The sequence below is a fragment of the Vanellus vanellus genome, assembly GCF_965231255.1.
Source record: "Vanellus vanellus genome assembly, chromosome: 28".
Lineage (NCBI taxonomy): Eukaryota > Metazoa > Chordata > Aves > Charadriiformes > Charadriidae > Vanellus > Vanellus vanellus.
In genome coordinates this window covers 1224513-1476746 of record NC_138933.1, presented here as the reverse complement: position 1 = coordinate 1476746, position 252234 = coordinate 1224513, and the positions used below count along the sequence as shown (strand labels likewise).

At 46.6% G+C, this 252234-nt stretch overlaps 11 protein-coding genes and 1 long non-coding RNA gene across 17 annotated transcripts; 4 read left to right on the top strand and 8 right to left on the bottom strand.

Moving 5' to 3' along the window:
• Positions 1 to 9591: 9591 nt before the first annotated feature.
• LOC309682380 lies at positions 9592 to 16400 on the bottom strand. Its single transcript, XR_014270114.1, has 3 exons — positions 16223 to 16400; positions 14073 to 14146; positions 9592 to 9771 (listed from the first exon to the last, which is right to left on the bottom strand). It is a non-coding gene; the product is annotated as an uncharacterized lncRNA (long non-coding RNA).
• A 4664-nt stretch (positions 16401 to 21064) lies between these two features.
• TMT1A (thiol methyltransferase 1A) lies at positions 21065 to 23853 on the top strand. Its single transcript, XM_082496405.1, has 2 exons — positions 21065 to 21816; positions 22746 to 23853. The coding sequence occupies exons 1-2, from the start codon at positions 21313 to 21315 to the stop codon at positions 22980 to 22982; spliced, it is 741 nt and encodes a 246-aa protein (XP_082352531.1). The 5' UTR covers positions 21065 to 21312; the 3' UTR covers positions 22983 to 23853.
• Positions 23854 to 24288: 435 nt separating this feature from the next.
• On the top strand, positions 24289 to 29562 carry TMPRSS12 (transmembrane serine protease 12; the record flags this gene model as incomplete). Its single annotated transcript, XM_082496479.1, has 5 exons — positions 24289 to 24470; positions 24781 to 25026; positions 27026 to 27300; positions 28069 to 28211; positions 29277 to 29562. The coding sequence occupies 5 exons, from the start codon at positions 24289 to 24291 to the stop codon at positions 29511 to 29513; spliced, it is 1083 nt and encodes a 360-aa protein (XP_082352605.1). The 3' UTR covers positions 29514 to 29562.
• A 624-nt stretch (positions 29563 to 30186) lies between these two features.
• Positions 30187 to 45978, bottom strand: ATF1 (activating transcription factor 1). 3 transcript variants are annotated; one of them, XM_082496372.1, is made up of 8 exons: positions 45853 to 45978; positions 40713 to 40829; positions 38632 to 38760; positions 36845 to 36945; positions 35167 to 35297; positions 33880 to 34059; positions 33620 to 33779; positions 30187 to 33225 (listed from the first exon to the last, which is right to left on the bottom strand). In XM_082496372.1, the coding sequence occupies exons 2-8, from the start codon at positions 40821 to 40823 to the stop codon at positions 33081 to 33083; spliced, it is 957 nt and encodes a 318-aa protein (XP_082352498.1). In that variant the 5' UTR covers positions 40824 to 40829; positions 45853 to 45978; the 3' UTR covers positions 30187 to 33080. The 3 variants fall into 3 exon arrangements, with proteins under 3 accessions (XP_082352498.1, XP_082352497.1, XP_082352496.1); XM_082496371.1 differs by lacking the exons at positions 40713 to 40829; positions 45853 to 45978 and adding an exon at positions 44939 to 44969; XM_082496370.1 differs by lacking the exon at positions 45853 to 45978 and having other exon boundaries at positions 40757 to 40886.
• A 4812-nt stretch (positions 45979 to 50790) lies between these two features.
• On the bottom strand, positions 50791 to 117399 carry DIP2B (disco interacting protein 2 homolog B; the record flags this gene model as incomplete). Its single annotated transcript, XM_082496381.1, has 38 exons — positions 50791 to 51446; positions 51956 to 52079; positions 52214 to 52391; positions 52968 to 53042; positions 53663 to 53720; positions 53864 to 53925; positions 54460 to 54630; positions 55671 to 55839; positions 56426 to 56556; positions 57210 to 57319; positions 57811 to 57922; positions 58548 to 58669; positions 59711 to 59834; positions 60393 to 60473; positions 60614 to 60723; positions 61173 to 61374; positions 62354 to 62468; positions 63212 to 63339; positions 63823 to 63903; positions 64223 to 64359; positions 64578 to 64717; positions 65337 to 65451; positions 66257 to 66376; positions 66928 to 67021; positions 67295 to 67359; positions 68355 to 68457; positions 69212 to 69321; positions 69849 to 69972; positions 71433 to 71543; positions 72040 to 72131; positions 72364 to 72561; positions 73164 to 73283; positions 74100 to 74243; positions 76592 to 76804; positions 78537 to 78662; positions 80055 to 80204; positions 87242 to 87313; positions 117312 to 117399. The coding sequence occupies 38 exons, from the start codon at positions 117397 to 117399 to the stop codon at positions 51194 to 51196; spliced, it is 4728 nt and encodes a 1575-aa protein (XP_082352507.1). The 3' UTR covers positions 50791 to 51193.
• Positions 117400 to 117965: 566 nt separating this feature from the next.
• Positions 117966 to 142181, bottom strand: LARP4 (La ribonucleoprotein 4). Of its 3 annotated transcripts, XM_082496392.1 has the most exons (17): positions 137109 to 137279; positions 136815 to 136989; positions 136467 to 136614; positions 134635 to 134793; positions 134230 to 134305; positions 133560 to 133696; positions 132680 to 132783; positions 131606 to 131716; positions 131184 to 131237; positions 130321 to 130530; positions 129703 to 129806; positions 125805 to 126038; positions 124995 to 125043; positions 124641 to 124799; positions 123931 to 124052; positions 123500 to 123668; positions 117966 to 123287 (listed from the first exon to the last, which is right to left on the bottom strand). In XM_082496392.1, exons 2-17 carry the CDS (start codon positions 136863 to 136865, stop codon positions 122952 to 122954), a joined length of 2223 nt encoding a protein of 740 aa, XP_082352518.1. In that variant the 5' UTR covers positions 136866 to 136989; positions 137109 to 137279; the 3' UTR covers positions 117966 to 122951. The 3 variants fall into 3 exon arrangements, with proteins under 3 accessions (XP_082352518.1, XP_082352519.1, XP_082352520.1); XM_082496393.1 differs by lacking the exons at positions 136815 to 136989; positions 137109 to 137279 and adding an exon at positions 142109 to 142181; XM_082496394.1 differs by lacking the exons at positions 136815 to 136989; positions 137109 to 137279 and adding an exon at positions 142109 to 142160 and having other exon boundaries at positions 136467 to 136611.
• An 11383-nt stretch (positions 142182 to 153564) lies between these two features.
• Positions 153565 to 180799, top strand: LIMA1 (LIM domain and actin binding 1). The gene is made up of 11 exons (XM_082496322.1): positions 153565 to 153671; positions 157154 to 157289; positions 159774 to 159819; positions 161859 to 162317; positions 167765 to 167873; positions 169300 to 169460; positions 171820 to 171927; positions 174188 to 174245; positions 174966 to 175081; positions 178037 to 178170; positions 178590 to 180799. The coding sequence occupies exons 2-11, from the start codon at positions 157171 to 157173 to the stop codon at positions 179587 to 179589; spliced, it is 2310 nt and encodes a 769-aa protein (XP_082352448.1). The 5' UTR covers positions 153565 to 153671; positions 157154 to 157170; the 3' UTR covers positions 179590 to 180799.
• A 2013-nt stretch (positions 180800 to 182812) lies between these two features.
• Positions 182813 to 202713, top strand: CERS5 (ceramide synthase 5). Its single transcript, XM_082496333.1, has 10 exons — positions 182813 to 183027; positions 189563 to 189668; positions 191802 to 191932; positions 192947 to 193004; positions 193619 to 193669; positions 194379 to 194471; positions 195833 to 195961; positions 196247 to 196353; positions 198237 to 198393; positions 201416 to 202713. The coding sequence occupies exons 1-10, from the start codon at positions 182828 to 182830 to the stop codon at positions 201566 to 201568; spliced, it is 1185 nt and encodes a 394-aa protein (XP_082352459.1). The 5' UTR covers positions 182813 to 182827; the 3' UTR covers positions 201569 to 202713.
• Positions 202714 to 202853: 140 nt separating this feature from the next.
• Positions 202854 to 203439, bottom strand: COX14 (cytochrome c oxidase assembly factor COX14). Its single transcript, XM_082496446.1, has 2 exons — positions 203318 to 203439; positions 202854 to 203224 (listed from the first exon to the last, which is right to left on the bottom strand). The coding sequence occupies exon 2, from the start codon at positions 203214 to 203216 to the stop codon at positions 203058 to 203060; it is 159 nt and encodes a 52-aa protein (XP_082352572.1). The 5' UTR covers positions 203217 to 203224; positions 203318 to 203439; the 3' UTR covers positions 202854 to 203057.
• An 899-nt stretch (positions 203440 to 204338) lies between these two features.
• On the bottom strand, positions 204339 to 210747 carry GPD1 (glycerol-3-phosphate dehydrogenase 1). The gene is made up of 8 exons (XM_082496445.1): positions 210433 to 210747; positions 210061 to 210238; positions 209334 to 209474; positions 208809 to 208947; positions 207772 to 207884; positions 207210 to 207443; positions 206913 to 207019; positions 204339 to 206634 (listed from the first exon to the last, which is right to left on the bottom strand). Exons 1-8 carry the CDS (start codon positions 210471 to 210473, stop codon positions 206538 to 206540), a joined length of 1050 nt encoding a protein of 349 aa, XP_082352571.1. The 5' UTR covers positions 210474 to 210747; the 3' UTR covers positions 204339 to 206537.
• Positions 210748 to 211401: 654 nt separating this feature from the next.
• SMARCD1 (SWI/SNF related BAF chromatin remodeling complex subunit D1) lies at positions 211402 to 219278 on the bottom strand. The gene is made up of 13 exons (XM_082496332.1): positions 219101 to 219278; positions 218775 to 218962; positions 216917 to 216959; positions 216701 to 216823; positions 216278 to 216400; positions 215672 to 215788; positions 215253 to 215354; positions 215007 to 215168; positions 214799 to 214896; positions 214252 to 214387; positions 213779 to 213901; positions 213436 to 213537; positions 211402 to 213201 (listed from the first exon to the last, which is right to left on the bottom strand). Exons 1-13 carry the CDS (start codon positions 219266 to 219268, stop codon positions 213148 to 213150), a joined length of 1539 nt encoding a protein of 512 aa, XP_082352458.1. The 5' UTR covers positions 219269 to 219278; the 3' UTR covers positions 211402 to 213147.
• Positions 219279 to 225613: 6335 nt separating this feature from the next.
• ASIC1 (acid sensing ion channel subunit 1) lies at positions 225614 to 244354 on the bottom strand (the record flags this gene model as incomplete). Of its 2 annotated transcripts, XM_082496350.1 has the most annotated exons (11): positions 225614 to 225718; positions 225937 to 226041; positions 226147 to 226226; positions 227121 to 227212; positions 227298 to 227451; positions 227532 to 227588; positions 227680 to 227830; positions 228035 to 228162; positions 228621 to 228771; positions 242690 to 242885; positions 243990 to 244354. In XM_082496350.1, the coding sequence occupies 11 exons, from the start codon at positions 244352 to 244354 to the stop codon at positions 225614 to 225616; spliced, it is 1584 nt and encodes a 527-aa protein (XP_082352476.1). The 2 variants fall into 2 exon arrangements, with proteins under 2 accessions (XP_082352476.1, XP_082352475.1); XM_082496349.1 differs by lacking the exons at positions 242690 to 242885; positions 243990 to 244354 and adding an exon at positions 229549 to 230172.
• Between the last annotated feature and the right edge of the window lie 7880 nt (positions 244355 to 252234).

Below are 252234 nucleotides of genomic sequence, written 5' to 3'. Positions count from 1 at the left end.
GTGCTATTAAAATGAGCAGTTTCTTCAAGAATGTATTTCAAATACTTTTTTGAATTAATAATTAAACTGATTATAAAACATGTATTTTTTCTTTTAGCATTCTATAATTCCCAGAGGATCTTCATCTCTAAAGGTCTGGGCTGAGCTACCCATTATTGTTGTTCTTGTGTATCGGGTTAGTACTCTCCATCCCGTATTTTGCATGTAAATACTTTTTATTACTGAATGGCTTGTGTAACTTCTGCTGGCTAACAGTAGTAAAAAGGAATGTAATGCATTTTTGAGATTAAAATATGGTATAAAAATAAGCCATTGAGATTTCTTCATTTTTCTGATTAGTTCTCAAAGAAGTTGACTGCGAGTGGGACTTGTAAATTTCTCTAATAATACTTTAACTTTTTTTTCAGCTCTACAAACCAAACATTTATAAGGCAGTAGCTGAATTTGTGGCCTTGATTATGAACACTATTATAACACAGGTTTCTGCTCAAGCAAGGTAAGAGCTTTATAGCAGTATTTTGATGATATTTGGGATAAACTATTTAACCCTGCCACTCAATATCGCCCAAAATATTTTTGTCTTATATCTTGTGATTTTTGCTTCTAGTCTTACTGCTTTTAATGTCAAAAGTAGCAATGATAATTTGACTTAAAATTGTCAAAGTTGTGTAGGTGAAGTAACTGGCAAATCTGAATATTTCCATTAAAAGTAACATTTTGCAAATGTAAAGCAAAGCTTTAAAATAGAATGCCATAAGAATTGTGTTCATGTTGGGTTTTTTTTTGTTATAGGCATTATTGGCTAAATACCCTCAGCAAATGGCAACAGGAATGTCACAGTCGCTCTCCAGTTGTCCCGTCGGAATGGCACATCTCCGAAGGAGCTTCCGATCACTGCCAAAACCCATCTTGACAACAGACCTGAGGAGCCGTATGTAGTACTTTCTAAAAATGAATCCAGAAACTGGAAAGATTTCAACTATTTCTGTGTATTTAAGAGGCATATTGCTTACTATTTGTTTCGGATTATTACATACTTCTGATTATTTTGGGAGTGGTTGTGATTTTTTATTGGCCTTTTTTCTTTTTCCTTAAAAAGAATCATCTGAATAAGACGGCACACTGAACACGTGGCTTTTCTAGCTTTCCAAATAGCTGTTGTTACAAGTAATTACCATTTGACAATAAGAATTCGTGTTGGTTTGTAATGGTGCCTACAGTTGTATGCATACTTTAAAACATTAATCTGTTAACCTGAGTGGAAGTCGTGCTGTCAGACCCCGATACCATGTTTGATTCAGCTCATCGCATTTGCCTCTAGCCGAGGAAAGCTATTTTTGGTCTGCCGGAATTAACTAGGTTGGGTGGATATGTTCTGTTTTGGCAGAATCGCGAAATTGGAGATGAGTGTGCTTTGTAAAATACTAACTTCTATCTTTTCATCTCTGCTGTGTGGTCCCTTTTCTTTCCCTTCTGCTAACAACCATTATGGTGCAGTGTGATGTCTTACAGGTATTGTCAGCTCGCCCAAAAAAATAGCATTTTTCAATAGCAGAACTAGTTTCCTAGTTCTGGAATTTAGTATTGTGGTCACATGGAAAGCCGTTTCTTTGACTATTTTTCTAAAGAAATCAGCTTAATTGTTCTACGTTTCTCAGCCTCTCCTTAATAACTTCTGAACTCGACCGGTTTCAAGAAAATTCAGCAGAGGAGTGAGGTCTTAAAGATACGATGTTCCGCATCCTTCAAGAACTTTAGCGTTTGGGCAGCGGACAATTAATTTTATTATTAGCATATATGTGGATAATGCGTCCCTCCAGCCCTGCTCCTGGCTGCTGCAGCCCCAAGGGGATGTGGAGGAGGAAACGTTTAGGAGCATTAAGGAGAAGAGGGAACGTGGTATCGCAGGAGGGACAAGGAGTGTGAGGAAGAGGAGGAGGGGGGATATAAAGTCTGTGGAGATCTGTAGAAGGTAACAGATACCAGATGGGCAGAATATACGTTGATTCTCTTTTCTTTGTTCATGTGTGTGCCTACAAAAGCATTCACGGCATAGAATCCTTAGATGTAAGTTATAATTATGAATGGTATTCTATTTTGTAAATGTGCTATTTACAGAGCTATAAGCTTTACAGAATTTAAAACTGTCAGGTTATTCGGAATTTAGGCAACAGCAATTTTTAACAGTACACTGTGGACTGTCTTTTGCCTTTGAGTGGAAAACTTATCAAAGATTTTCAGGGCTTAATATGTTGCAAAGCAGCCTTCGTGAGCAACACGGGAAACATTTGTTTGTAGCGCTCTGCCTCACCGCGCTGGTTCGTTTGGGCTCGTTACTGCCTGACGTGCCAGCATCGATGGATCTCTCCGTGTTGGCTCTCAGTGGATCAGCCAAGGCTTGAGAACGCCGGAGCCGTGCGTGGGCAACTCGCGCCAGACATTCCCTGTGATGCGTTCGGCCAGCGCCGGCGGGGCTGATGCAGGTCAACGTGTTCTTTCCTGTTAGACCACAAGAGGTCATTGATTCGCTAAATATTATTAGAAATTTGTGTGAACCTTTGGTTAGAAAAAAACTGAAAAATCGGTCATGAGGACCACACCAGTCTGATTTGTACGTAAAAGGCCGGTTGGTGTCACGCTGTTAAACTGAAAACTCTGAAAAATTTAAAAGTGAATTAATCAATTCTTCTCTACTCCCCGTTAAGGGGTTAAAGTTAAGGTTTGGGACTCAATAGCAAGAATATTATGATGTGTAAGATGAGTTGGTACAGAAAATTATTTAAATCTGTTATTTTTTTAAAAAACAAACAAGAAAAGCTAATTACCTTCGGCATATCATGATGGACAGCTATATGAAGTCACATATGCAGTGAAGATGATGTGGCTGAAATTCGGAACAATGTTTTAAATTTGGCTATTTCCCCTCCTACAGTGCTTGTATATCCTTTATCCTTTAAATATAATATTTACTTTATTAGCTTTTTCTATTTCAAAACTAGCTCTTTGAGCTTAATTCACTTCAGCCTCGACTACCCTGCTTTAAAAAAAAAACAAAACAAAACCAAAACATAATGTTTGTCTAATATTAGTCACAAACATGAAATTAGATTTCAGTGTGGCAAAGATTTTGTAGCTGGTCACAGTAATCAAATCTAAAACTGCATTTAGGACAACCGTGTTACAAAGCACTTGAACGGTTGTGAACTGAGACTGCTTTTATTCACTCTAGAGCAGTATTTTCTGAAAGTTACGCAGGATCAGTTACCCCGTACAAGAATACGTGCTTTCCTTGTCGTTTATCTACATTACAACTTGAAAAATTTTGAAGTGAGACCATATAACATTTCAAATACTCACAGGCTTTGCGACATCCGCTGCGCAGCCCTGCAGACAGCTCTTCTCGTGCGGCTTATCGTCTGCTTGGTAGATCTGGTGGAATTAAGGGGAAGATGTTAAAGGAATCACAAAAACTACAGTATGTAGCTATGGAAATCCCAGAGCCCAGCGTTACAATTGAATTTTCAGACTGTAAAGCATCCATTCAGCTCCCACTGGAAAAGGTAAGGGCTTAAGTTCTTCTCTGTGCTGAGAAACCATCTTACTCAATTTTCCTTTATTACAGATTTTTTGGAATTTTGCTTGCTTGTAAAACCTCAATATGTGATATGTCTGCAGTTCCAGATATGAGTTAATGAATACATAACATTATGGAATTTACATAATTAAATGTCAGTTTTAGGATCTCTCGCATACATGATTTTTTCATCTCCCTCTGGTTGGACAAAGAGATTTCTAATTAATTTACGTTGTAATGAAGAAAGAGAATCTAAACCCACTTATATTTGGGTTGTTGTTTTTGTTTCAAGTAATTTCTGAGTTGCCAGACTTGGCAGGTAAAGGACAAAACGTTTCAGAAATAACTGCAAAGAGCTTTTTTGCTGTTTTACCATGCAGTGATCAGCTGAGAGTCTCAGGATGAGGCAGGCAGACCTACGCCAACTTCTTGCTGCATTTTGTCATGCAGAAGTAGCAGAAGTTTGCCAATCTGTTCTTTCTTTATTTTCCCTTTAAACTCTTTTATATGTTACCCCCAAAATACTAGATTTAACCATGCTGCTCTGCTTTTACAAAGCGACGGGACAGGGAGTTGAACTGGCACCAGTAAATGTTTCCTGTGCATTTTTTTCCCTTCCTAACTTTTGCTGTGCTGCTTAGATCAGGAGCGGGAATCTGCTCTAAAACCTCCAGATTTTCTTTTTGAAGTGTACCAAAAACTTATTGTAGGAATTCTTCACGGATGATTCTTCTAACAGCTTTAAAAGAAAAAAAAAAAAAATACAGATTTTACAGGAAAAAAAAAAAAAAAGAAGCCTTAAAAAAAAATACAGCAGGAGTTTAACCTTTTAATGACTAAGCCACATAATTAAAACCAAACAAGAACCCCTCTTGTCCATTCAGGGTGCTTGAAGATGGGATGCTCTTTTTAAGCCTCAGCTGCAAGACTTAATCAAAAGCTTGGCTTTTGATGCTGTTAGAGCTGGTGTGAAATAGGACGGTCTTTCGGGCAAGAGACGCCAGCCAGGGGCCGGGGGACTGAAACTCTCTGACGCTTCCGTTTAAATCAACGCAGGACTTTCCAGGAAGAGGAATTTTGTCAGCATATTATTTAACGCCAATGACACGTTAATGTTTCATACTTTAATTTTCTTCTCCTAAACACAGTCCAATGTATAACCTATTACATATGAACACACTTTTTTTTAATTAATCTTCGTTTAATATATTTAAATAGTTGGAATATTTTGGTGCTTAATTGCATTTTAAAACTTAACTTGGATTGTGATGTTTTGTATGTACATCTCTACTAAAGTAAGATACAAAACTCAGTTTAATTTAGTGAACAAACTATAGCTTAGTCACATACATAACCAACGTTTGTCTTAGTGTGAATTTTATTGACTTTTTTTACATCTTTTACAATTTTAGTCATTGATACTTAATGAGTTTATTGCTTTTAGACAACTTTGACATCTTTGCCCACAAAGTGTGTGGTGACTTTGACTCTTGTGGTGTAGTAACTGTAGCTAAAGAGTATAGCAGCTTTTATAATTGGGACTTGTTAGACTTGTCATAAATATAGTGTCACAATAGATGGGTTTTGTTGGGCGGCGATTTGATAAATGATGTTTCAATCTTTTAAGATTAAAATCAAATGTCGTTTTAAAAAAAGGGGAAAATGACAAAATATTGAAAATGACATTCTGTAATTGAGTTGCAGCATGATGCCTGTACACCTATTATTTGTGATCTACATGGCTTCTGCTGAACCACTGCCTTTAAATGTTCCTGATGAAAGTGAGGTATCCATCATGTCTGAGACCAGTAGTTGACAAAATTAATGTGGACTGGGTGAACTGGTCTAGCTCTATCAACATGAGGGGAAAAGGGGAGGTGGTGAAGGAGTTAGATTTCAAGAGCAAACTTTAAATCAATTATTGACTGAGCTGCCAGTACTGCAGTTTAGGACTATAACGAACATAATTTTGTCTTTCAGCTTTGCTGAGAAGGCCATACTACTCTGGCTCGTTTGAGCAAGCGTTGGCAGCGGCGTTGGTGGCCACCACAGCTGGAGGCCAAGTGCCCGGCCAACCAGCCACTGTCACACCGCAGTGGCATTGCTCAGCGACACCGCGAGTAAACGCCATAGAGATTATTGTCTGGGCTCTCAGGAGAGGGGCAGGAAAGGTTATATGTTTTCTAATAGCCATTTGTTTTAAGAAAGTCATAATATTGTAGTTGCCTCTGGATAGATATGTTGGGTTTTATTTGATGGCTGAATTATGTTTTAATTCTTTGAAGCAGGCAAAAATTATTAAGCAAGTTTTAAAAAACAATCAATCCCCTGACAATACTTTTCAAATGCTACAGCCAATGAAGTAATGACAGCTTGGAACAGTTCATATTTCCACAGCACTTGCGTGACTCAATACACACAGGTCTTTAATGGGGCTGTTAAAGACCATGTGAATGGTCTTTAATGGGGCTGTTTCTACTTCATAGAATCACAGAATGATTAGAGTTGGAAGGGGCCTTGAAGACCATCCAGTGCCACCCCCTGCCCTGGGCAGGGACACCTCCCCCCAGCCCAGGGTGCTCCAAGCCCCGTCCAACCCGGCCTTGAACCCCTCCAGGGATGGGGCAGCCACAGCTTCTCGGGGCAACCTGCGCCAGGGGCTCAGCACCCGCACAGCCAACAATTTCTTCCTGATATCTCACCTCTTTCAGTGTCAAACTGTTGCCCCTCATCCCATCACTCACCTCCCTGACCCAGAGTCCCTCCCCAGCTCTCCTGGAGCCCCTTTAGGCACTGGAAGGGGGTCGGAGGTCTCCCCGCAGCCTTCTCTTCTCCAGGCTGACCCCCCCACCTCTCCCAGCCTCTCCTCCCAGCAGAGGGGCTCCAGCCCTCCCAGCATCTCCGGGGTCTCCTCTGGCCCCGCTCTGACAGCTCCGGGGCCTTCTGCTATTGGTGGCCCCAGAGTTGGACTCAATACTCCAGGTGGGGTCTCCCCAGAGCAGAGCGCAGCAGAGGGGCACAATCCCCCCCTTGCCCTGCTGGCCACGCTGCCGGGGATGCAGCCCGGGATGCCGGGGGCTTTCTCAGCTGCCAGCTCACATTGCCCGCTCACGGTGAGCTTCTCATCCAACAACACCCACAAGTCCTTTTCCTCAGGGCTGTTCTCAATCCATTCTCCTCCCAGCCTGGATTTGTGCTTGGGATTGCTGTGACCCACGCGCAGAACGCTGCATTTGGCCTGGTTGAACTTCAGGAGCTTCGCACAGGCCCACCTCTCCAGCCTGTCCACCTCCCTCTGGATGGCATGCTGTGGTGTTGAGGGACCACCAGAGGAACACATTAACCATTGGAGCACTGCAGCCTCTTGTGTCTGTGAAGAAAACTTTTTGTTTGGATTTGGGTTACGTGACAAAGAATTTGGGAAAAGACACGCTAAAACACTATCACTCTTCACTGTCACATCAATATGTTACACTTTTATGATTCTTCATTTTAATTAAATCTTCTAGCAGTGCAGAGTCTAGTGCATAGAAGAAAATATTCTAACAGATGACATCTTTTTGTCTTCTAAGAGTGAGGACCGACCGCCCGGCCCGACCCCGCTCCCCTCTAGGCGGCCCCGCCCCGCCCCGCCGTGCCGCAAAATGGCGGCCTCGCACGTGTCGCGCGCCGCCCTGCTTGTTGGCCGTGCTTGAAAGGCTCCGCCCACAGCCTGAGTTGCGAATGGTCGGCTGCTCTGCGGTCGCTAAAGCAACCGCCCCTCCCTCAGCTCCTATTGGCTGAGAGGGGTGCGGAGCCTCTGCGCCGCCGGGGGCGGCAGCGCTGATTGGCGGCGGCCGGGCGGGGGCGGAGCGCGGCGGGGGCCCGGCCGCTGACAGAAATGGCGTCTTCTCGTGGCGGCTCATGGCGGCGGCGGAGCCTCGGCGCGGGGAGAGGGCGCTGCCGCCCGGCTCTCCCTTCGCGGGGAGCTCTGCGGCGGCCCCGCGGCTGGGGGGGGGTGGTGGGGGAGGGAGTGGTGGTTTGCGAGGGGAGCAGCCCCCGCCGGGTAGGGCCGCCCCGCGCCTCCTCCAAGGTGCCGACGGGAACCGCGAGCTGCTGGGAGCGCCTTCGGCCGCGGGGCGGGGGGGCGCCGGCCCCGGCGTTGCTGCCGGCAGAGGGCCGGACCTGCCGCTTCTCCGGCTGGCAGCTGCCACGCCGCCCGAAATTCCTGGCTTAGGGAGTATAGGCGCAGCCGAGGGGAGGGGAACACCCCGGAGCCCGGTGGGGAACTCCCTGCCTGTCAGGTTAGCCCGTAAAAAAAAAAAAAAATTCTGTTTAAAAGTTTACTGTGAAAATAAGACGTCTGAGCAACGATGGTCCTTTGGCGTCTCTTTTGCCCTAAACTGCTTTTTATGACATGGCCTCCCTGGAGTGCCATCACCACGGAGCCCCCTCGGTGCCGGAGCTGCCCCGGGTCTAACAGCCCTTTGGGGAAGGCTCACAGCTGCAGCGGTGGACGGGCCGAACATGGCAGATGAGACAGCAGTGAAACACTGGCTAAGCAGGAACAGACCCCAGCGACAAGCTCCTGTGACACAGAGCTGCTGGGTGGTGTCAGCCGAGAAACAAGCAGAGACACCACCACCCCCCGGGTGAAGAGGTCTCCAGCACCATTCTCTCCTGGAGCGGCTTCCCCAGTCCCTGCGGGGCTCTGCAGGGAAAGGGCTTCTGCATGGGAAGAAACAGGGATGTGACAGACTGAGCTTTCAGCTGCCACGAGGGCTCTGGAGTTTGTGAAGAACATCTGCCCATTTCTCTTCAAATGTCACTGAACTCTCATTGTCACTGGACATGGTAACGAGACGTGGGAAAGGGCCATGGCCTTTACTTTCTGCTCCATCAGAGAGCGACTACCAGACACGTCAAACAACGGGGTCTGTGACCCGATAATGGCTGGAGGTTACAGGGACAAAGGGACAAGGGCTGGTGTTTCACCCAGAGGACAGACACCCCTGGGAGTGATTCTTCCCAATTCCCTGCTGGGCTTTTCAACTTGGAGCTGTTTGTGTTGGAGGAGCTCTAACCCAGGTGGCTGCTCCAGCACTGCAACTGGAATTCTGCTCAGCACCAGTAACAAGACCAGTGAAGCTTTCCCCGGCTGCAGCCTCGCAAGAGGGAACCCAGGCCGAACGCCTTTGGAAATCAAGAACAGCTGGTAGTCTTGGATGGCCTCAATTTATTGTAACTTAACATAATGAAATGGCAGAATATTAGCAGAGATACCACATTGACAGCCTCAGACTGTTCTGGAAAGGCCCACCCATTTCCTTCATTAGAACCCCCACCCCATGCTGAGGGGCTGGTGCTGGATCTCTTGCACACCCCGGGCCCTCCAGCAACGGCCCCATTGCTGTTCTGCCAGCCCCCCTCCCGCCCCCCCCGCGAAGCTCCGCCCCCCCCGCGAAGCTCCGCCCCCCCCGCGAAGCTCCGCCCCCCCCCCGCGAAGCTCCGCCCCAGCACGGCCTCGTGGCCGGGGCCAAGAAGGGGAACCTCGCGCCCGGGTGCCCCCCTCAGCCCCCCCAAATCACCCCACAGTGTGTCCCCCCAATTTGGGGGAACACAATGCCACACACACCGCTCCGGCCCGGTCGTTCCCCCCCCCCCACGCTCCCCTTCAGCTCTGCCCTCCCCAGGTGCCGGTTGCTGCACCCGCAGTTAAAGAGCAAATGGGGGGGGGGGAGAGGCCCTGAGGGAAATGGGGGACCCCCGGGGGTGGTTCATCCTGTCTGGGGGCTCCAAGGGAAAATTGAGGTGCCCCATGGATTTTGAGGTGCCCCATTTTGGGGAGCGGTTTTGGGACGTCTCAGTGAATTTTAGGGTGCTCCTGGGGGGCTTGGAGTCTCCCCATGGATTTCGGGGACTCCCCCCGGGGGTTTCGGGGTGCCGCATACCCCAGAGCACCCCCGAATCTTTTTCACGTCCCTGGAGGGACGCCCCGGTCCCCCCATGGCCCCGCAGAGTGTTGTGCCCCCCCCCGATATTGGGGTACCCGCGATGTGGTGCCCCCCCCCGATATTGGGCGGGAAACCGCCCCTGTCCCTATGTGAGGCGGCGTTACCTCTTCTCTTTTAAGACTTGTAGGGCCCTCGAATTCCAACAAAAGACACGGGAATAATCCTCAATTTCTCCGAGTAATGCCGCAAGGAAGGGCGGGAAGGCTGTACGGGGGCATAAAAGCAGAAATTAAACATTTGTAAGGCTATACAAGCAGAAATTAAAATCATTTATAAGCGCAACCCGGCTTCATCGCGGCGTGTCCCCACTTCTTCCCGAGAGGAAAGTGACTAAAAAAAACAACACAAAAACTACTAAAAAAGAAATAATTTACAAAATATATTAAATAAAGGTTAAAAAAATATACGTCTAAAACGTTTTTAGAAGGGGCAGGAGAAGGGCCACGTGGTGGTGAGGAGGAAGGGGTAAAACCGAGGTAAAAAAATCCCCAAATTAACATAAAAGACAAAAGTTAATTTAAAATAAAGCAAAGTGATTTTTAAAAAGTTAAAATAAACTAAACAAATAAGGAGAAAAAAAAAAGAGGTTTATGGAGCCGGGACCGCCCCCCACCCCCCCCCCCCGCCCTTTCCCGCCGCCATCTCCACCCGAGGACCGTCAGATCCGGTCCCTCCCGGAGCGCCTGTACGACCCCCCAAAATCCGGTGGAGCCACGAACCATCCCTCCCCGGGCGAAGAAGGAGCCGCTAAGCTGTTCTGCGACACCGCTAAAACCCCGCTCGCCCGCGGCTGACGGCGACGGGGGGAACGCGGGTCGGTAACCAGGGCCGCGACCGGAACCCACCCCACCCCATTCCCGCCGCCGCCACCTCCGGCCCCCCTTCCCGTTACCGCTGCGACCCGCTCCCTCCACCGCCCGACCAGAGACTGAGACTCCCCACCGCCGCCCCACCGCCCCCGCCTCCGCGCCACGCCCCCAGCTCTCCCATTGGCCGTCGCGCTGATGGAGGCGCGGCCTCATCTTCCCACTGCGAGCGCAAGGAAGAGGCGGGAGGAATGCGGAAGGGGCGTGGTTATGCAAATGAATAAAAACGCGGGCGGGGCGGGGCGAAGTGCAACGTTGAGTTCAACGTTGAGTGGCAGCGGATGGGCGGGGCTACGCGCCCGGACGCCTGGGTCCGCTCACCCGGAGCTCCCGCCACGTGTCTATGGGTCCCTCCACGTGGATGTGGGTCCCGCCCCGCATCTGTGGGTCCCGCCCCCTATATCTGGGTCCCCATTCCCCACCCGTGGGGTCCAGCGCGCCCTATCTGTGAGTCCTGCCCCATAGATGGTCCCACCTGCAGGGGCCCATCCGGGCGGGTGCTGAGGAACCCCCTTGGGTTGGGGGCTGACGGGACCCTCGTGGGCAGAGACGGCCCAGAGCCGGGGGCGGGGGGGGTACCAATCGACATACCCCCATTGCCCCACACACACACCCTCAAGCTCCCTATAGCCCCTATGGCCCCCCATCCCTCCATACCCCCTATAACCTATACACTATAGTTGGCCTATAGCCCTCCTACAGCCCCCATAGCCCCCCACCCCCTATATCTCCTATAGCTCCTCTAGCCCCCACACCCCTCCCCTAGCTCCTCTATCCCCCATAGTCCCAATACCCCACACACTCCCCTCTAGCCCCCCATTCCCTCTATGCCCTCTAGCCCCTATACCCCCCCATATACCCTATAGCTCCCCATACTTCCCCCATATCCCCTATAGTCCCCATACTCCCCATACGCCCTGCCATGGTTTAACCCAAGCCAGTCACAAGCCCAGGCAGCTGCTCGCTCCCCCCTTCCCCTCAGAAGGGTGGGGAGAAGAGGGAGAAAAGGGGGATAAAGGGAAGGGAAAAACTCCTGGGTTGAGATAAAGGCATTTTAATACAACAGTATCTGAACAGGGAAATAGCAATAATGGTAATAATGGTAAAAGAATATATAAGACACAAGTCACACTGGGCCCAGCTCAACCCGAGCAGAGACTGCGCACACACCCCCAGCCAACCCCGTTTCTGAACCAAACACTGCGTCTGTGCCGCAGAGCATTCCATCGCTCCGTCCCTGCTCCCTCCCCCACCTTCCACACTTGACTGGTATAAACATCGACTAGCAACAACTAAACCAGTACACATTATCGACATTCCTTTCATACCAAATCTGAAACACTGTGAAGAAAATTAACCCTGTCGCAGCTGGGACGTGCTGCTGCTTCCATGGGACAAACCCTCCTGTTCCGCCCCGGAAAGCGGCTGCAGCACTGCCGGGTTTCCCTCTGCTATTCCAACTGCTACTGGTTGGAACATTCTGGCAGTTGCTCGTCCATGTCAGGTTTTTCCATACCTGAAACCAGCTGAGTATCAACCCGGTTCTTACTAGGAATGAGAAGGGTGAATATCTCGAGAATTTATGGTGAAATTTCTTTATATAACATAACTGGGAATATCATACTATCCTATAACTGGGTAGTGTTGAGCTTTCACTGTGATTAGTCTCCAGCTTCTCACTAAGCCAGAGAGCAACTTACATGTCCCTTTGAGAAACCCGTCAGATTATCATATAATATTCTATAATTATGCAATATATATAGTATTAATAAAATATAATATATATACTAATAATTAGAGGGGTGGTGGTGCCTCAGTCCCTTGGGTCACAGAGGTGGCGCACATGCTGAGCGCTGCTCCCCCACGAGGGACAGCAGGCCCTGGACGGGGTGCCGTGGGCACCCACGTGGTGGGGGCTGTTGTCTCTTCATCCACGTCCCACAGGGGCAAAAATAAAGCCAAGAGGCGGCCGAGGTGTGAGCTGACGGCATCTCTCATCCAGAGCCTTTGTAACACCACACAGTGAAGCAGACCAGAACTGTAGGGGAGTTCGAGAAGTTTGAAGAGAGAGATTTCTTCCTGGAGCTGGGATCTGAAATGACTTGTTCTCTTCCACCGCCCTCGGCATTTCCTTCTTTGAAAACTCCTCCTGCCCTGAGCGTCCCCTAAAGACAGCGGCGTTCGCAGTGTTACCCTCACAACAGCTACTGCACTGGCGTCAGACACGTGCCCTGGTACGGACAGATGACCCCCAGGCCTTCGCTCTGCCTCTTCAGCAGGGGAGAGCTCAGCCCCAGCCGCCCTCACAGGGACACCAGGTTGGGCCAGAAGAAGCCATCGGCTTCTCCCCAGCTGCCCCACGGCCACCACCGGCCGGTTCCCAGGTGCTCGCCCAGAGCCTTGCTTCTGCGGCAGGGCAGCCACAGTCCCACAGCCCAGTTTACCACAGCAGGGGCCTCACACGCTGCGACAGAAGCAGGGAACCCCAAAATAGCTGGTTTTGTTCAGTACACGCAGTAGCTGGAGGAGCTGGGATAACCAGCCAAACGAGCATGGCAAACTCTTTCAGGACAGGTTTTTGTTAGCCCACCCGAGCTGTGTTTCCCAGAGGCTTAAAGGAGAACAGAAAATCTGACATAATATCCGGTCTCCTTCGAGAACTAAATTTAAGCAAGGCGCAGATTTGGCTATTCAGCTTTGAACTAGGAAGGCACCTATACAGCCAGAGTTCCCGTCAACCTCTCCCTAGCTCTGAAGCCACAAATCTGACTGAAGCCAAGGCCAGACCTGTCCTCTTGCCTCTCATCACTTAGACGAGGTCAGAGACTGAACAGTGAAACCCAGGGTGCAGACAATTGGATCTGCCACTTTTAACAACCCCACAGCTCACACTTCACTGAGGAATAAGAAAAGGTTACACGTGTTCATGCTGGATTCGGGAAGTCATCATTGCCTACCAAGTGATGTCATGTGTCTATGAACATGCATCAAAGTGTGACTTTACCTTGTCTGGAACCTCACCCTCACCCCGCCGGCACTTGGAATCATAGAATTGTCTAGGTTGGAAGGGGCCTTCAAGATCATCGAGTCCAACCATTAACCCAATACTGCCAAGTCCGCCACTAAACCGTGTCCCTCAGCACCATGTCCACCCGGCTTTTAAATACCCCCAGGGATGGTGACTCCACCACTTCCCTGGGCATTCTGTTCCAGTGCTTGATAACCCTTTCAGTCGAGAAACTTTTCTGAATATCCATCCTAAACCTCCCCTGGTGCAACTTGAGCCCATTTCCTCTTTCCCATCACCTGTTCCTTGGGAGAAGAGACCGATGCCCCCTCTGTACAACCTCCTTTCAGGGAGCTGTAGAGAGCGATAAGGTCTCCCCTCAGCCTCCTCTTCTCGACTTGAAATATTAACGCTGACAGACGTGACAGAGAGCTAACCTCACTCAGTAACCTCACCGTGCCTCAACCCTCGAGCCATTCCCAGTGCCAATAAGGAACTTCCCCATAATTTCTGTTATTACACCTCCCAACTCAGCAAGTACTCATCTAAAAAACAAGAAAAAATTCTGAACATAAGTTAGAAAAAGCAGCTGGAGTAAATAAGTAGATATAAAACCCAGGACAGACTCATACCCCATTTCCATGTAGTCCATGTGAAGCTCATCATACTTCTTCCATTCCCGAGTCTCCAACTCTTTCTCTTGAACCTTTGAGGCAAAAATAAACCTTTTTTTCTTGCACAGGTTGAACAGTCTGAAGAGCAGCTTAGATGTACTTATAAATTGATATGCAGAAAAGTAAGTTCTAACTGCTTAACAGAATCAAAATTAAGTGTTTCATTACAAATTTGAGTCAAATAAGACGTTGATTGATAGAAAGATTTCACATACGCCATTCCCACTCAATGTCACCAATCTCTTCCCCAAATGGCAAGATCCACGTCCAACAGTTGGCCAACTCAGCCAACCTCGGGGCTGCTCTGACTCATCCCACCTGCAGACCATCACTCCTTGGCCAGCTGTCTTCTCTCAAGAAGCAATATTCTCTCAAGTGCCATATATTTCCCTTTTATTTACAAGGCAGACAAAAAGAAAAAGCTGCACAAAACTGCTAATCTCAACACAGGGAAGAGCAAACACCCAAAGACTATTCTATTCCGGATCAAACTGCTGTTTGGAATAATTCATATTCAGCCCTCCATCCTCCCCCTACCGTGTTTCCAACTTGAGACGCTGCGGTTCATTTCAGAATAACCACACCTCTGTCCCATCAGCTGAACTCAAGCAGAGCTCACGGTAACAGTATCAGGCAGTGTAAGCACTCTGTGCCGAATGCTTTGTGCAAACTCCATTAATTTGATAAAGAACTGAGAGCTGACGGCAACGTGGGAGGGCTTCAAGGACAACAGAGGCCCAAAATACATAAAACGACTGGGAATTTTTAACAAGAGAAGTGAGAGCACATGGTTACTGCTGATTTCCCTGCAAAGTTGCACAGTATACTGTAGTATACTGATTTTCACTATTTATTTTAGTCATTTTATATGGATTGTAATATTTCAGATGACAGGAAATGCGGCAACAAGCGGAAAAAGAATGTACCAAAATACAAAGAGAAAAAGTGAACAATAGTTAGGCTCGAAACAAATGCGACAAAAGCAAAAATCTGTGAAGATGGAAACCAGTTAGAAACTTTCATTTGCAAACTCAACAGAAATGCTTCAGCAGACTCAAAAAAGCATGCTTCCGTGAAGTGCTGTATTTGCCCAGCAGGAAAACAGTTTTTTTTCCCTCTCCTCCCACTCCTGAGTTGTTTCACCAGAAAAGTAATCTTAAAATTTAGTCTGTGTTCCTTTCAGGCTAATTCCTAGCGTGTTTTTTGATTTAAGTGGTACACAGCTGGAGTCGTCCAGTCCCACCCGAGTGCTACAACTATGGCTGCATTTTTAAAGTAGTTATTTGAATCGAGGAATTAGATGATCAATTTTAAGATATTACAAGATTTACCTCCCATGATGATCTAAATTCTTCATTTTAGACCCATTTTGCTATTTATTAGCAAATAACCACAGGTCATCTTCATTTGGTGTCACCGCCAGCAATATCGCTAGTCAGGAATTCTGAATGCTCCGTCTTCTCCTGAAGTTAATTCTGAAGTGCCACGATTAGCCATAAGGACACTTATGCTCAAGTTCTCCTCTCACATCAGTGAATACGGGTGAGCTCCCACAACCCAGAAGCCACAATGAATCAAGTACTCCCATTTTTGAAGCGACGTGACATATAAGATGGGGGTTCAAAAGTAATTTCTCTAGTGATATACAGAATACACTTGAAATCCCACCAGCTACTTCTTCCCTCCTCCACCCATGTTCTCCTCCAGAGTGAGCTTCAGATCTCTCCTTTATTTCATGAGCTGGACTTACTGTTGTGCCTCCCATCCCAGAAAAAAATAAAAACGGATCACTGCACCGAGTCGGCATTACAGTTTTATCTTAAGGAAATAATTCTATCAGAAGCCGCCGTTCCCTCCTGCTGGCAAGAACAGGTATTTCCTGCTTTGTTTCATAACGAGCGTTCAGATCTCTGATACTAAGCCTAATCACCTGCCATCTGATAACGGATGCTTTTTCACACTGACCAGTTCTACGGCAGAACCTGACCAACAGCGACGTTGATCGCATTTCCTTAGATATTAGCTCTAAGAGTTCTGTACCTACTGCTCCCTGCACAGCAGGCTTTTCGGAATGAGACGCTTACGTCAAGTACGATGGAAAGCCTTACCAAGTACAGAGATTTATACCAGCTCATCTAAACACAAGGGACTTCCAAGGTGACCAAAGTTCTGCTTTGGAAGGGTCACCGTGCCTCTCCTTCAACCAGTGCCACAGCTGCACCCCTGTCTTTCTGGCTCTATTTTAACACATCTGTAACAGCATCCCCTGCAGTGTTTGTGGAGGAACATCGCTAGTCGGAGAGTCTGGAATTAGGGGACCTGTGTCCTGTGAGGAGAAAAAAAAAGTAAGAGTTTCAACAGATTCCTATTTTCATTCCATTGATGAGCTGTATGCAGATTATTCGATGGTAAGTCAACACATTTTACTTAAACACCCAAAATACCTCCATAACCTTGTCACCATAACTTTTTTACTTTCTAAGTATCTTTTAGAACTACATAGTTATCTTTAAGGCATAACAGAAACCGCTGCCCACCAACCACAGCTACTGGAAACCACCACGCTGTTCCCCACCAGTAAAAAAGGCACCGTTTCAGGATGAACTGCCGGTGCAGATCTGGTTATAAAAGGATGTTCAAATATAAGCCTTAGACTGTACAGCATCAAGTCTAATCAAAGAAGTGCTTTTCATCCCAGCAGTGCAATTAAAACACAAGCTTGTCTTGTTTTTGTGACTTCAGCTGCATGAAAAAGATTGCTTGATTAAAGCAAAAGCAATCTTTAAAACAGCTCAAATTCTCCCAGACCACATTCAATGCCACCAGTTTCCACCAAAAAAAAAAAAAAAAAAAAGGATTTTTAATACTTAAGAAAATGAAGTCCATCAAAGAGTTCAACTGTGATAGGAGTGAGTATCCAGCCTGGTTTTAAGACAATGATTTAAATAAGCATTAAGCATTCTGTGCTCCTGCCAGCTTTGCCGGCACACTCCTTCGGAACAGAACCTGTATTTCTGTGGGCAAGTTCCAAGTGAAGTTATTTCACAGAAACATTTCAGGCTTGGCAATTTCCTCTTCTTTTCCTCACCCCTCTGCCAGGGAGGCAAACACAACATTTCAAGGTCATACTTACTGATGACAACCCAAACTGTTCCAGATCATCTATTTCTATGCCCATTCATAGAACTGAAAAAGAAAGAAAGGACACCATAAAGATACAATATTGTCACAGTGTCTTACAGTGAAGCACCCACAGAAAGAAACAAAGAGGTCTCTGTATAAAGCAAATAAATCCCTGCTCCCATGTCATGAGCTCTAGTTTTTCATTTACTACAAATATTGTATTTCTATCTGGATCTGAACGAAATAAAATAAAAAAAAAAATCAGGCAAAGATTTCTAAGCTAAACAAACTTACAGCTTCCGTTTGTCCCCAAATACCTGCAAGAATATATATAATTTCACACACAGTTGAAGAACTCCTGTTGTTCTATGGTTAAACTGGGAAGTACACTCAGATATTCTACTCATGAAAGAGTCGGGTTGGCAATCGCACCGTTAACATCAGCAGGCAGCTCAGGCTGGAACAACGAAGTCACAGCCATTTCTCTGTGCACCCATCGCACCCCAGACGCGGACAGCCTGCCCTGCGGCCGAGCCCCCTGCTCGACCTTCCACGCAGCATCCGCGCACCAGTTCCCGGTGGTGGAGGCACAGCCGGACCTTCCACGCTGCAATAGAGATCAGTATTCCAGTCGTGCTACAGCCATCGGCAACCCTCACCCACACAGGCAGCTACGGAGCTCGTCTGCTCTCCGTTTACAAACATTTACAAAATATTAAGGGAGAATTTTTTCAGTACAGAAAGCTGCCACTGAAACTAGTAAAGAATGTTTCTGTACCAGCCTAAATCATAGAATCACAGAATGGTGTGGGTTGGAAGGGACCTTAAAGCTCACCCAGTTACCCCCTTCCCTGGGCAGGGACACCTCCCCCCAGCCCAGGGTGCTCCCAGCCCCGTCCAACCCGGCCTTGAACACCTCCAGGGATGGGGCAGCCACAGCTTCTCGGGGCAACCTGCGCCAGGGGCTCACCACCCTCACACTCAACAATTTCTCCCCAATATCTCACCTAAATCTCCCCTCTTTCAAGGTAAAACTGCTCCCCCTCATCCCATGGCTCCCCTCCCTGACCCAGATCCCCCCCCCAGCTCTCCTGGAGCCCCTTTAGGCACTGGAAGGGGCTCTGAGATCTCCCTGCAGCCTTCTCTTCTCCAGGCTGACCCCCCCACCTCTCCCAGCCTGTCCTCCCAGCAGAGGGGCTCCAGCCCTCCCAGCATCTCCGGGGCCTCCTCTGGCCCCGCTCCAACAGCTCCGTGTCCTTCCCGAGATCTCCAGAGCTGGACGCAGTACTCCAGATGGGGTCTCACAAGAGCAGAGCAGAAGGGCAGAATCCCCTCCCTCGACCTGCTGGCCACAAACATCATCCTTCTGGGCAGCTGACTGCAAATAGTGCACTTTTGGAATGTTGCTTAATCCAAAGGAAGTCAGAAATACGCTTAGGTGCATTTCCCACCCCTGCTCGTCTTTGTAGGTTCTACAGTCGGTTCAGAAGAGTAAAGTGAGAGACAAAAACTAGAACCAACGCCAAAAGTGAAGTAGAGCAATACATACACAGAGGTGATCGTAACAGTAGCTCTTCAGGCCATTCTGATGAAATGCCCTTCCCTTCTGACCAGAAGCCACCAGGCTCCGCGCTGTCTGTCTGCTCATCTGCCCTCACTTCGGTTCCATGGGAATGGCGTTTCATTTCTGCTGCAGACAACGACTTTTCTCCACCGTCGGCGAAACCAAATTACCGTGAGGAGGAAGATGGGCTGGAGACGTGTCAGATGGGCTCGTTTGCTTCTCCTGGTGGGAAAAACACAATCCTTTTTACTGTTAAAACGATTATTTAAGTGCAATGAATATCACAACAATGATCAAATTGGTTGTGCCAGCATCATAACCCCCAGAGTTCACAGGCACAGCAACTGAAGAAAAAGGCTTTTCCAGCCACCTCTCCCATGCACACTCAGTGCAAGCCGCTGGGGGCAGCGAGAGGGGGGCCGAATTGGACCACCAGCCACCCCACAGAAGGCACCCGGGTGTCCAGGCCCCACACATCCCAAGGGGTCCCAGGTGTCCAGGACCCCCATGGGGCAATCCCAGTGCCTGGGCACCCCCCCAGCCCAGGGGACCCTGGCACCCACCCTGTGCCACTGTGGCGGAGGGAGGGGTGCACATCACTCTAGGAGAGAAGCAGCAATGTATTTATAGATATAAACCGACAATTTAACAAAGTTTAACAGTAAATGCAACAGCTGAGCAAGGCTCCCCACCCCACCTGCTCCCTAAACCCCTTCCCGGAGGAGTCCAGGTACGGCTGGACCCGATCTCCCTCCCAGACCGGCTCAGCCGTTCATGGCTCCGGGATTCCACCTGCACCATCGTCCCTCATGCCGGAGTCCCAAGTTCAGCAGCCGCGAACCCCCCACCCCACTGGGTTATGGGGTGGGATCTCTCCAGCTCCAGCAGCCCCCGGCTGCCGGCCCTGCCCGGGGATAGCCCGGCCTGCGGCGCTGCGGCAGAGCGCCATGCCCTGGGCTGGCTGTTATTTATGGAGTGAGATGGTTGCCCGACAGCCGCGTTTGCATGCCAGCGAGACAGCTGGGCCCCTGTTCCAGCTAGCCCTCGGCTACCGTGTTGCCACCCGTCCCCAAAACCCAGGTGCAGCCACGAGCCCCACTGCTGGGTATGGCTTGAGTCGGGGGGCAGTGAGAGCACACCACCCCCCCCATGGTGGCCAGGCCCCACATGTCCCGAGGGGTCCCACAGAGGATACTCTGCTGTCCAGGACCCCCTCACCCCCCCACCCCCCAGCCCAGGGGACCCACCCTGCCCCACTGAGGGGACCCAGGGGTCTGGGACCCCCATATAGAGTGGACCCATGTGTCCAGGCCCCCCATGTACAGTGGACCCAGGGGTCCAGCCCCCCAAAAAGTGGACCCAGGCATCTGGACCCCCCCCCTGAATAGAGTGGACCATGGCATCCAGGCTCCCCACCTCTTTCTGGTAGAGCTCCAACAGAAGTCACACACCACAACGGGGCAGGGGGGTTGGGGGAGTGGGATGGTGTGGGGGGAGAAGAAATGCAGGGCAACTGGGGCCTGATCCTGCCTGGGGGATGCAGCAGATCCCCTGGGGGTCACCCCCCCCCCCCATTTTTTTTGGGGGGGTCCCCACTCACCGTGCTGGGGCAGGACAGCCCAGCACCCCACACAGGCGCTGCGCTTGGTGGAGAAGGCTGTCGGCACCGTCTTGCAGTGTGCGTCACTGGCAACTGCAAAGTTGGAAAAAAGTTTTCCAAAAATGCATTTAGCATCGACCAAATTGTTGACTTCAGCTGATGAAGTTAATAAAACCAAGCCATATACTGTATGCAGTGATTACTGAATTAATAAACTGTTTTATCTCTGTTCCATGATTCCCATTAAAGGGCTGAAAGATAACTAAGAAAGCAAACTCATTCACTGCAAAGGAGCCCATATGTGCACATCAATGTATTTTAGGTGTCCACAAAGCGGAAAGACTGAAAACTGCTGTTGCAGAGAGCGCACAGAGCAAGCAGCTGACTAGCTCATTCAGCCACTTACAACGGGGTGGTAAATTAACTCTTAAACAAACGTGTTCTAACTGAAATGTTAATCAAACTCCTGATGAAAGACCTACAGCAAATGCAGCGTTCAGATTAACTTCCTCCAGCTCACTTTTCCTTCACAACATACGGTGGCTTTAAGAGATATGACCTGTAACTTGAAGCTGCTGAACACCAAATTAGGGCATGTTATGACATTTTGCCAATGGTTACACACAAAGTTGTACTGCCCAGTTTATCCAGAGTACGTAACAGACTGGCAGCTCCTCCTCTGCCAGAGCTGGGACGCTGTTTGGGACGCACGCCTGCTTCTCCTGACCTTGCCTGTGACCGGACTTTAAAATCAGCTTTAGAGAAAAGTCTACCAGATCAATCCACGGAGCTGAATATACTTCAGGAGGAAGACGGCAAATGCATGAATGCCGCTCCCCCTGAATCTCAAAGGCTCTAGTACGCAGCAGAACTAGTTTTGCTCAGTACAGATCCTCTGCTCCACGCTGGAAATGACAGAGGCCAGCATCCTCTTCCTCCGTGCCTGCCTCGCACTGCTGGCCATGCCCGTCTACCTACTGTCATTCCTGGGCTTATGGGAGCCTTTCTGCAAGAAGATATTTTTCCCCTTCTTCTTAGAGAAGCTTTCTGTAATTCACGAAAGGAATGCAAAGAAGCATAAGCAGGAGCTATTTCGTAACCTACTTGACTTCAGGAGCCCCTCAGGAGAGCTGAAGCTGCTGGAGATCGGGACCGGCTGCGGTGCTAACTTCCAGTTCTACCCACCAGGCTGCAAAGTCACATGCACTGACATAAACCCCAACTTCCAGCAAGGCCTTTCGAGAAGCATGAACAAGAACCAGCATGTCCACTACGAGCGTTTCCTCATTGCCGCAGGAGAAGACCTGCACCAGGTGCCCAGCGGTTCTGTGGATGCTGTCGTCTGCACCCTGGTCCTCTGCTCTGTGCGTGATGTGAACGGCACCCTGAAGGAGGTACAGCGAGTGCTCAGACCAGTGAGTATCTGAATAAAAAGTTGTTATTACCTTTATCATCTATTCCAGAGGCACTGCACCTAAAGATAAGGGGGAAAAAAAAATGAAAAAAAAAAAAAGTTGGTTTTGAGTTTGCAAACCAGAGCCAGGTTATTCCCCTACCACCGCTCTGCGCTGCTAAATGGTGCAAAGCAGGAGCAACACACTGGTCAGTCTGCCCCAGTCTTAAAAGTAAAATCCTAAAAGTAACATAGTCTGGTAACTGGAACAACCACTGATTTTATAAGTAATTACGGTATATTATTTAAAGCAGAACTGGTTCCTCTGGTGTTGTCTCTCTCCACACACACCAGATTTTCTTCGGGTGGGAAGCTCGCTGATGAAAACCGAAAGTCTGCATTTTAAATAAACTGCTTTAGCCTGTTAGAGATGAGGCTGATCTACCTGTGTGACTGAAACAGTCTAATGAAATGCTTTCAGTCCCTGTGGTATACTAATCAAGTTAAAGATTAAAAAAGCTGTTTTGTTGGGGTATTTTTGCAATAAACTTTTGGCCTTGAAAGTGGCATTTTCAGGGCAAGCCTCTGGGTTGTCAAAAACTGATGATTTTGAGTAGGAGTTATACATTTCTCTTGGTTTCCTTCAAAAATAATTACATGCTAGCAACTGCAATTGAAAGAAAAAGACAACAAACTATTGCTATAATAAAAAAGGGCTCCAATAAGTACACCCTTCATGCTTTTTGAACAGGCATTTTGTATCTCTGCAAGTTTCCTGCTTACACTAATTCCAGCTGACACCACAAAAGCAGAAAGCGGGCTGGGAAGGGGTGGGGGAATACCGATGAGCGAGCCAAGGGCACCGGGCTGTAGCCGAGAGGAGGCGGGATGGGGGGAGAAGTTCAGCCTGGCCTCAGCGCCTGCTCTGTAAAACGACTTTGTTTTCCCCAGGGAGGCGCTTTCTTTTTCTTAGAGCACGTGGCCGCCAATCGTTCCAGCTGGAGGTACTTTTGGCAGCGGGTCTGCTTTCCGACTTGGAAACTCGTCTTTGACGGATGCTGCCTAACGAGAGAGATCTGGAAGAATCTCGAACAGGCCAACTTCTCAGATCTGAATGTACAGCACACCACAGTAGCGCTGCCCTGGACGCCCATCGAGCCCCACATCGTGGGGTACGCCGTCAAGTAGCTCCCGCTGCCCCGTCGGGCCTGCTCCCCTGCCCCCCAGAGAGCCCTTGGCATAATCACTGCAAACGACACGGCATAGGCTAATCCAGACCTACAAATCTAGGTAACACGGTGAAGGACTTAATTAAGTTTCTGATTCAAGCGTCAAATGAGAAGAGAGGGTCAGTTTTCTAAGTACCTCTGAAGCCCTCGCGCTGCTGACTGTGCCTTGCCGGACCCCAGCACAGCCATGTAGGATCCCCAGGGACTGCAGAATGGAAAACAGCCCAGCAGGCAGGAAAAAAAATAATGTATTAGCTCAAGGGAACTTCTGGCTACGTCTGCTGAACTCTCAGAAGGGATTCCCACAGGTGCTCCCCACACTGGGATGCCAGACGTTGTAGGCCAGTGCTGGGCTCGACCCGCTCCCTCTCCCACAGGCACGGCTTTAGCTGGGATGGAGTTAATTTTTCTTACTAGCAGCGGGTGCGGTGCTGCGGTTTGAATTTGGGATGGGGACAGTGTGACAGCACTGCTGGGTTTGGCTGTCGCTGAGCTCTCGAGGCCGTTCCGGCTCCTCACCCCCCGCCAGTGATGGGCTGGGGGGCACAAGGGGCTGGGAGGGGACAGGGCCGGGACGGGCGACCCCGACGGACCACGGGGATGTTCCGTACCACGCGATGTCACGCTTGGTCTACAAAGCCGGGGAAGGAGGAGGAAGGGGGGACGTGCGGAGTGATGGCGTTTGTCTTCCTATGTCACTGTTCCGCGGGATGGAGCCCGGCTTCCCCGGGGATGGCTGAACACCCGCCTGCCCTGGCGCACAGGGGATGGATTCCTTGTTTTCTTTGCTTGTGTGTGGCTTTTGCTCTACCTATTAAACTGCTTTTATCTCAACCCACCAGTTTTTCCTCACCTTTGCCCTTCCCATTCTCTCCCCACCCCAGTGGGGGGGGTATGCGAGTGGCTGAGGGGGGCTCAGCTGCCCGCTGGGCTGACGCCTCCGCAGCGTGTCACGTTCCGGCCTCGCTAAACGCGCGGTCAGGCGCAAACCCTCAACTCCTCACCTTTAACTCCATCCCTGAACTCAATGCCCGGCCCTTTCCTCCCAGCCTTTGCCCACCCGCAGGCGTTTATCCAACAGCAGCCGGGGGTGTGAGGGGCGGGCGGGCGCCATCCTCCCCTCACCGCCCTCCCCGCCGCCCCTCGCCTGCCCGCCCGCCTTAAACCCTCGTGTTCAACGTTCCGCGCTCGGGGAGTTTCTCTGCCCGCCGCCGGCCCCTCAGCGGCCGTTGGCGCCGCCGCCATTTTGTGTCCCCTGAGGGAGGATGCGGCGGGGCGGGCCCGCCGCCGCCCTGCTGGTGTTGCTGGTGCTGCCGCTGCTGGTCAGCGCCCTGCCCGCGCCGTCGGCCCCGCGGGCTCCCGCTGAGGGTACCGGGGCTGCGGCGGGGACTCCGGGCGGCCGTGGCGGGCGGGCGGAGGGTCTGAGGGGGCGGCCGGGGGGGACGGGGTGAGGGGGGACGCGGCTGTGGGCTGTGGGCAGGGTTCCCCACAGACGCACGGAAAACTTCATCTGCACCGAAATCGGATGAATTCACAAAGCGACTGGAGCCGGCTCAGCCTCAATGTAGACAGTAGATCCATCTGCAGGAAATACGCCTGTAACCAGGTGAAATGCACACCTAAGGAAACAACCAGAAGCCAGGCTTCAGCTGCAAACATCAGGAATCCCACAGCAAGTAACACTGTGGAGTTAAAAAAAAAAAAAACAACCAAAAAAACAACAACCCAACCCCCAAAATGCTGGCGGTGCCCCAAAGGCCGTGCTTTCAGGGTGAGGGGTGTAAGGGCCTGTTGTGTTCGGCAGGGTGCGGGGAGCGGCCGCTCTGGGACATCCTCTCGGGCTCCCGCATCGTGGGGGGACACGCCGCAGGGATCGGCGCCTGGCCGTGGTCCGTCAGCCTCCAGCTCCGCCAGCCCGGCACCCGCTTCGCCCACGTCTGTGGCGGGGTTTTGGTTAAGGAGAATTCAGTCCTTACCGCGGGCCACTGCGTGACAGGAAGGGAGTACGTATTCATGCTAATAGCTTTTGTTATTAATGGCGAGGAGGGCACAGTAGATCAGCAGAGCATCACCTGTGGTGTCTCTAAGCGAGGCAGATAGAATCATGGACTCATAGAATGGTTAGAGTTGGAAGGGGCCTTGAAGATCTCATTCCCCCCTGCCCTGGGCAGGGACACCTCCCCCCAGCCCAGCTTGCTCCAAGCCCCATCCAACCTGGCCTTGAACACCTCCAGGGATGGGGCAGCCACAGCTTCTCGGGGCAACCTGTGCCAGGGGCTCACCACCCTCATACTCAACAATTTCCACCTTGTAACTCATCTCAATCTTCCCTCTTTTAATGTCAAACCTTTCCCCCTCATCCCGTGGCTCCCCTCCCTGATCAAGAGTCCCTCCCCAGCTCTCCTGGAGCCCCTTTAGGCACTGGAAGGGGCTTGGAGGTCTCCCCCGGCGCCTTCTCTTCTCCAGGCTGAACCCCCCCAACTCTCATCAGCCTGTCCTCCCAGCAGAGGGGCTCCAGCATCTCTGGGACCTCCTCTGGCCCCACTCCAACAAGTCCATGTCTCTCCTGGGCTCCAGACTGAGCTCTCCTCGTGCAGAACCACTGTGCAGACCCAGCTATGCCACCCCTGTTTACTGACAGGGCCTGTACCCAGGACCAGTCGTGGCTCTGAGGACCAAAGGCTGACTGTCCCCTTTGTCACCTTTGCTGTAGTGGCTGTGTGTGGTGACAGCTGCCAGCCCAGCATGGGACGCAAAGTCGCATCTTTGTAAGGCAGCACCAGGAAGCCTTGGATATGGCCTTCTGGCTTGACCCAGACCAACCATTGTTATTTTTAATGAAGGGGCATTTGGTTTTGATCTAGGTGACATTTTCTGTTAGGTTGGGGGCTTTTTTTTTCATGGAGCTCTAATTTTTCTGATTAATAGATTTTTCTAAACCAGTAAAGCTCACTGCAAAAAGGGAATGTTGCAATATTTAAATTAGAAACAGTACAATTCATTAGTTGTAACACTATTTCCATTGTAGCTGTTTAACAGAACCAACAATTTGGCCCTTAACTACTTTTTTTTTTTTTAATGTGGCTATACCACCCCTTGAAACAGGCCTTTTCATTGCACTTACAGCCACTCTGCTGCATTTCAGCTTTGTCATCGCTCTGGTCTTGCCTGTAGCCTTTAGCATAGTTGCAAAATCTGCACAGCGGTTCATGCAGGTTCATATTGACTGTGTTGACATAACCATGACCTGAGGGAAATTGAACTGTAAAAATCTCTGAACTTTGGAATTTTATCATTTATCAGGACTTTGTTAGATCAGCTCCTTGTTTCTTTAAAGGCACCTTTACAAACATTAATTTAGAGAAGCATTATATTGCAAATAATCAAATTTAATTTTTATCTTACCCGCTGGAGAATTTTGGAGGTTAATCTGAATTTGACAGCCTGCCCTTTGCACATCACAGGCCAAATTCAGTTCCCACTTAATATCAGTGAAGATTTTTTTTCAACATACTGGAACATCAATCAGGTCTGAATGACTCCGGTCCTACTTCCAAGTTTACTATTAAGTTGATATTCATTATTTGTAACTTTTGGTTAATGGATTTCCCAAAGCTGGGTACAAGCATGGTCTTTATAAGCATTGTGCATATAAGCCTACCTCCTTTCTGCAAAATAAGAACATGTTTTTATATTTTTCAAAAGAATATCTACTGGGTGGCCTCTGCTGAGATGGGGTGGGAAGCAAAATCTGAGTATCAGCTTAAATCATTAATCTGAATTTGCCTTAACAGCCGTAACCAGCATTAGGCAAACCAAGTGTGCAAAACAGACAGAATGGTAATTAGACAGATTTGTTCCAGAAAACATTCACTGCAGAATTTTCAATGTATATTCCTAAAGGTGCATAAGCCAACAGTAAAACAATCGGTTAAAACAATGCCATAAAGAAATGTATTTACTGCAACATAATTGTAAAAAATATGTGAATTCTCTTCTTAGGGACCCATATTCCTGGAGAGCTGTTTTGGGTGTGCATAACCTTTGGAAACATGGCAAACACACAGCGAAAAGAAAGATCAGAAGCATCACGGTACACCCCGAATTCAAGAGAGAAACGTTTGAAAATGATATTGCATTATTTGAACTTGGTTCCGCAGTCCACTACAGTGACTACATCCAGCCCATCTGCCTACCTCCCGCAGAGCTTCTCCCCCACCGTGTCGAGAACGAAACGGAATGCTTCATCAGTGGCTGGGGACGCACCGCAGAGCAAGGTAAACCTTCGCTTGTGTTGCTGATCCAGTTACAAGCTACATAACTAATGTCAGGTTCTGGTCCTTCCAGCTCACTGAGAGAGAACTGAATTTGTTCAGCTTACAGTCTCATCCTTCCGCAACTGAATATCTGCTCGCAGTGGGTTTTCCATCACAAGCAGGTTAGATCTGCACATAGACATAACTTTTCTAGCCTTTCTTCCACGTGTAACTTGAAAAAAAGGAAAATAAACCAGCCTGGCTTTCAGATTCATGGTACAGCTACTCAATGTTGTCTGCTAGAAATGGCTTTTTTATTGAAAAACAATTCTGATGCTGTGCGTTGTGAACCCGGGGGTCCCCATGTATTCTACAAACGGCTGCACTCCCTCAAATTCTCCCTTTAATCACAATGAGCACAGACTTGCTGTCAATTGGTGGGTGCGTCCTCCTGGTGTGGAAATTTCAAGGGCGGCGGGGGACCACGCAGGTTTGTTCGATAAGTCACCGCTGACATTCTGAGCGAGGCCTCTGAGCAGTACTGTTACCACCAGTGTTTCTTCAGAATAAGAATTGCGAAACCTACCTCAAATACAAGTCTGCAAATCCTTAACCCACTTAAGTTTAAATCCGTTAGAAGAAGGCACGATCTCTGTATTACGTACATGTCCATACATGTACAGAAACACGCTTAAGCTAGCTAAAGAGGAAAAAAAAGAGCACGGCAAGAATTGCTACACACAACACCATAAAAAATTTTACCTTTCTATATGCTGTCTCCCATTAAAGGTAAAATCTCGGCTGTGTTAAAAGAAGCTCAAGTGGAAATCATTCCTTCCAGTATGTGTAACAGCTCAAGCGCGTACGGAGGTCTGGTGAACCAGAACATGATTTGTGCTGGCTCTTGGTCTGGAGGCACTGATACCTGCCAGGTAAGACCGGGGACTGTGCCCCACCGGCCACTAGGGAAACCCCCAAGCCAGAGGCTCAGGGGCACCGTGACAACCAGCAGTTGTAGAATAAGTAGTTAAAATGGCACAAACGCTCAGCAGAAAACACGTCCTACTGCAAAAGAAGCCTCATAAATAGAAAGAGATGCGACATGATGATTCCAAAGAAAAAACATCTCAAAAACACACACAAAGAATTCAGTGATACTTGGAAGAAGACATGAGTAAGATAACCAAGTGAAAGGGTGAAGAACACAAATGTATTTATACACCACTTGCCACAAAGACGTCAATAAATTATGTATTACACAAAGGTACCTATGGATCGACATCGATATCGCTGTACGCACGTGGTGGGTGTGAAGCACACAAACATCTCACCTGTTTTTTTGCTTTTGAAAGAGCAGCAGCAGCAGCACTGGAAAGTGATACGGTTCAGTGACACGGCCAGATTTTTATTTCAGTGCTGAGCAATCAGCATCTCTTTCACAGAAAAGACAATTCTCAGGTCAAAAGCACTAGTACGCAAAACCCGGGGCACCAGTTGTGATATAGAAACATTTATAATTAAAAACCGTAACACATTTGTAAGTACTTTGTCTGACGCTTCCTGCTTTGCGCAGCATTTTCCTTCCGGGTGATGTGGCAAAGATTCGGGGTTGTGCGTTCACTTCTGTGTTCTTGGTACTTATACATTGTGTGGACGATATATTTTCATATTGACTGACGAGTGAAACATTCCTCAGAATGAAAGGGCGCATGGAGAAAAACACAGCAGAAGCTCAGTTAAAGACACTGAAACTAATGTAGGCACAGTACTCGAGTCACAGTACTCGAGTCACGGTAGGATCACCCAGCATCACCCAATTTTATCTTTTTTATCTTTATCTCTGTGTACTACTAAACATGTATTGCTGTCATTACTGTCCAGTTAACTTAGCTAATTAAAATCAGTGAAGAAATACTTGGACACATTACTGACTTAATTCTGCATTGTTTCCTGGAAGGGCATATATGTTACTAGTTCTTTATATTGCTTATTTCCAGGGAGACAGCGGTGGCCCTTTAGCGTGCTATCACTCTGGTACCAACAAATACTATCTCGTAGGGATTTCTAGCTTTGGACTTGGCTGTGGCCGACCAGCATTTCCTGGGATCTACGTCCGTTTGTCGCAATACAGAACGTGGATAACCTCCGAACTTCTGCTGAGCAGCAAGGCCCAGAGTCCCGTGAGCATTACCCTTAGTGTCTCTCTGACTGTGATGCGTATGGTACTTGCATAGACTTTCTAAAGGGACGAAACATCACGTCATTGTCACAGAGGTTTGGTCTGCCTGCTAAAACTTTGGAAAGAGAGCTAACTCCTGTTTCAGAATAAATCCAAGAGCCAAATACACTTATTTTTCAGAAGTCCTGTTTGCAATTGTATTATCTTTTTTGTTTCCTGCCTTTGATATCCGTGCTAGCAGCAGAGGAAATTATTACAGCCTTGACCCTAATAATGACATTGAATACCAGCTGAAAATACTTTTCTCCTACCCCATTTCTACGCTTTCCCAGCTAGCAGAAGCTACTCAGCAATACTCCCACGATTTTTTAGATGGTAAATACTCCCTCTGCCGGGGGAATACCAGCAGAGCACAAAATGGTTTTGGTTAACAGTGGCTCAGCTTACTGAAAACTAGAATGGGAAAAAAAAACTGCGGAAAGACAAAAAGTATTCTCCACTAATTGTTTTCAGAGATGACTAAATTTTATGGCCAGATAACTTAGCACCCTGCCTGCTGAAAGGACACATCAGATAAAAGATCTCTGGGTGCTGCTTCATTGACTAAATATTTATTCTTGCCCACTGTAGAAGACCCAATACCACACAACAGATGCACGTTTGGTCAGAACCACTGCAGTTCTTTGTTAATTAAAAATAAATAAGGAACATCAGAATTATATTTTGGCGACTTTATTTACCAAGGTCAAAATTTGCAACCATCTAATTGTTTCGACAAATATTTACAATTCATATAAAGCAGGTACTTTTGTTTGGAAATAGCCAGCAGAACAGTATTAGGTACGATATCTCCTACTCTCTGGATATAATTTTATTCTCTTATAATCTAGATTTTGAAGTAAATCCAAAATAAGTACTTCATGATAAGTGATTACTTAAAAGAGCAAACTCATGTTACTGTTTAATATTTCCATGATAAAAAATGAGCTGCTTTTTCCAAAACACTACTTTAAGAGGATAAAAATTTACTATCCTTATGTCTGGCAGCACTACATTTGTTTCACTTGCTGAATACAGAAAGAATTGGCCACCCTTGTTTTTTTGATTTTTTTTTTTTTTTTACAGTCTTAACACTTGATAGCTTTTTTTATTATTATTCCGTATTACAGAAGAAGGTAAAGGAACAACAGCACACAGTGAGGATCAAAATACCGTACAGAGGAGTCACCAAGTGAGTTTCAGTACTGTAGGTCAAATCCTGCTGAACATCTGCCATGGAGCGGACACACACCCGATGGGGGACAGAGTGAAAAGGTCGGGTTCTGTGAGGTGCTCAGCACGCTCCGAGGTGTTCACTCTTTCCTGGAATTCCACTAACAGAAACACGAGGCACCAAACACCTCTTCTGGAGCAGTTCCCTACCGTAATGGCTTTCTCAACCTTTGCTTATTATTTTTGGTGTGCAAAAAAAGCACTCTTTTATTGATATGATCACGAGCACAAATTTATACTCCAGTTTGGCCTAAAGGAAACGTATCGTGGATCATGTCCATAACCATTATATATTTAGAAACTTTGGAAAAAAATATATTTTTGTAGCCCACTAACAATGCGATTGTGGAATGCAGTCTGTCTCATACCATTTGCAAAGAGCTCTGCTTGCTAAGAAGTCCATTAATTCAAAAATGAGTAAAATGAAAAATACTGCCTGACCATATGATAAGCATTACACATCTAGGGAGTGAGTACATCTTTTAATTTCATTCTGATCGGAGCTAGCACAACACACACACGTAGCTCTAACACCTTTTTAACAGCATAGTCCATAGTGCAATTCCCGCTGACATAACTGGAAGCAGGATTCAGTCCTAACTATGGAAAATAGTGTATTTATTATTCATGCAAGAAGCACTGCATACACATTTCTCTATTTCACAGAATCACAGAACCACAGAACGGTGGAGGCTGGACGGGACCTGCGAGGGTCGCCTTGTCTGCGCCCTGCGCCCGCGGGGCCACCTGGAGCCGCCTGCCCAGGACCGCGTCCGCAGGGCTTTGGAGTGGCTCCAAGGATGGAGACTCCGCACCCAAAAGAGTCCTGATCATGTCAAACAATTGATTTTCACCTGAAACAAATTCAAATCATACAAACTAGAATCTCTGATAGCAATAAGATCTAATGTGCAGATAACGTCAACTGTGGGGGATAAAAAGCCCTGATCTCTTTTTTTTTTTTTTTTTTCTTTTTTTCCCCGATACTCTTTAGGATCCATTTTTTTTTTTGCAAGTTGCCTACAGACATACAAAATTAATTCAAATATCTCCTACACCAAAGAGGATCTCATTTGACTTTGTACTATCCATAAAAATATATGCTTGAAAATCTGCTTCACAAAATATTTCATTTGCTTACTAAAATGAAATATATAAACTGTCAAAATACGTATATAAACTCAATTTCAGAATTTGTAAAGATCACAATTTAGCTACAAAATATACCAACCATCTACCTGTTTTCAATAGAATATTTTCTTACAAAGATACCGTTACTTTGCAAAATATCGCCTACCTTACAAAATTAGTCCAGAAATTTTGCACTACTTTCAGCATATAAACCATATATTAGAACCTCATTAACCCTTTGGTATATATCTTCAACTGTTTCTTTTATCGTCCTCCTTCGATTTGGTTTAAACGTTCCAAAGCACAGTAGAATCTCCAGACGGAATAAGCAATGCGTGTTTAATCATATAGATAATCAGCACACAATTTATTTTTCAATTATAGATGTTTATCATGCCCAGCAACTAAGAACACACTATTGTGAAATCATTCTTGAGAAACTTCGGTTCACCAGCACTCCTCCTACCGCCCCGTTCTTTAAAAGAATGGGATGTGTTGAATTCTCGTTAAGAAAAGTCAACCCCTTATTTCCTGCGCCTCGGCCGCTCTCGGGACTAAGCCTCTCACCGCTTTCTGCCGATCCTGTCCAAATTCGATAAACACAGCAAACATTGAAAAAAGAAAAAAAAAAAAACCCAACTTTTTAAACTGTCAGCTGAGAAAGAGTAAACATAATTTATACCTCTAGCAAAGTATTAGCTTTTTTTATCATCTGCACCTGTAAATAACAACTTACAGGTTAAAATAAAAATATTTACATACAAATAACTGAAAGAAAAAGTAAGGATTGAAAGAGAGTAAGAAATCAAAACATATACTGGTTATAAATGTTACTAATAATGTCAACTATGGCAAGGATTCCACGTCATCCACATTTTACTCGTAACCAAATATTGCCTCCCTTACAAGAGGTATTTGTAGAAATTTTCGAAGAAATCCCAATCACCTGCCTCGTAAAACGTGACTGTCCTTTACTGTAGATGCAATCTTGACTTTAAAAGTTTCCAGTTGTGCCAGCAGGAATTTTGGTGAGGTTTTCTTGTTTCCTTTTTGTACTTTGTCACCAACATGTTGTAAATAAAATCTATATAGTCTTTAAGTTGTGAAATCTAGGTAGAAAAGTTTCATTTTTGACCTTTCAGCTAGTTTAAAAAATTCAGTATAAAAAAAAAATTCTCCTCTGAAATTTAACAGTCCACAAAAGTTTTACCTTCTTTTCTTACACACTTTTATGACAGTAAAGATCTTTCAAAGTTTTTAGCTCTTCAATTAGAGTTTTGTTTTGATTTTCCAGGACTGCAACTCGATTTTCCAGACATTTAACATACTCTTTCTTCTTTCTACGGCATTCTCGGGCAGCTTCCCTGGAAGAGACAAGCAGAAGCGATTGTTTATTTGAGATTTGCCTGCTTTTGGAATGTTATGATGCTGACCAATGCCAGGCGAGAGCTGGCACTGCAACTGGGGACCAAACAAAGCGAAAAGCACACAAGGATAGGCGGAGAGTATGAAATTTAGCAGCATCTGGTCAATATGTAGGGAAAAACAATTTGTTTTCTCCGAACTGCGTGAGACAGAACGCGTAGCGCGGTTTGGTCAGAATTTCCGGTGTTTCCAGTCGCTGGATGCAGCACACGGCACCGAAGGCACAATCGGTACAGCTGGCTCGCAAGACTCGTCATTTGTCCTTTGAAGACTTGTCATTTGTCCTACTTCAGCACATTAACAAATCAAAGCAGCCCATGTGCACTTACATACCTGTTCTTCATCAGCCTTATTTCTCGTTTCAACTGTGGATCATCCGTCTTACTTGTCTGCGATGTCAGAGTGACAGGAGATGTCATCACCACGGTCTGGGGAAGGGATGTGGTGGTTGGCGTGGTGCGAATCTGGTAAGTCTGCATGTCTCCGGAGGCAGCTGGTGAGGTAACAGCATAAGATACCAAAATGTGGCAGCGTTAGAAAGTTACACTTGCGCTAGCCACGGGTATTTCTAACCATTTATAGAATGTACTCACTTTGCACCACCACCTGGTTGCTGGGTACGAGGATCTGTTGCCCATCTGATGTTTGTGCATACTGCAGGATTGTTGTCCCAGGCTGAGTGCCACCCGCATTTGTCATCGTTAGTGTCTGCAGACCCTGCACACCATCTGCACCCGGGCTGGCCAGCTGTAATCCGTTTGCAGCAATGGCAACTTAAAAGAAAAAGGAACATGCACAACGTTTGTACATGATAACGTACAGCTAAAGGTAAGTCTGTAGTCCGCGCATCTGTTCCCACTGCTGAAAAATACTGCCAGTATTGAAAGGCTTTTTTCTTTCATCACTTCCACCTATCTGATTACCTGATAAATCTGCCCGACACATCAGGTAGGTTTAGATTACACATTAGGAAAAAATTCTTGACTGTGAGGGCGGTGAGCCCCTGGCGCAGGGTGCCCCGAGAAGCTGTGGCTGCCCCATCCCTGGAGGTGTTCAAGGCCAGGTTGGACGGGGCTTGGAGCAAGCTGGGCTGGGGGGAGGTGTCCCTGCCCAGGGCAGGGTGTGGAACGAGATGAGCTTTAAGGTCCCTTCCAACCCAAACCATTCTGTGACACGATTCCATGACCGGCTCTCGCTGCTGGGCTCTGACCAGAGGTGCTGTGTGAAGTGGTGGGGTGTTGGCAGCGGGGGAGCTGCAGGGTGGCCTCTGTGAGCAGAGAGCTGGGACTGCCCCAGCCAGGCACCGGCTCCAGGCTCCTCTGTGGAAACACTGCAGAAAGGGCAAAAACCCCGAGCGGCCAAGGAGTGTGTGTGGGGGAGCGAGAAATGGCAGCATGAAGGCCCAGCCCAGGGACGGACGGAGAGGAGGTGCTCCAAGCGCTGGAGCAGGTTGCGTTTTGGTTCACAAGCATGATGAACACCAGGTGATAACGGAACAAACCCTTTGTTTTGCTGCCTCCCTGGTATCGCAGAACACCTTTTGGTGTGGCCCTATGATATATATAACGGTATCTTCACTGGTCTTACGTTTTGGACTAAATCTAATGCTAGAAAACTACTATGTATTGCATAACAACATCCTTTGAATGTCTCCTCTTAATATGGAAAATTAAGATGATGAAGCACTCAGTTTATCTGGAGTCTTTAGATAGCAGCCTATTTCCATGTAATAACAGTACTAACTCTATTAACTGTTAGATAAATAACCAAACCTTTTGAGTTTCATCTTAGTCAAATATATAACAAAAAGAAAATCTGTCTTTTGAAGCAAGTTGAATAAAAAAATGTGTCCAGTCAGGCACATATTTTGTATAACGTACTGTACTGTCCAGTGCTCGTCTGGTAGATAGGCGTGGGAACAGACATGGATGTAACAGTGGAGACACCGGGACTCTCCTCATCTCCTTTTCTATCGCGTGTATCTTCAGAAGAAAGATCTTTCAAAATTTTACTATAAAAAAAGAGTTCCTTTATCAGTTGTAATAGTAGGCAAAAATTACAAATTACTGCAGTTACAAACTACTATCACTATTTTGAATTACAGAAATAAACACTAAAATTTTGATATAAAGCAGTTTCTGGAATTAAAAAAAAATTGGATGAGGTGACTGCCTCAAACTCTTTCTGTAGTTTAGATAGTCTAGTTTTTTATTTAACTATTTGAATAATTTTACGAGCTAAGAGCAATTCAAGTCAGCTACTGATTTATAAAGTATGCGTATGTGCAAATCAGCACGAATTCCAGATTTTCAACCATTATCCTCTAAAAGCCTTAGATGTTTGGACTGGTAAGCCTGCAATGAAAACCTGCGCCACTTACAGGAGATTTCAGTAATCTCCAGAAAAACGGTGTGCTGAAACCTAGCACTGCAGCTGCATCATTTCATTTCAGTAAAAGCCGCATCACAGTTTCCACCATAAACATTTTCTGGGGATATATAAGTGCCTTATTAAGAGATTTTTCTGATTTACAACCTGATCCTCTGATTCTCTCAAGAACAGGCTTTAAAACCAGTTTGCTCTGACTGGTGTCAGAGTAAACTAAACAGGAGTAGATTACTAGAGCAAAGTTTAAAAATGTGATCTTTTGCTCGTTTGCTACAGAGTAAGACTTTACATTTCTTTTCTGCATCCGATTTGGCTCTTGCGCAGCTTCTCAAACAACCCATGTCCTACGTAACAATGCCCTGTGAAAACAGACACATCCCTATTTAAAAGAAGAACCAACGGAAGTGTGGATTTTATGCATCTTACCCCAGGCCAAACGATGAATTAGTGGCAGTTCTATGAAGAGGAAAGCAGAACTGACAACTCCTGATCCCAAACCCACACGGCTTAGCAGTTCTCCCACAGCAGCTCTGCTTACAGCTCGTATTTTCCTATCCTACTTCAACTGAAGAGTCAGAATTGCTCTTTTCCACCACCGATTTTGACTGCATGCACAATAATAAAATCCCTCCTGAATTATTTGTTCTGGTACATAATTCAAGATGAGATAAAGCCATCAGGAAGTCCGAAGAAGACTGGATAAAACACTCATCAAATGAAAAGCAGTGGCAGAAGTGGGAGCAGTAATCACAGCCAGGAGCAACCGGTAGGTTCATAAACTGTCTTTTCAAATTTTCAGAACATTATTGTAAAAAATATTAAATTTTGTGTTAAGTTTCTAACAAATTTCTTTTTTGAAAAGCTAGGATGTGGCATTTGACTACACTCCTCGTTGCAGTAAACTGATATAACTGAGTAAAATTCCAGCTGATACATAATCTTCCCTATGCCACGTCACGTTGAAGCCGATCTCCAGTTAAGTCAAAGTTTCCTTGTAGCAAATGACAGCTAACACGGCATCCTCAAAACGTTTACTGTGTGAACAGATCCAACGTGTGTTTCAAGAGAAAGAAAGCAACTTAGAGGGTGACAGAATAGGTGAAGCTATTAAAAAAAGTTGCTATTTTGGTTTCAAATAAAAATGCAAAATATATTACATATAGTACTTACCGGTAAGATGGACGACGAGCCAAGATGCCTCGAGCCTTCTGTGAAGAGCCTATGCTATCTGATGAATCCTGAGAATCTTCACTCTCGGACAAAGACGACACCTAAAAAACACATTCCGTGTGGTTATCTGGTATGCCTCAGAAGCAATACCCAGAAGAGATGACATATTTTCATTGTCTATAAGCTAACGCTGCATGAAAACTACACAAATGCAAAAAAGAAAAGCTCAAGAGATTCTTCCAAAGTATTTATCGCATTAAAGGCTGAAAAACATCCACCGTCTGAAGCTGGCTGTTCTAGCTGGATTAAACTGCCGGATTAATCAATCCAGAAATTTTAAAACAGCAGTGTGAAGAAATACAAATGGGTTATTATTTTCATAAAACTCATACAAGCCTAACTGTCTTATTAGCTGATGCGGTCTGAAGGTGAGCCACTCCCACACGTAACTGTCTAAGGAGGTGGTGGGAAAGGAAACAGGAACACCATGCATGTCCAGAGACAAACATCTAAAATACCTGAAATCTTTTATGCAGGCAGAAGAGCAGCGTATTTTGTTGGTCAGAATATAAGAGTCAAATGAAAATAATATTTAAGGCAGCTATGTATCAGGGAGTAAACATGCAAGGCATTATCTGTAATTTTCTCTTTATTTCACTGTGTCCTCATTCATCTGGCAAATTTTTTTTTTCTCTCTGATGCTCTTTATTGAATACAAGCTAACAAAACATCTATCTGTGTGCCAGCAACAAAAAGTCGAGCAGAATGCATGCAGCTCTGGGAAAAGCATTTCTCACTTAACTGCTGCTACAGAGGCAAAAGGAGCAACCTACTATCAACATTAGAAAAAAGCTGCTCACATATTACTTTTTTTACCCCATTTCAGTGCAAGGCCACAATGTTCACAAATTACAGAAAAAAAGGAAAGAATGCAGTCAGTGGGGACCCTGCAACTAGAACACGATGACAGGAAGGGATTAGCAGAGACTCCTGTAAAGACAACCTACTAAAACAGGTGCTTAACTGTTTTCAGCAGAGAGAAATGTGTTTTCTTTTCCATTATCTGATGTTGCAGGAACAACGATAGCTGAAAATGCATTATAGGTTTACTTTCTGTGGTTTATCAATTTCATGTCGTATGAATAGATACGGAGAGAACAAAGGATCAGTGACAAATTAACATGTTTTAGCACAGTTCCTCCAGTCACCCGGCTGCATAACCCCGGGCTGCCCAGGGCAGCGACAGGCTCGACTGAACTCCCCACGGCACCTCTGAAGTGGCCGGCACAAAAATCACACGGCAAATGAGTAGGACACACAAGCAGAATACTTGGGCACCGCTGAAACGGAGGTACAGTGTGCTGAGGTGAGCGATCGCCAGTTCATCCCCCATCACTCAGCTCTGCCTTTTCCAAACACGTTCTTCTTCACTGGGTTATTCTATACTCTCCTTATTTGGGTACTGAACCACACCGGTTGCACATCTGTTAAGAGCACCAACTAAAGAGATGGGGGGTTGTTTTGTTTTTTCTTTTTATAAAGAGAGGCAATGTCAAATAGTTTAATTTCAACGCCAAAGGCAACTTTAGCATGACAAATAATTTCAATCCTAAATAATCATTAAGAGTGATGCACCCCCAAAGTACTGTCCCTGGATGGCTCACTGGCTCTGCGGGGCCAGAACGGCTGCGCTGCGGCAGAGTTGGCTGAGCCAGACAAGCCTTTATGAGTCTTTTCACATACATAAAAGAGGATTTTGGGTTGTTTAGCAGACCCTCTGTAGTTACCTGCACTGTCTGCACCTGAGGCGAGTGGATGACGGAGGAGGACTGAGCCGTCTGAATGACGCCCTGGACCTGGACTTGCTCTCCAGGAAGCTGGACAACGGTCAGGGGAGCAGGACCTCTCAGAGACATCTGCAACAAAGCAAAGAACCATTAACAAAAGTGTTTGCTCCTCAGAAAGTGTACGTACATGTCGGAAAACTAGCAGAGAACATGCATTAGCAGAAGCTTCTTTGAAGTCTAACGAAGTCATGGAAGGTACCCTTTAAAGATGCACATTTTTGAAACATGTATCTGCGCATGAAAAAGGCTGAAACAGTTTCTTATTTGCCCTAAGTTCGGTGGGAATCACATATGTAGCATTATGTGCAAAAGACTAAAATGCTGCAACTTCCATCCGTGCAGTTCTACATGAACCACAATGAAGCAACTTCCTCAGAATCACAACAACACTGAGACGCAGCGAGCACGACTGCTTTCATTAACTCCATCCATACGCACAGATAAAGCCCCACATCTGTGACAGTTTATTTTTTTAAGTTTTTATTCCGTTTTTAGAGTGTATTGGACTTAGATAAGCAGAAATAAAAGTCCCTAATAAGTAGCCTTAATTCTCACTAAAGCTAATAAGAGTTTAGGGCACAAAAATCTAAATCCAGATGAAATGATCAACGAGACTGAGGGCTTCGGGCAGAGCAGACTAACGATGCAGAAGGCAGCATGAATAACGTACATATTTGGTGTTCTTGGATATTATATATTTTTTTAAAGCAACTGGTATGAGGCCATGGTTCAAAGCTTTCACAGAGAAGAAATCACAAGAGTTAAGTACAGCAAAAGCTGAGCAATCTGCTTCAAGAGCTGAAGGCACAAGGGCTGTAGCCAGAGGAAAGGCAAAGGGAACTGAAGGAGACGAGGTACGCAAGCGCTGGACAAGGAAGAAGAACAAAGAGCAGATTTTTCCAAATAAAAATGACAGCATCTCTTCTTCAATGTTTTAAACTATCAATTTCAATAAACGTTGCAGCTGCAACGTAGGTTTAACAGGCAGAAAGTTGCTCACTGCTGCTACCCCTATGTAAAACACTTCTTACACTCTAGCAGATTTGTATTTTTGATGTTGAACTTGCACGAGCCTTTGCCCTTAAAAATTGATACACATAGGTGCATAAGTAAATAACCAGGTTCCTCACCAAACTTCTTCACTACTTTTATGAATCTGGAATATACGAAAAGATGAAGGGATCGCTAAAACTCATACAGCTAACTTCTCATTTAGCAGTACTTTCATATCGTACAGTGCAATATTAAGTTACACTGGCAACCTTACATGCCAACAGGTCAGAAAACCAGTCTGTAAACAAACAACGGGACACCGATATTCTGTCCCATTTTTGCCTTGTGCCGTTATCTAAATTTTGCATCACAATCTACGCCGCCTCCACACGGCAAACCGCGTCCGAGCTGCCAAACGCCACTGTTTCCCAGGACAGCTCCGTGGCTGCGGGAGCAGAGCTCACCTAAAGACACGCTCTTTCAGACCCACAAAGTTGAATTCGGGATAAAGCTCTGGAAGTCATGTTCCCCTGTAGTAAGTACGTCAAATTTCTAACTTTGTGCGATTTATTACATTAAATACATTCATGTTGGGCTAAACCCCAAGCGTTTCCATGGTGCTGAGCACCCGGGATTGCCATTACTACAAAAGGAGCTGTGAATGCTTTTTCTGAAAAATAAATTTAAAAAAAAAAAAGAAAGAAAAGTAGGCCCTCAATTCATTACTGAGCAACTGAGCAGCTCCGGCATGTCAGGTCGATGGTGATTTCCAAGGACATACAATCCAACAAAAAAGCTGGGATGCATTTTTGCATTGTACCAGCAGGAAAATTAATTTTGGTCTTTTCAATACAAGCCATTTGATTAATTTTGTGTCATCCATCAACAAACGAGTGCATTTTTCTCAACCCTCTTTAGTTTTTTCTTCTCTGTGCGTTTCTAAACTCGAGAATTAATGTCGTTTGTAGCACATACAAACTGGCTCTTAACTACCTCCAATGTTTGCTGAGATTTGGCCCAGGCTTTACCTGTTGAGCAATATGAGAGAGCTGAGCTGCCTGTAGTGTTGTACCTTGTACGGCCGACGTTTGCGAGGGTGTCACTGAACTGGTACTGCTGCTCTTGTGCACCTCTTCCATAATCAACTACAAAAAAAAATAACGAGTTAAATGCCGTTAATGATAAATCTGAAGAGCGAATAGGTGTCCAGCTCCCACCGATACTTTATAGAATCGCAGCGCATAACGCCTTTAGCCTTATTTGGACATTTTAAATTAGTTCTTTGCCCTTCGATGTCTACTATGGAATAGCACAGCAATTTTGTCACTCCCCTGCGACACCCCGAGCACTGACGGGGACACGAGGGGACAGAGACAGTGGCTGGTTGAGCCCAGCGCCCGGCTTGGAGCAGCAGGAGCCCCGTTTCGGGACATTTCGCCCCGGCAGTCCCCCCAGCCGCCAGCGCTGGCTCAGACCCACCCGGTGCTGAAGTTCACTGTCAAATGTATTTACTGAATTTCCTGTTTTTTAGTGAAAATAAACAAAGTCAAGTCATGAGATCCAGGAAGAAAACCAAGATAAAGCATTTACAGTAAAGAATATCTTGCTCTAAGTAAAATACTTTTCCAAAAATATTTTAGCCGAGCTACCAGCCAAACCTATTTTAAAACATCTGAAGGTGTATAAACACAAAACAGGGATTCAAAAATCAAAGTACAGAGCTTGAATTTTAAACCCTGCAAAAGTCACTCCGTCTCCATATAATACAGCCAGTAACGCTTCTCTCATTTCTAAAATTTTATATTTAACTGTTCAACGTGTCTTGACAGCATCCCCCCTCCAATATTGGGGGATTCGGTGATGTAAAAACGCATGCTTTTAGGTGGGGTGAGTGGGTGGACCAGCCTAGAGCATTAAGAGATGATCGGTGAGTGTTAAACATTTTGTCACAGAAGGTTTGAAACTGTTGAAAGGACAGTTGCTATGAGACTGGAAATTACATTTCTTTCTGTGGAAATGTGAGTCATTGATTTTTCCCTACTGAGACAAACCACAGCTCTCACAGCCTGACGTATACTTAGAGGGTAAAAAGTCAATGTACACCAAGACCAGCATCTTGTTCTTGCAATCCTTACTCATCTGAGGAGTCCCGCTGCAGAACTCCTCAAAAAAAGTGACTAAAACGGGACTTTGCGGAGAGAAAACTAATGAGACATCAATGGTTTGGTGACAGATGAAACCGTGTCCTTTACAGCACAGAACAGGCGCTCTCCGACACATGACAGAGCTTCCCAATGTACTTGTTGCTGGAAATATAAACCAATTCATCCATAGTTTAAGCTGAAGCAGCAAAATGAAGGCTTCCCGTTGGAATAAGAAGCTCCGGGGAGACGGGCAGCGCCTCGGCCGTTCCCAGCTCCTGGAAATCCTTCCGCTCACCAAAGCTGTCCCGAGCGCTAAGGCCACCGCGCCTTCCCGGCCAGCCTCGGCCGCGGAGCAGGGTCGGGAGCGGGACAACGCCATCCAGCACCTTCTGTTTCCAGTTGCTCCCACTGCAGAGCTGCTGCCTGGAAGTCAGAGCGACTGCTGTGGCTTTCACCTTTTTTTTTTTTTTTTTTTTTTAAGAAAAGAAAATTGAGAACTAAAGTAATTTAAGTATCTTGCAGCTATAAAAAACGAGGAGCAGAACCAACGACAAGCATGTATAAGGGACGCAACTTTGTATACCCTCTAATGTAGTTTTAGCTTTTTTATAAAGGAAAATCTACGTTCTGTACCTCTACATACCGTGTGCCACACGTAAACAGGGCACTGTCAAACTGAAATCCAGACAACAGCAAAAATTAAAATAAATTTCCAGAGCTACAGAAATACCCAATTCATTTCTGAAGTGCTAAACCACATTCTGCCTCCTCTTCTCTCTTTTACTGTTTTTCTCTGCCTTATTGTCCCATGAAAGCCTCACAACAGCACCAAAACAGACTGCCAAGAAACAGTGAAACTGATAAGACATAAACCCACCCAAAATAAACAAACCGGGGAGAATGCACAAAGGTTTTTGCTGACCTTTCTCTCATAGGTGTGAAGTCTTTCTTACAGGAAAAAAAGATAAAGCGTTTCCCATTATAAACATGATTTTTCAAGTTCACTTCATCTCAGTAATATTTAACTAAATATTCAGCCAACATCTATGAATCTTAGTAAAATGATATTAGTAAAAAAAGATTTAGCAAGCGATTTTAACAAGGCAAAAATGACTACCGCATCTTATATTCTCCACCGGATAAAGGAGGCGCAGCAGCCCGTTTGGCCTTGCGTGACTGTCACACAAGATTCACATGCCCCTAACTTGTTAAAATCACTTATTTAGCTGGAAAACCATGAACTGTCCACTGGAATGGCTTTCCGTGAACACCTGAAACAGCGATTACCATCTATCGGCTTCTAGAAAGACAGTTCCAATGAAAAACCTCAACCTGCAAGTTCTCGAGTTTTGCAAAGAAGTACCAAAGATGGGAAAACGCATCAGGGCTGCAGCTTTTTACACCACAGTTGTAACTACTTCCAACACAGAACATACCGTTTAGCTGACACCAGCTGCGCAGTGCGGGGCGAAGGAAGAGTTTTACATGTCACAGGGTACTGACGAGAGGGAATTAATGAAAGCAACACCCGGTGTTTTATTAGCCAGAAAACAATGACTGTTCCAACCTGTATGAAAACCACGGGCTTATAATCAGGTAGGCAAGGGTGACGCTTTTCAGGATAAAAACAATGCCTCCACGCAGCCACCTCTCAAAAGTAACTTAATTTAAAGTCTGCAACAGCAGCACTACGAAGTTTGTTTTGAAGGACTTTTAAACCGCTGCGAATCGGCTCTCACCAGCCAAAGGAACTCATCTCACTTTAAACGCCAGTTTGAGTCTCAAACATACCTTCCTTGTAAAGAGAAATAGCAATGTCACATTTCATTGTGGGCAAGTTTAATTTATCGCCCCATAGTTCATACATACCCTCCTAATGCCGTGTTCCTTAGTTTGAACCACCTCTCAAGAACCACTAAAAAAAACGCTAAATGGCTGAGGAGCATCAATTAGGAAAGAACAAGTAAAGAAGAAAAACCCATTGCCACAACTTTCACTAATCCTGATGAAAAATAGCCTAAATGGCTGAAGAGCTGCTCCTCTGACAGACACACTACGCCTCGGCAGCACCGGCCATCACGCTCTCAACCGCTCTTTGCTTCAGTGTCCCGCAAACAGCGCACTGCTCTCTTCTCCCCACCGTTTGGGTTTTGCCTGTTCACAATGCAGATTATCCGAGACAGTGACCGTCTCTATTTAAATGCTCATGAAATGACCAAAATCACGGATTCCTGGCCTCAGATGAAGCTTCAAAGCATAACCAGGAGGCAAAGAGTAAGATAATTGAATATAAAAGCTGTACGTTGAGGCAAGGAGAAGTGAGCTGCAGTGCGAGAGCACCAAAGGAAGAAACCAAATTCTGTTTTATAGACACAGAATGGTTTGGGTTGGAAAGGACCTTAAAGACCATCTCATTCCACCCCCTGCCCCAGGCAGGGACACCTCCCCCCAGCCCAGGTTGCTCCCAGCCCCATCCAACCCGGCCTTGAACACCTCCAGGGATGGGGCAGCCACAGCTTCTCGGGGCAACCTGCGCCGCTCACCGCCCTCACAGCCAACAATTTCTTCCTCAGATCTCACCTCAATCTCCCCTCTTTCGGTTTAAAGCCAGTACCCCTCGTCCTATCGCTACATGCCCTTGCAAAAGTTTTGCCCTTTTAAATCCAGCAGAGGAAAGGCCTGAATGATATTTCGGTACTCAAATATTGTAAGAGACTATTGATTTTTTTAAAAAAAGACTTTATAAAAAGTCAGCAATCAAAGAATACTGGACACAGCATTTTATTCTCAAATGCTAAGTGACAAGAGTCAAATACTGACAAATGCAAATTACAGAAAGTGTTTTAAAACATTTAGTAAAATTATACTCAAGTGATCTGGTGAAATTTTGCATTCTTTAACATCTCAAAATAAGCTGTCTTTGCCAGCTGCAGCAGTCAAAATACTATTTACTTAATTCTGCGATTAAGACACTTGGGGAAAGTTTTGGGTTTTTTTTTTTTCATCCAGAATACTGACAGAACTTCATTTTTTTTCCAGGAATCAGCTAAAAGACAGAAGGAAAGGACAGCACATCCCTGCAGGTCACGCCAGAAAGCAAACGAGGAGACCTGGGCCAGCGTGCGCCGTTCCAGCTCTGGCTCCCAACTGCACCCCCCACCGCTCCCTACAGCTCCCGCAGCACCTTCCACCGCTTTCCACCCGGGTTTTCCTCCACTCCCCCCGCCTCAGCCCTCGCCCGTGGAACGAAGCTCGGCGAGCATCCCCGCGACAGGCGGCTTCGCAAAGAAAACGCTGCAGACTAAAAACGCGTCTCATATATGGCCATAAGGGACCTCGATATTTGCCAGAGGAAAAGATCAGTGAGATCGTTTACAGTTTGCATACAGCCGCCCGGAATCACCCCGCTGACTCGCTGCCTGCAGCGCTGGAATCAGGGCTCACAAAAGCGGTACTGGGTCAAAATTAAGGGAAAAAAGGTAATCAAGCACCGCCATCCCGGGGCAATCGCTACCGGCCCCCGGTCCATCTCAGGGTCAGCGGGGGAGCCCCGCTGCGGGCCCAGCGCACGGCGCCGAAGCCGCGACCCGAGAGCTCCGCGCCGGGCCCGGGAGGCCCCTCTTCCCCCCCGCCCCGGTCCAGGCGCCTCCTCCGCGGCCCCGAGACTTGGGGAGGGGAACCGACCCCTGGCGGGGAGCGGGGCCGGGCCCGGCGGCTGCCTCAGCCCCGGTCCCCGAGAGGGAGCGCGGCGCCTCGGGCCCGGCGGGGCGGGAACTCCCCGGGGTCCCGCCGGGCCCGGGCTGAGGGGAGCGGCGGCGGCACAGGCCTGTAGCGGGGCTCAGCCCTTCCCCCGCGGCCCGGAGGAGAGCGGGCTGCGGCGAGGGCGGGCGGAGGGCAGCGGCGCGGCCTGGCCCGGCCCGGGGCCCGGGGGCGGCGGGAGCGGCCGGCCGGGGCCCGGCGGGGGCGGGGGGGAAGGGGCGGGCGGGCCGAGGGGGAGGGGGCGGCCTCCCCCGCCCGCTCTTACCTCAGAGGCCCGTCGGGCCCCACCGGTGGCCGCGCGTGGGGAGAGCCGCCGCCGCCGCGCCCGTCTCCTCCTCAGGAAACCGGCGCCGGCGGCATCGTAAACACGGCGGGGCCGCGCGGGAGGCTCGGGGTGGGCGGGCTGCGACCATAGAGTCCCGGCGGAGGCCTCGCCTAGAAATCCCCACCATAGAGTTCCCGCAGCGGAGAGCCCCGCGGGCGGAGGCTAGAGCGTCCGCTCTGGCGCCGCCTCCGCACGGCCGTTTCCAGCCACGGGGGACCATGGAGAGGTGGCGATAGAGCGACGCTCCAGGCCCCAGGGCGGGAGTGCGCCCCCAGCGGCTCGCCCGGAGCGCAGGCCTCGGCCCGGCCCGGCCCCGGGGAAGGCGCCCGGCGGTGTCGAGGGCGCGGCAGGGCCGGGCTCGGCCCCAGCGCTGCCCGTTTGTAATGCCATTTTCTGGCGGCAGCCGCTGTCAGGGGCGGTTCCTTCTCCCCGCGATTCGTTCGTACCGGGGGAAGGCGGCGGGAGCGCCCGGCGGTGGGGTGGCGCTCGGGCCCGGCTCAGGACAGAGACAGCACCCGAACGGATGAAAGCCTTCCCACCCTTTCCATTGTCCTACAAGATTATGTCAGAAAGGGGTTTGATTAAAGCCTTGGTGTAATATACTTAACTTTTTTTTCTTGCTGCTACAGGGCACTCGTGCATTATTTCGTTTGCAGTTTTCAACATTTGTTTTCCCTCACTTCTGGCAGTTTCCCAAGCCCTTTTCCCTCGGTAAAGTCAAACCCACCACCATCAGCGGGGGAATGAGTTCTCTACAGTAAATCCCGTTTCTTCCAGTGCCCCGACAGCACTTTCCTCTGCTGCTGCTGCCACTGCCGAAGACTTCCATGGGCTCCAGTTTCTCTTCCTGAGAATTGGGGAAAGTTTTCCCGGCCCAGTCACGATCCCAGAGAAGGTGCCTGGGCTGGAGCCACGACAACAAGAACAGGAGTCTTCAGCCACCTGGGAAATTTGGTCACTCAATTCTAAATGCATTTATGGAAAGATTTATTGGTTATTTCAATTTGCTTGATTAGTAAAACAAGTCAAAGTTAATGTCGTTTTGTTGTTTTTGGTTTCTTAAAGAGGCTTTCCCAATATTAAGCAAATAATTTTAAAATACAGGAAAGATTTACTGAAAATGAAATGTTTTCAAAAGTCATCATAGTAAAACTGCTACTCATCATTTGTAGGAAATGCTGCGTCTAAGTATAGTCTTACCCAGAAACACAGAGCCATTAACAGGTACACACAGAGACAGCAGCTGGTGTCAGGCTCTAACATTAACTACGTTCTCACTGGTATTAAACTCTATCTTAACATTTATGAATATTTAAAAAGAAACCTCCATAAACCCTCTGTGGTTAGTTTTGGCCAGCGGAGATTATCCAGTGCTCAATCCCAAGTGCCACTGCGGTTTCTGCATGGCCATCTCATACAGAGCCTCAGGCAGTCGCTTCAGCCCTCCCGGGAACAAACCCCTCATGCTGCGTGGGGAATCGCAGAGGGTGAGAGTCTGTAAATCTCCCACTGAATTCCCGTTCAAAAATAAAATAAATAAATGAAAAATTCCTTCGGAGAGACAGCAGAGGAAGAACAAAGCAAGTGATCAGGCATCAATATTTATTAACACAAGACAAAGGAAACACAATCAATGCGTTAATGGAACACTGTCCAGCCAGATGTTAAATTTAAAAATGTATAGCTAATCTAATTTTAAATAAATAAAAACTTTATACATAATTACATAATGCTGTAGTCTGAATTTGACAATGGTAAATAGGTTGACAGAAATTAAAGAAAAATTGCATTTAGGGCTAAAATTTATCTTGTTTTTACAACCTTATTTTTAGGACCGTTAGTATGACACATCTTAATTACATTTATTTAAATCAGAAATGCAGTGCAAATTTTAATAAGACAGGACTCAAAGCGACCTGTACCCACATATTTTGCTTCGGGAGTATCATAAACAGTAAGACATACAAAATATTTTAGTTCAAAGCGTTAAGAATCCCTCATTTTTAAGTTTCTCTGCAGCTCTCAGCTTGGGATCTGATGGCCAACAGCAGGAACTAATTTGCCCTCTGCAGGCGGGTAAGCTGGTAGGTGAAAGCGGCACGGCGAGCCTGCTGCTGGGGACGCCGCGCTGCGTCCCACAGTTACGGAAAAGCATCCCTCTCTGAGCCCGAGCACGCGACGCCCGTGGCCCTGGCGGTATTCCATCTGGGTGCGTGGAGTGACACGGAGCAACTGCCGCAAAACGGAACGGTCCCACCTCTGACAGCCCTCCCGCACCCCATCATCTGTCAGGTGGGAAGAACAAACTGAGCCCAACCTCAGAGAGGCCAGCAATGAGAAATACTTAGCACGCAGTGCTGTACGGTTCGTTACCTCACAGGGACGGTGTAAGGAGTAGAGAATGTATATCCTCATCTACAGATGAAGAAGTGGAAGGAGTGAGAGGGCCCGTGGACAGCCTCGCTGCAGTCAGAAATGGGGATTTCCAGAGTCACAGCTCCGTACTTCTTCCTCTCCAGTACGTTGCTTTTCGCTGTGCCAAACATGGACAAAAGCGTTCACCACAGTCAGAACTGGCCAGCTGCTCTGCGTCACCTACTGGCCATCCACAACAGAATGTCATCTCACTCTACGGGCAGGACTGTAAACTTAGTTCTCCAACACAGAGAAATGTAACGTGCCGGAATAAAGAATAAGAGTACACAGTAAACTTGCAAGATAAAACCTCAAACCCTAAGAAGCTACCAATACCTAACCAAATAAAAAACAAGGAAAAAAAAATCAAAATAATCCAGTATGTCACTCAAAAATGCCATTTCAGAAAGTCAATCTGCCACATACTGGGAATCTTTGATCAAATTAATACACACAATGTTTTATTTCTGAAAAATCGTGAGCAAAAATAAAAGACGATCCTAGAATTGTACTTAAAGTCCACTTCAATGGACAAATAAAGTATTTGTTGAAACAAATCATCTGAAGCTTTGAGTAAGAGAAAAGTCAAGGCCATCAGAATTTTTTCTGAAATGGGCAACAATGAAGTGAAGCAGTACTGCAAGTCACTCTGCCGTGCAAGAAAACATAAAATAAAGTGATGCCTAACACGTAATAACAAGACTTTGCTGGCTGAAAAGGGAGAACAACATTTATGCACTTTACTCCCTACAAAAGGTGCAGGAGCATCTGTATCAGTCACAGTTACACCTCTCACTTGCCTCACTTTGTGGCCAATTTGTTAAAACTAAATACATGAAAGATGTCCCACGTAGGTATTTCAGGATGCACCGCTGAGGAGCGGACACATCCCTCCCACTAACCGAGCGGCTCTCCCGCCCAGGTGGCGGCACAGGACCACGAGCACTGCGGTGCTCTCGCACTGCTGCGGTACATACAGGAAAAGAAACTGTTCAGGGGTGTGCACTTGGGGAGGGAAGTGTTTGCAAACAACTCTTCCGTCTGGCCTTGCCATAACTCCCACTTTCTAAATCTATTCCCCCATCAAATAATTTTCAAAAAGTATCATTTGGAACTTCTTATCTGAACAGTAACAGCCCTGTCTTCAGTGAAGAACTAACAGAATACATTAGGGGATTTCATCAACAAAACTGGGGCTTGCTTACAGACACACTCTGATAACTGCCGCAGGATCTTCAGCGTTCACCCTATAAACCTTTCAAAAACTGCCCCAAAACTTTGAATGAGGTAATCTGGAACGTTTAAATAACAAGTTTCTTTACACTGTAATACCACATTTGACTCAAAAAAACCCTGTTGCAGTATCTGGTATCAGGTCTCCTTGCTTCCAAAATCATATTTTCTCAACACCCATTGGAATTTAATTGTTCTTAAAAGATTATAAAGTATTAGACAAAAGAAAGGTAATTTTGAGTCAAAGCTTAAACCCCATCTCTCCCTCAGCCCGCTGTGCGATCGCTTCCGAACAGTAAGAGCTTATTCCCGCTACTCCAAGGCTTCTGTTTCATTACACTGACTAATGTGAAAGCCGACACAGTATTTTGAAGGCTGGGATATTAATTTTCACAAAGTTATTTAACAATGTGTTTACCAGCATTGCTCTATCTCGGTTTTGTGCAAAAGAAATACTGCGTTCAACTTAAACCCCAGAATGATCTAATTCTTTCTAGTGAATGCTTTGAGGAAAAATGGGTTGTTGCCTCCCAGTTTACATTAAAGCCTATTTACAGTATTTCTTGCTCTACCTAGAGGGAGCTGAATGGAATCACGACTGAATTGCACAAACAGCGACTTCAATTGTATGTCAGTCTAAACAACTTTTTTTTTTTTTTCCCTTTAAACACCAGGTGTCACAGAGGGCGGAGGCAGAGGCTGTCACTCGGGGCCATCACTTCAGTTAAGCATTTTGGACTTGCACTGCAGTTTCTACCAAATTCCACGTTACTCTTTCAATTCAGCCTCTTTGAGAAAGATGTGCCTTAAAAATCACAGGTTTCTACACGCTATGACACACTTCTGGCCAGCAATAAACGACTACATACTGAAACAAGAAAACTTGTGAAAGCTGTGTGTATCTCCCATTAGTCGTCTAACCAAATGGAATTATGCTAAGGACCACAAAAGTTACTTGTCCTTAAAAACTTCTACCTTCAGCCGTCATTGTTATCCAAGTTAATTTTCTATCTAAGTGAATTATGTATAATAATATTTACATATTTAAAATATAGGCAAAATTCTTTTTAAATTCAAGAAATATCTATATGAATAAGTAACTCTTAGATTCCGTAAGTTATTGATTTGGTCATGGCACAATTTTAAATAAGTTGTGTGATCCCATGGAATGAATCGCTACAGTACAGCTGCAAAGTACATTATATAGTAGGGAACTGCGGAACTCTGATGACCCTTTTCTTAATAGTTTATTATCTTAACTAAATAAACCCTCCCCTTATAGAATCCTAAAACAGTATTAGATAAAAATACAAATATGTACAACAGATGAAAAAAGTAACACTACTGTAAAGGCCTTAGGAATTTCGTAGCTCACACACTTGTCAACTTTGCATTTTCTATAAAGCTAATATTTCAGTAAACTGTTACAAGTGTTTTCCATTGTCTACCACATTTCCTTTTGTCCGTCGGTAGTTAACGGGATCTTAATACCACAGGATGAGATGAAGGGAATATGGCAGCAATCTCAAACTTTATATCAAGTATTAGTAATATTCACCAGCTTCATTTCTATAGCCACCCTTTGTATTTAGTGGTCCCGCAAAGTTTCTGAACATCACTTTCCCCCCACACGTTACATGTTATAGGCTACGTATATGGGGTCTAACTGATCAGCTAGAAAACTGTCGCGGAGATGCATTCGTTGTTTCTCTCCTCTGGAATTGATAGGAATAACGCCAGGATCCACTACCACCACCACTCCCACAATTAGGTAATGTTCTTCCAGGACCACGTTGGTAACTAGAGGAACCAAATCCAGGGCTTCCTGCTCACAGCCACACAGCTCCACAACCACCACGAGCAAGTTGGTCCACGTGAACACAGCACTAAAAGTTAAAAAGAAAAAAAAAAAACCAAAACAAAACAAAGAAACCCCAGTTATTTTCACAAACACAAAGATCCGAAGTTTACAACTCGTTATCCTTAGATGGAATTTACCACCTGCTTTGGGCTGCATTTCCAAGCGACCTAATGCCAAGAGGACCCAGTCCCAACGTGTTAAAGATCAGTTCAAATGCATCTCAATATTACCTACTGTGACATACGAACTAAACGCTGCTTTCACTGACTCAAACATAAATGGTTCTTTACACCACAAAGCAGGAAATCATCATTTCTATTTTGAATTAAGGCTCATGAGAAAACACTGAGTCAGTCAGCCCAGTATTATCCTGATCTACAGATGGGAAATGAGGTGCATGACTTGCTGATGGTAACACAAAAAAGCATCTGAATTTGCCTCATGTATTTTTTTCTACTCAATCCTGCATCTTTGCATAAACGTTGCTACTTTTCAGCTAGGTTAGGATGAATTAATTTTTCACAGCTGTTTTACCATTCAGCAATGCTTCTGTGTGTTCGAGATACAGAAGTCTCAATATCAATTGGATGGTAACGCAGTCCCCTCAGTTCCAAAGTTTCATCCAGTGCTCCAACAACATACAGTGCATCATGGCGCTCTAGAGAGGAGAGATGGGAAATGAAGTGTGTGCATACTATGGAAACAGAAAATGGCAGACAATAAATGGAATTTAGATAAAACAGTGTCTCTTGTATCCAGACACATACGAAAGAATACAAGTTTCCGCCGTACCTCCGCTGGCAGCTGTGAGCTCTGTTCGACGAACAAAACCGAGGTATCCAGTCCGAGCCCAAAGCGTCTGAGCAGCATCGCCAAAGCTCAGACGAGTGTTGAAATGATCAGCCTGAAGTGTTTCATTGTCATAGATAGTATAGTAGCCGCTGGCCGTGTGCGGACTGTTTACCCAAATCTGTACAGGAAGTGGAAAAACAGTCAGATACACTACAAAACCATCTGTTGGGTATTAAAATGAAGCAGGTAATGAACTGTAACAAGAAGGTTCTCTTTTTTATCTAAGGTTTTCCAATCCCAAAATGTTCTGCGTTTAGCTCAAACCTGCAAATATCCTGTTGAATCTTAAAAACGCGTCTTGCAGATCTACTCTCCTTGTAACTGTAAGCTGAGGATTAACTAAGTAAATAAACTGTGCGTTTTTGTAACATGTGAAATCCAAAAATTGATAATAATCTACCAACACAGATCAAATAGACTGGCGTGTAATCAAGATGAGGAAAGCAAAATGTAAATTAGATTATTTGGAAGCTAGTTATGCAAGATTTAGAGTGGAATAAGCCTTCCCTTCTAGTAGGCTTTTTTATTTATCTTTAAACTTGGCAGTAAAATAACACATCCAAATTCTGAACGCTCCGGCAAAAATTCAGCTTAAAAAGGCATCCACATATTACCACTCACAAACTGTCACCCAGCAACTTACATAACCCAACAGAGAGAACGAAGCTACCCAACCAGCGAGATCTGCACTCACCTCCCCAAGATGAGAATCTCCAAGAGGCCCTTTTGTCTCAGGATTAACGATGACTACTTTGACTCCAGGTAAAATCTAAAGATCACAAGAAGGAATACGTAATCCCTGTGTGAATTATCTTCACGCACAACTAAAATACAAAGGTTGTTCATTTACCTCCGGAAAGGCATGATTTCACCCACAGAAATTACAAACGGGTATAAAACATGCTAGGACATGTACGCTGAAGTACGTTAACGGTACGAATGTATTTCGTGACTTGAGAGCCCCACAGGTAAGGGATTCTAGGCCTGTAAACGTTGCTAGACCTTGATTTTGAAGAATTCAATGTTAAAAACTACTGGGAAACATCTTTTTTGTTAATCCATTTAAAGAAGGAACAAGAGCTACAGTAAATCTCAAACGTATGCTGAATTCAAGGATGCAACAGCAGACACTTTTGATAGGGTTCATTTACTGTAAACAGAACCAATTTTTCCAATTCTCAGCAAAGCACACTGCTAAATCAACAGATACTTTATCATAAACCAAACTAACTGTCCAGGGGAACAGTGTAACCAACTATCACCTCTTCTCATGCCACGCCACAAGACTACCCTTCCCAGCTACGCATCTACGTCACAAGAGGCATGAAAGGCAAGGTGTGGTCAGCAGATGCCGTGTGCCCGTGCCCCCAGGTAGTAACATGAAATTACCTTCCCGGATTCTGAAAGCAGCAGGCTTTGGGGGGCTCCCCTTTCCACCAGACGTACTCTGAAGGTAAAGAAAACATTGTCGGGAGGGAGAAAAAAAAAAAAAAAAAAAAAAGAGCTGAAATCTACTGAAAGGTGTGATAGCTCGGTACCATTACAACATTTTCTATAGTTATTAAATAAGTTTAAGTAAACTTACTGTACCTGTCATGTCTCAAGGATTTCAGATCTACGTACACCGTGGTGGGATCAGGCCCAGATGTTCCCTGAAGAGTAACATTTTGAAAAAAAAAAAAACTTAATATCTCTACGGAAGTCAGGGTAACTTCTGCTTGAGCTCACAGATGTTTCCAGGGGTTTCTTACCAGCAGCAAAATTCATATTCACATTTTCCCTGTCACACTGCAGTTGCACTGAGGGAAACACTTCAGAAACCAGGCTATTTTCTCTCTCTATCAACACCAGTGTGCCAGGCATCTCTGGGGAGGGGGAGCTGCTATGGAGACAACCCAAGCACACTCAGCTATCAGCCCTGGGGCAATTAGTCATTGTTTACATGGAAATAAACAGTTCTCTAATGTCACCTTTTAGTTGTTTTGAGCATCTGTGATATAATCTGGCAGTTGAAAACAACAGAAGCTGCTTACACCTTGTGCCAGCTGTTCTCTACAAAGCAGACCTTGGGCTTCGCTAACAACACAGAAGGATGTGCAGACCAGGAATTTTGCTGATTCAGAATACAACTGAACCTGGAAATCTGATGCCAGTGACAACACCGGCATTAGAAAACACTGGGTTACCTGTAAACAGATGGCAACGTTGACTCTTGACCCGAAGGTGGTGCTTACAGCACGAGAGGACAGGCCAATGTCTTTGAAGAGTTTGGAGAAGGAATGAGTGAGAGAAACTCGCGGCCGTTCCTCTGCAACTACCACACAAGTCCGGACACAGGACAGATTAATTCCTCGTGCCTGGAAAAAACACAGATGAGTGCAAAGGAGTGTATGCGTTGATTACATCTGCCACACTGCACCACTGCACCCAGATCTGTCCCATCACAAGTAGTGACATTTGCTTTTTATCCCTGGATAATGCAAGACAAACCCTGTTCTTGTGTTCAAGTTATTTCCTCTTTTCAGCTTCTATTTGTAATTACAGAAAGCATCTGAGCAGAGCATAGAAATACTGCTAGACCAAAATATGCATTAACAGTGCTTCTTCCTCTGCTACAGAATGTCGCATCATGTGCTTCTGCGGTGCTTTTCAGCTAAGACTATATGTGTTATTCACTGTTTATGTAGATGGAAACTGAACCACGTGACAGTAAAGTCATTTACTGGGATCACACTGAGTCTTCAACAAAACCGGGACCAGAATACATTTTTATTTCTAGACGTGCTCAAGAATGCACTGAACAGCACTAACCCGCTGTTCGAATCTGTGCGTTGTGCTGTTTAACTGGTGACAATCCCCAAAGCAGACACCTCCAGAACTCCACCACCAAGAGAACACTTCTGACCTTTAAGCTCACAGATGGAGTACACTATTTCAATAAACCCCATGCAAAAAGCCACCTCAAGCATTTTATGTAGCTGGTTTTTTTTTTTCCTTCCTCTCATCTCCAAGGAGAAAACACCTCTATTTAGCAAACCGCCTAACACGTGTGCTTTGCATCATGTGCGGGTCTGAGCCGTCGCTGCAGACTGTTATATAAGTGGTGGTTCTGCACAGCATTCTGCTGCTGGCGTCCTCACGTCAGGGTCTGCCCAGCAGCCTCTGACACTCGCTGGCAACCTCCTACCTACGCTGCAATACACACCCCCGACTCAATTTTGATCCTTCTAAGTTCCAGGGGCTGCAAAAATTCTTTGTTGCTTTTGCTTCTTTAGCAAGCTGTGGACTTGAGACTCGTGCAACAGAAAGACTGTTGTATTTAACAATCATATCACTTTGCTTTAGTACCACAGTTTCCTTAATTTATATAACATCACATTCAGGAAACATTTCTTACCTTTAACATTTCAACTTGGTTTCCAAGTCCCTTTGTGCACAGTTCCATGACTGAATAGGAACAGAAAGTGTCCCTTATTTTATACTGGCTGACAGTAGATAACCAGAGAAAAAGATTGGATTCCAGCTCCATAGGAGGAATTAAAATTGACTGGTGTCCAGAATACACACTGTGAAGAACATTAAGGAAGAAAACATTTTTGTGTAGCATGTAGTTATCGTTAAATTAATATTTACTGTATTTTGACGTTACGTTCCTGCTAGACCAAAAGCAGGTTGTGGGACTCTGCATCTCAGGCAAACTGATAATAGCTCCAATGCCCACCTTCTGTACCAATATCGTTTTAAAAATACAACTTACTGTACAAGAATAACAATTTATACACACACAAACGCGCACACACACTGTCAGAGTGAAGGAAGAGAACTGGCTCAACCACACAGTTTACAGAATGAAAACTCCTCTACTGCAACATATAATCAAGGAAGAAAGGCAAGAGAAACATTCTGGAGCCAGTAATATTTGGCAGCACAAATATGCATAATCAAGATAGGATAACATCTTGCTAATCTGCAGGAAAAGGGAACATATTATTGTCAGTTCAAAGACAAATTCTCCCCTTACTGTAAATTAGTCGTTTTGGTAATGTCAACATAATCTGCCTGTAATTACACCAGATAAAGATGTGGACTGCCACTTCCCATTTATAACCAGCCAAGAGTTAATCCTTTCCTTTTTCCCCTCAAAAGTCATACCTGCACAGGCACCAGAGGACAAAACCTAGTCCACAGTAGGGGTCAAGACAAATTGCAATCTGCCGAGAGGAGTAGAGCTCACACTGAAGCTTGATTGCCCTGCAAAGGCCACTCACTGCTGCATGGGACATCTGCAACACAAGAGACAGAGAAACCGTGCTGAAATTCGAGGGTATCAAAGTAGGACTTCATCAAGACAGGTAGGTAAGAATAAAGATAGGTTTGCTTTGACAACACTTCTCCATAAACTGTTTCTTCTTCCTTCATCTTCGACAGCAGAGGCAGAGCACTGCAGAACCCTCCGAGCCATAGTAAACCAGAAACAGTGATGCCAATAGCTACTGCTTAAAAGCTTTAGGCACCTCAGGCTCCAAACACAGCTGATCATTAATGACAGTCTAAGGCTTTCACTTTTTAGTTTCTAATCCTCTTCTCTGTCAACTGCGTTCCTATTCTGCTCTTGGCAGGGGGAAAGCAGCAGCTCGCAGCTATGCTACTCGCACCGCTCACTGCTCTCCTAACAGGCAGCTCTCCAGTGGGAGGCAGCAGCAGAATTCCTGATGCCCACTGTAGAGACCCGTCTTCCCACACTGCAGAACTAATTCTTCAGCACAGTCACACTGCATTGTCTGCAGCGAATCCATAGCTTTATCAGAAGAAAAACACGATCTTTATTTAAGCTACAAGAACCAGCTTTGGTGGAGGTTGTGGGGAGAGGTGGTTCAGAATATCAGCCAAAGACAAGACACCAAAACCCCCATCTTCTAAAGCCATTTTACTGTACCTTTACTCCTGTCAGCATGCCTGTTGTGGAAACACTAAAATCTAGATATGCTAACATTTCAGCTGTAGGTGGCTTATAGATCTGAGACAGCCGCTTCCTGGGCAAGTCATCTGTACAAGAAAGGAACAAATGTGGTTAATTTTTGATTACTGAACTGAAAAGAAATTTGAAAAAAAGCATTTGAAAGGAGAACACAACTTTCAAAAAGCCCGAGATGGATGATAAAGCTTTCTATTAACTCTCTTTCCAAAAGAGACAGACTAGTATATGACAAGACTCTTGCCAAAGTTCCCAAGTCAAAATTTATTTATTCTCAGGAAAAGGAAGAAGAGACCAACTCGCTCTTGTCTTAAGGAAATGAACAGTTGTCTGCAACATGGCTTTTCAGCAAAATTATTTTACATGCATAGCTCAACAACTGCAGAAGAGATGTCAGTACACAAGGTCAGACCTAGCTTATATCTTGACCTGTTTTTCTAAATATTCAAACAAGTTCTAAATAGCCATCCAGTTAGCATCTGAAATGGGGGACAGTCCCTTTGGAAGTCAGTGGTAACCCCTACACAGAACTTCAGGAAGACTTTTAGCCCATGGACCACACCTGTGTCAATGATGGTTGGCCAGGTTTTCACATCTACAGCAGCAGCTGCCTCTCTGGATTTCAGTAGTCTCATTAAGGTCTGGGTTGTGAGAATACAGGCAGCTTTGCTGACCTAAAAAGATAAACACTTACTAAAAAAAAGAAAGACAAAAAGCATGTCCCAGTGATACTGTCATTGCAAGATTTGATGTTCGGAGAGTATCTTTTACCATCTGTAGCCAGCTTCCACTAACAAATTTGCATTGGTTTCTTTGGCTTTTGCAACACTGCTCTCTACTCTTCCTTCACTAAAACCCCACATGCAGACTAAAATGCAAATAACCACACCAGGACCTTTAGAGCAGGTGAGAACAATACACTGTCTACATTGAGCTTTCTCCCCATGGTTACACTGGGTAGGCATCCGTTCCTGGTTACTGGGCTTGGAAAGTAACTAACAGCAGGATCTGCGCTTGCCCAGCAGTAAGGAGCATCAATGTGAAATTTTAAGTGCTAACGTCACGTCAGTATCTCTCAGAAACCACCTGTTTTATAACAATTTGTCTTGCACATGAGGAGAGGTGGTTCCCTCTTGCATTTCATGAAAGAAAACACTGTCCTTCAGCTACCAGATGTGCTTCAATCACCACTGTCACATCACAGCATGGGAGTTTGGACAGCTGTGTTAACCGCTCGAGTCCAAGAGGCCGAAGCAAGAGCGCTCCAGCCATGCTCTCAGCTCCAGCCCCGTTACTCACTTCCACGATCATTCGCACAGTGGGCAGAGTAGCAGTGAGGCTCTGAGCATGAGGTGGTCTCACGGTCACGGGGATGCAGCCAGCATACAAACAGCCATAGAACGCGGTGATTAGCTCAATGCCTGCAAGGACACGATAGGCTGTAGTGTAGGACACCGGTGGATGGACACCCTGGTGACACCAGCCTTTCCCCCCCGAGTACTTTTTCTCCAAGCATCGGTTCAAATTTCCATTAGAAGGTGGTACACACACTAGCCACTTCCACAGCACAGATGTGTAACAAAAACAGTTCGAACACCAAGGGTAGCACAAGAAGGAAGCCAAGAAAGCTCGGGATAGGGGACTGGGAAAGTAGAGAAGACTGACCACGCAGTATCCATCTTACAGGAAAAGAATGTTCCAAGTGTGAAATGGCTGAAAAGTCAGTCAGGACAAAACAGAATTGTCTGGCAGGGCAAGAAGTACGCACACCAGAGAGCGCCTCTCATTAGCTGTGAGCGTCTTACACACGCCAAGTGATTAAGCTGTGTGGTACCAGCCACAGCAGGCAGACTGCCTGTCCCACCGTTTCCACCCTGCTGCGGTAGGAAAGGCACGCAACGGTCTCAGATGAAGTGCCCATTTTCTGCACAGCTGAAGGCGGTGGCACTGGCTCTACCAGAAGCCACCCTGCCATTTCTCGTAGCAAACTACATGCTTTCCCAGGATGAAAAGCTGCCAACTGGCAACATCACTTTGGACAAACAAGATCCAAGTAGACCAGGAGCTGAGGAGTCTCTGGTAGGGTGACCAGCGCAACTCTCCAGCACGTGCAGTTTCTAAGAACTTTGCAGTGAAGATATCACACCAGAGGATCTTTGATAACCACAGAAGTCTTTGAAGTTTTTATTCTAAACATCACGATACAGCAAGATCTAACCAGGAGTGAGAAGGCACAAATTGGCTTTTCAGAAACTCTAGAGAATCGAAGTTCAAGTCCTGGTACTGCAAGACATTAGGACAGCCCTCTCTGGAGTCAAAACTAGATCAGTGAGTTATGCAGTCCCTAAGGTATCACTGTTTTTCAATGATCTCTCCTGTATTTCCAGATGTCAACGAGATTTCAAAGAAAGACCATGCTGCATTTCCACAGTGGGACACAGTCATTATTAAAACTTACTTACCAGGAGGATAAAGAAGCACCACATTGTCTCCTGCATTGAGATGTCCTTTGTCACACAGAACTGATGCAATTCTCTCAGCTTTTTTGTGCAACTGAAGGCAGGTGGCTGTGCACACAGTGGTTCCCTTGAAAGGAGACAAAAATGCTCTAAACAAGGCCTGGCCCAACAAATGTGTCAGTAAAACGGCTGCTTAAAAAAAAAACAAACAACCCAATCAAAACACTTGCTTGCTAGCGTCAGTCTATAGCTACTAGTTATCTATACCTATAGGCTGCTGGCATTCAATGAGCCATTTATCCACTACAATATCAAAAAGATAGAGATGGAGTTAGATCTGGTCTAGAAAATTCTACCTTCCAGGGAGTCAGTTCAGGTCTTCTTGCACCAGAACCATGCCAGAATATACTCAACAGGGATACACCATTAAATGATACAGGAACCAGTGGGACCTACAAACACGCTCAGTTTTAAAATGAAGCATTGAACCATGACAGCCATTTAGATAAAGTGACCTACAGGTTCAAAGGTTCAAATTTTAAGTTACAAATCTATGGGCAAAATCCAATATGAAAACTAAATAGAGGACACTGGACTGGGCAAAAGATTATAAACACAGTCTCAAACTTGCGCTGAATAACATGCTGTGGACCTTAAAAAACCAACGACTCAGCACTGACTGTACCTTGGCATTTAATAAAAGGAAGAGTGGGTGGTCAGGAGTTGCTTGAGCTCTCCACTGCAATACCTCTGTCAGGAACTGGTGCTGAAACAAAGAGGCAGTAATTAAATACTAGTGCTTCTACTTCAGAGGCAGTATTTAAGTGCACTTCACCTTGCTGCTTTGCATTCAGCTGTAGGGCAAATTCTTTTCCCATTCTCTAGTTGTAACAAATACTGATTTACCTTTTTAACTAAATCATTGTCTTCTATTTGACCAAGATCTCTTCCAGAGGCTTGAGCAATACGCTTCCCAGCAACCAGGTTCCCCACCATCACAGAGGCAGGGCCAACGCCTGTTGATAAAGAACAGCTGCATGAAATCTGGACTTTTGATGCAAACAGGAAGGAGCTGGCCTAGAACTGCAATCTGCAGGACAGCAAAGGTACAAACATTCTCTGTAGGATCCCACTGCTCCGCAGCACTGGTGCAAGAAGGGAGGTAATGAAACCTCACTGATAGAGTTCAGAAGGCATTGCTAGTCTCCTAGTCATCAGCAGAGAGAATCCCAATGAGTTCAAAGGCAGGAATCAAAGTTCCTGACTGACACATGCAAAGCGAGGCCTCAAACACGCCCCAGCCACAGGCCACAAGACAAGCTCTGGTCCCCAACAAGTAGGACACCCAGTGTTGGAGGCATCATGCAGCCTCCTAGGTCTGAGATTGTGAACTTCAGTTTACTAACATTAAAAAGAAAAAAAAAAAGGGGGGGGGGGGGGGGGGGGGGGGCAGAGCTCATGTTACCTGGTTGTTTCTGCCTGGGTTTTGGCAAGTTTGTCACACACGTGTGCGGGCACATGAGGATGTTGCATGGATGCAGAGAACCCTCCAGAAAGTGCTGTTTAGTTTGAGAGATATGGATCCCTCCCAATGGAGTTTTTGGCAATGTATTGGCTGGCACAAGAGCAAGGCAATATACACCCACTTGGTGAATGCTGTCAATTGCCTAGAGAAAGGAAAGAGGGTCACACAAATTCTTGGTACTACTGGAAACAGTCTTCTGTTACCAGCTGCACTGACACACTGCAAGACAAATCTCTGCATTTATAAGGTACTGGAAGAGCAAGTCAGTCACCATCATTCCGTTTCACCTCTGGAACATCAGTGAGCCCTGTGGTAAGAGCTAAGTGCTTGTTAGCATCCCTGCCTTTAGAGACCATTTCATATATAAATCCTTTTTTAAATCTTTCATGACCAAAATCCCAAAATATACACAGTTGCTTGATGAATCATATGATTTTGATCTTAAGATTTTATCCATCTGTCTACTCTGAACCATCACACTCTGTTCCTTTTTGTCCGCCTCAGCATTCAGGCATCTAATACATTATTCAGACCACCAGGTACTTCCCTGATTTTTCTCCCCAGTTTGCATACTTCACAACCTGAAACATCATTCCCGAGAATGACCTACATGCAGTGCATGTAGCTCTCAAAGTAATTATTTGCTACTCATTCTATATTCTTAGGACTATACTTATTCATCTGTTTTAACCTTTCCCTGCTCACTGTCTCCCTGCTGAAAATGCATCTCCAAAGATAAGGGCGGCTTTAAAGCATAACTTTGAGCACCAGCATGACCCAAGACTAAAAGCAGAACTCCTAAGCCTGAGCGCTGGATCTGCTTTGCAGTGCTGAGAGGCAACTGTGTTTCTCTGCAGTCATTTTGCTAGCATAATGCTGACCACTTCATCTGAGCCTACACTACTCTGTGTTGCAGCCGCCTTCCCAGGACCTTCAGGACATAACAGAACAGCTTGTACACAGCAGATGTACCCAGCTTGTGACCCTGTAAAAATACCTTGTGCCAAGAGGGATCATGAGCCTGTGCTCTTTCCATCTGGGGCATACTGATGGCCTCTGATCTGCCCACACACTGAAAAACTGCGCAAATGCACCTCATCCACCTACGTGAGTGGGTTTACCTGCAGCACTCGACTCATCCACTGAAAACTGTCCTCTTCGGATGCATCTGGCCTCTGCTCTGCAACCACCACAATCCTCTCATCATAGAAGACAGATACTGAGAACACAGCAATCCTAAGGAAAAGGGGAGAGCCCCATTGGCACAAATTCCAGTTTTACTCCTTGGGAATAGGAACCCAGGGAAACAGACTAAAGACAGAATTCGTAAAAAAAACCCCACGGGGCAAAGACAGGGAAAAAACATTAGACAATTAAAATTGAGTCAAAAAGGAAAGACTTTGTGAGGTAAGGGATTAATTCTACCTTCTGATGAAATTTCTACACAGCATGCTGCCCTGTCCTCTCAACCTGCTATCACATTACTGTTCCAACCTGTGGCAAATCACCAATGCAATAAATGCTTTAAAGGTATCTACATGACATAGAGGGCTGTTATGTCTTAGAGACATGAGCTCCAACCCTGCCTGAGGATGTAGAAAATTATATCCACAACTGCTAAATAAAATTAAATATCTTTGGACATTAATGAAACTGTTCCTTGCTGCAGAGCATCAGCCAGCAGCTAGCTACTACAGAGACAGAGAATTAAATTCTCCATGTGACCAACTTATCTTGTTACTCAATTCCTTCCCCTAAAGTACACAGACTCGATGAAAAGCCAGACAGGATAGTGGGGAGAACAGCCCTGTGTTGGGCAGGATCAAGCAATTGCTGTCCAAACCAAAAACATACATACTTTAACTGAGCTACCCAAACAACCCCCTTACTGAAGAGAAATCAAAGAACATACTAAAGATCCTGTTTCATTATATTACATGTAGAAGCTTATGGGGAGGGGCGAGGTTTATTTTGCTAACCTTCCTCTGTAAACTGTTTTTATTGACTCTACTGCCAATCCAGTTGCTACAATGTCGTCCGCATTATGTCTACGTCCGCTCACTGTCAGCAATCCATCCATTTTTCCAACCACAAACACCAAACTGCCCTGAAAGATGAAAAGGTATTTGTGAGTAATTTCCATCAAGTGGATATCCAAATTTCTTTGATTACTTGCATATTTCATAACTATGGCTAGATCAGTGGAATTTGCATAAAACACCTTTTCTTTCTTTTTAAATTATATCATTTATGACTAAACCAGGAGAAGCGTTCTAGCCACTCAGTGAGACAAAACACTAGAGCACACACAGCAGAACTGCCATACAAAAAGCTTCTTACACTTAGTTGTAGAAGAATTAGCAATCTAAAGATGTAACAAGCAACACAGTAAGGCACTGTAATGACAATGTGCTGGAAAAGTAAGGGCTCCTACTGGCTCAGGCAAATCCATTAACTTGCAACTGTCTTATCCACAGCAAGCCATCCTTACACATTCTTCTGTACCCAAGTGCTTTGCTTTTAAACATTCAAGGCTATTAGCACGAACAAAAGAATACAGCAATGCAATCTCAAAAATTCTATTACGTACAGGTCCAACAAACCCAAGCAAGCCGGAGCGGACAAAGGGCACATCCCCCACTGGAGAGCCAGCCGAGTTCACAGGGATAACCTGCAACAGAAGGGAGGACACTGGAGACAAAGTGGATTTGCCCGAGGACAGAAAAACATTCCCCACGTCTAGAGTTGCACTATGTGCGAGTGAAGTGATGAGGAGAAGGGGAGGGAATCCTTGGCGCAGTCACCATTTTAGCACCGTGGGAGACCCTTATGAAAGGTCAACACTGACTGTATCTAACTGTAAGGCATTTTTCAGGGTATCTTTTTAAAAAACCAACATGAACACTTATGTTACAAACCCAAGAGATTATACAAGGCTATCGGTTCTGCACAGGAAACGGGGAAAGAAAGTTGCATTCTACTATACGTACCTCAAATGTATTCTTTGTCACCCCTGCCAGCCCATAATACATCATTCCTCCTGCTCTGGAGCTAACACAGATTTCACCAATCTCATCTGTTTTACAGAGCTGAGGCGGTCCATCAGGTTTCACTATACACATCATGCCTAGGACAAATTGCGCATTGTTAAAACAGTCCCCGAGATTTGCCTCATACAAGAGCTGACCCATTTGACAGGGACGGGTATGACGGCACCGTGTGGGGACTGCCCCACCTCCCCACTGCCGAGGCTGCGCGTGGGAGAGAACGCCAACCGGTTCTTTTACTAAAGCATTCCAGACCACTTGCAAAAAGGTCTTATAGGAGACTCCTGCACATTTTTACCTCCTGGCATCACATGGCCAACATCCTGGACAGTGAGAGCAGAGTTTTTATCTTCAGTGTTGACACGAATCACACCAAAACTCAGCCCGTTCATGGACAGGATGGCTCTTCCAGGTAAAGGTGCCCCGGGGACCCCAGGCCTTTGAAGGACACAAAATCAATACACTAAATTAGGATTATTTGACTCAGATGAAGATATTGCAGCAATGGAAATATGCATATTTCAGTGTCTCTTCTTTGCATAAAACATTTAAAACTGTGAAGGTGGCAGTAGAGATTGCCTACCAGAAGAGCCATATCGATCAGTAAGTAAGAAATTGTATTCTTGGGCAAGTGCAACTCTTCTTCCAGCTCTGTAGCTCACCCTGTGTTAAACACCACCTCCCAGGCCAGAATACAGGGCTATTTATTAGAGAAGGCAGCAATGGACAGCAACAAACTATGAAAACGACAGTCCAAAGTGATATCAAATTTCATCTCAGATTTAAGAATACCACACTAGTGGTGTAAACCAAGAGCAGGAAAAAAAGCAGTACACATTTTTTATGGGCACTGTACACACATGTTAAAGAAAAAACAGCACTCGTATCTTGGGAAAAATGTTTAACGACTTAGTGACTTGAATACCTGACCACACACGGTAAATGTCAGTGGAGCTTATTACATGCTTAAGTCAACTATGACCAACCGACGTGTGAACAAACCTCAGCCCGGATCACTTAATCTAGCAAACAGACTGCAATGCTGTACGCCCATTACCTCCGTATTGCAATAGTCATTGCTTCTGGAGAGGTGGCACATGGACAAATTGCCTCTGGCTTAAGCCCATGGCTCTGAAACAAGCTCAGGAAGGCATCACATGAGGAAACAGACCCTGGAAAGAAAGAAAATATGCCACTATGTCTTTACATAATTTGATTTTTAGAATGGTCTGTAAAGTAACCTAGAATTAAGCGCAGTGTCATTTGCAGAATATATGTACTGTATCGCTTCTAAAAAATCCAGGAAGCATCTTCCAAGATACAAGCCACAAAGGAGCTTAAGTGCCTACTGAATGTGACTCGGGAACAGGTGTGTTCTCTCAAACAAGTCTGCTTTTGTCCCCCCGTTTCCTTCAGAGTTATTACATGCTCATGGTACAACAAGAGGCTTAAAATACTTTCCAAACCTCCAACAATCAGTGCACATACGTAGAGTCTGTTTCCATCCAGCATGCATAATCAAAACAGGTCTAATGGTATTCCAAGTATCCCTTCCAGTTGGTGCTATCTAGACAAACATTCCTTAAGCCTTTTCACTAACGGCATCCCTTGCAGATTTTTCTGGGGATTATTTCCCCTTCGAAGTTATTCTTAAAAGCTTTTACCTTATACCCTGTCAGCAATTTAAAACTGATCTCACCATGTCTCCCAGAATTCTGTTTTACATACCAGAGCTCCCCATTCAACTCTCCTGTTTCGTACTTTGCAGTATTTTTCACAACTCATGCTCAAAAGATGAAAGCACAGAAACTCCCTTGCCCTGGTGCTCACGTACCACAATCCACAGCTCTGCGTTACTAGACAGCTGCCTTAACTGACATTTTCTTGGAGGTATCTACAAAAGGAGGTAAGCTTGAGCCTGGGAGACAACTAGCTGAGAAACCTCTCTCCTGAAAACAGCAGGATGTGCATACTCACAGGGATTTGCACCATCGGTTACAATCAGCATGCGCAGAGAGCTCAAACTGACGTCTCTTTGGTCTCGATGGGCCATCATGGCCCAGTGCAAATCTCGACACTTGACTAAAGCAACTTTTGCTGCAAACCAACACAAGAAAGAGATAAGGACAAACACAAGCTCTCCATGAGTCATTTTTGCATGAATACACACTCCAACAACCCTAAATGAGAAAACCGTCAGTAAAGCAAGCAAGCCTTAATTAATTGAGCCTGCAGTAACAACAAACCCCAACATACATATGTGTCTGCTGTGGCATACAAGCCATTTGCCCACTGCCTGAGCCAGGGTCTGTCTCTATTGGAGTCCCTCCTCCAAAGTGCATAAATCATTATCACCATGTGAAGGTCCTCGGCGAAGACCAGGGACCAATGGATCTCACTATGCTCAACTATTTTTTTGGTCTCATAAAAGGCACTGGCTCTAAGCAAACAGGTCATGAGGCCCCTGTCAAGTTCGCTGACATTCACATGGCATTAAGACTTTGTGCATATTTAGAAAAATTACTTTTGGCCCTCGAGATTTTTCATGGGAGAGCAAGAGACAGGCTCTAAAGCATTTGAGATTTTAATGCCCCTCAGTCATTTATCCTGAGAACTTCTAACTAAAGTTGTGGAACATACACAGTTACCTTTGTGGGCATGAACTCTCTGCACCCATGAAAGCGGACAGGTTTTCATCACAGAATATGGCACACTGATAGTATGGAGTTTGTTCATTACATTCTGAAAAATAGAAAAAAGAGTTTTAGAAAAGGTTTCACAAACCCTATTATGAGCCAGAAATAGTAGTCACCCTCACACCCCATCAACCCCTACCCAACCATAAATTCACATAAGGTTTCTGAGGATTCTTCTACACTTCCTCCAGAGAACTGCAGATCTAGCAGGGAAAGAAATGGTTGACTTCATAGGTAATGATCCTCAAACAGCTCCTCAGATGTTGCAATTATAAGGAGTTACAAAATGCTTCAGAAAGTCCTTACAGGCTCAACTCACCGTCAGAATGCCATGCCACAACCCTGCATCCTTCTTAAAATCCAAAACATTCACTATTGTTTCACCTGGGAAAAGAAAGTTGTAGCTTTGAAGTAAAATGTGCCAGTACAGCTGTGACCATTATTTATGCTAGAATCTGCATACGTTTGAATCTGTCAGATCTGCTCCAAGAGGTACACACGTAGCAAGCAAGAGTAGAGCCTTGTTTGTCTGCTTATACGTTTTGCTAGTCAGAGCTCCTTGTTATGCAAAATAACACAACTGAACACGAATTTAAGAGAAGGAATACGTCCCAGAAAGTTGCGAGAAAATTACATTCCTGCCCATGATGTACATCAGAAGAACAGAAAGGGTCTTAACCTCATTATGCATGAGGGGAAGAAAGTAGGGAACATCATTCAAGCACTGACTCCCAGAAGCAATGGAAATTAACGTGACAGCTTCCAAAAGACAAACTCTGCATCTTAAAGTAGTATGACATACTGCTCTAAAAATAAAGTTTCTGTCATGGATATATAAATTAGCTTGATTCACAAGGTAGACCAGACTAAAACCATATCCTATAGCAGAACTCTCTGTACTCCCACCAGCAATTTCCAATCTCCATTTCTGGATTAGTCAAAACGCCTCATACAACTAGTAGAGAACCAACTTACGCAAGAGGTGCTTTGATATTTACACACAGTCAAGAACAAAAGTTTGGAAAAGCATTTTAATGGGTGATCCCTCAGTACAAGAGAAAGATTCAAGCCCGTTGGAAAACGCTCCCCTTCTGACTCATCTCTCCCCTTTTTATTCATCTGAACAGACTCGTCAACTTTCTAGACATGAAGAAAATCCCACTTTTGATTTCTCTTCACTATGGCAGTGAAAGTGATGTAGTTTTGGATGGAAAAGAGTACAGATAGTGTCTAGTTTTGGGGAAGAGTCAATCCACACTTTTTTTTTTTTTTTTTTTTAAAGCAGATACTACTGTGTACTGTTAAAAATATGAGAGGCAACCCCCAAAAATAATGTTGCTAAGCCTTCATTCCTTTGGTGTTTCTGTGATATCACCTACCTTCAGAATAGTTGCAGGCCTGAGACAAAGCTTGACAGTGAGACAGCATGGCAACCCGAGACACAGTAACACCCATAACGCTGCCCTCTTTGCTCGTCTTGTACTACAGAAAAGGGAGAAAAAAAAAAAAAGCCAAGCTGTGACTCTGGATCCCACGTATGAAGGAAATTAAATCACAGAATCCATATTAAATAAAGTTTTGTTTCTCTAAAGTTGCTGAGACAGACTCAAAAAAGTACCTGCTTGTAGAAAGGTATCGGCAAGGTTCCCTACAGAAAATAGTTATTCAGGTAGCAAATGTGTTCAGCTAACTCCAGAGAGATAGGAGATAAAGATGCCGATTGAATGTGTTTGTATTTATTTCACTATTACTACTTCTCACAGCATTTCTTCCTGCTTCCAGATTCAGTAAACTGAAAAGCCAATTAGTAATTTTAGAATAGCCAAATTACTGTTACCACTTAAACCACTGCAATTCCTAGATGTTGCCTTACTGAGGTGTACAAATGAAAATAAGCTCTGCTAGGAACAGCAGAAAATTCAAAATGCTGGTGGCTTAAGTAGTTTCAGAAATCTGTGTTATCAAGTACACTATGTCACAGAGCTCAGTTGTCTCAATTACTAGCTTTCTGGAACAAGAACAGTGTTCTCCGACTCATTTTGAGCAGCGCTCAAGGCCACAAAGATATTAAAAACTAAAATAAGCTTCGCAGCAGGTTGTACACAGTGGAAGACTCGTTTCAGTGGCTAGAAACTGGGAAGTTTAAGGTAGTGAGGTGAAAGTATTATCTCTCTGGTGGTCAAAACATTAAATTCAGCTCACGGAAACTACTTTCTATTCCCCATTCACTACTTACCTCAATATATGCTGGCTCAGTTCCTGCAGCTGAGATGTTGGGCTGCCAGTCCTTAGGAGCTTTGGAGAGATATTTTGAATCTGTCACAACCCATTTGAGTCTGGGCCAACCTAGAGCCAAAATTAAAGGGGAATATCAGTATCAGTTAGTTTATTGAGGGCTTTATATTCTGCAAGAATACACTAAACCCCATCATTTGTCCAAGTTCAGTTACACAAGCAAAATACCAAGCCAAGCCACGCTACTAGCCAGAAGGCTCATCTCGTTTCTCATCAGGGAGTTCAGTGGGCAACAAGATACTTCCTCTGCTCAGGAAAGATCCCTGCAGTATTTCTAAATATAGCTTGTTCTATTGTTCATAAAACTGCTTTTTAACCTGCCAAATGCCACTGAAGGGATCTGAGGACAACCCTGGCTTGTAAGGTGGATTCACTGTGACTTCCAGCACCACAAAGCAATTCTGTCAGACACACACAATCTACCCCATATGCACGAAACCTACAACAGTTAAGTGATGCTATCAAAAAAGTTGCTCACTTTGTCCCCCCAAAAACGCATTCAGATTTCTGACAATCACTTTCAAACAGTTCAGCTATAGCAAAAGTACAATCAAAAGCAAGTATATAACCCATCTAACCTTTAAACTGCACAATTTCTCCATTTTGGGTTTTTGGAAGCCCTTTCAGACAAACTTCAGTGGTGAGGGCTAAAGCAATACCACAGCTTCCCAGCAGAAATCCAATCTGCTGACCACCAGCATCCTGAGGGAAGAGGGGGGAAAAAAGTCATTCCTGTTTAAAAATGACACAAGTCCACTTTCCCCTTACCAAAACCTAAGGTTCGGTAATGCTCTGGTAACTGGGTGGTAACATTATGGATCACATTGGGAAGAAAAAGAAGAAAAAATCCATGCCCACAAACACTCTTTCCTTTGGTTTGTCCTTCTCCGCCTACATCCAATGTCTGACAATGGTCTGAAACTCAAACGACGGCCACTGTCTGGCAGGGATGAATACAACTGCTTCTAAGCTTAGATAATAACACGTTTTGGAAGATGATATATATCCAGCACAAGGCCTGCTGGGTGAAAATGGAGACATGCCTACAAGCCAATAGAAGTCCACAGGAAAATGATAAGCCACCACAAAAATGCAGAAGGGCTACTTAATCTTCTGCATACTAAGTCTGCTCTTTTCCAACTCATTTTGTTCAAAAATGAAATGATTACGTAATTGGGGACAGATTGCAGAGAAATCTGGTGATTCTCAAAGGGAACTCTTTATACATAAACCAAACATTGCATTGGCAAGACTGAAATGCATTGGATGTGAAATCCACAGAAAACAAGTGCTCGTGCCCAGCATCTCGGCATCGAGCACACACCATTTATTTTCATTAATGGAAGCCCAGATGCTTCAAAGACGAATCATGAGGCAAAAAAAGCAAAACGTATAATTACACTGAAATAACAGGGCCTCTCTTTCCCCAGGAACTAATTTCTATTGCACAATGATAAAGACACTGAAATGAGGTAGCTCACGAAGAAGTCTGGTTCGGCAAATACTGGGAGAAGTTTTAATTTTGTATTTAGTTGCTATAGCAATTGTCACGTTGCAGACAAATGAAAGCAAAGCTCTGCGACTCCCATAGGATTACCAGGCTAGCGTACCATTTCATTACCACCTCTCTTGCCATATGTTTGCCATTATCCTGTTGCTTTTGACTCCTCTTATGAAATCTATAGTTTTTAGACAGATCTTGACATGGCAATAATATGGCAATATTGCAAAAATTCTGGTAAGGGTAAAGAAAACGCTTCGTTCAGCAATTGCCTTCGAGGCAACGTTAGCATCCTCAGTGTCCAGCAAAGTCAAAAGACTGGCAGATGCTAAGCATGGATGGAAATGAGACCCAGTTCACATTGACCAGAGGGCAGATTCACAATATTATGTGTACCGTATCAATTATTTGCAGTAACAGAATGAAGACTACAGCATTTAGGTGAATCGACCATTTCCAGCTACTCAGCACAGCTCTCTGGTCAATACATTTTTCCATTTTTAACCAGCTATTCCAGGTTCACAAAGGTCTCGCACATTGTGTTGGTACAGAGCTGCCAAGGCAGCAGCTGGATGCTGTGAAACACTTTCAGAGGCTGATGGTCTGACTTGGTTTTCATCCCACATCAGCCTATCACTCCTCTGAGTTCCATCAACGTTACCTTTCTGGTAAGAGGTACCTCTATAGGCACTGGTATGACTTCTGCTAGGAGACAGCCGTAAAATGCCACCATAAACATGACTGGGTCATTGTTGGGATAAACAAGGGCTACCTACAATTCACAAAAATGTTTTGTTAGTTGAAATACAAGGAAAAATTGCAAAGTTCAGATCTACAGTGACTAAGAGTCAGAAAACTTTGTTAATTTCGCATTCTACCACAGCATTTTTCCCAGGGCATCTTCAAGCACTCTTTCTTCCACAGAATATCTCGTATGTGCATGAGTTCCTCATGCAGTAGTGTCATCATTCCCTGTGTGCCCATCCACATGAAGATGCACACACAGCCAGCACACAGAAATCTAAAGCTCTGTATTTCTCAGAGGCACAATGCTCTTCTTTAGATGTCCAGAGTCAAGAAGTTGCTTACAGAGGAGCCAGCAGGACTGAAAAATCACAAAAGTTTCAGTTTCTTTGCCAAACAGCCTGTCCCTGGGATAAGAGTCTTGCTATTAAAAGAACAAGATTATAGTGTCTGCAGTAAGTTACAGCCCCCCAACCCCCTGTTTTTACTTCAGAGGGAGAACCAGACAGTCCCAAACTCATTACCCTATCTCCAGGTTTTAACACGGGTTCATTTTTGGTCCCCAGTTTATTAAGCAGTGTGTAGGCCAGCTTGAGACTTCTGCTCCACAATTTGCCTAGAACACAAAGAAGAGAGACTTGCACAACTCTCAATCAACCCAGCATACAAGAGAATATTGCAATTGTTGACTGCTTTTACCAGCTACAGTCACGTACTGTTTCAGTTGCACTGCTTTGTCCACAAAGCTCTCAAAACTCAGGCAGGTATTTGCAACCACACTAAGGCCAACAACCACTACCACTGCTCTGTCGGAGCAGTTTAGCAACAGAAGCCGGGGCTCAACTCACCATACGTGAGGGTATAAACCGGTTTTCCGGTAACATCCAGTGCTGTCAGACAGGGACATTTAGCTTGTGTGGTTCCCCAGCGCTGCAGTGCTGATTCTAAGGCAGGGGGCCAGTTACAAACTACTCCCAGGGGTTCTCCCTTCACAGGCGTCATCTGGCGTCCCTCTGGCTTGGGCTGGTTTGGGTCAGGCTGTGGAACTGAAAAGAATTCAATCATGTTTCCAGTTCATCTTTGCCCATTTGTTAACAGACAGTTAAGTTGGAAAGACGCACTGAAAACAACTGCTATTCCTCATTGCCTTTAGATTTAACAACGCTGTATCACATTTCATTTCCTAAGAAGCCCCACACAAAATAAAACATCATGAACACTGTTTTCTCCTAAAGTACTTTGAAAAGTTATTCAATTCAACAGCAAGGAAAGGAACACAGAACTGGAGAAAAGACAAACAATCTTACAAAATAAGGTTGTAATGAAATTACCAGTACAGACAATCCCTTTTGGGAAATTAAGTAGCCTAAGCAAATGAAGGGGGTTTAAAAATTTATTTAAATATTTCTGTTAATGTTTTAGTTATTGTAAGAAGTTCAGTGTTGAGGTGGCCACTCAAAGCTCAGCAGTACAATGAATTACTTCAAACATTGGTTTTGTACCTGACTATTCATGAAGGCTACTGCTAGCTCCAAATAGCAAATCAACCAGAGTCAACTTCAAAAACAATGGCATGAATAAATTCAGCACTATGCGCGTGTGTGTACTTAGAACAAATAATTAATAAAAAACATTATTGTGCTATTACCTTCCACAATTTCTTCAAAATCATCCACAAAAAATTCTTTCAGGGGTGGCCTTTTAGGTCTTTTCAAGGTGTTAAGCAATTGCTGAATTTTCGTGGAGACTCTACTACTCACAGGAACACCTGAAGGGAAAGATTTTGTCTAATAAAAGTGTTCATCATCTCTATTAATACTTACATCTTACCTCCTTCCACCAGAGGATACTCCTCTTGGTGTGCCCTCTCATTCAACTACTGTCTTCCATTATTAAAGGCTGTGCCAGTGCAGGGCGACATTAGTAAGCATTATAGCAGTTCTGCCTTAAGTCAGTGGTCATAAAATGCTAGTAATAGAAATTCACTTTTAAAGCATTTACTCCCTTCCAAAGCCATCTGTCTCTGACACACCACGCCTGCTGCAACACCCAGCCTACAGGTCTGCGCCTGCCTGCAGTATCGACCGACTGCAGGGCAAGACTGCCAGCAGAGGGAGGACACAAGACCAGAAGCACTGACTCTACCCCTCTGCACAAAGGTTTGTGCCAACGAGCTTAGAGTGAGTATTACCAGCTTCATGGGTGCTTAATTATAGTTAAGAATTACATTATTTCATACATCTTACGTTTCCTTTTGGGGATTCTAGGACAAAAGCTTTTAAAAACCAATTAGCCTACCTATGCGTTTGTAATCTTTTTGTTAAAAAGTGTTAGAGAGCAGAAAAGCCTATTATCTCTCCCATGACTTTCTCCAGTTCAGTACATAGTAGGTAATTGCTGCAGCATGGGAATGCATTAATGCCAATGTCACAACTGCGGTATAGGAATGTGTTAATGTTGATGCCATAACCATTTCAAATTTGTGAAGTGCTTAAATGAGATAAAACTTAAGTCATGTGATTTGTTCTCCCAAGTCCTTCCTTAGCACCATTCTCATTTCTGGGTACTCTGAAAGGTTCCGTACCATCAGCAGTATCCATGAGACTAGACCGGTTAGATCCCTTGTGCATGCCTTTCACGATCCCTGAAGGAGGAAGATCAATCGCTGCTGGGCGTGCTGAGGAAGTGGAGGTAGTTGCTGTGACATCGGGGGGAACTGAGAAATTTTCTAAAAAGAGGGAGAAAATTGAGATGGCAATTAACATATACCTTTTAACATCCAATAGAACAAGCAAAGTGTCAGTTACCTGTTACCAACAATCTTAAAAATTTAATGGGTTGAATGTGTGGGAGGTCTTATTAATGCTAAACACACTGCTTCCTAAATATGAAGTAGCTCTAGGAGGTGCACGTTATCTGTTCGGGAAAACAGAAAACAAAGGCACAAGATGAATGGCTTTGTCCATGTCAGGAAAGTGGTTTACCAAACCAGAATTCCTACTCTTGGTCTCTAACCTTCAAAACAAGCTAAATTTCTTGACCTTCAGCACTGTAAAAAAAGAAAAAAAAAAAGTTTGAGATCCACATGAGCTCTGAAATATGCAAAGCCCCAGAAAAAAAAAAAACCTACATCACCTATGCAGTAGTCTCTCTTGCTAGAATTATACTATTTAACTTTTTTGTCAGTAAGGGCTTTCTAAAACAAAACACGCGCTAGGCTATTGACTAAAGCAGATCAGCAAAACATCATGTTGGGTTTAAATTTCTTCCAGTTCGGTGGCTAAACAGTATGAGCCCACCCAGCAGTTAAATAATAAACTTAAAATCTAATGAATAGAGCAAGCTGGGCCTTACTTTTGCTTTAAGTTGCAAGACGCTGTTTTGCTTTTCAGATGATTTTGTAACCTTCCAAGCTGCGAGGAACTCTGCATACTTCAGAAATTCATTAATTTTCTCTTAAATACGTGATTTTTGCTTATGTGGGATTTCTTTATACAACACAGTAGGTTCAATCATCTGATAGGGCAATATCCTATTCTAGCTTAATAGAACAAGCAACTGTTGCTTATGAAGGAAAAAACCCAACAATTTTGAAACTGTATGTTGGCTTATGCAGAGACAGTCTGGAGGAAGTCAGATACTGAATAATGCCCGCAGAAAGGTTTTTGCGGTTGGTTCTCTGTGTGCCCCTTTCTGAGGAGAAGAAAAAGTCCATTTCTGCATACCTTCGGAGATACAGTGGCCAGGACTATTTCTCATGTACTGAATGTCTAAGATCACTACAAAGGACCTAGAATTTTTATAGCTCCAAACATTTGCAGGACTTTCTATTGCTCTCTCCAAAGAGATGTATAAAATTGCATATGTGAGAGTTCCTATTCATTTAAATCAGGTGTTAACACAGGATGAATGTGGCATCTACATGGCAAATACAATTCCAAAGATTTTAAACTTCTATTTTGCATAAAATACTAGTTATATTAGATAGTAGTTATTCTGTAGGTAAAACGCTAGATTACCTTAATTCATTACAAAAGGTAAACGTGGGTTTCTGTGTGCTCCAATTAAAACCAGCCTCTCTGCTTCAAAGACACATTCATTACATTGACTACAGTTTATGGGCAATTTCCTCAGTTTTCCACTTCAGAAAACAACTTGAATACCAGCAAATAAACAAACAAAAATATCAGCAATAAAAAAGTTAAGTGAAACAGTTAAAACCACCAGCAATTCTATGCACTGCTTGCCCCAAACCAGTTAAGCAAAAGCAGAGAGCACACAAAAATACAGACATCTCCTAAGATGCAGTAATATCCTTAACCGCAGATAAAAAAGACAAACATACACAGAGCAAAAACAAACTGCAATTTCATACAGAAGCATCAGCAGCGAGGAGCACCTCAGAGCCTCAAAAAACTGAGCCTGGGGTATCCAGATCTGTAGATTTTGCTCCGTCTTCTCAATACCTGGATGCTCTGATTATTTCTCAGACTAGTCATGAAAGATCTGTGCTAAATCTTTACTCTGCTATAAGCATCTTTTTTTTGAGTCACATGCTCATATGTTCACATATATGGCTGGTTTTGGTTCTTTTTCCCTTTTTTTTTTTTTTTAAAAAGTCTAACACAAACAATAAACCGTTAAGGCAAAATGAGAATGTTAAAACACAGCATTTCCCCCACTCGATAGGCAAAGACACCCCTACAGTATTCATCAGGACACAGATGCCAAATGCTACTTGCATACGGTAGCTCTGTACACACAGTAGCTTCAAACAGCTGTAGACATAAGCAACACAGGATACAGAAAGTGAGTAGTGCCTGCTGAGCCTGTCGATACCATCGCCACCCCTTGGAGTCTCTTCTACTTTGACAAGCTCCTGCTCCCCACTTCCCCTTTTTCAACCAACTCAATATTCTGAAGGAAAAAAAGTCGTGCAACTCCAACGAATCCTAGCAAGTTCCATCAAAACTAACTAAACTCTTGATCCAAATTTCCCTTAAGCAATGGTCAACTCCAGCTTTATTAATACAATCTGAACTTAAAGCAATTTTTCTGTTCATACCCATCTCCTACCTATTCGAGTATTGGCAAATACATCAGCTAGTGACCCACTGGTCCCTTTGCCTTCTCCATGGGAAAGTGTAGAAGACGCTGATGAAGATGTGGATGACCCCTGAATAGATCGGTTGATCCAAGACTCAGCATTCTGTAAGCTCTGATGCAATGCAGCAGAAAGAGCAGCTTGGCGCCTTAGCGACCCCTCATCCTCGGATGCGGAAGACGTGTCTGTGTGGAAGCAGAAAAGAAAATCTAGCTGCTTAGGGAAAAGCACATTGCACTGAACATGCTCTCTTTCCAATTCACATATCAATGGCACAGGCTTGTAATATGAAGATCTTTTTTTCACAGGCTGGGTCAAACAAGGTTACGTTGGCCAAAACAGAAGTTAAAGCCGCAGACATCTCCAGTGTGAACACATTTACACCTGGTGTTTTCCCCCTGTTTAAAGCACACAAAAGATTCACCACCTCAGGTAAGTACCCTTCCCCGGGTTCTCCAACTTTATTGACTTCTCTCTCATTACTTTCCCATTCATATTCTATAATATCAGATGCTGTATTGCCTAACTTTGGTAATTCTGAAATGGAAAGCGAGGGGTCAGTATCACTGTCAAAACAGAAAATTCACAGAACAAAGCACAATGCAGGCACTGGGAAACAAATGCGCCAAGGCCACACGCAGAAAATGCTTTTGTCTGGTATTCTAAATGGGTCCCTTTCAATTGCAGAAAATAAACAAAAAATACCCACCCCAAAACAAAACAAAAAAAAAAGAGATAACTACAACAAGGAACTGCATCCTGCATTTCTCAGAGAACAGATGCCTTGTCTATCCTAAAGCTGTGACCTAATTATTTATCATGAAGATAGCACTCGTTACTTGATATCTTAAGTTGTACAGTGCTACAAAGAAACATTCAGTTAGACTTTGGCCTAAAATTTAGGTGTTCTTCAAAGCAATTGCCTGCCTATACTCTAGCTGTAAATCAAACTATTAAATCACATTCTACCCACTTGCCAAAATAGAATGCAGTCATGAGCTGAAGAAAAAGACTGATTCCAGGCACACTGTAAATGCTGACCCTTTTTTGGGTTGTACCCACAGCTCAGAATGTGCTGTAGTCCCGGACAAGTTAGTACAAAGCTGAGACCCAAGAAAACACTGGGAACACACATCAGCCCCCAGTAAAAAGGAAGAGAAAAAAGGAAGTATAAAAAAAAAAAAGGAGGTGAAAGAACAGTTAGGAGTGAAGTGGCCCAGCAGAGCTGTTTCAGAGAGATATGAATTCACAATGACATAGGAATTCATAATCTTCTGATGACTTCATCAATCCAAAGGACTGTGATGCTTCTGCACAATGAGAGACGACATAAAAGTCACTGCCAAAAATTACACATATTCATCTTTAAGCCAGTGCATATAGCTGCTTGAAAACAGAGCACTTTATTAACATCTGATGCACATGCACCATAACAGCACCACGATATCCGAGATATTTTGCCACAGCTGTTACATGGAAGGAATTAGGAAGGAAAAGTCCTGCAAGTCATGGAATCCCACAGGACCCCCTCCAAGGTCCCTGCCCAGAAATGTACAGCGCTGCAAATCCTTTTCCTGCATGTTGAGTATTAAACCTCAATAAAATCAAAACATGAATTATGCAACTGAAATAGGTGTGAGGGAAGTAAAAGAAGCCTCAGACCAGAACGCCGGCTCAGCTCTTGCCAAAGGATTCTTCTCAAGCTCCCAGAAGAGGAGTCACTTTCCCAGCCCTCACAGCAGCTCCATGAAAACAAGCAGCTGCTCAAATGCAGCGGGAGAGCTACAGGAGCAACACACTACCTACAAATGTGCTGAAGAGCTGGAATATTTTGACAACTGCAGCCTCTTGATCTGGAAACCGTTACTAATGCGTACCTTAACATCCACACAGACACACACACAGCAAGAACCTAACCTGGGGGAGTGCAGGCATCGGCTGGAGACTGAACAAACGTAGACCGTCTTTTCGTTGGCATAGGCAGGGCCATCTTCTGTTCTTTGTGTTTTGCCAGTGCTGCCTGAACCGCTTCTGTGTGGATATCTGCAAAACGGGAGTTCATGTGCTCAGTTTTGCAACAGTAGAGGCAGAAGAAAAACACACAAGGCTTACATGTGCAACTATTACTAGCCGTCTATACGTAGCCATCTTTATGCAATCCCCATTTTACAGTACCTTCCCAAACAACTACATTTTGCCATCTCATGAGTAATATTTCCTTTTTTTTTTTTTTTTAAACAGGGAAACTAACTGGAGTTTCTAAAGTTAGCAAGTTATACAGCAGGGCCAAGTTTTTTAGTCTGGAATTTTCTGGATTAGTCATTATACTCTTGTGTCTCCAGCAACTTTTTAAAAAACCCAACATCATCAGATTGTTCCCCTCAACCAAAGATTATTCTAAAATATGCTTGCACGCAATTTAAAATATGCACATAAGCTAACAGTGTATACAGCCTCAAGTGCAACTCTTGTCTATAAACTGACAAATTCTGAGCCAGTTGTCTGATTTCAGTAAAACCTTATGTTCAAAAACCTGAGGGGATGCAGATTTCATGTAAATCTTGAAAGTTACTAACTGCGGCTGTAAATACATGCTGATTAGTAAATGAAACAGGCTAAGACATGAGGCTTCCATCCCTCTGCAAACATCCAGAACTCTTTAAAGGAAGACACGTCACTGGTGATGAGAAGACAACTTATTAAAAAACTGCTACAACAACGGAGGGCTCATCTACATGAATTTCTCAGACTACTGTATTTTAATTATACTTTTTCCAAAAACCAGAAAACTAGGCTCTTCTAATGCTTTACAAAATGATGGTATATGATAGCATTGTTACTGGAGAAGGTATATTTGATGCACTTTATTTGCGCTTGTTGAGAAGAAAACCTAAATCTTGTTAAAGCAAAGTCAAAAACAAAACCAGGTGGAAAGAAAAAATAGGTTCTGCCACCTTCTCCTTTCCTTAAGCGGAGAAGGAAATCAGCAGGGTGCCAGTCAGCCATTTCTGCTGCTCTTCAGCAGTACTTTAAGCACAGAGAGAGAGACAAAGGTAGGTCTCATTCTCCAAGCTGCCAGAGCAGACACGCACAGCAATCACCTATTCCAGGAACAAATTATTACCTGTCACTCCACTGAATCTGGTTACCTACAGACATGGTTAAAATAGGCTTTCCATGCTGTGAATGACACGCATTGAATAGTTGCATTCAAGCCAGAAAATCAAGGTGGCAAAAAGTTATTTGCTTTTTTTCTACTTAGCTTTTTTTTTTATTCAGCAGCTGCAGTCCTACAAGTCTGATGTTTCTTTATACAGAACCACTAAGGTAGGACTTTCCACCAGTGGATGAATCATAAAATTGACTCCTTGAGATGACACAGTATGTTCTTCCTCATTAACAGGAATCCCAAGTGAACTCTTGCCCTGCCCTTACCAGATCGATAGCGTTCATCTCTGGCTCCCCCTGAGCGAGCTCGGTGGAATTTGGATGAGGATGATGATGACGATGATGATGCTGAGGCTGGAGTTGCAGATGGAACGGGCATCTGAGTTCTGGCTTCCTTCTGTAATGCTGGATCAACCCCTGGAAAACAGACCACAATTCTCTGAGAGCAGGAAATAAAAGTAACCTTTTTTGACCACATTTTTCTCTTTTTACCATATAATTACAGGATTTCCTTTTTTTTTTGTTTGTAGTGAAGTGGATCTAATTAGTCTATTAATACATGTGTCCAATCATACCCCAGCCAGTTAAGATATACCTGTCCCTTCTTTGACCTTACTCTTAAGAATTTTTTCCAGCTTTTTTCTTTTTACAGGGTTGTTAGCCACTTGAAGAGACTATTTACAGCAAATCTGAAGCAGGTGACATAATACATAATTTAAGTAACCTATCCTATCAGTGATAAAGGGAGATGAAGTCACCTTTAAAGAATTAATTATAAAATGCAAAAGCAAAGGTGGTAAGATTCAGATAAATCTTGGTAGGTGAAACACTAGATAAGGCAGGTAAATCCTACACTTCCACACACTTAATAGGGCCATTTGCAATGAACTTCAATGTTTTGCAATTTAGTATCGGTATGGTTTGCTCCCTATTTTGTCCTGTTTCCAATAGGAACAGGACTGCACCATACTCATTGCATTAAGACGGAAGAGAATTAGCAGCTTAACTTGTGGTAAATTGCTTTTAGAGATCATAGTCCTTTACACCAGCCTCCTTGCAGACGTCACTGCTATGGGCACAATGAGTAAAGGGGTTTGACTGATACAACACATCGTTATTCCAAATTAAGTTTGAGTTCTGAAGAAGAGCAAACCCATGGAAAAATACATTGAGAAGCTGGGTTAGTCACTCAGTGTTCTCCTGAACGGAGCGCATTATTGACAGGAAAACCAGAAATATACCAGTGGCAAGAGCCTTTGCTGTTCACAGCAATTACAAAACCAGAGAGACCTCTAATTGTCCACGTTCCGGCTCCTTTCAGCGTGTCAAGAAGCGAGTGCCTTTATCATCCTGGGAGAGTTTATTTTTCCCGTGAATACAGGGAGCTAAACAGATAATCTGATAAGAAATTATCATTTTATATAATTCAGCAAGGGACACTAGGAATCGTTGCTACTGGAGTTTCAACTCTAAAATGAATTGTGCATTACTGGGAACTTCTTAAAAACTAAAGGTCATATAGCTGTAACCACCTTCAGGTTGTCACCTGGAGTCATGCAAAAAGAAGAGCAATTGTGTCATCTAAATATGCGCCGCTTATGAATTCTCACAAACTACCAAAGGATTAGAGAAATGAAGAGGAAACCACAAATCCTGGAGTCCAATTCCAGTTATACCACTTTCTTAGTGTGTGGTTTTAGGTAAACAACTTAAGGCAAGCGCCTCAAGCTCAGGGAACTCACAATACCAGCAAATCACACCTAACTAGTTACAGAAATCTTCAACCACCTCCTCTACCTTCCAACATTCTAAAGAGCAGAATATTAATTCAGTCTTACAGCAAACTAACTATCCATTTAGCCCAGCATTATATGTTTTGGAAAAAAATTCAAGACTATGGGGGCAACGCGCTTCTGGAAGAAGTTCTCTCTTAACCTCTCACTTTACTATTTGGCCTGGGAACCTTTTCAAAACTTTTCACCTCTTACGTAAATTTTTAGTAGTTCCATTTGCAATATCAACATTCAATGGAGGCAAGCTACCGAGCTTATGTATTAATGATTCTTTAAACCAAAAGACTAAAAAAAAAAAAAAAAAAAAATCTAAAAACAATCAGAACCTTTCTTTCTAGTTAAAAAGAAGATACCCTACTGGCCAGAAATTCTCAAACCATATTAGACGGACAAACAACTATTCCCCATTTTCACTGGCATTTTTTGGGTATCATAACAGATTACACAGATTTCTGTATTCGCTTATCAAAACATAACTATCATCTGTACAAAGATGCCAGCAGCACAAAAAGTAGAATGGAAAAGGAAGAGACTTCCACGGTTTAGGTGCAGGACCTGCTAATCAGAAGACCTGGACTTCAGAGCAAGATTTTCAATTCAAAATCTCAGTTTACCCCCATCCAAAAGAATCAGTGTTTGTGTCCCCTTCCTGTCATTCTGGAACACATTTCATGGATAACTAGTTTAACATCTTTGTAGCATATATTTGCCTTCATGAAAAATGAGCGTGCTTTATTTCGATGCAAAGACAAGACAGCTTCACAGACTGAGAAGCGTAATGCCTTCTGATCATTTGAGTATTTACAAATTCAAGTACCCACTAGATGTCAGCAGCAGATTTAACACTATTTTAAATGAATTATTACATTCATATTCAGTTCTCTTATAAGTCTTGCAAAAGCATCTCATCTGCTCTGCGGGGCATCACAAGGCAAACATGACATTCCATTTACAAAGGGATCAAATGTGTCTGTAAGTGACATAACACACCAAGAGCAAGCTCTTTGTTTAAATATTTTGCTATGACATAATAAGATGTTACAGTAGCCTAACAAAGCATTCAAGCGCAGATGAGGGAAAAAGGGTATAGCTAGAGTAAATCACAAATGGTTATACAACAAAGCAACATAAGTGAGTTAAGCCCGGCAGGTGACAGGTGACTTGTTTAGCATTCCCTTTATAATAATTCTGCTACAGCTGCAATTTCTGCTGGCAGGATCCAAATCTACAGAGATATGAAAAACAAATTATTTTAGATTTGCTTTTGAAGGATGCTATGGATTTTTAAATTGTCCTTAGTTTTTAAGCAGAATTGACTGCTTTGTGATCCCTGTGTTTCGTTGAAGGAAGAGGTTTAATTATTTAAAGATTCAGAATTTTTTTTTTCATAAAAATATCTTTAGATTAAAAGAACCATTATAAGCATCGCATATGATCACCAAGGACAAATGTTTAAGTTAATAACAAGGGCAGTAAGTGCTAGGTTCATCTGAGAGAAGAGAAGCAGCACACAAACCTGTTATTTTGCTGTTTTGCATACAGAATTGAACAGAAGTGCTAGTGTCGGACTGGCTATTCCTCGTGATGAGGTGATTTTTTCAAGCTACATGCCTGTAGAAACCATGTAAATAACAGACTCAAGTATCTAGGGTCTCCAAGTCAGCCTGAACAGCACTTCCAGACCAGAGGGGACAGCCTCGCTCAGCAGCAGGCACTGCTGCACAGCCTTCAAGTGATTGCTGCTGTCTTCCAGCCCTGAGAACTCCCCAGATTTAGGAGATGCAGACTTCTGCAGGAATTACTAGCATCTCAATTCTGCCTTGCACAAGACATGAAGGAAGAATTCATGTGCTCCATTGATTTAGTCTTGGGTATTATTTCAAAGATGGAGAAATTTGTTTCCTAGAGTAAAGCTTTATTTGAAATTGTGATACCCCCAAGACTGAATAAGGAAGAAAATAATGCCCCATTTGTGGTAGCTGCCAGTCAGATCTTGTAAATGGGTGAAACTCTCTAAACAACACTAAGCTGCAGCGCGTGTGCATGATTTACAGGTTTAGACAAAGCCGTTTTATCACTGGTTACTATTCCACACTCACTCCCATTTGAAATAACATGATGCTGAAAGACAAGGGAGAAAGGGGAAGGAAAAAAAAAAAAAAAAAAAAAGAGGCAAAACTTTAAAGTAGAGTTCTGCTGGCTTATTGGCAGTCTCCAACACACAGGGTGGCAGGAAGCACTCTTCCGAGACAGGAAATACACAACAGCCCCCTCGGGAAGCAAAGAAGAAATGCTCCTTTTCCAAAGTGCTGTGATTTCAAAGAAATGAAACACTCAACTATCAGAATCTGTGATGTTGTCACTTTGTGCTATCCATGAATAACATGAAGCAGAAAAAAAAACCAACAAAACATACGTTAACAGCTAAAATTCACAGACCAATTACATTAGATTCAAATGTTATCAATCTCAACAGGTTTGCAAGCATATTTACTCCTGTTTCCCAACACCTCTCCCTGAGGAAACACGGTATCATATTCATCTTACCTTTCCAATAAAAACGGTAAATACTCCAATGTTCTCTTTGCTTGTTTAAACTTTTTAATTTTTTTTTTATCATCATGAGAATAGAAAACAGGAGCAAGAGCACTCTAGCAGTTACATAAAAAGGTTCTGACAGTGAATCAGTGCTTAATGAATATAATTTCCTTTACACATTAGCAGAGGAACTGAATGCATTATCTTAAATAGCAAGAAAACGTACTCTGCCAACAGTCTGTGTGCAAGGGCTGCTAATTTTGGCAGAAGACATTCCTGCTCCTGCATTGTTTGAGCTAAAAAGTTGTAAATGCCTTCCCAGATTTGCAGCAACTAATATGGATAGGAGCTCTTTCCCTAGGCAGAAGTTGGCCCGCAGTCTGCAGCAAAAACTAGTTTCAAGAGGCGGCGAGTTACTATACTGCCTCTTCGTAGCAGAGCAGTTCATCTGTCCATCCAAAGAAGCATTTTGCAAAATAGCAAAAATCAGCATTGTATTGCATTGTTTAAAATCGGCACAAAAGTATTCGATCTGCACAAATGACACTGAGGATGACTTGAAAACGTCGGTGTTATTCCAACAAAAGCAACACCTCAAAGTGCCGAGACCCCGGCCTGTCCCAGAAGGCAACTATGGTTTGGCTACAGTCAAACATGTTCCAAAGACAGTACGGACAAGAGGCCGGCAGGACAGCCTGCCTTTACTGGCACAGGTGGCTGGTCAGTAGTGAAACAGGACAGAAACGTGCCTGTTTTGGTCCAGGCAACAGTAAAATCAGCAGCATTTCTCAACCCGCACAGCCTGGGACACTGCTTCAAAGCCTTTCTGTGCAGCAGCCAGCACTTCACAGAGCAGCAACAACTCTGGGATCACAGCCCCATCGCCTCAGTAAGCTCCATTTACAAAAATGGATGTTGCACCAGGAAAACATGTATCTTTAGGTAATTAACATTGTTGCCTTAACTCTAAAGTAATGAGGCAAGCTCCCAGAGGCAATGGGAATGGAGCACAGATTTAGCAATAAGAATCTCCCAAGTTATAATGCTGACATGCCCTGACATGTCACCATACCTACCTTCATCTCATTTCACATCGATGAAACGGAGACAATACATTGGCTAACATCAGGAAGGCTCTTTGAGAAATGTAATGCACTAAATGCCAGGAGTAATTTTTTTTTGGTTGTGGACTAAATTAATGTTCTGCTCATTAAAAAAGCTGACCTGATTCCGAATCCCTCATGCATGACTTCAGCAGTATTTTTACAACAGGAGATTCCCAGATATAGGGGCAGCTGGATATAAGATATATGAAAAGCTGGCAGGCTGAGCCGGAACGGCAGTCAAAATGCTATCTTAATTGGTGACCTCCTATCAGCCTGTGTCTCTTCCCGAGCTTTGGCTCATTCTGCAGCCTTGAAAAGCATGACAATTAAAATAGCAGGGCCACAGACAGTCTTGCCAAACACTTTTTTTTTTCCTCCTAATTAAACAATATTTTCTGAAACAAACCAAACATGCGTGCAAAGGCATGAGGGGCACAAGATCATGTTGTCAGATGAAAAGCAGCTTGTAGAGCTTCAGCCTCCACTGGACTCCAGGACAAAAGCAAGTCTGCCAAGAAGGATACGAAAGGAGCCCACATTTCCTTCTAAGACTCAAGATCTTTGCTGGTATATACACACATTGGACTGAGCAACTGTAAAACTTGCTCAACAAATATTTACTTATAAAGGCCATGAAGAGGGATGAGTCATGTGTATTACTTTTTGGTTTCTTTAAATAACAAAAACAGATTTGATGCAAAGGTAGCAACCTAATTGTCAAGGATTCCTATCACACCCTGGTTTAGGGACGCAGTCCTCAGGACTCAAGAGACCTGTTTGTAACAAAATCTCAAATTTGAAGGCTAAAACCCAATTTCTGCTTGCCTTGCTACCTTTAGTACATTAGCTCAGCCAGAATACACTACTCTCTTGCGTATAAAGCACCCACTACAGCAATACGGCTCAGACGCAGGAACAGGCACCAGCTTTTGTTGAATACACAAACAAACCAAAGTTGAGAAACAACCAGGATGGGTGAGAGCAGGAACGCAACCACCAAGGGTTTTGGAGTGGCAGAGTCTAGAAGCTGCCACGTGAGAGTGGCAGAGTCCTTTAATACTCCTCAAGCAATTGCCTGAAGTGAACTGCTGTAATTTCAGCAGAAAAGCCCCTGTGCGATCTTACCCCAACGGGTGCAGTGCTGATGCTCAATAAGTGCACTTTTAGCCTTTGCTTTTATTGTAATTTTTTTGGCAGTAGTTCAGTCTCAGTAAGTGACAGTAAATCCAGTCATGACTGCCTGTCATACCCATTCACTCCCCAAACTGCTCAGAGCCTGACATATTATTTTTTAATGGTTAAGCATCTCAGCATATCAGTAGTGCAATTATTTTGGGTAAGCATCCCCATAATAATTATGAGGCATACTTTCAGCCATGTCCTTCAGTTTACAATTATATATAATTATCCTACATACAATCAGCTCTACTGCTAAGGATCTTTGAACCAACAGAAACAGATGTAAACGAAGTACATGAATTCAGCTACTCTGGTAAAATAAACCATCAAATTATGAAAATTGTAATGTTTCTCCAACAAGGAATTAAGATGGCTGAACGAAGGACACAGTACAGACCAACTCTGCAGTTAAGCCATTTTTAAGGTTTCAAGAATGATTCTTGAGGACCTCACACTTCACGACTGATTCAAAGCCCTTGAGCTCTCAGCTGACAAGGGAGCAGGATGTGATTTATGCATATGGGAGATAAAGACAGGGCATAGGAAGTGTCGAAATACACAGCACTCTATAGAGACCCACCAAACAGCTCTGGAACTACCAGGATTCCCTGGAGCTTAATATGAACAAGCAAACTAGAGGCAAAATACTGCCCGTGACTTTATGGCATCTGTGCAGCCTCCACAGTGTAATCATTAGCTAGCTAAGGAAACACATATGAAACAGAATAGTTCAGAGTTGGCAAGTGAAATCTCAGCACTCCACTCCACAGCCGTTCCACAGATCCCATTAGTGTCAAGGCTATGCAAAATTCTCATGGGAGCTGAAACAAGCACCTACCTTGGGTTGGTGGAAGATACGGAGCCAGAAGCTTTGCTCTCTTCTTCTCATACCCCTTTTGTGTGATGTCCCCTAAAATCAAGGAAAGAAAACTCATTTAATCATGTCCTCATTTTTCAGTTTGAGTTCTGTTTGCTTTTCTTTCCAGCGACATGAATGTTCCACCTGAACACAGCAAGGCACATGCTGAAGAAAATCTGAAACCAAATATATGTGAGTACAGTATGATTTCAAAGCCTCCAAATTACAGAACTACTGTAGTTTCCCTTGGGATCAGAGACATACATTATACACTATTTAAATGCAATAATTTGAATGAGAACAGCTATCTAAATGGGATATCAAAGCAATGAAAACCTAAAAAGTGAAACTTGGAGTGCATGAAAATATTCTGTAACCACAAAGCCAACCTAGGCTAAAAACATGGAATAATTCCCAAACAACAGGGCAAAGGGAAAGCGCAAATTCAGAGCCTCATCTTAAACTAATCAAATTGAGAAGAGCTTTAAGCAAATAAAGTGAGCCCACTGCAGAAGCTGTTTAGGGCACCTCTGAAAACTGAGGCAAGGATGAACCAAGCCAACTTCTAGATTACTGCCCAGCAAGCACACCCTATGAGCCAGAAAAATCAGACTTTTAATCATGTCTATTTGATATTCAGTGAAAGCAAGCTATGGGGTTGTGGTTTGTTTTTTTTAACCTAGTAGTAGCTGCAATTCCACTGTTTGCCTACTTCGTAGAAGCATACAGAAGATAGATACTTGAGCTCCATAGAAGCAAAAACCTCCAGAAGAGAATAAGTATTAGTAAACTTTTCCCTTTTCTAAAAATCTGATCTGTCTGATCCTGGAAATGTACCATCTGGCTGCTGTCTTTTGTTTTAATTTCTCACATTACATCAGAACCACAAGAAAGACTGGAACCTTGAAGGGATCAAAACAAAAAGCCCTGCAGCATTTCAAGCCTTTTCATAGCCCGACCTGCACTTGTAACCTCTTATCTCTTGGGGCTGAAAGATTGGAAGTGATCAAACACATAGCAATAAGAAAACAGAATTATTTGCTATTACTTCTCAAGCTAAAAATAAGCCTATATTTATATTACAACAAGAAACTAATGATCGCAAATGGCATGTTTTCTTTGCTCTGAGCCTGATCACGACAAGGCAACAGATGCTGAGCAGCACCGGGCACTGCATTTGCTGCCTCACAGCATCCTTCTGCCAGACACCTCCAGCCTGACCGGCAGGGCCGCAGCAGAAAAGGTGATTAAAGGGTTTAAGCTCTAAGCCTCCCAACACAACCAGCATCGCTGTGAAAACATTCCAGCTAACTGGCCATTTTGGTGCTAAACGTGATTTTGCAACACTGAAGTGCTTGGAAAGGGAATAGGCTTCGCTGCTTTGTTCTGGACAGTCGAACGTCAGTGTTGCTCAAAACACCTACGCTGAGAGTTTTGGAGCTGAAATGGGTACTTACGCTGCTTTGCGGAGGGTGTGCATTTGCACACAAAATTTTATCTCACTCCTCTAACACTATGTTTGAGTCAGGCCCCAACACGTCCAAACAAATCCAGCAGCTGAAAATTAGAATGTCCATGAAGCACTGAAATGCCAACCAAAGCATTAATTTTAATGCTTGATTGCAATACATAGCTCAGTTAAATTAATCCAGCTCACAAGAAAGGTATGCTGCCAGTGTAAGAAAAGCACACCTTCAAAAGAGAGCTATATAAAGAGCAAACACCAAAAGGGTAATGTTTTGATCGACTGCATGAGCTACAAAATCCACCAGCTTTTCTGAGATTTGCCTCTCCATTTTCAGAGGCAGTTTTAATTCCCCCTGGTTGTTCATTTGGGTAGCAAATAGACCAGGGTGACTGCCACTTCAGGAAAAACCAACCTGCACAGAAAGGGGGAGGGATTTTTCCTTATAAGCCAACCCACAGATTTGTTTGCAGCTTGTTATTTTGTGATTAATTTCTCCACAAGATTTAATTGGACTCTTGACATTGGTGGTTACACATTATATATAATGAAACATTTGCCACAGAAAATTGTTGGAATTACTAAAGAATACCAGTACATTAAACACACACACAAACAAAAACTCAATTTAAGCACTAGTAGCATCCCAGTCTCTCTAATCACTTGCTCCACACTAATATCCTACCAATAAACCAAACCTACCCTCACAGGAATGCGAGCACTGTGGTTCACAGATCTGCCTTTGGAAATTTGAAGTGAGATACTACTGAAAAACGAGAAGGTAACTCGGGCCAAAGCACTATTTGCAACCTTCACTACCACATAATTCAGATCATTTACATTATTGCTTGGGAAAAAAAAAAAAAAAAAAAAAAAAAAAAAAAAAAAAGGATTCTCTGAGCATAAGCTAATACAAAAATAAAAAGCCTAATGCTATTTGGCAAAAGCAAGAAAGTTCCAACTAGCAAAATTCCAGCAACAGAGATAAGGGTGATAAATTCCTGGGACTTCCCTGCAGCATTGTGCCTTGCCACTGCTGAATTTCCAAGCAGAGCTTTTAAAAATAAAATTAAAAACAAAAAACCAACCATTATTTTGACAGTCTCAAGCACTTGCCTAGAGGATTAGAAAGCGTAATGCTTAAATTTTTAGACTAGCCCTAGTGAAGTGGAACTAGGCAGTAGGGACTGAAAAGGTTAGAAGAAACAGACAAATTAGAGGTCTTTATTTAAGGATAGCCATCCACACAAGTTAGAAACACAATATCGTTAACTGAAACAAAGCTCCAGCAAGACACAGGGACTAAGGCTCTCATAAGAAAAGCTCGTGTGTAGGCACAGGTGACAGGTGTAAAGTCATCTCAATAAAATTATGAGCCGATTACTATAACCGCAATAGTTATGCCCAAATTGACATCTCAAGACTTGGAAGCAAGTGTCCCTTTAATATGCTGCACGAGTCAAACAAATTTATTGTATTAAGCTTTTTCTCTCTGGTCATACATAGTCCAAATTTGGTATCAATCCACTGAGACAGAAACCAAAGATTCACTAAGACAGACATTTTCTTTCACCCTATTCCTTTTCTGCTGATCTACAGGAAATGGAAACGGCTAGATCCGAACATAAATGCAGACTTCCTCACCGAATATCATAAATTACAGCAACAGGAAGAGAACCAAGACAATAGGACTGCAATCTCAAGAACCATTCACTCCTACTGCATAAACCTGGTAAATCATCGACCCCGCTTCCATAAATTCAACACTTTGTGACATTTGGCATGTTAAATTATTCCAGCTAGCTGAAAAAACAACCCAAGAACCACAACCCCTCTCTACACAGATGCAAGACACAGCAGTACAAAGGAAGCATTAGAAAAGCAAATGAGCGCTGACAATTTAGCTTTAAAATGGTGCTAGTGTTTGTTCATTCCTAGGAAAGAAATTGCAAACAAAAACACTTAGTGCTGAGACATTCTTTTGGCCCTCTCCCAGCTACAACTGTTTCTGTTCAGTTGTAGTCTATATTTATCTATATCCTAAGCCCATCCTGGTTGTGCCTCCACATGCCGAGGAGGCCCTGCTAAGGAAATGGGATTCCTCTCCAAAGCAAGCAAGGCTTCAGGTTCTTTTCAGCCAAGACCCTTTTCACCATAAACCACCCTACGATTCTTGTATGTCCTGATCTTTCCTGGTGTCTCAAAATGCAATGTCAGGATCTTTAGGGATTTGTTTGTTTTTAAAGGGTACACAAGAGCGAGCTAAGCTGCTGATAGCTGATGCAAGGCAGGAACAGGCTCTCCTTCCTTGACATCTCTACTGCAGTGACGGCAACCATCAGCTCAGGTGCACTGATGTCTTCACTTTCCACAGATAACCAGTATGTTAGAACAGACTGAAGTGTAAATACATCCCACTACAGTCCAGTTCATCAGCTCCACACACTACCATTTTCCTCATTCTGCTACCCAAACTCAGCTTTCCCATCCCAACCAACATGAAGCTCTGCTACCACCCGCACTACTCACAAAGGTTAACTCATCCCAGTGCATGAGAAGTTTTCTCGTGCAGAGCCACCAGCTCAGTCTCCCTGCTCATTCACGGAGCATTTGATGGACCAGCCCCAGCTGCACAGCAAAGGTTCTCCGGCAGGAGGCCGGCACCGTACGGCATTGCTGCAGTAACTCCTCATCTCGCTATAGATCTCCATACTGTTCCCCTCTTTCAACCCTCTCCTCCCCCCTTTTAATCTTTTCTCTCTTCTGACAGTTTTGAAAGAAGAATTTAAAGAAATCCTACTTTTCAAGACACAGCAGGTCTTGCAAATGCACAAGAGATGCCCTTATGTGGATTCTGAGTAGGAAATAACTCTGGATTCATGGTTTGCAGAAACAAGACAAGTTCAGTCAAGGAGCAACGATTTTTCCTCACTTGGAATGCCTGGACAATAATCCTGTCTGCAGACACCTCCATGATGAAATCCAAGACGCCTTGCTTGTCGGTGATTAAACAAGTGTACATTTAAGAAACAGAATTCCACAGAAAAATGCAAAAAATTGATTCTAAGATTCCTTTTCCATATGATTCTCCTAATTTCTTGAGAGGAAATTAGAATTGCTCCTCATCACACAGATCCAATCTGGCTGTTCTGACCACTGAGAGTGCAAGAGAAAAGGTGAACTGGGCAACGACAGAAGATGGAGGGGTACGGGCTTACAGAGAGCAGAGGGAAGTCCAGTGAAGTACACCTGATCAGCCTAGATGTTACACCTATATTCAAATCATGCAACAGAGAAGCCTGAAACTTCAGGAGCCTCACCGCCCTGTGACGCCAGGCTGCTTTTTAGCAATTAGAGTTGATGATCTGTTCTAAACAGAGGTGCTCAATCAGTGCAAGGTGGTAACACCAGCTAATCCTGCTACGCTCAGACAATACTCCTCTTTCAACATCCCTGCTCCCCTTCCCCCCATGGAATGAGAACACTGAATCATTTACTGTCTAACAAAACCATAATTACTACAGTGGAGAAATTAAGGAAAATGATCACGTAGTGCACAGCATCTCCCCAACAAAGCCTCCAAACACTTGACTGTATCAAGCAAAAGATTCAAATTTGAAAGCAGTTTGAATGCATTTTTAAAAAATGATTGAGTGCTTTTAAAAGAAAATACGTTGATGTTTCTAACAGTTTATGCTAACAAAGAATCCTGGAAACTAGCCTCAAAACACAGATAGCTACTCTCTTTATTTAACAGCAAATACTGTAACAAGATTACAACAAAAATAACAAAATAAATTCTATTATCACCATTGCATCTGCTTTCCAGGTCTTACCCCTATAAATGACCATGATGACTTTGCCTTTGTTGCCTACTCCCCTGCTTTATCTCTAGGCATATATGATGGGCAATGCCTCTGGTAGTTTTATCATCTGGAACACACTCTGATGGAATGCAACATAAAGCCTGGTTTTGCAGAGCTTGATTTTGGATTTCCTGCCCTTGACCAGAAGTAGACACCAAACTGGACATACTGAAACCCAGAAGAGTAGCTGAAAGTCCAAAATGTTCTTTTGTTGCATGCCACTTCCAGATAAGGTCTTTTGAGTGTGTTTGGAAGTGTTAGCAGCGTGTTTGAGAAACCCAAAATGAGAAAGGTATGCTACTTTAGCACTTCAGACAGTTATGGCCTAGGCAGAAAACAGATATCAAACCAATCAGTTCAGCACTTCCGTAACAAATGTTGTCGTCACTCATTTATTTATTTTGTAGTTAGGCACCGTCTTTCTTCCATTTCCTGGAAGACCAGCAACTTCTAGTCACCCCCACCCCGCGATGGTTTTACCAAGGCTCAAAGCTAGGATGTTCTCAATCCCAGGCTTTGGCAACTTGAAAGACAACATTTAAACCTTTTTTCTAAGGCCGTGTGTTCAAACAGACTATACCTGTTCAATGGCCTTACACTCCTAACACTCTTTGGCTACAACTTCAGCACAAAAACTATGTTTGAAACAAGTTTAGACAATCGCCTCTTTCTGTTTGAGGCCAAACGATGATGCAGCTTCAAAGATTCCCTCCTCCTTCCTTCTGGTGAAGCTGTATATCAGGTTTCCTCCTTGAAGACAATACCAAGGTCTGCAAACTATACAGTCTTCCAGAAAAAAGTCACTGATTTCTTCAAAGAAATAAAGCCTTAGTTACTCCATATGTCACCCCCCCCCCCCAAAGAAAAACACAAACAGTAAGAAAAACAAACCAAACAGGTTTGTGCTTTGCAGTTTCCCTTTAACAGCACCATTCTGTTCCCATTAAGAACATGAATAGGCTACTGAAAAAAACAGCAAGTCTTACAATGCTCTGTTTGTTAAGCACAAGCATTATACTGCTACAGTTTCAGTACTAAAAGTTTCACAGACAGATCAGCTCCAGATTAATTTATATACACAGTACAAGCCTACTTGGCTCCAGCACTGTGGGGACTCTGTTCCACAGTTTCAAAAATCTTTTCTAAAGGCTTATGAATGTTGCTTTCCCAAATTAAAACTGTTTTAATCTCAACATTTATTATTTCAAAAGTATGCCATTCAAGACTAGGTTTTTGTGGCATGGTCTACCCTGGGTACGTGGTCGTGTCCAGACTGCCCCACTGCAGAGGTCTGCGTTGGCATCATTTAAGGTCACAAGGTGCACTTACCACCAATCACTCACTCTGTGCCTTAAGCCTTTTAAATTTTTTTGTTGTTTTACCTTTAAACAATAAATCCAACTATTGAAACTATCCTGAAGAATCTTTATCTTACAGCAGCATTTTGGAGCTCCAGACGATCCACTGTCCTTGATTCACCCGTCTGGGCCCGTGTATTACAGGCAGTAATCTTAGATGCCATATGTGATGCATCACTGAACTGGGTGAGCTAAGGACAGAGTTCAGTTTTCTTTGTGCGTGTGGGCAGGGGGTGACCAATGAAAAGGAGGTGTCAACAGATCAACTTCAGCCAAAGACCATGCCTTACCCACCAGCAAAAAAAAAAAAAAAAACAAACCAAAACAAACACATATGGTAACTTATCTTTACCATTTTTGCTGAAAATGGCACTATTCAGGGTCAGCGAAATGTGCTCTCAAAGGCTTTGCAAGACTGGGACACTGAAAAATGCTTGGAAGCTTACCACTGTAAATAAAAGAGCCTCTTGTAGATGTACTACGCTTTTGTTGATTCTTCTCTTTGCAGCAGCCATTAGAACATTCTTAAACGTGACTGTGTGCATGGTTCACACAGCATCAATGTCACCCTGGCATTCTCAGTGGTTAGTTTCTTTAAAGGACTTCCCCAGGTAAGTTGCTCAAATGACCATGAAGTCAAACTCCAAACCATACCTCGTGATCATTGGTAAGAACTAAAAGATCCTTCTTTGAGACCCTTTCCTGTGCCAAAAGGATGCACAATGCACTTGTGCATCAGCAACTCAAATCACGCTATGGATGCATGGGTAACATCTACCCTTACAAAAGGTGAAATGTTTTTTAAAAGGCTTCAAAAACTCTTGAAGATAACCCCTTAAAACCTTTAAATACACCACAAAATTCTGTTAACCCTACAAAACACAGGCTCTGCTCACTGCCTCTAACAAACATCTGCAAAATACAATCACCGAAGTCAACTTTATTCAAGATATTATGTTGCAGCCATATAAATTTTACATGTTACCCTTAAGACCAGCACATACACATAAATAGCTTAATCCCATATACAAATAATAAATCTTGCATGTAACCCCATCCTGAGGAAAAAAAAAAAAAAAAAACCACACAAAACTTAAATAGCTACAACTTGTCATGGGGAAAAAATGCATTTTCCCTTCTGAATGCTATAAAGGGCACAAAACCCTTTGTCACAAATAGGATTTTACAAAAATCTATTCAAGAGAAACGTTTTAATCTATTTTTAAGCAACAGTCAATGAGAAGAACGTGAGTTTAGATGTAGGAGCGCTTAACAGTGTTTATAATACTGGTCCTGCATCAGAACAATGCAATGAGCAGAGACAGTGTCACATACACGTACACAAGAAGTAGCCATACTCACAGTCTGAGCTGAGTAAAGCAAGACAACTCACAACCCAGATGAAGTGATTCTGCCCTGAATAATACTCTTTTCTGACTAACCTCCTGGTCACAGACACTAGCAGAAATTCACATGTATTTAATCCTCAGCACAAATGCACAGACCAAGCCCTCCACCACCAGACTGAAACCAAAAGTTTCCCAGGAAATGACTAAACTTTATGCAAGAGTAACCCTGTGATTCAGCGTTTATTCAGTAGGCAGGTACATCGTTGTCTTCCTTAAGTTAGAAACTGAATTATTAGAACAGCAAGTGCTGATAACCTTCTCCTAGGAGGTGTCCATCCAGCCCAACTACAAAGGATTACGCACACGTAAACTTTCCCAATTCTAAACAGTATGCACTTTCTCTACAAGACAGACCAGCATGGGTAGATGATTTTCCAAATCAAGCCTGGTTTTAGCCCAGGAATAAAAATAAAAACAAAAACATGCAGGCACTCAAAGAGAACACAGCATCTTGCTGCAAAATACTTCAGGCTTGCGCAGATAGCCACCCACAATTAGAATGCCAAATGACATATTCCCTTGGGTTTACCACAACCTGCAGTAAACAGCATTCGGCGACAGTCCGGGGCTCTGACAGATGCGGTGATTGATTAAAGTCAGATGTACAGAGCTTTTACCCCTCCCACAGCCACGGGCCACACCACAGCTTCCAGTCCGAGGCATTCAATGAAACCAGACGGTCCCTAGCATTTATTCTGCACCTCGGTTCCAGGGGCGAACGGGCCGTCGCCAGGGCTGTTTGCCTTTCAGCTCTCTTGCACAGAAACCTGATCGTATTTTTGCAGCCTTTTGTTCAGCAGCTAACGTGGCTGCACAAACATCAGAATATTACTACATTGGATCCACCTGGGATAAGATTAAAATAGAAGTTAGTATGGGCTTTAATCCTGCACTCAATTCCTATCGCCTACCCTTTCATGGCTCTTAGATGACAATATTTAATAATTCCCTTATTCTCTTGAAACAGGCTTCATTTTTTTTTTTTTTTTTTAACATAAGCCAACTGCCACAGATACTGCTTGCTGGTAACTCTCCTCCAAATCTGACGGCATAGCAACACCTTGCCAAACCATCCCGAAAAGCAGTTTGGATCTGTAGCCCATTTCAGTTCAACTGTACCTGAAGTTACTTTTTGTAATTAAATTCTAGATTCTTGAATAAGATGCAAGAATAGGTGAAGAAAGAAGTTAAGAGCAATTATTACCCTATCTATTGATCAAACACAGTGTTGCTCACACAAAGTATTCAGGTATGGAAATGCAACTCTGACCTTCCTTTAAGCACAGTGTTAACACAGCACTAACCTAGTTGGCATGTGATACTGCATGGTAGCACAATAATTACACATTTCCAGATGGGAAAATACTATTCCAAATCATAGTGCAAGGAGCTCAATGATTATGCATGACAACACAAAGAAAGATGTCTCGATGAAAGCATTAGCACTTAGAAGATCACTCCCCAAACAAAAATCAATTAAAAATTTTTAAAAAAATAAAAATTGTAAGAATGAATTTTTCAAAACTAAAGAGGTGAGACACCTATTGCAACATGTTTTCCCGCAAGCTCCCTACCCCGGCCTTCCCAAAGAGGTAGTACCAAGTGTGTGTTCCTAAGGACGTTGCTCCCATTTCACAGAAAAAAGCAGAGAAAGCGAGAGCAAAATATTGTTTTTCCCTAAGCACCGAAATCTGAAACACAAACCACAGTCATTTTACAGCATTAACAAGTGCTTACACTAGGATAGTTACTATTAAACAGTATTAGTCACCACAGTAAGATTCCACTACTTAAAGTTAAAGCAATACAATTATTAATCTTTTACCCAGCCTCAAATTAGTGTGTGACACTGGTAATTTGACTTGGGGAAACTCCCACCAAATTCCAGAAGTGTACCTGGCAGAGACAGCCTCAGCGCACAGCTAGGAAACTGTTCTTGGGTTTGCTATTCATGTCTTTTAAGCCTGACTAGTGGGAACCAAAGCACTTTGTTAAATAGCCTTAAACCTGTTCTGGACATGGTAAATTAAAATGACCCCACCTCCATCACCAACACAGTTCTACAAAACCAGAGCTATATTCCAGTTAATGGGAGGCTGCCCCATGGAGCGACCCTTGCTGCATACCAGCCCAGGAGTCTGTACAGGCTCCTCGGTGCAGAGACAGAGCCATCTTTTCTGGATTGAAGAGTACGACCCATTCAAGTTGGTTACAAGCTTGGAAAACCAGATTTAAATAGAAAAAGCAGAAGAAAAATGCAGTGTGCAGCATGGCACAAGAAGCAGATTTCAGGCCCTGAGCTCAGTACAGGCTGTGTTCAGCTTTCAGTTGTGTTTACATCAGCAACCATGGCTTCTTGAGGAATTTCACTGCTAAGGAAACCATGTTGGCATGTCACCAGCAGGCCTAAGAAAACCCATTATTCTGTCAGCTGCAATACTCTACAAGAAAGATCATGCAAGGAACGACTTCTGTTCAGGGCTCTTTCGGCATGCTAAAGAAGAGTCAATGGCTGCTTCAGAAGCACTTTGTTCAGAGGCTGGATAGCAGGATGTGGCAAGATCCTTCTTATGTAAAAGCCTTTAAGCTGTGTGGAAGATCAAAATAATGGGCAAAATGTACTATAGCAGCAAACATGAGAACCCTCCCAGCATAGCTCAACGATCCAGCCACACGCTGCAAATCCACCACAAAGTTACTGAACTTAGCTACTTCAAGGGAAAATACGCACATCTCCCAGTGCCTCAGTTCCTCCTAATCCTGCACACTAATAGTCAATTTTTGGTACAAAGTGGCCCTCGCTCTGTCTGCCTTTAACTAGAGAAAACATGCTGTTATTATAAAGAGAAGGAATGGTCAATCTCGATTTGCTGGCCTTGTTACGCAGGATATGGCAATATCCAAACAGATATTTCTGTCATTCCAAAACATTAAGACCCTAACACACGGATTTTTCTTGCCTTGTACCAGTACGTCACCACTGTCACAATATATTTTCATAAAACTGTGAGGACAAATATCCTTTCTACATTGATACCAGTGAACCTCGAACCTAAACAGAGAGGTTTAAAAGTAAGAAAGCTCTTACTCAACAAACTATCTCCAAAACCACAATTACTACTTACAGTGCATTTTCCTACTGTGGCCTCTCTAACGGTGCAATATCTCCTTTTCCAATTTAAATAAACTGAATTCTCAAATGTTTTACTTGTACAGGGAAGGAAGTATGGAGAAATCAGTAGGATTATTTAAGAGCACACAGTCAGCAACTTGACAAAAAGAAAATGAAGGCAAACAAAATGAATGAAAGAGCTTACAAAAAAAGATATTGCAGTTAACAGATGTGATTTGGTTTGAAAACTGAAGTCTTTGACAGCAAATTAATACAGGAATTATTTACAATACGCTTCCAAAATACTGTGTGTTTATTACAAAGTTTGTCACTGCAACCTTGTTAAAAAGCTGCTTCTGAGATCACATTTTCTCATCAAACATTCACATAATCAAACACTACATGAGAAAATTTCTATCTTGTTAATTTTTCATTAGCGAAGAATAAAGCAGAAGATAAGAGCAGAGTAATCACAACAAATGACTCCAAAACACCTTGCTTGAAATTCTCCGTGAGTGGGGAATTGAGGGTCTCGATAAAACAAACAGGATGACACAAGGCTTCGGACAATGGCTGCTGTTTGCACAACAGTTACACTCTCTGCAGCAGGCGAGATGGAGAGGCCGAGAAAACATCTCCTCTGGATTTGGTCTACCTAGGCCAGTATTTCTGTAAAGCTGCTTTAGAATTCCAAATGGCTCAGAAAACGTGACAGCCCTGGCTCCTCTCTGCAAGGTAAACTCTTCTCACGACAGCAGGCCTCCTCGCAACAGGCCCACGGCCAGCTCTGCCATGGCCTCATCTACACACAAAGTGACTCCCTTCTGGAAAAGCAGAGCTATCACCATGAGACAGATTAAAGCCTAATAATCTCGCTGACAGAAGCCTCGTGAAGAACAAATTGGACAGCTTCCAACAACACTGTCTCTGCCGTAGAGGACTGCAAAACAGGGACTGGCCCTAACACAATACGTATGACACTGGTAATATTAATGAGTCAGCCTGCTAACTACACACAAGAGCTGAATATCAATGAAAAAGGAAGCGTGTTTTACATCTGGCACCTGGTGTGTTGGAACAGCAAGCAAATACTGCTTTGCTGGATAAGCAAACACCTAAATACAATTACTCTCCAAATTGTTCTATTTGATTTTGACGCTTCCGCACTCTGTTGCCACGAAGGCCAGAGACATTCGATACAGTGGAAATAAACTCATTGTGGTTTATTTATCATAAAAAGGGAAGAAAAACAAACATGTTCCTCTAGAAATGACACAGCTTTCAGCAGGTAAATGAAAAACTCCTGTTGGTAAATTCAGCATTTAAGTATCAAAAGACAGAGTTAGCTGTAAACAAATTCTTTTAAACAACAGACCCACTGACCCAGCAAACACTAGCCAACTGGAAAGAAACACTAACTGGTAAACAAAAATGGCCTCTGCCAGAATGCTGTTTCCATCTTGAATCACGAACGCCAGATTTCAGGAGGCTCGACGTGGGACTTGGTCACAGCTCAGGGGGCCGGCAGCTGAAAAGCACTAACTCCTGCACAGGAATCAAGAACTTAGTGAGCACAATGCAGAACAACTCTGAGCTTCTGCACTGAAGGCAGCTGCAGCGAGGCAAAGGCCCCAGTCAATCTCTACACGAGTTCCAAATGTTTTTCAGGCCAAATTCTCTCATGCACTGAAAGGCAACCTATGTGCACCAGATCTGTCCTCATGTCATGTGCTCTTCACTTGAACAAAATATCTTGAATTTGGAAGAGAAGAAACTTTATTTCTAGTAACAGGTAAAAATGTCATGGCATATTTGCACTAACAAGATGCAATCTCTCCAAGATTGAATTTATCATAAAAATGGGTCCAAAATAATGAAATATCATTTATATAAACTTCTAAACACACAACAGCAGTGTAAATAACCACATTTCAGCCTTCACCAAGTGAAAGATGAACACTTCCTTGACACCAAAACACCCATGCTGGCACTGCTTGCTTGCACAAAAGCAACTTGGGCTGGAGCTGAGAACAGAATGATTTCTGTCATGGACTCAGAAGTCCAGCGTCAGTGTCTCGCTCGGTACAGAGCAGTGGCAGAGCAAACGCTGCTGAGGGCTTCTTTGAAACCTGCTGCCCCCCACCCCCTCCCCAGCACAGCTGACTGCATCCATGGTTTCCACCAGAGAGTGACAATATGGACTGGTCTTTATGAGCAAGAAAAAGTGTTACTTGGATGAGATACAGTATTTGCTTGGCTGGACTCAAGCTGGAGAAGAGGAAAGACTGCTGGATCTACTTTATGGTTAAGTTTATGGCAAATTTACTTACAGAACAGGATGAGCTTCTTAAAAGTATTTCAGTCACAAATCAAAACAAATAAAACCACTTTCCATATCCTAAGTTAATCAGAATGCTCTCTCAAGTTGTCCTCACATACACTACCACAGGGAGGAGAGCCTGACAAATCTGCTAAAAGCTTTAAAAAGCCTAAATTAAATATTAATATTCTGAAAATGATGAAGCCAGCACAAAAACACAAATCTCCTTTGCCACTCCAGTTCTGTATAGCCCAGAGCAAGAGATGAAAGATTTTTTGCAAACAGTGATGCCTAGCTGGAATTATGAATAAAACAGAAAAAACCTAAGCTGTAGCTGTACAGGTTGGGAAGTGCAAGCTGTCTGAAAAAGCAACAACCAGCAGAATGTATTCACAGTAAACTAGTAACAACAGTAAATTGTTATAACGCCAGCGAATGAAAAGCAGAGACAAAAGGTTATTGATACTTTACTGGCCTTACAGTTATGTTTAGCATGATGAGACAAACTTGTGCTGAAGATAAAGTTAGAATCGCTCCCTTCAAAGTCTCACTTTTGGCACACATGCACATTCAGAACACTCATCATCAAGCTAGGTACCCAGAGAGACCAGTGCATTAAGAGGAATATATTCAACTTTACTTCAGAAGTGTGCTTTGACTCTAACTAAGCCCCTGACAGAAACCTCTGTGGAGGACAGCATGCTGGTAGCGCTGCCGTACAGTTGGTGAGGGCTGGTTGGGTTTCTAGGTAGGTATTTCGTTGAGATGCTCCCTCATCTTTCCAACTATCCCCCATTCCCTCCAATTTAAAGACACTTGGTTGGTCAGGCCTTAATAGCAACCTGGAATGACTTGTCAAAAGCTCCCAAAAAATCTTTTAATTGAATGATCACATCAATTACTTAATTTTAATGAGAGTGAGATCATATTTTAATTTTTCATTCTGCAACAAATTTAAAGCAAAGGTGACTGTGCAGTTTCTCTGAGCAATAGCCAATCTCCCTCAAAGGCGTAAGCAGAATTACTTTAAATAACAAACTAATCTTTACTGCTTTATTTCCCCTTAGCACTTAATTCTAACAGTATTAGCCTGGTTTTATTACTATGCAAAGCAAAATGTAAGCCCTCCAACTTTCTCATCTAAAACAGAAGCCCAAGACTTTGAACTCTGGTTCTCGCAGGAAAAAATCCTGAAGTGCTAGCTAATTTCTCTTTAGGCATGGACAGAGCAAAATTTAAGAATATACAACTCTAGAATCTCTAGAAAAAACCCCAAACCAACAAACCAAAATAACAAGACAAAACTTAACAAAAGAATCACCTGAAAAAGCAAGCTAAGAATTGCAGAGGGTGTTAAACTAGACTTATCTTGGAGTCATTTGTAGGGACACAGAGGTCTCTGATTCCACATCACGCCCATTGAAAAAAACACAGTGGAAGCCACAAGTGAGTGCAGGTGCATTGGGCAAGTGCAGATGTTTGGCAAAGCTGCTGCTTCAGCTCCACAGTATGATCTTGGAAAAGTTATCTGACAACCATGGCCTAATTCCATCTCTATTTGGCTGGTAAAGGCAGAGACTTTCTAGGCCTCTCCCTCTTAATTTGGTAACTGCAGGAGTCCTACCTCTTCTAAAACCTGGAAATCCTACAGAATACTGTGGTCTACCATCCGATGAGCACCCTAAATGTAGTCTTGCTCCACTGGCTTACAATTCGTTCCAGTATCCATGCTCTCTACTGTCTTGCTCCAGCATGATTCATTACCGCTCTCCAGTCTATTCTGCATCATTCTAGGTATTAGTTTCCTTCCTCCTTGGCCACACAATCTTAGGTTAATATGAGATCCTCCACCACATCACCTGCCGGCGTCCCCAGCCTTACCACTGAAGAGATGAGAATTTAACACTCCCTTTCATTTCCGCATTTCTACTATAGATGACAACATACAAAATATTTGTATGTGACCCATCTGAGCCGTAATCACTAGATATCAACCATTTCAAAGAACACTAAGGTTTATAAAACCAATGTGTCAGTGTAATCATATTAACAGAGAGATGCTTGTATCTTTTTGATAAACTATTATATTCACAGCAGGCTTTGCTTTCAACTACAAACATAATGGCCTTTTTACAGCAATCTGAAGCATCACAGACAGTACTACACAATTTAGGGGGATGAGAGGGAGCAGGAAGGGCTAAGGATGTGTTGACAGCAGCAATTTAAGACAAGAGAGTCTGCCAAGAAAGAGCAACTGAAGAATTAAAGTCCAAATAGAAAGCTTGCAATTAAGCAAAAACTCTGAAAAAGGAGGATTGCAGAAAACAGGCATCAGTTTGGATTGTTGCCCTCCAATTTGTTCAGTAAGACTTGTCTGCTGACTCCATATGTTTCATATAAGTAAAATTTGTGCCATGCTACATAATAGTCTCTTAAGAGAAACAATGATGTTTGGGAAACAACCACTTCTCTTCAATATCCCCTGTACAGCAGGATCATTTCTTCTTAAGCCTTGAGCATTCTAGAAGTGCAACACAGTATTGTACAAAAAAAAAAATATAGAAACAAAATAAACTCCTGGGGGTATCCCAAGCTTAGATCTTCCCACCAAACGCAATGATGACCTGCCTTTTCAGGGACAGCCATCCTGGAGCATCTACAAAAACCACCTTGTAGGCTGTAGTACCTCAGGCTCCATTCAAGAAACTGTGGAGAGATGTTCCCTCTTGCCCAAGCTAATTCTGTTGGAGAAAGACACAAAACTTCTGAAACCTCAAAGCCCCACTTAGGTAGCTACCATCTCCATGAAAATGCACAAACATACAGAAGCCACAAACGCAGGATGTGCTCCCAACTTGACACCTTCATCACAGTTCTCTGAGGCACGATGCCTGTATCAATTGTGCTGTGCACAGATATGATTGAATATTTCATGTTCAAAGCTCTAGAAGGAAAAAAATAAACCCTGGCTCAGAAATGTAGTCAACTACAACACCAGCAGACAGTACTGTACCCAGCAGTCGTGATGAGACTGGCATAACAGGTATAAATCACTGCAAACCCTTCTTTTCACGCAGAGGAAAGGGAAATGGCAGAGCAACGCAGATTCGAGAGTGAAAAGCGTGCCCGTTTCTCATTTGCTTGGTTGCACTGGTGTAAAATTGACGTTTATTTTGACACTTGAGTTAGTCTCTCCTTTTTATTTCAGCACACAGCAAGCTGAGCATGAGGAATTTATTCTATGGAGAAACCAGTCATCACAGAGGCAGACACCTTTCCCAGAGGTAATGCAGCAGAGCCTGACCACTGGAGACATCTCCTACCTTGTGATCAGGGTGAAGTCACATATGGGCTCTGAGCAGTTCAATAAGAGACTGGTTTTGCAAGCGAAGCGCAGAAGATACTCCTTCCTCATGGTTTAGTTTCAACAGATGGGTTAAGTGCTATACTGACAGACCCACAGGATGAAAATCCTGAGAATTAAGCACAAGATCTTCGCATTCAAACACAACAACAAGGACCTAAAGAGCTAACGTAGACTGACATGCAAAAGTGTGCAATCATTTCCATGTGGCTGCCTTCATCTTCTTTACATATGAGGCCAAGAAAGCCCCTGGGGCTGTACTAGTGCCTAAAAGGGCGCAGGTTTCCTTTAGTCTCTAACAAAGGCTTTAAGCAATTGGCAAGCTGCCCTAGCCTAGCTGCCTTCTTCCTTTTCATATGTGCCTCCATCCACAGATAACGCAGGGCGGCTTTGAATTTGCACCCTGCACAATCAGAGGTAAAGGATATCACAGGAAACCCAAGTCAGCTTTTCCCCTCCATGAGGTAACTCCCTGGAACAACCAGCACAGTCTTTTTCTCATTTACGTATCTAACAGTATGTAACACTTAAATAGCAGACAATATGTTCAAAGCCCAAATGTTAACTGGTTTAGTGAGTTAAGAGAGATGCTGTCTGCAATTGCTTGGGGCAGAATGTGCTGAAGGAGCAGAAATCTACCTTTCAACTAGGAATCTATGAAACAGCTTCAAACAATCCCTTTAGAAGGTGGAAACAATCCAACGACTGCTAGTTTATAGCAATGGGATAGTAACTTTTGGAGACTTTTTGTCACATTTCACCCACAGAAAATCTAAGCAATTCTTAAACAGCTATTCTTGATAGCAGAATTACAGAAAAAAAATCAGGTCTTGCATCTCCCAGATCTCTCCACTTCACTAGTTTCTTTCATCCTTCCTTTTTTGGACTATTCTGCAGGATATCCTCTCAGGATGTCAAGTATTCAACAGCAACACTGTTAATTTTTCTAAGCCTGTCAGCTCCTCAATCCAGACCCCTAGACAGACCCATGAGCAGCTGTACCCGTACAACCGAGAGGTTGTCACTTCGCATGGCAAGAGCAATAGAAAGTAGCAAACACGCTCTAAGCTGTACTGTTGCCAGATCTTTCATAACCTGAAGCCAAACTCAATTCTAATAGAAGACTATTTACTCCTCCCCAGTTCTCCATGCCAAGCCTTTTCCTTTTATCCTTCTGCCCAAATACTTCTGTCTCTGCTGGAAGAGGAGTGTGCCTGCAGTGCCATACATGATGTCTGTGTCTTTCACACCATTTTATTGTTCACAGGAAGGTATTCTGCAATTTTAAACAAGAGAACATCAGAAGTAATTATTTTCCTAAGAGAACAGGCCAAGTCATGGCATCCTGCATGGCATGGAGAACTCTGTCACCATCATTTGTCACTTACTTCGAACCACACACCCCACAGTTGTTGCTTTGCTGAATCTATTTAAATCTCCATAATGTGAAAAAAAGACAGTGTCACCTTTGCTACAGACTCAATGTAGATGAGAGGGAGCCTCCATAAATAAGCCCTTGAAAAGCTGCCAGTACATGAACGTTTATTTCTATTTGGCTTTCCCCATCAGGTTCAACACAAGAAATTTACCTTCTCATCCCAGGGAAACAAATGGGTTGAATATCAGGAGCTGTCACACTGCAACACTGATAAACCAAGAAGGATCGCTGCAGGTAAGCACATGTAAGACAAATCTCTACAACTCTTCTGAGCCAGACGATCGCACTTCATAGGCCACATAGAAAGCCCAAAAGAGAGCGGTCAGTACAAAAGAACAATGCAAAGCAAATGGTACGTGTTTGGACAAGAACCAAAAAACAAACCCTAACCTCTGTTAAAAAACCCTGAAATTAATGACACCCACACTTAACAGATGAGACTTCAGGCCCCCCTTTATGGGAGCTACAACAGAAGAATTATTAGAATCAGAGGAGGGAGGGAGGGAGGGAGGGAGAAGAAGGGTCCAAGCTTTCCTTTTTTCTGTAAGCCTCATCTGAAAATAGCTTTGTTCAGATTTATTAAAAATCAGCTTATCTGCCATGAAAGAGGGAAGAAAGAGACACAGGCTATTAGGTAAGTAATTACCTAGTAAGATACATGACAGTAATCATAGTACATCAAGTATGATTTTGCTAGATCCAAATGCTTTTCTTTCCGGCTTCCATGCTATAACCAGATACTACTATAAGTGTTTTACCAAAGCTTTGTACAATGAGCAATGTTTTGATACACAAAAGCCAAGGGGTAATTACATCTTCCTGTTTGCTGTTCTAGCCAGACATTTTTTTAAAGGCCTACTGCAAAAAAGAATTGCCTTGAAAGCCTTCCAAGGTAACACCACCTCCAAAGTTTTGTATTTTTCTGATCTTGGGGAAATATGAGAGCAAATTAACTATGGTCTAGCACAGGCATCTGTGCCGTTGGTCAAAATTACTAAAACAACGTTTATAAGTCTTTAACACTAATGGCGACTAGCCCTACACCATTTTTACATGCTGCAATTTTAAAACAGGACTTAACAAGTAAAGTGTATCAAACACAGGAATAACTAAATAGAACAGCAATGTTTGTTCAAGGTTTCTAGGTGTGGCTGCAGCCAAGACATAATAGGATTATTTATATCTGACTCATTTGCTTTGTCTTCATCCATGATTCCCCCTGTTTGGGACTCAATAATTGACTTTTTTCTGCACCAAAGGATATTTTCAAGAAGGACTCGAGAATTTAAAGCACGAGAAGAAACTCCACAAGTACAATTGGTTTATATCGTGTTCAACCAAAACTTACTATCACCATCACTACTGAACTTCAGATTACTTGAACATGTAGAAGAATATGCAGAAGAAGATGCAAACTCTCGGCACACTGTACAGAAATCCATTTACTAGCTATCAGATTGCATGTTTCAAAGTCTCTTCCTTTGTAAGTGACAATGCACCCTCCTCTATGGAGCAGAGGGCTGAGTGTCACGAGATCCCCGATCTGCGCTGGCTCTGCTGCTGGTTTGTGTGACCGAGCGACTCACCTCACCTCTGTGCATCTCCGCTTCCTCTCCGTGGACTGAAAATAACAATACTTCCCCCTTTTCACTGTGGCAACTTCCAATCCAAAATTGCGTAAGTACAGAGGTTTTCATTCCAATTACAATGAGAATTGTTCTTTTTTTTAATCCACAAGGGATCACTTAAACTTTCTGCCCTAAGAATAAACACAGGTTTCAGTCTCACAAAACATTTACATCAGCACTTCACTATTATGAGATGTACTTTTTGCTAACACAAGACAGGCTTCACTCTTGTGTTACTCAGTGGGTTTTTTTCCCCCCTCAGAATTCCCACAAAAGCTTTAAAAAAAAGTATAAAAATAATTTGTAAATTTGGTTACCTACAAACGCTTTCACTGCTCAGGAAATGAAGTAAACGGTTCAGTATTTTTTAAGAAACACAGCTTACATTCCTTAAAGTTTAATCAATCGCCCTCTCCAGTTCGCCAAAGTTCACAGCTTTACAAAAAGCAGAGCTGAGGCGCCTGTGCTCTCCACGATGGAAAAGAGTAAAGTGCTAAGAGGTGAGAGTATCTCGAGCCCACACTGCTGCCAAAGGCTTTGTTATGAAACCAGGGCTCAGCTCTTGAGGACACACCAGCGGAACAGACTTGCTTCAGCTGACTCCTTACTGTGTCTCTGAGCTGGAGAAAAGCACACTTTCCAGCGACACCCTTCTCCTTTCACATCCACCACCAGCACTGCAAGCAGCCCCGCACTTAGCCAACCAAATGCCATCAGTACCTTGGTTGAACCACCACTAGGGGACACGTAACGATCTTTTTTTTTTAATGCCAAAAATGGAACACCTTTAATAGGCATTTTCCGCTTATATTCAATTGAGGAAAAAAAAAAAAAAAAGACAGCATAGTTTAATAAGCTGCAGATCTGTTTACTCCTCTACCAGAACCGCTGAGGATCAAGGACCTTTCATCTCCCGCTTAGATCGCCTGACTCGGCTCTCCACCGCATGGTGAATAATCACAGGCTGGAATTTGCCGTGTCACTTCCCAGCTCTTCGAAGTAACTCTCCTTCTCCTTCGCACAGTGACAATGCACATTGTGAGCAGGAATGTCAGCTGCTGCTAGGCAGCACAAAACTGTGCTAGCAACGCATCTCACCTTCTTGACAGAAAGGCAAAGAGTGACCTTTTACAACCGTTTGTTAACTTTGCTCATACCTCTTTCTAGAAAGTAAGCAGAAAACTTCAAAGCCTCTTTCCTCTCCTCAGGGTTTCTCTTGGCTGGTCAGCTTATCTATGTGATCGTTGTTTCCAGAGAAGCACACAAAGCTTCCACAGTGGGTAATTACAGTGAAAGGTGATGATGAAGACACAACCACAAGGCAAAGAAAACAGTCTTATCAGGACATCCGTACTGCATACATGCATTCACTGCTGTTCTCGGGGAGCAAATGACAGTATTTCCAGAAAAGGTGCTTCATATTGAAACGGCTCTTCATGTCAAAGATTAATCAGTGCTCCAAATGAAGAGCTGATGCATTAAAAGTACAGGCAGGACAGCAGGTCACACAAAACCTTCTTTAACACATCCTCACCTGACTACCCTTTCTGGAGCGGTGGCTGTGGAGCTACGGAATGAAGTCACACACAGGAACAGGATCCAAACCCAAACCTTTCAGCCCTCAATCTAGTGCTTTAACTGCCGTATCATTCCCACTTCAGATTACAGCCTTCCAATTTATGGCCAACCAAATGCCCCGTCACAACTTCTCTTGTTTGTACGTGCCAAACTTAGCACCTTTGCAGTCTCCCATGGCTTGCCCCACATACACCATGTCTTCCTGGTCACCCCTTCCCTCTCCCAGCAGCACAGCTCGACACCCCACCCCGGTCACCCATAGTTCATCCTCATGGCAACTTCGGCAATGTCTCATATGGAAAATTAGTAGAGGGAAAATACTACTTCTTAGCTTCTTGTAATGAAATTCAGCAGCTCGGAAGGAGGAGCTGAAAGTACCACATGACGATCATTTCCCAGCAGAACAGTGGGTTTTGTCTGCCCTATGGAGATGCATGTGGCTGCAATGACAGCGGTGTCTTCCCGCTGTGCAGGGGAGCTCTATCAGGAGAGGGAGGGATAAAGCAGAACTTCCTCCAGCAAGTTACCTATGCTGCTCTCAGAGAAATTTATTATAAACGTGTATTAGAGGAACATCAATGTCACTATTCCTAAGTAAGTCTTCTTAATGCAAAGTGAGCTACAATCTAGAAATACATGCACTAACTCCTCATCTTTGTAATTTACGCTTTATTTCCAATAATAGGAGGGTTTAGTTCTCAAACTCCTTTAGGACTAAGGTAGAGGAACAATATCCCTGTTAAGAGCAAAAGACAGGAAAAACATCCCAAACAATGCTTTTCCATCACTGCACTTTAGACCTGATGTTTGACATTAGTCCTGATCCCAGAGGCAAAATGGGAGTGCTTTATCCACTAAGTCAACCAGCTCCCACGGCTATAGCCATCCTAAATGGAATGCATTATTCCTGCATTAAAACATATGTTTTTCAAGGCAGCTAGCCATCCGGCTGTTCCGAGAGAGATTACAGAAGACCTAATTTTATCACGCAGGGATACAATTCTCCTGGTTGTTTTTGCTCCCTAGGGACACGGAGCTGGTGAAAGCAGGTTGCCTGACTGCTGGGGAACAATTCTGAGAGGCTCAGTTGCTGATCACTGAGGCAGTAACTCACAGCCCGGGTTCCCAAAATACACTAATGCATGCCCTGTAGGCTCTGTGGGCTCCCATCCCCATGGAATTCAAAGCCCAGAAAGACCTAGTTTGTATCAGCAATTCTCAAGTCAACAAGAGTTAGAAAACGTTTATGTTGGCAGAGAAGTGCTAAAACTTTAAGCAAGGGTTTTTTTTCTTTCTTTCTTTTAATCAGCTTAAGTTACACTAAATAAAACAAGGTGTGTGCTCACAAAAGCACCAAGGAAAATTAAGTTACCCTTACACTGACTATCTTTGGTACAAAAAGAACCTCTGCTGCTTGTGTGATCCCAAGTACTGTTTCAGAAACTCTCAGCTTTGAAGTTGGAAAAAAATGCAAGCTGATAGAAATATGCATTTTACTCAAAAAAATATCCAGGCGAGAGTAATAACCCAGCACTAGTAAACATTATTCAGAATGAGAAATACAGGTGTGAGGTTCTTCCCCAGACTTTTCATCAAAAAGTAATGGGAAAATTCGTGTAGCAGATGGAATGCTGCTGCCTGCAGAGCATCCGTTAGCTATAAATCACTGTTTCCTCACACATGGTGCAAATTTAAGTGTCTTCCATTCTAATTAATAGAATGAGACATCCTGCTCTGATGACTCTTCCCTGATTTTATAAGCTCTATGAAAAATTTTGGATTGAATCAACCTCAACAGAGGAATGCTTCAATTCAACTCTGTTAATCCAGGTCCAAAATGCAACTGAGCAACTCACTGACAGATTCAGGAAATGCTTTTTATAACTGAGACATACAGTTTAAAGAAAAGCATTTTAAGAAATTATCTGAACATTGTATTTAAAACAAATGAAAACAGGATACTATTCAGCTTCTGCTTGCACCTCTGGGACTCCTGACCATTAGTTCACTCTTTGGCTTCTGAAACTTGCCACTGAATAAACATGATAAATCCAATGAATAGAAAGCTTCATGACAAAAACTAATCAGATAGAGGGAATCAGGAAGGAACCCATCACCCTTTCCACAGCATTACCAATGAACTAGAAACACAAGGGGTCCTCTGCATTCATACTTTCCTACAGAGCTCCAAGTATTGTCTAGTTAGATGCCTGTTTGAAAGACCTGCAATCCGGCTCCACGCAGTTACGCTACCATCCATCACATCTGCTACTTAATATTTCATGCTACAGAATTTAAAATAGAAAACTGAAGATCAGTTATCTAGGACACCACAAAAAGAACACCAAATGCGGCTTTAGCGCAGATGTGTCAGGCTAACAGGTCTGATTAACATTTCCAGCCTAAGTACCCAGCTGAAACTGCAAGTACCACCCATACTAGAAGTAGTGAGAATCATAAAAGACAAACCAGGAATCGTTGCTACCAGATGTCCCCTCCACCCAACTGAGGAAAATTGGTTCTAACTCTAGCAAAGCCTCAGAGAAGCAATCAGGGAGGAGCTGGAGGACTCTCTTTAAAGCCTCTAATTTCCTCCTCTCCCCAAGGCAAAGGGTCAGAGATGCAGCTTTTAAAAAAAGCCCCAAACTTGGTCCTCATTTCCTAAGTATAAAAGGGACAACACAAAAATATGCACATTTTTTAACTCTCCTGGTTATTCTTTGTTATACCAGCCTGGATGTTCCAAACCCCTTCCTTTCCTTCACCATGTTTACATGCTTCAATTATGTACCAACAGTAAAATCTGCTCCCACTCACAGTAGCCAAAATATTTCTTTCAGTATTTACGTTTAACCCACTCCAAGCCATCAATCGTTTAAATCATTCTGCTTTGACCATCTGCATAGTAGACATTTGTGATCATCTTATGGACCTTCTGTTTGATGCACTGGTGACAGATTTGCTACTTTGCTCCTCTCAATCATGACTCGAGCTGCATTTCCTTTTCCTGCAAGACACAGACATTGCAAGGAACCCATGTGCCACCATGCTTGCATCACTTTTTCCTGGACTGTAAGGCTTAAGAGAATACAATATCATCTGAAGTGAAGGCTCTTATCAGAATCTTTGTAAAGCCAAACAAGGCAGGAATGATCATCTTGGAATTTGCATAAACAGCTCCCTTTGACCTGCTCCAGAAGTTTTTTATGCATTTCAAAGCACTGCCTCAGAACTCTACCTTTGTTGGCTGCACACAGAAAGACAGTGTCAAAGCCATACACAGATTTCTCAGCAGATTTCGTACCCATCAGCTGTCAGTCCTGCAGGTAAATTAAGGAAGCAACATAAAAGCTTTCCCATTACTAGTTTTGTCTAATGCAAGACTTGTGGGTGAGATACTGCATAATGCACAAAAACCACCTGTAAGTCCTGCTAGCTACAAGATGATCAGATCCGACTTGCTTATGCTCATGAGCTTTTCTTCAACCTTTTCTGTTGTATAGCCACAGTTCCCCTCAGAATGGTAGGGAAAGAAACTAAAGTGAAACCTTTCTGCTCACTCAGCAAAATCCACATAGCCAGTCCTTACTCAGACAATTAATTCCTTTGACTCTTCTCTAATCTATTTAAATTCTGTGCTTCAGCTACTTAATCTATAAACAAGATTCTCACCTACTTAGACACCTGGCGATCAAAAGAATGAAAACTGAAACACAATTTTTGAAAGAACAGAAAAATACCATGATTCCATAGGAAATTCTCAAGCCAAACAAAATAAAGACTCTACCCACTTGCTTGAGTCAACATGTTTTCTTCCAGTAAGGTTCTAGCCTATTTGGCTGGCCTTCAGTCCTGGTTTCAACTGTTTTGCTGATACTACTTTTTCCACACATGCCACCATCCTCGCTATTTCTTCAGCTTCTGAAAATCCTAATACAAAGCTTTCCTCTGCAGAGGAGCCTCAATTCTTCACTAGGAGACAATCAGCTTTAAAAGGAACAAACACAGGTGCATGAAGCCATTCACAGAAACACCCACGCAAAAATCACAAACCAGACAGCCAAATGTATGTTTAACTAGAAAAGTAAACAGAAACCAGCTCCTTCTGTACATGAAGCAAGAGCAACGACATGATAACCCTGTCACATAACCCAGAAGTGACTGAAATTATGTTCAAGGCCTGAACTGCTAACCGGGGAATTCCTCATTATTGCTAGGTGCAGTTCCCTCCTCCCCTTACCTCATACTTTCATAGATAACACAAGCTGAAGTTCACTCCACTAACATCCCTTTAATAGTTAAAAACATCAGACAAGACAGAAACCATAGCCAAATAAAAACCAGCGGCCAAATAAGCTCTTTATGAGTGTGCTTAACCCTCTCGGAGACAAGCTGGCCCATCCAGTGTGGCCAGGGAGACAGCTGTCCTACTTTCAAAGCAAAAGCTCTCGTGACACCACCATCTATGTTGTACCAAGAGAACAAACTTTACTGCACAAGCAGTACAACAGTCTCCTAACGTGCACTGTATAAAACAAATCCACTAAATGTGCTTCATTAGAACCGTCAAATCTGACTATTCCAGCATTTCTCAGCTGCATTAACATAGCTGTGATGAGGTTAACTTGAGAGCAGCTGCTTGAAAATTTCACCCAAAGTGCAAGAGCACCTAGACATCCCCAAGCTGAGTGCAGAAGTGCTTTAATACCAATCTTTTCAGCTGAATATGGGACGAACACTGACATTTACCTTGTTCTCTGAACTCACCAGCACACACATTTCAAGAAACAGCATCACAGAGTGGATACAAAGTCACCATCGCACACAGCCGCAGTTCAACCCCAAAGGCATAACACTTAGCTCCTGTCCTTACAGAAACATGAAAATGGGGGTAAAAGACATCTTTAAAGTTAATATCCCTGGCACTTTTACTCATGAAAAAGAAGCAGATGCAAGTACAAAGACAGCCCTTCCCATCATTAGTGATGCATAATGTGGGTGTTACCAACACATGAAGAAGAGAGCTAGAAAGAAAAAAAAAAAAAAAACACCCAAAAAAAAACCCACACAAAAACCCAAAAGTGAGAAAAGAAGGAAAACATAATGAGCAGGTTCTAGGTTTTGCACCGTTCCACGACCCAATTCACTGCTTATATGCTGTTATTGTTATTTAACATTTTTACTTAGAGACAACAGCACTGGATCCCTTCTGTAAGGGAATGAGATGTCTCTGTAAAGCATGCTGTTTAAGATTTGGGTATAAGGTACTTCACATTGAGAGAAGATTACTGCATTCTTATCTACACTTAGGAATAAATGAGCTAGACTCAAATCAACCACTGAGGCCAAATAAAGACACACAATAAAAGACTAAAAAAAAAAAAAGATGCACTTTCTGTTGATTAATAAACAATTCCTGTTTCCTGAAACACATTCCACTACTTTGCTCAGACGTTTTAAGTGTACTCAGGAATGGGACTACTGCTACTTCCATGCTGACCACAAGGTTCAGCAAGGAATAATCCAGGGATGGCAGAGGTATAATTAGTCCTGTTGCTCTGTCCGCACAGATTGTTCTGAAGAAAGTCTCATGGCTCATTGTTGCAAACTATGTTTTCTATTTTAAGCATACATTAAACTAATCGTGCTCCACTTTGCATCCTACTTGCTGACACAGCATCTTTCACAAGCATAGTGCCAGATAAGATTTTCATACTATATTTCTCCCATACTGTTATAAATTCTCTACACTGTGGTGGTTAATGGTAATGCAGCCCTGCATAAAACTCACTGCGAGGTTCAGCACACAAGTTGTTTATGCTCCTCGCCTGCAGTCTCCTGCACCTGAAGCCATCTTCCAAATAGCGCTCGGGTACTCCCCACCGTAAAAATCACACATCAAGGTCACAGCCATGTCCCAGTCCCTGCTGTCAGGGCCCCTGGGCTACCTGTGTGAACTCACTACAGGTGCAGTTCCTCTCCTGTTCCAAAAGTGAGGTGTTCTTACCCAGAAAACCCAACAGAAACATTTACATAGTAAACAGTGAAGCCTAGAAACAAATAAAGCTGCAACAACAGGGTGGAAAAAAAAGGATCAAGTGTTCTTATCTGAGCAACAACTAATCAGTTAAACATGATGCATTACCGCCATTTTTAATAAAACACTTCTATTCAATATTGTTTACTACAATCAGTCCATAGTTATATTCAGTTGAACAATGCACGCATACGCCTTAAAATCCTTATGCTTAAGCCTCAAACTAGGGCGTATTTTTCAGGAACTATACAATGACATTACCTCACTGACTCACTCGGCTCCTTTACAGGTCAGACCTCAGTTATCTCAGCAACAAGATACCGTGAAATATGTTTCCAAGAGCTTGGGGACACATTCACACAAAATTCTTCGTACTCATGTTTTTTTGATAGAAAAAGTGATTTGCACAAACAAATCCATAATACGCATATTAAGAAATCTGAGTATTAAATCCACAAAGGGGCAGTGGATTTAATATTCAGAGAATTACTTGCATAACAGAAAATTTCACTCTATAACACTGAAGTTTAAGCTATCAGAGAAGCTTGTTAATGATTAGCATGATGTCACAGCCAGCCATTCTAGCAAACGGATTTAATTTTTTTTTTACATTTGCAGCACTTTATATTACAGGGTCAAACTATAATGGGCTTTCAGTATCACAAGAAACAAATTTCAGAAAATACAAGCATGCACTTAAAACATTCAGCAAATTCTTAAAACAATATGTAATTACTTCATATTACATTTTGAACAATACAAATGTTCTTCAGTTCTTTGTTATCATGGAGTACTCAAAACCAAACACCAGATAGCATTATCACTTTAGTTAAATGTTTACAGAAAGCATATCTGAAAAACATTTGACAAAAAGAAACCCCAAACAGCTAACATTCAAAGTTTAACTACAAACAAGTCTTGTTAAGAAAGCACCACCATGGCCTTTCCATCTGGCAAAGCATCAAGCACCGTGTACCCATGCGGGTGGTGGGGGCTGACAGGCCCCAGCTCAGTGAATGAATTTCTAATCTTCACAACAATGAATCAGTCTCCTTTATACACTCCATGTTCTGGGACAAAGTCACAGAGTAGAGATGTTACTGAAACTTGATTTTCTGTAAGTTTTAATATTAAGAGATTACTGTAACCATGCGGGAAGCCCTCCCAAGAAGCCACTGATCATGGCATCAAGTTCTGTGCCCTGACGGAGGGAGGAAATTTAAAGATACGCAAAACAGAGCTACCTGCTCTGCAACCCTCACCCTCTGCTCAGATTTATAGATTCATCCCTTGCCCTCTGGCTTCACAAGGGAACTTTACAACAAAGCTATATTGAGAACAGCATTTTAGGCACTAGGAAACAAAGACATACCCATGCAAAAAAGGAAACAAACAACAAAAAAAAAAGCGCACATGCTCTGTCCCGATTATGGCTACATAAAAGAACTTATTCAGAAAGTGGAAAGAACACCGGGTATGTCTTCATCAGGTACCCAAAGTTCATCCGTCTCCCCCAGCCCAGGACCACCGCTGTCCCCAGAGCTTCGCCCTCCCCTAACCACCCGGAGCTCGGACACTGCAGAGAAGAGGCCGAAAGAAGGAAAACCCTCCCGAGGGGGATCCCCTCCAAGGGGGTCCCCCCGGCTCAGGCGGGGGAACCCAACACACCCCAAGCGCCCAGCTTCCCCCACCCGCGGGCAGGGCCCAGCCTTCCCCCACTCGGGCCCCCTCACCCCTCCACCCCCCCATTCCCAGCCCCCTCACACGGAGCCTCTCAGGGACTCTCACACACGCCGGACCCTCACACACACCCCTCGCCCCCCTCACACGGAGCCTCTCACAGCCCTTCGCACTCCCTCGGCCCCCTCACATGGAGCCTTCCTCCCTCACAGCCCCCTCACACGCCCCGGGCCCCTCACAGGGAGCCTTCTACTCTCACGGTCCCTTCATACTCCCCGGCCTCTCACACGGAGCTCTCCTCCCTCACGGCCCCCTCACAGCCCTCAGCCTCTCATACGGAGCCCCCCTCCGTCACGGCCCCCTCATAGCCTCCGGCCCCCTCAACACGGAGCCCCCCTCATAGCCTCCGGCCCCCTCAACACGGAGCCCCCCTCCGTCACGGCCCCCTCAACACGGAGCCCTCGGCCTCTCACACGGAACCTTCCACCCTCCTGGCCCCCTCACAGCCCCCGACCCCCTCGCGCGCGCACGTACCCCCCTCGGCCCCCTCACCCGGAGCCTCCCGGAGCCCCGCGCACACCCCGGTCCCTCACACGGAGTCCCCCTCCCTCACAGCCCCCTCACACACTCCGGGCCTCCTCTCCCACAGACACCACCCCCCCCCTCCCGCCTCCCAAACACGGAGGGTCCCCCCGCCCGGGCCGCGGGAGGCCGTGGCGGCCGGGCCGGCGCCCCGAGGGCAGGGCAGGGCAGGCAGGGCAGGCGGGATCCCGGCGCGGCCCGGCGCTCCTTACCTTCGGAGAGCTCCAGCTCCAGCTCGGCTAGCTGCTCACGGACCTCGCGGGGCAGCGAGGAGACGCCCGCGGCCGCCGGCTCGGCCATGGCGGGCGGAGGGGAGGAGGGGGGAAGGCAGGTCCGGCCGCCGGCTCGGCGCGGCTCCGGCTCAGCGCCGGCGGCTCCGGATCGCGGGCGCAGCGGGAGCGGCCGCCACCTCCGCCATGCTGAGCTCCAGCGCCGCCGTCACGTGACGGGGCGGGGCCGCGCGCCCCTCACCGCCGCCGCGCGCCCCCCTGCGGCCCGGCACCGCGCCGCAGCCCCGCGCGCCCGACTCCTCTCGGCCTGAGGGAGCGGCGAGACGGGGCCCCAGCGGCGGGACCACGAGGCCGCGGCGGGACGCCCGCACCCCCCCCCAGGGCGACCGCCGCTCCCCGCCTTCCCCGCGTCCCCTCAGGTGCCTTCAGCGGCGGGGCCGGCGCCTGCGCCCCCCCGCGGGACTGCCGCCCCCTCTCCCTCCCCTCAGGGCGGCTGCCCCTTCCCGGTCTCCCCTCAGGGGCGGCCGCCCCCTCTTCGCAGGGCCGCCGCTCCTCTCCTTGAGGGGTGAAGGCCCCCAGAGCCACCCCCACACCCCCCAGGGGTGCTTGAAGACGCAGCTGAAAACACCCCTACAAAAAAAACACAGAAGCGTTTTTCGTCAGTCCCGTGTAAAGAGAGCGGTCCCCTCCCGCCCCTCTGCCGGCAGGAGGCCGAGGTAGGTGCCGGTGCCCTCTCCAGGAGCGCCGGGCTGCGGGGCCCCCTCCGCCCCTGAGCGGGGCATACCCCAAAGGCAAAGGTCGGGGGGGGGGGGGGCCTGTAGAGCGTCCCTGGACCCGGACAGCCTGAGGTATGTAGAGGAAGAGAGCCGTTCAACACCACAACAGCAACACAGGCAATTAAGAGCTTGGGGGGGGGAATTGTTGGTTTTTTGTGGTTTTTTTTTTTTTTCTTCTTTTAAATCAGCTTTATTTTTCTAACTGTTATTTCAATTTCCCATAGCACCTTGGCAATGTCAAAAACAAATACAAATACATGTATTATCATTTTAACATTTAAAGCATGAACCTACTTTACACAAATTTTGTTTTGGACAGTTTTGACAACAGGAATATACCAGAACAGACAAAGTATAGAAGCCAGATAGGTTGCTTTTTTCTCCTTTCACTGAAGCCCTACCACTTTGAAGAGAGATCATAAATGCCAAGGGGAAGCTGGATTCATCCGGGAGGAACAAGATGTCTGTAGTAACTTGAGCTCAATATATTATCTGAATATTTTGTATTCTATAAAAATTAGAACAAAAACCATTTATGCACAGTCTGTTTACATTTGAAGTTGCATTTTTGGAAACTGTATCCATAACTGAAGCTCCATAAAAATAAACCTCTGGTTCTTAAATATAAAATTTTAAAGTTGTTACAGGTTAGTTTGCAGATGGATTTTTCAGAAATAAGTTGCTTTAACTCCATTTCAAGTCCTCCCAACTGTACATTAAAAACAGACTCAATTAACCTCTTGAAGTGCCTACGCTAAAGGCACTTAAGAGAAGAGCCAACTAAAATACTACAACAAACCAAAATTATGTACCATCCTAAGGGAAGCTCAGACTATATGTAATATATACACACAAAAAAGAGCATGATAAATCATTCAGATTAATGGCAACAATCTTATGTTTCAGAAGGAAATATCAAAATTAGAAACAAAAATTCTATTGCATATCTGTAGTAATCAAGGATTTACAAAAAAACTTATCAGAAGCAATTTCCCCCCGAAGTGCATTTCTGTTGCATCGTCTGTAATACAATGGCGCATTTTACAAATTTAAAATATCATCTGTACATACCAGATATTTTACCCCAGGTGAACATTCACTTGGGTAACAGTAAAAATAGCGGACATTTTCAAGACAATTAAGCTGATATTGACAAAGTAGTAAGGCCATAGCTATTTAACTACAGTAAAGCATCGATTAAGTCACTTATTTGCTACTGATCTGCCACAGTATCATCTTTCTCTTCTGGTTAATACAGTGGGTTACTTTTCTTTCTTTTTTTTAAAAAAACTTTTTTTTTTTTTTAAACCTACTGCTAGAACTGCACCATCATACTGTGCCAGGCTAACTTTAAAAAAAAAAAAAACCAAACAAAGATAGCAGGAATGTAAGATACTATAAAACTAACTTAATTTTAGAAATCAAAATAAAAACCTTTTTGCACTTTTAATTTTACTATCACATGCAAAGAATTACTTCTCTTTTCACTCCCCAGCAGAAGTACAAGAGAGCGGCCCAATCTTTTCCATGCACAATAATTTGGAAAAGAACTTAAGTGGGGAAGTATACTCCTGTAGCTAACAAAACTCAACAATTCTGAAAACAAGTCACAGTTCATAAAACTGAAAGTTACGTGTGATTTGCACCGTCTGGTATTTAGTATCAGCAGAGCAGGAAAATTGGTGTTTACATCATGTGGTAAGCTACCAACCACCGAGAACTGTTACTTGTCACTTCAAGCGCACACCGACCATCGCTGTTGAGCAAGGGACAGTTTCACCTCTGCTGATAAAACGACACAGCTCGAATGGAATCAATGAGCTGCACCAGCCGTCAGTCTGGCTCCCAAACGATCGCTGTGTCCCCGATTCCCCAGTCCATCAGAACAGGCAAACGTGGTGGGCAGAGACACAATGCCTGCCCGCGTCCATTACGGGGATGAGAATGTAGCAGCTAGCCCATCTAAGTGATACGTTTGCCATGCAATACAAGTACTGCAGGAGAACTTGCACACAAAACTATGGTTTTCACAGCCTTTATATTTACGTGGTTATTCCCCCCCAACCCCCAAACATTAGAAAGGAAAAAAAAAACAAAACACAACCCAAACCCCACAGTTATAAATGGCAGTAGGGGAGAGGGGAGAAGAGAAATGCTAATGTTAAATCCTTGCACGCAGGTATTAAATAAATAATTATGAGCGCCCTAATCTGATAAAAGTTTGAATATGCTGGAAAAAGCCAACAGGTTTACAGACTGATTTGCATACACTGTACAAGAGCCATAATCTGCTGCTGGAAAACGCACACCCAGGACACAGAAAGCATCCTTTCCACGATCAAGTTTTTCCAATCACCTTACAAGAAAGATTGAACTGCAGTTATTCTTCTTTCCACATCTAATAAATGAAGAAGTTACATTTCACAACTGTTAAAAATTTAGATACTTTCAGCACTACAAGGCTATTCTACGCACTGCACTGAAAGCGCATGCCTGCGTGGATCAGAATTAGCACGTTGCCTTCACCGTGGAGGCCAGAGACCAACATCTGCAGGACCCTCGCCCCAAATCCCTCTTCCCCCAAGCAGCAAACAGCTGCCGGCAGCTACTGGCATCCCAACACTTACTCAACTTCGCAATGACAGTGCACATCTATCCTAAATATCTGTGACTATCATACAGGTTCATTTTTTCCAGTTTGACTGCAGTAATTGTTTATAACCTTTAAAATGATTAAAAATTAACTCTGAATTAATTGCATTTCAGAACTTTAACACTTTTAAATATTTAGACCTCTCTATCATTCCAACAAATGTAGCATTATCGAAATAAACGGAGAAGGGTTCTGTAAGCATCCCTAAACTGTAGACATGATCAACGATTTTTTTTACTAAATTAAAAAAAACCTCCCAAACCCAGTACAGGTAGTTTAAAAGTGAATAATGATTTTGGGGTTTTTTTAATATATATAGATGTGTATATATATAACATGCGTAGAAATGAACAGTTAACTGCATAAATACATTATATTGTGTTATGAATCAAATCAAAGCAATTGCCAAGCTGAATAATAAGTTAGAGAAATGACAACTCTGGCTTTATATATATATTTATAAAAATAGATATGAGTGTTCTCAAAGCAGTTGATAGAGAATGCCTACTGAGTAAGAAGTTGCCAAGGGTTATCTGGCTAAGAAATCAGAAGATGAAAATTTTCACAGTTATTTTAACTGCCACTTACATTCATTCTAATGGCAACACTAGCATATATTACTAAGATGTTTACGGTATATATCACAATTGAGTTTTCCAGTGTTCACAACTTACGACTTTAAATTTGTACACTTGCTATTCACTAAAAAAAGAAAAATAAAAAGTGTGATTCTTACTGCTGGAAGCTACTTCTCCCTAACACTTTATACAGAACCTTGAACCCTGGCATGCTGATTTTGGCAGATTAATGCACTGAATTTTCCTATTTCGTCATTATGGTTATCACCTTTAAACCTAACCACTTACTACACCATAGTGTTGCAAATTTAGTCAGCATACAGCTAGGCAAGATGCTACCTTTCAAGTAGCTTCTCTGAACACGAGGGGTTTTGTTTAACTCTTTACCTTTAGTTCCACTTTAAACAGTAAAAAAAAAGTCAGTTGCTACTACATCAGCTGTAAACAATGAGTTCCCAGTAGATATAAACCCTGATTTCTAGTATACAGCATCCAATACCCTACTCCAGAACACGAAGATAGGTCAGAATATAGAAAACCCAGCCACGTCTCCGATTTGCTAGCCATTCAGAGAGGCATCCGTTTAACCCTGGTGGGGCACGCAGAACTCCGTGCCCAGCATTCCCACCTGCAAGGCAGAATCCCACATCTGCAACTGGAATTCCAGGCTCTTTACTTGTGAAGCTAACATCACGTACTGTGTAGCCATCCACCAATCCTACACTGGACCTGCCTCAGGAAAACATACCAAGAAAAATGCACAAAAGTCTGTAATAAAGAGATTAGAGAAAGTAACAAGCAAGAAAAAAAAAACAAACCAAACCTAAGAAGTTGCCCTCAAAAGGAGGCAAGGAAAAAGGGCAAATTAAAAATTCTGACATGCTCCCTTCTGCCTCCTTCCAATTGCATCTAGGAGACAATTTTTGCTGTCCGTGTGCTCTGATCTACAATCCAGTATCCTGTAAGAATTATCGTTTACAAAGCTTGCTGAATTAATTATTAGTAAGGTCAAGAGATTCTACTTCAAGCTGGAAACACAAAGTTTACTACAGTAGTACATTCAGTTTTTCTCATCAGTGACTAAGTCATGACAACAGTATCTGGCTGCACTCACTCCACTCACACGCCGACCAAGCACCTCAGCTGCAGACGTGCTCTGCAATGCAAGGCCATCAATGGCAGACACATCTGACAAGCCAAATGTTAAATAGGTTAAAAAAAGTTCTAATTTTACAGAAATGCTCATTTTTCAAAAATAATATTCTCTTATCCTTTTCCTCCTACACTGAGGGACAGGTTAATTTGTCAATTCATACTCTTTCGCTTTGTCAAAATGCTAGTTTCACAACCCCAAAACTGATTTCAAGCAGGAAACCCTCTGCAAATTAAAAACAAAAATACAAAAATTATAATCTCTATATTTATATTGATTGGAATCCTCCAGCATTTGTGAAATCACTTTTAGAGATGAATTTTGGGACCCTCCACAACTTCTCCACACAAGCCACACTCCAGTTCAGTATTCCCCTTCGTGAATACTTCTTTCTCACAGTCTCCTTTGCTGCTTATTAGTCCACAGCTCAAATTAAATAGAGAATAATTGGCTGGACAAGTGTTACTTTGGTGACCGGGGTGGCACATACTGCTCCTTGCCGATACGTCGAGGTGCTCCCTGAGGCGATGATCTGCGTCCAAACTGGCGCCTCTGTTCCCTGATTTTCCCAGCAGCTCCCCTGGGAGGCCCGTTGCCTCGGAACCCAGAATAATCCTTCATTCGACCTTCAACCTTGTCATGAGCCTTCTCCGAAGCCTTCTCAGGTGTGCCATTTTCTTCATTTTTGGCAGGGGGAACTATGTTGGTGCGATGCTCCCTAAGAGGCTGAACAGGAACTGGAGGAGGCTCCTTTGGGGGCTTCTGGCAAACTTCAGCATAACTTAGCTTGCGTGGCTCCTTGGGGAGCAAGGGAGAAGAGCAAGGTTTACGTACCAGAATAACCACGCTATGCTCTTCCAGACTACCCGAGGCACAACAGCAAGAACACGCGCAGTGAGTGATTACACCACAGCTGTGGTGAACTGCACAAGAGAAGGTCCCAAGTGCTACCTCAGCACATCTGAGAGAAAGCTCCCCACGCTCCCCACCCACTCCCTGCAGGGCCTTACCTGCATCGCCGAGGCAGGAGCTGCGCTTGCACTAGTAGAAGGTGAAGTGGTATTTGTCCTTGGCGGCTTTGCAGCACTGACAGGAGAGACAGACACCGGTGGGGAAGCGTGGCTTGTAACATCTTTCTGAACAGACACTTCTTCTGGTTTGCTGTCTGGCTGAACTGTGCTGTTAAATCAAGAACAATTTAACATTAAAACCTACTCACACAGAAAGTAATGTTTGAAGTCAGGGCTGTATTTTTTGCAGAACAGGACGGTACAGCGATTACCACCACCATTTGTTATTTCCATCTCGTGGCCTCCAGAGAAGCTGCCCACCACAGACAGAGTAGAAGCAACAAACATTATTGCCACCTTGCTGGACAGCAGCTAGAGTCTCTGCTAAAACATGCAAATTTTAATATTCTTGATTCAAGTAATCTGCCTACCTTAACACCACAGCTTCAGTCTGACTTGGTGAACTCACACTTGTCACAGGCTGTTGGACAATGCTGTGTGTCTGTTCTTCCTGAGCAGGAGCTGGAGAGTTGGGCAGCAAATCTTTGCTTTCCTGTGCAGAAATCATAAGTTGCAGAATATGGAAAGATTGCAGATGTGCTTAAATTGCTTCTCAATACATCAGTTCAAGACATCTGAAAAGTGGGATATTTCCAAAGGCTGCTCAAGTCCTGATTATAGGAATTCTACTTCTTTTGGAGCACTGTCTCTAAAGCAATCACTCTTTACATGGGCAAAACAAATAGTGGATAAAACAAGAAGTACAGCTGTATTACCCAGATTATCAATGCCTAGTCCCACCAGCTCAATTAACAGACACAGCTGGAAACAGCCCCTGTCTACACTACACACAGACTACTTCAACAGCCAACACTCCTCATTTGCCTGCTTTATTTCAAAATAGTACTGATCTTACAATACTCTAATTACAGAAGATTCAGCTAAATACCTGCAAAAAGCCAAGGAAATCCAAGAACAAAAAGACAGAAAATGCACTATTGTATTAACAAACACAGTATGATGTTTGGGCTTAAAGCATTCTCATGTTCAGCTCGAACACAAGCTGGTTCTTTCACCAGGGTTGAAGGGAGACACAGCACACGCTTACTGCTGTGCACATGCCAGAGACAAGAGTGGGTACCTTTTCTTTGCAGACTCCTTTAACGATATCGGACATCCTGCTCTCCAGCACAGGCTCTCCCGGTATTTTTGCTGTGCTGCCAGGCAAAGGTGGGAAATTTGATGCTAGCAAGTCAAACTTTGGTGTCTGAGTCTTTGTTTCTGCTGAAGGCTGAGGTCTCTAGAGAAGGAAAATACCCATTAACAGAGCCATAACACCTCACATTAAAAGCACTGAGTGTCAGGGAATTTCCTAGAATCACTAAATACCCACACTGTAATCTGAGGATTTAAGGCTGTGCCATTCCTTCAATAAATGCAAAGCCAACACATTGCACTTTGTGCAACTCCCTGCAATAAGGGAAGTGAAACTTACTGAAACCCGGTCATCTTCTCGTCTCCTCCGACCTCTGAAAACGTTCCTCCTTTAAAGGCAAAAAAAAGTCAGTAAGTGCATTCATCCTGCTGAAGTGCGCACTCATCTGCACAAAGAGGAGCCTGTGGCAGGGGATTTACAGCAGCCTACTGATGTTTCTCAAGATACAGTTCTGGGATGTTCTCCATCTTCAGGAGGGGTCAAAGCTCTTACGCTCTTGGAACATAGCCAATATGTGAAACAATTTCTCTTTTCTCTCCCCATGGAGGAGGTACCCAAGAGCATTGTATCTGAACAAGCACAGTGACAATTAGACTATAATTTTATATTAATAAACTTATTCACCTGATTTCTCACATATCTGTCTTGGTCACTTATTTTTAAGTGTCCAAATACTGAATTAACAAACAAAAGATAAAAACAGTTGATCTTACAATGTTTAGGAGATCAAATATCCCAGCCAAGGATTTGCTTATTATTTACTGCAATACAAATACCAACTTTACTTCTGCAACTGTTTTAATTCTGGGGACAAATCAGGCAGTTATTCTGAAATAGACACCTCACTATCTACTGCAATGTATTTGAGAGAACCTGTGCAGTAAAGCAGGAAGCATTCATGCTCCCAGGTAAGTATTTATCACGCCTGGTTTATTTAAATGTCAGTTTTCCCCTGGTCAGTCTTTGTAGACACATGTATTGTGCCAGTGGTTGATGATCCTTGGCTCGTACAAGCCATTTGAACCTCCAACACCATGACCCGACGGCACTGTTGTGTTACAGCCAAAAGCAATAAACACAGTTCTTTACCTGCCCCTGCCAATGCCATAATCGCCATTCTGCTCCATCTGTGCGGTGGGAGAATCCTTCTGGGAATAACCTTGGTCTTGGTGCCCAGGTAACGTACTGTTATGTCGCTCCATAACAAAATTCCTTGAGTTGGTTCTGTTCAGTGGTCCGTCCCCCATTGGCATGGTACTGACGGCGGCTGGACCCTCCACAGCGTGTTCCGCGCTGTTAGATGATCGGAAGTGAGGCTTCACACTGCGGGACACAGAGCAGCCGCTGTGTAATCCAGAGTTAAAGAACACGACACAAAACTACCACCGACTACAGTTAATTCGTAGCTGACAAGAAAGGAGAGGTCAGTAAGTACTGGAACTTCATCAGAGAAGTTGTTTCCTACACACGTTTGTCAAGAACAAATAAATTGTTCTTCCTTACCTCCATCTATTCATTTTGTTACATTTTTCTTGCAACCTCCTCTCCTGTCAAGTGTTGCCATTTGTAGAAAACATTGAGATCACTGCCCAACAGATACCAAAGGGGGAAAGAAAAAGAACCACAAACTAAACCAACCAACAAAAAGCCCCACAAACCCTCGGGGTGGTAGAAGAGCCAGAAGACCCCAAAGAGGGAGTCTCCATTTGCCTGGGCCTGCAGCACAGGCACAGGGCATTGGAAAGTGATCTGGAGAACTACGCTGAGCCTGAGGAACAAACTGATCTGGCCACAAGCAAAAAAACTGAACTGAAACAAGAAGCCAGGAGTAGATGACTGAATAGGCTGAAGAGAACAAGGGAGATGAGGCTACGGTAGCCGAGAGCCCACCTTCCTTAGTGGCTTGAAAAGCCAGGATCTCACCCTTCTGTTAGCAAACACCCAGAGTGGAGACTCCGCAGTTTACAATACCCCAGACATTCTGCCCAGGTATTGATTATTCAGCGTCAAAGCTGTATTTCCTTTGAAGACAGATGCAGCTGTGCACACTCAGTGTTTCTACAGGTTAAGGCTCAGGGTCTTAAACACAGAATTACCCAGAAAAACTCTGACCTACCATAACATGGAAGTTTTCTGGAGCAGCATTCAGGTGCCTCAGACTATTTTTCACTTCTGCACCTTGCTGTCTTTTCCACACAGCATGAACTGGTTTTGGCAAGTGAGACAAGGACCTTAAACCATATCTTTCTACTCTGGTCAACCCTCCCCATCTCATAATTTAAGGACAGAACGAGGATTTTGGATGCTTATTGTTTTTAAACAATCTCATGATAACATTCCATGCAATCAGGAGAGATTCTCCCACTGCCAACCAAAGTACGATTCCTGTCCGGGAGGAGAAGTTAGCTTGACTACATGGTCTCTTACAGAGTAATCAAGCAGCAGCCTGAAAAAGGGTCCTTTCTTTCAAGTGGCATAGATCATGCCACTTTTGGTTTCTCTAAGCTATGCGAATATGGAAAGGCATGTTGTGGATGCCACAGACCCTAGACTGCCTAACCGAGAGGTAGTTTCCTTCCAGCTTCCACCAATAAACTTGCTCCCTCCCACTCAGCCAGAGAATTTAAGTTGGGAGGAAAAAGCAAAATAGGAGAATTCAACAAATGACAAATTATCGTTTGTTAGCACTAAATCAGAGCAGCAGTAAGTGATGCGGCTGTAGCAGCAGCAGATTCTTCCTCCCTCTGCTTGGCCATCGTCCTGTGGTATTTTAAAAACTAACTCCACCACTATCTGACAGACTTCTCCATAGCCTTGCAATTAACAGCTGGAGGTTTTGCAGCATTTCATATGTAACCAGAAAGCAGAACAAAAATCACCTTTTAATAGCCCAATTTTGAGTGGTCAAATTAATCTGCTTTACCAAAGACATTTTAAGTTAACTTTTAAATGGCTGGATAGAAAAATATCAATTTAACCAATACTAGCACTGGGGATTCTCTGTTAAAAGACTCAGTCTTCCTTTCCCACAAGGATGTGACAACAAGTCAGGGCAAAATAAATATGAGGGGCTGAAACAGATGTTTAGCTACAGAGAAATCCAACACTTAGCTATGAATTGCCTGTATGATGAAACAAATCAGGTTTAATCAGCCTGGACAGAAACCCAAAAGCAGCAGCTGGATGAACCTCTCCAACTGTACTCTTCTGCAGTCCAAGAGAAGATACGCTGAACAAAGATTAATTCATACATCACAGCTTCAAGAAACACCGAGAACCAGTTTTAAGGACCAAATAAGGTTGTTTTCCATCAGCAAAGACCATAGGGAGAAGGAGGAAAACTAAATAAATTCTTCCATTTTGTTCAATTCGTTCTTAAAATGGAAGACTGTCAAGTTATTATTCAGCCCTCAGATCTCATAATCTTACCCGTCATTGAGAAGGCCACAATCTTGTCTGGGCAGAAGAGCAAAGCAGAAAAGACAAGGAAAGATAAGGAAGAAAAAAAGCAGAGAAAAGAAGAGATGACGTGAGAGAGCAAAGAGAAGGAAAAGCATGAAGTGCAGGCTGCCCAGACGATCGACTGTTGGACCTGTTCTCTCTTAGCGCGATACTTGATCATCACTGGGCCAAACCTTCGAGGCTGTGCCTCGCTGTTACCTTAGCAGTCTCCTGTTTGCAAAAGAATCCTGCTGAAGCATAACTAATGCCTGCTGCCAGAATACAAAGATTTATTACTGCAAAAACAGAGCTTTGTACTAGCACAAAGGCTGAGCACGATTGGCAGGAAAGATAAAACAACCAAGACAGACCAGCAGAACCTGTACACACTTTACCCTAAAGCTGTAACTTCACCATGACTGAAGTTTTACAAATGAATCTTCACATAACCAGGAGAGTTTTAAAAGCTCAGGGATGATACAGATGTGATCTATAAGGCAGCAGTGAACGTGTGGGCATTTCAAGATGTTAATATCTGGGTACATACAATTCTTGTACAGTTTCAGCATCCATACTTCTGAGAGGATCCATATACATGAGAGTTTTACAGGTTTTAGGTTTGGGCACAATTTAAGCAAAAAAGAAATAAAACCAAAACCTTTATGAAAAGGTCTTAGCTGGGAGCTGAGCAGCTGTAACTGAATCAGCTGCCCCGTCTTCTAAGTAGTTACACTACCAGCTTCACAGCCTCTATTAAGACTCTGCTGAGTCACCACAGACCAAATTCTGAAGTTCACCTTCTGCCAACAGCCACAAACCTTAACTGCATCACAAAACCATTTATGGCACTGGCGGTTGTCAACTGATTTCTCAAACAGTATAAAAAACAATTCCCATGCTACCAGCCTGCATGCTGAACACAGTGAAAAAGCTTGCAAATAACACAATTTCCACCCACATAAACAGATTACTACTCCATTGTATTTACAGAGTACTGTTCCAGCAAATACAAAGCTGTTTCCTCCTCCCCAGTCTTTATATCTGAGTCCTTACAGTTATCAGGATAGATGGGGATAAAGCAAATAAATTACAGTAACAGACTCAGCATCAAGCAGTTTTAGCATACAGCAGTCAGGGCATGCAACTCTCAGCTGCAAAAACGGAATGGCTCTCTGCAAGACTAATCACACACAGGAGAAGCTCACATTTGTGCTGCAGGAGTTTGTAATCTGCATATAACAAACATAATTAGAAGTATTACCTTAGGAGGAAGTTATTTATTTCTCTGCAGAAATTCCTCTGAGGCTTTTAAAGGAGTTACCTTTGCTCTCTCCAGCACGTACGTCCATTATGTTAGGATCTTACACTGCCACCTTGATTTTAATTTTATCTTATAAATCAAGTTGAAAAACATCATACATATTTGATAAGCAAAATAAGTAACCTAGTCCCACCAGAAAGCACTGCATTCTACAAGTGCAAGGAACACTTAGGATCTCAGTACTGTAAGTTCTCAGAGAGCAAACAACTGACAGAGCTATCTTACCGATTTCTATGGAATGGGCGACCTATACTCAAAGAAGCAGCATTTGTTTTATATGATCCTGGTGTATTAAAGCCATTCACAAATCCACCGTTAGGAAAGGGGGCCTGCAACAGACAGAACAGTCTCAATGACTGAACTAAAAAGAAAAAAGTTTGCAGTTTTATGAAATCAGCTTCGGCAGTTATTCATCTAGTCTGTTTGCATTTTTACGCTGGGCTACTGTATCCACTATGTTGTAAACTTAATAGGAAAGAGAAACCCCCACCAGGTTAACAGTGTGCACAGCTACGTCAGCATCAGAGTCCTTCTGGTCCCGGAAGGGCTGCAAAGCTCTTCCAGTAACACTAGCTACTGGGTAACAGAATTTCACACCACAATTTCTTGAAATAAATGGCAGCCAATGGTGAGACATGCAGCCTCTCTGACAGTCCTGCTTTATGAGGTCCAAGACATAACACGAAGTATCATCAGAGGGATCTGTCTAGAAAAACTGTGCATTCTACAGCTAAAAAGCCCACTAACCCTATTGACGTGTTAATCAATCATTATTGCTTAACAGTAATAATTATTACTGATGTTTTGGGCTAGCTCTCCTCATTTTCATCAGGTGTTACTTACCAGCGGTGTTTCAAAGTAAGGTGCAGGATTTGGAGACCACGTCTGAGGCACAATGCTGTAAATAGAGTACTGCTGAGGACTATATACAGGCTGCATAAACAGTGGTGAGGCAAACTGTGCTTGTGTTTGAACTGGCTGAGTATAGACACTGGAATCCACTACTCGGTAACCATTCTTAGCAAAAAAGGTGTTGATGGCTTTTATCCTTGCCTGCAAGATACAAAATCACACCACATACGTTAGTTGGGAGATAAAGAGAAGCAGCGCATGAAATCTTTCTTGCCTACAGAAATGGTAACAGAGAGGATATGAAGAGGAAGTAGGTTGATTACTGCTTACGAATAAAAACTCTGATAAAAATCAATAGAGATTACATTCTTACAGCATGCTAAAGGGAAGGGGGCACATGCTGCTTTAGTTAGAGAATCTGTCAAGTTTCAGACAAATGCTGCTTTCTGCAGCAGTAACTGTGCAGACTCCAATTCTGAGAGTTCCTCTCACAGTACAAACTGCTCGCTTCAGCCTTATTTGTAGAGCAGCTAACTCAAGCTAGAGACTCAGGATGGCAAGAGTCCCTCTCCTGAGTTCTGCAGACCCAGATTCTGGGGAGAGTGGAGAAGGAAAGACGAAATAGGAATGTATTTCACACCTCATGGGAAGCAGCACTGTGAACAACCAGCAGCCACTGAGCTGTAATTTTTCAAAGCTACCCATGACCTCATTCAAGTTAGCAGCCTACAGAGCAAGTGTTATGAACCATCCCACTGCTAATTCCTTCGTTCCCCCTCTTAAATGCACACTATCATTCAAATAGAAACAATATATAATTCAATTCAAACAGAAACCATATAAAGCAGCCTTACCATTACTGGCTTGCCCTGAAAGGTTTTCACTTCTTCCCTCAAGTATTTAAATGCCTGCGGATACAAAAAAGATTAACATTAAAGTATCTTGATAAAATTGTACTTCTCAAAGGATATGACATGATTTAACATGAAGTTGCAACGTACTTCCCTGTGAGCCCAGCTAAATTCATTAACACTTCAAATTCAGGATACGAGACGTCAGTTATGGCCAGAGACTACTGAGGCAAGAGGCAGACAAGGGAACTGTAACCCTACAATCTCACAACTTTTTTCTCTATTAACAAGAATTTAAATAACAAAAGGGGGATCAGTAAATAAACATTTCTTTTAGCTGCAGGAAGCATATGTGCAATTCTTTTGAGCAGGGGAAGTATTACTAACAAAATTGAGGTGTCATTAACAGTTGAAGGCAGCCTTACCTGTTGCGCATCCGTATCCGACTGGAATGTAACGTACCAGTTGTTGTTGTGAGCAAACTCACAGCTTATCACTTTGGGACAGTTTTCATTTTTAAACAGAGCCTTAACCTCCTAGGGGAGAGAAAAAGCTGGGCATTAAGGGGACCTCACTCTAAGCTGTAAATTGAACACTAAACCAACAAAAGTTTACACTCCAGCGCCTCAGCTGCAATCTTCCCTTGATCAGGGATGTTCTTTAATTCCCATGACAGGTCTGCCAGACAGCAAATTATCCTCTACCCATTTCAGAACCCAAGAATACTAGTCCAGCCTACTGAACTCCCCAAATATGTGGCTTTAGATCAGACGAGTCATCTAGACAAGAACGACTAAGAAATATTTCTAAATCGAGGCAACCCGACAGCTTTACAATAACCAGATTTTAAAGAGAGAGCAAAGCAGCTGTAGAGCGTTTGCATTAAAAGAACTAATTAAAAATGCTAGTAGACAAACAGCCTGTGTTACAACTTTAAAAAACAAAGAACTAAATCATTCTGTTAGCCAAATATCAGTAGGAATTTTATTATCCTCCCTTCTCTGAACATAATGAGCTGAGCCCACACTGGGCCACAATGAATGAGAAATGTTTAGTAACATTTCTTGCTGCCAAAACAACCGTCTGACTTCAAGTAAAGTTACTGCTGTGACAAAAATTTAGCCTGAATTCCAAGCTATGCCCTGGACTGATTTTATTTTTGGATCTGAAAAGAGACCAGTTCAAACTTCCTTCCAGAAAAGCCCAGCTAGCTCAGTTTTTTTTGGGGGGGAGGAAAATATTACTTAAGAGCATTTTAATATATTCGTAAATAATGGGAAGGGACAACAATGACAAAAAGGGTTTGCTTTGGCTTTTTTGACAATATATCCAGGCAGAAAAAAATTACATATGCGGTTTACATGAAAAATATCTGTTTAGTCAAAATAAATATCAGTTGACCTTTTAAAGAACACTTCCTGTTGCTGTTTGAATCACTGTTGAAGATACCTTCCAAAAACATCAACAGCCTTTTCTTTCTTTCTTTTCTATTTATTTACCTCTATAGGTGTTGTTTCAGGGATCTCACGGAGAATGATAATACATCGTTTGTGGTTTGGTCTTACTTTCTCCCCTCTCTCATCCACTTGTACCATAGGAGAAGCTAAAATTTAAATATAAAAGTTGGCTTAATATCGGACATTGTGCACTCAGCAGTACCAGACTCCATGATTCAACTTGTAACAAAGAACTGCGATGGACTGCTTAAGAAACCCGATTTCTTGAATTGAGGCTAAAGGGCTGTTTTATCAGCTATATTCCATTAGATGCTCAGTACATTTTAGCTGTTTGTCCGATGGTGCCTCCAACTACAGCTCAGGTATCTAAAAACCCAGTCCCAAATTCAAATCACTGCCAGCTGAAATTCAAGTTAAGAGGATGCAACAACATTCCTAGACAGAGTTCTAATATGAAAAGTTCAAGTAAGAGTAGAGAAATCAAGTCAGAATAAAGACATTAAAAGTTCACTTACAGCTGTTTCCACACGCAGCCATGTGTGGAATCAGAACAGCACAATTTATCAGGAGAATTCCAGCTAACTTTTTCTAATAAGCTTTTTCTAGTTTTATCATTTCTAGTAAAATTTGCACTGATCAGAAGACTAGGGTTTACTCCCCACATATGACTTTCACTGCTAACAATATCTTAGAGTGGCCTCTTACTGGGGCAGTTTATTATAAAGTTTGAGGCAGTTTATTATAAAGCATAACTGGAATTCAGGAGTCGAACAGCCACTTATTCAAACATCTCTGCAGAACAAGGTTCCCATTGCCATTTACCAGAACAATATGTTTTAACCAGCTACGAAAGAACATGTTTCTCTAAAGCAAGGAAGGATTCTTTGTTCTACTAATACAGACACCAAACACCCAAACTTACATCTCAAAACTTCAAGAATAAGGTCCATATCAGTTGTCAGCTTCTTAATACCTTCCATGTTGGCAATTGTCCATATTGGAACAAACTGGTCACTATCCATTTGAGACATCAAGTAGAGATCCTTTGAAAGATTCTCACTACAAGACATAAGTTCATTATTATATAAAAATTTTGAACTTTATTTACAGAAGCCTCAAAACAATAGGATAACTCCAGTCTTAACTATTCACCAGTACCACTCACAGCCAACTCTAGCCAAACTGTACTCAGACTTTCTCTCCTGGAAAAAATCCTAGCAGATCAAAACAAAGCAGAATAAGATAATGAAAATAAAATAAAAAATAAAAACTTAATGAAAGTTACAATGTTCCGCATGTTAGTTTGCAAAAAGGATCTTGCCCACGAGACCTCTTCTGGTAATACACTGCTAAATTATCTCAACATCTTATGACATCACACATAAGCAATCCTCAATTCCATTAAGGACAAGGATGCACAGACAGGACTGAAACAGTTGGAAGGTGCCACAGGGTTTCTACAGCATTTTAGCAAATCTTGTTTCATATTGCAACCAACTCTCTCACCCACAATTAACATTTCTATGAAGATGATACCACATATCAAGCCAAAAAAAAAGGGTTTATACAAAGTTGAATTAACTGTACTGTACCGTGAAAAGCAGAATTCTAGTTGTTTTTTCAAACATTCTCTAATGTCTTCTGCGGACACAGAGGAGCTGCCTTCACCTAAAAGTCACCACATTCACCATCAGATCTCAGTTCCACGGTAAGAGTACAATGCAAGAAGATGTTTTGTTGTACAATAAAACAATGAAGACCAAGAGGAAAAGGTTAAGGACATGCTTAAAGACCCCCATACTACATATTCTCAAAATTACTTAGATCCCACGGTTTTCACCTACTTGGCCAAGTGCTCTGGCTGGCTTGGATCTTCTTAAATACGTGTGGAATGGAACACTTCAATGTTCCTACTCAGGATTTACAAGTCACATTATAACTGCAGCAGACTTCAGCGGATTAGACACTGATAGTAGTATTCTAACTGGAAAACTCACCAGACACTTCATAGATTTGGTATCCAAGATCTTCAGTTGCTAGGACAATTCCATTTGCAGATGCTTCATCAACTCCTGTGCCATTTCTGGTGGCTTCACAAGATGGGGAATACATCACTTCATATTGCTTGCAGCTATCCTCTGAAATCTCTAGGTTACCTGACAAAAGAACACATCATCAACAGAAAACCTACCATAAGCTTCAGAATATTTTCTCGTTTGAAAAATTTCGGCTACCAACATTAAATCAAATACTCCAGAATGCTGTAACTGAAGGCATCCAGACTTTTAATCTACATTTCAGCATCTGCTTTGTATTGGATCACACTTTCTACCTCTCCAATTTCAGAAAGATGTTCTGGTTTGCACTAGGGTCTCAGGAATAAGTAACCAATAGCATGGTGAAATTGTAAGATCCCGGAAAGTGGCAGAGGATGTAAAAAAGAAGCTTTCCACCTGAAATTTAAAATATTTAAACAAGGTTCCTAAAAACAAAGTACTAAAATAGCTGATCTCACTTCTTCAATGCATTACATGATTCTTATTTATAGAAAGGACTCAGAGGCATCTAGTGATTGTTATAAAACACAGCGGAATGGCATTGAAATTGGACAATCTCTTGTTCAGGACACCTCATCTCAGTCTTCACCACAGCTGCTTGAGACAGAAACCAGCGCAATTTTAGTTTAATCCAACAGTCGGGCAAAGGAGATCGTTCCAAAATAATCAACTGCTCCGCTAGATCTTTTCCACACTAATGATGAATCCACTAAAAAAAAAACTTTGAGAAGAGATTGGAACTAGACGATCTTTAAGGTCCCTTTCCAACCCAAACTGTTCTATGATTCTATGAGATACTATTCAACTACTTACATTAGAAATTGCTTAAAAGGAAGAATGTCGTCTATGGAAAAAATGCCTTTAATTTTCCAGCAGCGTAACACTGCCATGATTGCTTCATATTGTTATGAAGAGACAAATGAGTTTCTCTCAGCCAATGCACAAACTCAGTACTCTCTCTACATTTCTGCTGACTTACCAGAAACTTTTGACAGGGCCACACAAACTGAATCCTCCCTTCTTTATCCCTAACTTTTCCTAAACGTTTTTTCAGGGGTTCTCCTGCATCCTGCTTAGCAGGCCTCTGCTATATTTTGAGTAACCTCAGCTGTATGATTGGCGTCATATCAACTATAAGCCAAATCAGAAGAGTTAAACTGTTTGAATATTTAGTTCTGGACAACAGGACTGACCACATGGTAGGGATGGAGAATAGGGTCCAAAATGGAATACAGACTAAACTGAAAGGAGCTAACCATAGGTGCTTTGCAGCTTCTACTCCAGCATGAATGCTACTGTCTAACAGTTCACAGCAGCACCTCAGCTATCGACCAGGATTGTAGGTGGCCCTCAGACCTTATCTTCCTGTTCACAGGGTCAAGTGTATACTAAAGTGCAGCAATGGTGAACAAGACAAGTCATGAATCCATTTCTACACATTTAGCATCTTGTTTCCCTCTTAGCGCGTTACTCAGTCATCATCGGGCCCCTTGGATCCTGGTTCCCTGCTGAAGCATTTGGTCCTAGCGCAGCTCTGCACACCTTCTGGAATCCCTAAACCAAAGCTCACTGGTCAGACCTACCATCTCGATAAACTCTCCACTGCCTTCTCACGTTCATTTCACACTTGCTGCTACATCAGCAATAACAACCACAAGAAGAGCAAGAGGTTGCTTCTCACTGCTGAACTCTGTTCCAGAGAACCCTCAGCGCTGCCGAGCCAGAGACGTATTTACCGGCTAGTGCCTAAACATAGGTTCGCGACATCTCACCCTCGGTGTGAGTCCCTTGCGCAGCCGCTGTTTCTTGCCACGAGTGCTCTGCGCCATTTGTTGGTGGCACAGCCTCACCACTCCCTTGGGGCACTTCTTGCCACACTTTTGCGTTAGGGTTTAAGCCAGCACCTTTCGATGTTACCTGCTGAAGAGACCAGAATGCTTGTATTAGGAAAAAGCATCCAAAGATGCTTTAGAAGTCAAGCCAGATAATACAGGTGAATTTAATGATTTTTCTATAGAGTTCCACATCGCAAGTATCTAACCAGCTATTAAGCACCTATATGATTTTTCATTAATCAAAACAGGAAAATCCTTGGTATTTTCCAAGTATTTCGTTTCTACCTCCATTAGAAGTGTTGCCTTCAACCTCTCTTTGTTGACATCCGACAACATCAGCAGAGGAAGCGGCTAGCCGTCAAGGACTCTGGTAACTCATAAGCTTTTAAAGACTTGACTGTCATAATGCTCCAGTCCCCTTTCACCAGAAAGGGAAATTTTCCCTCCTCCAGACCCCTTCCTAGAAAGGAAGGTAAAAAAACATATTTCAAGGAGAAGAAACTAATGACTTACTGAATTAGTGATATCTGTACTAACCAAGCATCACCTATGCTATGCCAGGATTCCTCTTGAACTTACCTGAGTACTACCAGATTTCCCCATGAGTTTACCTACATCTTTCACACATCAGTGTACGCTAATGATTTCCTTAAACCTGTAACCAAGGAGATTAAAGTTTTTGAAGTGCCGAGATAAACACACACACCATCACAGCCTGCTGGGAGGGGGAAACAGGATGTCTCACTTTGGTACTGGGCAACAAGGACCATAATTAGAGTAAGAGCGTAAAGAATGAGACAGACAAGAGAAACTGCTGGATTCCTGATGCAGATAAACACTTATTTCTACAACAAAAGATGGTGCCCTCCAAGTCCCTTTCTGAGAGCTGCTCAGAAGCTCAAAGGGTGAGGCATCCGATAACCCTGCAACAGCACAGAGGATACATGCTGTAACGGCTTTTGCTCTACCACAATAAAGCCAACTCCTTTGACATAGACAAGAAAACTATGCTTTTGCAAAAATTCTCTTCCCAAGAACTCCCAATGCCCTACAATCAACTAATACAGTTTCTTCCAAACAGGTTCCTTCAGAGACTGAACAACAGCCCACTTCACCCACGCCATTTGCTTGAGTTTAAAAGGCTAAAGCCATTAATCCTAGCTCATATCTCACAAATTCACAAATAAGGAAGTTTGATATTTCAGAGGCCAGTCTGCTGAATTCTGAAATTAAGGAGTGGCTTACTACCAGGCCTCAAACATAAAGCAAAAGGATAAGGAAGCAGTTGCAATAGCTTTAGAGATAATTCCTCTGCCAAGGTCACACCTAGTTCCAAAGCTATTTGCTACAAGGACAAGCCCAAATTCAGTAACAAAAAGCCTCCAAACACCGGAGAGGTTCAAGACAACCACAAGAGAAGGCAAAACAATTATCACAATTTTTGCAAGGCCCTATTTGGGATTCAGAATCTCCCGTGCACAACTGACTTAATCCACACAGCAGCGGAGCTTTCCCCCTTTTGTTAATTGTAGCAGAAGAATATAGCTGGAAACAGAAAGAAGAACTAGAACCAGTTCAGTGTGACAGGAGACATGTACATTTCCCTTCTTAGTTTTCAGAGTAGTTGTTCTCCAACAAAACAACCTTGGAAGAAAAACCCAGTAACCTGCTGCACCCACATACTCTTACTGTGGATGCAGTTCAGCAAGTTCGAGACTTAACGCTGCTCAACTGCTGGTCAATCCTGCGACGCAGTGTACCTGTCAGCGTGGGCGCCTGCTCCGGAGCTGAAAACCAGCAGATCCCATTTCCTGGAATTTACTTTTCATCAAAGCAAAAAACACAAGACACGTCAAGCAGATGATTCATTATTTTATAAAAATAAACGCTGCCTCACTACCTTACGTCTTTGACGTCAGCATTTAACTCAAGCTGAAAGTTATTTTCAGGAATAAGTATGATAAAGTGAAACTGAAACACTTTAGGGAGATCACTACGCTTCTGGAGGTGATCAGAAGCAAAACACAACTCTGAGTATGGCAGATGATGTTACTCACTTTAGCAAATACCGAAATATAAACGCGGTGACACAGAAGTTCAGAAATCACAGGTCCAAGTGAAAAGTGCTAAGAAACTAAATAGGTTCAGGCTGATAATGCAATGAATGGACCTATTAATATATCCGCTGAAATATACACCTGAAACAGAGCGTGGGCTACTTCCCCTTTGTTCTAGAAACACTTAATGACATGTAATGCAATCCTGCAAGACCCAGCCCTGATGCCATGCATCTTAACAGCAAGACACCATGGACTCCAAGAGCAGAAAAAGTCCCTAATTTACATGAGCTTTTTGAAAACGCAGTCTGCCATGCTCCAGGAGCAGTGCCACTCTATTCTGGCAAGCGGCTTTTCTGAAGAGAAGGGCAAAATATCAATTCTTGGTTATTTAACTGAGGCTAACAAATACTGAGCCCGTTTGATTGGCTGCAGAACAATCCTCCCAGCTGCTATCGGGAACTTTCATGATGAGGTTAAAGCTTTACAGAGTTACAAAGGTTAGGAACACTCGCTGGTATCCATGAGCTGACAAAGCTGTCCTCCTCAGCAGAGCTCCCCTCCAGTTTACATTACTTTCGGCAAACACGGATCAAAGATTCTCCTCAAGCAAAATTCACGATCGAAGCATCTGTCTCATTTTGAAAAGACAGCAAAGAATAGTTTTCTTATTTTAACAGCCTAAATTGCATTTAACAGATTCAATTCAGCCAACAAAAATTAAAGTGCGCGGAGTTTTTTTTTTTAAAGCATTCTTTTTTAATGTTAATTCAAATTATCCTGCAACCAAAACCTTACCACTGAACTTGTGACAGATTTCCCTGAGCAGACTGACTTTCTAAAAGGGAATCTAAGTGAAAAATCCAGATGAGAATTTAATAAAACTTATGAAGTGAAAATCTAAACATTTTCTAGAAGTGGAAATGTAAGCAGAGAGAAAAAAACTGTAGGTCAGCAAACCTATGAGAGGTTGGCAAAGAGCAGACAGGTAGGGAAATATGCATCTGCGGTGCAGTCAGGCACGTGCCAGTGTAGTTACCTGTCACCTTCTCAAAGCTTATCCAGGCTGTGAAGCAAACCAAAAAAAAGAGAGAAAGCCACTGTCAAACCAAAAGCGAGACACAGAACTCCTTTGGAACTCACTTCAGGATATCATGTAACAACAGTTCAGTTCTCTGAACATCCCAGGCAATTCTCAAAACACACATTAACTTTAATGATCACAAGAGAGTTACTCCCACTGACTGCAGCGTGTTTTTTTCATCAGCCAGTACGAGCACCCCCGAACCAGGGGTGCCTCCTTTATCCCTCAGAAAAGCAAATGCACAGTTGTGCCGTATGAAGCTGGTACCACCCTCCCCAGCACGGATGTGCCCATCACTTCTGTGTGAACAGGGACAATCTGGTGGGTTTGCCATCCAGAGGGAAGCAGAAAGCCTCACCTGCTAAAAAAGAGGGCCAGCAATACTCAGTGCTTCACATAGTCCCGGTTTTCTAGCTAGGAAACATCACTGGCAACAATTAGGGCAGCGTTTCACCCACCTGAAATGCAAAGATTTCAATTTTCCCAATAAATTTCCAATATATTTAATTAGGAACGGAACTGACCAAAATCCAAAGCAGGCACAGCAAGCCATTATCAATTACATATTTCACAATGCATTTAACAATATTCCCAATGCACCTTCATTATCGATTGTTAACAGCATGCTGGTCCTGGCTGCAAGTGAGAAACAAGACCAACACCAAACATGAGTGCACAAAAAATAGCACGAGCCTTACACTGCTCCCTCATTGCAGCAAGATTTTTGAGCTAAAAGATATTAAGGAAAACAAGATTCCACTGTGCACACTGTGAAGGAATTGATTCACAATCACCACGTGCACACTTCAGTTAAGTCTAAAATATACGCTGACAGGTAAAACAAGTCAGCTAATCCTCCAGAAAGCTTCAGGACTTCTGACACAATCAAGTTCTGGACCTTATTTTTCAGGCAACCCCAAAGATCTTGAGATAAAAGCTGTTGTCTGCTTTCAAGCATCTGACCACAGTATTTCAGAACACCTGGTCAAGAGTTCAAGTTCCCTAACCTGGCAGTGAAAAGGCACCTTCAGAAAGTCTAGATTGTTCTCAGGAACTCAAAATTAAACATTGATGCTTGCTAAATGAAGATCACAGAAACTAACTCGCAACACTATTGGCAGAAGAGAAAGGAGATCAAAGAAAGCTACTGAAGTCACTCAAGTTTGTGCTGTGAAAGGACTCACTGAGGTCCCAGCCGCGCGCTGCCTGGCTTCGCAGCCTCCTCAAGCTTCAGCTCCCTTTGAGCAGCCCGAGCCACAACTGCTCTGTGCCACCGCTGTAGGTTCCAGAACCTGCCTCACACGCCTGCTGCTCGGAGGGGCCACCTCCGCCTCGCAGGCTCAGCTCCTCTCTGCCGCGCTGGCCCTGGGGTGAGGTTGGCTGCCGGCAGCTCCAGGCCGCAGGCACCGGGCTGCAGCTCCGATTAGCTTGGACAGATCCTCTTCAAGTTAAATACTGTAAAATCAAATTCTTGGGACCTGTCATTCTGTATTCATGACGTGTTTGTTTCCTCTCCGTGCAAGTCAAGTAACGTTCACTTCAGAACTGAAGCAATTAGTTTAAGAAAGTGTTTCCCAAACCTTTTTATTTACAGGTTGTTAACAGGAGAACATCTGTCAGTATTCACGTAAAAGCACACTCCCCCCTCCCCCCTTGGACCGGATTCCCCCCTCGCTGCGCTGCCTGGCCGCCCTCCCTCATTTCTTAATTAGCCCAGCAGCTGTTTGCTTTGTACACTTTTTGGACAAAACTTACTCTCCTGCCGGTGGAGCGCCTGTGCTGTGCACCGGCCCTCCCGCCCCCGCGCCCTCCCCGGTGACCTCCACGCCCGGGGACGGGCCGGGACGGGCCGACCGCGCTCCCCGCCGGGCTCCTCGCTCTCCACCCGCGCCCCCGGCGCTCCGGAACGGCAGGGCCGCCCCGCGGGCCGAGCCCGCTCCCCCCGCCGCCACAACCCCCTCCCCCAATCAACCCCGCGTGTTTAATTAACGCGTGTAACGCGGACGCCGCGCCCGGCCCCAGCCGAAAGCGCCGGCGCGCAGCCCGCGATAGCAGGCGGCCGCCCCGCGGGGCTCCGAACCGGGCCCGCCGCTACCAGGGCCGCTCGGCTCCCCGCCGCCTCTCCGGGCCGCAGCAGGCCCCGCGCGTCCCGCCAGCCGCAGAGCTGGGCTGGCGCGACGGCGGCCCATAACCTTCAGGGCAGGCCGCGACGCGGCGGCTCCCCCGGAAGGTCACCGCGGGGCCTCCCCGCGCCGAGGCACCGGCACCGGCGGAACCTTCCAGAGCGCCGAGCCCCCCCCCCCCCCCCCCCCCCTCGCCCGGCGGGCCCAGATTTGCTGTGTCAGCCCCCTCCCCTCCCCCCCCCCCCCCCGGCGCGGAGCGGCGTGCGCGGCCTCCCGCCACATGGCCCGGCCCCGCGCCGCCGCGCCGCCCCTCACCTCCACGAACAGCAGCATCCTGCCGCCCGCGCCCAGGCCGGCGGGCCCGCGATCCGCCCCGCGCTCCCCGCTGCCCGCCGGCGGCCGCGCCAGCGCCAGCGGTCAGGACACCCCGGCTCCGCCTCCGGCTGCCGCCGCCAGCGCCCGGCCCCCTCCCTCCGCCGCCCGACGCCTCTTCCGGAGCACGCCGAGCGCTTCCGGGGCACGGGCGGCGCCGGGCCGGCCCATTCCCGCCGCGGGGGTGGTGGTGGGGGGAAGCGCTCCGCTAGGGGGCGAGGCGGCTGCACCCCTGCGCGGGGAGGGGAGCGGGCGCCCCCTGCCGGCAGGAGTGGGCTGCCCCGCACGGCCGGGGCACGGCCCGGGGGGGGGGGGTAGACAGATACATTTCTAGCAGTTAGAGTTTGGTTATGTTTTTTTGTTATTTTTTTTTTTTTAAATGAAAGAACCCAAAATGATTTTATACCACCAAAGGGAGGCGGCTCCTCAGCCGGTGGCGGGCCGGGGCTCCCCGCAGCGCAGCCAGCCGCCCGCCCACGCTCCGCTGCTTTTCCCCGATTTTTTTCCCAATCTTTGCGGCGAGTTTTTCCCGATTTTTTCCTCTTTTCGGCTCTGCCCCAGACAGCCCGCAGGGGTCACTGCCGAACAGCCCACAGCTCCGCGGTGCCCCGCCACGGCGGCCACGGACCGGGCTTCCCCCGCGGAGGAGAGAAGCCGTGAAAAACATGGAAAAACATGAAGAGACATGAAAAGCGTCCCAGGAGGCAGAATTTCCTCCGGACAGGGCAGAAACCCACCGCAGCGCCTTTGCAAGGCCAGGCCGTCCCAGCAGCTCCTCTCCACGGGCGGGATGTGGCCAAGCACACAGGAACTGCTGGTTCCACACATGGCATGTTCCGTGTTGGCGGTGCAGCGGTGACACTGTGGAGAGAAGGGGATCGCACAGTGAGAGAAAGGGCCGGATCACACCCTCCGCGAGGCCCCAACACCTGAATCGTGTGTGCCTTGGCTCTCCAGCGTCACGCAGACCCACGGCAGGGATCCCTGCAAGGAAAAAACCACTTGGAAACCATTTTGCTTTAGAGGAATACGGAGAGATCCAGAAAAGTTATTATGGCAGGGAACCGGGCCTGTTTGGGGGATTTCAATCAAGGTGAATTCTATTAAAGAACAAATGCGTCCTGCAGTGGGTTCGGCGTGGGTAGAGGACAGAGTTTTCAGCCTCAGATGTTGCCGCAGGTCGCTCCCGCTCGCCCTGCTGAGTACTGTCCCATTTGCCGGATCAGGGGTGTTGGACTTGGAGCTAGGGAAAGAATTAGGGTCCGCTGGGAGGATTAGCAATGGGAGCATAAGCCGTGCTGCAAAGGGACGGTCCGGCCAGCGCTTCACCGATCAGCATCTCCGAGACAGGCACAAATGAGAGACAAGCAAATTAAAGTTGGAGAAACAAAATAAGTAACTTTGAGCAGAATAAATGAGAAGTGACTGTTTACAGACTGCGGGATCTGTTCTGGAAATCGATCTTCTGCTAGGGGCTCCCTGACTACAGACCACCAGGGACAGTGTGAGAGCAAAGCATCTTCCAGTCATTATTTATCATGACATTTGGCAAGACTTCATTCCTGGTAGTTACAGTACGGAATTGTGAACCTCTTCTTCATTGTCATCTGCTTCACCCACCAGACGTAATCAGACTTGGCACTTTGCATCTTCAAAGCACTTTGCAAACATTAACTCATTAATCCTTGTGCCCCCTGTGAAGCGGTTAAGTATTATCCCTGTTTTACAGACCTCTTTATCTCCAAATCTGCTCATTAATTTTTCGTGTGCCCATCACTTTAAACGCAGATATCAAAGCAATAGAGAAACCGCAGCACAAAATAGTCCTGAACGTCATGTTCAAACCTACCGAGTACCTGGATACCCTGCAGCAGCTTGGGGTCCCGAAACCAGGCCTTGATGGGATGTAAATTACCACAAATGCTCAGATTAGATAATTTTCCTGAAGCTGGTTCTGCCCTACACCTGCAAGATGCCCCCATTTAACTGAAATGCCCGGCTGGTAAAGTGGTCAGTGCCACAGACGTCGGTCAAGACACGTCCTGTTTAGCAGAGTCCTGACACACTTACAGCCTCCTTGGCTTTAAGTGCAGATGGGGCAGGAAACCAGGCCCAGTCTACAGAGCCAGCAAATAATTCAAGCTTTGTAGTAATAATTCTCTGTCTTCTCAGGGAGCGATGCAGAAGCGACACAATTCCAAGAAACAGAACACGCTGCAATCAGATAACATTAATACCTATCTGGAAGGCAAATACAAACATTTCAGTGTTTACACCACAGTGAAGTTTTTTTTCCCGTTAGTCACCATCTACTGTTAACTTACAGGAGGGTGGTGAGGCAAATGGTTTCCCTTGAACTCCATCCAGCGCTGCCAGGGAGCCTGCTGTCTGGCTCATGGCTCTTCTCCCAAAGGCCTTCTCTCCACAGTTGGTTTTGGAATGACAGCAGAAACAATTGTGCCCTCTGTCCGTGAGGAACTGATGCACACACTGAAATGAGATGTCATAATGTGAGAACAAACGAAGGGCATGGCAGAAAGCGCTTTTTTTTTTTTTTATAGCAGTCATTTGCCCAGCTTTGTGGAACTGGACAACAGAGGGATTTATTTTTTCTTATAGGTCAAATTATCTGATATGAGCGGGTGCCAATAAAAACTGGGATTTCCTGCCACCTCACTTCCCTCTGCTCTATTTACTTGTGCTTGCTTCGGGCACACCTTCCAAGTTTATCATTTATTCCCCAGCAGAAGACAGCGATCCAGTGGCAGACTGGATGGATTTTAAGGGCATCTTACCTGCTGCTCTAGAGCAGGAGAATCCAAGCAGTCGGGACGGGGCAGGAGGAAGATGAGCACCGTGACACGTACAACTAAAACAGCCAGCAAAGCTTTTCCCAGCCGTTAGAGCCAACAGGACATTTTCAGCACCCGCTGATTTCGCAAGAGGAAACTCCACCTCGAGGTAGCGCTGAGGGCACAGCATCAGGAATTTGTCCTTAGGAGGCCAGAAGTTGAATGTTACAACCACCAGGCAGCCTGGTGAATGCAACAGAAAATGCAACTACCTATTGTAGTCAGAAGCCCGGAGCAGCTACGCTGGCAAAAAGATTAATTACTTCTGGGTGTGAGCTGGAACCGCACACCCAGCAGTCCTGAGGTTTTGGTTACTCCCTAGCAAAGTGGGAAATGCCGCTCTCTCCCTGATTGCGCCAAGGCAAGGATTCAGTTTCCCTTTTCCCAGTATTTTACCTCTGTTCTGCCCACACTGGAATGGTCATTAGTTACAGTCAGCTGAATACAAACACCACATGTGCAATGCGAGAATAAAATGCATTCTCCCTGGTTCTGATGAACTCCCTGCATGGCAAAAGCTTTACTGGTCTGTTAGACTGAACATCAGGGAGTTCATCATCCATCATCCAAGGGGTCTGAGGTCAGTCCCTGGGACAGGAATGATGTTCTGGCCTCCGTTAACCACGATCCATTGCCCTGCGCCTGCAAGGTCCCAGCTGAAATCAGAGCTGATGCCAGCAAAGCCAGACCACCTTTGGGCCCCAGTATTTTGTCCAAAGATGCTAAATTTGGTCTGGTTACTATAGCCTTGCTACCATCACCATTATTAGCAAAGAACAAATATTTTCAAACACTGAATAAATACTGAGCTGGCAGCACTATCTCTGCCTTGGCTCTTGTGTGCCGTCCTTCCAGACAGCCAGGGTACCTCCAGCCACTGCAGTGGAGCCTTTGGGATCACAGGGTGTTCCCAACATGGAGTGCTGCAGACAGTGGCTGGGCCTCCTTGGTGGCTTGCTAGCTCTGTCAGAAAAGGCTGGTCTCAGCAGGCCTGTTGGAAACATCTGGTTTTAATTCTTCTATAAAGCCGTGACATTCATTTGGACACCAAACCACTTTCCTTTCATCTATCTGGAGGACTAACCCTGTGGCAGAGCAGCTGACTTTCTGCCTGCCATTACCCTGCATTATCCTGCAAGAAGAAAGAGGTCACAGAAGAGCCAGGGCCGTGCTCTTCGCAGGAGGAGAGATCTCAGGAGAGGGCGGCAGCTCACAACTGACACTTTCCTGCTCTTCTCCCTCCGTAGAGCTCTTTTCAAGTTGTTTCAAGGCATACATTTCTCTGTCAACAAGTCTCAAAGGGGCTCAGAGTCCGGCTGAGACCTGATCTCCCCCTTAATTCACTGGACTGAGAACCCAAGCACTTGAGGAACAGATAGACATGGCATGCTGTCCTGAGTAGGAAAAACAGTGCCTTTGTCCTGGAGGAAGAAGCTGTGTCTATTTAGAAATCCCTTTACCTGAGGATGCTGAAGGCTTTGTGGATGGGCTGGCACACAGGGAAGAAGCCTGGGAGAATCAGGAACATGAGCAGAGGCAGAGGAGTTGCCTCGACAACTCTTGACCAATAATTCTGGTATCAATAAATGATGACCCTAGCAAGGAGAGGATGTTTTGAACTCTAAATGTGCAGCAGAAGAGGCCTAAAGCAAGAACGCTGGATGTTGGAAAGATCAGCTGCACCACCACATGATCCCACGATGCCTGTAACCACAGCAAAGTGTTATCCAAAGCCAGCGAGACTCTTGGCTCTGTTTCTAGGTCTGAGCTCAGCAGAGATTGTGCAGTTGCATTTTCACAAACTCCCATCCATGCTGAAGTAAACGATTTGCTTTCCAGGCAAAACTAAATCCCACCAGCGTGGGATAGGTGCCTCGGGCAGCCTCAGAGCTGATAAGCAGCAATCGCTTGGTCTTATTCCAACACACTTCAGCACGAGGCAAACAGCACAGAGCTCCAGCTCCACGAGGCAGCGAGGCAACAGCACTGAACAATCCATTTCCCATGTCAGACTCTGGCTACGCCCAAAGACTTGGCAGTGCTGGAGCATACATACTGTGGCAATAATATTAAATAAAACAGCTCTTCTCATCTGCCTACCCTCCTTCCCGGCTACCGGGCTGCTGTCCTGAAACTGCTACAGTTAAAAGGATTTGCCTTTTTATTTAACGTGCCCATATAAAAGCAATCCACGCAGGGAACAGAAGACAAGAATGAACTGCCCTATGAATTCACAGCCTGCTGCCCAGAAGGAGCATGGCCCTGCTACGTGGCACGAGCATGGCGTTCCTAACAGCTGGAGAAAATTCTTCTGCAGCTCAGGGGCGTCTTTTGGTACCCATGAGTTTCCCTTCTTGTTGCACCTAAATTCCATGTAGGCCAGCCAGGAAACCTGCCAGGGCATCAAGTTATCAGGAGCTGATCTCCAATGACATGGTGCAAGATAGCTGAAGTATCCTTCTGCCTCCCTCTTATTGTTTCATCCGGGACTAAGACTTCCCGGCAGAAAGGAGGAGCGAGTGAATCATGCAGGAGGAGAGAGCTGGAGCAGGAAATACAGCTGCCAGGCTGACTCAGCATGGCTTTCCTCCTGAACCTTGAACAGATGGGAGCTGTGAAGGATGTTAATGTTTAACTCCACCAAAAGTTCCCTCTTTAGCAAAAGGCATCTGAGACTCATCAGCTCCTGGCAGGAGACATTTTGCTTCACCAGGAGCTATGCTGGTGACAGGACCTGAGCAGTCAGGTCAGCAATTGTGCCTTTCAAAAGGCAATTAAGCCCAAAGGGCTTCACAACATCTGATAAGCTCCAGGAAAAAGATGGATAAAACCAATGGCATTGATCAGTTCATCTCCTCAGCCCTGCACTTTGCTGAGAACACCAGCTTGGGAAGACAGATTGACATCATAAATAAGGAAAAGCTCATTAGTTGTTTGGGAAATATTGTTATCGATCATCTCCAAAGGAGCACTGCAGAGCTGCCTGCCACTCTGCCTTTTCGCTCTCCTCTCTTTCTCCGTCTCATTCCTCTTCCCAAGGGCATTCAAATCTTTACATGACTGTCTTGTTAAGAAAGAGGATATAATGCCCAAAAGGTAGGGCTAGGACCCTAGACTTTAATCCCAGCTCTGGTACTGGTTACTCAATAGCCACTTCAGATTCCTGTTCCTCACTTCACCCATTGTAAAGCGGGGATGGTGCTTCCTGAACTTCTGTTCATGCAAGAGTCACCTAATGAGTGCTAATTAGGAAGATCCAAAACCAAATCACTAGATTAGTGGCTATGAAATACTCACTTGTTAGAAGAGTGCTTTATGGAGCCTCTCGGATGGGAACCCAGGTTTACATGCTCCGAAGGCTAGAGATCCAACTGCCGATGCCAAAAACAGCCAGGAGCTGCCAGGAAAGGGTTCTACAGGAACTATTCAGCAGTTCTGGCTTTGTCCCACAGAGAACATACATCCTGCAGAGAATCTATTCATCCCTTCTATTTGTTGCCTTCGCAATAACCTGAAATGCGTACAAAAGGGAAGAAATCCATAACTGTGTTCATCAGGTAGATCCAGTATCTTTCTCAGTCCCCGAGAGGGCTGAGGGAGAATGAATTCTGTAATTCAAGAAAAAGAAGCAACTCTGACTGTCCGAGAATGAAAGAGCTCACAGTGAGCAACCGCGTGGTTAAAGTTACCTGCAGACAAAAAGGGGCTTGCAACACCGTGGGGGAGAGATCAGGCTGTCCTGCCGGTGCAGCTAGGAAATCGTGCTGTACTGGAGGGAGGTTGGGATTCTTTCATCATGAAGTAACAGCAGCTTTTGCTTTATAAGCCTCCAATGTGTAGTGCTATAATAAAGCACGCATCTGTGCCGAGACCTGAAATCGTACAATATAATCAATGAGCTGGAAAAAAGAGGTGAACAATGAAGAGTCAAAGTTGACCTATGATAGGAAATTTTTCAGGATATCCAAACTAAGTGGAAAGAGCCAGAGAAGGATCTCACAACAGCAAGTACTTGGGCATTCAAACTGCTGGCAAGACAAAATGCTAACAAATACAGAGATGTCAGGGCAAAGCAAGCCTAACTAGAATTGCACGATGATGGGCTCTAGGTTAGCTGTTCCCACTCAGGAAAGGGCTCGGGAAATCACTATGGGATATGCAACTCTGCACTCACTGCTGGTTAGACAACAAGAAATGTTTTTTTAAAAGGAATACAACATGGAAAAACCCCGTGCTGATCTTGTAGCATACCACCACACATTTTTTATTGTACTTCACTCACAGAGCTGAGGTTTGTTTTCCCTTGTCGAGGGGACACGTGTACTATTGGAAGAAGCAATGCTGGAATCCTGAACTGCCCGCCTGAATGGGGGGGGTCAAGAAGGGGCACTAGGACCTGACAGGGGCACCTGTACAGTCCCTTAGGTTTAAGGGATCCTAGGCTGTATCTTCTCGCTTACTGGAATAGCAGATTTCTATAGGGCTTAAAGCTTCGGCTCTTCAGCCTCAAAGTCACCACATCTAATGCAGATGTGTGATGCCTCCTTAGTAAAGTTATGCAACAGTACTTTAATGATTGTTGTATTTTTATATTGCCTTGGCTTTATTATAAAACAAAAAGGGAATGTAAAGACTGAAAGAGTATGTTTGGAAATGGAAGTAAAATTCCAGTTTAATCACTGATTAAACAAACCAGTGGTGCTGTTGGGAGGGGTCACATGAAGTTCACTGGTTGGGTGGAGATCTCAAAAGAAAAAAAAAAAAGCCATATGGGTATCCTAGCACTGTCCACAGCACCGAGCGTCTCTTCAGCAGCCGCCTTACCCGATCTGCTAGTGCTGGGCCTTGTCTGTAGGAAGCTCAGCAGCCCCAACAACCAGAGGATCAGTCAGAGAACATAGGCTCCCTCAGGAAGCGCTGCTACACCAAAAGCGAGACACTTGGATGAAATATCAAAAAGGGAGGACTGAGAAGACAGAAAATATTTCTTTGGGTTCTCCTCTCTGGTGTAAATCAGCAGAGTTGCATTCTACTGCTCTAAAAGTAACGCTTGAAAGAAGCAAGCACCATAAACGTGTTAATAATTACACCTGAGATTGTTTTCCCAGAACAGGTTGTTCATATCTTACTGACTTGTCACCCTTTATACCTGCAGCCCACAACAATCTCATAGCAAACCACCAGAAAACGCATTTTAAACCAATGCTGTGCTCAGAGCTGTCAGCTGCAACTCAGGAAAGAGATCGTGGCACTATCATCAACATTCCCTGAAGCCACTGGCTCAGGGTGCAACGGCAGCCAAAAAAACAGCTGAACGATGGCTGCTTCCAGGCAGGACACTGAGGGGAGGCCAAAGCCCCCCAGCTGCTCTTCTAGAAATCCTCGGAGCACTCGCAGTTTTGGAGTGCAGTTTTTGTCTCAGTTGCTCAGGAAAAAGGTGATGGACTCACAGAGGGTCCAGAGGAGGGGAGGGATGAGCTGCCTTAATATGGAGCAATCAAAAAGGCCGGACTCTTCAATTAAGAGAGAAGGCAGCTGAGAAGGATCTCATTGAGGTTTACAAAGTCATGAAGGCGGTAGAACAAGTGAACGCAGACTTGATTTTCACAGAATCTTGCTACAGAAGAACAAGGAGACACACTTTGAAACGACAAGATTAGTTTAAAGCAGAAGAAAAGTGTTTTTTGACACGTCAGGAACCTGGTGTCACAGAAAACTGTGGAGACTATCAACAAGTTTTAAAAGGATTACATAAATTCACAACCAACAGGTGTATACATGGCTGCTAAAAGGGCCAAGATGCACCCTTTAGCATCTCTACTGCATTCGCGATGCTGGAGAGGGAAACGGTACACAGCAGCAGGAACCCTGGCTCGTATGCTGGCCCAAACAGCATCTCCTGTTGCCACCACTGGAGACAGGCTACTGGGCTAGTGGTAACATTGGTCTGACCCAGGAGGATGTTTGTAACATTCTAAATTAAATCCTGAAAACCTTACACACAATTAATTAAGGCGACGTGGTATCTTCTAACTGCTACTCTCATCTGCCTCTCAGCCCATCCTTGCAGTTGTGTGCAATGCCTCACGTTACAGCGTGGCCTCATTTAGGCATTAATCCTACAGGCAGATCCCTTTGCTACACAGAGCAATCCCGAGACCAGCACAGCCAGACCCTGCTGGGGAGGGGACGCTGCACACGTGGCATCAGCACAGAGGCTGAGGCTTTACACTATCCAGTTTGATTTTTTTTTCTATGTTATTATTGCAATGCACGTAAGTAGCGAGATGCATCATTTTACCCTTGATACTTGGATAACTAAACTTACAGGCACTACTGCAGTATATATTATATTCCTAAATTTCCAAATAACTACTCCATCATATATATGTAACTCTCAAAAGGATCGCTTTTTCTAAGTATATATTCATAGAGAAGGATGACAATTTCTCACTTTGAAAATCTTTAAGTCTATCTAAATAATAATATTTTGTTAGTCAAAACAAATTTCTGGGGATGAGGCAGCACATCAGTAAAGCGGGAATGGCTTGCTAAAGGTGCCTAAACACTGGCATCTGGTGTCATTTGAGATGCCCCATGGTATTCCCATCACCAGAAAAAGGGGGGAAACTAGTCCAGAGGGGTGCAAGCTGTCCTGTGCTGGTGTCTCGGACAGCCAAGGGTGTCAGAAATGGCAGCAGATACCTCTGCTGAGGCAACTGAATCAAGTTTGAAATGTCCTGTTCACATAACCTAGATAAACATGCAATTTCCTGTACAAGTCATGCATTTAATAACAGCACATATAAGTTTATCTGACATGCTCCAATAACAATGTCACATCTGCTCCCCCCTGGACATACCTGCAACCCCGCAGTGTGCAGATCGCTGTGCCATTTGTTTAACCTATGAAGCCTGTAATTTACAAAGTGTATGTATTTTCTGGGCCATAATTCAGGCTTTTTACTGGAATGAGTAAGTTTCACATGTCAATGCCGAGATTGCCATAAAAGTAATACCAGCATATTAATTTTAACTAGTCACTTCCTGTCTTAATGGTCCAGGGATCTGGTGGAGGCTCACGAGCTGCTCTGCAAGCACAGAACAAGAAGGCCAGGAATTTGGGACAGCTTGAAGTAGATGCGAGCTGCGGGTATGACAAAGACCATGTTAAACTCTTGGCCTCATTAACAGCAGCAGCAGGGAGACTAAGCTATAGCACTGACTACATGCAATTATTTTTTTTTTAAATCAGGAATTCAGTACTTTACACATTATGAAGAATAACACAGAAAAAAAGAAGAAACACCTAGAGCTATTCCTGAAAGTACATTGTTCAGATAAACATCTTGAGGAGCCGCTGTGCTAGCTGGAGAGTGAACTTGTGTCATGCTAATGAAGATACACAAACTTTCCAGTATCTCAGGAATGCAGGTTATCTAGTTTGGCTGCCGAAAACTCTTTTTCTTGTTTTCAAACAAACCGAGTCTGTGGGGGACCCCAATGCCGAGCACAGGCACTCCTTCATTTCACCACACAGCCCTTCCTACAACTCAGCACCTTCCAGACACCAGTGAATCGCAGAGTGCAGGCTCATTCCTGCAAGAGGTGACGAGCTGTGGCTCCGAGGCCCTTCATTACACCCCCACCTCAGCAGACTCGGGAGGAGCCTGTGGCCCCCAGAACCCAAATCCACCCCGGTGGTGCTCAGGGCTGTACGGACCAACTGCCAGGGCACCCCTGCACAGGGAGCAGCCCAGAACAGAGGCTGGGAAGGGCAGAGAGCCCCCATTTCATACAATCATAGAATGGTCTGGGTTGGAAGGGACCTTCAAGACCACCTCATTCCCCCCCTGCCCTGGGCAGGGACACCTCCCCCCAGCCCAGGGTGCTCCAAGCCCCGTCCAACCCGGCCTTGAACACCTCCAGGGATGGGGCAGCCACAGCTTCTCGGGGCAACCTGCGCCAGGGGCTCACCACCCTCACACTCAACAATTTCTTCACAATATTCCATCTAAATCTCCCCTCTTTCAGTGTCAAACCGTTCCCCCTCATCCCATGGCTCCCCTCCCTGACCCAGAGTCCCCCCCCCCCAGCTCTCCTGGAGCCCCTTTAGGCACTGGAAGGGGCTCAGAGGTCTCCCCGCAGCCTTCTCTTCTCCAGGCTGACCCCCCCACCTCTCCCAGCCTGTCCTCCCAGCAGAGGGCCTCCAGCCCTCCCAGCATCTCCGGGGCCTCCTCTGGCCCCGCTCTAACAGCTCCATGGCCTTCTGCTGTTGAGACCCCCCGAGCTGAAGGCAGCACTGCGGGGGGGTCTCCCCAGAGCGCAGCAGAGGAGCAGAATCCCCTCCCTCCCCCCGCAAACCAGTGTTTCCTCATAGCGGCAGCGGCCATCGAGCTGCCCTCAGCGCGCGCCGGGCCAAAGGCGGGAAGCACCCGCAGCGCGCGCGCGCAGGAAAGACCTTGTGGAGCCGGGCGGGGCTCAGTCCGCATGCGCCGGGGAGACCCCCGCCGAGGGGGCGTGCCCCGAGGCGGCGGGGCGGGGCCGTGGGCGGGGCCGTGGCGGCTGCCCGGCGCCGCCGCCGGCGCGGAGGTGCAGTCGCCGCCTCAGCCGCGACAGGTGCGCGCGCGGGACCCGCCTCCTGGTCGCCGCAGGTGCGTGGGGCGGGGGGAGGGGGGACACCGGCGGGGGCGCGCGCCCTGTCAGCGGGGCCGGGGCGGGCGGGGGGGACCCACCGCCGGTGCTGGGCTGCGGCATTCCGGTGGCGGGGCTGCGTGGGTGCCCGTTACCCGCCCCAGAGGCGGGCCGCAGCGTGTCCGTCCGTCTGTCCGTCCCCCCCCCGACCCTGGTGTCCCCGCGGGGCTCTGCCGGCTCGCAGGGCCCGGGGCTGGCGGTGTTGTGCAGCGGGACCCCGGGAGGGGAGGCGGGGGGAGCTGTGACCGGGTCACGCGTGGGGCCGTGACAGCCGTGTGTGGAGAGGAAGTAGCCCCGTCCTGTGCGGACCGGGCGGGCCGGTGTCAGGAAAAAAACGGTGTTTTGGGGGCTCCCGGAGCGGTACGGGGAGGCTGAGGGACCCCCCGGCCGGTAGGAGGAGGCTGAGGGACCCCCGGGGCGGTACGGGGAGGCTGAGGGATCCCCGGCCGCCAGCCGGCCCCGGTGCTGATGAGGTGATGTCCCCTCCTGTGGTCATTTCAGCCATCTCTGGGTGCTGCTTTGGGACAGGCGTTCATCAGAAGTTTTTCTTTCAGGACCTTTCCAGATATTGGGTTTTTATTCTGCCGTTAAACTCCACGTTACCGGCTGTCGGAGGTAGAGCCGGTGCAGCAGTGGCCAAATGACAGTCTTTCCCTCCCTCCCCGGATTCCCTGTCCCCTCCGGGCTCCGTCACCTGCCTCTATCCCTATACGCAGAATGCTCACGACCTTGTTTAAATCTTCACACGTACCATAAAGGGATATTTCCTGAAGTGACTTGGTATAAAATAGTAAGAAGGAGCAGCAAACAAAGTAGGGAGATGCTTGAGCACGATGAAACTATGAACGTGTGGGGAAGTGCTGAGAATGTGGAATGACGTTAAAAATGTGGGAGCACAAGTTTCAGGGCGTCTTCGAGTTCTGGTTTATGTCTTTTCTAGCAACTGACATTCCAGATACTCTTCTTAACTTTCCATTTGAATGTCCGAGCAGTAGCTGCTGCCTTTCTCAAGAGATTTTTGCCAAAACGGGCCTGATTGTCTTAATGTACCTGAGGCTTTAATGGAGAAAGCGGTAGGGAAAGGAACAAAAACACGACAGGGGAGAAAACATCCACAAACAGTGAGCACTACCAGCTGCCATGGAATGCTCGGGCATTAAAAGCAGGCTCATTTTCTGCACAATTGAGCTAGATTTTGTTTTCTCGGTATTTTCCTGAAACTGTCCTTCCGTGTAAGGTGTGTGTCAATGAGAACCTGTTCGCTCTGCCAAGGGAGGCTGCTAATGAATGCCCCGCGCTGTCCTGGGTGAGCCGGCTGTTTGGTCAAAGGCAATTTAAACTGCAAAGTGGGGCTTCAGGTGATCTCCTTTTGGCACAAGATTAATCATAAAACAGAAGTTTAAACTGTAGCACTACATGGCTGATTCAGAATTCTTTTTTAACATGGACTGATATTTTTCAGGAGTAAATTCTGTCTATAAATTCTGCATATGCATTCTGGGGCTTTGTTAAATCTGTATGCTAAATGTTTGCATTGACACTAGGGACTCCATCCTGTAATCACAGAAATGAGTATTTATTTGCATGTGCAATATGCTTTTTAAAAAGGGAGAAAATTGAGCACTCCTCTTATATTCGGATTGGATCCTTTTCCTTTTTGGATGATCATTTGTGCAGTTGGCGAAGGCTGGTAACTATTTTAAGCCAGCCAAATGGAGAGCATCCTTCTCTTAGCCCAGTCCGGACAGAAGTTCACAGTTGAATAGAAGAGGGTAAATTGGTGATGCAGAATGTTTTCAAGAAAGTGTGAATTTCAGAAAGTGACTCTGCAGTTGGAGTTTCTCTTGCCAGCTGGAAGGGGCGATGGATGCATTTCAGAGGCTGCCTGAAGTGGGAAATGCGAGTGTGAAGCTGCAGGGAGATGCAACTGGAGATGTAACGTTGATAAGTAGTTTCAAGGTGTTTCAACATCACAGCAAAAATAGCGTAACTTTTCTCGTTTGCCACGATAGTTCAACCTGTCTGTCTCAAAGCACTGTCTAAATCACTATCTTGAAAAAACATGTACTGGCATGGCGTGTCATTCTCTCCATGACATCAGGTGAATTACAGAATGTTAGAGAAAGTCCCATTCTGCCAGACTACATCCATGGAGAGCACAGCGTGTTCATCCGCGGGCTGTTGTCTCTCTGCGCAGCAGCAGGGTGCAGCACCGGAGAGGTCCCTCTGGTTCCAGCACCAGCTGGGCACCTCGCAGACCCAGCGCTGCCGAGACTCACAGCTCACACCACCACTGAGCCTCCACTCACTGCTGCTGAATGCTTCTGGACTGAGGCGTTACAGAATCCTGAGTCTTTGCCATTTTTGAGTGTTACATGCTTATGAGGATTTCAGCAACATTTCTGACATTTGATGGACTGTTTCTATCAAGTTGTCTTAAGGTGTTTCCATTTCCAGTGTGGCTAGTGGTCAAGCAGACCTGTCCTCAAGCTTTGAGAGTTCTGTGACCTGGTGGTGCAAATCATTTAAAGAAACTGGCGGAAAATGTGAGAAAGTGAACAGCCTGCCTGATGTTAGCACTGTAGGATCAGTTAGCACACTTGCTGCAGGCATTGTGTGACATGAGTGAGACCAGGGATAAAAGAAAAGAGGAAAAAAGGAAAGGCGTTGCCCTACAAGCTTTATTTTTGTCTTATCAGAGAGCTCTTTAAATTAATCTCCCCTCCTTTCCTCCTCCACAAAAGAAAACTATGTATGTGAAAAAAAAAAAATCTTTTTAGTCTTATTGGCTTCTGTGGTGAAAAGCTGTACAAAATCTCTTCCCGTTTTCAGCAGGACAGGGTAGTTGAAACTATTCCTTTAGATAACTGATAGCTATTGCAACATGAGGTTTCCAGCTGCTTCCACGAACAGAAGACTTGTTTCAGCTCACAGAGGAAACGGCTGCCGCGTTAAGAATGAACACCGCAAGAGTGAATGAAAAATGTTTGCATAGGAATTACATCCGCTTAGGTTTCATAACTCAAGCCTTCTTACATAAATACCAGCACATTTGGTTTAGAAACCAGAACAAGAGAGGGCATATTAGGGCTTCCCAGAGCCCGTGTGTGTATAGGAAATACAGAGCTTCATGTGAGCATCCTCCCCCGTCACAGCTCACATCTTACTTATGTTCTGGCTTATGGCTTATCTCGTACCCCTTTTGTTGTGGCTAGTGTTTTATCAAGGGCACCATCTCAATAGCATCTGCAGAGGAAATGATAATTTTAATCTGATGCCTTTTTTTAAGTCAGTTGATGGAGAAGATCCTGAATGATCAGCACTCAGTTGCACTCGTACGCAGGGAGCACCTGAATGGCACCTTATTATCAAATCGCTTTGTGAAATGACTTTTCTGCTCACGTAATTCATATTGCCTGACACTGTACTTTCTTCTGAGCAGGTATTTCTGGTGATAAGATGGAGCCTTCCCCGTTTAATAGAAGACAATGGACTTCACAGTCTTTGAAAATCACTGCAAAAGAGCTTTCTCTAGTCAACAAGAATAAGTCGTCGGCTCTTGCGGAGAGATTCTCCAAGTAAGTGCCGTGAGGCTGCTGAGTGCGAGCTGTGTGTGTAGGCTGCAGCTGGTACCTTGAACAATGGCTGCTTCACTGACAGTTGCTTTGCTTCTTAAAAATAGCTCTGTAGGCATTGAAGTTTCTGGTTTAATATGTGGTGGGTAAAAGTTTTGCTAGTTGCTGACACTATATTGTTTCAGCAGTCAGAATTATAACCTTTCTGCTGTCAGAAAACAAAGTGGAATGTTTTCTGTCAAACTACAAATTGCAATTTGGTTTTGAGGGCAGAGTATTGGAATGTAGGCAGCTATTGCCATTAGGGTTTTACTTCATCAGAAACAGTCTTTAACTGCTTAAGCACAAACTAGATAGGTTTCTCTTGTTAGCATGGCATTTCCTGCCTGGTGGCAGTAATGCTTTATCAGTTCATTGGGGACCAGTTAGAAACGGCTGCAGGTGATAGCTGTAACCCTCTAGTAAGAGTTCCATCAGAGAATTTCACAGTAGCGATGTTCTTCACCGATGTCCCCTTCCCGATGTCTCACCAAACTTGTGTAGAAAAGGAGTATCGCCCTTCCCTTTTCTCTGAGAGATGGATGATGGGTTACAGTCAAATCATAAAGTAATATGTTATACACTGAGAATGCTGAGTGGTGGTAGCCTAGAAATGTTTTCTGGAAAAGCTTTTATTTCCTCAAAGAAATCTTGGATTTTTAATGGGATTTGGGCACCCAAGTCTCCCCAGGTTATTGCATTAATAGTGCAGCAAGGTTTTGCAGTATTTACATCTTGAGCGTGGGAGAAACTTTATGGAGTCTACAGGGGAAGGATAATTGCAATCTGGACTTCACGCAAACATAGCTCTTTAAGTTACTTTTTAAGTACTCAGTCCTAGGGAGAAGCTGCTTGCTTTGACCGCTCTTGTTAAGGTAATTTATTCACTCATTGAAGCTTGATTACAGAACCTGGTCATCTTGCTAAATGTTGATAATCCTTTGAAAAGGGCTTACTGGAAGTAATCCAAACTGCTGTTCCTTAATCAAGTAGGGTCCCTCGACATAAGCAGTGTCAGTTCCTTGGAAAAACACAGTCCTACTTACGGACTTTGCCAACACTGACACACACAGTGAAGAGCATCATTTTTCTAAATTGCTGTTACCTAAATATTTGTATGTGAAAAAAAATTTTTTTTTTCATTCAATATAGTGTTAGATTGACAGTTTTGTCAGGTCAGAGACATGCAAATTGCAACAGCAGAGACTTAAAGAGTGTGCTGTGGCGGGCTAACTTACAGGGTGTGTGCTGCCTGGGACTCTCCAATCCTTGTGTGTTTTCCAGTGTGGTTCACTTTCATCCGCACGTGTCTCTCTGTTGCTTCTTCCAGTATTGATCTCTCTTCCTCCATAAACTTACTTTCTCAGTATGTCTCATTCAAATTTTGGAACCTTTATAGTACAGAGACGTAGGTTAATATGTTTGCATTGATTAAAGATGGCCAGCTACGCTCCTTTAGCAGATTGCAGTCTGTACAGTAAATGCAGCTTATAGAGCAGAAATACGAAAGGGTGCAATTTGTCTACTCTCTAGTGTAACAAGAGGAGAAGTCTAAATAGGAGCACACCATTCACAGCAGCAAAAAAATAAATTGTTATAAAGAAAAAATGAGTAGTAGAGCAGGTATCTGCATGTCAATTTTTTTTTTCCTTAGAAGGAACTGAGCCCATGATACACAGTAGTTATTGGTTTGATACGAGCAACTGTTTAAAGTCTGAAGCTGATGACTAATGGCAAAATTTGTCGCATCTGACTAATTTGTGCATTTCAAAAGCGAAGTGCAATCACCTTGTGCAGTGTACTAATCAGCGCGGTCAGTGTGCTCCTAGCTCTGGATGTACTTATGCCCAGTGGAGTGGTGTGCAGATTGCGGGGAGTTTTCTCTAGCTTCTTAAAGGACTTTGATTCATGATCCAGGGTGGCTTATCTTCAGAGGGCTGCGATTACTGTTTCCACTGCTGGGATGGTTCAGCTGCTCATGAAGCAACTCCTGAATTGGTGCAGTTTACAACTCAGCATAGTAAAATAAACTGGTACTTATGTAGATTTTCTGCGTATGCCAAGCTGTAATTTGTTACAGTTCAGCAGCTGCTGTATAAATAGCCGAGTTATTCCTGCAAGGGGGCACAGCAGACAGCTGGGTGGTGGAAACAATACAGCTATTCCAAGGTAAACTATCTATATTTGAGAATCAGAGTGCTTAGGTAACAAAAAATATTAATGTATGCTATTATTGTACACTGAATGACTTAAAATGTTTCTATCATTTTGCATTGTTCTGGTACTATTTTCTACTAATTTTCCAGCCTTTGGTTTTGTTTGATAGGTTTGTGAAGTGCACGGAATCCTAGGGGGGAGATGGGGGGAAATCTCAGCTATCTTCAAGAGCATTCAGTATTTTGTTTAAAAGCTGATTGATTTTTTTTTTCTCTTTCCTCTTTCTGAAAGGTACCAGAAAGCAGCTGAAGAAGCCACTGCTGAGAAAAAAAGAAGTGTAAGTATTTGTTTCCTAGGCAATAAGCAACAGCAGGCAATCAGAACAGATCACCTACATGCAGTGTTTCTGTGACAGTTGATTTTTGGAATATCGGAGTTGCTGCCATGTGTCCTACAGAAAACTTGGCATAGACGTAGTGTTTGCTTTTGACTCATTCCCGCTACCCTTCCCCAGTGTGAATGAAAGGAAAGAAAATCAAGCGCCTCGCCCAGAGCTATATGTTGAATCACCAATTCGGTCCTAAGCAAAAGGCAAAACACATTAACCACAACACCTGAATATCCTCCTCTCTGTTCTTAGCTGTAGGCAGTTGTGTGGTACCTTTTCCTTTCTTAACAAAATTAAAAAGTCTGCTTAAAAGAAGCTGCCAGCCTCTCTAAAATCTAACACGTATGTCTTTGATTGCTGTAGAATCCATTAAGGAGGATCTTCTCTGAAGTGGCTTCCAGGGTTCAAAATGCCACTGGATGAGGGAGAGCCCTCCTTTTGGGCTCTGCTGCAGTCTCGCATTCCCTCCTGTAAACTACATTGCACTTACTGTTCTGGGGTCAGGGGACCCTGGCCAAAATACCAGGCACCAAGATTGCAGGTCTTTCTATAAGCAGATCCTCAATTTAATTTTTATTTAAAAAGACCGGCAATATTTTGAGGATATATAGGTAAGTCTGTGTTAGACCTTGCTGCCTTGATCTCTCAGGTGGTCATTCTTTTTCTGTTCAGGATATAGGTGTGATAAAATAAGCATTCTAAAAATTACTCTCCGGTCTTAAATTTTCTTCATTGCTTGCGTGATCAGGGAACAGGCAAGTCCCAAGCCAGAATGACTTGTCTTATGAAGTATGTTGGGACTCCATAGGTGTCATGTCCAGAGGTGTTCCTGTGGAAACCTGCGCAATTTTCAGTACATTACAACATTTGCCTTATAACTCTAGTACTTTCTTTTAAACAGTCAGCAAGCGAGCTGATCTTTTTTGAAGTCTAGTTGGATTCAAGTTAATTTGCAAAGCAGTGTTCAAAATGTGACCAGAAGAGTAATAGGGTGAGAGACTTAAATCCTAATATAGCTGCTAATCCTGTTTAATTCCCATAAGCCTTGCAGACCTGTTCCACTTGTGATGAGTTTGATACATAGTGGTCTCCATAAGGGAGAGGCAGCACCAATGCAATGGTGGCAGGTATTCGATTTGACTGAATCAAACGTGGGCTGATCTGTTACTCTGGGGAGAGGGAACTACTTGTAAGCAAAACTAATCCGAAAAGAGCCTGAATACGAAGAGTACTACTGCTCCACGTGTTACCGTTGAGCTCCTAGTGGTAAGGCAGCACTCGTGACTTGTCTGTGTGCATCCTACAGAGAGCTTTTAATGCATTGAGTGAAATAGAAGGAAAATTCCAGCAAAATTTATAAATGGGTGCAAAAAGACATTTGTTGTCAGTGCTTAGCTTGAGCCTTACGCTGCATGGTATAAAATACTGAAGACAGATCTCTTGTAACTAAACCACTACTGTTCACTGATAGTAGAAATATGTAACTCCAACAAAGTAGTGGTTTCTGAGAGCTGTTTCTGTAGACTTTTGGAAGGCCTACTAATTGTTGTCCTCTGAAACAGCTGGAAGACTTGGTGGCATTTGGTGCACCACCCGTGTCTCATGTGGCTGCTGTTGCGTTGCTGTTGTTTGCTTGTTCCAGGACTAGAGACCCTTGTTGTGTGGATTTTAGTCCCCTTCCCTTGATGTGTGGATTGAAGCCTTTTGTGTGTCATTTAACTCATTAGAGCTTGGCTCCCTTTTTCCTTATAAGGCCATCCTGTTTGCTCACTTCCTGCTTTAGCTCCTGACTTTTCTCTTCTCCCCCCTCCTTCCTTCCCTGTCCTGGATGCTTTCTCCATGTGGCACAGTTGTAACTATTCACAGCTGTCTGAAAAAAGCAGAGAGCTGAGATCAGTACTGAGCCCTTAACTTCCTTTCGCATAGAAAGGAAGTGCTTTAATGCTTCATCAGGCACATAACTGGAATTAACTTCTTGTTCTTTGTAGAACGCAGAAAATCTTCCCCCTCATTTTAAAAGGGGGAATCTGAGCGTACTGAAGAAGAAGTGGGAGAATCCAGAGCTGGGAAGGGAGCCTCGGAAGGAAACGCTCCGGAGCAGCGGCACTGAGGTTGGGCAGAAGGTCGCCAGCTCCGGGCAGGGAGCCGGGAGCAGCCCCTCTCCTGCCCCGGACGCCGAGCAGAGCCTGGGGGCTGCTGCTGCCTCTGTGGCACAGGCCCCTTCAGCCACCCCTGGCCAGCTGCAGTGTCCTGGTGGTGACAGCAGAAAGGGGAAAAGCCACTCGCTGCAGAGCGGTAAAATGGAAAACTGTCTGAGAGAGTGCAGAGAAGTGGAAAAGCCTGAAGCCAGCGAAAACGCGGAGTCTTCGGGGAAGATTGAGAAATACAGTGTTCCACTGAACAAACTCAAGATGATGTTTGAAAAGGGTGAAGCGGCTCAGCCCAAGGTAAGGATCTGTCCCTTCAAATCGTAAGAGAAACTAAAACGCTGCTGCCTCTCAGGCATCAGGAGAAGTCCCCGGAGGGAGTGGCTCCGAACTATTGACTCTGCAAATAATTGTATTCATTGTTTTAGTTGAAACATAATGTAGCTGATATTAATGACTTATTTGAGCTATACAGATATGTGCAGAGTGCTTGGAGTTGGGGCTGTTTGTGCTCATAGGAGATGAAAAGTGAATTTGCTTGTGAAAGGGGTACAATTTAAGAGAGAAAAATAAGTATGGAATTTATTAAGATTTTTTTAAAGCAAGTTGGGGCTGTTTATATCTTGTCTGAAGATTAAGATGAGTTATGTGAACATGAATTTTGTAAAATATATATATATTTATATATATAAAAAATAAAAAGTAACTTTGAAGCGAGCTCAACAATCTCGGGCGGTTGCAGTTGAGATGGAAGTACTGCCCAGAGTTAAGAGGGTTTTTTTATATACATATCAGTATGTGAGTCACACATATGCACATATATATAGAGAGAGATATATGTACTGTGAAATACTCCCATCTTTTCCTTGCTGTTATCTCGTTTTTGTAACTTAACAAATGTTTCTTATCGGAAAAAAAAAAAAAAATCCTCACGAGGAAAAATAAGCAGAGATAGCCAGACAAGCTCCTGCATTCACTAGTTTTGACTTGCAAATGCACAGGGCTTGCATTTTTCCTACAACTGCTCATGAAATCTGATCCTGCATGTGGACGGCAGACTCTGTGTCCCCGGGGAGAATTGCTTAACTAGAAAATGAGTTGCATATGCTGGTGACTTGCAACACAGTCCTGAGGCCTTGATGCTGGTGGATTTTCCAGTTTTCTCATAGTTTCCTATACTTCTGGCTTTGTTTTACTGCGGGTGGTTTTCTTGCAGTATTAAATAAAACAACTTGTGTACAAAAGTTGTTTAAATATGTAACAATTAAGGGCTTCAGAGGAGCACCTCTGTGTTAAAGTGCGTTTTGGGGCTGTATGTAGTAATTTCACAATTTAGATTTTTGTAGTCTTTGTCACTGTGTGAGAGCTGCCCACACTCTCCCGTCCATGGGAAGGGTGGGCTGTGGAGGGTGATCTCCTGATAGTGTTCCTCAGAACTCTTGCTGCAGGATTAATCAGATGGGATTCCACAGGAAAGTACCGTTTTGCAGATGGGCTTCAAGTAACTTTATCTTAGCCTGGGGAATAAACTGTTTTGGAGCTGACTGAATCTGGAACTGATGTTTCTATCAAGTTTATTAATTCAAATATTGTTGAAAACCGACTGAACACAGTAAATACCATCCAGTAGGTGTGAAACTATTCAGGTTAGGTTCAAATTATGTTCCTATTCCAAGTTCATCTGGTTACTTTTTAATTGTAGAAGGGAAAAGGCACGAAGTGCTCTACAGTTTAAGTGTAGGGGGGGAGGAGGTATCTTTGTAATTAGAAAGCCCTGTTTTAAGATTTCTGGTTCTGGGAATTTACCTGAAGACCGGAGGAGGATGTCATGCCCTCACGTGCAGTGAAGATGGTTAGGGCTGTGGGGACACAGATCTTTTTCAGTAAGGTAGGAAGCAACTACAGCAATGGGGCATGCTTGGCTAACTGCAAGCTCTGCAATTGCCTCTTCCATTTATGCTTTTCCTGAACTCTGTCCTTTGATAAACCCTGGTTTAAGTGCAAGCAAGGCTTCATAGAATCATTTAGGTTGGGAAAGACCTTTAAGATCATTGAGTCCAACCATAAAATCAGCGGAGAGGCGGCAATTTTCCTTGTTATTTACTTAATTCTTAAGGTATAAGTGCTGTCAGAGCTTTGCTGACAAAACATCTGTATAAACTGAGTAGCAACATGGCTGTAACTTCATGGCAGTAAAGATAAAATGACGTGCGTGGTCGCTGGGTAAGCCTGCGGCAAGAATCCAGATTAGAGCCTGGAGTCCTGACTCAATCACCCACTTTAAGCAAACCTCATTTTCAGGGTTATAAGGAAAACCTCCTAGTTTATTCATTTATTCATTCAGATCTTGCTCTGTGTTCTGCAATTTAGATACAAGGCGGGGGTTTTTTTTATTGCATCTTCATGGAGAAAAATGCTCTAACCACGTTAGAGGCAGGCATGTTGGTCTAAATTGGTTCAGCACTAAGCAAAGACTGAACATCAGGTCTTTTATCAGTTTTAAAGAATTTTTCCTGTAAGTGATAGCAAAAGTACACACAAGGAAGATGAGAAGAAACGAAAGAGCAAGCAGATCTGCAGTACTTAAAAAGTTGTCTCCAGGTTGGTTTGTGTTTTTCCTTTAAGGCAAAAGCTGACTGTCTTGTGTAGCGAACCTTATGCGCTGGGTCACATTTGACACAGTTAGTATATAATGAAATAGGTGTAACTTTTATTTGGTCTTTTGCCCAAGAACTCTTTGTGCCCCAGGCAAAGTGCTGTTAACTCTGTTGTGGTACCTCTGTACTCATCTCTTTTGTCTTGGAACCTTGGGGCTTTCCAGACACGGGGAATATTTTATCTCCTGTGGAAGCAGCAGAAGCTGTGGCATGGGCATGGTGGCCCAGCCAGGACTCTAAAGGGAACTGAATGGCATATGCATAAGGTTGGGAGCCAGGGATGCCTTCATGTGAAAGGTGTTACTTTCCATGAGCCGTAATCACCCTAATTACTTGTGGTTGGTCAGTCCATTGATTCTAATAGGGGAAGTCCCTCATCTTCCCTTTGTTAAACATTTTTTCCCCTATTACTCTGCTTTTTATTCCACAACATAAACTGTTGCTATAAAATCTACACAACATTGAATTTATATTTGTAGGTTTCATTACTAAGACGTGTACAGAAATATCTCTGAACTCTAACTAAAGCTTTTGTGTTTTGGCGTTCTGGGTTTTTACTCTCAAGACAGAGGATAATTGTGTTATACAGCTTCTCTACAGAAAAGTTCTTCAGGTGAAATTGTCATACCTGTAGATGTCTGAGGTGGCAAAGAGGACAGGAGGAGAGGAGCTGGCAGGGCTGTGGAGGTGATTCAGTTGACAGTTGAGTACTCGTTAACTCAGCCTGTTTCAGCCGGCCATGAGATGGCTGCCTCTGATAACTGAACTTTTCCTGCTGCCATGGATTCCACAGCAAGGTGGTACAGGGGAGGAAAAGCTCTTTGCTCTTAAGTCAGAACTCGCCAGCCTTCATGAAGGTCCTACCAAGTCAAGCAGAAGCATCTGTTTGTGATTAACATTGAATCCTTCACTGCTGGTGAAAATATGAAGGTTTTTGATTACTAGGAAGAAAACCTTGATTTTGTGCATGCACCTAGGTGAGGTGTTGGACCCTGATCCAGAATTCCTGGGGGTGGGTGTTGACTGAATGCTTGTCAAAATTGTTTGACAACACACTGGCCCTTTGTTAACTCTTATTTAGATGTTTAAATTGTTTAATAATTTTAGTAATAATTGAGAATTCTTTGTCTTCTCAACACGAGGACAATTCAGGATGATGTTACTGGAGAAGACTACAGAGAAAATAAGTGAAATGAGATTCTGAAATAAAGGAGAATCAGAAGAGGGAACCTGAACAAGTTTCCAATCTTGACTTGCTGGTGGTTTCTTTCAGTGAGGTTGAAATCCCAGATGCTGGATCTAAATAACTTGAATTAAGCAGTTTGTTTCCTAGTGGTGGAAACTTCCTTATGCACTGTGCTTCCAGTTAAACTTCACACCTGTCTATACTGCGAACTTGTTTTTTTCATTTGTAGCTTTGTCACTCCTGCTGTGTGCAAAAAAAATGTGTGTGGTGCCATATTGTTCCCCCCCACAAAAAAAAAAAAAAAAAAAAAAACCAAAAACAAAAAACCAAACAAAAACAACAAAAAAAATAACCAAAACCAAAAAATCACCCCAAACCCAGGGCAGTGATAAAATATTCGGGGGGTTTCAAGTGGGGTAATAAACATTCTGTATCCTCAGAGGATCTTGTCTTCAAGTGTATTCTGCCTATGATGTTCTTTGTATACCAGTCAAAAGCTAGATCCTTTGAACTACAAATTTCTGAGTTGTATGAACTAAAGACTTGTGGGCTGAAGGTGACACTAAAGCAGACGTAGGCTGAATAAGAATCATCTAAGGGTAGTTTGCACAGAATGAGGAATCTACAAGTCCTTACAAGCGTGGAGACACTCCCAAACTGAACCTATCAACACTCAATGGAGGGAAAAGACTTGTCATAGCTAAGTTCTTTCCCAGTAAAAAAGTTACCAAAGTCTTAAACCACAGAAATAGAAAATATTTCCTATGCTAATGGAAAAAGAGGATTTCCAGATGCATTTTCCTTTCCTGGTAAAGTTGCTGCTTTGTATGCCAAAGAAGGCTGATTTTTCACAGCGATTATCTTACAGTGCAGTTCTGTTAAAACTTCGGAATTTCCTTCAGTTTGGTGACCAGCAAATAAGAAACTGGTTGGGGGGTGGGGGGAATGTGTGGTTGGAGCATCTTGCCAAAGCTGCCTTTTCCCCTACATTAGTCTCCATCTTAATTTCCAACTGGCTCTGTGATTTAACCCTTCCTAGGGAGGGAACAAAGATCTGTCACCTCCTATTATTTTATAGGTTGACTTTCAGCTGTGAAAACATCCTATCTTGATGAAGTCAAATTAACCTCTGCACTTCATGGGTATTTATCACAGCTGCTGCAATTTCTTTTAACAATTTCTTCTATTGAGCATTAGATTTTGGAGAGGTGGTTTCAACAAATGAGTATCAGATCTGACTGAGGCAGCCAGAGCATCTGTGTGGTAGTGCTGCAACATGCCCTGTCCAGCACTGCAGCCCTGCAGATAGTGATTATCCTGGATATCTGAGAATATTTATCTCCAGCACTCTCCTGCTTAAGCTTCAGCCTTATCAGACCTAATTAGGGAATTATTTGCTACCAAGTGCATGAGCTATCCAAATCAAAACAAGTAACTTCAGATAACTTTTATTACAACGGTGTTTATTCTTCTTTCTATTGCTGAAAACCAATGCAGCTTTTTGATAGCTTCCTCCTTTCATGCTTTTTCTGATTTTTAAATTTCATAAAATGACCTTGAACATTAGCTTCAAAAGAAATTGTATGAAATGCAAAAATCTTCAGTGAAGTTTTGTATTTGCAGTGGTGAATGCCTAAAAATCTGATCTTTGTGGTTCTCTGACTTTTCAACAAAGCTAACTAGTCAAAGGGCATCTACTGACCTCTTCAAGAAAGTGTTTTCCAGGTGAGAGAGGGTCAGGTATTCTGTGATCAAACTTTATATTGGTTAAATAAGATGTCACCTGCTAGACTTGTTTATTCTAGTAAAGCAGATTTGCTAGTGACACCTGTGCCTCTTAAAGGATTACACGCAACAATCTCTGTTTGTCCAGGCAGCTGATAGGTGGGTCTTGTCTCTAACAGGTCCTTAGAGACCAGAGGAAGACAGCAGTCGGTAGGAGGATTTCTGAAAACAGCCTCTCTTCGGAGGACTTTGATGTTGGTCAAGGAGAGAAGAGCCACAGTATATCAGGTCAGTAAACCTCATGGCTTGGGTTTTGTGGTTGGTTGTTTGTTTTTTTTTTTTTTTAGTTTATAAAATAAAACCACTGTACACAATAGAATAGAATAAACTTTTGCCTTTCAGGAATGGGAGGAAGTGCAGCCATCTTCCATCTGTAAGGTCTAGGCGAGCGTTGTATTTAATGACTTAATGCTGTGAATTTTAAACCGTTATACCCTTAAGCACAGGAAACTGAGGCACAGGAGATCACTAGAAAGTTAAGGAATGGAACCCATTTTTTTCCTTGTGTCTTAATCCTAGGACAATCCTAGAACTACTTCTAATAGTCAAACTCATTTAGAAAGTAGTGAACGGACAGACAAGACAATCTGCCTTTTTGCTTTAATTCTCATCCCTCCTACCTTGTCCTGACACGGGTACGTACAGCTTCCCTTATGACCTGAGCAACTTTATGTATTTTTCATACGTTTGGAGACTCTTTTCTAACAAAGCATTTACAAACTTTTGTGTTTTCAGCCTATGGCTACTATTATATCTCACTACTTAGTGATGTACATTGTGTCCTTATTTGAGCAATACTGGAGAGAATGGGAAGAACTACATTTGTTTATTGTCCCCAAGAGGGACCTTAATGATTCATACAACTTTTTAGTTATTCAAGGCTGCTAGCTAGTGAAAGGTTGTTTTTTTTTTATTATTCTTTGTTAAACAACTAAGCTATTACTGAAGACCTGACCATTATACGAGGAAGTTAGATAGCAGAGCAGTCACAGGAGCTGGCTTTTTAACCTATTTGGCTAACATCTGACAGCAGAAGTGAAAGGTGTATTGCAAGTAATGGGGCATACTTCTGAGAGTCAGGAGATCTGCACCTATGCAGAGACTTAAGCTCCCAAATGTTTCTTTCCTCTTGAGATAAAAATGGATGCTTCAAATGATCCTGTGAGACTGAATTGAATTATCTCATAACATGTTTATTCTCGAGATACTCATCTGTAACATGTCATGTGATAAATTATTTTCACGGAGAGGGTGGAAGTAGCAGGTGAGACTTCCTCGCTTCCCATATTTTCCTCCAAAGATTTTGACAACTATTCCACTACAGTGATAATGTGTATTTCCATTTAGCTACTGTAGCAGCTGCTTTTGTTTGACAATAAGAGCAAAACAATCTTCAGTGTTAAAACTGTTTGCTCTCGTTACTTCTGAGACCTGGCTGGATGCTGCGTCTGGTGAATGCACTACTTCTAAAACTAGCCGGATTAATTATGAGACTTGGAGCATAAACCTTTGACTGAAGCATTTCTGTGCTCCTCAGATCTGGAATTTCTGTGGTCTTGGCAGCGGTGAAGGGATGGGATTTGTAAATCTTTCTGTAGATGGGTCTGCTGGTATTCCTGAAGGTTACCCTTCATTCATGTAGTTCTTTTTCCAGGGCATCTTGTAGACACTAGTCCAGCACTCAGCCCAGATAAGGCAGAGACCAAGAAAAGCCTGGACATGCCTCGCTTCACAGAAACTTCAATAAAGGATAGGCTGGCGAAGTACCAGGCAGCTGTGTCCAAGCAGGGCAGTTCCACAGGCCTCGCTACTATGGTAAGTCTGTTCTTTGGCTTGTGTAGAAGTGAATTTTTGTCCCAACCTGAGACTGAAAAGAAGATCTTATGGAAACCAGGCTTTTTAAAGATAATGCCATCTTTTTTGGAAAATAACTTGATGCCCGAAGGAGTAATTTCTAATGAAGAGTTGCCTCTACATACTGCAGGAAGAAATAACTATTTGCATCTTCGTGGAATAATCTTGAAAGTTCTCCAAGGAAGTAATTGCTGGCACTGTGACTGAGGCTCTTGTGAAACACAGCTGGCATTCTTTTTCTTTCTGCAATTCTATAGCTCTCTGCATGTTTGTTTGTTTGTTTTTTTAAAAAACAAACTCAATTCTGTATTGTACGTTAGCTATAAGCTAGGGGAAATTGAGGCACAGTAAGATGGGGTGACTATCAATGTCATACAGCGCATAGAACCTGGATCTCCTGGCCTGCAGCTTTGGGATCTCCAGTCAGTTTTCCTCCCTTTTTGCTTTTCACCTCCCTTCAAGTTTTCTCACTCATTATCTAAATCCAATTAGACTCTTGCAGTGAATGAACCCATGCCAATTTTGCAGATACTTGATCAGGAAATGAGCAATTAATGATTCATGGTAAAGTGTTGCAGCTGAAGAGAGTGCAAGAATCTACGCTTTTGTGAAAAAGTGCTTAAGTACATTTGCTGGAACTGTCCGATACTTTTGCTTAATGATGGGAACTTTTATTGCTTAAGTATGCCTTTTATTAGCCAGAGTAATAAACTTAAGAGGATAGGCTTTTTTAAGTTAGGAAACTTGCACTGGAAGTAAAAGCCAAAAATGATGACTCTAAGTTTTGGAAGAGTGCTTGCTTGCAGGGTATCTTTGTAGAGAGGCAAAAGTCTCTACCCAGATGAAATGATTTCTGAATTTCATATGCAGTGCGGGTCTAATTCTCCAACCCTCGGGAGCAAAGTCGAGTAAATGTCACTGCATGAATGGAAAGTAATTGCAGCCAGTGCAACAAATCTGATTAACTGCTAATTGCTGATTTCTGCATCCTGTTTCTTGCCTGGATTCAGTTTGCTAGATTGCCTTTTCCAGTTTGTGGCTCAGAGTGGTAGCTGATCCACTAAATTATGTCCTAATGGCAAGAGATTTAGCATAGCTGTCTCTTGAGACTCCTGTTTGCACATCCGCAAGGCTCTCAGCTTGAGTGTCAAGTCCAGCCTGATGCTCTTAGGATGTCCCATTTGGCAGAATCTCTTTCCAGATTTGGCCTGGCACATCGACAAGGGCAGCACATGAGATGGAGCAAACAAGGGTTTCTGATGCCAATGTTTGCAGTGCTTCTGTGTTCCAGTAGCAGCCATAACTCTTGGATCTTCTCCTTCCCCGCTGACAAAGCAACTAGGGCTCTTTTGATATGGTAGTGTGGTATTTGTACTTCTCTTCTCTTAAAATGTGTCACAGCTGTGCTACAAAGGAAAGCCATAATCTCTCTTGGGAGCAACTATTTTGAGGGCATTGTGGTGTAATTAGGCCTGGATTGAAACTGATAGACACTTTTACAGGTGGTTAGAGTTAGGGTGAGAAGCAATCACTTCTGTAGTATTGCAAGTGATAGGGGAAGTGGAGGGAGAGACGGTGGACAGTATATTTAGAGATCTATACATTAAATTCTAACATTCAATTACATTCCCATTAGATGAGGTTGGTTTTGTACAGACTTGTTTACAAAATTCAGTAAGATGCTGGTGCTGGTATTTGGCTGTTTTTCTTTCACGATACAGAGGTGTCTTGTGAAAGGCACGAGGCTTTCTCCAATTATCTTGTATCCTGTGGCAATGAAAGAAACACGAGGTTTCACTGGATTTCATTTTTTTTTTTTAAGTCTGAAAGATTCTTTTGTGAAAATCTTAAACAAGTCAGTTTGTCAAGAACAAAAATCTCAGTATATAACAGAATTAGGTTTTTGATTAAGCAAGGGTAGGATTTGCTTTTATGTCGAATTGTGTTTTTCAGTTACTTTAGATAGTGCTTGTCTTGAAATACTTGTAATTTCAAATGAAAGCTTAACATTTCGGGAAAAGGAGGATGTTGATTGAGCAGGGGAAATTAGAGTTGATTTTAAACAGGAATCTGGAAGTAGAGAAGAGGGGTTGTTTAGAAAAATGCTGGCATTACCTTCATAGAGTATGGTAAAATTCTACAGCCCTGTATTTTTCTTCATTAGAATATATCACCAAGTTTATATCGATTTTTATGCCCTTTCCTTTAATTATCACTGTATATACTAGAAAAACAGTTTAAAAAAGATTTTAAAAAATAGAAACCAAGTACTTTGCTAGGGGAAAAGAACCTGTCAACTTTCAAGTGCTTTATTCTATAGAATGAGATTCAAGCCACTGAAAGTGAACTCAAGAATTACAAATCTGAGCAGAAGGAGAATATGCCACCAAGTCTTGAGGACTCCATTTCCTGTCAGGATGGGGAGAAGGTAAGATGCTCATGCTGGTGAAGATCAAGGACTTAACTTTAAGTAGAGCTAGTTGTAGAAGCACAGCTGATGGACTTGTTCCACATGCCATCTAGAAATTGAATATGAGCAGCTGATACATATTATTTACATGCTGCAGAATTCCTGGGGTGTTTTGTGGTTTTTTTTTTTTTTTTTTTTTCAGACTGTATCTGAATTATAAGATAGCAATTCTTTGTAGAAGACTTCTAAACAGTTGTAGAGAATATCTAGAGACAAAATTTAAGTTTTCTTGCAGAGTTCGCCTGTCTTCTCAGTAATGACATGCCTGTAGTGTGGCAGAATCCTTCAATATTGTACTCACTGGCTTCAGTAGCTGAGTAGCTCTGAAATGTCTGGTGGTTTTGTGGGGGTTTTGAAGCCACCTAAACTTTTTTGTGTCATGTTCCCTAACTGTAAAAAGGTGATTCACAGCTAGGTATTTGTTTTGTTTAGGGGGGGTTGTTTGTTCGTTTTAATAAAACAAAAAAGAAACCACACCAAAAAAAAAAAAAAAAAACAACATGAGAAGCTTTGTGTGACGCAAGTAAAAGGAGTTTCTCACTGTTTCTTCTGCATTTAGTGGCTAAATTTTGATTAAGGTAACTGAGAATTCCAGTTTAGGTTTGTTCCTGGTTTTGAGCTTCAGCTGTAAATTGAGACTAAATTAGAGATAATAAAACACACTCAGGCATTTGTATACTAAACTGGGGACAGCAGACAGGATAAAAGTAGCTGAATAATAATTGGGGTACTGTGTATTCCAGCCATTCTGAACACGTGGCAGCCTAATGCCAGGAGGGCTTTTAAAGCTTTCCAGCCTTCCTTGGCAAGGAGTCAAATTGTTGCTTTCAGCTGTTCCTCACTGACAGCTGAGCAGCTTCATGTTGAACTGGTTGAGGCTGCTTTTTGCTAAAAGGTGAGTTAATTAAAAGAACACCTGTTAAATCAGAATACACCCCTGTTGTTGAATGGAAGATTTGAATAAAATTTCTTGTATTCAGCTGTAATTGGGAAATTACTTTTTGAGGTGTCCAGGTGCAATAAAGAACCTGAAAAAAACATTGTTTCAGAGCCAGGATTGTCCTTTTGAAATGGCATGACAAACTTTGGAAATAAGCCTAATTAAAGCTACTAGTAGTAAATGGCAGAAAAGGGAATCCTCTGGCAAAAAGGAAACAAAAGAAACTTGCTAACCACCTCTGTCATTTTTCACACTGAATCCGTGGTAGTCTTGGTAGCCAGACACATGTGATTCTTTAACAGCCACAGAACATGCTGATACACTTCCCAGGATACTAGTGTTAGTTATTTTTTCAGCAGACCAGAGTATGTTAATGTATATAACTTCCTTCCTCATTACCTCATTAATTTGCAAACTTCAGTTGCTTGCAATGGACCTTTCAATCATTAAAGTGAATTAGTGATGATTTCCAGTTAATCTTGTTACAGTACCTTAGTTTCCTCAGTGTAGCTACTTACAACTATTTGATTTAATAGCAATAGTGCCAAGTTTAATAAAGAAATACACATCAAGAGCTTTATCTGTAACATGTTTAGTATCTGAAACTGTTGCACATCCAACTCTTTAGAAGAGTTGTGAGGTTTTTTTAAATGTGAATCTGTTTCTGAAGGAGGATGAACAAGATAGGTCCAGGCATGTTTGTCCCAACCTGGGAACAGCAGACCCTAGTTCTACAAAAGCTTTTTCAAAATTTAGCTGTTCGTTTGTTGTTGTTGTTTGTTTTTTTTTTTTTTTTCCCAAAAGTACTGTCTTTGCTGAATGTTTATGTGTCATAGATTTGTCAAAATGAGATTTCCAGTAAGTGTGTACTGCTTGGTGTCAAGGGACTTCTAAGTAAGAAAACCTGGGAGGTATCTCAACAAAATCCATGAAGATTTCTGACGACTAATAAATAAAGGTGTACAAGCTGCAGGTGTTTAGGAAAACAAAAATACCATGTTTGTGTGTGTGAATGCTATGGCAGACGATCTGAATATTGCAAAAACTGTAAAATTATGAGGATATCTACCTTGTGGCAAGGACTAACATTCTTGGCAGTCAGCTGGACTCTTGCCTTGTGCCTTACAAAACAAAAAGTAGCTTCATGTGCACCTCAGTGTGGCCAGTCTCTTCCTGTTTAAGTGCTTTCAGTGTCAAACTGCCCGTTGTATTACTCAGACCATGATTATTCAGACTTCTGAAGGTCAAAGGTGTTCATTGTCTAACATTCTCTTGCAGGTTTCTGTAGGTGATAACAGCTTGTCTTTCCACTCTGGTCGTCTAGAGGATGGCAATGGTAAGCTCTCGTTCTCCTGCCTCAACAAGAGTAGAGCGCATGGCTGAGGAAAGGCACTACCTCTGCCCAGTTGTGTGTAGGATGCTTAAGCTCAGTCCTGTCAAATGATGAATTTGACCCAATAAAAACTTGTGTTGGAAATCTGTCCTGTGCCTCACACAAACTTTATAAGAATTTCTTTCAGGTTTAGAAGTTCATTTGCAATTGTAATCCTAAGACATCTGTAACTCTTGTTTGCTCCGATTGAGTGCATTTAAGTGTAGCTTCCTCACCATTTGGACTTAAACTAATAGCTCTGGCAACTACTACATCAGTCAATAGGCTGAAGTACTTATTAATGCAGGACAATTACCAAGTGTCTTTGGTGTTGTCCAGAGGTAGACAAGCCCCTATTCAGTAAAGTACGTAAGCACATTCTCATGTTGCCTTAGCTTTACACCTAAATTCAAGTCCACACGTGAGCGCTTTGCAGAAATGAAGAACAGTTCCTGGAAGTTAGATGTTGGATCCCCATATATTAGTTTCCGTTAGATATCCACTTAACTTTCCTGGTAAATTGGAAAAGTAGAATGGTCATAGATCCAAAGGTTTAACAGTAGATGTTCAAAAAGAAACGTGTTAGCCCTTAGATGGTAGGATTGCTGTTTGGTCTTACGGGATAAGCTTTCTGTGGTTTTAAAGTCATTGTAATTGCCTTTTCTTCCTCCTCTGCTCCTTTAGTTGGACAAAACTTGGAGAGCGAGACAGAAGTTCAGAAACCTGTCAGCACAAAGCAGCAAAACTTTGGTTGTAAACCAGCTGGCCAGACAGATGCATCTCCGCCAAAAGCAGTGAAGGTAAAGCAGCTATTTATTCTCAAACATCAGTAACAGTTAAAACCAACTAACTTCTCTATTTAATACTGAAAAGCCTTAATGCAACCAGTGGGGTCACAAATGGTCTGGCAGTAATTATCAATACCTGGTCTGTCTTCATCAGACTGTGTTCATGGGGGAACTTTAATTCAGAATGGAAAAGCATCTCAAAACTGTCAGGTTTTCTTCAAAGGCTAAATTTGAGTTGCTCGCTGGGAGTTGCCCTGCTGCTGTTACAACAGCGTGCCCCTGCAACAGAGGCAGTTTCTGTTCAGTGTGGGAAAAGCGGTTTGTATCAGGGCTTGTCTATGCCCCTTTTAAAGTCAGTGCTCCTAGAGACTGGCACTGAGGTCCTGATACTGCTCTTCAGAGCCTTTAGTAGGCTGGGACTTGGCTTTCTACCCTCCTCTTCCAGCTGTTCCCAAGGTAACCGCAGTTGGTAGCGACTTTATAGTAACAGCACTGCAGTGACTGACTCCACATAGACCAAGTTTGGCATTCTGAATAGCAAGTCCTTAATGTTATATTTTCTTTAGCAGGAGCTATAAAGCAGATGGAGAACTTCTTGGATAGGAATGTATTTGCTAATCTTATTAGACACGCAAACAGCAGTGCTGAACATTTTGATCACACTGTACTTTGTTGTCACGTGTGCTGTCTGGAGTTAGGATGCCTATTCCCTGGGCCGCCACAGACTTCCTGGCTCACTCCTGAGGAAACAACTGTGCTTTTGTTGTTTTCCCCATCTTTGAGAGGAACAGCACTGACCTCACGAAGACCAGTGAGATGTGGCTTCCTAGTGTTCTGAAGTATAAATGCCAGTATGTGAAATTAGACCTGCCTATAACATTTTCGTAATTGGTCTGTTACAGCATACAAGATACACGCAAGCTGTGTGTCTTGGTCCTCTGTGCTATCTCTTTATATTATTAGAATCATGTTAGTCCTCTGCCGTGTTACTGCTTTAGATGCTGCACTGCCGAGATAGAAACCCAGATGCTGTTTATTCATGTAAGGTTCCTATTTGTCTCTTCCAGCTTCTGTGTCCTGTTCTTGGTTCCTAACCTCTACTCCTGCCTTCTGCTTCCTTCCTAATGTGAGCTCAACTCTCAGCTTTCTCTCAAGTTTTTTTATTTATTGGGCCTCACCTTCCTCCTGTAGCTCCTATTTGTAGTATGCCTGGAAAGGAATTTCTTTCTCTTCACACCCCAAAACGCCTCTCCATCAGACATAGGGCTCACTGTTATACAAGTAAGTTCTTCTTCGTAGATGGGGATGTGCATTGCAGAAGCGCATGCCAGCACCGTAATGTCATCTTGCAAAACTAAGCTTTCGGGGAGAGTTACTTTTTGATGGGCAAGCTTTGCTCCCTGTGGCGAGCATGGATGATTAGATTTTTGTTTGCATTGGTAAACTCTCATTTTTTGAGATTGCATTTAGTGACTCAAAATTCAGAATTTCTATGCAGTTTTGGCTGCACCTAGAAATTGAGGATTTTTTTCAAAAGGAACTCTGAACTTTTGTTGGTCAAGCTGTTGTCATAATTGGAACTTTAATCTACTATAACTTCAAGCAATGCCTTAAAAAAATTTTGAAATACCTATTGAACTGGAATTAAATTGGCAGCAAAGTTTAAGGTTGTGACAAACTGACTTCAGCTGGCTCTGTCTTCAGCAATCTGTTCCTCACGTATTGTAACTTTCATTGCCTAACTATTGTTTCTAGTCTGTTATAAATAAATTGCTGCAATTATGTCTTCCTGTGACCTTCCTGTTTTTTCTTTAGCCATCATCTTTTTCCTTAAAGCTTTTTAGTGAGTTTGTAGCAGGTAATTCTTTATCAAAGCAAAGCTATAGTATTAATGTGTCTATGCAGACCCATGGTATGGAGCCTAGGCATTCTTTTACCCTGCTGCTAAAGCGATTGTAATCAACATGCAGCCCGAGACGGCCAATTTTTCAACTGTAAGTTATTTAATTTTTCCTTTAAAGTGTTTTCCCTCTTGGCCAACCTTTAATAGATTCCAAGAAGTGAATGGCATCAAGTAACCTTGTTTTCATGGACAATGTACTTGCTTCCTTGATGCTGTCAGAAAACAAAATCTGAAGTCGTTGCCGTACACCACAGCAGTGACACTTGACTCCTTAGCATTTAAGTTTACCCTAGCGCTAAACTCCCAGGAAATTCTCTTAGTAAGCACGTAAATAACTTTAACTGTTTAACCTCAAAGCCCTAAGTCTTAAGCAAGTTTGAGAGCTGCGTGTCCCGAAACCTGAGTACAGTTTCTTTGCGATAGAACTGGAATTGCTTACAAATGAAGTCAGAAGTGTTTCCTGCTGCCTGCATCTGTGCTGAGGCTATTTCCTCCTCTTTAAGGGAGGAGAGCATTTAGCAAAAGTGGATCATTTCAAACTGTTGAGCAGCCTGTTCCACTCCTTTCCCCTCCCATCCTCTACCTTTTATTTTGAGGTTATTTCAGCTCTTTGTCTACACTTTTTTTTTTTTTACACTTTGGTAAGTCTGTAATCTGACTGATCTACCTGAACATTTCTTCATCAATTTCCTATCAAGAAAAATTGAGGTTGCAGAAATAGATTAGACAGCTTTTTGGGAACTGGCTCAGTCGAAGTTATAACTGAGTTCTAGTATTTTCATTGTTCCTTCTCAGCCATTGCTCAACTTGTGATGCTTCAGCTGTGGAATTCACTGGGACAAAGTCTTGGCTCACTGTCAAGCCACAGCAATCCTGTGGGCCTGCCTTAGCCTCTTCCTCACTCATTGCCCACCAGAACCCACTCTACCATAATTAGCAGGGAGTTGCAGAAAGTGAATCGCTGCAATTTTTCTGAGAACTCTGGAAGCCGTGCATGAACCCAAGCCAAGTCCCCTAGCAGTTGATTCATTTTCCAGTTAACAAGCTTTCTCTTCTTCCCGTAGAAATTTCAGTTGCCAATGAAGGAAACCTGTGTTGGGTGTCAGAAGACTGTGTACCCGATGGAAAGGCTCTTTGCCAACCAGCAGGTGTTTCACATCAGCTGTTTCCGCTGTTCCTATTGCAACAGCAAACTCAGGTAAACACAATGCTCCATTTGGCTGCCGTCTGGGAAGTGTAGCTTTCCTCTTCAGCAGCTGAGTAAGATGCTGTTCAGGCTTAGCTGAGCTGAAGGCAAACATAATCCAGCAAATTGGAGAGGGGTGTAGGAGTGGTAATACAGTCCTAGTTCTGCCAGTGACCTGTGCACTTGATGCAGTCTATTTTTAAACCCTTAATGTAATTTTATGTGGGGAAAAATATAATGTCCAACTTTGTAAAGAACTCCTGATGTTTGAAAAGAAGGCCATATAAACTTGGGAAAGCTGTAAGCTTGTCTTTTGTAAACATGTTTGAAGACTGAAATTGAATCTCTTCAGTAACATAACTAAAATATACGCTTGTCTCGATGGCTGAGACACAGAATGCTAATATTTGACTTCATGTTTTCCTGAACAGCCTTGGGACATATGCATCTCTGCGTGGGAATATTTACTGCAAGCCGCATTTCAATCAGCTCTTCAAATCTAAAGGCAATTATGATGAAGGCTTTGGACACAAACAGCATAAGGAATTATGGGCAGGCAAAACGGAATGTGAAGAATCCCTGGAGAAAACTGTCCATGGTGTAAATGCAATCGAAAGTCCACAAAGTCCAGGAGTAGAGGATGCCCCAATTGCAAAAGTAGGAGTTCTGGCAGCAAGTATGGAAGCAAAAGCTTCAGCTTTGCCCGAAAGAGAAGAGAGACCAGCAGAAACAAAAAAGCTCCGGATTGCCTGGCCGCCTCCATCTGACCAAAGTACTCAAGGAAGTGCCTTAGATGAGGGCATCAAAGTGTTCAAACCCAAATGGCCTCCGGAAGAAGAGATTTCCAAGCCAGATGTGCTGGAGGATGTGGATCTGGATCTCAAAAAGTTAAGAAGATCTTCCTCACTGAAGGAAAGAAGTCGTCCCTTTACAGTCGCAGCCTCGTTTAGAACAGTGTCTGTTAAAGGCCATAAAACAGAGAATTCATCTTCTTCTAAGGCAGAGAGAGACATGTTGAAAAGAAGTGAGGAACTAGAGAGAGAGGTCATGGTAGACAAAAAGCAAAAGGAGAAGAAGGTTGAGAATAGGAACATCTGGAATGCTGAAGACAAACAAGTAGAGGAAGAACGGGAATTGTCTGGTATCAAAACAGTAGAGCATAACTTTGTAGAAAATGGCCAGGTGAATGCAGAGACAGATGAGGAAGAACACGCTATGGAAGAGCAGGAAATTCCAAATGAAGAATTCCTTGAACCAAATTCTCCAAAACATTCCAGCTTAGCCAATGTCGTGACTGCTAAGGAATCATCTCCTACCCAGAATCGCAAATCCCAAGATGTTGGTTTCTGGGAGGGTGAAGATATGGAAGATCTATCCGTGGAAGAACAGATCAAAAGGAATCGTTACTATGAAGAAGATGATGAAGAATAAATTGGCCTTTTACTAGAAAACTTGCTGCAAGGTGCTGGGCCTTTTTAAATTGGTGTTTTTTAGCTTTAACAAACAGCTGTCCTCCATGAAAGCGATGCTATACTGCACATCGACTTTAAGGGAATCCTATGTCCAAATTATCTCAACTAGAAAAATACTCTGGAAGCCTGCAAAGACTTTATTTAGGTGCATGGAAACAAGTATGTGGCTGTGGGGTAGCTTCAACAGGTAATCTCTGTCCACAGCACGAGAACAGAGCTGTTCTGTACTCCTACTGTCTTACCCTTTTTGAGCTTCAGTATGTATTTCAGTAACAATTTGCGGAATTTCGCTCTCCTCACAATGGTGGTGTGAAACAGGCTTTCTGTAATACACTATGTTTACCACTACAAATGCTACTGCAGTGCTTAGGGACCAATTTCAAAGGGACTTTCTGGCCTGCTTTAAAAATCGTAACTTAATGCACTTTAATACGTATAAAGGGCACAACTGGGATTATTTTTTTTTAATAATAAAAACATTTATGTCCTTAGTATCCAACAACTAAAGCATCTTAAACGGGGTGCAATGTGATTTTTCTTTCTCAAAACTGCCTATGATCAATTGTGAAGACTCCCTACTCTATTTTTCTCCATGCGACTGGAATGGTGTGCCCGTTGCTGGAACGTATGTATTTTAGTGCTTATCCAGAAGCTGTGCTGACTGACATATCTCTTTGAGGACAAGTCAACACTATGCAGTAGCCTGCAGGGCATTACTTTTGCATTTCATACGCATTTGAAGTGGGTTGTTTTTTTGTTTTTTTTTTTTTTTTTTTTTTTTAACTTGGAGTTCATCATCATTCATTTTAAGCTGCAGATAATATTTTTAAGGCTTTTTGACAACTTTGAAATTCTACTTCTATCAAGCTGCCGTAAATCTTTTCATTATGGCTGTGAAATGATGCTGCGTTGCAAAATCTCTGGAATAAAACCATCTGAACAGTGAAACTTTGATTGCTAGCATTGAAGCTTAGTACATTTTAAAACTTGACTTCATTTGTTTTACAAATAATGAAATCTTGAACAGTGAAAGGAGGATGCCCTTTTATATTAGCTTCTATTTGTACTGTATTCTCATGAGAATTAGCTCTTAACTATACTTGAGGTGTAAAATATTCTGCTTTCTTAACAGTCCTGCTAACTACAAAACCTTCAATAAAGTTCGGTCATTTACATTAAAAATTAAGTCTGAAGACTGGATTCATAGTCGTTTTACAATGAGGTGGCATTTTAAAAAGACCATGGGAAAAGATGGGTGAAATACCAGTGTTCTCACTGGAAGCTGGAGACCAGACAGTGACTTTTCTAGTGCCACTAGGTGACACTGTGTGTCCACTTTTTTTCTGGTTGACAGTTGAATGGGCAGACTGAGCTCTCTGCAAGAGCACGGGCAAGAGGGATTAGCACGGGATCCGCAAAAGAAATAAGGAAGTGCAGGTATTTCACACTTCCATTTCTGGCTTCAGGTGGTTCTCGGGCATGGAGGACAACTGAAGGTTTACCTCCCCTTCCTATAAGCTTCTTTGTGTTGCAGTTATCTTCACTTAAGCCTGAGTAGGTTTGGCTGGGATCGACAGGGGCTAAGACCTAGAAGAAATGCAGTAAATGACCTGCAGCAGCATAAGAAGATGCACTGTGTATGACATGTACAGGGGAAGGAGGGACAGAGAAGGGAAGAGAAGCCTGCTATCTAGCTGGAAGGTATTAGCAGTTGCATGTCATGAGGTGTACAACCTACTGCTATTTTTTCTTTCTTTTGGGGGAAGAAGTAAGACTTGATTTGTACAGACAGAGGTATTGCAAAACTAAGAAAACTGATGTGCAAGCACACGCAGCTTTCTCTAACCTTTATCTGTTCCTAACACAATCCTTTTGGCATCAGATTTCCTTAAATTACTTAGCAATTGGAGATATTTCTGACTGGAAAGTGTGTATTTGAAAAGGAAGGGAAGTGTATTTGTTGTGGACTTGGATTTATTGAGTATGCCTACTACTTGTTTCTTAGGAAATGCAATTGAATTTTACAATGCATCCCCAGTTACGTGATACTAAAGCAATACTGGCTGTGGTGACCCAGTTATGTTCTACGCCATCAGTTCTAGTTAAATCTGAGGCATCTGTGAGTCTCTAAGTTATAAGGACCCTTACTGTTCACTCAGACTGGCTGAAGATCTTCAAGGAGAAATTAGTGCAAGTGGTGCTTTTAAATAAAGTTGTTGATTAAAAAAAAGTGAACGCATCATGAACCAACCTGTCCTTGAATGTATTAGTTATCATAGTATTTGAGTGCTTAATGGCCCGTTTAATTTGCTCTCGACTGGACAGATGCCAGAAGAGCTATTAGATGAAAGACAGATCACTTGCTACAATATACAAGGAAGATTGATGCTGACCACCTTTATGGAGTTTGAGAACCTAATTGAAAAGCTTACACAAAGGCTGGGCTTTGTTACTTGGTAACCCTCATGCCAAGACTGCCAAGCTAAAACACACATTTTTCTGCACGTTTTAAAAGCTGGAAGGAATATCTTTAACTTTGCCCACCAGCGTACTTCTCACACTCTGTTCTGTGCTTAAACGTTAAACCACGTTGCTATCAATATTAGTAAAACTAGTCCTTGGTATCTCGCCATAAACTTAAGTTGCACTGTCCTGCTGGCAGCTCTGGGACCCTTCCCTTCAGGGGTGAGGGAGAGAGGCCGTGAGCCCCTCTGAGGAGCCCTGCGCCTGAGGGGAGCGGGAGGTGGTGTATCTACCGGGGTTGAGTAGCAACCGCCTCCGCGGCGTTCAGGCCGAGCTCGGGGCCTGCCTTCCCGGGGGGTAGACCGGACTCCCCTCGAGAGCGTGTGCTTTAGGCCCCATTAAAGACTGTCTTGAGGACTTGTTTTTCAGTCAGAACAACTCGTCTCTGTGCTGGAACCCCCCCGAGGGCTCAGCAGCGCCTCACAGAGCAGCCTCCCCTCAGCGACCGCCGGGCCGCGCGCGCCTCGCCCTCACCAGTGCGCACTGCGCCTGCTCCGAGCTAACGGTCCGCGCGGGGGGCGTGGCCCGGAGAAATCCCGCCCTTCCATCCCCGGCCTGCACATGCGCCCTGGCCGGCGCGAGCGGAGGGGCGGGGTTGGCGCTCGGCGCCGCCCCCCTGTCGGCTGCGGTGGCCGCCTCAGCTGCGGCCGCCGGGAGGGAGGCGGCGGCGGAAGATGGCGGCGGCCGCGGCGGCGGCGCTGGGGGCCTGGTTCTGGAACGAGCGGTTCTGGCTACCGCACAACGTGACGTGGGCGGATCTGGCCGGGGAGCCGGGTCCGCCGGGCAGCGGTCTGCAGTACCCGCGGGCGGGCCACGTCCTCTCCGCCTTCCCGCTGGCGCTCGGCATCTTCGCCGTGCGGCTGCTCTTCGAGAGGTGAGCGCGGGGCCGTCCCCGCCGCCGGCCTCCCCCGGGCCGGCGGGGCCCTCCGCCGGCTGAGGCGGTCGGGACGCCGCCCGTTCCCGCCGCGGGGGCCAGCGCGCGGCGAGGCCGCCGGTGTCTCTTAGCAACGGGCTGCCCTGGGGGGAGCGGCGGGCGGCCCCCGGGCCGGGTTGAGGCGGGGCGGGCCGGGCCCCGCTCGCCCCTCAGGCAGCGTCGAGGCCTTCCGTGGGGGCCGGGGCCGGCTCCCCGCCCGCGGCGTCTCTCGAGGCTCTTTTGGCGTGGAAAGGGAATGTTGAATAGCGCGGACAGCACGAGTGGGGCTGCGATCGGCCCGCTGTACTCGGCGCTGCTGAGGCCCCACCTCCAATGCTGTGTTCAGTTTTGGGCCCCTCACGACAAGAAAGACATGGAGGTGTTGGAGCGTGTCGAGGGAAGGGCAACGAAGCTGGTGAGGGGTCTGGAGCACAAGGAGAAGGGTCTGGAGAACTTATGAGGAGCGTCTGAGGGAATTGGGGTTGTTCAGCCTGGAGAAAAGGCGGTGGAGGGGAGACTTTACTGCTCTCTACAACTACCTGGAAGGAGGGTGTAGCGAGGGGGGATCGGTCTCTTCTCTTGAGGAATAGGCGATGGGACAAGGCGAAATGGCCTCAAGTTGCACCAGGGGAGGTTTAGGATATTAGGAAAAATTTATCTGCTGAAAGGGTTATCAAGCATTGGAACAGGCTGCCCAGGGAAGTGGTGGAGTCGCCATCCCTGTGGGTGTTTAAAAGGCGGGTAGATGTGGTGCTGAGGGACACGGTTTAGTGGTGGACTTGTCAGTGTTAGGTTAACAGTGGGACTCGATGATCCTTCCAACCTAGATGAATCTATCATTGTATTGTGTAACCCAGGAACCATGCTGTGTCCCTCATGACATACAACACCCATTGGGCTCCTCTCTCCCTTGGCATTGTTTCCCCAGGCTGGCGGTACCTTGTGGTGAGGTAGTGCAAGAAAAAAGTTGGGGGAATTCTCTTTTATTTATCCTCTTGGCCAGGAGAACCTCAGTGGGGCGAGTGAGAGAAAACTGGCTGCTGCCATTCTGCAGTTTTTTTGTGTGTGGTGCTGGTCTCTCTATTGTACTTTCCTTGCGAGTTCCTGGATGAGGAAATAGGGCTTGTTCACATGGCCTAGTGTATTATTAAACAGTTTGTGGATCCCCTGCATCTCAGGCAGGGCACAAGTGCGTGCAGATCATCATATCTGCCCATAAACACGTGTCATACAGTGTTTCTCATTTACTTGAGTATCCATAAACATATGATATTACCTCTTCCCTGGGGCAGAGGTTTATCCTGTCTGCGATGTATATCTCTTACAGCCACACGCAGGGCAGGCTGTGTGGGTGACATAGATGCTAATTAGTAAAGCAGCTTATTTAGGAATACCGTTGGGTGAAGCAGACCAAGATACCTTGTATTCCCGTTCAGGTAGTTCATTAGAGATTAAATCAATCTTAAATGTCTACATTGAAAGGGCATAAGTATTTCTAAGCGTGAAAAAGGCTGTAGGACTAAAGCGAGTAGGAATCGAGTTTGTTGTTTTGTGGGATTTTTTTTTTTTGTAAGAAGTGTGAATTTTCTTGAGCTTTCAGAAATGAATGAGGGGGGTGGGGTGAAGTAAAAAAATGGGTGAACTGAGGAGAAAAATGAAGCAGGTCAGCAGAGTAGGAGAGAAATTTGAAAGGCTCTTTTTTTCCTCAATCTTATCTTTCTGCCCTCCAAATAATAATAATAAAAAAAGCTTCATAAAAGTACTGGCAGTTCAAACCAGCGCAGAGGACCCAGGAACACACGTGGCAGTGCCAGAATCTCATCTCAGCTTGGTGTGCTGCTGCTGATCTTAGCCAAATGTTCATGCTTGCCAGCAGACACGGAAAGGAAGCTGTGAGACAGAATGATACCCCTGAAAGGGATATTGTAAGAAGGTCTCCTCGCTTTCCAAGCTCTGTTTAGTCCAGGTGTCTTAGTCTGGGGAAGAAGTGCAAAAGATTCTTTTTTCTCGAGAGTATGAGATGTTAGGAGAGATACAGTGCATCCTACCGCACCTGGTAACACAGTCCTCCTGGTAGCAACTACTTTATCCTGATAAAGTCTACCTGGTTTGTGAAATTTCCTTTGCGGTGTTAATTTAGGGAGGAGTCAAATGACAGATTAAGTCCTCTGCCTACACAGTAAAACCTAGAGACCATGGCTTGGTTCCTGAGAGGGTTGTTCCTTTTTTCAGCTGTGTCTTTGCTCGTGTGTCTCAATGGTGGTATCCTGAAGTGAAAGCAGATTGTGAGAGCAACATCTAAGGCAGTTTCTAGTATGTTTATTTTAAAAGACCACATTTTTTAAGAAAGGCTTTCCTTTTTTCTCCTGCTGCTTTGAACATGTCATGAAAGTTCAGATTTGTCTTGGTAAAATCCCATTGTGCATTTACCCCGATTCAGGCTTTGGGGATGATTGTGTCAAATGTCTTTCTTGACACACAGTTGGCAATCGGACTTGATGACTCAGAACTTGAATTATATGCTTGTGCAGCTCTTTTGTTTTAGCTTCTCTTCGTTTCTTTCTTTTCTCTCTCCTTTTGCTGTAGATCTTCAGTGTGAGGAAGTGCTTCCGTGACACTGACACTTGTAATACTGACACGTATTTCTGTTAGTGAATGCTCCTATAAATTAACCTTTCCATCACAATGCTGGTAAAATATTAGGCTGACTGTCTGTGGGAAGTATATGACTACAGAGATGAGGCAAGACTCGTAGAGGAAGGTAAAGCCCTGACTCAGTGGTAGGGGGGTGGATTTTTGTGCAGACAAGATAAAGAAGGACTTCTGCCCATGAGTTTGGTTTTGGGTTTGGTTTTGTTTTGTTTTGTTTTTTTCTTGGTTATACTTGCTGTTATTTCTCCTTACACATCTTATCCCACTGCAGGCACAAAAAGAATAATCCCAGGTATCTGCAAAAACCTGGAGCCTGTTATTCGTATGATGTGTTTATAATTACACTGGAATGCTGCCCTCCAGTATCAGATGTGCCTGTTACTTTACAGGTCTGAGGAGGGATCTGCAGCTTGTGCTCAAGTGGGGAGAACAAAAAAGTGATTTTAGATGTTACTTTGTCAGGTCTGTCTGGAATATTAGGAACAGTTGCGGAATGAGGTGGTTTAATCTTAACACAGTGAAACTGAGAGGCTCTGGAAAGATGAGCTCTTACTTTGAGTGCATACTTTATAAATATTACTATTTCGCATATTTTTCTTCCTTTTCAGAGCTGTAATAGGGAGTCACTAGGCAAACTGGAATGTTCCATAAAGAAGGATTCTGCCTTTGGGTTTATGAAGTAGAACAGGCCTGAGAAATATTTGTTGTAACGTATGAGTCTGGGTGCTTGAAAATTGGTGTTGGTTTCAAAATCAGTCCACCTTGATAACTAGTGTGAAGAAGGTAACTTGGTCAGTATGACTTAAGCCATTGAGCAGATACCTGTTCAGAAAAGTGTAATATGGGTATTTGAGTGACGATAATTCCTTGCTAGGAAGGCGTGGCAGTAAGTTGACCTTGGGAATAGTTGCTGCAGTTAAGATTTCTGTAGAATCATAAAATAATTTAGATTAAAAGTGACTTCTGGAGGTCACCTTGTCCAATCCTCTCATCAAAGCAAGGCCAACATTTTAGCCAATTCAAGTTGCTCACGGTCTTGTGCTGTTCAGTTTTGAATATCCCCAAGAATGGAAATCCTACTATATGGGCAGCTTTTTTTTTTTTTTTTTTTTTTTTCTCTGGTGCTTAACTGCTGTTGCTATGCAGATTTTTTTCTCTGTGGGATACAGTGCAAAACTTGCACATCTGAAAACCTGTTCTGGGGCCAAAAATACAACATGCCATGGAGGTTTTAAGTGTGAGTTTTCCTTAATGGGCATCCAAAGGATGTTCGTGTCATCTCAATATTTTTCTGACTGGCAACAGGATTGATCGTTTGCTTCATAGTCTACCTGCAAGGTAGTAACTGGTCAAAGCACCTGGCCCTTGGCCGCTCAGTGGACTTCTGAGCATGAGCCAGCCGTGCCCAGCCTGGGTAAAAACCCCTTGCGTGGCTGCCCAGGCAGCACTGCGGAAGGACAGTTGTCATTTGCAGTTCCATTGCACGAAGCCATTACTTGCGGAGTTAGAGAAGCTACATTATGGTGTTGGGTTAGACTTCCTTAAAAATAATGAAATCCATTGCTGCGATCCTTTTTCCTTCCTGTTTCTGTGGCTGGGACTACCTCCGCTGTTGTGACTTGTCTGCTGGTGTTGATGTCTGGCTGCTTCTGTGCACCTAGAAATGTTTGCGGGTGGTCTTTTTTTTCGGTTTGCTCTTTGGTCACCTGCATGCTTGACTGAGTAACTTGAGTCTTGTGCTGTGTCTGTAGCCTGTGGCTTACTCTTGATTTTTATTCTCCCCCCCCAATTTCTGGAAACATCTGTATTTTTTCCCTATGCCTGCTAGTGAAGGAAGCCTACTACTCAAGAGAAGTTTTGAGTTTTGTTGTTTTTTTCTGCAATCTTTAGGTCCCAAATTGAATTATTTCTGCATCCTTCTTTCTGAGGAAACGCTGATTATTCTTTCCTTGATGCTTCAGGTTTTGAATTCTAGAATAATGCCAAAACTTTGTATGGATCACTGTGAGCTTTCTTAACCATTCCTTCTCTTCGTTACTTGTTCTTAAAGCAAAAGAAGACTCTCCTGAATAATAAAGTAATTGAATGTGCAGATTTTCAGATTTTTCAGGCTTCCTCTCTTAGGTGAAGAAACTGACCCAAACTGAGTATTTTCTTTTTTTTATAGAGCTGCAAGCACCGTCCCGAAAATTGAAATAAAAATATTTGGCATCCTGTAATTGCACATGTGTATGTCTTTGTTATTGTGGTATATCCTGTAGGAAAGAAGAGTACGAAGATGCACACTTTTATGCGGGTGCAGCCAAATGTTTCATAACATCAGAACATGATTCCTGGCTGGTGGTCTAGATCATAGAGGAAGCAGTGAGGCGTTTGAGCCAAGCTAAAAGGAAATCACCCTTTCCTTTTTTTTTTTTTTTTTTTTTTTAAAGCTTTGACTGTTGAACAGGACATATGAAGAAATGGGGCAGGACAGTGAAACCTGGGGCCACAGCGTCTATTAGTTGTTTAGTATTTTCTGAGAGCAGGGGAGTTCCTTTAGGATTAGTCATGAGCTGATCTGTATTTTCTCAAGGGGAAAACCCCACAACCTGTGTCTGTTCTTAAACCCAGTCGTAGCTGTTTGCTACTGAAGTACTAACAACGTACTCCCAAGAATGATTGCTGTTGGAACACTTATAGTTGTGATTCTCTTGAATTTCAATCTCTCTTTTTAAACATGAGAAATGGTAACAAATGTAGTGGTCGGAAAAAGCAGCATTTTCTGCTTGATGGCGCTCTGAGTCTGTTAAATGGAATACATATATGGAATTTATTGTCTTCAATTCAGTTGTCTCTGCAACAATCTCTGTTTTGAAGCAAAACAGATTTAATGATGCAAATGTTGGGTCCTTTTCAGAATCGGTTTTCAAAAACAGGTTCTTTGCTTTCTCTCAAAATAATTGATTAAAAAAATAATAAAAATTGCTTCTTGAAACCCACCTCTCTTGCCCACCAACAGGAGAGAAAACGGTTCACATGTTCAGGTAACACATGCATTTCCTCTAGAATCCTGTTCCCATTTTGACACAAAGGTACAGCAAAACCTAGTAATTTTTGAACATGTATATATTCATTTTAGTTGCAACACCAGGTTTGTTTTCAGAGTGTCTATGCTATAAAATTCGTAGTGTTAGATCAGCTTTTGGAATATGCAGTGCACAGAGGATTGAGTGAGATACTGAGATCTTGGGTCTTTCAAACTGAATGACTTCTTACATCTTCCTTGCTCTCCCAAAGGAAATATGCCACTTTATTTTTCTCAAAGACAAAACAAACCAAAAAACAAAACAAACCCAAAACAAAAAACCACCACCAAACCCCATAAAACACCAAAAAAAAAACCCTGAAAAAAAAATGCGTGTCTTTTAGGAACTGTGTCACTTGAACTTCCCTTTTTTTCTGAGCTAAGTGACACCAAGGTGCATTCTGGAAATAAAGCATTTTGTTTATAGGGCTACAAGGGCACTAGCATTTCTGTTTGCAGAGGACTCCTATCAGTGATCTATTATTTTATTTCTGCGTAATGAGAATCACACATTCTGATCCTTACAAGCCAAGGACATTAAGATTTAATTTTTCATTTTAGATGTGTGTACTGTAGGTGCTGTCTGCAATTACCATTTAGACTAATAAAAGATACTATTTCACCTGTGAAGTTTCTTTAAGCAAAGTGAGTGGAGATATTCAAAAGCTTTTTGGGTAGTTTTTGCTGTTGGTGACAAGTCAGGGTCCTTGTGCTTTAGGCAGAGGAGGGAAGTAGATCTCTGGTTTTAATCTCGCTCTTTCTCTGGAATTCTTTCAGGTTTATTGCCAAGCCATGTGCCATAAACCTTGGCATTCAAGACAGTGGACCTCACAGAGCCCAGCCCAATGCAATTTTAGAGAAAGTGTTTACATCCATCACTAAGGTGAGTCACGCTTCGAATTCTACTAGAAATGGAGGCCTATAAGTAAGAACCGGGGGAGGAGGGGGGTATGTGCTTTTTGCTTCCACTTTCCCAGTTTGAGAGACATGCATTTCACACTGTGCATGCACAATGAGCATGCTGTTTCTTATTTTACTTTGCCTCTGGCATGTCCTTCTGGTAGCAAAGTAAATTCTCTTTATGGCTGACCTACGCTTTTGTGCATAGAAGAATGTTTTTTTTTTGAATAAAAAAATGTTCTCTTTAGAAAGGTGTGAGGCTTCTTCCTTTAGTTCCCTGCCTTGTCCAAATTGTTACTCCTGTAACAGCTGGTAATTCTTGGTTTAACAAGAAATTTCCCATTATCTTTCACTTTCTATTGGAAAAGTGCTGCTGTTTTCCTTGAGATCTGCTCCTTTGCTGGTTTTATTGGCCAGCTGTGTGAATGCCTTCCTCTTACTTTTGCCGTCTACTGTGGAATTGGACAACAGCTGTCACAGTAGAAGTCAGTTATTTAAGGAAAGCATTTAGTCGATGGAAGTGTGCCCTGACAAAGGGTAGGACATCTAATGTTGACAGTAGGTGTTTCTTTTGATTGTTTCATGGCCTTTCTTTCACTGAAGCTGAGAGTGCCCCTTCACTTCAGAATTGCAGAATTCCACATGCTCTGTACTCTATTGAATGTTGACAGTGAAAGCCATGCAGACAGCATGATAGATTTTCATTAAAGATAATGAAATGGAAGGTTTTATGTTCTGATTTGGCGATGCTGAACTTCATTCTGAGATAAAATGCTCAGTGAATGGAAGGGAAATTCTATGAAACCCTTACTAAAACTAGCCTCATGGGAACATTGATGTTTGGAGGCATTTGGAATGATGCGTGAATTAAAAAGTCCCTATGAGTTGCTGCCGTTTGTGGGGAGGACTTTTATGTAGGGGACGTCCTTAAAATTAATGTTTAGGAAACCCATGAGGAAGCATGCTGTGCAAAATTTATGTAGCTTATGAAAACAGAGCTGCCTTAAACTGTATCAGTAGGCTTGTGTCTGCTGTTGGATTTGGAGACTCGGAATGTAGGGTGGCACTGATGCAGGGGGAAGATTTCATTGCTGTTCTGAAATCGGAGCTCTGTAAATTCTCCTTTGAGGCAGGTTGACTTCCAACGCAGGAGTGTCAGGTAGCCCGAACCATTAAAGCCTGGTACAGTGCAGAGAGATCTGGCTGCGATGCAATTACAGGAAAGTCACGGTCTCAATGCTGAAAATCAAATGACAGATGATTTTGCTTTTCAGTTGGACAGCCTGGTGACTCTTTATTAAATCAGCTTTCTGCGTAAGTTTTTGGGTTTGTATGTAGCTCCAGTAGTAAAATGTGTTTATCATCTTACAGTTGTAAGAGCTCCCCGGCGGAGCTTGTTAAAAGGACACTGGTCTGAAACTAATGTGGCTTATCTCACCCCTGGGCCATTTTAGAGGTAGTTATCAGGTTTAGTTCGCTTTGTCTCTTATAAATCCATTTATGACATTATTCAAACAAATAAATTGCCAGTAGAGTTTCCAGTCAGAGAACAGTGATACATTCTTTATCATATAATTATTTCAGTTCTCAAATTTAATTTTATTTATAAACTTTAGTAATGGAAATAGCATCTCTACAATGCTCTTTTGGAATATACAAATATCTAATGTATTAAACTCTTACTTTAAAGTTTCGCTAAACTTGCAGTGAGTAGCAACCCTTAAATGTACTCAACTTTGATCTTCCTGAGTTCTGGGCTGTTTGAATTGATGTGTGAGTTTTAACAGGTAGGACAGGACATTTTGAAAGCTTCTCCCCTCAAATTGAGAAACAGAACAATTGCATTCTTTGTCATAATGTGCTGTCAAATGATGAAATAGATGAGGAAATGTTAAACCAAAAGCATTCTGCATAATTAAGTAATTAGTGGCTTATTAAGGTTGAACTTGAATGAATGTTTGTGGCAATGGGTTCCTGCTTCTAGTCTGTACGTAGTGCCTTCCTAGTGTGTGTGTTTTGTTACCTGTGCATCGTTTCTGTCATAGTACAGAGGGGGTCTCGGACTGCAAGTAGGTTGAGAAGTAGGAGAAATGACACTTGTTTCATTTTCCTTCAGTCTCCAGATGGAAAAAGGTTAGAAGGCTTGTCAAAGCAGCTAGACTGGGATGTTCGAAAGATCCAGCGCTGGTTTCGTCATCGGAGGAACCAGGACAAACCCACCACCCTCACTAAATTTTGTGAGAGCATGTATGTTTGTGCAGAGGCCAAGATGTGGCTTCGTCTTAAAGCTCCAGCTGTATGTTCTCTTTTCTAACTGAAACTGTGGTCAGCTGCTAATTTAAACTAGTGTCTTGGGGTTGGCTGGTGGAAGATAAATTCTTACGTAAGCAAATTAAAGAAGTCAGGAGGGCTTTTTAGAATTCAAGTATTCTAAAATAGTTTGTATATGTGCATGAGAGATGAGAACACATGTACAGGAGTTATTCCTGGCAACGATGAGCAGCTTTAGATAGTGGACCAGGTCCTTAATGCAAACGTAGCACTTCAGTGTGCATGTGTGTGCATGTGTGCATATGCATGTGCACAACTTGAGTAATTATACTGAAGACAAGTCTGCTGTCTGCACAGCTGTGTTGTAGACCAGCCTTTGTTCCCAGACAGAATGACCTTATGGCTTACACAATGATGTATATACTCTTACACGGACACTTCTTGGATTCCTGTTCTTTTCATTTCAGTTCATTCTTTTGTTCTTTGTTTCTTTCTGAATGCTTGCAGTTACCTCTGTTAGTGTAGTAGCATCTGAATATTTTTTTCCTGACTTGTTATTTCTTCTGTGCTCATTTCTTTCCTTTCCAGTAACTTTCTTCATATTAATTCTTCCCCCCAGTATGGTTTTGTCTACTTAAAGCCACAAGGTAAGAGGGACAAATATATATATTAGGATACCTTCTGGATAACAATGACTTATCTTGTTATTGTATATTAAAGCATATGAATGATGCATGTTCAGTCTGAACTTTATTTCAAACTTGGCTGTTGATGCAATCTCGTGTGTGGTGTGAAAACTCTAAAATAGTTTTATCCTTACATGAAATGTTTACAAGTGAAGGATTACCATTTGGTGGGTGAAAGCTTTTCAGGTGTCAGAATTGGTTTGTGGTTTTTTTTTTTTTTTTCACAATTGTTCCAGTTTTTGTTACAAATATTAACCAGAAGCTATTTCTATTTCATAAGTTTAATTTTTGCTTCTTTTCCTAGGTGGAGATTTACATTTTATTTAAGTATATTTTTTTATGGAATCAGGTTTCTCTGGACGGTGAGTTGGTCTGTCACACCCCCCCACCCCCTTGTTGTTCTGTGTGGCATGCAGCAGGGTTATGGCTGTCCTGCTGAAATATAGGGTCTGTGACTACCTGTGTCACTTCTTCAGTCCTTGCACCTATCTTAAAACAAGGTGGGGTTAGTGGTGATAGGCATCTTTATATTCCCTTATTTGAGATCCTGGGGTTTCTGTTCAAGGACCTTCTTTACACTCTAGGAAAACTTCTACACAGATCGGTTATTATGGAAATACTAGAAACTTATTTGTCCTGTTACCCCAGACTGGGACAGAACTGTTGGGATTTTTTGCTATGGAGAGCTGCTTGTCTTTTTGTTATCTCCCTCTTGAAGGGATACAGCTTCATCTCTTTGGGTCTTTATTATTATTAGAGGTGTATGATTATTCATTCTTTGAATTTCCATTGCAGTATAACTTGCCTTTGACGGCAGAAAGAGTATTTTGAATCGCTAGGCTGTTTTACAATAAATTTCGCTTGAATGATAGAATCAAGATAAAATTTCAGTGAAACAGTACTGTAGGGGTCAACAGCCTTAGGTGATAGGGAAGAAAAAACCCAGTAGAATAATAACTTATCTTTTTGCCTTTAGGCACCCTGGTTTTGGGACACACGACAATGCTGGTACAACTACCCTTTTCAGGTAGGAGATAAACACTTACTAGATTACAACTTTTTGCACAATTTCAGCTTTTATATTTTTGTTAATGGTAGCGGATTGAAACTCAGTAGACTTGAGTGTGTCTCATTATTCTGCGGGGTGGATGCTGCACAGGCTGCAGCCTGGTAAGCTTTCTAGTGGGTGAACGGCCATCCCTTTTGGAAGGCACAAAGATGGCATTTACTCTTCATGTCTTCAGATCCTGGTTAGGTTTGTCAACAGCAGTGTTTCCTCAGCTAGAACTGACTAAGTTCATATTCATGTTATGTGTACTTGCTGCTAAGATTATTAAAAGTGAAAAGTAAAATTATGCATAAAATTATACCGGTGATTTATTTACACTGTTGTTTCCACAATGCAGCAAGTATGACTGTGTAGAGGCCAACCAGTCTCCTTCAGTGCCTGGTTTTCCTAATCCAAGAGGCTGCAGTATGAGTTGTAAATATTGATAAGGGAATATTACTCCTTTTGAATAAAGCTCAAACACTCAAGTGTGTTTGTGTGACTAAGCCTAGAGTAAGACGTCTGTTGCTTAAGCTTGTTTTTACTAAACCTTAATTCTGGATCTTTTAACTTATGCCTCAGCATTCTGGAGGAACAGAGTGGGATGGGAAGGAAAGAAAAAGTTTATTTTAATGTAAATTTTAAAGTACTTTGTCTTCTAACTGTGCTATCTTTGTTTGTTTTCCAGCCTCTAACATCCAGGCTTTATTATTACTATATCTTGGAGCTGGCCTTCTATTGGTCTCTCATGTTTTCTCAGTTTACAGACATTAAACGGAAGGTGAGATTAACCAAAATTGCATTAACCACTTTGCTAAATAGATAGAACTAACAAAAAAATGTGAGTGTGCCTGGCCAGTAAAGCTAAAGCATAGCAATAACTGTATTTTCTTCCTCACTCGCATCTCTGTGCCGCCTGTCTCCTTCTGTAATCACTACCCAGTCCTGGGGAAAGGGAGGAGCAAGCCTGATACGCAACCTGGTATATCCTTGAGAGTCCCTTTCACCTTCCAGGGGAAAGAACAGAATCACTCGATACCTCCCAATAAAAAGTTGTCAAATCATTGTGTAAAAATAGATTTAATTAGAAGGCTTGAAGAAAACATGAAAATGAGATGCACAAAGCATACCTTGTTGAGCTGGGTGAGAAAATGGCAAACAATAAAGCAATAATAAATGTTTTTTTGAAAGTAATTTTTCATCTGTGTGTGTAGCAGAATGATGACTGGTTTTAATTGCTGGAATCTAATTCCATTGTGCTACGTTCTAGGATTTGGCTTATTGTTGCTGTTGGAAAACAGTTAATAGTAAATCATAGTTTATTGCTTCTGTTATACAAACTGCAAAGTGGGAAATTATCCCAATTCTTGCACTGACTGTTCAAAAAGAAAAGTTTAACTGGGATTTTTTTCAGTACTGAAATATTAGCAGATGAGGCACTACAGAATATCTTGGAGCTGCAGAAAGGGATTGATGAGCAGTGTCTGCGATACTGTTTATAATGTTTAATTTTGTACTCTGACTTTAACAAAGTGGATTACATTCCCCACTGCAATCATGGTAAGGTACACTGACATGGAAGTGTTGTACCCAGGGGGCTAGACTGGAAACCAACCCTTAATGTATCTGCGTTGTAAACATTTTTTTAATGAAGTGGCCTAGTTCTTGCTGTTGGGTTATCCTGTGTTCCATGCCTGCTATGCTCTGGCAGGCTTTTGCATGCTGACAACAGTAACAGCAGCGTACTTAAAATTTGTGCCAAGAGCTGAAAGGACTAGCAATATGACTGTAAAACCAAAAGGAGCCAAAAATAAGGGCCATATGTTGTCCTGTCAATCTTTGCAGTGGGGTCTGCAGGCATACTTATCCTTACCTTGCATGTGTGTGCCAGAGACTGTGCTGTACCTTTGTATATAGAGTTCTGACTTCACAGGAGCACAAATGCTGGGAGAGACCTCTCTGGAACCCTTAGTGATGGCGGTTGATGTTGTGTGATGAGCTGTGCTTGTATAAAGTGGAGTCAGAGTCTGAACTGAAGTAATCCTGTGACCCCAGATAGTCAGTTTTGTGGCTCTGTTCCAAACCTTTGTATTTGTTTGACAGCCAAAGAGTCTTCATTAATTTTTTTTTTTCTGTTTCCAGGACTTCCTGATTATGTTCGTCCATCATTTGGCTACAATTGGACTCATTACCTTCTCTTATATGAATAATATGGTGCGGGTTGGGACTCTGGTGCTGTGCCTCCATGATGCATCAGATTTCCTTTTAGAGGTGAGTTTCCTTTCAAATCTTTGTGTACCTAATGCTAGTGCGGTCTCAGGGGAGCAAGCCGACGTTCCCATTCTTGATAAACTGCATTGAATATGCCATAAAACTTGTGCTGCTGATCCTGCCTTGTCAGCTTTTCCTCATAACTGCTTTAGTGCTGAGAATAATCCCTAACTGTTCCAAACTCCTTACAAATGTGATGGCTGGAGGGTTTTTGAGGCTCTACAGCCTGGTAATTACATGAGTGCACAAAGGGAATAATATTCTTATATTTCCTGTCTCTTTTAGGCTGCAAAGCTAGCCAATTATGCCAAGTACCAACGTCTATGTGATGCTTTCTTCATGCTCTTTGGTGTCGTATTCATTGTTACACGGTTGGGCATTTATCCTTTCTGGTAAGCACCTTGAGCTGTTAAGGTCTTGTTTGTTCTTCCAATCCTTTAAGCAAAGCCTTTGTATTTGGACCTCTTGCAAGCATTCCAGCCTGTCCCTCAAGGCAGCCTGCAGTTGCAGACAACCCAAGTACTGTTTGGAGCAGTACGTTCAACTAGGCATGTGAAGAAACCTCTCAACAGTCAGCTGAGGGAGTGTGAAAAGTGACTAGAATCCTAATGCACAGCTGGCCCCTCTCTTCCTACTGCAAAGTGATGACAGTGCTTATTAGCTGGAGCCAAGTCAGCCAGTATCTGCTCTGAAAGACTTGAAGGGTTGTTTGCTTCTCTTAAGAGTTTTGGAAATAGTTGCAAATGAGGCATGATCTCTTGAGTTAAATTTGATTTTTGAGTATCTGGCTTAGTCATCGTTACAGTTTCTGATTCTTATGACACTCGTGTCCTATCCTTGTGTCGTGACTGTTCAGGGCCTGAACTAGGTCTTGGGTTTCTTGGGGGGTAAAACCCTGGTTAAATGGCTTATGGCTAATCATCCTATAATGCGATTCCCTCTCACCTCAATAGGTCAGGCTTGGTGAGATTCTTCTGTTGATGAGCTGTTATCCACTTCTTGTTACTGTTGAAAGAGTGGTGAAAATTTGGTTACACCTGATTATTACTCAGTTAATTTCAGTTTTACTGCATATATTTATTTCCTAGGCAATGGGCAGCGTGCATTCCCATTCTTTTTGGGTGCCTTGACAGTAGGCAGAAACAATACTTACGCTTTGGTATCAGGGTTGCAATTAAAGCTCTTGCTTGTTTTCCAGTAAATGCATCAAAGGAGTCTGGATAAGGAAGAGCTTTAATTCTTATGTCTTCATAGGCTCCTTCCAGTGACAGATGAGATAGTTGTAATTGTTTTTATTGCTGTTGTCTGTCATGAGGTGATGCTCTTGCATCATGCTATTGCTCAGCAGTCCTGTAAATCTTTAATGTATTTTCCACTGTCTGTAATGTAATTCCTTAACTTTGTAGAGAAATCTGGCAAACTTGCAGCGGTATTGCAGACCCCATGCTATTTACTTCACGTGGATTCCCTTCCCTAATTAGTAGTATAAAACATCAACAGATCTCTGGAATTGCATTTAACTCATCCCTAAACTAGTTGAGTTGGATGTTTCTGTAGCTGCATGTTGGGGCACTCAGGTTCTTCTTTGAAAGACTTGTTTTTCTTTTCTTGTGAAATGTTAAAAGCTATGTGAAATTAATGATGTCTTTAAAGGTCTCTCCATACCTCTCTACTTCATAAAATCTAAAGTGTTTATTAAATTACTTAAGTACTGGCAATAACTCCCAGCGACAAGAACAGCAAAACAGTAATGAAAGAAAGCACAAAGCTTTGTCCGTAAAGCAGTTTCTAGTCCTCCAGCTTGGCAGGAGGAACCCATAAAAATCTGAGGGAAGAGAATAGCGCCCAGGGAGGGAGGTCTACTGGGAACAAAATTCCTTCCTGATAGTTAAATATGGGTGAAGACTGCCCAAGTATGAATATGTTAACTGTTGTTTTGATGACCAAGTGCAGCTTGACATCACTTCCTGTAAAGTTATTATAAATGCTTGTGCTTTTGAGAAGGAAATTGGCAGCAGATCTGTATGTGTAACCAAATTGCAGAACATTCACATCTTCTCCTGTTTGTTGCTCAGTTCAAATGTTTCTAATTAGCTTTAATCTGTCTCCCGACTCTGGCAAGAGACTAGCTGCATCGCCACGCTGACAGGAGCAAAGCAACAGATGCTTAAATGAGATACAAACTGTTGTGCATCTGGCCAGTCATCTTAATTTAGAGCTGGAAGCCGTGTTACCAGCACAGCTGATCTGTAATGTGTTTCTGGGTCTCTTTTAGGATTTTGAATACAACCCTGTTTGAAAGCTGGGAGTTGATTGGTCCTTATCCTTCATGGTGGCTATTCAATGGGCTTTTGATAACCTTGCAGATCTTGCATATCATCTGGTCTTATCTCATCATTCGCACTGCCTACAAGGCCCTCGTGCGGGGAAAGGTAAGATTGCTGGTGACTGTTTTGGGTCCTCTTCCCTACAAACCCTGTGAAGCAATCATGAGAAACTGGGCCCTTCAGTGGGGGTTGGTCCCAGTTCTCGAGGGACTTGCATCAGGAGTGCTTTGTAGAACGGTAGGGTTTTTACCTTGGTTGCTCTGCAGACTTGAGTTGCCAGCTGTATACAAAGGGGGGGATGTTATCCTCTTTGTTCTGGCCGTGCGGGGAAATAACACCATTTTCCAGTATGTTCAGATGTTGTAATAATAGTGATGATGACAGACTTGTTATACACTGTGTTTGGAGTTTAAGGTGGCAGTAGGCTCTTTTTTTGAACATATAGGATGTTTTCCAACTTTCCACCTTCAGATGGTTCTTGGGAAGTGATGAGGGTTATGCGTCTTCCACTTGTTAGCACCAACGCAGGCTCCTGGCCGTCAGTGGAGGCCAAGCATTGAGCTGTGGCATGCAGAGGAGAAAGGGTTATCAGAAATGCAGTGGAGTTTACTGGTTGTCACTGGGCTAATGGGGTGCAGTCTAGCTTCAGTCTGAGTGTTCTAATTTTAATTTGTGTTGGGAGTCTTGGGGAGAGTGAGGGTGAAACTACAGCAGCTGGTTAGCAGCAAATGTTGCCCGGAGAGTGAACGGTGCTGACTTCTGGCTGCAACCTCAGTTGCCAGGCAAAAAGGTGTAGTTCAGCTGAAGTAGCATGAGACAGGGCAAGCCAATCTAGGAACTAATTTGACACCCAGCCACCCCATCAAGAGAAGCCACTTCCTTTGCAGCTACCAGAGCAACAGCTGATTTCATAGCACAAATGCTTTTTAAATCAGGTATTTGGTGCTCTGATCTGAGTTTCTCTCATGACTCTACTTTTTACTTTGTGTTTAACTTCTTAGCTGCCCCTGCACATGGAATGTAACCTTGAAAAATATTTATATCGTAGTTGTCTGTGGCACTGATTGTCAGGGGAAGGCATGTTTCAGAGTATGCACGTGATCTTTTCATCTGTTCCCCACAGCTGCTACTGCGAATGTCTTACTTTCTGTCTGTGCAGCTGTTTCTGTATCCTGAAATCTACGTCTTTTTCCTTTCCTTGGTTCTCTCCTGTGCAGGTGACCTAGCCAAAGAAAGGACTCTAAGCTCTGTCTTCTTCATTCTTTTCTCACTCCTTTTCTCTGTGCCAGATTGGAGCTGGACAGTTTCATCTTTTGCATGTAAGTGTGATCTATGCTTCTGTTTGTTTACTGAAACACATCTGTGTCTGTTTCAAGGCTAAGACAAAAGCAAAGCCGTGGTCTGGGAGCTTTAGATGGCTGGTGCATTCTCTTAAAACTTTCCTCTCCCTGGTTGATACAGTGCTGGTTCTGACAGTATGCTACAATGCAGGTTTTCCCAAATGTCAAAGCAGTGTCCTGGGATTTGTTCTTATCTGCTGTCAGCTGGCTGCATGACCTTCACCTTTTTGCTTTTATACAGTCACAGAGACTCTACTATCTGTCCTTAGTGTTCATTAACACTGCTGAGTGGAAGAGGACAGGAGAAGCGCAGTGCTTTTTCTGAAAAGGAGTAGAACAGTCACTTGTCCCACAAATAATGGGAAAAATTTTGAGAAGCGCAATGCTTTTTCTGAAAAGGAGTAGAACAGTCACTTGTCCCACAAATAATGGGAAAAATTTCGAGGGATTTCTGCTTCCTTCCAGTGACCCTTTGAACTTCCAACATAGCAGGAGAGTGGGGAAAGATACCAAAAAGTTCTGGCAACAGACAGAAGCCAGTACATCCAACAGGCCTGTCAAAACCAATCCTGGAGATCATTAACTTTACCTGGCTTCCTGCCAGATCTTCCCTTGAGTTCAAAAACTTCCTGCCTGGTGCTGTTGGAAAGCCCTAACCCTGACTCGAAGCAAGCAGAGTAGAATCAAATCTTGAAATCCTTGGAAAGGTGCTAGCCGCAAAGTGCTTGCACATTAAGTAAATGAGGACTATTAGTTGCAGAGCAGAAGCGTGGAGAGCCTGCCTTGGGGTATGCCAAGCACGGGCCATGCCCGCAGTCACTGCTCGGCACTGGTGAGGTTAGGGCTCTGGCACCCCGCCACCAGCCAAGGTGCTTGTTTGCAGTGAGGGCCGGGCTTGTGAGCTCTTCCCTTCTCCTTCTGGAGCTGTTGGCTCTGCGGTGCTGGAGCACTGCCCTCCCGTGGCGCCCCGAGCAGCCGGCAGCAATGTGCGCCTGGATCTGCTCTGACAGGTTCAAAATCCCACGTACAAATCAAATTCAGCTGGATTTGCAGTCAATCTTTTCACTAAGGCCATAACTCTGTAACGCAGATCTGGATCTCTGGGCTGAGATGCTCCTCCTGTTCTTGAACGGTTGTTTGCTGGATTAGGTAGTTGTCTTTGTTTTACAGCCCACTGCCCAAACAGGCTTTTGTTTGTGAATGAGTTCTCATGTATGAACCATGAGCTGTGAAAATGGGAGGCACTTTGTGCAGACAGTAATGGAATAAATACAGCTGGTTAATTTTTAAAATACCAAACCCGCTCCCTGTAGGACAAAATGTTCTCTCTAAAACTGATATATACATGGGGTTTTGTCATCATACCTGCTGCTGATTATGGTGTAAAAAGTTTCTGGATTCGAAACAAATTTGTTGTTTGCAAAAGCGGCCTTTAACCACCCTAAAATGCAGCTCTTGGAAGACAAGAACAACCCAAGATCTATAGTGTCCTCTGATCTGGTGAGAGCCATAAAAAGTGTAGTGCTTTCACAGATGTACAGAGTGTTTGGAAAACAGAACTGGTATTTCCAAATTGTCATTTTCAGTGTTTGTGTCTTGCATTCTGTATGTGATGACAGGTTCTTCCTTGTAAGTTTGAAGTGATTCAGGATCAAATGTATAAGGTAACTGTAACTGACTGAAGCTGGTTAATCACAAGGATACAACCTTCTAACTACTGTTTTCTGTGTATTTTTTCAACTTCCCTTCTCCCCTTTCCACTACCAAATTTCATTTGAAATGTTTAGGTATCAAAAGATGACCGCAGCGATGTAGAGAGCAGCTCTGAAGAGGAGGATGTGACTTCCAACAGCACAAAAGGAGTTTTCAGCACTTCGAGTAACGGCTCCAACCGCATTAATGGCCACGTGGCTAGTAGCCAGTGGACAGAAGAGGAGTAAGGCTGTGGGTTGGCCTTGAGCAAACACGAACTTATCTTTAAATATCTAGATGTGTTGAGCTCCACATTCCCAAGTGATCTTTAATCAAGATACCCCTTCCCCAGAAACCTCCTGCAAATCTGAAATGGGCACAATCCAGACCAGTCAGAGGCTTTGCACAACAGAAGGGATAAAGCCAATGACTAGGGCAAAAACAAAGCTGCAGATTTCACTTTAAGCCATTTTGTACTTAAATCTTAGCCCCATCGATATTTGCGGAGGTATCTTTGTTTGTGACAAACTGGTTTTTACTAGGATCAACTCAAGGCGGAACAAGTTTGGACTAGGCTGGCTGCCGACCGCAGGAGGGTTACGGTGCCATTTCAGTGACGGTTTGCTCCAGTGCAGGTTCAGCAGATCTCCTTGATGCACTCCAGAAGCCACTTCAGAGCACGGAGACCACAGGGGCCCGTGGCTCCACAGCCCAGCTACCCTGGCTGCGGCAGAGACTTTCTCAGTCCCGCTGGGAGCGCACCGGACGACAGCCCAGCTTTGAATTGGACTGTGCTACAACAGAAACATCACTCTACCTTGCCATCGGGGTGCTATATGCTAAGGAGGTTATAGCTTACATCTCTGCTGTCACGAGGGACCAGGCCAGCGTCTGCTGCCTATTTTGGTGCTGCAAGCCCCTCTGAAGTCTTGACTACAGCCTTCTGAAATGGGGGAGGGGGGTGGTTTATTGCCCCTGAGACAACTATCACAATACATGCCTTTTAATTTTTTTTTTTTTCTGTAGCAAGTTGTGGTTTTGAGACTTTTCTAGACCTACTGGTCTCCAGTTGGGCCAAGCTAGGACTTGAGGGCAGACCAGTACTGGTGGGCTGTGCTTAACTTTCCACAGAATAAGATGTTTCAGTCCTGTTCGTCTGTACTCCAAGGGAGAAGTGGACGTTGCTGCGCTGATTTTGCAACTAGGCGGAGGAATCACTGGGCTGGAAAGGCAGCCGCACCACGGGCTTTGCTTCTTTATTTTTACTCAATGGTACTTGGGGGCAATGGAAGACCTGTGTGTCAATCATGAGCAGAATTTTGGAAACTTCTTGAGTTGTTACTGTTTTATACCATTGTTTACTCTTATTTCCGATTAAAAGATGCTTCAGAAACGTGGCTAATGTGTTTCATCTCTAGAAAATAAAATCAAGGAGACTATAGCCCCCTTTTCTGTGACTCTGGGCCTCTGAGAAGCACCTTTTTGAGGTCAGACGGGCCCGGGTTCAGACAGACACCACGCAGCACTGCACTCGGCTGTTTCCACACGCCTTTATTGTGTTCTGACTCCTTCCCCCAGCCCGGGGGGCCGTCTCCCGTCCCTGCTCCAGCCGGGAAACGCAGTACCGGGTGCCAGGCCGTCCTCAGCTCTCAGGGCCGACCCAGCCCGGGGAAACCGGGGTGCCGCCTCCCGCCTCCACTCCAGCCGGGAAACGCGGTACCGGGTGCCAGGTCGTCCTCAGCTCTCGGGCCCGGCGGCCTCCTGCCGCTCTCGGCGGCGCTGGAGGAGGCGGTAGGCCCGGACCCCGCACAGGTACCCGCCGTACACCGTCAGCAGAGCCATGGAGCCGGAGAAGGCCTTGTAGCCCAAGTCGGCCAGCTGCTTGCCGGACACCATGGCTACACCTGCAACAGAAAGCGGCGGTCAGCAGGGCCGGGAGCGCTCCCTCCCCCGCCCCGGAGCCCCCCCGCCCCGCCTCGCCCCGCCTCGCCCCGTACCTGCGTCCCCGGGCTCCGGTATCCCGGGCCTGCGGCTCTCTTGCGCTTCCGGTCAGCGCCCCGCCTCCGCCCCGTCACGTGGCTGCCGCGCTGCCCGCTGGGATGTATAGTCCGCCGAGGCGGGAGCTGCGGCGCCCCCTGGCGGGGGGCGGCGCCACCGCCGCTCTTTCCTCTCAGGCCGCCACGGCAGCCCGCCGGGTCACGGCCGCGGCCGCCCGCTCTTCTCAGAGCCGCCCGTGAGACCGACCTGGCGCCGTGAGGCGCACCACGGGCTGCCCTGCGCGAGGCTGAGGCGCCATCAGCCCTGAGAGGACGGTCCTCGGCTGCAGGCGGGATGGAGCGAAGGCCGCGCCAGCCCTGAGGCACTCACAGGCCTCCTCATCCTCCCCCAGGGCCCAGCCTGCCTTCACCGCCGGAGAGGCTGCTTCAGGGGGACTTCAGGAGGCCTTGTGCCTCCAAAAGCAGCCATTGGCACCTCCCAACGCTCCTTGCTGACATTTGAAGAGTGGTGCCCCAGCACAGCTCTGCACCGTGGCCTCGCTCAAACACTGAGGGTGCAGGAGACTGGCCACTCGCCCCCCCCCCTTCCTCCTGCACAGCAGCAGCTCTGGCGGTTGCAGAGTCCTGCAGAGCCTGGATGTGCTGAGGCTGCAGAACATAACTCCAAATGGCAAAGGGAAGACTTTTTATAGCTCATGCGCTCCTCTGGGGTGCCTAAATGCAAGAGGCTTATGCACTGCACCCCCCACCCTCACTGAGACTTGGGACCTTCAGCAAATGTGGTGAGGGCCTGCAGGGGCCTGGGCACTTCCAGCAGCACACAGCGCCAAAGAAACCCCCATGAGGAGGGATGCACAAAGCACTTCACAGCAGAGGAGCTAACAGCTAAATGCAAGTCCAAACCACTATTCCGGATCCTGCTGCAGCTCCAGGCAGATGCTGGCTGGAGTTTAGCAAGCCAAGGTGAGAGAGGGCATGGGGCCCTGGGAGGAGAGCTCAGAGACCCTCTCTCCTGTTTGAGCCTCATGTTCAAACACTTGAACTGGGATTCCTGAAGCACTTCAAGACAACGGGAACTAGAAGTTGTGCCAGCCCTGCAGGAACACACTGGACTTCCTTTATCTTCCCTCTAACCTCCATAAAGTTCCTCATTAGAGGAAGCCAATGCTGGCTACTTTCTGTACAATAGCTCAGTTGAATTTAAAGGTCGTAGGGTGCCTAGTGAGAAAGCGTGTCTAATAAAAGGCACAGAAACAACTGCAGTGGCAGCAGATTAAATTCCCCTAGCAAGAGGCTGAGTGGAGGGCTAACAGTCCTGGAAAGGTCACTCAGTACGAGACGCATTTCAAAGAAAGACGGGGACAAGGCAAGTCCAGGAAAAGCAGTTAGGAAGAGATGAATAAAACAACACAGCCTGTCCCAAGAAGCTAAGATGTCAAGAGAAGGGGAGGCCTGGGGTACATGGGGCACAGCAGGGTCCTGGCCCGACTCCTGCAGGCCCCAGGTAGAAGAGTTAGGAGTGTGTACCCAGCTCAGCATTGCAATCGCAACCCTCTTCTGTCCTACAGCCAAACTTTAACACTGGAACCGCTGCTGAGAAAAAGCAAGTGGGACACTGTGTTATGTTGTGACTGAACAGTGACCTGCGGGGGCATTGTTGCTGTTTCTGGGACAGCACACAAGGGTGCAGAGCCAGGAGGGAACTGACAGTGCCCTGTTCTGCCCTCTTAGCAAATCCAGCAGGCACCAACCCAAAACCAATGATGCACCAGAGCCACAGAGCAAAGAATGTGTCTGCCCTCTCCTCTCCAAGTTTATTGTTATTTTAAACATTGGTAAGTACACTGATAGTCAGCGGCACTAGGACCTGGAATGGGGGGGGAGACAGCGAGACCTGCAGCAGCTCCATCCTGCCAGCACAGACAGGGATCAGTGAACCGCTGGACACGCTGGCCTGAGCAAACACAAGCAGAGGGAGCCAGCTTCAGAGGACCAGAGAGGCACGTGGCACCCGGCTGGACAAGGGGCAAGTTTCAAAGGCACAACACAAGGCATGAGACCTCTGTCCTCTCCTGTGATGTTGGAGGTCTTGTACCTCTTGCGGATCACATGTCCATTGCTGCCCCTTGTGCCAGCGGGCACTTTCTAGCACCCTCACAGGAGGGGCAGCAGGGAAAGTGTGGAGCCTGCTTTCTTAGCTCCTATAAAGCCACGTACAAGCAAAGACCGGGCTAAGGCATAGACTGAAGCAAGTCAGAGAGAAGGCAAAAAGCTGCTGTGGATCATTCATCTAAAAGAAACATGACCCAGCTGCTTTGTCAGGTAGACTGCCAAGGGCTACACAGCCTGCCAGCTGCTCAGAAAGACTTTGGGGCAGTTGGCCCCGGCACTGCCAAAGCCAGCCAGAGGACAAACCGATAGGAGGGAAAAGAGGCTGCCTGGGGAGAGTCAGTGGGCATGGAATTAGTGCAGGCAAATCTGTGACAACAGGGGAGTTCCCTGGGAGCAGGGGCCAGGTTTGATTGTGAGAGCAAAAAATCTAAACAAGCTCTGAAGTCTCACTCTGGGGCTGCCCTCACATGTGAAACGTTGGCCGTACCATTCGTCAGGAGCAGCTGGCAGTGGCTGGGGAAACAGCACATGGCAGGGTGGAAAAGAATGCTATTTTCTGTGCTGGTGCTTCTTAGAAAGAGTGATTCTCAGCACCTTTGAAACTCCTTAGGAGCTTCACTTGCCCTGGTGGAGCCTGGCAGGGAACTGTGCCCTCTCGACGAGACAGTTAAGCCAAAAGCAACAGCAGCGAGCAGAGTAGCCCCGTGGGGCTAATAGCAAAGCTTGTCCTCCCAGGCAGTGCCTCCTGCACCACCTATATCGATCAAGATGACCTGGCAGAGTCTCTCTGAGAACTGAATCCATCACAGCAAGAGAAAGTGAAAGGTGGAAGACGCTCAGCCCCACTCAGGGCAGACCCTAGAGAGCAGCAGAAGCTAAATGAACCCTTCAAAGAGAGAGGGAGATCAGCAGGTACCTCTGCGCAGATGCCAGGCTCAGGCTGGCAGTGTCCAGGGCTGAGAAAGGGAAACTCTGCCCTTCCAGTGCTCTGCAAAGACTCCCAGGAAATGTGGACTCCTTACAAAGCTGTAGCATCAGAGCAAGTTGGTGCAGGCAGGAGCTCTCCGCTGTTCTTGGCAGGATCAGTGGTTTTGCAGGCAGAGCCCACTTACTTGTGCTCAGGGTGGTTCTGGAGACACTTGATGACATCAGTTACAGGTTTGCCCTCATAGCAGATCTGATACACAGCTGTGAAGAGGGGAAACCTGTGGGCAGATGAACAAAGTCACCCCCTGCACTGTCACCAGAGCTGGCAGAGTCAGAACACCTTCTGTTGTGACATGCAGGACCACTGGGCAGGAGCAGGTGGGACAGCAGCGTGGTGCCTCATCCAACAGGCCATTCCTGCCCAGCTGGTTTGATGTGGGCAGTGCAGAGATTCACCTGAACAGCGGAGAGACTGGGTGGGCTTCCTCTCCCACAGCTGCAGGAAAGATCCCAGACCCACCCCAAAAGAGCGGACAAGAGAGATGAGAGCACTCACTTCTCCACTACGTTCTTGCTTTTAAGGATGCGATGCAGCTCAGCAGACGTCTGGGGACCCTGCAGCTTCTGTCCATTCAACATCTCCTTCTCCAGCTGCTCGATAGACTGAAACAACCCAAGAGTGACAGAGCTGGACCCTAAAAGCCCATTTGCCACCCCACATTCCTTCCCTGGAGCCAGGCTGTGGCTTTTGGTGAGTGAAGGCAGGATGCCATGGTTCTAATTGGGTCCATCCTGCTGCCAGCTCAGCAGGTTGATGCAGATATCAGTGTTGCCTGCTCCCCGCTCTGCTTACCTTCCCAGTCTTGGCAAAAGCCTCAGCCACCTTGCGGTTGCGGCCGCCATAGCAGGTAGTGATGAGGTCAGCAACCCCGCAGCTCTCCAGGAAGGTGGAAGGGGAGACAGAGCCCTTACAGAACAGTTTGGCGAAGCTAATCATCTCCATCAGTCCCAGACGGATCACGGCAGCCTTTGTGTTGTCTCCATAACCAAGTCCATCACAGAAACCAGCTCCTACAGCCACAACGTTCTGGAAAACAACAGCATGGAGGGATCTATTCCCAACAGAGCTCAGGGCTTTGTTGTATCCATGACCTGCCTGTGTGATCCCGAGCACAGGCTCCCGCCTGCTCCTGCCTATGCCAGTGATCATCATCCCTCCAAGCAGCTGAACAGGACACATCCACAGTTCCCTCCAAAATCTGGCCTTTGACTCAAAGGTCTCTGCAAGCCACAGCACAATATCTAGTGGAGTTCATTCAGCTGGCAGCCTCCTCCCCACAGCTCCCTGCAGGGCCCTAGGGAACGGCAGGCTTTGCTAACCAAGACCTGCAAACCCCAGGGAGCGGCTCACCCACCTTGAGAGCCCCGCAGATCTCTACAGTGTCAGCTTCCTGCACCACCGTCACCCGGAAGTTTGGGGTCTGCATCAGCTCCTTCAGCATCTGCCCATGCTGTGTGTTCTTGCAGCCTGATGAGACAAAGAGAGAAGGAAGAAGGTGATGGAGGAGACCCTCAGGACTGTGCTGCTCTCCTGCCCAGTGGTGCAGTCCTGCAGCGTAGCCCTTGCAGTTGGTGCAGCGAGAGGAACCTATTGCCCAACTGATGGAAGTTGCTAAACATTTGCAGGTCCACCAAGTGCCAAGCACACATTGCCTGGCAGATAAGCAAGCAACCTTGGAATTCCCATAAGATGGGGACAATCCCTACTGCTGTGTCAAGCAAGACAGAAATGACATGCCCAGTAGATTAAAGGCATCTTCAGAGATTGCAGGTTTGGATTTGAAGACTGCTGTTCTCCCTGTTCCTGCAGGGCCCTGCATGAGAGCGTGTCTGTGTGCTCTGCTTATACCTGCCCAGTCTCTGCAGCCTCCTGCACAGTGTGTTTGCTTTTGTTTAAAATACAGACGCTTTGAATCCCATAACTTCTAACCCAGCAAACCGTTCTGTTGGTTTTGGCTGCTGTGCACGATTCACAAACAGTGTGGAGGATGTCAGGAGCAGTCACCAGATGAACTTTCAAGCAGCCCTGGCTGGCAATAACATGAGATCCAGGTGAACGTCTCTTGAAGCCCAAGGAAATGAAGGCAGGAACGGTATTTCCTAAAGGGTCTCATTGCATCCACCCCTTTCATTTGTGCCAGGCAGACTGCCTGATGCTCAGGCTGGCAGGAGCTTTTAGACACACAACTCTGTTTTTAATGAAGTGAGCAATCACATCGTAACCCTGCGAATGAGTTCATCCAGCTCCTGTACAGCCTCACTGCCTCCACAGGGAAAAAGGCCCGGCTCACCCTAGGCAGCGGTAGTTTGAGCTGCATTGTGCTCACCCCTTTGCCTCTTCCTGCTCGTCAGAAACGAAGGCTGCTAATGAGGAGGGATGTTGGCTCCTTACCGATGGTTGTTTCACAGAACTTCTCATCTGCCACTTCATTAGCGATGTTGGCCCCCATGAGGACGCTCATTTCTATTCCCAGTTTCTCATGGATAATGTCTGAGATCAGCCTCAGCCCATCTGGTCCTTCATCCACCCCCTGAGAGACAACCAGTGACAGAGATGAGCACCTGCCCCCCGGAGACCTCAGCCTCCTACCCCAATCCTGTCATTCCCAGTGCTGCAGTGCTCCGGCTCATCCCCACAGCCCCCAGCGCTCAGCTGCACCCCACTCCTCACAGCGCTTGAGATCCCCCACACGCCCTCAACCCTTCTCCTCCAGTGATACGACACCAAATCCCCATCAAGACTCTGCCCCCACTTCCCACTCTCCCCACACCCCCCCCCCCCAACCTCAGAGCCCAGTTTCTGCTCCAAAATCCCGGGATTCCCCTTGCAGCCTCTCCGAGACAGGCTGCTTCCAGCTCGGCCCCCTTGGCCCAGTGTCCCAGCGAGCTGCCCGGGCAGCGCTCCTCCTGCCCACACCTTGATGAGTGACATCCCAACAGCATCTTTCTTCACGTGGCCCTTGAGCTGGTCACAGACTTTCCGGATAAACTGGTGGGGCACCACGAAGAGGAGGACATCAGCCCCAGCACAGGCTTTCAGCAGGTCTGGCTCTGCTACCTGAAGAGAGTACGACTGTCACTGGGGACTTGTGCCTGTAGTAAGTGTGTCCTGAACCCAAGACAAGGGGAGCAGGGGCTTGAGAGCAACTGCTGGGGGCTTCCCTGTAAGGGCACAAAGTCACTGTCCCAAGGTCCCCTTCCAGCGCAGGGGGGCTGGAGCAGAGCAGAGCAGAGCAAAAGCAGCCCGAGGTGGTCTCACATGAGCTGGGGTCATTCTGGGGACCTCAGCAGGCCAGTGCCAGCCAAGGGGCTGAGCATACAGCCGCAGAGCAGCATGTCCCTGGGCTCTCTGTGCACTGCCAATGCCAGCTCACAGGCAGCCACATGGCCTCAAGCCCAGCCTGTGGGATGCCAGAGCTGGGGCAAAGGTGGGCAGCGAGAGCAGCCAGGGCTGCAGCTCGTCCAAGCACAGATCAAGGTCACCAGGAGGGTGTAATTGAGTCCCGTGCAGCCCGGTGCATCCCCTGCTTTCACACACTGGTGCCCAGGACACCAGCAGTTATTTATTACCTCTCACCAGAGAGCCCGGCTGTCGGCACCGGACCTTGCGCTCAGCGGAGAGGCTGCCGGCGGGCCACACTCACCACATTGTGGGGCAGCTTGTGCCCTGGCAGGTACTTGACATTTTCGTGCTCCGTGTTGATGATGTCGGTGAGCCGCCGGCCGCCCACCTCCTCCTCCAGCACCCACATGTTCACCTGGTTCTCAAAGGTGCTCAGCTGCGCCGCATTGCTGCCGGCGATCTTGGCAATGGCCGAGCCCCTGCATGGGCAGAGCAGAGCTGTAGGCAGTGGGCACCGAGCCCGCTGGCACCAGAGAGCCCAGTGGACCTCAGGTCACTGGGGGTCCTGGTGAAACAGGGACGGCTTGCACTGGGTGCCATGGGGCACCGGGGAGGACGGGGACCGCGCTGTGCTCAAAATGGGGACCCGGGTGCCCGGGCAGCAGGCGCTCACCAGTTGCCAGAGCCCACGATGCAGACTTTCTTGCCACCCATGGTGCTGGGAGCCGGGGCACTGCGCAGCGCTGAGCCCGCTGCTGGTATTTCAAGGCCGGTATTTTCAGGGGCGGCCCCGTCCCGCCCCCGGCCCCGCCTGCCCTCGGGGGAACCGGGCACCGAGCCCCGGGGCAGCAGAGCCGGCTGCTTTCCCGGGCACGGCCAGTGCTTGCAGCTGGGTGGGCAGCAATGCGGGGCTGCACTGCAGATGCAAATCACTCCCCTGAAGCGAAAGTGAATTAGCTCACATCCCAAATCTCAGCAGAACTGGAAGTCGTGACTGCTGAGCCTCCCTCTCCCTTTTTCTGCACAAAAGCATTTTATTCCCCCCCACCCCAAGTAAGAAATATGAACCATCCGGCTGCAGACCCAGGACACAACTCCTGCTCTAATCTCACAGCCTCACACAGCAGCACTAACTGCCTGACCTTAGGCAAACTGCCCTTTCTTCCATACATGGAGATCTTTTCCCCTTGCAACAAGGGCTCACAGGTTTTCTGTCATTGCATTTCTACTTTTATAAACAAGAGAGGGTGAAGAGAGTAATGCCCCTTTTGCATAATTTTAAAACCTTCTATGTAAACTTTAATAGTTTCCTCAAAATTATGCCTGACTCCCATGGGGCTTGTAACAGGCTGTCACAATTCTGCAAGGCAGCAGAGTGTGGAAACTGGCCTGTCTAGATTTTATCAGCAGCTTGGCCACTAGATTTCCAGTTTTGCTCAAGTTACTTTGCTTGTTTACCACAAAAGCACTTTGCAAAGGCTTAGCAGACTCTGCAAGCCAGGAGATCCTTATATGAAAGGCTCTCTATAAAAGGCCAAAATATGAAGAACATTTTAAGAACATTTTCTCTCCCATCTCTTAACCCAATTGGCTTTGTTAAAAACAACAACAACAAAAAAGAGTGGAGATAATCCTGTCCCTTCCCAGGCAAGTAAATGAAGTGTCATCCACCAAGGCAGCTGCTGAGAGAAAGCGTGCTGTCAGCACAGGAGGAGGGAGGACAGCTTCCTTCACAGGAGGCTTTTATTAAAACTGGGTGACGTCTACAAGGATACAGTACAAAAAAAAATTTGGTCCATGGAAAAAAACATAATATTCAGTTAAGAAAAGCAGTTATTCTGCAACAGCTATGTTTGCCTACGCAGTACTCAGCATCCTTCATGTGTGATTACCCTGAGGAGTCAGTGGGCTGCTTCATCAGCACCAAGACCTTCACCCCAGTACCACAGAGGAGCCACTTCATAAGGGGGCAAAGGAGAAGGGAAGTCGAGAGTCTATTACTCACAGACATGTAGTAACACAGACACAAGGAGCAGGGCCACCCAGGCTCCCAAATTCATAGCAACCTTCCCAACCACACCAAAGCTGGGTGTGGGGATGAAGGGGGTTTGTCAGTAACATGTTTTTGCAGCTATTCCAAGAGAACATGACCAACTTTCAAGTCCATTTGCATTACAGTCCCGAGCGGAAATACCGAGGTCCGGGTTAAGAGAAGCCGTTCTCTTACACCTGACCACTAGTTCACTAGTAATTCATTCCCTAAAGAGGGATCTGGGCTGCTACTCCCCATGGTAGAGAAAATCTACTTGTACATTCCTGAACCATGCTGGGCTTTATGGCAGCCCCAGAACCTAAAACTGGACTAAAAACTGCAGGAGCTTCAGTGTGGAAACACCTGCTAACTCGCATATATGCTTGGAGCTACGTCCATTCCCAAGGAGTGTCCTGTTACACCCTCAGATCCACACGAAGGAGCCTCTGGTCCCCACACCAAGTGACACAGGATAAATGTTCCAAAGGAATGAGCCTACAACACTGCGCCCCTGCACAATTCCACCAGGATTGCTGCATCCCTTCTCCCTGCTACAGGGAAAACAGCCAGATGGCTTGCTGGCACCGCAAGTGTACGTCTTTGGAAGTGCAGAGAAATCTCACCACTCCAATGCTTCCACAGCCCTGCAGTAAGCCAATGCCTCAGCTGCCCTGTGAGCCCTGCCTAGGACAGTCTGTCAAAAATATGAAGGGAACGGGCAGGGAAAAAGGGACAAGGGAAGAAGCAATTCTCTACACAGTCCAGTAACTTCCTCAAGGAGGAGAGTGACCTGTGAGGCAGCCCAGTGCAGCAGCACCCTCCGAGCGAGGGAGTAAGGGCAGGGAGGTATGTCAGCTCATGGCATCCTGCCCACTACGTCTCCTGGCACCTTGTTATAAAATGAGGCAGGGAAGAGACCGGCCACAGAACTCCTTACAACAGATCCAGGCTTCCCAGACCCAGGTCTCATGTGCCACAACTAGATGCTAGTTGGGGAGGAATGGGCTGTGGTTTCTGAACTTGAGAAGGGTTCCAAGTCAGCAGTCGTACTGGCTACTGGGGACACTACAGGCAGTGAGGAGTCAAGGGGAGGCTCTCTGGAGCCTTGGGACTGACAAGGCAACAGTCAGGAAGAAAACCAGGTAGAAATGTGTGCTCATTGGAGCCTGTCTGCTTGCCACACCCCAGAAGACCCCAGGTGTCCGGGAGTTGCCCCAACAGGGACAATGCCAGGATGAATAATGACGCGGGCCTCGCTGCCGGAGTGGGATTATGTGAGCCTCAACAGCATACTCTGCAGCTCTCTGTCTCCACAAATAGCCGTGATGCCTTCTGGTTGGGGAGGAGCGGAGCAGCCTATGTGTTACGGATTCCCAGGGCCTGCTCCAATTCCTGCCGTCTTTGCTGCACCTGCAAGAGATGCCAGAATAGCAGCGTTAACATACTCAGATGGTGCAGCAGCACAGCATCCGAGTAACACAGGACCCAGCTGAAAAAAGGGTAAACTCAAACTGGGACCAAGGTGCACCAGAAGTGTCTACAAGTGAAGCTTAGCACTGCCACTTTCCACCGGCAGCAAGGAGTGACAAGTAGGTACGCTGAGCCACTGGGTATGGAGGGGGACCCCTACTCGGGGATGCTCACCTTGGAGTAGAAGTATCTGCACACAGCTTCCTGAGCCCACGGCTGGAAGTAGAACTCAGCTCTACGCTCCTCTTCAGGATTCCCAACAACATCAGTCATTGTCTGAAGAGCACAAAGGACAGAACAGTTCAGGGAGTGCAAAAGCTCTGGCTGTGCTGCGCAAACCCACACCCCCTCCCCTTTCCTCAAAGACATTCCAGTACAGTCAGGTCAGGTTCTTACGCTTGACTCCAATTCTAGTCTTGCTTTCTGAGCAGGAAATTGCCTCTCTCTCTGTGGGAGCTGGTTATAATGAGGGAAGTGTGTGACTGGATCCACCTTCCACACAAGACAAAGCTTTTACCTTTAAATCCCGGCACTGGGACTGTAGCCAGTCGTTGATGAAGCCCTGAGGATCTCGGGCAAAGCTCAGCATGAACTCACGCTGGGTCTTCAGCTGGTTAATTGTCTCTATTGTTTCATGAATCTGAAGGAGATAAGCACAGCAACTAAAATGCTGAACAGGGGAAAAAGTCAGACAGAAACGTCAAGAAACCCAGCAAATTCTTGTACTCCCTGGTTGAGTTATACTCATCAGATAGGATTTTCAATTCCCAGTTTCCTGCTCTAAATATTACCAATTTTCCCACTGACCATTTGCTTTAAAACTACGCTTCTGGGTAAAGCCACCTGTTTGTAAGCATGGCTGACCCCACTCCCGCTTCCAAATGCACAACAGAGCAAAGCTGAGCTCCTGTCCTGTTCAGGGCTCACCTGCTCCAGAGACACATTCCTGCCCAGCACTGCGGCGGGCAGACCTGAAGGAGCTCTTCCTACCTTGTTATCCAGAGCAGCAATTTCCTGTTGACTGGCTGTGGATAGCAGAAACGAATTCATCTGAGTTTTCAAGGTATCGTCCACCTCCACATCAATGTCATAGCAAGCTGTTTTCTTCTGGTCATTTGGGTCAACACTAGGGGCATCCACAAGAAAAAACCCAAAATAAGTGAGTAGCTCAAAAAAGCACCGAATTTTAGCTCCTCTAGAATGATGCAGCATACGGACTGCAGGCAGGGACATGCCAAGCTAGTGTCAGCTTCAGCTCCACCACCAAGCAGCAAAGCTCCACTCATGGCTTTGCAGCACAAGGATTGCTCCAAGCAGATTTCTATCTACAGAAGTGTAACACAAAGGACAGCATGAACGTGGGAGTGCCTTGTGGAAGAGAGGAATGTGGTAAATGAAAGAGGCGACTGCTCTTGTACAAAGAAACAATGACAGGCAACACGGGAACAGAACATATTACATTGTCTTCCTGTGCCAGCCTCATCCATCCCTTCCACTCTTCTTCCTAGAAATACAAAGTCAAGTGGAAAAGTCTCACCTGATCACGTGATTAATGATGATGGGTTCTGGGGGCATAAGCAATGCATGAAGTCTTTGTGGGATTTCAGAGAACTTCATCCGCTGAGATTCAAATATCTGTGACAGAAACACAGGGCTAAGGAAAGGAAGGGGAGCTCAGTGCCAGCAGTCACTGGCTGCTGACAAAGAAAAGCTGAAACAGTCACATGTTCCAGCCACACCGTTACCTGCTGGAGGTATTTGTCACAGATGACATACTCCCGCTCGTGGGGGTCCTGGAGCTTGTGGGTTTTGATATACTGCCACAATGCCTGGATGATCACTGGACGGGTCTGAGTGTGAATCCCCAAGAGACGTGCCAAGCGGGGATCCAGTTTGAACTGGGGAGGCTGAAACAAACAGCACAGAAAGGTGAGATGGTCACAGACACAGCTAACAGTACATGCCCTACACAATTTCTCCTGACATCTTACCTGGTAATCCAGCATCAGAAGGACAGTACAGCGCACATTTACATCTCCTGGCCTCTTCACCTGGAAGCCATCCGTCTCCTGAGTTGTAGCAGTCCTGTGCCACTAAACAGGAGAGGGCATTTAGAAGCACCCCCACACTTGGTTCCCTTTGCTCCTGCTGCTTGGCACCCAACAAGCTTGCCAGTAAATCCCACCCACCTAGAGAAAGTTCACCTTATTTCCACTTACAGCTTGAATCAAGTGTCCAGACCCCCAGCAAGTCAGAAGAAAAGCTAAGATAAGAATTCAAGAGCTCCTGGCTCCCAGCCACTTGTTCAAGCTTTAAGTATCCCCACCTCTCAAGTTACAAGTGATATACAAACCCTGTCTGCTGAACCACCAACCCGTTTTTAGAGGTAATACAGCAAAAAGAATCTCACCTCTACTAGGTGATTGTCAGGGCCATACAGGTCTTTATCAAGTTCAATGACCAGAGATTTAAAGAAGGATGAGAACTTTCTTTTCTGCTTGGTGGCATCATATTTGGACAAAGCAGACTGCAAGCAACACAGGAAGGAAAAGTGTTAGGACAGCAAGTCACAGCACTCAAGCACAGCCACCGTGCACGACAGCATTGCTTTAAGTTCTGAACATCTAAATTCACCAACACGTGCTTGAAAATCAAGTTCCAAGTCAGACAGTGAAAGACTGGAGTTAAAAATGAGCTTGCAGGAATTAAATCACTCAGCAGTTCCATACAATGCAAGTGCCCTGGTTCTCAGAGCCAGGGTACACAAGTGCCATTGATCTGCTCTCACCATTAATTCTTATAGCTATAAGAACTTTGTATAACTCATGTCCTGCCATAGGGATACCCATCGGTCTCCAAGTTGGGCTCTCGATCTCTTCACCATCAGACTCCTTGGAAAACAGAGATGAAGGAGGATATCAAGCCCCTAGCTACACTCTCAAACACTAAGAAACTGGTTTCATCGCCAATTCCAGATCCATAAAGTCACCTCTGTGGTTGGGTATTTCACACTTACATCTTCCAGCAGCCGTCCTTCCACCCGAAGCTCCCAGGAGGCGACTGTTCCTTCACCATCCTCTGCATCCGACTTGGCCGGATTGAAGGTATTTGAGATAAAAATACGTAGCTTTCGTTTTTGCTAAGAGAAAAAGCATCGGCTCTGTGTTAATTCTGAAATAAAGGGCTGACTATTGTCTCACATTTTGCTAAAACTAAGCTTAATGTTTTTAGCTGCTTCATATTCCACCTCTCCCAGGACAGAGAGCAAGGAAAGAAGCATTTCTGGTTCCACTCCTTGATTATGTCTGGAGCATTAAGATTCCTGACATGCCACACTTACAGGGACACGACCCAAGCTTCAGTGCCCTCCTGCTGTCTTAACCGAAGTAAGAGCCTCCAAACCTTGCATATGATAACCATGAACGGAGCCCTCCCTTACCTTAATGGGTCGCTTCAAAGCTTCCTGGATATCCAAGCGTTTCCTCATGATCGTCTGGTCCAATTTCCTTTCAAAGGCCAGCAAGTCCATATAGGCCTGAGACTCAGGCACAAGTTCACGAATCTAGAGCCAATCAAGAATGCAAATCACCGTCAGCTCCCCTGCACTTCAGTCTGCTTCGTATCAACACAGCCTGCAACTGTATGTGCCACTCACCCTCTGAGGTAGAATTTTGTCAGCCATCTTCTTCTTTTTAGCGCTGTTAAGGAAGAAGATGCACACTCAGGCATTAAAATAGCAACCACTTTGTGCAAATTAACTGCAGGCATTCACGAAGGGAGCAAGACGATGGCTTATTCTCTGGTTCAGTGCTGCAGTATTAGCAGTGCGCTCAGCCTGGATGCCAGTCTTCGGCCCAGGCTCTCATTTTCAGAGGCACTTATCGTTACCATCAGCGCAGAGTCAGGCTCTTTATTCTCCACAGCCCCTGCCAGGCCTCCAGCACTGCAGAGCTGAGGAACCCTGCGGCAGTGTGACAAACTGATTACCTGAACGTTTCACGTCCCCTACGAGAGCTTCGAAAACGGGGTGACATCATGTTGGAAAGGGCGTACTGACAAAATGCTTAACGAAAGTGACTCTCCAGCCTCAATTAGCTTTAGATTGAGTTTTCTATGAGACACATTTTAAATCAAGGGATTAATTACCAGTGTTAGAATTATAGAATAGAATCGTATAGGTTGGAAGGGACCTTTAAGATCATCGAGTCCAACCATTAACCTAACACTGCCAAAACCACCACTAAACCATGTCCCTCAGCACCACGTCTACGTGTCTTTTAAACACCTCCAAGGGACAGTGATTCCACCACTTCCATGGGCAGCCTGTTCCAATTTCTTCCATTTTGGTGAAGAAATTTTTCCTAATATCCATCCTAAACCCCCCCTGGCGCAACTTGAGGCCGCTTCCTCTTGTCCTATCGCCTATTACTTGGGAGAAGAGACTGATTTCCCCCTCGCTACAACCTACTTTCAGGTCTCCCCTCAGCCTCCTTTTCTCCAGACGAGGCATCACATTATGCTGAGGCATCACACTATACTGCCAAAAAGGTAACAAACTTGCTCTTGTCTCGCAGCTGCACATTGTTCTTTTATCTGCTGGAAGCCCCCCTCTCCCAGAGGAGCTGCACAAGAAAGCTGACGTCCCTTTCAGCCACCCAACAAGAAGCAGCCATGAGAAGCCCAGGCGCGGCAGGAAGGCAGAGCACCCCGCACGCAGCCCGACAGAAAAGCTTTGTGCCACTAAGTGCAGCCAGCCGATCACCACGTCAGTGACCAACGCGTCCTGCTGCCCCGCACAGTCCCCACTTCAGCGAGGACTCACCCCTCGCTTTCCAATTCTGGGGGTGCCTGCCCGAACCCCCAAACCCAGCCTCTCCCCAGGGGGCCTCTGGGGAGAGAGGCAACATGTCTGTGCCCCCACCTGGGGATCCCCCTGAGACACCCCAATGGCCGGGGCCACCCCAGGATGTCCCTGATGCCTGGGGATGCCCCAGGATGTCCTCAGACACCTTGATGCCTGGGGACGCCCCAGGATGTCCCCAATGCCCAGAGATGGTCCGATGCTCGTGAATGCCCCAGGATGTCCCCAATGCCTAGAAATGTCCTGGGACGCCAGTGGATGTCCCCAATTCCCAGGGATGCCCCTGAATGTCCCTGATGCCTGGAGATATCCTGGGATGACCTGAGATGCTCTGATGCCCAGGGATGTCCCCGCTGCCCAGGAATGCCCCCAGTGCCCGAGGATGTTCCCAATGCCCCGGGATGCCCTGAGATGCTTTGATGCCCAGGGATGTCCCCGCTGCCCAAGAATGCCCCCAATGCCCGAGGATGTTCCCAATTCCCAAGGATGTCCATGCTGCCCCAGGATGCCCTGAGGTACCCTGATGCCCAGGGATATCCCAGGATGTCCCCGCTGTCCCAGGATAACCCCAACGCCCGAGGATGCCCTGAGACACCTCCACGCCCAGGGATGTCCCGGGATGTTCCCGCTGCCCCGGGATACCGGCCCTTACTTGTGGTTGCGGTTGGGCACGGCCTGCGGCTGCACCTGCTGGAGCTGTTGCGGCGCCGGCCTCTTGCGGGCCTGGTCCAGGCTGGCCTGCGCCATCCCGGGCCGCACCGCCGGGCTCCCGCCGTAACCGGGCGGCCCCATGGAAGGGCCTTGCGGCGCCAGCCGGCTGCCCGGTAACATCCCGGGGCGCTGCGGAGGGAAGAAAACCGGTCCAGCACCCACCGGGAGAGGCCGAGCCCGTCCCCGTCCCCGCCGCCCCCGCTCCCTCCCGCCCCGCCCCGCGCAGCGCCGGTCCGCGCGCCCCCGCCGGCCCCTCCCCCGTCTCACCGGGTAGGCGGCTCCCGGCAGCGGCGAGCGGTACAGGCCCTGCCCCGGAGCGGGGCCCATGCGCACCGGCCCCCCCGGCGTGCCCGGTCCCAGCGCGCCGGCCCCAGCAGCGGCCCCACCGCCGCCGCCGCTGGGAGTCACTGACTGGAATCCCGCCCGCGCCGCCATCTTCTTCAGCACAAAGGGGAGCGGGCCGGAACCGGATGTGCGCCATAGAGAGTCCGCGCGGCGGCTGCGCTAGAGGGGCGCCGCCCGCAACGGCCGCCCTCTGCCGGCGGGAGGCCCACGCTAGGGGCAGGGGAGGTGTGGGGCGTGCGGGGGCCATGGGGGTACGTGTGGGGGGGTGCAGAGTCCTGAGGCCATGGAGGCATATGGAGATGCTGGAGCCATGGCGTATATGGAGGGTGTAAGTGTTGTGGGGGTGTTGGGTCCTGGGGGGTGCTGGGGCCATGGGGGTGACTGGGGTCGTGCAGAGTCTAGGCGGTGCTGGAGCTGGGCTCTGGGGCCACAGGGGTATTTGGGGGGTGCAGGGTCTTGGGAGTGTTTGGGTCCAGTCCTGGGGTGTGTGTGCTGGGGCTATGGGTTATATGGGGGGAGGGGTGCAGGGTCTGGGGGTGCTGGGGTCATGGGGGTATATGGGGGGGTGCAGGGTCTTGGGGATGCTGGAGCTGGGTCCTGGGGGTGTTGGGGCCATGGGAGTATATGGGGGGGGTGCAGGGCCCAGACTTGAGGGGGTGCTGGGGCTGTGGGGGTATTTGTGGGGGTGCAGGGTCCTGGGGGTGTTTGGGCCCCGTCTTGAGGGGGTGCTGGGGCCGTGGGGGTATTTGGGGGGGGTGCAGGGTCCTCAGGGGGTTCTGAAGCTATATGGGGGCACGCAGGGTGTTGGGGCAAGGTCCTGGGGATTGGGGAAGGGCCCATGAAGGTTGCTCTTAGGGGTGCTGTGGGCAATGTTCATGGGAAGCCTGTGGGGGGTGCAAGGGCCACGGGGGAGCGGAGGGTCCTGTGGGTGTTGGGAGCAGGGTGGGAGAAGCAGCGGGCTGGGTGCTGGGGGCTCCCCTCTCTCTGCAAAACCTCCTGTAAGAGAATTTGCAGCTCCTTGAATCCTCAGGTTGGCAGCCATCGAGGTCCCTTCAAGCGTGCTTAGGGACTCTACCTGAACCTACCTGCCTCAGCTGACATTGCACTCATTCTGCTCTCCATCTTTAGCCTGGCTGACTTCCCCTGCCGTCCCCAGAGTTACTGCACAGGAGCTGTTACAGTCAGAGCTGCCCTGGAGTTGAGGTTGGGGTGTCAGTCCTAGGCTTACCAGGCCATGGCTGTAGCACTCACTGTTATAAATGTGTGCTTCTTGCGGGAGATGCTGGTCCTGAAGCCTCCTTTGCTCTGGGGTGTGCTCAGAAGAAGGCGGCTTTGTCTGTCCTGGGGATGGAGGACTCCAATGTGCAGACTTGGCAGTAGCACTTCTCACCAGAACATCTTAACATTTTAAGATGTGAGCTTATGGGAGTATAAATGGACATAAATCAAGTCAGTTTGTTCAGGTTTAGGCTGAGCACCCAGGAAAAGGGCTCCTGTCTCCCTTCACAGTGTCTTGGGTTGCTACAGAAAGTGTGGTGTTAGAATTAAAGGCCACTTTCTGCAAGTATTAGCATTAAGCTCCCTGTTCCCCGAAGCACTTACCCTTGCAGTTGCTCAGAGAGAAAAGGGACACAAATCCAGCCAGCGTTAATCTGTGAAAAACCCCAAGTGAGCAGTCACGCCACAAGTATTAATTAAGCAATTAATGATGATCATGGGTCATTTTGGAGGCTGTCCTGTACAGTGCGTGGCATTGTTGACCGAGCAAAGAAGTGGGGATGCGTTGGCACCTTTTCTGCCAGATACGGCATTTCCTATCCTCGATGAAAAACACAAAGCTTTGAGCACAGCCATTAACTGTTGTCTCAGCATCCATGTGTCCGTGCAGTTAATTTAATGCCACCTCCAACAGACTTGGCGCCCGGCAGCCTTATGAAATATTCATGGAGAGGAAGAGCAGTGGAACTTATCTGCTCCGTATTGTTCAGATGCAACTTTGACTGAGACTTAAAGCCTGGCAGAAACCGTTTGGGCAGGCAGGAAAGCTGCCTGGCCCTCCTGGGAGGGACATGCAGAGCGAAGCGGGGTGAGAGTGAGGGAAGGCAAGGGTGAACCTCAGAAGTGGAGAGAGGGAAGTGCGACTTAGAGAGCTGCTCACTTTGGCACAGGGAGCAGGTGAGCTGCGGGGTCTTGAGCAACCCCACATTGCATGAGCTGAGCTGGGAGCGACCCCAGTCCTCTGTCCCCAGGGATGCTCTCTGACCAGTCCTCTCTGTCCCCTGGTACTAGGTGCATTTTATAAGACACACAAGGAAAAAATAACCCCAGCTTCCTTGGCTCAGCGTCTGCTTACACTTGTCCTTTCTCCTTTTCTCTGCCCTGAGGGTTTGGTTGGTTTGCTCCTCCCAGTGGAAATGGTTTGCGAAATGCTACCCGTGCACCTTCATTTTACTGCACCTGCTGGCATCAGGCAGCTCCTCTGAAACCTTCTTCCCCAACCAGTACGGCTCTGGCTCCAGGCAGCCGAGCAGCATCCAGGACTGTGTAATTATATCTCAGCGCCTGTTTCTGCTGGCAGCTTTAGCACTGAGCGAGTGGTAACCAGGAATTATTGCCAGGGAGGAGAAGAGGTGATGCTATCTCTGCCGTGGTTTTATGCGTGTTGCATGATTAATCCTTGCTCTGTAGGGTTTCAGCAGCCACATGATCTGCGAGGTAAACACAGCAGCATGTGAGCAGGTGCTTCCCAGCATCTCAGGCCTAGGTGTGTCACACCTCGTCCTCGTGTGGATCGTCAGAGATGCTTTCTGTGAAATGTAATTAACTCCCTGTCTTGTGCACGGCGTGAGTCTCGCACCACTGAGTGACAGACGTGGATGCACACACACTGCCTGTGCCACGCACCTTGCAGCCTGCCAGCCCCGTGCAGCCTACACGCAGTGCGCCCATCCGTGAGCCGCCGGCATCCCGAACAGGCTGAAGCTCCCCGACCCGCGTACTCTGCCCTGCCGCGCACAGATCGTGTGCACGGAAGAGCCTTGAGTCTGAAAACGTGCAGCTTTTCCACTTCATATCTGAGAGCTGCTCACGTTGGTGTCCTGTCTGGCTACGCGCCGTACACACATAGGAACTGCATTGGCTGCGCTGCCTCTGGGGTCCAGGCAGCTCCTCTGTGAGTCCGTTCCGGGCTGTGACTTGCAGACATCGCGTCCAGCGGCAGCAGAAACATCAGACAGCCACGCTGAGGCTGGGGATGCACCTATGCAGTGTGAGGCTGTGACAGATGGATGGGGTGACCTGCTCCCAGCACAGCCCGGCAGGTTAATGGGGAGCTGTGGAAGAGATTACAGCTTGCGGAGACGGGGTCACTGCCTGCCCCCTGCAACAGGAGCCTCTGCGGATGCCAGTGTGGAGGGAGCCGGCATGGTCAGCTGCTCTGGCTACTCACAGTGGCTGGCTGCAATTAATTTAGGTTCATTAACTCCCTTCTGGGCTTAGCTATATTATCTTGCTCCTATTCAAAGCCCACCCTGTGGCCTTTGCAGCACCAGCTCTGGCAGAGAAGGACCAGAATAGCAGTAAGACCATTCCAGTTTAAATGCAAAACACCCGTCTGCCATTTCCAGGAGCAACGGGGACACGGCCAGAGCCAAGTGACTGGGGGGAGTTTGGCATTTCAGTATTCCCTGCCCACTGCCCACTCACTATTGTTCAGTCTCCATGGGATCCTGAGGGCTTTTTTGGATGCCTGGTGTTGGATCTGGCATGATACTTTTGCTTGTTGTAGCTGGAAATTTTTAGGACAGAAAGTGTGTTTACATATGGCTTGTGCTACAACTGCTACTAACTTGGTTAAATTAAAAACAGGTGATATTCAAGCTAGTGACTCATTTCTGCTGAATCTCAGGTGTCTGTCCCAAACCACAGAAGTGTTAGACTTGTCAAAGATTAGCAGCTGTGCATATGTTAATTCTCCTCCCCCTGCTTGAGAGCAAAAGTCAGTTCCCATCCTCCAGTCCTAAAGCGTCCCTCGGGGCGTGTTCACATGGCAGCGCGGGACCAGGCAGGGATGCTGGAGCTGCTGCGGTACCCACAGCAATCCTCACATTAGCACAGCACTTGGCAAAGGGAGGCTTTAATGTGACTCTGTTCAACATCAGCTCTGATGTTCCTGGTATTCATGTGCGTGTTTAAAGACAGTGCTGGAAGTCTGGACCAGAGCTTTATCCTCCCCCCTCTCCTTTTGGTCTTGGCTCCAGGATTTCGGTGATGCCTTCAAGAACATCCTGGGATGATGCCGTCCCCACCTGCCTCCTTGGGGAGCATTCCCAGCAGCTCCGCGAGAGAGAAAGGCTCAGTGTTCATGAGTTATATCATTCTTTATATCATCGTTAAGAGTAGCAGGTATTGATGTACAATGCATCTGTCATCTTATTGTGCTTCCTATGAAAATGTGTGTACATAGTACAGATACCAGAGAGAATTCAACACTTTATACACTTGAAGGCATTCAGAGATCAGTAACAGAAAAAAAATGGCACAAGAACAAGGCCTAAATGCTACTAGATGGGTATCTACACTGATATGATGCATATATAGAGATATATATATATATGTACACATATATATATAGTCATATATATTATATATAAGAAATATAAAATGCAGATGACATAATAGAAACAAACAAAAAAGTGTATGCTTCAACAGGTGAGCGTCAAGGTCAAATCCCAGCCCCATCTTTAAAAGCTTTAATGGGAAAGAGAAAGAAAGAAAATAAATAAATGAACTGCAATGAAACGTTAGGAAAAATCCATAAGAAAATTTATGGATGTGGCCGACCCGTCATCTTTGGGCGATTGCTGGATACAAAGGACTGACCCCCAGTTCCTAATTTTGGTCAGGAAGCAAATAATAATAACAATGACAATAATAAAAACAAAACTGCCATTTAGAAATAATAATTACTAAAAAGACTTATTGCAAAAGCTCTTAAAGATAAGTAGCACTTCAGCCCTGGGAGGGCTCTTGCTTGATGCGTGGGGCCTGGGGGCTGGTGGGGCTGGGGGAGGCCAATTTCCACTGACCCTGGAGCGAAATGGCGTGCGCTTGCGGGCCCGGGGAGCAGAGACTCGGCCAGTGCCGGCCGGATGGACCCCAGCTGCCAGGGCCGGTCTCTGCGTGCCGGGGAGAGGGCAGTGGCGGTCCCAGGGCAGCGAGGCCACAGAGGCCCCGAGGATGCCCAGGGCTCGCGGTGCCCGGGGGCAGCTGCTGTTGGGGGGTTCAGCGGAGTGGGAGCCTGTGGTCCTGTGGACCAGAGCACCCTGTGCCATGGGGTGTCCCTCAACCTATGAACCCTTCTGGTGTTGGGGCTCCTATGCCTGCCCGGCCGAAGCGGTGCCAAGGGGCTGTCCCTCGCGGTGCCCCTGGCTGAGCCGGGCTGGTGGCTGCAGCTGAAATGGGGGCCAGGAGTTTTCCTTCTGCCTTTCTCCCCGAGGATGGCTGTTTTTGGGGGCTGCACAGGGTAGCCCCAGGTTCCCTGGGGACAGGAGGGACTGCGGGGGCAGGGCTGGCACTGGCCAGGCTGTGCGGAGCCCAGGAGAGACAGGCAGGGAGACCACGTTGTCACCCGACCCGATGCGGACGAGGGAGAGTGCCCGGGCAGCGTGGTCTTTGGTGCCGAGGTGGCGCCCCTCGTCCGAGTCCCCTCTGGTGCTCGTGGCTGGCCAGCGAGCTCGGTGGCTGGGCACTGCCGTCCCTGGGGCAGGGTGCCAAGGAAGACATTTTGGAGAGGTGGAGGTGCCCCGTCTTCATGCGCATGGAGTGGCCAGGAGTGCTCAGGAGAGGACGGGCTGCAGGGCCACCGTGGTCCCAGGGGACAACCAGGCTCTCCTGGGACTGCCGGACCCGCTGCCAGGCACGCTGTGGGGCTCCTTGATGACCCTTCCTGCTGGGCACAGGGGTCCCAGCAAGCGCCGGCCAAAGCATTGGAGCAGGATGGGCATGGAGACAATGGACGGACAGACGGACAGGGCTGTGGATGGAGACTCTGCGGCTGAATGGCTGCTTCTTCTTGGCTTCTGGGTTTCTAGTTAAAAAGGCCGAGGGGAGCCGAGGGGAGGAGACGGGGCAGGCCCGTGCCCCAGCCCGCTGTGCGTGTCGCTCCCCGCACCGCGAGGATGGCCGGGCTGGAGCGTCCTCGAGTCTCTGAACTAGTGGGGCAGGCACGGAGCAGCCGCCGCGGGGGCCGCGCGCCGGGTTCGAGCATCACCCGACCCGACCGCCTGCCCCGAAATCCGAGGCCGTCGCTCTTGTCCGTGTCCCACCGTGGCGAGGAGCAAGGTCCCCTAGATGTGTGTCTCCACTGGCGCTCGCAGGGAGAAGGGCAGCTCTCCGGAGGGCTTTGGTAGCTCAGGTTGTACATCCAGACGTCGGTTAGCAGGTGAAGTCCTCAAAGGTGCCCCGGGCCGGGTGATGAGGTAGGATGTTGGCTGCGTACGTCATGCCTGCCGGGTGGCCCCGTATGCTTTCACAGGGATTCTGCAGGGCAGAGGATGGACAGGATGCTGGGGTCACAGGTTTCACCCAGACCCCCGCAGAGAGTGAGTCCTGTCCCCCACAGCATCTCTGCCTGGTGCCTCTGCTCCTTTCCCAAGCGTTCCCCAAAATGGTGACACCCCCCCACACCCGACACATTTGGGGCAGCCTCTGAGCTGCACGAGGGGACCAGCAGCTCCCGTGGCATGCCTGGCACTTACGTGGCGTTTCACGTCGTCCATGCTCAGCGCGACGCCCTTGTCCGTGTTGTTCCTCTTGTGGTTCTTGCGGCACTTGCCCCGCCGGCACAGCCGGTGCTTGATCACCTGCAAGAGCCAAATTTCAGTGCCCTGGGGGCTCATGGGCAGCTCTTCGGTGCTCCAGGATAACCTGTGCCCCCCCGGCAGCCGGGGGACGGCAGAGACACTCACCTCATAGGCGTAGTCGAACAGCTCCAGAACTGTGAGGATACTGGCCCCAATGAACAGCCCCATCTGCCCTCCAATGTCACCTGCAGAGGAGAGAGAAGCCATCAGGCTGGCGTGAGTCCGGCCTCCACTGGCAGAGGGAGCAGAGAAAGGGCAGAACTCGTCACCGCTATCACTGGTGCCTGCCCACGGCAGCGGGTGCTCCACTCGGCATCCACTCTGTCAGCACATCCCGCTGCCTTGGGAACAGGGTCTCCTGGTTTGAGCAACACAGGACTAATTTCTCTTCTAATGCTTGGGAAAACTGCACTTTTAGAAGTCTCTAGTGTCCAAATTTGTGAAAATATTTACTTTATAGCCAGCTATGAGATGTGGGTTTCAAGGTCTCAGTGTTTTCAAGCTCGCCAGGTGCGGGGATGAGGAGGAGCAAGACCTGAGCACTTGACCCAAGCTGCCCAACAGGGTTATTTCATACCATCAATGGCACATTCAATATAAATTAGAAAGTTTGCTGCGAAGTTCTCTCTTTCCTTAATGGCGGTGACCCTGAGAACTCCTTGCCCCAGTGCCGGAGCCCTGAGCCCTTCCCTTCCTGCTGAAGCTGCGGCGCTCAGTGTCCCACATTTGCTGTCCCTTGCGGGGAGCGCACAGCTTCTACTGATAGAATGGGCTGAGGATAATCCTTGTATATTTTATATTGGTTCTCTAGTGTTATTAATGTTCGTTATCTAGTCTTATTCTATTAAATCTGTTTATATTTCAACCCTCGAGTCTCCTTGTTTTTTCCCCGATTCCCCTTCCCAGGTGTAGAGGGGTCCCCAGGTGATAGAATAGTTGTCTAAATGACAATAAATTGTTGTGGCTTTCTCAAACCATAACACAGGGCTGTGGTATATGGGGCCGACATGTGACCTCCTTGTTGGGGGATGCCGGATAGGTGCTGCCGCAGCGTCCCTGGCACAGCCACCAACACTCACCCAGCAAGCCGGCCACCTCGTACGCCTTCTTCTGCTCGATGGTCTCATAGTTCAGGGCTTCAAAGAAGATATCCAGCACCAGGATGTTCTCCCTGTGTAAAACATAAGCCGCATCACGCTGCGATTTGGGATGGAGGGACAAGACGCCGCCCCATCGCCGTGGCCACAGCACATTACCCGATGTACTGCTCCGATTTGTTGTATTTCTTGGCCAGGTACTTGGCGGAGGCTTTGCTGGGGATCTTCACCATGGAGAGCTCTTTGCCGTAGCGGGTCACGTTGCAGGGCATCTCGCAGACGCAGTACTCGTTGTCCTTCTCCACCAGGAAATCTGGGCAGGGAGAGAAGGAGATGGAGAGATGGAGAAACCCAACACCCACAGCTTGGTCCCTCAGGGCCGGGCAGCCTCACCTAAGGCCGGATCCGCGCACTCCTTGTACTGCTCCGGCGTGCAGTAAGGGGCATCGCCTGGGGGAGAGAGAAAGCAGGTTTTCCCACTGGGACGGCGTCGGAGGGCTGAGCCTGGTGGGGGCCGGACCCTTCCCCGCGCGGGGCTCACCTGGCATGTGCACCATGCGGCAGTTGCAGTTCTCCACCAGGTAGCGAGTCTCGCAGTCGATGCGGCAGGCAGTGATGCTGTAGGTGTCATAAAACTCCGAGTCGCCCGCCGTGGCCTTGCAGTCGCCCCAAGGAGGCGGCAGGTAGATGAGCTGGGAGGGGGCAGAAGCCAGGAGTGAGGAGAGAAGCCCACCAGCCCCCAGCGTGGCGGGGGAACAGACACCCTCGCTGCATCAGTCCCCGGGGCCGAGTCCCCCTCTCCATCCGACATGGGGGCAGGGGATGGGGGCACGGGGAGGAGGCTCAGCGTCCCACAGCGGGGCTGGAGGGAGCACCCCACAGCCCCCAGTCCTTACCCGCTGCTCCTGGCAGGACACGAAGGTCTGGAAGCCAGGAGCCACCCCGAAGCCCAGCTGGTCGATCAGTGGGGGCTCGTCCTGGCTGTGGATCTGCACCTTGATCCCGGCTTCGAACGAGGTCTCATCTGCGGCAGAGAGAAGCGGGGTGAGCGTGGTGCTGGACTCACCGAGCCCCGCTGCAAGAGAGACCCACATTTCTTCTGTCTCCCACCCTTCCCCTGGGCAAAACCATTCCTTCCTGTGCCCATTCATCCATCCCTGTCTGCTGCACCGTGTCCTTGTCCCCTCCGCCTCTGACCCTCCAGCACCCGGGGAGAACGGCAGGGAAAGTGTTTGCCTCTATTTATAAACAAGCGATGGCTGCTTGTCTAAACCGATGGGGAGTTGCCATGGCGAAGAGCAAAGACAAGGAGGAAAAAGGAAAGAAAAGGACCCGGAGCGATGAGAAATGGAAGGAGGGAAGAGAAGGGAGCCTGAGGGACGTGGACCCATGGGGTGGGGAGATGAGAAGGGGCTGAGAAGCACCCTGGGATCCTGGTGACCGAGCAGACCTGCTGGCAAAGCCGCTGGGGCAATGCGTTACCTGTTTCCCCCCACACTGGCAGGTACTCGTCTTGCTGAATGTCCAGCATGATCTCCAGGCCGTTGCCGGTGCCCCCCTTCATGGTGATGAGCCGGGGCTTCCCGTCCTGCCCCGCGTTGAAGGTGTAGCACTTCCCATAGCGGGTGAAGACCTGCAGGAGAAGACACGGGGCTGAGGCTGGGGCCCCTCTGCCGGCACCAAACTGCTGCCGGCACCACGGCGTGGAGCAGGGAGGGCATCACCAGCCCCAAACACGGCCGTCTGCAGCCTGGGGGTACCATCCCACCCAGGCTCCTGCCCTACGTGTGTCTCTCACTGTTGGAACTGCCCGTCTTTGCCCTGGCAGAGGAGGAGACGTTGCCCACCGAGGCACAGGGATGGCACGGACTCGGAGGAGACACTTTGCAGATTTACAGCACCTCAACCCCACAGACCCCACAGCAGCCCCAGAGATGGCGGCACTCAGCCCTACACCTGCACCAGTGCCTCCACCAAACCCTCCTCCATCCCTGCAGAGGAGAAGGCTGGATGCGATCCTGAACCCCCCCGTCCCTCCTCGGCCGTTCCAGCTCCGGCAGCCGGCATGTCCCCACGCCGCTGAGCTGCTGCCAGCCCGGGTAAGGGCCATGTGGGGTCAGTGGGCTGCAGACCGCATGGTTCCCCACGGGCGGTGGTGACGCCAGGATGGAGGTGCCAGGCACCTCCTCTGCAAGCACAGCCCTGGGGCTGCTCTCCGTGTCCCGCCAGAGGGTCTCCACAGCCGGTGCCGTCCCCAACTCCAGCAAAACGCCCAGGAGGGAGCGGACAGGGCTGAAATATCAGCCTGTCCCCAAGTGAGCTGACAAAGACGGTGTCACTCACTGTGCCTGATCCGACACGATGCCGGCCGGAGCTGCTCCCCGTGCCCGGCTGCCTTGGGGCTACTCACCGCCACGAAGTCGCTGGGGCCGCACTGTTTGCCCCGGTAGCTGCAGCTCAGCAGCATGTCCTCCAGCTGGTGGCAAGTGCGGTTAAAAAACCCATACAAATTTAGGGGCTCGTCCTCATCCCCGAGGTCAGGCTGAGCCGGGGCAAAGCCCAGCTCCATGCCGGGCTCGTAGTCAACCAGGGGGGCCAGGTAGAGCAGGTCCTCGTGGCTTAGCTGGGAGACCCGCACACGGTTGATGTTGCAGAAGGTGACGGCGGGGAAGGTCATCTCGGGGCTGTCCTCCTCGCTGAGCAGTGTGACATGGTGGTACTCCAGGTAGTAGACGATGCGGTCGGCCACCTGGTAGAGGAAGACGGAGAGGGAGAGGAGGAAGGCCAGCGCCCAGAGCGCCTGCCGGGCGCCCAGGCTGCCCTCCACAAAGATGTGGCTCAGCCCATGCAGCGTGCAGCTGCTGGCAAAGGCCACGAAGTCTGTGGCTGCCCCCGTGTCCTCCTCCTCCTCTTCATCCTCCTCCTGCCCGTACAGGAACTCGTCTGCTCCATCCTCTCCCCTCCCGGTGGCTGCAGCGTCTCTTGGTCCTTCCTCACTGGAGAAGGAGATGGTGCAGAATATCTGGAGAGGCATTGTCCAGCGTGGAGGTCCCGGCTCCGGTGTGGGGGTCCTGGCCCCTGCTCTGCCACAGCCTGGGGGTCTTCAATGGTGGGTCGGTTCCCCGGGGTGTGGGTGAGAGGGGCTGGGGGAGAGCAGGGAAGGAGGAAGGGGCAAGTTCAGAGAAGAGAAACGGAGAAGGGAAAAGGAGCGAGAGGCAAGCAGCAGTGAGGGAGAGGAGCAGAGGGATGCTCAGAGGGGACGGAGAGAGGAGGGTATATCAGGAGCAGGGAGGAGGAGAGGAGGAGCGAGGGGCGGTTCTGCGGACTCCCCAGGTCCCCCGGGACCGGCCGGCTGTGGCTGGCAGGACGGAGCAGAGACGTCGCCGGCTCCAGAAGCACCGATGTGTTGGGAGCTCCCGGTGCTGCCTGGGGGACCTGAGGGGCTGCCGGGTCTGGTGAACACGGGTGTGCACGGGAGTGCGCGCAGGCACCCGGCGTGCTGCGTACCCACACCGCATCCTCCGTCCTCGCCGCGGGGCAGCGCAGCCCTGGCAGCCCGACCGGCTGCTCCAGCCAGGGCCTCCCTGCCGGGTGCCGGGCTGTTTCCAGAGCCGCCATATGCCGGGCTCGCCGAGCTCTTTGCCAGGGCAGCTGGAGCCAGAGGTTTTCCCAAAACGCCTGTGACACCCTCCTGCTGCAGCGCCCGCCCAGGTGGTGCCAGCGGGGGCGGAAGGATGCTATAAGGTCCCCAAGCTCTCGCGGTGCTGATCCTGCCCCGGCAGCACCCATCCCTGCGGGCTCATCTCCCTCTGCCAGGGCAGCAGCGTGTGCATGGGAGCATCCGACGAAGGCGATGTCCCAAGCAGTGCGAGGTCCGTCCTCCTCCAAGCCAGGGCTGGTTTTAGCAGGATTTGGGCACTGCCATGGTTCAGGTGATGATGCCTTCTGCCGAGCCCCGCCAGCGTGCAACATGTCACTTCGTGCTTCCCACAGCGATTCACCCCCGGCGGATGGCATCCAGGCCTCTTGCTGCGGAGCCGGCTGGGGCTGGGGGTCCGGAGGAGGCAGCCCTGCCGTGAGGTGGTGGGATGGAGCCGATGGCCGGGTTGGCTGCTGGGAGCAAAGGCGTCTCCTCCCTGCAGCCCTGCCGCAGCACAGCCCCTTCTTGTGGTTTGCTTTTTTCCTGCACTCAGCACTTCATAAAAGCATCCAATGTGACCACAGAGCAATCTCCAGCCCCATCCCGGCACCGCAGTCGCCATCGCCGGCCCAAGGGGAAAGGGAACATCTAAATACGGCAGTGTTTCGATGCTCAAGATCTGGACAGGAGGTTTTGGCCGATGCCTGGGTGCGATGAGCATGCCCCAGCCCGACGGTTCAGCTGCTGTTCCTCCTTCCCCATATGCACCATGGGGCCCCCGGTCCCTGAGCACATCCTGGCTCATGGACACGGGTACCACCGAACCCGGGGCACAAATGCAACCAGGAGACTTGTACAAACCTGATCTGATACCAGTGCAAAGTTATCTGTTCTACTCGAGCAAGTGATGCCGGTGTAGCGGGCAAGGCATGCACTGGGGATGTCTGCCAGGGCAGGCTCAGCCAAGACGATGACAGATGATGTGACACCGGGTTGTCCCTCGAGGGGTCACCCTGGGGCTCCCCAAGCTCAATATTCCCAACAGGGCCCCTGTGTAGGAGGGACGCTGGCAGTTACCACAAAGCTGGGGACACTGTCGGCACCCAGGAGGTAGGGTGGGTGACCTTGGGGACGAGCGCCAGAGCCATGGGATGAAATTTCATAAAGCTGAGAGCAAGGCTGTGCCTTTTGGGAGCAACCCAGCGAGTCTGAGCTGGAAACTCATCCTGGGAAGTGGGACCAGGGAGGCGGTTTGGGTGGCTGGGAGCCACCATGCCATGGGGACCGGGTCACCTTTGCGTTTGAGGGAGACGAACTGCAGCTGCACCGTGGGCAGGACTGGGCTAGAAAGGCATCAGGGCTTCACCCGGGAGGGGGCCTGGGAGCACTGGGCTGGCTCAGCCCTGCGGGAGCAAGCTGGGAGGATCTCTGTGGGAACACGCATAGAGGATGCTCTTGGCAGGGAGCGAGCAGGTGCGAGCTGGCTGAGGTCAGGGTGGGATTTCTGGTGTTCCCCAGCTCTGGGACAGGGAGTTTCTGTGCAATGTCTGTAGGAGGGAGATGAGAAGAAGGAAAGTGGAAGAGAAGCCTCAAGAGGTTTGTTTAGCCCTGGCAGAGCACTGAGAGGCGAGCGGTGCTGCCCGGGGCCCCGTGGGACAGTTGCTGATGGAGTGAGCGAGGGGCTGACCCGATCCTACGGCATGGGGAGGTTTCATGTGTCTTCTTGGGAGCAATTGCATCAGGGAGAGGGAGATGCTGTAATGAAAACACTCCATCATCAGCCGGGGCCATTAACCTGCCTCACTTGGCTTAAACAGTCTGCGGAGAGTGCCGGGGCCGGTTCCCAGCAGCCGCGCGGGGCGGTGAGGACGAGCTCTGTCCCAGCTCCGGTTACCACCGCCTGTCCCAGAGCCGACACTTGAGCTGGGGTGAAGGTGACCGGGGCCGGTCGCAGCCAAGAGAACAGTGGCACTGGCGCCCAGGGGAGCATGTCCTGACCCTGCAACTGGGGACAAACCGTGGCCATGTCCCCACGTTGCAGGCAGAGGGGTGCTGTCCTGGTTTGTGCAAGTTTCGGAGATGCTGGAGGAGTCCTTGGGCTTGTTCCAGCTCCTCCCTCGCCAGGAGTTATTTTTACCCTCTCTCAGGTAAAGCTTTGGCGGGGGAGAGGGACGGGGGATGCTATAATTAGCCGTGACATCAGCCCCCGTGGCGTCTCGTGCTGGGATGATGCCGCCACACCCCGAGCCACTGCTGCGGTCCAGGGATGCTCAATGCCCTCCTCCCGGCTGCAGCGAGGGATGCGGGATGGTGGAAGGAGCCTGTTTTTTCCTGGCTCCCGAATAGTGTTTGGCCACTGTCCCGGGGCAGTTCGGCCCTGCTCTATGCTTTGCAGCTCATCACGGGCCCGGGAAAGGAGGTTCCCCGGAGCGGAGGGGAGCACGGAGGCGGCGGGGGGGGAAGCGGGAGGGGGATTTGACGGCAGCAACAGCACATTTCACAGCCTGTCACGCTTTAATGGCAGAGGAGATCAAAGCCGGGATGGAGTTATTCATAGAGATAAACCAATCCCCGAGGAGGCGAGGAGAAAACAACATTGCAAGCTCTGTTATCCCAGGCCTGCAAGCGGCAGCCCAGCCCCGGGGAGGCTGTCGCAGAAAGCGCCCCGGGAGCTGGACCCGCTCGCTTTTGTAACCGGGCGCTGCCCATCCCTGCCAAGGACCGGCCGAGCCGGGGCCGAGCTGCCGGCATCGTGCCCGGAGCTGACCCGTGGGGAGGGATGAGATGGGGTGCAACTTTGGCAGCAGGATTTGGGGGATGGATGTTTGATGGGGCGGCCCGCAGCTGGGTTGTCCCACTCCCGCAGCACAGCCGGGTGCATCGCATCGGAGGGGAGAAAAATCGGGTTTGCGATGTGCCTTGGCCCATGAAGGTGCTTTGCAGCTCCCAGAGCTGCCAAGACGTTGGTGGTGGCACCCGCAGTGCCTCCATCGCCGCTCTGGGCAGGATGAGCCGCTTCGGGATGGCTCCACTGCTGCAGATACCATCCCTGACCCTGGTGAGAAGCAGAGTCGGGGCAGCCGAGCAAGGTGGGATTGCCTGGGTGGACGGGATCTCTGCCGGGACTAATCCTGCCGCCCCTTATCAGATGCTGCCACCTTGCCTCCGCTCGCTCCGCCAGCCAAGCCGGGCGCAGCTTGTGTTATCCGGCCCTTTATCCCCCAGATTAGACGCTTCACAGTGGATTAGCATGTCACATTCTAATGCAGAAAAATTGATGATTAAAAAGGAGTTTTTCCTCTGTATTATTCCCCACCTCCGCCTCCTCTCCACCCCGTCCCCGCGGGCTTGGGCAGCCCAGCCCCAGCCGTGGGGACCAGTGATGCTGCGGCGCTGGGTCATGCAGGAGCCCCATCCCTGGCTCGCACCGGGAATGGGAAACCAAAAGTCCTTTTTTTGGGACCGTGCAGGGCTGGCACGCTCCGTCCCCGCTGCTTTTGGTGACAGGGCTCAGGGTGGAGGGGCTGGGTGCTCCAGGTCCCTGTGCCATCCTGCCCCAGGTTATCGGCTGCAGACCCGGCATCTGCAGCGCAAGACTTTAATAAAAAGCACATTATGGTGAGTAATGCGCTAAGTGGACTTCATTATGGACCTGGGGCCTCCCTGGCTCCCGTTGTTTCATATGATTTCATATCAGACGAGCCTTATCTCCTTTCCAAACGCTTCCATTTAAACTCCATTAATCTTTCAAAGCTTCCCTGGGCCAGGCGCTGCCAAGCGCTTCCCAGCTGGGTGCTGGCGCTGCTGCCCTGGGCACAGAGACCACCTGCAGCCCCACTGGCTCGGGGTCCCCGGGGGGTTCAGCCGGGACCCCCCCAGCTCTGCTGGCCGCCGAGTGCGTGCCTGCGGCCGGGCCCTGCGCTGTGCATCCCCTGTGATGGCTCCTACAGCCACCTTATCCTTCTCGCTGGGGATATATTTACTCTCCTATAATTGAAACAGTTTGTAATGCTGAGAGCTTTCCGGGTGATTTACCCGTTGGCGGTGTCCCTTTGTGCCGTGGAGGGGTCACCGGGACTGTGCTGGCTCCTGCCCTGCGGGATGCGGAGGATGCTGCTGAGGTGCCGCTAATTCCCAGGCAGCTGGGATTATTCTGTGCGGACACTCATCCCAGTGCTGTTCCACGTTCCCTGCCGATCACGAATTACCCATAAGCAGGTTGCAATTTTTTCCGACATCCTTCACAATTGCTCAGACAGTTCGTGCAAGCAGATTCAACCCGATGGTTTTATTGGTGGGGAGGGGGGTGGTGGAAATTGTATTCCTATCTGGTTTTCTTGCTGCGTTCGCTTCCTCTGGCTCTGCTCACATCACGGTTTTCAAATCTAATCTAATCCAAGCAGGGTGGACACGCAGCCCCGGCGTGCGGCTGCTCTGAATGGGTCTCCCCATCGCTTAGCCGGGCTGTGGGGCTGCCAGGAGAGCAAGGAGAAGGGGGCTTAAAATCCCCAATTAACTGGAGGGAGGGTGGGAAGCAGCCTGCCCCAGCACCGTCCCGCACCCCGTCTCTGTCCTTACGGTAAGAGCCTGGATGCGGATGCACCAAACCCTCTATAAAGCTTAAAAAAAAAAAAAAAAAAAAAAAAAAAATAAATAAAAGGTTATAATATCCAAGTGTCAGGGCCCGTATAAATAAATAAGAGCCTGAGATGGTGAGGAGCTTCTTAAGTCATGGTTGTTTCGGGAATAGCAGTGATGCCTGCTGCTTAGAGAGCTCCGGCTCCGGCCAAACTCTCTGCAGGCAATAAAACAAAGGCGCCTATAAAAAGCCAGATAAATTAAAACCAAGGCAAAAGGCTGCGAGACAGTTAATTTCTCGGATCTCCCTGCGGAGATCTGGGCCTCCTGCGTGGCTCCGCATGCGTGGGGGACCTGTCCCCCTCCACCCCAGCATCTCCCCACTCGATATCGGGGGGAGGGAAAGTGGCACCAGGAGGTTTCCTGGGCAGATTCTTCGAAATACCCCCAGTCAGCAAAGGCGCCGTGTCCCTCGCGCCTGCTCAGGATAATGATCGAAGGGCGATTAAGCGGGAACCATTTGGAAAAGTCCCACAGGCTGGTGGTCCGGGGCTGTGTTTCCAGCCTGCGGCTCCCTTGGGGGCCGGTGTCCATGGGGCAACCGTGCCCAGGGTACCCTGTCCGCAGCCGTGACATCCTTCCTTCCATTTCGGCTGGATAGCACTCGAAAGCCTTCTCATCTCTTCCAGCAGCCACAGATGCCATTAAAGCTTATTAATAATAATTAATAATTCATTTGTTAATGATTTTTTATGTGCAAAGGCATCGCAAGAGGAGCAGGAATGGCCTGAGGTGCATTGAAGCCACTCTGAGCTCTTGGCACGACACCTCCGGGTGTGTGCGGTGCGTCTGGGTGTGCAAAGTGCTCATGGGTGTGCGGGACACCTCTGCGTGCTGCTGTGCACCGTGGCTCCGCGTGGCTGTCCATGCTGCTGGGGCCGGACATTGTCCCTGGGCAGGGACAGGGACTAAATGACCCCCGGCTGGGCCTGATCCTGATCCTGTGTGTCACAGAATGGTTTTGGTTGGAAGGGACCTTAAAGACCATCCAGTGCCACCCCCTGCCCTGGGCAGGGACACCTCCCCCCAGCCCAGGGTGCTCCGAGCCCCGTCCATCCCGGCCTTGAACACCTCCAGGGATGGGGCAGCCACAGCTTCTCGGGACAACCTGCGCCAGGGGCTCAGCACCCTCACAGCCAACAATTTCTCCCTCATCACAATACCTCATCTAAATCTCCTCTCTTCCAGTGTCAAACCATTCCCCCTCATCCCGTGACTTCCCTCCCTGATTGAGTCCCCCCCCCAGCTCTCCTGGAGCCCCTTTAGGCACTGGAAGGGGCTCGGAGGTCTCCCCGCAGCCTTCTCTTCTCCAGGCTGACCCCCCCACCTCTCCCAGCCTGTCCTCCCAGCAGAGGGGCTCCAGCCCTCCCAGCATCTCCAGGGCCTCCTCTGGCCCTGCTCCGACAGCTCCGGGGCCTTCTGCTGTGGGGACCCCCCGAGCTGGAGGCAGCACTGCAGGGGGGTCTCCCCAGAGCGCAGCAGAGGGGCACAATCCCCTCCCTCGCCCTTCTCTCTCCTTTCCTAATTGCCTGCCGGGGCGGGAAGGAGCGATGTTGTTCAGTGCTTAGAGGTTCGAGGCGCTAAATGATTTACCCTCTCCATTGCAGAGCTGCTAATGAAGAGGCTGCGAGGCACAGGCACGCGTCAGCCTCCCGCCGTGCCGTGCCCAGCGCCGATGTCCTCAGCCCGCTTATTCCTGATCCTCTTCTGTGCCGGCTTGGCCAAGATCATGGTGGGTTCGGTGGCACTGCTCCCATGCCGCAACAGCGCCGGGGTCACACCACAGCATCATTGTCCCGCTACACAACGAGTGTGAAATGCAACTGGCTTCAAACAAGAGTTGCTGTCCCCACGTCAGCATCAGCATGGGGTGAGCAAAGCCACAAGCAGCCAAGGGATCCCCAATCCTCCTGCCTGCACCCCGCGGGCGGCCGGGTCTGGAAAAGCTTGGGTGAAGCCGGGGAAAGGAGGCAGCCAAGGAGCAACGCTCGTCGGCGTTTCTGATCCGCGCCTGAGGGCTAAACGGCTCACGGCCGCTTTCTGGATGATTTGCTTTGAGCAAAATACCATGATACTTGAAAGTCTCCGAGCTGCAGATGAGCCGACAGAGTCGGGGGGCTCCCGACCCACTGTGCTTCCCGGGAGAGCCGAGTCACCACCAGCAAACGGCTGCGGTCCCGTCCGCGGCTGCGGTCCCGTGCGTGCCTGCTCCTCTGCTCCATCACCTCCAATTATTTTGCACCAGGCAGCCCATGTCCCTCTGGGTTTGCTTCATTCGTCTGGAAAATGATGTAACCTCTGTGGTCAAACGATGCTGTTGTTCGACAGCAGAGAGAGGTCGATGCGGAGGGTGAGCCCAGCCGGGAGTTTGCGGATGATGCAGGTGGGGATGGCGCAGCCGGGCCCCGGGGAGAACCGCCGGGATGCCGGAGGTGAACCGCCGCTGAGAAATAACGGGTACATGCGAGCAGTTTCAAACGCTTATAAGTTATTTAGGAGCCCCTGTGTCGCTTTAAAAAGTGATTTACATAAATCACTTGAACGTCTTACAGAATTTGTAAACGTGCCGGCTCCGTCAGGCACTGTGGTGGGAGCTGCCGGGGCTCGGCGTGCTGCTGGGGACTGGCCCCAAACTGGGAGGACGGTGTTATTTGGGGCCAGTGGCCACCCCTGCCGCCCACGCGTGGCCCCCAAGTTGTTTTTCCAGAGCCAGATGGGCCCACGCGGTTTGTTTATTAACTGTCTAAAGCTCCAGGAAATATCTGGGCATCAGTAATTCCCGCACCCGGTCTCTCCAGCTGTGTTGGAGATGCTTTTCACTCCAGCTCTATGATTACCCACTAACGCTGCGCCGCGGGGGAGCTCCGCTCACCGTGGGTCTCCCGGGCTTGTGACTGCCACAGCTCCGAGTGGGGCCATGGGGTGCCGCGGGCCAGACGCCTGTGTCCCCCGGTGGGTGCTGGGGCGTGGGTCCCGTGGGGCTGAGGGTCAAGGCAGAGCACAGAGACCAGCAGCATCCTCTGCTTGAGTACCCTGAGACCAGCAGCGTGCCCCGTTGCACCCCTCCTTCTGAGCTCCCGTGGATGCTGGTTTGGTGGGTGTCCTCCAGTACCCACCAATGGGGCAGGTTTCCATGACATGAGGGTTTTTTTTTTGGGGGGGGGAAAGCCACCATGCTGCTAGGGTGGCAGAAGCTGACCCCCAACACACACCGGCTGGAGTGAGGTGGGCTAAGCAGGGGGTTCAGAGGGGTGCAGAGCAGCTTTGGGGTGCAGAGGTGCATGCTTTGGGGTTTAGCAGGGTACAGGAGCACAGTGGGGTGCAGAGGGGCACAGCAGGATCTGGTGGGGTCCGGTGGGGTTCACCAAGGTGCAGTGGGGTTCACCAAGGTGCAGTGGGGTTCCGAAGGGCACTGAGGAGGCTCAGCAGGGTGCAATGGGGTGCAGCGGGGTACAATAAGATGCTGCCGGATCTGTCCTCCATCACATCAGCTCCTGCATTGCTCCAGAGATAGGAGGAAGGAGGAGAGGAGGAGTGTGGTCAGGGTTCGCTGGGGCTGCTCCAGACCTTTCCCTTTCCCTCCCTTGCTCTTCCTCCGTGCACTCGGTATTTCCAGGGTAGAGGATGAAGAATCCAATGCGAGAGGCAGCGGCATGATCTCCATGTCAAACTCAATTCTCCCTAGTGCCAGCTCAGCCCCGGAGCCTCGTGGAAATGGTCCAGAGGTCTTAATCCTCTGCAGTTTATTGAGGATGTCCCGTGCGCTCTGCCCCAGGGCTCCCAGCACCCATGCCGGGCTCGGCCACTGGGGCCTGAAGCAGGACAGTGACGAGGAGCGGGGGACGTGGCTCTCCCCCGGGACGGGCTCGAGGGGTGTGAGAAGGAAAAGCTGCAAATGCACATTGCACTGCACCACGCACGGCCGCTCACGTCACCCCTGGCTGCACCGACCCCTGAAAAGGGGTTTCACGAGCACGGGGCACTGTCCTGAGGTTTAATGCTGTTTTTACATGGGGCAGCCCCAATTTCCATCCCATGGGCCATACTGGGACATGCAGAGGAAGCTTATCCTCTGGGTTTCTCCTTTTTTCCCTGGGCTGGAAAGAAAATTAATAGGGTTTAGAGCCCAGAGACAGGACTCCTGGGCTTTTCCCTTGCTGGGTGAGGAGCAGATCCACGGGGGATGAGCAGGGCTCCAGGGGCCCTTTGCCGGTGTGGGGAGGGAGGGGAAATGCAAGCTGGGAGCTGATGGGGACGCGCGTTCCTGCAGAGGATCGAGGGCTCCAACTTATAAATAATGAAGTAGCATGCGTGAAACATTGATCTCTGCCGCTAACGAGCACATCGGGGAGCGCGGCCCCGAAACGGAGGCAATGGCGAGGGTAATTCCCCCTTCCCAACAACGGGGAATTGGGCGGCCACCCCCTGCCCATCCCATGCGTGGCCCTGTAGGTGCAAAGCTCTGGGCACAGCCCCGGTGATGGGGACATCCTCAGCCTGTGTCCCTCAGGGGTCAGGACTTGCCCCTCAGCCTTCTGCTTCCCCTCCGGCCTTTAAGGCCATGCCAGGATTTTGGGGCTGGGGAGAGGAGATGGCCACACCACCCTGTGTGTCCTCCTCCCCACCCTGGACTGCTGTGGTGGGGGAGTTTTGATGGGTGCCAGACACCTTCGTGGTGCTAGGGGGCTTGTGAGGGGCCAGGGCAGAGCTGGGGTGGGCCAATTGTTTCCCCCTGGGTCTTCTTCGAGGGTTCAGTCCCCCGAGTCTGAACCTGTCCAGCTCCACTTCTGTCCCTGGAGCATCCCTGCATCCCGCACACGGCTGCTGCCGGGGAGCCCCCAGCCCCTGCGGTGGGTGGAGATGGAGGGGGATGAACAATGCCAGGGCCCCCCTGATGTGCAGGGTGAAAGAAGGGGTGGGAAAAGCCTGTATAATCCCAGGATGGGCTTCCTCACGGCATCCGGCAAGAGCCCCGCGTGCCAGAGGATCCTGTCCTGGCTGCAGGGGGATGCCATCGCTGCGGCGGGGGGACTGAGACGCAGCTCCCCTGGGATGCTCCTGGGTGGGTGCATGACCCACACACAGGCAGTGCTCCCAGCACTGGGGGGGGGGCCCTGGGCTGCTGCAGCTGACCCCGGCGATGCTCTCCCCCCGTCCGGCAGTGCGAGGGGGCATGCTGGCAGGAGGCAGCTCCTGCCACCTTATTGTCACCCCAGATATTTTGGTTACGGCAGCCCCTCATTTGCATTCGCCGCGTCTCCCCCGAGCCCTCCCTTCTGCCGGGGACAGATAACGCGGCAGCCGCGGCATGTCGGGGCCGCGGCGCTGGCGGCAGAGCCGCGGCTCTTCCCGTCGCCTCCTGCGCCGGCCAGCATCAGCATGCAGCCAGCATCGCCCGGGTGGCCACTCGCCCCCAAACTCTCCCCACTGGCCCCCCCGGCTCTCCCCACAGGCCACGGCACCGAACTTAAATGGCTGCAAAGGGGACAGGCGCTGGGAAAGGACCGACACGCATCCCTGCCTGCACGCAGGCAGCTCCCCCCAGCCTGCGGGGTCTGGGCAGCCCAAAAATCCTCCCTGGGAAGGCCCCTCTCTGGACACGGCATCTCCTCTCTATCAGGAGGAGAAGGGCAGCGCCAGCTGCAAAAGCACCCACTCGGGGCATCCCACCAGCCTGGACGGTGCAAGGGGCACCCCGAAATGCAGAAGTGAACACAGCCCCTGCACGGGGCAGCGGGACCCCCCATGGGGGCAGCGCGGGCTGCGGGGGTGATGGTGCACCAACGGGTGATGATCCCCGGCACCGACCAGCCCCGACCAGTGCCACCAGGCCCAGAGCAGCACCGAGCCCAGCTCAGCCTGGGCGGACGCAGTCCGAGCTGGGAGAGGTGAGGCAGCGGGAATTAAGCTAACAAACCCTTCTAAAAGCTTCTGCGAGCCCCGGGACCCCCGCGCAGGGATGGGGCAAAGGTTTCCTAAATAGCTTAGTGAGACGGGGCGGCTGCCGGGACCCCAGGCACAGGCAGCACCGTCCCCATCCCGGCTCGCACAGACCTGCCTGGGCAAGGCTGCAAGGGGAATCCAAAGACCAACATAAATACAGCACAGAGCCAGCTTTTTCTAATCAAATCCATTAAATCATCCCAACCTGCTTGCAAGGAATAATCCAGGCAGGAATAACAAACCAGCTGCGAGCCTATTTTGCTTTTGCCATTGGAGGGGGTGCAGAAAGCAGGGTAGTTGGGCCCCGACAGATGGATGGTAGGGAGCCGGGATGAAGGTCCCCAAGGATGGTTCGGCGCAGAAAACACAACCGTGCACTGGGAAGAACCCAGTGTCAAAACCGTCCGGTGGCCACACGCAGGCTGGGACCCGGCCCCGCTCGCCAGCCCAGGCTGGAGAGGATCCAGCCCCCTCCGGCTGCAACTTGCCTCCATTTAACAAATAAAACGCCTGATGGTTGACAACAGAGAACTGCTCTATGTAAAGAGCCTGTCAAGGGAATTTAATGCAGATGATTAAAATCACCCGAATTACGCTGGGACCTGGGCAGCAGCTCCGCGGATGCCCAGCCAGTGCCTTGGCATGCTCAGTGGCTTCATCCTCACTCGGTGTGGGATGCGAGTGGGACATCCCGAGGATGGGGACGAGGATGGGGACCCCAAACAGCGCAGAGCCGCACGCTCCACATTGGAGCCGGCTCAGGAACAGCCACCCCGGCTGCCGAATTTATTAGGCAGCACCCGAATAGCCGGCACTGTTTAATTCCCAGCTGGACGGGGGAGAGGCAGCGCAGGGGGATAAAGGCTTTATTGTACACTGGATCCGTGCACCAGCACGAGACACAACCTCCATGGTGGGACACAACAGCATGCCGTGCCACCGGGACCTGCTGTCCCCCAGGGATTGCAGGGGTCCCTCGGGTCCCTTCCAGCCATCGCTGCGGCTCTCCCTGGTTTTCCACTGGTGCCTCATCACCATGCAGCCGTTTCCAGCGTAAGGCTTCCAGCCTGGCACACACAACCCTGCTTTGCAGAGCCCAAGTGATCCCAGAGAGCTTTGCCCATGCCGAAGCACCCCGTGCAGCCGCACCGAGCAGCTCCTGAGGAGGACCTGGACCTCTAAAACCCAGCAGCATCCCCTGGCATCCCCTTAATGAAGGTGCTGCTGGTCCTTTCCAAGCTGAAAGGAGGCAGGAGCAGCTACAGGCAGACAAACACCCCCCTTGCATCAGGGAAACATGGCATTGGGCCGGGGCCGTGGGGGGACTCACCACTTTGAAGTCTTCGGGGGTGCATTGCTCCCCACGGAAGAAGCAGGACAGCAGCATCTCCCGGATATCGTGGCCGGCCCGGTCATAAAACTCCAGCATGTTGAAAGGTTTGGGCTTGAAGTTTCGGAAGTTCGCCTTGTCCTGCAGGATTTCCAACTGCTTCTCATCGGCGGTCTGGGTGTCCGGGATCTCGTATCTTAGGGGAAAGAGCAGGCAGAAGCTCAGGCCTGACAGCGGTGGCTGCTCCCGCCAGCAAAAGCCATTTGGGCTTCACACGAGCTACTTCTGCCCCAACCTTGGCGTGGGCTCAGCAAAGTCCCAGACACTTTGCGCATGGCATTTTCAGAGCATTCAACAGCACAAAGTGGCCCAGAGGCGTGTGAGAGGCGGCAGGAGGATGGGTGAGGAGGAGAAGCTGGGCAGCAGCAGTGGCCACATACCAAACCTGTCCCACTTGCCCCAGAGCTGGTCCTGCAGCACCTGCCCTGGTTGGGGCCAGCCCAGATGGCTTTGGTGGCATCATGGCTGCAGGTGGTGGCCTCACCGGGACATGGGCTGAGTGTGCTGGGTCTCATCCCCAGTTCTCGTGGCTGCAAAACTCTTCCTGGGGCATGAGCGGGGGCAGCGGTGAAGCCTCTTGGCAAAGGGTACGGGCAGGGAGCGTGCCTTGCTGCTAGCCCCAGGCTCTCGGCCACAGCTCAGCAGCACCAAGGAGCTGCTACAGCCATGGGGGTGGGCTGGGGAGAGTGGGCGAGGGGCTTCCCCATGACCGCTGCCACCGCAGGGTCCCACAGCTCAAGAGATGGCACCGATGTCCGGTCCTGGTGTGTGGGTGATGCTCAGTGGCTTCACCTGCTGGCATCCCTGGCCTCGCTGCATGTGTCAGGCACCCAGGACATGGTGCTGGAGCCATGCATGCTGCATCTGCCCCACAGAGTCACTCTGGCCTTGCTGCATGTGCTGTGCACCGGGGACAGGAGCCACGCGTGCTGGATCCATCCAGGGCAGCCCCAGCATGGTAGCCACGTGCCCAGGAGCAGTAGCTCCTGGTGGCTCATCGCTCTCGGCTGCTGGCAGTGCCGCAGAGCGGCCGCATCCAGCTGCAGAGATGAACTAACTCAGGATCTGCTCCCTCACAGAGACTAAAGACATGCCGCCCACACCAGTCATGGAGTGCACCTCTCCGGTGCTCACTGCCCCACGTGGCGCGTGGATGGTGGGGTGGCTGGGGCCACACGCAGCGGCCTGCCCTGGCACACGGAGACATCGCCTGGGGCCACCTCTGAGCACTGGCACCCACCTGTTATTGAGCAGGGCGAGGAGCTCGCCGGCGTGGTACAGGTCGTTCTTGGTCACCCGGCTGAAACGAAACTCGTTGAGGTTGCAGAAGGTGACGGCGGGGAAGGTAAGCCTGGTGGCCGCCACCTCGTCCAGCTTGGTGACGTGGGGGTAGAGGAAGTAGTACTGGATGCGGTTGGTGCAGACGAGGGCGAGCAGCGCCAGCGAGCCCAGGAAACACAGTGCCCAGACCACGCGCTTCAGCGACAGCCGCTCGTACGAGAAGATGTGCGAGAGCCCATGGAGGGTGGAGCTGCTGGCGAAGGCCTGGATGCTCACCGGCTGCCCACTGTCCACCTCCTCCTCGTCCACCTTCAGGTCCATCATGGTCCGCGCTGGCACCCCGGGGTGGCCACACTGCTGAGAAGGGAGCCCATGGGTGCTCGGTGCCACAGCGGCCTCGTGGGTGCTGCCGCTGCCCGGCCCTGCGCAGGGATGCTGGGGATGCACCCGGCAGCCCTCGCATGGGGCAGATGCTTTGCTGTGCCCTGCTCTCCCCCCAAAGCCTATATATATATATATATATATATACACACCCCACACATATATACATGTGTATATATGTATATATTTATTTGGGTGCAGCCTCTTGCAATTCCTCCCCTCCCACCTCCTCTCTGCCCTCCCCATCCCATGGCAGGACTGGGGTGCTATGCCCCCCCCAACACCCCACCATACCCACCCCTCCCCCCCGCCCTCCCCCCCCCCCCCCTCCCCCAGTCCCCCTCTGCCTCCCCCCCAAATGGCACCGGTGCATCGATGAATAGATGAAGGAATCGAGGATGCAAACCTGGAATCAGGGCCGGCGGCCGCGGCCGGAGCTGGGCTCGTTCTGCTCCGCGACGGCGGCTGCCGCTGCGACGCGGGTGCCGGGGCTGGGACGAGCCTCCCTCCACCGCTTGCTGCTGGGTGGGAAGACGGGAGCGGGAGAGGCGCAGGCAACGGAGGGTGCGAGAGGCACCGAGCCCGGCAGCGGCGGGCGAACCGGAAAAGAAGAAGGGGAATAAAAATAGCCTCGGCGGTACCTTGGTGCAAGCGTGGGAGCAGGGATGCGCCGGGGCCTCGCTCAGCACCGTGTGGGGGGACCGGAGGCGACCATCGCCGGAGAGGAGGCAGCTGCCGGGTGCGAGGAGAAAAGAGGGGGAGAAGGAAGGCGAGCAGGAGGCTTCTTCCCTGCCAAACACATGGATACCTCCCCCTGTGGCTATCTGGGAGCTGGTGATTTCTTCAGATGCATAATCCGCATGAAGTCATTGTCTGTGCGCTGGTGGGGCCGGAGGCCGCGGAGGGGTGCCGCAGGCCGGTGGGCAGCGAGGAGGAGGAGGAGGAGAAGAAAGAGGAGGAGGAGGAGGAGGAGGGAGAGGCGGAGGAGCGGGGCGCTCCAGCGATTGCAGGCTGCTGGCAGGGGCTGTTGGTGCTGCTGGCGTGTGCATGTGGGTAATGTGTGTGTGCGTGTGCGTGCGTGTGCCGCTCCCATCCCCCAGCGCCTTCCAGTGATGCTCCGGCTCCTCGCTCCACCGGAGCCCCCCCATCCCCCCATCCAGCCCTCACCCGGCTCTCCCCTGCCACGGCCTCCACCGCCGTCGCAGGCTGCACCCATGGGTGGCCCCAGCGCCAGGGTGGGTGCTCAGACACCCTTGGGTTGGTCCTTTTTGGGAGGACGGACAGTGGGCGCCTTCCAGCCCTTTCTGGCTGCCTGCTCGGGGTGGCAGCAGGGCACCGCAGGGCACCACGGTGCCTTGAGCATCGGTCCCGGGCTCATCAGGTGCTGCCCCACTCCTTGCTGCCTGCCAGTGTGGTCCCTGGCATGATGCTCGCCGTGATGGGGACAGGACCCTGCCAGAGGTGCCGGGCTCCTGCCACACGCAGGACGTGCTGCCCCTCTCCCAGCTATTTGCCTTCTGTGATTTACAGTCATCAGAAAGGTGCTGTTGTCCCCAGGGTGCTCCCCGGGGCGGGAGGCACCGGGTGCTGGGTGCTCTCCTCCTCCCAGGGCAGAGCAAGAGGGTTGTGCGGTGCTACCCAGCTTCCCCCCAGCACCACTGCATCTCCAGCCCTGCTTCACCTCCGTCTGCTCCCCACCACTGCCCTGGAGAGCGGGGTGTCCTTGTCACCCGAGCCAAGCTGGGGGACGCACACCCCGCTGCAGGGAGCAGAGGCTGCAGCAGGCACCTGCCCACTGCTCCCAGTAAGGTGACTGCAGTCAAATGGAAGAGAGCGTTTCAACGTCCTTTACAAGGGTGATGTTGGAAAGAAGCACCCAGACCCTGGGGGCATCCCCAAAAGCTGTCCCCCTGCCCAAAGGTGCCTTCCCAGTGCACCGCCCCTGCCTGAACCATGGCTAATGGGAGCATGGGCAGTCTGAGGTACAGCAGGGTCAGGCATGTGTACCCTGTCCCCAGATCCCATGTCCTAGACGTACTCGGTTTGGCCCTTTTCTGGAGCATCGTCTCCCAAACTGAGTCCTTGCCCGAGTAGCAACCTGGGGTTTTGCAGTGGGACCTGCTCGGGGACATCTGGGGGGAACAGAGATGGGGTCCAGGGACACCCCCATGAGCCAATGCCCCCCTCTTGCTCATCGCTGGGAACAGGGATGATCCTGCCAGCACTGGGAAACATGGCTGTAAGGCCGGGAGAGCGGCGTTAGTGGTTCCAGTTGGCACCAGCTCTGCCTTTCCCTTCCCCGTTCCATTCTGCAGCGAGTCGGCATCGCTCCTTGCCTGGACGACAACTGCCTGCTGATAGCCGTCTCTCCATTAGGGCTCCTGATAGAAGCCTGGAGAAGGATGTGCTGCTTGGATAAGGGATAAGAACATTGAAAAAGGGGTTGTTTTTTTCCGCCTCCCCCCCCACTCCCCTGCCTTTTTTTTTTTCTTCCAGATGAGAAGTCATTCTCTGCAGTGGTTTTATTGACAGTAAATCCACCGGCAGCAGCAAGGCTGCGCGCAGGGAGGGATGGGGTTTCAGGCCGGAGCAGATGCGCACGTGGACATACTTGCAAGCCCTTGCTTTCCACCGCACAAGAAACCCCAATGAAGCAGCTCCGCATCTCCAAGCCACCCTGGCCATAAAGTGCCTTTTCAGGGGGCCACTGGGTTCCCTGAACGCCCCAGGACCCTTTTCCTGCGGGAGCCGGGGAGGAGGCGAGCGGTCGGAGGAAACTTCCTTGCCGCTGGCCCCCGGCCAGGAAGGATGCAGCTGCATCCTTGGAGTCAAGTGGAGCGTGGGGAGTGCGGAACATTTCCGTGTTATTTTTCGGGGGAGCCACGTGAGGGTTGTGTTAATTCCTGCTGGGAGAGGCGACCGGGCCAGCTGAGGGTTGTGGGGTGGATGAGGAGCTGACAATTATCCCCCAGGTGATAACTGATAACAGCAAGACACCAGGCACCCAGGGTAGAGGGTACCCAAGGGGTGGACTGGGACCTGAGAGTGATGGGCAGTGGGGTGTGAAGAAGAAGAAGAGGAGGAGGAGGTGGTGGTGGTGGTGAGCTGTGGCCCATATTCTTCCTGGGTGCTCAGCCCTGGCTCAGATTCAGTAGCTGGGCTCCCCTCAGGCATGCCCACAGATCCAATTAGCGTGAAAAAAGTAATTAAGGGAAGGTGCTGCAGTGCTGAGGCTCCCAGCGCAGGCTCCAGCAGACAGGCAGGCACCAGCGTGTCTTGGGAACACCTCGGGAGCTTGGGCCAAGGGATAACTCCAGCCCTGGGGCTATTCGCTCACCTTCTGAGCAACGTTTTTCCCTGCTGCGCTATGCACCCTCTGTTACCGAAACAAACTTCCACCCTGCTTCTTGGAAGAGCACCCCTAGGGCAGGGATGGGTTTGCAAGGATAAGTAAGAGATGCTTTTCCATGCTTTTTTGGGGTTATGCCCTGCTATCTCTCCCTCCATCAAGGCAGCCCGGGATGCAAATTGCTTCTCTATCTACACCGGCCACCCAGCTGCTGTACAGGAGGCAATTTAATTCATAATGGTCTATTAAGTACTGTGGGTGCTAGAGGTGCCGGGCACTGGCGCTTCCCTTCCTGGAGTGTGATGGCTCCGGGGTGACTGGCCCTGCAATCTCCAAGATTGCATTGTGTATTCAAGGTGAGAGATTTAATTAAAAGACCACCAGTGTGACATGCCACAAAGCCCTTTCTGCCGGGGCCAGGGAGGCAGTGCTTTGGTGTTCACCTGCTCGTTGGGAGGACGGTGCGGGTGTTTGCCCTGCGCCGTGAGCCCAGCGTTGCTCTAACCCCTGACATTTGTGGGTTTTGCAACGCTGGGGCAGTGTCCAACCCCGCAGACCTTTTTGTCACCCCATCCCATCCACGCCAGAAATCCTGGGGGAGAGGGGGAAAAATTCAAGCCCACCTCAAACCTGGGCTGAGTGACATGTAAAATATCTTCACAGCCGATCTCTGCTAATGGGTTGCAAATTGCTTCCATCAGCTCCGGTATTACAGATTGCTCATCTGAAATTGCTTCCAGGAGCCCATTTTGGGGCCAAACACTTCCTAGCTTGGGGAAATAACCATCAGCATCATTAGCAACAGTAAATTGTATTCAAATGAGGCACTATGGGGGCTTTACTAGGACTTTTTACATGTGCTTCCTCGCTGGTGGGGTAGCTCCAGCATTAGGGAGTTGTTGCCTCCGCATGGGACTGGGTACCGCTTCTCCCAGTCCCGCAAGCAGGTCCTCACTGGCTGTCCCCATCGCTCCAGGCTGCTCTTCGAGGTATTGCTTTGCTCCAGCTCTGAACCAAGAGCAGCTCCATTGCCTCCACGTAGGTCCTGGTAGAAGTCCAGGGCTTCCTAATTCATAAGCACATCGTTAATTATCTGCTGGAAGCCAAAGCTTCAGCATCTTGGTGAGACTAACGAGGCTATTAAAAGAGCTGTTTCTTGCCATTGCTGGCTCTGGCTTGCCTGGAGCATGTTACTGTCCTGGGTCAGCAAACAGAGGAAGAGATAACCTCTTGTTGCATCTTTTGGCTCCTATTTTGCTCTCGCCATGTAAACCAAGCCTGACCGTTTCTGAGACCTTTCCAAAGGAAACCACCGTATCAAGCCCCTGAGAAACGAGAACCCAGCACGAGCAGCTCGGTGATACCGTGGGATTTTGAAATCAAGCACATCCTCATCGCCGAAGTGGCAAGAGATGCAAAGGGTCAAAGAGAGCCGGGGTGGAGGGTCGAGCCACAGTGCCCAGAGCTGCTGCTCCTAGGAGTTACCAACAGGGTTGTCCTGAGTAAAAAGGCAACTGTTTAAAATGAGCGGTTTGCCTGCCTCCCCGCTCCGAGCTGCTGGGTCACGCGCCCCCGTGCAGAGTGTCTCCATCTGATTTATGCCGTGTTGTGCTGTGCTCTCGCTTGCACCCGCTTGGCTCTCCCGGCGCGAGGAGCAGCCAGTCCATTAAACACTGAGTCATCCTCAGCGGCATTTAATTTTGTGAGGGGCAGCAGTTTGGATAATTAAAGGCCTCCGTGGCCAAAGCTGGCGGCTATGGAGAGCAGGGCTGACGGGGAAGGCGAGGACACCCAGCAACACCGATTAATGGGGTGCCACGGCGGCGAGGCCCTGACAGAGAGGTGGCTCCTCTCTCCCCCCCTCCCCTCTTCCCGCCCCCCCCTTGCATTTTGGGATGTTTTTTAACCTTTTCCTGTCTCAGAGGAGGGCTTCCTTGGTCAGGTGAGTGCAATGATGCTCCGTGCTATTTCTGCCCGGATTAACCACGTCCTGATGGGATCTCCCGTGGGCAGATATGCTATCTGGAGGCCTTGGCTTATTAAAAGGACAAGCTGTTCGGGGAGCTGGTAATAAAGCCATGAAAGCTTTTATGAACCAGAGTTGAAGGCACTAATATCGCTGTGCTCTGCGTGGGTGAGAAATTAGACAAGAGTTCCTCCGTGATGATGGTTTTTTTTTCCTCCCCCCTATTCATCTTTCTCAACAATTATCTTTTATTTTGATATCTTTCTATTTAAACCTTCAGAACCACGTTCAGGATAAAAAGGAGGCTGAATCGCTTAACAACCAGGCACTTTGCAGTGTGGGTGCGGGGGACCTGGAGACAGAGAGCAATGGGGAAGGGGGAAGGTGGTTCGGGCTCTCCTGGCGCTTCGGCAGCAGGAACCGTCCCCAAGGGCCAGGAGACAAACTCCCCGGGGCCCGTCTCCTGCAGCAAGGCAGGTACACCTCCTCACCAGCAGCTTCGGGAAGAGCCGTATCGCTGCATCTGTTGCACCAACATCGCACACCTGGGGCTGAATATCTGGGATTTCCTTCAGCTGTTCATCTCGCCACTCGTCACCCTCGGATCTGGGTGCCCTTCTCTGGCTGCCGGGTTTTTTACAGCCCCTTCAGGGCTGTCTCTGCTCTTTTGCCGCTATGGAAATCTTGTGATCGATCAGCCGCAGCTTTCCAGAGTTGTGAACGGTACATCGCAAACCAAAGGCGGATGGAAACCCTGCGGAAAGTCACTGAGCTGAGCGTGCGGCTTCATTAGCTGGAGCAATTAGCATGAGGCAATGCAAAACCACTGGCCACTGCTCAACGACTGTCCTGAAACACTTTCCCATTACACCAACTCCATCTTGTCTGGCTCCTGCCATCCTCACTTGTTTCACCCTGTGTCCAGAAAAAGCCGGGACAGACACAGCCAGAGGCTGCTCCCCTGGACTGGAGGGTTTGAATATACTCAGTCTGTGTGGGACCCACATCTGGAAGTGCCGGGCAGAGACCAAACAAACTCATTTCACAAAATGCTGGGCCGCAGCTGGGTCAAGCAGGGATCCGTGCAGTTGCCTGCGGTCCTGCAGCACCACCTGAGGCCGTCCCTCCTGGCTCCTTGATCTCTTCGCCACTCTGATTTCTGTATCACAAGCCGAAGGTGTTTTGGAGCTACATGAGAAGAAACACCCCGCGCTGTCGGTGGCCACGCTTGTGTTCCTGAGGCTGTGTCCACACCTTGCTGCAGTCCCAGGCCACGAGTGGGTACTGGCGTTGCGTGTGTGGATACAGAGGTGAGGTGTTGGGATGTGCAACCTGCGGGGCAGGGGAATGGCATCCCCCAGCTCTTCCCTGGGTTCACATCCAGCCCAGGGAGGCTGGATCCGCTCGGCCGATACCGTTTCTTTGCCTGCGCTACCCTGGTTTTGCCAGCGGCTGCTTGTCCCCGTGTCCTTGTCACTGCCATAGAGCCCATTCAGATCACATTTTCTTTTATTCCCTCTGACATTGGTTGTGGTCACAACAAAACTCATCTCATTAAGGAAACGCTGAGGATAGCTGGAAGGGGAAATGGATCCCCCCATCTGGTAAGTGCCAGGTCGGACCAGCGGCATGCGCTCGCTGTGGCCCCGAGCACTGCGGAGCTGTGATGGAGAAGGCAGCTCGTGTGTCTTGGGTGCGCAAACATGCTCCAGCAGCCTGAGCGATCATGCAGGAGCTGAAGGGTTAACCCTGCCGGCATGCAAACATCCTCCAAACAGCACCGATGGGAGCAGCGAGCCTCTCTGCTCTCTGAAAGCTGGCAAACAAATTAAAGCAATGTTGCAACTAATGCGTTTCTTTGCAGCAAAGAGAAGGAAAAGCACCGCTCAAAGGCTGAGGAGACAAAGGCAGTGCAGATGGGTGCTGGGGGACCCGGCAAGCGCCACGTGCTCTGCTCTGCTTTGCTTGGAGCTGAGCTGAGATTTGCTGCTACAGTTCCGTGACAGCGGCTGGAATAACATGGGGAGGATTTATGGGAACCACATCAGGGCCAAAGGGGGAACCTGCCCGGGAAGGGCTGTAGCTGGGAGTTACTCCAGTATTGCTGCTCCTCGGTGTTTGTGTCCCAGTTCTCCTGGAGGAATTCTGTTGTGCAGGGAGGGAATACAGCACTATATGCTCCAGGCATATAGATCAGTGCGTCTTCTTCCCAGCAGCTGCCTGCCACACAGCAGTCCAGCAAAAATGAGGTCCCATTTGGCTTCTTGTGCTCTTATTTGCCTTGAAGAGAAATTAAATGGAGACATGCAAATCCCTTAAAACAATTTAATGAAGCTGGTGGCTGCGGTGGCGCCAGCAGAGCCAGGTCTGGGGCTGGTGGGTGCCTGGGGGAGGAGGCTGGTTGGCACGAGTTTGGTGCGTGGAGAAAGGGCTGGGGGTGTTGGGCAGCCTGGACCCGAAGCCGTTGTTGAAGGGCTGCTGCTGGTCCCCAGCATGGTCTTATCATTG

What these genes read in the sequence shown, in the direction of transcription:
- CERS5 (XM_082496333.1), top strand. Translation starts at nt 182,828, where the DNA reads ATGGCGGCGGCCGCGGCGGCGGCGCTGGGGGCCTGGTTCTGGAACGAG. An exon ending in TTACAGACATTAAACGGAAG is followed by an intron (nt 194,472 to 195,832) that starts GTGAGATTAACC and finishes TTCTGTTTCCAG; the next exon opens with GACTTCCTGATTATGTTCGT. An exon ending in CATCAGATTTCCTTTTAGAG is followed by an intron (nt 195,962 to 196,246) that starts GTGAGTTTCCTT and finishes TGTCTCTTTTAG; the next exon opens with GCTGCAAAGCTAGCCAATTA.
- SMARCD1 (XM_082496332.1), bottom strand. Translation starts at nt 219,268, where the DNA reads ATGGCGGCGCGGGCGGGATTCCAGTCAGTGACTCCCAGCGGCGGCGGC. An exon ending in CTTTGAAGCGACCCATTAAG is followed by an intron (nt 216,401 to 216,700) that starts GTAAGGGAGGGC and finishes TTTTTCTCTTAG; the next exon opens with CAAAAACGAAAGCTACGTAT. An exon ending in CTGACAATCACCTAGTAGAG is followed by an intron (nt 215,355 to 215,671) that starts GTGAGATTCTTT and finishes TCTCCTGTTTAG; the next exon opens with TGGCACAGGACTGCTACAAC.
- ATF1 (XM_082496372.1), bottom strand. Translation starts at nt 40,823, where the DNA reads ATGGAAGAGGTGCACAAGAGCAGCAGTACCAGTTCAGTGACACCCTCG. An exon ending in GACGAGCACTGGACAGTACA is followed by an intron (nt 34,060 to 35,166) that starts GTACGTTATACA and finishes TTTTCTTTTAAG; the next exon opens with TTGCCATTGCTGCAAACGGA. An exon ending in CAACCAGGTGGTGGTGCAAA is followed by an intron (nt 33,780 to 33,879) that starts GTGAGTACATTC and finishes TTACCTCACCAG; the next exon opens with CTGCCTCCGGAGACATGCAG.
- COX14 (XM_082496446.1), bottom strand. Translation starts at nt 203,216, where the DNA reads ATGGTGTCCGGCAAGCAGCTGGCCGACTTGGGCTACAAGGCCTTCTCC.
- TMT1A (XM_082496405.1), top strand. Translation starts at nt 21,313, where the DNA reads ATGACAGAGGCCAGCATCCTCTTCCTCCGTGCCTGCCTCGCACTGCTG. An exon ending in TACAGCGAGTGCTCAGACCA is followed by an intron (nt 21,817 to 22,745) that starts GTGAGTATCTGA and finishes TGTTTTCCCCAG; the next exon opens with GGAGGCGCTTTCTTTTTCTT.
- LARP4 (XM_082496392.1), bottom strand. Translation starts at nt 136,865, where the DNA reads ATGTTGTCGGATGTCAACAAAGAGAGGTTGAAGGCAACACTTCTAATG. An exon ending in TATTCTTGAAGTTTTGAGAT is followed by an intron (nt 132,784 to 133,559) that starts GTAAGTTTGGGT and finishes TTTAAATTTTAG; the next exon opens with CTTCTCCTATGGTACAAGTG. An exon ending in AAGGAGTCTGCAAAGAAAAG is followed by an intron (nt 124,053 to 124,640) that starts GTACCCACTCTT and finishes ATTTCTGCACAG; the next exon opens with GAAAGCAAAGATTTGCTGCC.
- GPD1 (XM_082496445.1), bottom strand. Translation starts at nt 210,473, where the DNA reads ATGGGTGGCAAGAAAGTCTGCATCGTGGGCTCTGGCAACTG. An exon ending in ATCGTGGGCTCTGGCAACTG is followed by an intron (nt 210,239 to 210,432) that starts GTGAGCGCCTGC and finishes CTGCCCATGCAG; the next exon opens with GGGCTCGGCCATTGCCAAGA. An exon ending in CTTTTGCCAAGACTGGGAAG is followed by an intron (nt 207,020 to 207,209) that starts GTAAGCAGAGCG and finishes GGGTTGTTTCAG; the next exon opens with TCTATCGAGCAGCTGGAGAA.
- LIMA1 (XM_082496322.1), top strand. Translation starts at nt 157,171, where the DNA reads ATGGAGCCTTCCCCGTTTAATAGAAGACAATGGACTTCACAGTCTTTG. An exon ending in CTTGCGGAGAGATTCTCCAA is followed by an intron (nt 157,290 to 159,773) that starts GTAAGTGCCGTG and finishes TCTTTCTGAAAG; the next exon opens with GTACCAGAAAGCAGCTGAAG. An exon ending in CTGCTGAGAAAAAAAGAAGT is followed by an intron (nt 159,820 to 161,858) that starts GTAAGTATTTGT and finishes TGTTCTTTGTAG; the next exon opens with AACGCAGAAAATCTTCCCCC.